The 288358-nt window shown below is 37.0% G+C and overlaps 18 protein-coding genes across 36 annotated transcripts in view; 7 read left to right on the top strand and 11 right to left on the bottom strand.

Moving 5' to 3' along the window:
* mettl18 (methyltransferase like 18) overlaps positions 1-872 on the bottom strand; it is a 1541-nt gene extending 669 nt beyond the window's left edge. Inside the window, exons 1-2 of the mRNA XM_043255343.1 lie at positions 672-872; positions 1-452 (exon numbers count right to left, since the gene is read on the bottom strand). The exon at positions 1-452 is cut by the window's left edge and continues 669 nt beyond it. Coding sequence (XP_043111278.1) covers positions 1-452; positions 672-773 — 554 coding nt within the window. The 5' untranslated portion in view covers positions 774-872. The remainder of the gene's footprint in view (positions 453-671) is intronic.
* zdhhc16a (zinc finger DHHC-type palmitoyltransferase 16a) lies at positions 270-7324 on the top strand. 4 transcript variants are annotated; one of them, XM_043255340.1, is made up of 11 exons: positions 270-400; positions 2822-3058; positions 3146-3340; positions 3442-3530; positions 3634-3662; positions 4702-4835; positions 5070-5174; positions 5930-6006; positions 6097-6220; positions 6310-6380; positions 6470-7324. In XM_043255340.1, the coding sequence occupies exons 2-11, from the start codon at positions 2831-2833 to the stop codon at positions 6570-6572; spliced, it is 1155 nt and encodes a 384-aa protein (XP_043111275.1). In that variant the 5' UTR covers positions 270-400; positions 2822-2830; the 3' UTR covers positions 6573-7324. The 4 variants fall into 4 exon arrangements, 3 of the variants coding, with proteins under 3 accessions (XP_043111275.1, XP_043111274.1, XP_043111276.1); XR_006252349.1 differs by lacking the exon at positions 270-400 and adding an exon at positions 1418-1596 and having other exon boundaries at positions 6102-6220; positions 6470-6547; XM_043255339.1 differs by lacking the exon at positions 270-400 and adding an exon at positions 1421-1596.
* A 142-nt stretch (positions 7325-7466) lies between these two features.
* ubtd1a (ubiquitin domain containing 1a) lies at positions 7467-12641 on the top strand. Of its 3 annotated transcripts, none has more exons than XM_043255346.1 (4): positions 7467-7936; positions 8036-8176; positions 10854-11081; positions 11644-12641. In XM_043255346.1, the coding sequence occupies exons 2-4, from the start codon at positions 8095-8097 to the stop codon at positions 12024-12026; spliced, it is 693 nt and encodes a 230-aa protein (XP_043111281.1). In that variant the 5' UTR covers positions 7467-7936; positions 8036-8094; the 3' UTR covers positions 12027-12641. The 3 variants fall into 3 exon arrangements, with proteins under 3 accessions (XP_043111281.1, XP_043111280.1, XP_043111282.1); XM_043255345.1 differs by having other exon boundaries at positions 7467-7944; XM_043255347.1 differs by lacking the exons at positions 7467-7936; positions 8036-8176 and adding an exon at positions 8807-9625.
* A 750-nt stretch (positions 12642-13391) lies between these two features.
* rrp12 (ribosomal RNA processing 12 homolog) lies at positions 13392-23489 on the top strand. The gene is made up of 34 exons (XM_043255617.1): positions 13392-13605; positions 13888-14111; positions 14664-14747; positions 14858-14934; positions 15149-15254; positions 15677-15793; positions 15998-16136; positions 16291-16418; positions 16495-16593; positions 16704-16795; positions 16877-16988; positions 17079-17179; positions 17262-17376; positions 17465-17607; positions 17711-17832; positions 17928-17992; positions 18532-18694; positions 18848-19002; positions 19150-19211; positions 19370-19463; positions 19550-19708; positions 19809-19889; positions 19966-20071; positions 20163-20270; positions 20859-21016; positions 21112-21200; positions 21303-21461; positions 21589-21752; positions 21859-21972; positions 22058-22101; positions 22190-22268; positions 22553-22620; positions 22956-23038; positions 23123-23489. The coding sequence occupies exons 1-34, from the start codon at positions 13467-13469 to the stop codon at positions 23220-23222; spliced, it is 3849 nt and encodes a 1282-aa protein (XP_043111552.1). The 5' UTR covers positions 13392-13466; the 3' UTR covers positions 23223-23489.
* Positions 23490-24787: 1298 nt separating this feature from the next.
* Positions 24788-45955, bottom strand: antxr1d (ANTXR cell adhesion molecule 1d). Its single transcript, XM_043255618.1, has 18 exons — positions 45589-45955; positions 43349-43420; positions 43193-43264; positions 43011-43092; positions 42761-42791; positions 42593-42666; positions 42405-42473; positions 42239-42319; positions 41241-41301; positions 37188-37286; positions 36931-37000; positions 33456-33534; positions 33015-33110; positions 32454-32492; positions 31633-31731; positions 30941-31108; positions 30701-30781; positions 24788-26089 (listed from the first exon to the last, which is right to left on the bottom strand). The coding sequence occupies exons 1-18, from the start codon at positions 45732-45734 to the stop codon at positions 25838-25840; spliced, it is 1671 nt and encodes a 556-aa protein (XP_043111553.1). The 5' UTR covers positions 45735-45955; the 3' UTR covers positions 24788-25837.
* Positions 45956-46492: 537 nt separating this feature from the next.
* prdm8 (PR domain containing 8) lies at positions 46493-50208 on the top strand. The gene is made up of 4 exons (XM_043254723.1): positions 46493-46640; positions 46869-47093; positions 47297-47528; positions 48043-50208. Exons 2-4 carry the CDS (start codon positions 46878-46880, stop codon positions 49095-49097), a joined length of 1503 nt encoding a protein of 500 aa, XP_043110658.1. The 5' UTR covers positions 46493-46640; positions 46869-46877; the 3' UTR covers positions 49098-50208.
* A 1522-nt stretch (positions 50209-51730) lies between these two features.
* On the bottom strand, positions 51731-55519 carry gdf10a (growth differentiation factor 10a). The gene is made up of 3 exons (XM_043254670.1): positions 55009-55519; positions 53198-54105; positions 51731-52805 (listed from the first exon to the last, which is right to left on the bottom strand). The coding sequence occupies exons 1-3, from the start codon at positions 55232-55234 to the stop codon at positions 52614-52616; spliced, it is 1326 nt and encodes a 441-aa protein (XP_043110605.1). The 5' UTR covers positions 55235-55519; the 3' UTR covers positions 51731-52613.
* Positions 55520-78015: 22496 nt separating this feature from the next.
* On the bottom strand, positions 78016-106313 carry ptpn20 (protein tyrosine phosphatase non-receptor type 20). Of its 6 annotated transcripts, XM_043254612.1 has the most exons (47): positions 106203-106313; positions 103374-103521; positions 103120-103280; positions 101325-101390; positions 101013-101192; positions 100844-100919; positions 100044-100133; positions 99372-99447; positions 99131-99284; positions 98972-99043; positions 98643-98817; positions 98378-98513; positions 97575-97713; positions 97339-97491; positions 97000-97185; positions 96701-96860; positions 96290-96533; positions 96100-96200; positions 95810-95887; positions 95611-95718; positions 95413-95529; positions 95038-95237; positions 94837-94938; positions 94661-94754; positions 93806-93891; positions 92781-92970; positions 92074-92279; positions 91733-91825; positions 91213-91655; positions 90393-90708; positions 90034-90204; positions 89756-89930; positions 89447-89657; positions 89319-89356; positions 88491-88574; positions 87870-87934; positions 86853-87014; positions 86598-86772; positions 85815-85900; positions 85443-85516; positions 84781-84929; positions 84502-84647; positions 84249-84339; positions 80646-80980; positions 79692-79907; positions 79497-79559; positions 78016-79314 (listed from the first exon to the last, which is right to left on the bottom strand). In XM_043254612.1, the coding sequence occupies exons 2-47, from the start codon at positions 103495-103497 to the stop codon at positions 79219-79221; spliced, it is 6663 nt and encodes a 2220-aa protein (XP_043110547.1). In that variant the 5' UTR covers positions 103498-103521; positions 106203-106313; the 3' UTR covers positions 78016-79218. The 6 variants fall into 6 exon arrangements, with proteins under 6 accessions (XP_043110547.1, XP_043110546.1, XP_043110550.1 ...); XM_043254611.1 differs by lacking the exon at positions 106203-106313 and having other exon boundaries at positions 103374-104343; XM_043254613.1 differs by lacking the exons at positions 78016-79314; positions 79497-79559; positions 79692-79907; ... (2 more) ...; positions 84502-84647; positions 106203-106313 and adding an exon at positions 85071-85183 and having other exon boundaries at positions 84803-84929; positions 103374-104343.
* A 1235-nt stretch (positions 106314-107548) lies between these two features.
* Positions 107549-118504, top strand: mapk8a (mitogen-activated protein kinase 8a). 3 transcript variants are annotated; one of them, XM_043255535.1, is made up of 13 exons: positions 107550-107748; positions 109321-109489; positions 109583-109712; positions 109812-109870; positions 110058-110196; positions 112128-112293; positions 112683-112754; positions 114173-114355; positions 114650-114774; positions 115317-115380; positions 116009-116086; positions 116230-116413; positions 117436-118504. In XM_043255535.1, the coding sequence occupies exons 2-12, from the start codon at positions 109368-109370 to the stop codon at positions 116373-116375; spliced, it is 1284 nt and encodes a 427-aa protein (XP_043111470.1). In that variant the 5' UTR covers positions 107550-107748; positions 109321-109367; the 3' UTR covers positions 116376-116413; positions 117436-118504. The 3 variants fall into 3 exon arrangements, with proteins under 3 accessions (XP_043111471.1, XP_043111470.1, XP_043111469.1); XM_043255536.1 differs by lacking the exon at positions 117436-118504 and having other exon boundaries at positions 107549-107748; positions 116225-116380; XM_043255534.1 differs by lacking the exon at positions 112683-112754 and adding an exon at positions 113873-113944 and having other exon boundaries at positions 116230-118504.
* A 707-nt stretch (positions 118505-119211) lies between these two features.
* On the bottom strand, positions 119212-143342 carry arhgap22 (Rho GTPase activating protein 22). Of its 4 annotated transcripts, none has more exons than XM_043255529.1 (10): positions 143209-143342; positions 138184-138383; positions 135854-135941; positions 125728-125856; positions 124132-124339; positions 123537-123669; positions 122791-122864; positions 122545-122666; positions 121263-122142; positions 119212-120607 (listed from the first exon to the last, which is right to left on the bottom strand). In XM_043255529.1, the coding sequence occupies exons 1-10, from the start codon at positions 143252-143254 to the stop codon at positions 120385-120387; spliced, it is 2103 nt and encodes a 700-aa protein (XP_043111464.1). In that variant the 5' UTR covers positions 143255-143342; the 3' UTR covers positions 119212-120384. The 4 variants fall into 4 exon arrangements, with proteins under 4 accessions (XP_043111464.1, XP_043111466.1, XP_043111465.1 ...); XM_043255531.1 differs by having other exon boundaries at positions 138184-138379; positions 143209-143306; XM_043255530.1 differs by lacking the exon at positions 143209-143342 and adding an exon at positions 141836-142028.
* Positions 143343-144533: 1191 nt separating this feature from the next.
* On the bottom strand, positions 144534-153583 carry si:ch211-223a10.1 (probable protein S-acyltransferase 23). 3 transcript variants are annotated; one of them, XM_043254841.1, is made up of 13 exons: positions 153459-153583; positions 153314-153385; positions 153148-153228; positions 149988-150147; positions 148991-149126; positions 148749-148859; positions 148511-148643; positions 148002-148180; positions 147733-147806; positions 147494-147656; positions 147309-147391; positions 147035-147225; positions 144534-146558 (listed from the first exon to the last, which is right to left on the bottom strand). In XM_043254841.1, exons 4-13 carry the CDS (start codon positions 150091-150093, stop codon positions 146100-146102), a joined length of 1635 nt encoding a protein of 544 aa, XP_043110776.1. In that variant the 5' UTR covers positions 150094-150147; positions 153148-153228; positions 153314-153385; positions 153459-153583; the 3' UTR covers positions 144534-146099. The 3 variants fall into 3 exon arrangements, with proteins under 3 accessions (XP_043110776.1, XP_043110777.1, XP_043110778.1); XM_043254842.1 differs by lacking the exons at positions 153314-153385; positions 153459-153583 and having other exon boundaries at positions 153148-153242; XM_043254843.1 differs by lacking the exons at positions 153148-153228; positions 153314-153385; positions 153459-153583 and adding an exon at positions 150275-150289.
* wdfy4 (WDFY family member 4) lies at positions 150416-191473 on the top strand. Its single transcript, XM_043254840.1, has 63 exons — positions 150416-150532; positions 151462-151648; positions 152438-152683; positions 153469-153580; positions 153898-154004; positions 154256-154408; positions 154595-154784; positions 155053-155242; positions 155909-156069; positions 156813-157274; positions 157348-157449; positions 157827-158017; positions 159353-159942; positions 160163-160253; positions 160735-160949; positions 161055-161137; positions 161275-161494; positions 161807-161883; positions 162111-162329; positions 162418-162596; positions 163269-163500; positions 163583-163734; positions 163818-163929; positions 164045-164235; positions 164310-164462; positions 165371-165441; positions 165527-165688; positions 165852-165943; positions 166053-166143; positions 166237-166439; positions 166537-166703; positions 166817-166939; positions 167433-167594; positions 167709-167888; positions 168412-168538; positions 168628-168779; positions 168882-169120; positions 169406-169527; positions 169629-169820; positions 170006-170118; positions 172934-173011; positions 173104-173295; positions 173850-173934; positions 174056-174228; positions 176101-176249; positions 177046-177166; positions 177267-177352; positions 177454-177510; positions 181337-181379; positions 181654-181773; positions 181863-181980; positions 182184-182293; positions 183210-183363; positions 183456-183547; positions 184520-184732; positions 185199-185331; positions 186431-186588; positions 186676-186834; positions 186953-187132; positions 188228-188410; positions 188863-188959; positions 189635-189755; positions 190104-191473. The coding sequence occupies exons 2-63, from the start codon at positions 151628-151630 to the stop codon at positions 190168-190170; spliced, it is 9534 nt and encodes a 3177-aa protein (XP_043110775.1). The 5' UTR covers positions 150416-150532; positions 151462-151627; the 3' UTR covers positions 190171-191473.
* Positions 177523-180755, bottom strand: lrrc18a (leucine rich repeat containing 18a). The gene is made up of 2 exons (XM_043254844.1): positions 180466-180755; positions 177523-179223 (listed from the first exon to the last, which is right to left on the bottom strand). The coding sequence occupies exon 2, from the start codon at positions 179217-179219 to the stop codon at positions 178380-178382; it is 840 nt and encodes a 279-aa protein (XP_043110779.1). The 5' UTR covers positions 179220-179223; positions 180466-180755; the 3' UTR covers positions 177523-178379.
* A 3825-nt stretch (positions 191474-195298) lies between the features above and the next one.
* vstm4a (V-set and transmembrane domain containing 4a) lies at positions 195299-203450 on the bottom strand. Of its 2 annotated transcripts, none has more exons than XM_043254642.1 (8): positions 203240-203450; positions 201382-201741; positions 197980-198033; positions 197399-197506; positions 197249-197282; positions 197023-197147; positions 196652-196710; positions 195299-195802 (listed from the first exon to the last, which is right to left on the bottom strand). In XM_043254642.1, the coding sequence occupies exons 1-8, from the start codon at positions 203289-203291 to the stop codon at positions 195641-195643; spliced, it is 954 nt and encodes a 317-aa protein (XP_043110577.1). In that variant the 5' UTR covers positions 203292-203450; the 3' UTR covers positions 195299-195640. The 2 variants fall into 2 exon arrangements, with proteins under 2 accessions (XP_043110577.1, XP_043110576.1); XM_043254641.1 differs by having other exon boundaries at positions 201382-201777; positions 203240-203448.
* A 4572-nt stretch (positions 203451-208022) lies between these two features.
* On the top strand, positions 208023-220560 carry LOC122356689. Its single transcript, XM_043255669.1, has 2 exons — positions 208023-208500; positions 210182-220560. The coding sequence occupies exon 2, from the start codon at positions 210304-210306 to the stop codon at positions 219865-219867; it is 9564 nt and encodes a 3187-aa protein (XP_043111604.1). The 5' UTR covers positions 208023-208500; positions 210182-210303; the 3' UTR covers positions 219868-220560.
* Positions 220561-223536: 2976 nt separating this feature from the next.
* On the bottom strand, positions 223537-228663 carry drgx (dorsal root ganglia homeobox). Its single transcript, XM_043255996.1, has 6 exons — positions 228329-228663; positions 227688-227788; positions 227028-227129; positions 225253-225422; positions 225053-225165; positions 223537-224726 (listed from the first exon to the last, which is right to left on the bottom strand). Exons 1-6 carry the CDS (start codon positions 228384-228386, stop codon positions 224395-224397), a joined length of 876 nt encoding a protein of 291 aa, XP_043111931.1. The 5' UTR covers positions 228387-228663; the 3' UTR covers positions 223537-224394.
* A 1669-nt stretch (positions 228664-230332) lies between these two features.
* Positions 230333-245677, bottom strand: ercc6 (excision repair cross-complementation group 6). Its single transcript, XM_043255885.1, has 20 exons — positions 245541-245677; positions 244674-245069; positions 244436-244556; positions 244121-244229; positions 242841-243546; positions 241277-241408; positions 240779-240937; positions 238979-239114; positions 238020-238190; positions 237488-237664; positions 235799-235915; positions 235490-235585; positions 234352-234570; positions 233824-233934; positions 233620-233739; positions 233403-233497; positions 232819-232964; positions 231732-232425; positions 231570-231648; positions 230333-231482 (listed from the first exon to the last, which is right to left on the bottom strand). Exons 2-20 carry the CDS (start codon positions 245057-245059, stop codon positions 231057-231059), a joined length of 4200 nt encoding a protein of 1399 aa, XP_043111820.1. The 5' UTR covers positions 245060-245069; positions 245541-245677; the 3' UTR covers positions 230333-231056.
* Positions 245678-270889: 25212 nt separating this feature from the next.
* cxcl12a (chemokine (C-X-C motif) ligand 12a (stromal cell-derived factor 1)) lies at positions 270890-277133 on the bottom strand. The gene is made up of 4 exons (XM_043255479.1): positions 276976-277133; positions 275532-275649; positions 273540-273623; positions 270890-272153 (listed from the first exon to the last, which is right to left on the bottom strand). Exons 1-4 carry the CDS (start codon positions 277040-277042, stop codon positions 272123-272125), a joined length of 300 nt encoding a protein of 99 aa, XP_043111414.1. The 5' UTR covers positions 277043-277133; the 3' UTR covers positions 270890-272122.
* Positions 277134-288358: the final 11225 nt, after the last annotated feature.

Here is a 288358-nt window from a genome sequence, read left to right as displayed (position 1 = left end):
TTGAGAAAAACGTTTGGCACTGTTAACTGCTCTATCACAGTGCTGTTATAATCCTGGAAGTCAACTTTGCTGGCTCCAATCTTCAATGCAAGTACACCAAGTAGACCTGCTCCACAGCCTAAGTCTAACACTCTTTTCCCAGCGAAGGTCTCTCCTTCATCATCAATGTACTCAAGTAGATCGTAAGTGCATTCCCATATCTTAAGTCCACCCTCATAGACTCCAGAGATAAGGTCTGAGTTTTGAGTCAGTGTTTTGGCCAGTATCTCCTCACTGTCATCACGTTCAGGAGCAGTCTTCTCAAAAACCGATTCATTAAGACAGAGCAGGGGAGGAAGGGAACCTATGGTTATGGTTTCAGGCACCCAGCTCTCAATCTGAGACAAAGGATCCAACAAAGGTTGGTGCTCCACAGCATCCTTTATCTTCTTTGCAACGGTTGCACTGACTTCCTATGAAAATAAATATATAGACAGATGTAAATCACAAACGGGGTCTAGCTTAAGTAATTGCACATTCATATTAATTGTTAAAATGTTAAAATCATCCTAGTCTTAGAATTTAAAGTGTGCTGTACATTTCAAGCATAATATTAGATCTTATAGCCAGCTGTCTTGCAGCATTAGCCAAGATATAGCCGGTTTTAGCAAGCTAATAATACATTTCCTTACCGTGCCCTTAAGATCCACTTCTTTTGCTTTGTCGTCTTTGTTTTCTTTATCGTTTGTCTCGTCTGTCTGTAAAGGAATATCGAAGTTGAAACTGAATGCCATCTCTCATACCATTCTGACCCACGCGGTGACTTAGCACGTGCAAACATCTGCTATCTTTAGTCCCGAACGAACTGTTCTTTTGAGTCGGATCTTTTCAATGCACTGGTTGAACAGAACAGCTTCAGAAATAGGAGTTATTTAAACAGCATTTTTAACCAATATGTGTAAATTATGTTAGCAATGTAAATGTTCGTGGTTTATTGTGAGTTAGATTTTATGGACTGGTTATTCATGACTGCAACAAACTGCGAAATAGTACAGCCATGTAGAAAAAGAACACGTAATAGGACTTTTTTAGGGCAGATTTTTAGCAAAGACGTAAAAGAATCTTCTTCTTGCAGAATTTGTGGCAGACTTCACGCAACACGTAAAAGAATAAATGAATTGTTTCTTTAAAAGAAAGTGTTCAGAAGAACCGATTCGCGAAAATGACATGGATATGAATCAAACTTCAATTCCCACAATTCCCTGCTGCTGTTTGTTTTAAATCTAATTAAACTCAAACCGAAATGCTATTAATGTATTAAATACCACATAATATAACGTAATTTTGATTATTAATAATATAAAAATATACATTATAAAAATATTATCAGATCATTTTTCCGCTTTACACGCCTTTAAACTTCAATTCCCAGAAATCCCAGCGTGACAGCTGAGCTCACATCCCTGAGCGTCAGACAGACAGACAGTAGATGAAATCAAAGGGATAGAAACTGCTACTTCCAATTATTTATCTCCGTTTGTCGCGAAATATTGCAGAAAACATTCAGTGGTATCATGAGTTGATTTTATCGCAGTTTTCGGAGAAGATCTTGAGCAGGTAAGACATCCGATGGTACAAATATCTGCCATGCTGTGCTCTTTGATGTTTAGCTCTTGCCTTGCTGCTTGTTTCAGTCATGTCGAGGTGCTAAAAATCACTGTTATCCTTTTTTTATCAATAATGTGCGGTATACAAAAGTCTATATATTTACGCGTATTTGTGTATTTATTTATGTATCTGTATATGAGTGTGTATTAGATGATAGATACACGAGAGACAGACAGATACATGTAACTACATATTGTAGATATTTAATTTTGACACTGTGATGTACTAACTTAATATCTATGAGCGTTTTCTCTTAATGATCATTTTAGATGCACAGACTCACAATCTGTCCCTGAGATTATAGTCTGTTTATGACATTGGGGGATGGTGTATGATGCTGACCATTTATACACACATTTTACAGCATCTCCTGGCCACTATAACTATTACATCTCTTTCTGCTTGCATCTTTTACAATTACAGTGTTATATCATATGGGTGGTTGTGTTCCCTCCACATTCACTGGTGTGACCGGAATGTAGACTGTCCAGATCCGTCACTCAAATGTCTGAATTTTACGAAGTCTGGGCATGCAGTGCTAACATTAAGATTTTTAGCATTCTAACTGCGGGCACACCTATATGATTAATAAACGCTTTGTCTTGAAACTGGCTTGCAACTGATTTTGTGTTTATGAATAAATAACAAAGTTTCACTTCATCCCAGATCTTTGTTTAAGCATATTTCAATCTAAATTCAGACGCAGGGACTCTTTGGGGGATGGACTGGAGTCCTTTTAGTAAGATTAATGGTTTGATTGCACCTACAAATCCACGGAAAGACGCATTAGTCACTAGCCTAACCATCCCTGAGTTTTATTTCTAAGGTAAACTTAAAAGGGGCGGGGTGTTTTAGGTGCATTTATATCAGGACAATCGTGTAAAGTATGCTGCTTTCTAAAGACTGAACAAACGAGGTCATCAACCTTTCGTATATTTGTGTCATGTTAGTTAATTCAGGGGTATCAGAAAACTAAACCATGCTTGCATTATTGGTTTATATCAATCCACACCATCTGCTTAGAAGGATACTTGGTTAGTCTAATTGTCTTACAGGTTCAGCATGAGGGCAATTGTCAGTGAGCAAACTGCAGGCCATAGGCAGAGGAACTTGCTTGTGCTGATATTCAGGAAGGTCGAACAGGTTATTAAAAGCTAAGTTCTTGTCTTTACAGGGACTGAACATGCGTCCCTGCTCTACTGTCATGCACCTGCTGCTGCGATGCATGCGCGGATGCGGCAGACACAGTCGCAGTCGCATGCCCAGAAGACTGAGGCAGCCTGCGAGCTACATCAAACTGATCTTCAAATCCCTTTATTTTAACTCGCTTACTAACTCTGAAGTGGTACTGGACTGCATCCTTGAACCAGTGTTCTGGGCAGTGGAGGTTGTCACGCGATGGTTTGGCATGGTAGGCCTTATAATTGGCATCACGTTATTTTGTTGCAATGTCTGTTTGTTTTTCTTACAGCCTGTGCCTTTTCTGTTTTCTGTTAAGGTTTTTGTGTTTTTAGTAGTAGCTCTTACAAGTTCTGTGGTTTTCATCGCATACTTCTGCCTTCTACCGTTGGTCCTCCATACCTACTCTCCAGGCTGGATGATGTGGCACATTTGTTACGGGCACTGGAACTTGGTCATGATAGTCTTCCATTACTTCAAAGCTACAAACACTCCGCCTGGATACCCTCCAAAGGTTTGCCACCTTTTAGACATGCCACAATCTGGCAGCTGATGTGTATTCATTGTCATTCGTGACCTGACAGTAGCACTTTCTTTCTTCACATTGTGTTTCAGATGAAAAATGAGGTCCCGTTTGTGTCATTCTGTAAAAAGTGCGTCATTCCTAAACCAGCGCGAAGTCATCACTGTGGCATCTGTAAAACGTAAGAGACACACAGTTTTCTTGGTCCCAACAGGCTTATGAAATCTGAATGTTGGCACAGTGTCAGCTGCATTGTATCAACATCCCTCTTTCTTTCTTTACAGATGTATTCTAAAAATGGATCATCATTGCCGTATCCTTTTTAAATCACCAAAGTGCTCCCATTTGGTCTTATTTTACTGTAAAATTTAAATATATATTGGCTATGTTTTAGTTAAACGTTCGATTTAAAGGAATAGTTGGTCCAAAAAATGTAAATTCTGTCATATCTTCACATTCACGTTGTTGCAAACTATACACAAGTTGTAATGCATTTATTCATTGTAATTGCAAAGAACAGTTTTCAGAATAGGGTTCAACAGTGTTTTTAACAGTTTCATAACTTAATAAAAAATGAAAGCTTTAAAGACAAACGTACTCTGTGAGCTACGAGGTTGTTCATTTTTGCAGAAGCCACCAGCTCACGTTATTTGAACTTTTTTTTAATAATCATGTTTCCGAAACAAAAAATCGGAAAAAATACATTACCTATTATTCTGAAAATACAACAAACTAACTATTATTTAGAGAACCTGAAAACACTTCCCGTTGACATATATATTCGTATATATATTCATTTGGCAATAAACATTTCTGTATACATATTCATCATCTTTAAATCAGTATTTTTATAATTATACATTGCTTTTTGTTATTATTGTCATTTAAAACTATTTATGTTACTCTAGATCTTTCCTTTATTAACAGTATAGTTTGCCACAAAATTTCTCTCTTCTGTTGAACATAAAAGAATAGGGAAAAACTACTCCAGAAGTCAATGGGGACAGAATCTGTTTAGTTAACCATATTTTTCTAAATATCTTCTTTTATGTTTAACAGAACTATTCCCTTAAGTACCTATTTCTAATATTATTGCCTTATAGCTAGTTGGCTTTGTTCATAGCTTACAACTTTTTGACAAAGACATTATGAAAAATCCCAATGGGACAAATACTTAAAAAGCAGCCAAAAGTCTTGTCATTGCTGCTCTTCAGATTTCCTGTTGCATTCCACAGGGGAATAAAAGTAACAAGGGTTTAGAATAATTTGGTGAATTATTCCTTTAACAGTCCAGATGCATTTCATTTTGTTCTCGCTTCCGTGTAGTTAAGTCCTTAATTATTTATATTCAGCTTGGCTTAACAACTGTGTTGGCCATTACAATCATCGTTACTTCTTCTCCTTTTGTCTCTTTTTGACTTTGGGCTGCATGTATTGCAGCATCAGCGGTCGCAATCTGTTTATTGATGCGTACAATGCCATAGATGTAAGGCTTTGTTTTTTGAGGCTTTGCTATCTTTGCACTTTTCCATGTAGTATAACATTTTAATGCTTGAAAGATGGGCATTGCTTTTTCCTTTACTTATTCTAATGAATAAGGTAGATAGCGTTTAACTCCTCTCTTCCTGAATGGTTGTGTCTCTCCTTTTCTCTTTCTGTTCTCAAAGTCTGGTGTAGCGGGCATGTCTTAACTGCCAGCTGTCTCTCTGCCATTCCATAGCAATTCAGACACTTGGAAGCGGAGAAACAGGGTGTCCCGGTGACCGGGATTGCGCTTCTCATCGGCATTGTCCCGTCAGAAGGCATGGCCGGGAAGGGAGTACAGGTGGCCCAAGTCGTGTTTTCTGCTTGCTGATTAGACTTTAGAGCTGTACTTTTTGTTTTCTGTAACATGGTTCATTGATTAACATTCTTAAACGAACAGCATGCTATGAAAACTCATTTCAGAACTTCTCTATCCCAATGCTAACCGTGCGTATTTAGATGAGTATTACTTACCGACTCTTCTTTTGTCACAATTGGATGAGGGGGATTTACTGGTGAACTTTAGACTTTTTAAGCTCTGCTTGGTAGAATCTGGTGCGTTTCCATTTGGAGCAATGAATGAGAAACATTGCACATGGGTAGTTTTTAGCTTGATGATTTGAACGGGAGATGTTTCTTAGGCACTGAATCCGCTTATTAGAATGATTTCTGAGGGATCGTGTGACGCTGGAGACTTGAGTAACGGCTGTTAAAAACTCAGCTGCACAGGAATAGATTTCAGTTTAAAATATATTGAAATAGATCAGTTGTTGTAAATGGCAATAAAAAAGTTTTTATTCTATGTTAATTAAAATAATTGCAGCATTGGTGAGCATAGTTCTTAAAAACATCAAATATTTGGGGTTAGTAAGATTTTTTTAAAGTATATATGTATAAATAACATAGTTGCACTCATATAAGTCATTATTCGTATCATATTTAAAATATGTTTTTATTTATAAAAATTATCTTTTAGTATGTTGCAATATTTTACGAATGTATTATATTTTTTATAATATTAAATATTTTTTGCTTTTCGAATGCTTCAATGGGCAGGAAATTTCACAACCTCCATACACCTACAAAGACAGGATGTTTCACAAGAGCGTTATCTACATGTGGGTCCTCACAAGGTAATCTATTCTTTTGCTGCGGCCTCAATACTGGTTTTACTATTTCCCTAGACTCACGTCTTTTGTTATGTTTGCTGTTTTTTTCACCAGCACAGTGTCAGTCGCCCTAGGAGCTCTCACACTGTGGCATGCTGTACTTATCACCCGTGGAGAAACCAGCATTGAACGCCATATAAACAACAAAGAGGCCAAACGTTTGGCAAAACGTGGAAAGGTAAGGTATAAAAGTCTTAAATGATTGGAATGTGGATTTAAGGATTTTCTATGCAATTATTTTTTTTAACCTGTTCTCTCTATTTAAAGGTCTATCGTAATCCTTTTAGTTATGGTATACTAAACAATTGGAAGGTGTTCTTCGGTGTAGAAAAAAGAAGGTAAAATTACACGATTTGCATGCTATAAGTGATATTTTGCAGTCTGCAAGCTGTAATTTTAATGTGAATTATTTGAATCGTCTTCGCAGTCATTGGCTGACACGCGTTCTCCTGCCCTCTGGACACACCCCATATGGTGACGGACTGACATGGGACATTTATCCTCTTAAAAAAGACATGATGCCAGTCTGAGACATTAAAGACTTGACTGTCTTAGTTGGCAGTGACCAACATGTGAGTCTCGCTCACTGTCCCAAGGCTGAATGCAGAACCAGAGCCCTGCGAACACAGGAGTCTGCAGAGCCCGGATTTAGACGGTGATCTCACCGGATGACTTTTGCTCTTTCTGACCAAATGAAAGGGCTGCCCTCCAAAACTTCCATGCATATTTTGGATGTTTCTATCGATATTTTGTAATGAAATCATGACAGTTGTCTGTGCGATCTATGAAAGATACTGTGCTTAAAGGGATAGCTCACCCATAAATGAGAAAACTGTCACCGTTTGCTCACTCTCCGCTTGTTATAAACCTTTGTGAGTTTCTTTATTCTGTTGAATGCAAAAAAAGATATTTGGAGCAACATAGATAACCAAACATTTAACAGTTGCCACTGACAAAAAAAAATATTATGAAAGTCAGTGGCTACTGTCAGCTGTTACTAAAAAGATATCTTCTGTTCAACAGAATAAAGAAACTCATACAGGTTTGGAACAAGTGGAGGGTGAGTAAAAGATTGCAGTATTTTCATTTTTGGGTGAACTATTCATTCAAAGCAGAGTTTGTAGCCATGTAGGGTTTAGTTTTGATTATGTAAATATGATTTTTACTTATTTATATCACTATTTAAATGCACTGAAATCCAAACTTCATTTCCAAAGTCGACCACATCTGAAGAAACTTGCCTAGAATTTTATTACGTTAAATAAATGTTTTTTTTTTTTAACAGCATTTCTTGTTTCATCTTTCATCTTTCATCAGTTTTGTTAACAATCTATAAATGCATTACTGCGTATTAAATATATCGCTGCATTTAGATGGCAGTGTACCATTATTTCACAATCTAATATTTTCTCCAAGTCAGTGGGGAATAACTACAGATTAATTGTTGTAACAGTAACTGGAGTAACGTTTGGGAAAATATATATGAATATACATTTTATTTAATAATAATTTTCTATATATATTTGTGATTTGTCGACCCTGCCGTATCTCTGCTGTCTTCTGTGCAGCACTTGTTGAGGATGATGTGCACGAGCGCCCTCTAGTCGCAGGCTCACCGATTTCATCCTTCAGAGCTCTACATTCATTTATTCTTCTTTAGGTATCCGAGTGGCCACTGCATCGGGAAGTGTGTGTGTTAAACTAAACTAAAGGATAATTAAATATCGAGTTTAGATTTGTATAAACTGTCGATTGACTGCATTAGTGTATTAACTTTGCCTTCCTAGAAGGTTACTGATCAGCTTAAGTCTTAGGCAAATGTCGACTCAGCGGAATACGACGTTGCCGTGTCTCCCCTCGGACAACAATGCTCCAGATAACCTACAAAATTACAGTAAACTAGTTACGTTCTTTCTTATGCAAAAACAAAATATGCTTTTGACGTCACTGACTAGAACGTTTGCATTTACATTATACATTTTGGATCCTGTAGAAATGCCTTTATTCGGGCGTCCAGGCTTCTGAGGTTTGGTACTGATGTGAGTTGGAGGGATGGGAAGTTGTTTTGGAGTGATACGTCAAAGGTCTCACCTGTCCTCGAGGAGTGCATCTAGATACAGCACTAAAGGAGGAGGTAAGGCTTCAGTCCAGGAATCCTGTTTGCAAATAATGCGTAGGTTGTATTTTTTTGTGATTTTTTTTTTCTTTTTTCTTATTGTATTTTAGATATTTTGATAAAAAAATATTTTTTATGATAAAAAATACAAATGCAATAACTGAGTAATTTTCCTATTATAATAGTTTTTTTTTTTTTTTTTTTTTTTACAAAATGCCATGGAATATAACCTGGTGCCCTCATACTAAAATTTCTAACAAATCTATAGAATGTTTTATTATCAATTAATAATAATGTGTCTTGATTATAATTTGTGATTTTTTTTCTTATTGTATTTTAGATATTTAGATATTTTATGATAGAGAATACAAATGCAATAACTGAGTAATTTTCCTATTATAATAGTTTTTTTTTTTTTACAAAATGCCATGGAATATAACCTGGTGCGCTCATACTAAAATTTCTAACGAATCTATAGAATGTTTTATTATCAATCAATAATAATGTGTCTTGATTATAATTTGTGATTTTTTTATTTTTTATTTACAATTATTTATTTTATATTTATTTTAAAGTTATATTTCTTTTAATATTTCTTTTATTTTAATTGATTTATTTTTACAATTTTACTTTTTACATTTATTTAATCTTTACCATGCACTCCCTTGTGGCCCCTTGTGGGTACCTGGACCTCATTTTGAAAATGCCTTTCTTACATCTCAAAAATCGTCAAAAAGCACTTTTTGAAAATGAGCAGTTATGGTAAATTTAATTTTATTTCTTTTGTAAGGGCAGATCTTACACTTTGGAACTCACAGGTCCCTGCAGGAACCCATGTTTTTGATTTCTTAAGCAAACCAACATAAAAGAAAATATCCTTGAATGACTTGATGGCACAACGCGAAAAAGATTAACATGTTGTATAATATATAAACTTCTTGTCTGTTCTTCCTTTACTGAGAAATCCATTAAGATTGGGACATTTTAGATTAGATGTATTTGTCTCAGTTCTTGGATGCACCTGCTCGAGACAATCCTGGGATTTACAGTTTATTTTTGACTATCCTTCCTGGTCTAAAATAGAGTTGACTGGATTAGGTTTGTTGTAAAAAGTCACTCATGCATCTAAGCCCAAGCCAGGGATTGTAAAAGCAAAGTCTATTTTTTGGTGCTGGAAGATATCTTGGCGATTTGCTTTGGTTTATATTTGTTCAGTTGTTATTTTTAGATTCAGAAATCGGGTGATGGGCGTGTACTATTTTGCAAGAAACTACTAGCGGAGCGTCATGGGTTTTGCTGTGACTCGTAGCGCCACGCATGTGGAGTTGATTGTCTCAACCCTTGCATGAAGTCCTAGGAGTGACTGTCCAGTAACTTTTCACTGGTTAGAGGAATAAGTGACTGCTCAGACCATGGGAGTTGCAAACTCAAGAGACTATCAACCAACGATAACAGTTGTGCTGAAAAGTAAGTAGCGTACATGCAGCCCACAATTACTAGCAGCGTATGTTTAGAGATAGCGCTACTGCTGAGGTTGTTGATATACTGTAGCCTACTTATTTGTTAGTATAAGTTTGGCAGGTTTTTTGGTCATGCTAGCAGATACAGTTTTGTTCATACATGTTGTCACACTAATGTTCTCTGTCATAGCAACCCAAAGTAAATGAGTATTTTAAACTCCTGTATTTATTCCCTGAAAAGGGTTTAAATGTCTGCAAGATGGCAGATGGACTGGCCATGTTTAGTTTGATGACTTACTGTTTTATGTGAGCATAGAATTACAGTATTACTTTAAATGTGTGTTAAACGTGCGTTTTTTTGGCTGTTTTACAGTACATCATGAACTTGGACTTTATAAGAACGCATGATGAAAATGAACATTTAGTGATTAAGACTAAATGGTTGGATATTATTTATTTATTTTTTGTTGAAAATGCAGAAAGATGGAGTGTGTTTGCTTTGTGGTGTTGTACTCTTGTAAACTCCCGTCTTACTAGGAGTGATGCATGATGGGAAAGAGGCCACTAAATCCTGTTTTGCATCACCCGATTAAGTCTTTAATCTTAGACACTATAAATATATATATATTTCCAGTGTGTCACAGTGACAGCTGCTTTGACTTGAAAACAGGTTTATTACAAAAGTGATAAACATTCAAAGCTCTCATGGTGCATGTTTTGAAATCTGTGTGGTGATTCTGTCACGTTTTGTTTGTATACAAATGATTCAGTCACTTATGGTCTGAGCCAATAGCCTTCAAAGGGATTTTCCTTTAACCTACTTGTACATGAGCTTCTTGTCTTTAGTTGACATTGAGTTAGACTGGCTTGACTGATTAAGGTTGTGGCTCAGATGCTGATTTTTACTGCATTTTTACATTTGATCCATATAGTTCATTTAAAGGAAAAGTACTTAAACTACCATTTATGTGCTTAGAAATCTTTGCTACATGTGAAGGAGAAGCTTTTAGCATGGGAAATCAGATTCTTGGTAAGATCCACTGAATCTCATTTGGGCAAAATCTGTGATGTCACATCTACTATATAAGACGTATTTGCTGTCCTAGATCTTTAACAAGAAATCAGAACCCTTTTTGCGAAATAGGATTTTTACAGATGTCACCCGGATACATCGCTCTGGTCGCTTAATGCATATTCAGGTGACATTTCTACATTTATGTCTTTTTCTGCTGTAGGACGCAATGAGCCCCTGAAGAAAGATAAGCCCAAGTGGAAAAGTGAATATCCTATGACAGAAGGCCAGCTGCGCAGTAAAAGAGACGAATTCTGGGACACAGCCCCAGCTTTTGATGGCCGTAAAGAGATCTGGGATGCACTGAAAGCCGCAGCTGTAGCGACTGAATGTAACGACCATGAACTGGCGCAGGCTATTGTAGATGGAGCCAGCATCACACTGCCTCATGGTAAACATTTAAACAGCATCTTAATACACAGATCTAGTGAAAATATTTAAGTTTTGGATTTTGTAAATGCAGTACAACTTTTTTAATAATTATCATGTAATTGGTTTAAATGCAATAATTATTTAGCAAAATTGCATTAAATTGTTCAAAAGTGACAGTAAAACATTTATAATGTTAGAATTTCCCCACGTACGTTCTGTTTATCAAATACATAAATATTAACATTTTGAACATTGATAATAAGAAAGGTTATTTGAGCAACAAACTAGCATAATAAAATTATAGAAGAATGCGACACTGAAGACTGTAGTAATGACTGATCAAAATTAAACTTTGTCATCACAGAAATAAATTACATTTTAATATATATTAAAATATAAAACAGTTCAAATAAATTGTAATACTATTTACAGTATTACTGTTGTTATAAAAAATGAGCCTTGCTCACCATAAGACACTTAAAGAATCTTGCTAACCCTGAACTTTTAGACAGTAGTATACATATAAATATACATACATATTCACATATTAAAATGCACAAGCTTTTGATTTGCTCTTTCAGGGTCTCTTATGGAGTGCTATGATGAACTGGGGAACCGCTATCAGCTCCCTGCATACTGCTTGGCTCCTCCAGTCAACCTGGTATCCGAGTGCAACGATCGTAATGTGTCTGAAAACTCTGAGCTACAGGAGAAGAAGGAGAAGGAGTTCCAGTTGAAGGTACGTCTCTCCACCGGAAAAGACCTCCGCCTCAGCGTCACAATGGCCGACTCCATACGTCAACTAAAAAAACAGCTTCAAATTCAGGAAGACATTGACACCACCCACCAGCGATGGTTTTTCTCTGGGAAGCTTCTCACGGATAAAACACGTTTACAAGACACCAAGATCCAGAAGGACTTTGTAATACAGGTCATTGTTAGTCAGCCCATTGTCCCCAACTAAACACACAAAACATTGAACTGGGACTCAGTGAACTCAAATCTACCGTTCCTACTGTATAAAATCACTCATCAGGTTTTAATTTTAACACATGTCCTTTAAATTTTTCTAACTGAATTGTCCATGTTCTTAATTCATGAGGAGCTGAAAAGAAACATTAATATAGCTATACATGAATTGGAGAGTATATTCAAAAGATTTATCAAAATCAGCTAAGTTTCTGTTTACTGTACTCTTAACACTCCATAATTAAATTAAACCTTGCCTTCTTGGTTTTAATATCCCTACATATGTTGTGTGGATATATTCAATTCCATATTCTATGTGGTATCATTTGCCTTCATCCTTGATTCGTCTGGTGTCCAATATTGAGCAGAACTCAGAGCGTTTGGATTATTAAAAGGTTGTCAGGACATTAATCATTGACTGTTATGAGACTTACATATCTGTGTTATCTGTAAATGCAACAACAGCCCGTGTTCATATTCTGAAGTTCAAGTATATTCATTTGTTTGTAGATACGCTTTTATAATTTATTGCAGGACTAAGAGGTCAATTATTTCTAATAAAAATGTATTTTAAATGTTGAAACTAGATCTAAACTGTATAATTGTAATATTTCATTTAAGTTTCTTATTGTAAACATTTTACAAGTTTTTAATAAATTTGACAGATTTTTATACTGTGTTTTATTTTCTCTTCTTTCTTTCTTATTTATTTATTTTTACTGAATTTTCGGTTGAAATGTAGACTGGCTTCATTTAAGAATTGGCTTAAGTATATATAGGAGAAATTCTGTTAATAACATTTGTGGCATAATGCCAATCATCACATTTAAAAAAACCCTGAGAATAGTTTACTTTAATACATATTTTAATAAACAACAAGCAAAGATATATGTCTGACTGACAAACATTGATTTATTTCTCGAATGTATGTTGTCTCACTGTATGTTGTCATGTTTGAGTAAAAGTGGAAACGTTTTTTGATATCTTAATAATAGGATACAAGATGAAGTAAATTGAATCTAGTATAGTATATTTTATGTGACAGTCAGCTCATGTTGGTATTAAGGGAAATTAAAAAGTAGACAAAATGGTCTTTAGTTGTCTGTTGAATATTTGAAGCCGAGACAACAGATTACATTCTCTTAAACATGAAAGAGAACAATTAAACTAATTATACATTTCAGATTACCTTTTAAGTTTATCTATTACATTGTGGTCGAGGAGCATGAATAATAATTGAACTGGTCCACTGGAATTCAATTGGAAAAGTGTGACAGGGACAAATCAACTCGTGATATTTTTTTTAATGATCTGTCGATGACGGTATGCGACTCCCACCAAAGAAGTCGCTCGCTGATGACGCAAACCTAAGCGCGACACGCTGACTGGAGAGGCAAACGTGTCTGCTCAGCTGTAAGGATTTTCACCTGCTAAAATGGTGAAGTCCGGAAAACTCCGATCCGGAACAGCCCAGAAAATCAGGCGATGGAAGAAAGGTCACAGTAGTGACTCCAATCCGGAGACAAGTCGCTATCGAAAGGCAGCGAGAAGCAGATATTTCAGCCGTCCCTCTGGTAAGACTTTGGCCTGTTTGACAACACGTGGGTAACTTTAGCTGGTCGAACTTCCTGAACAAGCTCATTCTTGTTGATTTGGAGGGCGACGATTGATTTAATTTGGGGTTTATTGAAAAGTAGTTCAAATCATAGCGTCTTTTTAATTTCTGACAGTTTTCTGACAAAACATGGACTGCCCATGTTTTTACTGTGTTAGTGGCTAGTATATCATAACAGTGTGTTGAAAGAGTGGTTGATGTGAAGGTGATATTAACCAAACCTCTGTTTATATTTAAACAGAAAAAAGTGATCTGACAGTAGATGCCTTGAAACTCCACAATGAGCTTCAGGAAGGATCTCTGCAGAGAAGCAGTGATGCCATGGAAGCATGTGATTCCGTGGAGGATCAAGCTCTGACAGAGAAAACCTCTGGGACTTTTCTCAGTGGACTGTCGGACTGCTCCAATCTCACTTTCAGAAAAGTACAGCGCTACTGGGAGTCAAACTCTGCGGCACATAAAGAGGTTTGTGTGTATAGTTTGATGGCCAGACAGCTACACCACAGGTTATCATTACTATATTATTATTATTATTAACGGAAAAAGTTCATCCAAAATGTAATCGCTAAATTTACTTTATTGGAACAGATTTGGAAAAATATTGCGTTACGTTACTTGGGTACTTGTTGTCAGAAAGAAAGATCAAACTATTGAAATAAATATTGCAATAATCCATTGGCGAGCAAGTGATTTAATGCAAAATTTCTTTAAATCTGTAAAAACTTGTCGACGTTTTGGAAGGGAGAGGAATTTTCTTATTGACTGTAAATTCTTATTTACATATTTATTATAAATTCTGTGGGTGTAGCTTCCGGTCTCATCCAAGTCTAGCTATTTTTTTGTGCAAACTGTTTTACCGTTTACTGCACATTGTTATTCTCCTCGCTATTTACCTATAGCATCTAATGAACGGAAAGCATCGTCCATGGGCTTTCTTTCACGTTAAGGGAGAAAGTGGATAATATTTCTTTAATTTGAAAGCACATTATGTATAATGGATGTCGTCTTTTTCTACAGATATGTGCTGTATTGGCGGCTGTAACCGAAGTGATTCGTTCTCAGGGAGGAAAGGAGACAGAGACGGAGTACTTTGCAGCCTTGGTAAATTAAAGTCACCATGTTTCATACCGACTTGGTTGTGTCATAAAACTGCTTTTTTTGTATATCAATCTATGAATGTCTTTTCATCTTGCATTTTTTTTAATTGGCAGATGACAACACTCGAAGCTGTTGATAGCAGTGAATCTCTGGCAGCTGTTGCCTACCTCCTAAACCTGGTTATGAAAAGGTGAGTAAAGCAAGCAACAGCACAGGCAGTGGGGATGGGCTATATATCGCATGCCATGATCACGGGGGTCTTGTCAGTAATCAAGGAACCGGCTTTACTGACTAGATGCGCATGACTACAGAATGCAATATATCATCCAGCCCTAATAGGAAGCAATTCGTATTGACCTTAGCTGTTGATCTAAATAAGTACATGTTCTTCTCATCTCTTCAAGGTTGCCTGTGGCAGTGCTTAAGAAGAAGTTTTCAGACACAGCCAAGGCTTTAATTGATATCATGTCAAACCAAGCCAATTCTGACTCGTTGTCCAGCATTCGATGGGTTTGTACACTTATATAAATACTTATAAATCTATTAATCTGATTATTAGTAGAAGCTTGTTTTTATTTATTTTTTTATTATATGAATGGACTGTATTTTTGTTATCATATTGTTTTTGTATTTTGAGAAGATTTCATATTGCTAGACAATTGTCACCTCAAGTTTATTTAAAGGATTAAATGTTCAATTAATACAATCTTCAGTTAATAATAAATCAAAGGTATTTAATATCTAATGCATAAAAATATATTTTTTTAAAACTACTTCATGGCTGAATTGTGCCTCAAAGTACTGCAGTGTATTTTTCCTATTCCTATTAATTTCCTGTATCAATCCCTCTTGTCTGTAAGAGAGTCTCCTCTTAATTTTTTACACACATTTTATTTGCGTCTATGCTAATCGGTTGTCATATTTCATTGCAGATCATATCCTGTCTATCGACTCTGCTGCGTAAACAGGATCTGTCAGTCTGGAGTTACCCTTCGACTCTACAGATGTACCATGGTCTTTTGAGCTACACAGTGCACTACAAACCCAAGGTCTGTCTGTTTGTTTCCCATCCACTTAGAGTGGGGAATGTTATTGCTGATATTCCTTTTGTGCCATTTAAAGATTTTAATCATACTGTTCATTGCTAGTTGTCATGGTAATGCACAATAGAAACACTACTTGTGTTTTTGCTTTGCAGAATGACTGACTGATTATTTGACGTTTACTGAATGATGATTGTCTGTGTGTTGCAGGTGAGAAAAGCAGCGCAGCTGGGTGTTTGCTCAGTCCTTCATTACAGCGACTTTATGTTCTCCGATAATGCCCCGGTCCATCACCCAGCAGCAGCCGCCACAGCCAAATTCTGCTGCAAAGAATTGGAGAAGTCAGGAGGTCAGCAAAGCAACCACTAAATAATTTAAAAAGTGTGAAATAAAATTTGGAAAATCTGCAACCATTGACTGTTTGTGTGTAATTGCTTCTATTTTACAGAATTATATATATTTCTGGTTACTGATTGAATGATTATCTTTCTATCCATCTCAAGGAAGCAAAGAAGACACTACCACTCTGCACGTGCTTGGTCTTCTAAGAGACCTGCTGTCTGTTTTTCCTCTGAGCTCTGTAAAATCTTGCTGTGAGACCCTTCTCCGTGTGATGACCCTGAGCCATGTGGTAAGAAAGCAGTTTAAGTGATACATTTTGGTTTAAAATTGATCAATTTGTTTGTATTGACTTTGTTTCTCTGAAGCTGGTAACAGCAAAAGCCATGCAGGCTTTCCACAAGCTCTTCAGCAACAAGCCTAGTCCTGCCAGCATGTCTGCAGAACTGAATGCACAGATCATCACAGTGAGTCTGATAATCAATAAACACTCGCACGTGGTTTTTAGAAGGACGTGGTTCTGCTTTTTAATTTCCCATTTTGTAGATTGATGCATCTTTCAACACCTTCCCTCTAGGCTCTATATGACTTTGTTCCAAGTGAGAATGATCTGCAGCCTTTACTAGCATGGCTGTCTGTAATGGAAAAAGCCCACGTTCATCTGTCCAGGTAGGCCTATTTCAGCACCAAGTCTTTTGTTTGCTGCCTTTGTGAGTTATCTTGGTCGCTTACATAATGTTGTTCCTGTAGTTTACAGAGCTCTCTGAGTATCGGTCATCTCCCTCGTCTCTTCTCTGTCACCATGTTGTGTCTTCTGTCCCCACATACACAAGTAGTCTCTGCTGCGGCTCAGACTCTGAAGGTTTGTCACACCTTGTGTCACAGAAGTATATTATTTGTTGTATTTATTAATCTTTTGGTTTTAAAGAGTTATTTTCCCTTCTCCATCCAGACTCTGTTAAATGAGTGCGTGGCTCCTCATATGGCTGAGATCGGCTCTGTTTTACCAAACTCATCAACTGGAAATGGGGCTTGCATCCTAAAGATGTTTCAGTGAGCTAACTCTTAATTTCATAGTTTGAAATATCACTCTTTTCTATAGCGTGGTCTTGCTAAAGTATCATTTCTTTTTTAGCATCGTGGAGGAAGGATTGTCCTATCGTTTTCATGCCTCTTGGCCGTTTGTGCTGCAGATCCTGGGATGTTTCTACAAGGCTGCAGGAAAACAGGCTCATCCTGTTATGACAAAGGTTTTTTTTTTTTTTTTTTTTTTTTTTTTTCCTTTAAGTTTCTATGTAATAGGTAGTTTACTCACAGGTGTGTGTGTGTCATCTTCAGAGTCTGCAGTCTCTCAGTGACCTGCGGACCACCCCTCAGTTCCCCTTCTCTGGAGAGCTGGATCTGGCTGTGGGCAGTGCGGTAGAGAGCATGGGTCCAGAGGTGGTCCTGAAAGCTGTGCCTCTCCTCATCACTGGAACGGAGTGAGTTATTTTGCTGGTGCATCTCAGTCTTTATGCATTAAAATGATTATTTTAGTTAAGTTTATTATTGCTGTGAAATTTCAAATAAATATGTATTTTGCAGTGATGACCTGGAGTTCCCACGTAGCTGGCTCATCCCAGTCATAAGAGATCATGTGAAAAACACTCAGTTAGCTTACTTCACCTCATACGTTTTCCCTCTGGCAATCAAACTTAAACAGACAGGTATGTATTGGACACACACATTGGTTTACATGTTGAAATGTTGTGAGGTGTCGGTATTACATGTTGATATATGCATATGATCTCTGATATTTCAGCTGATGACCTGGAGCAGTCAGGAGAGAAATTAATGGCTAAAGTCTATAATACTTTACAGATGCAGGTAAGCTAAATATTGACAAACAATGGCTAATTATTTTGATCGTTATCATGTATGCAATGGCTGCAGTTAAAGGGACAGTTCAAGATTATACCCACCATACTGCTGTTCCCGACCTGTATATTTTTTCATGCTCTCTGGAATACTGTATATACTGTTTTCTCCCACTGATCCTTGTCGTTTGATGTGAAAGATGCTGAAAGATGTGAAAACTCACATCTTTCAGCAATACCTAACCTCATCATAAAAAAAAAAAAAAATACTCTCACTGTCTCTGTCTCTCTTCTCATCCCCCTTGTTTATTCCTTCCCTTCTGGCATGTACTAATTTGAACACTCCCTGTGACTGGGTGTTATAAGCACTTACTCTGTCTGTTTGTCTCTCAAAAAAATGAATCGCTGTTGTACTCTCAATTGTAAGTCGCTTTGGATAAAAGCGTCTGCAAAATGACTAAATGTAAATGTTTGGTGGTATGGAACATTTATTTGACTAATTTTCCCAGTGGTTTAAAATTGTAATATTTGTTTTTTTTTTTTTTTCAGCTTTGGACCATGTTACCTGGGTTCTGCACTAAACCCGTTGATCTGTTGGTATCGTTTAAGGGCATTGCCCGGTCTCTGGGCATGGCCCTGAATGATCGCCCTGACCTCCATCTTTGCATCTGCCAGGCCTTGAGGACTCTTATCAACAAGAGCTGTGAAACGGGTCAGCTGCGTTGTTAAAACTCAATTTTTATTGTAGTTTTTTTTTTTTTTTTTAATTATTATTGCTGTGGCTATATTTTCTCTGATGACTGCTCAGTGAGATGTGTTATGATTGTGTATATATATAATTTTTTTATTCTGTGTCATCTTGCAGTTGAGGAAAAGGCAGAATTGCAACGATTTTCCAAGAACTTTCTTCCCATCCTGTTTAATATCTACAGTCAGCAGCCGAAACCTGGAGAGTCGTTGACTGCTAGAATGGCTGTCCTGGACACAATCAGGGTCTACCTAAGCATTACGGAACAGGCGGTAATTAATTTACCATATCAAAAACAAATTCATTAGAAATAATGATTATTATTGTAATCTTAGAAATGAGCTGCAGTTATCTTGCAGTCTGCATGTATTGTCACTTCCCTTGTTGCTGGTTCTGACTTTTTGTTTCAATGGTTCAAGATGGTGTGCACATTTCTGCAAAAAGCATCGGAGAGACTCAGTGGTGCAGACAACTTCACACGGTAATGCATCCCTGCCCCTTACTGTCTCTGTTTAGAGATCTTTTGAGATATAGACCTACATGAAAACCTGGAAAATGCATAATCTGAGACGATCAGCCTAAAAAGTGCTTTTGGTTTAGTGGAATGGCATCTCAATTTGCATCTTGCTTATTTTGTAGACTTGCAGTTATCGACTTGATTGGGGCAATGGCTCCGATTGTAGATGAAGCATCTATGACCCAGATATTGAATTTGATTGAACCTTTTGTGGAGGTGAGAATCTTTCTGTTACCATTTTAAAACATACTTTTACTCTGTGTTACGAGTGTACTTCATGTAATGTTTGTCTGTGTATATAGAGCAAGGATTCTAGCCTTCAGAAGAAAGCCTACCGTGTGCTGGAGGAAATTTGTGGAGGAGAGAGTGCGTCTTGTAAGTTTTTTGTTCAGCAGAATCTCGAAAAGCTGAAAACAATGCTGATGGACAGCCTGCCGACAGCAGCCTCAAGTTCCAAACGGGTGAGAGCTGTAAAAAAATAACAAGTAATCATTTTTATTCACAGAATGTGTAATTGATTAATACGTGATGCTTTTTCTTTTTTTTTTTGACACTTTTCAGCCTAGACTCAAGTGTCTGATTCATATAGTGAAGCGGCTGAGTGAAGAACATCGAGATTTTATTACAGCTCTGCTTCCTGAGGTATATCTCATATAGAGCAGTCTTAAATTAGTGTTATTCATAAAATTTTAACATTGGGACTTTTCAATGCGTTTAGGTCATCCTTTGCACTAAGGAAGTTTCTCTTAGTGCACGCAAAAATGCCTTCTCTCTTCTAGTTGAGATCGGAAATGCATTTGTGAGGTTTTGTGGGAACGTACAAGGTGAGAATAAAACCTTTTTAAAATAATTGATTTCCATTAAGATGTATTTTGCTGAAATACGTATTTATTTTAAATAATCATGTGTTTTCAGATGCCATAAATGAGTATTTAGGCCATGTGTACATTGGCCTAACTAGCTCTGTAACGATGATCACCTGTACAGTTCTGGCTTTAACAAGACTAGTGTTCCATTACAAAGGTAAGAGTGACTTCTGCTATCTACCTTCATTTGCAAGACAGAAGCTATTATCTTTGAATGTACTCGGTTAATTTGCTGCTATAGGTACTTAATTAGAAGAATAACTATTTGCACTACACACTAGAGTGACAATTTATCATCATTTTTAAAGTAATTAATCATAAACAGTTTATAATATTAAAGAAATAGTTCTAAAAATAAATTCTAGCATATTTTACGAATCCATCCTAGGTATGAATTTCTTTTCAGATGAGATTAGCTCTTTCTAACTTTGTAAAGCTTGCAGATAGTGGCCATTATTTAAAGCTTGGTTATGCTAACCTATACGCCTTCAGGGGGTTATCACATGTTCTCTGAAGCAGTTTCATAGGTTTTTTTTGTAACAAATATTTCTAGTTTTGAAATTATAATGTAAAAACTGACTCTTGAAGTTGTATAGGTTAGTTTTACATTGCAGTACTTGCTGATATCAGATGCCATCAACTATTTCTTTAAGCAGCATAATGGGCACTTGACCAGAACACTTGCATAAAGTCCATTCTTTCTTTAAAAATAATAAGATATAAACATTACAAATTTACATTACAGATTCCATTGACGTCTCCTCACTGGAGCTGCTGCTGCAAAATGTGTGTCTGCTGCTTTCGTGCAGGACACGAGACGTTGTCAAAGCCTCTCTGGGTTTCCTAAAAGTCTTGCTCTTTTGTATGGATGTCAAGGTTTTAGCCAGCCGTATTACTGTAATTGTAAGTGAAAAAGAGAGAGAGTTTTTAAGTTTCTACATTTAAAAGTGCCTGATAAAAGTGACAGTGTTACCTTTTTTCTCCTTATTGTCTTGCAGATGGAAGGCATCACCAATATGAATGATATGCGAAGACATTTTAGGGTGAAAATTAAGAACATTTACACCAAGTTGATTAGGAAATTTGGGTAAGTTTAAGCAACTAACCAAACCTGACCACTTAGTTTTTTTATTTCTTGGTGCATTTTTTTTTTTTCCTTTTGTATAATTATAATGTAAAATGTGTTCAGATTTGAGCTGGTCAAAAGCATGTTGCCGGCTGATCAGCACAAGGTTCTAGCGAACATCCGTAAAACAGAGGCCAAGAATAAGAGACACAAACTCATGATCAAGACAGAAGAGGACGGATCAGACACTGAGGATGAGAAACCTAAAGTGAAAGAAGAGAGGTACAGTGCTTCTTGAATAGTTTGCTTTTATAATTGAGTTTCCTTTTTATTTTAAAGCTTATTTGATGGTGCTGAGAAAGACGTACTTCAAAGAGTAGATGTTTTGCTTTGATTCGTCTCTCTGCAGTATTGAGGACATTCTGGCTGACTCGGACTCTGATTTGGATGAAGATGAGAAACCTAAAAAGGGTCAGAAGAAGCCAATGAAAAAGGACCAGGCCTGGTTAAAGGAAGGTGAATCTGATGAACCACTCAACTTCCTTGATCCGAAAGCAGCACAGAGAGTTTTGGGTAAGGGCTATTTCTTTATTTTTTAAATTATGATCAGCTCAAACTGATCAAGTTCATTCATATAACTGTGTGTATATTGCTTATTTTTCTTTCACAATGTGTCTAGCAACCAACCCAAATCTGAAGAAGACCATCAAAACAGAGCATGGGTTCAAGATGACATCCGATGGAAGGCTGATCATCAAAGAGGAGGAGGATGACGATGACTATAAAACAAAAGGTAGGATATAACCTTTTTTTCAAATGTATTGCCCACATTTATGATTGTAATAAACCACAGTGCAATCATACCCTTGTCTCTTCAGATGCTGAAATGGATGATGTGCTTGAAGAGGCTGGGGTCAAAACTGTATGTGAATATTCAACGGAATTGTAAAGTTTACAGAAAGGTTTTTGCTGTGTACAATGTTAATTTCTCTCTTTTCTTTGTTAAACAGAAGAAGAATCCAAAGAGGAAAATGCACGACGATCTAGATGATGATGATATGGATGTCAAACCTACAATGTCATACAAAGGTAGAACAATAACGTTTTTGAAGTTCAATTTCGTCTTGTGCATGCCAGCTTTCCTTTTACAAATAATATAGTCTGAATGTATATAGTATATTTTACAGATGTGTAAAAATAACACGAGACTACGCAGAAAGTTTCTTAGACTTAATAGTTTGACTCAACTCTGTCAACTGCATTAATACCAAGAATATAGTGTAATTATGGTGTTTACCTAAATAAATCTATTACTATTGTGCTGTGTCCAATAACCGATTGAAATATCATGGTACATTCTCTGAACTCCTCAGCTGGTGGCATCGGAATCCACAGACCTCTGGATAGAAGACCAGAGTTTGGGACGGACTATAAATCTAAGGTTAGAAGTGAAGAGCCATTTTCATCAGAACATGTTCATTTTCTTTTCCTTAACATCATTAAAATAAAATGTTAGGGGAAACACTGCATCTTTGTGGGAAATATGCATCGATTCATTTATAGTTATTTTCAAAGCTTGTAAAGTTGCTGTTAACTAACCTAATTAATTAATTAATAACTACATTTCTTTAAGTCTAAAGAAGACTTAAAGAAATATATCGGTATCGGCCAAAATGATTCGAAAAATTTCGGGATATTGACAAAAATCCAATGTTATGACTCCTTAAGTTTCAGTAATTAAATTGAATGTCCGCTAAACATGTCTGTTTATTGCAGAAGGGAAAAGGCGATGTTAAGAAAGCGGGCAAATGTGACCCATATGCGTATGTACCATTGAAGAAATCCCAGCTCAACCGCAGGTCAGGATCAGAGTCTGTATTTACATTTGTCCTGCTTAAATATGTGTGATGCAGCTGATCAAACATTGCTTGCACCTTTAACAGGAAAAAAGCCAAACTTCAAGGGCAGTTCAAAGGCATGGTCAGAGGGGCCAAGAAAGGAGCACACTCTGGATCGAGGATACTGAAGAAGAGGAAAGCATAATGTTTCTTCTTGTTACGGTCTTTCTAGATCTGCCCTTGCTTCCCATGGTGTGTGATCAAAATAAAGTTAGGGGCTTCTTGTTTTCCTGTAAAAATGCTTGGAGAACTTCTTGTGGAAGTGTCTCCTCGAAAGATGATTTCAAGAGGTCCTAGTTAGTGTGTTCTGTGATTTGGGTTTAGGAACATAGCAGTATGACAATAGCTTTGTGCCGAATGTATTTATGGACTTGCTATGTTTGAAAGAAAATAAACTCTTCACAAAACCCCATTTAAAAACTTCAACTCCCATATTTCCTTACACTTTTTCCTTTTGGTATTCATGCAGTGAAACCCCCAAAATAGTGAACTATAATGCTCTCTTAAAGCATTTGTAGAATGATTTCTAAATTACTTTTTTCAAGTTATAAAAAAATATAGTTCTTATGAGCCTGTAGAAAAGTCATTTAAATCTCATGAATGGTACACAGTGATATCATTTGATACAGTTTTGAGCAGAGGATGTTGGTGGTGTTAATGTAGATTCCAGCTGTGTGTGTGTGTGTGTGTGTGAGTGAATGAGGGCTCCTGGAGGTCAGACGTGTCCTCTTACTCAATAAGCTTGACTGGATTTCCCTGATGGGCCCAGTGAGAATACAGTGACAGACTTAAGTTTATGGTTTGTCAGCTTTTGCTGATTTCGAAAGCTTTCATTAACTGTGCGTGACAAGGCCTATTATTAAAAGGATAGTTTACCCAAACATGATTCTAACTATTTAGTTATGAGTTTCTTTGTTCTGCTGCCAATAAAAAAAAAATAAATAAAAAAAAAAGTTTAGAGTGTTTAAGTTTAAGTTTTTAACCATATTGTGTTTACTTTTTAGTCCTGAAAGTGTACTGCTTATTGCTTAATGTTCAGCTAAAGTCAGTCTCTGCGATGAAGCTTTGATGGCCCGTCGAAGGCGGTTATGGATGGTTGTCATATTTTCATCACAAACAAACAAACCTTTTTGTAATCGCTATTAAAACGTGAAAAGCCCCAGTAGATCATTAAATCGAACAGCGACTCCTGCAGTATTTTTGTCCAGCAGAGGGCACTGTTTCACTTCACAACACAGACATCAATGATGTGAAATGAACTCCAAGAGCGTACAAGAGAGTACGTACTGCAACAACATTCACATACTAACTGAAATTGTTTCCTCGTTTACGTCCTAAGTTTAAATCTTATATCGTAAATATAGACTGTATTTTACAGATGCAGTCACCGAACAACTCTCCTTTTGGATACATGAGCAATCAAGCTGTCGCTGCACAGCAGGCGGAGGGATATTATTCATAATGTGTGGCTGTCAGAGCCTGTAATGGGAACATCCTCAGTGCTGCCACAGGGCTCCAGGTTCTGTAGCCAGTAAACACTCTGATGTTTCTCATGAGTGTTTGGTGCACCCGGCCAAAGGAGCTGCAGTCATCAGACCATATGAATCATGTCATGTTACATGATGTGAATCAAGCCCCTGCTGAGTATTAAATCCTTACAGAGAAGAATGAGGTTAAGTGTGAGGTACGAGTGGAGGTAAAGTTAAAACATGAAGTTATTATTTTTATTACATTTTGATAAGCATTATTAGGGATTTATATATTTTTTTTTGTGTAGATTCATATTTGCATGTCAAGTGTTTGTTACTTTTACAGTAGGTAAATAAAATGTCTGATATCAAAAACTAAACAATAATAATACACAAAGACAATCATGCTGAAGGTTCAGAAGAAAATGATGCAATAAAGAAAAATCTTGGCTTCATCAATGAAAAATATTTGTGTTCATGATTTTTTATTTATGTATATATATATATATATATATATATATATATATATATATACACACACACACACACTGTTAAACTAAAGTTCGGTTTTAGAACAAAAAACTTTATTATTATATCTTGCTTTTGGACATTTATATAGAATGGTTATAATGTTGTTCTCTTTCTCATATCAACAGAGCAGAAATAAGGCAATGGGATTTCCATTAAGTCCAAACTATTAACATATTATAACATTAATAATTTCCTGCTTTATAGGACTACTAATAATTACCATGATCCATAAAGCAGAATACAATATATATTACATAAAATATCATGCTGAGTGTCCAGTACCAGTGGTAGACACCCTGTCATTTTATATTCAAGTGCCTGCCAGGAACCTAAGGCTTAATAAATTAGTGGTTTGTACTGCCCTGCAGTCACAACACGTCTGATTTTCCTTTTAAAGATGTGACCAAATAATATTATGATACAAATTATAACCGACATATAACGTATACCAAACTCACTTTAGCTCTAACCTACTGACACATTAACGTCATGCAAAATTTGATATACAAATACCCAAAGTCAACATTCAAAGCTTTTAAGTGCCTAAAAACCATTCATTTGCACGCGTAATAATGTCATTCATTACTGCAGTCCCTCTTACAATGCCAGTGTTTATAATAAGAACAAATCACATTTCATTCACTCTAAATAAACAAATTCATCTTTCTAAAACTGTGGGAAACCAGTGGCTTTGGCAAATTTAACAAATCTGAATTAAAGGCAGAGATTTTAGGGTAGCAGTGAAGGCCCTCCATTGTTCTCAGTGCCTGTTCCCAGGGCAGGGTGGAGGTCGTGAAGGAGGGGGTCCTCGGGGGCCCGGGGCTGCCCGGGCTGGTGGAGGTCCTGGGGGTGGGCGGTTGATGGAGGGTCCCCGGGATGGTGGTCTTTTGGGCGCAGGTCGCATGAGAGGCTGATGGTCTGGAGGGGGCGGTGGAGGTGGAAGTGGACAGTTGCTGCGTGGCGGTGACCTTGACTCCTCTGCTTTCACCCGGGTAAAGTTGATGCATCGCCCCTGTGGAAACAGGACAGATGGCGGGATCACTGTCAGTTCAACGCTGAAGCTACTTTGCTATCAGTAGCTATAACTTCTGGGGATAAAACATAACCCGTGATCCTTACATATTTTGTATGGACAGGTTGTATTTTTAACCCCAGAGGTGACAAGTTCACTGCGAAATGCGTGGGATTCAAAAACAAAAGCTCAGTACAGCTGATCCTAGGCTGCGTTCTCCTACTAGCTTTTCCTCAAAATGCCCAGGAGATGAACCCACAGCACTTCAGACATCCAGAAACTCAGCTGTCAACTGCAATTCTGTCCTTAAAATCATGGGGGTGGGGTTGAAGAGTTGCAGCGCTGCGCTTAAGGAAGAATAGCTATTTGTGAAAACGGTGTTGGAACAAGAGGCTGGTCTGAGAAAAACTTGCATTCTTCAAGATGAAGTGATTCATTGTTGTCAGCAAGGCTGATCGTTCAGAGGGAATCATCAGAAAGGGTTCAGACTTTGAGGCGTACTGACCGAAGCCATTCAAAACTCACTTTACGCTTCATTAGGTGCAAAAAATGAAAACTGTGGATAACTCAGAATCCACTACAACACCCACTTTTGTCAGGGCTTAATAAAAGTAATGTATTCATATGCAAGTGCTTGAATAGAGGCAAAGCCCTTAATCTTTTTCCGTCAAACACAGTATACTTGGCTACAAAAAAGTAAAACAGAAATGTAACTGATAAACAAACTGCTTGAACTTTTAAACAGTATTCCTCTGCATAATTTTATAAAAACAAACATCCTGTTTCAAAAGAAGTCTTGTGTAATATGCTAATATTGCTACCCTAGGTTCTGGGTCAAACATTTGAAAATCTTTCTTTATTTAATAATTCTCCTGATCTCCAAGACTGCGTTTGTTTGATCAAGACTACAATTTAAATTTCAAATAAACATCCTACTTTATATTTTCACATGTATTTTATTCTTTTGATGGCAAAGCTGAACGTTCAGCAGCCTTTACTTCAGTGTAACATGATCATTCAGATATCATTTTAATATGATGATATGATGAGTGAAATACAGCTCCAAAACCTTTGAAAGTTACTATCACCTTCAACAAAAAAGCACAGCGTGAGCTAATATGCGTCCTACTCTGATCTTGCTGAACTCCATTTAAGTGACTTTCGCTCAAGTGGAAAGGAGAGCGGTTAAGGGGGGAGTCGGTCTCTGTCATGCTGTTTGAGCACTTATCAGACAAACAGATGGACAGCTTAAAGGCCACTAGCTAAACTGTCACAGGAGAGATTCCCTCCCTTTCGTTCAAGGGTTTAAAGGTAGGAGAGGACATGACTTTTTTATTGCGTTTTAATAATAAGGGTGGAATCAATTCACTGAGTATCTCCCCGATCTGCATAAATTGGAAACAGATAAAGAAAGGTCTACATGTAATGTGTCTGTTTTCTAGCACTGTGGTCTGTAAACAGATTTAATGGTTTTTAAAACACCTGTATTTCTTGCAACCGTTCAATAGATCCTGAAAGAAAGCACCACCTTGCTAGTGCCCCCCAGGTAATTTGAGTTTGAGACCCCTGATATAAAGCCTGTAGAATCTTGTAGCCTGCTGGGGGCCATCCACAGTAGTTAAAACACCATATGGACAGATTTCTCTTCCCCACTCCCTCCACTCACATCTGCACGGTATTCATGAGTCTCCATTCTCATTCGGCCCATATGCTCACTCTTGTGCAGGCCTGTTGCTGTGCTGCTCTCCAAATTGTCCTTTTTGCCGCACACGACTGGCAAAATGATGGCTTTGCCCCACAGCCAGACAGACGTGAATCAATCACCACCACCCCCCACCAACCTGACAATAGCCCATCACAATAAAACTCAGCTCCCCCTTTGCCCAGTGGGCCCCATGTCACATTATGGGGCTCTCTGTTTAATAAGCTGTTAAATCAGACCACCAAGCCTTGGTTTTCGTGAGGGTTAGACTCTTGAGCGCAGGGAGGAAGATCCCTGAGAACAATCAGAGGAGCATTTCATTCACCTTGACTCGTAAATTATGTTAAAAAGCCACTTCCTTCTGTTAACCAGAGTCAAAACCTTTACATCTCTGTGGGTAATTAGGAAAAACAAAAACACTCTCTATTCCACAGAGTTTCTTTGTGTGAAATATAGGTGGCTCTCGGACGTGAGGGGGAAGATGCTGAGCATCGGAGGTGAAGCTTGTAAACTAGCCAGACAAAGGCTTTCAACAACAAGAGCTTCTTTCTTTACACAACACTTATAAGTCAGCAATAAAGCAAGGCTGTCACCTCTGCATCACAATGTGTGCACTGAGGCCTATGGGTAAAGAGTTTGACCCAGGACTCATCCACGTTACATATTAGCACAGGTCATACATGTTAATGTTTAACGTTCATTTAAAATATAAGATGCTAATGTGATACTGTTCAGTTTCTTTGACTTTATAATATAATAACATATAATAACGTAATAGAATATTTATAAACTAAAAATTTGTGTCTGGAAAGCTGCTGAAGCCAATAGAAAAAAAGGCTAAAATAATAACCAGATTTGCACTTCCTGGAGAAAAATAGCATTTAGTAGATGACATAAGAATGCTGTTGATGGTTTGTGTTAATATAGGTTTTAGTGTTTGGTTGCACATTCAGTTTAATTATGTGATTCTCTTTGCTGTTGCCATTACAATATGTTACCACAGTAAACAAAATATAATCATAATGAACTAATATTAATGTGTGACCCTCCTCCAAACACTGTGAGACCTTTTTACAATCTGTTTTTTCTATTTAGTAGTTCTATACTAGTGGCTAATTCCTATATATATAATACTTGTGCTTGGGATTTAATATTATATTAATAGTATATATGAAATAATGAACTACCAATCTGTTTGAGGAATATCAGTAAAGTGCTGCTTGGCAAACAATATAATGTTAGTCTGTTTATTTGCAACCTATCTTTGAACTCCACAAGACCAGAACCATATATATAAGAGTCCCTTTAGTAAGAACAGAAATAGAGGAAAAGACAAAGAGTATACAGAGTTGGAGGAGACAGTGAATCAGTCACAGCTAGGAAATGCCTAGAAAGACGTGTTACAAAGAGAAAAATGTGGACTAATATAGAGATTAAGCTGTCTATAGCTGAGCAGAGGTCTTGTTTGGGCACAGCGAGTTGTTTGTATGTGCTGTCGAGGCATTGTGCTGCAGGTGGGCATGAAACACACAACTACACCCCAAATCTCCCTGAATAGCACAGCTGTTTCCACCCAAATCCTGTCCTTTACAGAGTCTGCTGCCTTTACCAGCACCTTCTGAAGCTCATGCAAAGTACACTGAGCAGCTGGACACTGGCAGCGCCTCAGACAAGCGGCCCATTATGGAGCATAAAGAATAAAACCAAAGTAAATCAGATCGGTCCATCTACAGTGGGAAAGAAGCTATGGCTTGCCCGTGTCAATGGGATCATACTGTACAGTCTGCGACGCTGCGGCCAACATGAAAGATGCCTTTCATAGACACACAGATGTGTTGCCATGACACAGCTTGTGCTGATGGAATAATGCAGGGTGCAGAGAGCAGGGCTCAGACACTGAGGGACGTCTCTTACAAAAGGCACAAGAGAATGAGAGACTGTGCTCGGTCACACTACTGCTCCATGAGAGGAAGAATTAAAAGCAGCGTAATTAGACTGCTATTTCCTGTCCTGGCTACTGAGCATGCTTAGAAAGATGGGAATGTCACAACAGCTGTGTTCCAAAAACAAGTGAGCTGCCTTGCTTCCTTCTATGGCACCACCCAATAAGTGCAGATTTATACGGAACCCACAAATGTTGAATTAAATATTCATATTCATATTTTTAAATATTTTTGAACTTACCACTGATGTATTTTATAAAACATATACAGTAAAAACTGTGATCTTATTAAATATTATTATAATTTTCAAAATAATAGTGTTTTATTGTTGTGATGGCAAATCTGTTTTTTCAGCAGTCATCACTTCAGTATCACATGATCATTCGGAAGTCAATATTGATTTCTGAATGATGATATCATATCAATATTTCTGAATAATTATACAGTGATGGCTGCAGAAAATGTAGATTTTTTTTTATTGATTTTAAATTAGCAGCACAGTTTTTTTAGTACAAATAAGAAATGTATATGATATATGATGCTTTTGGGTTCAAGAAACATTTCTTATTATCACAAAAAACACACAAAAATATATTTAAATAAGTCTTTTAGGATTATTAAAAAAATATATAAATATCAGCTTCTTTGTAAATGGCTTAACTGCTACTTTTGATTATTTTAATGCATCCTTAATTGTAAAAGTATTAAAAGTAAAAGTATTATTTAATAAAAAAAGCTTTCATACAAAAATGTGAAGGTACAATCTATTCCACATAAATTATTTTCCTTTTACAGAATAACAAACAAGGGCTTATTCATCTTTTTCAAGTATTAAAAAAGAAAGGCACTACGAAAAATGGAAATGCTATTTATAATTTTTAAGCACAATTATGCATCATGTCTCTATTCTGAGGAGGAATATTCATCTCCATTGGAATATTTGTTTCGTGAATGTGCTGGTTGTACCTGATCCCCGGGCTGAGGTCTCATGAGTGACACTTGATCGTATCCTCGACGAAAAAGCGCCCACAAAGCATCCAGTTTCCCCTAAAGAACATATAAGTGTTCTATTAAAATCTTTTTGACTAAAATCTGAAGTTTTGAACTATTACAGTGTCTCTTTTTACATCTAACTGATATTTCAGAGCTAATCTACTGAATACAGATAAAATGAAGATAAAATTACATGAAAATAAACTCATATACCTGAATAGGACTGTACCACTTTCTGTGATGGGCTGGTCTGCGCCCATAAGGATTTCTGAGTTTGGGTTCATAAGGCTCATATTCGTCTTCAGGCATTTTCACTACAGCGTTCTTTGGCTTTTCCAGTTTAGCTCCTTCCTCTGTAGAGCCCTTGTTCCCCCAACGCACCTAAAAACCACAGGAACACAGACCATTTATAACACACACAGACTATAGAACAATAACTTTTTCCACATGTAAACAATATTAAGAAGCTGCGTTATCTCTCTTAGTGCTTGCATGTCTCAATGATCCCGAGAGCAATGGCATCTTGAGCAAAAGAAGCTTCATGCAGGCTTGTTTTAACACTAGTGTTTTCACGTAGTGTACTTAAGTAATAAGCGCTTTGACTGCAGCAAAGGTGTGTATTTTACAAAGTGCAAAAATGTACACGCCCAATAATGCTACCTTTGCAAATGACAGGAGTAAGCTCACAGACGTCAGCCTGTCTTAAGGTGTCACATGATCTAGTTTTGGCACCAGGCAGACAGGGAGCATTTAAGGTCACAGTGATGTGTTCTAGTGCCTTGAGGGTTCATAACATCACTCGTCATGTGTGGTCTTCTTCCCCCTGTGGCCTGGGTTAACCTATGATCAACGCACCCTATATAAAGCCGAAACACACGCACTGTGTACAAGCATACATGCATCACCTCCATTCTTTTGATTCCACCGACTCCTCTTCCTCCATAGTAGGATGCGTCCACTGTAGGCCATTTCTTTTTGGGCATGCCATCTTCATCATCAGACTCCTGTTGAGCACACAAAACATACATAAATCTAATATCACACTAAAAGTTAATTTGTTTAAATTTGCTATAGGATACTCTGCCCATTAGTTTACACAGATTGAATAAACACAAAGACACGGTCAAATAATGTTAGCTGCAAAAGTAGCAACCACATTGTGTCTCCAAATCAAAGGGAAGCTTTAGAGACAGAGCGCCTTGTTTGTGCTCAGTGTTAAGAAGCACAGATGCACACTCTAAAGCCATTTCCACAAAGCTCTTTTATTTCCCATCAGCCTCAGTGACTGGTTGCCTTTGACCTCTGGGAACAAAGCAAACACAAGAGGATCATTATGAGCCCTTTTGCTTGAATTTTGCTATTCAGTCATCCTACGGTTGAGGCTGTGGTCCCCACTGTGTGCACTTTCACTGCTCACTTGTCTTTATTTACATGGCCGTGGCATAGAAAATGCCCTTAAATGGTGACAGTTTTGCAAAGCAGTTGGACTTGTAGCTGATATTGGCAGTAATAGGGAATGTGGTTTACAGGGAATGATGCCATTTCTGGGCCATGCTGGATTCAGCTTCTGAGAGTTATTTGTTTTATCGCATGTACTCTTGTTTTCTTTTTGCCCTGATTCATATCAGCTCTAAATTTCCATCGTTCATTTGGGTGTATGGTTGTGCCTAAACACACGCATACACAAACATAGGCACAAAATGAGGTTAGAGGGAGTTCGACTCACAGGCTCAGGGAGAGGGGGTGGAGGCACTTCCTTGATGACCTGAAAGAAAAATAATTCTCAGTGAAAGAATGTAATCTAAGCTAAGAGCAGTACAGTATAAATAGTAGTACTACAAACAGTACAGTATAACGTATTAAAGCATTATATTGCATATAGAACTGGGGAAAATCATTGTTCGAGTGTGTGAATAACACAAATAAGAGCATGTTTTATAATATTAATATAATATAATATAATATAATTAAAAATAGAGACATAATTACAAAAAATACATAATATAAAATTATCTATAATTATTTACAATAACTACAAAAACAACAATAATACATTATTGTTATTAGTATGTCGATATTATTTAAATTTGTTGTTTGTTAATAATAATAATAATAATAATAATAATAATAATAATAATAATAATAATAATAATAATAATAATAATAATACTGACATTTAATTCTTGTTTATTTGTGTATGATGATGAGGATAATAAATAAAAAATTATATTGACACTTTTACTTGTGTAATTGTTAACTGTGCACAGCTTCTATGTTTAGAACATACCACTGTACAACATAGAGGCCAGAACCACCACATCAGCACCAGTCCCAACAACAGAAAAACAGCCAGTAAAGAGATGAGCAGGATGGTCCCATCATACTGCAATCAGAGACACACACACTTCATGAGTATTTGCTGGCATAACACAAATGAACAGGTAAGAAGACTGAAGGAAAGGGCAAATGGCTACTCTAAGCAGTGGAACTAATCTTTTTTTACTGCTAATTTAAACTTACGTGACAAAACTAGACTCCTCTGATGAAAGAAAGCAGAGGAGACCTCCCAAGAGAAAAAGAAAGAGTAAGAGAAAAGAAGAAAAAACAATATAGCAGTAGACAGCAAACAACAAGGAATTGACATTCAGAGAGAGTGAATGGCTATAATCTACCATTCATGTTTTCACAGGCAGGAGTGGTTCTGACAAAGGAACAAAGATGTACTTACACATTCAGCAGTGGTGATGTGCACTGAGCTTGTGATGTAGGACAAACCCTCATTCATGCTAACCTGCAGATATATCACCCTGTAACACACACACACACAGACAGACACACACACACTTTAGTCACACCTGCTGAAAAGGCCAATTCAATGCATTCCTCAGATGGACATGTGTGAGCTTGTAATGGGGTTATTATTAAAGCAATTAAGATCAGCATTTTCTTGTTCAAATTTGTAATCTGGAGCTTGAATGACTTCCATTGCATTCCTCATTGATGGATAACAACTCCAACCCTCAAAGACCAGCAGGCTGAAAGCATGTAGGCACAGGAACTTGACTGATAAGTGTTATCTAAGGTAGAACTATGCATTCTATGCATTCATAAAATGTTGTTTTATATCCCAGAATGCAAAGAATGAACCTTTCAAGCAAAGATTTCTGAGTAGGCTTGAACTGAGATCTGTTCTCATTGTCACATGTTTCTCAAAGTGACAATGAGACTCTAATAAAAACTTTTGCTTAATTCCTATGCTTTCTGTGTTTTATGTCCAATAAAATGTGTTGGATCTTGAGCTGTGAACTTGATGGCCTGAAAAAGTGTTAGAAGATATCTAAGCATCTCTTGTAAATGATCTAAATGTTAAATACATTTTTTAATACTGGAATCGAATTTGCTTGCATTTCACATTCTGTAGTTAATCTTCATGTCTCATTCAAAGCTGCAGTTATTTGATCAAAACAGTAAAAACAGTAACATTATTCTAATTTAATATAACTGTTGCCTATTTTAATAAATAGCTAATTAGTCCTGCGATGGCAAAGCTGAATATTTAGTAGCTATTACTCTATTGTCCTGCAAAAATCAAGCTAATATGCTGATCTGGTCTCATTTCTTATTCTATCAGTGTTGGATGTGATTGGACAGTGGATTCTGATGAACAGCATATATTTGAAATATAATTTATTTGTAATGTTATAAATGTATTTGCTCTCACTTTGGATCAATGTAATGCATCCTTGAAATACTACATCCTCTTTTAAAAGAGCTTACTGACCCTAAAATTTTAAAATGCAAAGTGCAAATATATATAAAAAAGATATTAATTACTACATAATGGATAGTGCTAAAATATGGATTTTAAAATGGATAAAGTTTAAGATGAGAAAGGCATAAAAAAGCACAGTTTGTCACAGACTGATAAAGACATGCTTATGGACATCAAAACTGACAATGTGTCTATTTTCCCCTCAAAAATGTATTTTCTTCAAACATCAGGGATCTACCATGAAGTTTGGCTCGACCATGGGCATTCAGAGCGCTGCTATGCTGGAAAAGGCTCAGCTTTCTTGATTAGGCGACCCCTCTTCTTCTGCTTTGGTGGGGGAGAGGACTGAGCTGAAAATAAGTTACTGAAGGGGTATTGCCCCATGTCCTCTCTGTCGGTCCTACAGACCCCTTCCAGTGCCACTCTGTTGGCAGGATGGGGGATGGGCTGAAAGGGGGCACAACAGGATAACAGGGGGTGGGGTGGAGGGGGGTCCAGTGACAGATCCATCTCATTTTCCATCAATCAGGAAGCGACTGGCTCTTTTTGAGCACATCTTCAGGAGGCCACTCAGTCACCACGCGTTTAGGTGACAGCACTGACAGCTTCGTCTCACAAGATGTGGATACAGAGGAGGAGGAGAGGGCAGACTTTGCCCCCAAAATTGCCTTTTCTCACCACTCAAAAATTAATGAACATCACTCACATGGTCTTCTACAATCAGATTATACAGACATCACTTAACGGTTGGTTTTATTACACCACAATATCAAAGTCGGCATAACAGGAGGGCATTTTTACATTTTACGTAACTCTCCATTAGCTCTAATTAGCTGGAATCATTCCAACCCTTGAAACTGGATTATGATGGAATGTTTCATTTTATTGAATGTTTCATCTTCTTTGAATGCATTCCATTCTGGCTGACTTTTAAAAGAGACCTAGGCCATAATCTATTTCAATAATCACCAAATCAGACTTTCCCTTTCTCACTTTCTGCTGTTATAATTAAACATTTTCATTTTATACTGAAAATATAAAATTTTTTATTTTAAATAAAGCTGTAATAAAACACAAGACACATTTTAGCTGAAAAATCAAGCAAATAATGAGTTGAATTTTACTAAAATATGGCCTACTAATAAATATAAAGTAAATATAAATATAAAAGAGAGCTAATAATTTGTACAAAATCTGAATGAAATGAAAAATAAAAGCTAATTCAAATCATTACAAAAATACTAGAATATTTCATTATATAAATAATACTAAAATAACACTGGTCACCAAGGACAGTGTATATTGAATAATCCAAATATTTAAATTGCATAATCCACATATTCCACAAATTTACATATTCACATACCTGGCATGTTTCACTGGAGATTATTACACAACTGTTCACTAAATCAATAAATAAATATATTATCAAGTAATGTTGATTTTTATTAAAAAAATTTGTGTTACCTGGATATCCTCATAAAGCTTCCACTAATAAATAAAACAGTTTATTATATTACGTAATAGAAATACTAAAGTCTTTTTAACTATAATCAATTAAAAAGACTTTCTGCAGCATAATAAGAGAGAAATAAAAATCCTACAAATAATATTAAGAAACATTTGACTGTTGGATGGCGTGATTGACCAGTCACAAATGAGTATGAGATCTAATAAAAATACTACATATTATATATTCTTGGGCAATATTATTATTATTAACTCACAACTGGGCATTTTGATTATATCTGCTAAGAGCATATGAATAAATCAAAACTTTTGAATGAATGGAAAGTGCTGAATATTGATATATCAACAGCAGCAGTTTTTTGTGTCACATTAGCAAACGCAACGCAATACAGTGCGTAGTGATGTAGGCAGACCAAGAGTTGAAAAACAGCCCTGTGTTGCTTAGGGTGCCATGAGAGGCTCCTTCATTGGCATCTCAAAGAATCTTCCTGACAAGAACAAGACAGATGAAATCCTCAAGGTGTCTATAGCCGTCGGTACACATAATTATTCAGAGGGCTTGCAGGGAAATGAGCCGCCAGCAGCAGCTCATTTGTTGTAGAAGGCCTGGTAAGTAACCTGTAGTGAGTCTCTGGGGCTGTGCTCTGGCTGATGTGGATACGAGTGGCTCTGTATTTCACTGTCTGTTCTTTTCTCTCTCAACTCAGAAAACCACCAGGGCCCTGGGCTAACATGCACACTCAATGGGAACTTTTCACGCAGGTCAAGCCCATGGTGACTAATCTCTCAGAGAGGCTAATTATACGCTCATCTTGGGCTTTTTACACCACATGCCTGTTGTCTCGACGTGTTAGGGTGCGTAGAGATTGACTGATAAGAATAATTCCAAATGACATTGACCCTAATTTTTCAAGGGTACCAATGCATTGAGCTATAAAGTGGAGGGATGAAGTGCACCTACTTTCCAGCCTCATTTATGATTGGTGCGGGGCAAAGAAGGAGCGTATCTTCAACACTGACAGGTCTTTCATCTGAAAATGAATTGAGAAAAGAATAAGATACATTTTCACCAAAAATCAACAATTAGACCGACTCTCAGGTTAAATACTTCATTATTTCTATAGAGGAAATGTCCATTTACACAATAACAGAGTGTTGCATACATTATTTAAAAGAATGCAATATTTAAAGTACTGTTTATAAAATAATGTTACTTACTCAGTGTAGCTGTGTCATTCACTCTGAAGCTGCACAGAACCTGATCGATGTTTCTGGCATGCAAAAACCCATTTCCTCTCACAACCACTTGGAAAGAATCTTAAAGAAACACAAACCAAAAATATAATAACTAGCATTAAGTAATCCTTTTACTGCATAGTAAAAAGCATGTTTTTTTCTTTCAGTAAAAGGTAACCAAAAATTAGATTGAATATTGTTTTTATGTACTATTTATACGGAAATATTTTTTAAATATAAGAAAAATGGCTACATAACGCAACTTTGCCTTTCTACATCTTTGTCTCATGTATACTTTTCCAAAAAAAAAGCCATGCTCTGAAATTATAAAGTGTGCTCAGCCAGAGGGCATGTTTTGTTATTTTTTTCCATCCTTAACCTTTCAGGAACACTCAGCTCAACTGGGCAAATGCATATGCTCCAGTGGTGCTAATAATAAAAGCGAAGAGGTTCGCAAATCTCTAGCTGGAGGTGCTGCGTTGGTGGTCGACAGCGCTGGCTGCCTGACCTTTGAGACCCTCCAGGCGATGCTGTAGACCCTCTGACGGCTGCTAAGCAGCATATGTTAGAGAGAAAAACACGCTCACTTAGAAGCTGTCTCAGCGGGCGTCAAAGGATGCAGAGTGGATGTGACCTTAATCATGGCACTGCGCACACCAGTGTGTGTTTGAGGGAGATTTGAGTGGATCTTTACTGTTTCTGCTGTTCATCTCTGAATAACACTGCACCTTCAAAAAATGTTCTGGTGGTAAACCTTTAACATTTAAGTGTGTAAAGTTCACAAGATGAAAAACATCCTGTGCAGTGTGCCATCAGGGAGAGACAGCTGTACAGAAAAGGTCAGGAGAATATCACTGCTCTGAGAAATAACAGTATACTGTAAGTCTCAGTTCTCTTCTTCTGTATCACACCAGTATTTGAAGCTTCAAATCCTGAATATATTAGATTTTCTTATTTATCTTTAATAAGCAAACACCAAAAAAAGCCCATTTAATTTACCATTTAGAGCTAATTTAACTTTTTTTTTTCGATATTCAACAAATATGCTACAAATATGGGACACTCGAATGGATTTTTTTCCATCAGGAATTGTTGGATTGTGAAAAGCGGGCATTCTGGGATGGGGCAAACTCTGAACGCAAGATTGCTAAAGTAATGGCTAAATAATGCTCGTTTTACTATTGGTTAACATTATCTAGCAACCCTCGTGGCCTAAGTGACATCAGCAGAATAGGAAACTCATTTTAGAGGAAGATTTATATCACGTTATCATTATGCAACAAATGCTGTATCCCATATTGTGTTATATGTTGACTTGGAAATGTTGACTTCAGTTTATTTTTATGGATTAGATGAAAGCAGATCTAAATGAGAGCTAGAGGTTGACTGTAAGAAATGAACAGACTTTAAGCAGACTGGAGAAGCCCAGCATATATCACCACAGAAAAATCTGCTGTTGCAATGGAAGATTGCATTATTTTTAATTTCAACATCGTATACAGCGTATACTTGGATGAATCACTCACAATAAGATCAATGACAGGCATTCAAAAAAATTTAATTTCATGCAAACTCAAAGGAATTACAAAAACAAATGTATTCTTTAGAGTATCATGCAATGTTGAATCAATCACAATAAGACCACAAGTGTGCCACTAACAATGCAAACAGGATCACTTTTGATGTTTGCTCTGAAGATCCTTTATTTAATATACCAGACCTGGCGAATAACAAAAAGGCTGATCATGGGAAAATTGCAGCCAAAAAAATATTCTCAGCATGTCTCTTGTCTCATCATGGATCTTCCAAAACAAATTCCCTTCCCATCCGATCCAATTAACCTGTCATTTCCTCTCTAATTATACTAATCCCGTCTGCCAAGCAGAAGCCCCTCTCCACCCCACCTCTGCGTCTAAATTTGCCCAGCTCTCTTGCTCATGCCTGCTTAATGTGACGTCCATACAGCTGAAATGGCTAATTCCATTTAATTTTGGAGGCCGGGCATCAACATCCATGTCCTTTTCTTCCCTCGTTACTGTCAGACATGGTGTGTTGGGTTCTGACAGGACAGCGCAGGGGTAAAAAGGTCAACACTGGCTTGGCAGCGGGCAGCGCTGGCAGCGAGATGGTGGGCAGGGGCTGGTACGCTGTCGGCTCGTGCCTGTTGTGCTGCACGGGAGAGCTGACGCTTCCCATCCACACCTGAGAGCTTGATGGCTCGGGCTGTTTAGAGCAGAGGTGCCACGTCCGAGCACGGACACTTCAATCACTGCCCGAACTGGGGGATGGGGTGCTGAGGAATCACAAGGGTTAATCAAAGCAACGATTGCTGTCATGTTTGATGGCCGGGCCTCCTCTCAAAACAGAGAGTGATGGCCTGTTTGCAGGCTGCACAGGCTGGTCACTTCTCATCAGTTTGATCGCTGAGACTGTCAGGCACTGAAACTGCCGTCACAGCACACAAAACCAAACCACTAACCACAATCAGATTAGCCCAAAAATTGTCCTATGCTTGAATCTTTGGCTAAACTGCAACAATTAGAGGAATATAATGCACGTATGGCTGTATGAGTAATTTCCAAAGTGTATTAATTTAAGGATTGATTTAAGCAGGCAACAGTATGTTTCATTAATTATGGCATTTATTGCCATTACATTTTTAATGGCCAAACCACTCAATCATATCATCAAACCTCAACCAAACCACTAACCATGATCAAATTAGACCATAAATTAAGTCCAGAGATTGAAACTATTCTTTGGCCAAACTTCATTTAGATTAATATAATGCAGTTATTGCTGTATAATTTACAGAGTGCGGCGGATGGTAATTTTCACAGCGCATTACTTCAAGGAGTGATTTAATTAAACAATAATATGTTTTATTAATTGTGACAGTCATTGTCATGCGATGTTTCTTTTAAGGATCATGTTCATTAATCATTTTAATCTAAGTGGTCTGGGGTCATTAACTGTTTTGTTTTGGATTAGCGGTTATAAAATAAAGAAATATAACAAGATGATTGTTAAAAGGATAGTTTACTGAATTGTATTGTTTTGCAGAGCACAAAAGAAAACTTTTTATCTTTTTGTCCTTACAATAGCAGTCAGTGCAGCCCATTGTTGTTTTTACGCACCATTGACTTTGTATTTTCTATGGACACAATGTATTGTATTGAAACATTTTCAAAATATCTTTTATTTTCCATGGAAAAAGAGACCCATCCGGGTATGGAACAACATGAGGATTTACACTATTTACAAATCTCATTTAATACAAATAATGATATGAATAATGTTTTTTATTTAAAAAGCTCTTAAACTGAAATATATCTTATAGTGCTAAGACACAATTGTATGTGTGGTGAAACTGCAGGGGTATTGTTGTTTTAACCACCATCGTTTGGCAGTGGTCACTGTATGACCTCTCTCTCTTTGCCTCTGTGTGCTTCAGGCTTTGATGTCACATAACTTGACAGAGAACTTATTGTTAGGAATGCTCAAGTGAAATTAGAGAGCTGTTTTTTGCCTGGCTGGTTCTTCCTGGCCTAGTTTGCCACATCGGATCTGTTGTCTAGCCGAGGTGCTGCAGAATAACTGAGCTGCAGTTCCGCTCTGCCTTTACCAGTGAAATGCCCATTTGTTTAATTGGCTGCTGCTCAGCAGACAGGCCTGCCACATTGAGCACTGGTGTGTAGGCCAGAGAGGATGGATGTGGCTTGACATGACCTTATTAGCATGCACTTACTGCGCGAGAGTGCACTTATAGTGGCGTCTCCTTGGTGACGCGAACCGGCGGATTAGCTCTGCTCAGACATGATCAATTTTCATTTTCTGGTGAGTGCAAGAGAGCGCAACTCACAAGCTTCCATTACACCGCTCAGGGCTTTCACACGATTAGCACAGACAGGCTTTTTGTTTACTATGGTGTACGCACTGTGCTTTCATACTCTTTTAAAAGCAGATAGATTTTATGTTAAAATGATGGTGTTAATTGCATTTATTTTTGAATTATTATAAAAACATGACTCTTACCACCAGCACATACACTTGACGGCTCAGCTGCTAAAATCTCAATGCATGATTTCTTTATGATCTGCAAAGAAAAAAGGAGTGCCAGAGTGCTTAGTACTAAGTATTTCCAGGAGAAATTGCATTCTGCAACTACTTTCACTCACATGGAACTATTAACTGGTAATACAGTAATGTCACTTTCTTTTAGATGTTAACAGCATATGCATTTAGATCTCTTCATAAAAGCGGCACAATTTCCTATATCTCCCAATTGTAACATCTCACAATGTGACTGTGTCTTGCAGTGTGACTTTATATTTCACATAAGACATCTTACAATGTCTGTTTACATATCACAATGTGACTTATATTACAATTACTTTTTTATGTTGTAGTGTGACTTTATTTCCCACTATAAGACTTTTCTATGTTGCAATATATCTTACAATGTGACATATCTCAGATAAGACAATAAGATTTAATATCTCTAAATGTTATGTCTCTCAATGTGTCTTTATATCACAAATGGGATTATATCTTGCTACGTGACTTCATGTCTCAAATATGACTTTATATCCCACCATGTCAATTCACATTTTCCAATGTGCCAAGTGTTCCTATATCTTGTAACGTCTTGCAATGGGACTTTTTGTTATCTCACAACGTGACTGTATATCTTAAAGTGTGACTTTAAAATGAGCAATGAAAATTGATTTCTTATTTTAAACTTATTATATTTTTTTTTTCACTTTCTATTCTTCTATTCCATCCCAGTCAATTAAATGTCTTTTGCCAAAAATAACAGACACCAAATGTGTTAAAAGATTTGCATGGCATCAGTGTTTGCTGTTTACAGCTGCAAGAATCAACAATCACAATTTTAAGATTGACTCTTGTCTTTTTTACACATGGAGGGATAATTTAGGTGATTCAGCCCCTCATTTAAATGCAGCTGTTGCTACCAAAACTTTAACTTTATACGTCGCCAAGGACAGAGAGAGATAAATAGAGAAACTTACAGAGTCTATCATTCCTTCAAGGGCCTGGAATCCACCAATTACAGGGAACACATGCTCTATGGTGTCTGCAATTGTGGCTAGCTATAGAAGTAATACAATACAGGTTTACAGAGATATCTCCCGTACAGAAATGATGGTTAAATCTTGTGCTGTATTGCTGAGTTACCTGTGTCTGATTAAAGTCTTTCACACCCACACAGTACACGATGGCTCCCAATGTCCGAGCTCTCTGTGCCTGCTCATAGATGGGCATCAAACAGTCAGCTCTATTACCCGAGCAAATGCCATTGTCAATTACACATCTGCCAGAGAACTTGTCACCTCCATTGCGACATCACTGGCTTGTGTACTTGCCTCTTGTTGTGCTGTGACAAACTGAAAGTCGCTTAGCTCCCCATCCGTCAGTGCTATGATCACACTGGCTGTCCCTGTGAAACAAACATCATCTCACTGAGGCTTGATTCTCTCAGAATAAAAGCGGAAGTGTGAATGAATTGCATGGTAATTCAGAGTGACGGTTACCATAATTTCCATGATATATTTGCTCATTTGCCTGTAGTTTAAAAACAAATGTTTACAGCATTAATGCAGGAATTTTAATCATAGCAGAATCAAAAGACTAGAGTTATTAGTAGCCAATATACATATAAATATATTTAACAGGAGTCAACCCAAATTAAAACAGCATTAATGCAGGAATTTAGCAATAGTAAAATTAGAAGACTAGAAGATGATTTAAATGAACTCATTTGATTCAATAAGAAAAAGATACCTGCTTTATTCCAAGATTCATATATGTATCACCTCCTGGTATTTCTCTCTTCAAAATATTTAAGCCTCTGGTAATTTCATTTCTAAAACAGATGATGGAGGAAAGATATTAAAATGGAAGCACACAATATGTATATTTCTGTGCAACATTAATATTGTTTTGGATCATAATGTGTGTGATACCTGTTCTCGGTGAGCTTCATAATCGTTGTTCCGTGAGTTGAGAAGACTATGAAGGACATCCGTAACATAGGGCTGTAAAAAACCATTCACATATTAATTCTGAAACATATTACAGTATGTATGTACAATATTACATTAGAACTAAAACAACTTTACCTTATGAATTTCTCTGCAAGATGCTCTACAAAGGAGTAAATTTCAACCCAGTGGTCTTTTACGCTTCCTGATCTATAATAAAATCAAACATGTTAAAAAACTGTATTCTTCAAAGTCAGAAGTCAGAAGCTACTGTCTCTTTTCTGCATTACAATGGCTGCCTTAAACACAATTACATAACAATTACCATATTTTCTTACACTACCTGAGAGTAGCAGGCCCTTGAGTACTCTATAAAATGCGCACATGCCACTAATTAATTACAGGCCCCAAAGCGTTCTCAACAAGGGCTAATTGCCTTTGTGCCAGATGAATCTGCCTCCTGCTAGCAGAGAGCAACACCCCTTCCTCCTAGAGCCAACCATTTGAATGGGAACAGATGGCAATGGGTGAGTGTAACAGGTTGGGATCCAAAATAGAGTTGGCATCTACATCAGCATCCAAAAAGGCTCACAGCTCCATCTCTGACAGGGGGTCAGGAAACATAAAACTGGATGTGTGGATCTAGCAACAGTAGCTTCAGCAATCAATGCTAATCTGTTGTCAGTTTCAAACACACCTGCACTTTTATACATTGATATAAAGTGGCTCCAAAATCAACATTTGGGCCATACTACATCATAATAAATACCCCAAACTGATGTAGCTGCGTTAGATTGTAGAACATGTAACCAATTGCACAAGAAAGTTTCAGTTTGTCAATCCATATATTGTTCAAAATATAGAAAAAAAAATTGGAAACTTTCTGGCTTTCAAATGCCATTTGTATATTTTAAGTGTGGTTCATTGTCCAAATACTTTTTCCATATTTCTTATCCTCCAAACTAACATCAATCTCCAGCAAACCGCTGACTCAGAATATTGTTATATTAAGAAACATTCAAAAGGGAGCCATAAATTACAAGGAGTTACATATAGAGGCATGAAACTAGTTCTCGTTTCACTGATAATCAAAGGTATTTTCTCTTAGAAAAGCAGTGAAGCTGCTTTTCTTTCCAAAACTCTCTGAACTGATGGCATGATATTTACAATTAGTGTAGGGTCACTGAGTGGCATTTAAGGCATCGAAAATTCAGCCAGAACCATTCAGCTGATTAAAAGTGTGGAAGTGTGGAAAAAGCCTGATGATGCATGCAATCCCTTAGGTCTCTAAAGGCATTCAGAAAACTTTCAGACAGAAGAGCAAACTGTGAAGTGTAACTAATATGTGTTTGTACTCCAAACACAGTAACAAAGGGTTATGGCTGAAATCCCAAACTTTGTCCTGTAATAGCTCTTTAACTGGATTGCTTCAGATTTAATATAGATTATAAACTAAATATAGATTGTCTAAACTAAATAGGCATTACTTCTGTATGTTGCTTTTAAGCTTTACTTTATATTTCAATAAAATCTGATGAGGCCACAAAAAAACCCAAAACCTTCTCTAGCATGCTTCAGCATGTTTAAGCTTGTTTGGGTATTCATAACTCCAAGGCGCTAAAGAATCGAGCAGGATGCCACTTATGCTCACTAAGATAATCCTTAAATATAAATAACTATTTGCATTCTACTAACATTGCATGTAAACAACCGCATTCCGATGTCATTTGCAATAAAAAATACAGTATATGCATTTATTTAAACAATATTTTTTGATGTTTTGTTGAGCTAACTAATAGGGCATGCTCTAAAGGGTGTCTTTATCATAAGAGGCAAAGAGTCCTCTCTTTGACTTTTATGCTCGAGACGCCCTTGAGATAATGATGCACAAATGTGCATGTGAACCGCACCAGGTGAGGGAAAAATCATGCTTGTTAAAGCATCGCCCGAGGCAGAGTGCTGTCCTCCTATCTGCCGAGTCTAAAGCACTAGACAGAAACTTCAGGGATCCACCATCAGAAAAACCATAAACAGCATCGTGTGTTCATTCCGTTGTGGCAGTTAATGGTTCGTTGTTTATGTGGTTAGGAATATTACTCGAATTTCATGTCAGTTCTTCCTGCCATATGCATCCTCGTCTGGTCTCCTTTGGGAATAGCTCTTTACCCACAATATTTCGCCAGACGTTTTCCAGCAGAATATAAAATGATATCCATTTAAAATATTAAAGCGTTTTGTTCAATTAAATTCTTTTACTCGATTAAAAGAACGGCTGTTGCCATGCTAGCGGTGCACGCGCGTCTGAGAGCGTCTGAGGCGTAGCGTAGCAGCGCGCGATGTAAAGAGAATAAGCTACCATGAATACGAAGGCCACTTACTTGTCGAGGACAAAATACAAGTCGAAAGCACCTTGACAAGACCTCTTCTCTTCCTCAAAATAAGGCTCAGCTTCTCCACTATGAAGACTGGACACCAAAATAACTAAAATACCCACAACAAGACTCAGAATCAGTGAGCGTGCCATTTCATCAGTTTATTCTCTCCAAAAGCACTGGGATAAAATTGCATTTCATATTACTCCTGCAGAGAAGGAAAGCAACTCTTTTCCATGAAATTTATTCCTCACAAAAGATATCTGAATGCCTTGTCACAGTGTTATATCCCGCAGTCATCTGAGTCCGCTTCCAAAACACTGAAAGCTCCTCCTCAAGGAGAAATGTTTGGAGGAGCGACCACAGACCGGACGGCAAACAGGCAGCCAACAGCTACTGAAACTTCCTCTTTCCGGGAGAGGAAGGATTTGGGCTTCAGCGAAATTCCTTGAATTTTATTTGATATTATGTTATTCAAAATACTCAAGTATTATACATTGCGTAAGTATACATTGCGTACATGCGTAAAGTAAAACGTTTCTGAATATTTGTTTGTTTCCTGAAATAAAATAATAAAATAATCACTAAAACACAGGTTGAATAGACTATATATATATTTATATATATATATATATAGTCAACCTAAGATTTTGTAGAATTAAAAATGCCAAAAATCCACCTAAGATTTTGTAGAATCGTTTCCTTTCTAACATGCCTCTGATTCATTAAATGTGCATACAGAATGAGCATGCAGTTTTGTGCTCCTCATCGCAATCTAACGGTCTCTGACTTCTGTCATTGATTACCCTCGCTTCTAATTAACACGCCTGCAAAGCTGGTGATGCACCAATCAAATTGCCACCTGGGGGGGGGGGTTAGGGGAGAAACGAGGCGCATCAGCTCCGCGTCCTCAGCGTGGATAAGTGCGTGACTGCGCAGCGCGAGAGACAGTCCAGAGACTGTCAGGATCAGGAGACGGTCGTGATCGCGCTCTCTGTGGATAATTAGACTGTGCACCTGCTCCGGAACATCCTCTACCCAAAACCTGCTATAAATACGTGAGTAGCAATTTTGCTGCATATAAGCTAATTTTGTGAGATCGTCCGTTTTATACAAAACGCTGTTTATACGGATTTAAACGCTATTTTGCCTACAGTGTAAAGAACTCCAAAACGTAAAAGCATTAGTCAATTAAAAATACAAATTGCTACGTTAATCCAATTTAAGCATGAAAACATGTACCGGTCTTCTTTTTAACTTTTCTTCATTTAAATTTATATTTCTAGGAATAAAACATGGAGCAAAGTATTATTCCTCGCTCCTTGTGGACTAACGACAGCAAATTTCTCCACCACCATGTCACGGACTTCTTCACCAGTGTACAAGTTACACAGGATATACCAGCTGGAACATCATTCGGACCTTGTGTTCTTCATAATACCTTTTATGACACCATAGCCTTCATTGGATTGAAGTCCTTTGACAAACGGAATAAATCATATGTGTTTCGGGTGAGTAAGATTTTTATTTCAGACTGCATTTTTATTTCAGACTTCAGAATTTAACTATATTGCAATCTTGTACTGTAACTGAAACAAGTATAATCCAGACATATAATCTGTAACACATTATAAACAGCAAAAGATCAATTGTTAGCTATTTTGCTGTAAAAAATGTATTTCCTCTAATGTCAAATATGTCTCACTATCAACAGGTAGACCCTGAGGCAATGAAAGGTTCTCCATTAGTAGTTCCTTGGCTACGGTTAGTACAGGCTGCAATGAGCACAGAAGACCAGAATACTGAGGCCTACTTAAAAGGAGGACAGCTGCACTTTCGGACTATTCGAGATGTGAAACAAGGGGAAGAACTGCTTGTTTGGTATGATGAGGAGTTGTCACATCTTTTGGGGTTTGAAGACATAAAAACAAAAGCTCTGACAGATGGTGAGTATAGACCTCTTTTAAGGATTTTTTTTTAAATAGAATTAATAGAAATTAATGCATGCTATTTGTTAATTCATTCATTCAATGAATGTACCTTAAAATTGGTTAATGCCATGGAATGTGCATTCATAGGTCATGTTCATATAAAAGTAAAATAGGTCTAAATGGCTCTTCTTTAAAATTTGTATTATACATTAATGAACAGTTAAGCAGTTTTCTGTACATTTTTGGTTTGTAAATTTTTATACAATAGCAAATATAAAAAAAGTCATATGACAAGATAACCACTGGACAAAGAGGACCATATCCTTATGAATATTTAGCTTTTAAAAAATATTCCAAAATCCACATAAGATCCATAAGGCAGCAAATTATTCATCATTATTAATATTTAAATGTCATATATAAATGTTTGTATAATTTGTAAATGAATTGTTTCTTAAATGCTAATGGTAAATGTCATATTATTGCTTTTACCATCGTGGTCTGACAGCGTTTGTATCTTCATGTGCAGGATACACATGTACCAGATGTGGCCAGGCCTTCAAGAATGAAAACCCTTTCCTTGCCCACTGCCGTTTTTTATGTGCACAGGAAAAAGTAGACATCATCCGACCGACCAACGAACAGAAACCAGAAATCAAGCGACAACGCAAAATCATAGATTTTCATAACATTGCGAGAGACCTGGAGCACAAAATGAGCGGTTCTCCAGAAGACCCGGGCGTTCCTAGAAAAAGAAAACAAGAGGGCTCCCTAAGTCCCCGGAGCAAAAAAACTGTTTTATTAGAGAAAACCAACATCACGAATCACGACAACACAACCAACGTCAACAAAGACTGTGCGCCTTTCCAGGATTTGTCAGAATCTGATAAATTATCAACAAACGAGTCGAAGATAAGTAAAAGCAGCGCATTTACCGAGGTTCAAAAACCAGCAGAGCAGTCAAACCCCAAGCGGTTATCCCGGGATGTAATGGCGCCTGAAGCAGGCCTGCAATCAGACTGCAGCGCCTTCTCATTCGTTGTACCGAAAAGCGCGCAATCGGAACAGAAGAGCGCGTTTTGTGAACCCAACAAACGCACCATCACCGAAGTTCAGAATCCCTCGCCGGCACGTTCGGATGAAATCTCAGACTCTTTCAAATCGAAACCTTCATTGGGATACAGAAACGTATTGGCTTCGCACCTGTTTCAAGCTGACTTGTCAAGCGCTCACGCAGGTGGAGCGATGTCCTCTCCGCTGGCTTCAGGAGGATCCTTTTATTACGCTCCCGAGCACTGGACCAGATCTATAGGTGGCCAGCTGCAGTCTACATCTTCTTTGACACTTCTGCCCCCCACTTACACACCGCTGAGTGTTTCGGTGCAGAACTGGTGCGCCAAATGCAACCTCTCGTTCCGAATGACCTCCGACCTGGTGTTTCACATGAGGTCCCATCATAAGAAAGAGTTCGCCGCAGAGGCTCAGGTGAGGAGGAGGAGGGAAGAGAAACTCACCTGTCCCATCTGTCACGAGTACTTTCGAGAGCGTCATCACCTCTCACGTCACATGACATCACATAATTAAGAAGAAAAACTCCATCGCACTTTAACCAGGTACATACAAGTAATTAAAATGCATTGACCATAAATTATGCATTTACAGTGTGATGGTCCCTTGGAGCTACCCAACTGACAAAAATACGTTCCAAGATCGTTTTGCTAATGTTCCCGAGATATGAAAACGTGTTTACGTAGTGTTCTCTGACTCAGTTTTTAATGTTTGAAAAACGCAGCTGTAAGAACCTTAAGGGAGCCATCCATTTTATAAGTTTGCAAACATTATGGGAATGTTATGTTTGACTGGACATGCTAAAACAGGTTAGACGAACAGTCAGCTAAAACATTTTGAAATTCCAGGTAATACATTCGAGTTTTGAGAACATTAAAGTAAACTTTCTATTAACGTTGTTCAGAGAACGATGCCAGAATGTTTTGAGAACGTTCTCTGTTCGCCCGGCGGCATTTAGGTTATAAGAAACACTGTCAGAATATTCCGAGAACATTTTCTGTTAACTGGGTAGGTTGCTATTGGACAGGGGAAGTATTTTCCTGTAGCAATACATTACAGACTGACTAAAAACTTTTCAACCATTTACCTTTGGTAAAGATTCGTTATCTCTTTCTCCAAAGGTCAGAGTCATTTATGTAATGTAATATTTTAAACGGTGGGCTTTGGTAGTGCAATTCAGGATAGGCCTATATCGCCACTAGGTGGCTGTAGACATGAATAACTTTCTCTTTAGAGGTAGCTGTACCTAGTACATTTAGTTGTGACTAATACTGTTGAACTGCCTGGTCATTTTAACTTAACAGTGCCTTACAAAGTCAGGATGAGTACATATAAATGCTATTGAAAAACTGTAGAATAAAATGCTCTAGCATTTTTAGGTTTGCTAACAGTTGAAACTATTATAAACTAATAGCATTGCTTTGTACAGAGATTTTATATTTGAAATATCCATCCCTTCAGAAAGCCAAATCTTTGTTACAAAGTTCTTTTCAGATGTCCACTTCTTTTTAACATTTTTTTTTAGCAGCACAGCGACAAGGAGGATGTATTTATTTAATTATGTTCTTGTTCTGTTCTTTTCTGAGATAAGTACAGTCATTGTATTTCATTAAAGAATCTGAGCATATTCCCCAAGTGTTTGCCTCTGATTTTAGCCACTTTTGCATTTAATAAAAAAAAAATACACATGCACTAGCACAAAGTGACCGGTAGAGTGCACGCTTGAACAATAAGTCCTCGAAGCCTCATAACTCTTAACAAAACTGTCGTGTGAGAATGGTGTGGCGTTCACATTGATTAAGTTTTTAAGTCTCATGCAAGTCTCCATTTAATTATAAGCATAAAGTTATAGGAAATGTACTCAACACTGAGAAAGTTCACCAAAACATCACAGTTTTTGACCCTACTGCGAAGTTCAAAAGGATGCCCATCTCTATTTTGCTATAAGCATGCTGCTCATTCAAGAAAGCAAATACGTCTGAAGACATTAAAGTAAATGAAAGGATATGTATACACTGGCCTAATATTGGTGCAATTAGAAGCTCAGCGGTCTGTTCCTGACGGTAATCACTTGAAGAGAGAGTCATTTCATACACACAGAAAATCCTCTGTTCACTGTAAAGAGCATCTTTCATCGCTGCTATTAATTGATCAGGCCTCATTTGGAAAACTAAATATTGACTTTGGTTTTCAGTAACTGTTGAGTATTTACATTTTGACGAAGTCTCTGGTGTCCTATACAACTGATTTAAATATTAAAGTGCTCACCAGGAAACTCAACATTGCCTGAAGGGGATTCACCTGAGAGTTCCCCTCAGTGTTTCTGGGCAGCTATAGTGGATGTTGGCGTTACATTCTCACATTCCTCTGTTATTTTACGGTCTCTTTGGGAGAAAAAGTGATCTACAGTTTAACAAACCTCATTCATGCTGACACTGTCAAAACTAGCCTGAGAGAGGAAAACAGCTTTCGATTACTGTGGAGACCATTGATCATCTCATCAGTTTGGTTGTCGCCAAATCTCTGTGCTAATAAATTAGTCAGTTGTTGAAAACTCTACTTACCTAGCCGCGGTTTGCTGGTTCTCAACAGGGGGGGTTTATGGATGACAAGTTAAAACCAACAAACTAGGCTGGTTTAATTTCAATATTTTTTTTCAGATTCACATTTGTAGTGATAAATAGTAAAAGCAGCAGGCACATTCACATCTCTTCAGTCTACATAACCAAACATGTTGACATCTTCAAGTGTCTCTTTTCACACGCTGCACAGAGAAGCCATTCAACACTCAAACTCGCACAAAGGAAAGACACAGCAGACAGTAATTGGGTTCTGTTCTGTGAGAACACGCTTCTCTCGTTTTCATTCATGGGCTAGTGGGATTAAAAGGGTTTACGTCAAATTAGTTTGAGCTGGGTTACATCATCTGTTGAAGTAAGAGTTGGAACTTCCTGAACTTTGAGACCCGATGCTCTTGAAGTGGTTTAAGGTGGGAACCGGGGGTTAGAGAGGTCTTTGATGTCCAGGTAAAAAAGTAATACACCAGGCTGGTTTCTGATGTCAGTGCCACAGACATTCTTATTCTTTTATTCGTTCTCTTCATTAAGTAAAGAATATCAACACATACGATGCAGAAACATACAAGCTGGTGGTTTAACATTTATTTTATTCTACTTATTATAAGGCTAGATTTCATAATTTAAAACACACATTTACAAAAATACATTCTCTAAAATATAATATATTGAACAATTGTTTATACACACTGACGCATTTGGCCCAAATGCTCCTCGCTTATGGCACCAAACTGAGATTATCGAATGAATATAAAAAAGAACCTTGTGTAACATCTCTTGAAATAAAACAAATGTACAGGTAAAATTAGTCAGCACTAGCCATCAGGGACCACAGCGAATGGGGGTCTTTTAAGTTCAGTCTCAAAACGAAGTTCACATTAGTTACTACAAGTAAGAGTTTGATGTAAATTAAAGGGTTCACAATTTTCACATATGACCAAATGACCTGGATATCAAGTTACACTTAGATTTCTAATGAACACCAAGACGTTATCTTAACCTGTAACTACAACATTCAGCTGAATAATAAAATAATTCTTTATTCTAATTCACTTTCCAAGGTAATTCAACAGTTCTGCCAAAAAAAAAAACGTCTGTTATATTCAGTATGCTATAAAACCTCATCATACATCCAGTAATCTACAAACATGACGAACAACCATTTATATCATAGAGATGACAGCAAAGCATACAATTTGTAAGAATTTTTTTTAAGAGTAAGTGCTTATGTTACCCAACTAGTACAATGAAAAATCTTTATGGCAGATCCTTTGTGGATAAACAGAGAAAATTAAAATATGATTTGTAAGCATTTATAAAAAAATGAAATGCAGTCCTTAAAATGTGTGCACTTTCTAACAAGTGCAAACTAAAGACAATATGCCTCTTCAAGGTAAATTTGTGTGTCAAAACCACAACAATGCCCGTTTGTCTTTCTTTCCTCTGACCGGTTAGTCTATCTGCAAGCGCACGTCTCCACAGACATATTGGGGTAGATCTTCAACACAATGTTTTTGCTCTCATCCAGAAATAGTACACTGAGGGATTTCATCTTCTCTGGGACACAGCAGGGCTCTGGGATACCTGGAATTATCCCAACGGCCTTGACTATGCTCTGGATGGTTGCATGGTTGGAGGGGCGGACTACCTGTAAAGGGCAGAAAAGAGAGGATTATGAGGTATGGTAGTGTTTAGATATGCAACTTTTGTTTTGCTTTCTTCAATGAAGCAAAGGAAATTATCCCTTACAACACCCTTCTATTATTCAGAACAGAGGAACTGTAAAACTGGCTCATTTCAAAAGAAAATGTGTCCAAAATGTGTTTAAAACCCCCATTAAGGGTACAATTATTTGACTGTAATTGCACATAAAGTCGGTGTGCTTTAGTCGTGCTGGAAACGAAACATTTTGTGAAGGGATTCTTTGTTTAAAACCCTTGGCTAGAAAAGCTGTATTAACCATAGTCATTTTTAAATATTTCAACATGTCTAAACGGTTCACATTCGCATACGCTGATCCTCGCCATGAGGTTCTCTGACCTTTGGAATGGGGAATTCACACGTTCCTGCACAGTAGAAGGCATCGAAAGACTTGGGAGACAAGATCCATTCGTTCCAGCCGATATCTGCAAAGTCCACCTTCAGGTACCTCCTGGAACAGCTGCGAGGTTCTTTCCACTGTCTCCTCCGAGCCTTCTTCATGGTTTTCTCATCAAACCGGAGAACCTGAGACTTGCCGAATCCATCAGCATTCTCCTGGCCTTTCCTCCGACGTTCTTTTTTAAAGGGCTTTGGCTTGAGCGCAAAGTAAGCGCTTTCCCACATATCGTGCTGTTTGAAGCTGTTGTACTCCACCCCCGGGAGCTCGTTGTTCTCAATGGGATCAGAGAAGTCCAAGTCCAGCTCCCGCTTCACACGTATGTCAGGTGAGGAGTCCGGAGAGTGAGTTGGCTGCGGGTCTGCAATGAAAGGGTCATATCTCTGTAGGCTCGCGGCCACGCTGTTGGGCTCGGAAATGGCCAGGTCATTAGCATACAACAGCAAGTATGGAAGGCTGGAGGATGGAAGCTGGTCCTGATACCTTTGATACTGCTCTCCGTAGTCAAACTCCACAGTGATCAAAAGGTGATTCTTATCTCGGGCCTCTTTTATAATGACAGACACATCCTTGCTCTGCCAGGTCCCACGTCTATGAGGAACTATGGTGATGTTTCCGAGTAGAGATCCTGGGGCTGAGCTGAAGGAGGGAGACCGGAAAAGAAGACGGACAGATGGTAGCAGATGTGCGTTTGGGGTGCGACAAGAGGGGTTCTTGAAGCGCTTGCAGAACCAGGACCTCTGGCGTGGCCGTTTGTCAAAAAAGAAGTGAAACGTAGATGTGAGGATCACCTCAGACCCTTGAAGAGAAGTAAGATTCAACCAGTACGAGACCCTCTCCTCCACATTCTCTGCAAAGATACGAGAGAAACTGCTGAGTTACATATTAATTATGAACATGGGCTCAAACAACAGGCTTTTTGTTCTGTCTAAAGGTTTGGAGAAAGCACAAGGAAGTGAGGAGACATGTTACTCCTAGAGCAGACATATGGAAATGTTTATTTAGGTTCCCTTGAGAGTTAAAACCTGCAACAATGTCAGTCTTTTAATCGGCTTTATTTAAATGCTTTAGCAGACTGCAAATAAAAAGAATTAATTGTTTCATGAGAGTGTAACAAATGTTATTTTTTTTATGTTGTGATTTAAACAGCTCTGAGAATATTAATGTGAAAGAGCCACAACAATTATAACAATTATAAGCCTGTTCTTGACACTGCGCAATTATCATGCATAGTGTACAGTTAAGTCTGTATATATTAATTTTAATGTATATATATGTAAATGTTTTCTAACATTTCATTAACAAAAATTCACAAATTGCCTGCGGTGATAGCCATAGCAACAATTCCGTTCAGTAGCCTACTTCACAGTATATATAGGCTACAAAACATAGACTAGTAGTGACATTATTTAGCCTATAATATTATATATATAGACAGTACAAGCACACCATATAAACCTAGAAGTAACACGTGTGCTTTACACAAGACAAACTTCAACAGAGCTGAAAATTACTGACAGAATTTTGTACAAAAAAAAACCCTCGCAAAAATCATTAAATTGCCTGCTTCTGACAAAATATTTGCAATTTTCAGGTAAACCTAAGTCACTGAGTAGACACACTTAAGCTAAAACAAATAGCCTATTACTGTAATCAATATATAATTTGACCAAACATTTAAAACGTAATATAATACAGTAGCTATGTGTCTGTACATTGTTATGCATCACGTATTTATTTTTATGCTACTCACCAGGTTTTGCTTTAAAACTTCTTACAGTATTTCCCTCTTTGAGTCGGTTAGGTTCAATGTTGTACTTCTCATACAGTTTAAACATATGCTGTGAGAGCGCATCAGTGGGCACGAGCGCGTCTGTCGTGCTGTCGCGCGCACTTCTCCAAACAGCTTCAGACGCGTCAGTATCGGAACCGACCCAAAGCAGTAACAGGTGCGTTAAAAAGACACATTTAACCGTCATGTTGCAAAGAAACAGAACCTTCCGAACGACTGAATTCCACGTAGCTTAAAAACGCGCTAGCACATACTAAAACGAGGTTTCAAGTATGACAACTTCGGAGTGGCGTTTTCAAGTGATGCGGTTTGTCAAGTCGCCGCTTTTCCCGCCTTTTAACGCAGCGCGGAGAGAAAGTTGTTACAATGTTTAAGAAGTTGTGTCGGTCTCGTGCGTAACCTGTGATACATCCCTTATTTCCTCTGACCGCCACTATCCACGAGAGCAGGAATAAGCGGAGTGAGGCGCTGACGTATCCGCCCATCAGCCAACGGGAGCTGCTGCTACATTACACCCGATCCAGCAGGAGGCCAACAAGAGGACAGACCCAGCAAACATGCACTTTCACAGTTTAAGGAGCGAGGTTATTGCACCGCATTTCCCTTTTCTAAACAAGCCCTCAAAAAGCTTCTTTTTCATTCGAACAAACTGCTAAACTGCTCGTGCTAACAGCTTTTACAAAAGTTTGATGAACTAAATTATGGTTTAATTTTTTTATTTTTTTTTTTGTAAATCGGCGAATTTAAAGTTACTGTTTGATTTCACACATCAAGAGGGTCATTACTACATGCGTTTATCGTAATGCTGAAACATCTATGTTGTAGCTTACGTTCTAAAGTAATTTAATATTTCTGCAAACTTAACGGTTTACATTGTATTCAGTATGCTATAATACCCTTTTGTATGCAACCAGTAATCTACAACCATAAATATGAGTCCAACTCGACATTTATGTCATGGCAATGGAAGCTAAGCTGACTTGTTTTAAGAAAGCAAGCCTTATCTAGAACAAAAAAAGTTCCCTCGTGGGAGTTAAGGAAAGCAAAATATAGCATAAAACTGAATTAATGGAAGACAAGAAGCTAAATGTGCATTTTTCTTTCTATATCAGTAAACTTTAAAGTAACACGAGAGTGCAAATGCATAAATCCGAAAGGCTATTTGAAAGAGTTTTGAATATTTGTGAGTGCCTTTGCTTGATTTCATTATAGTGATTTCATTCAGTACATGAAGCACACTGGGGGAACGGCCCTGTCACCTCTGTTTTTTGTGTGGAGTGTCTGCAGCGCTGTGCCAACAATGCTGGTTCTGTGAAAGCCCGGAGCTCCAGTGGAGAGACCATAACAAGCCCGGCCGTTTGGGTCATTGCATGCCATTAAACACCTCCTGTGGCCCCTGGGGACCCCACTGGAGACCCCCTTTTTGCTTCACACTTGAATGTGTCTTAAATCTGCATTAAAAATCTGACGTTCCTGCCCACTAGGACACTGTTACTGAGTGAATCAAGGGATAAATCGAGTAGGAGGGGAGATACCTCTGCTCTGCTTTGTTTCCACCCCTCTTTTTATTGCCCAACTGTGGGAAGGCGAAGCCATTAAGCTTCAGAATCCTACACCGCTTTTAAAAATGAATAAAAAACAGAACAAGGATGAAAGAATTCAAATTAACTCTGGTTCACAGAGACCTTTGATTCTTCAATACTACTGCATCACTTGCTCTCTATAGCACCTGGGAGCGACCAATTCTCTCTTAGATCCTGCTGGGTCTGGGTACTGAGAATGATACTTTAATTAACAAGCTAACTACGGAATGATGCTAATAAGCATAAGGTCTTGTTTAAGGCTTGTCTCTCCAGGACAAATTCCCTTAATATGTTTGTCCTTTACTTTGAAACCTCTAGTAGTCCTGGTCTTGTAAAACACACTATTATTTTCTCCTTCCTTGCTTTATATGGGGCTTGTTACAACATTTTTCATTGATTTAAAGAAGTTTTTTTTTTATTATTTAGAATATTTCCGTGAATGAAAGATGCTACACTTTGATGTATAAGGTTATACCACAAAAGCTCATGACTTTTTTTAATTAAAACCTAGTTAGATTTTATTTTAGTACTTTTAAAAAAAAATCCCTTAGCATGACACACACTTGCTTTAAAAGGACCGTTTGTCAGGGACTAGACTGCCAACTGAAAAGTGTTTAATCTTTCATTCATATAAGTAGCTAATATCTTCCATGATGACATGCTTGTAGTTGTTGAGATTTCTTTTTTATTTTGTATCGAATACCACAAATAACAATGATATATAAGATTTTTAATTACTTTTCATAAAAAAAAGAAAAGAAAACTGTGTGTAACCGCTCATAACTCAATGAAATTGTTATTTGATATGGCTGGCAAAAACAAACAGTATTGCTTAACTCAATTGCCTGTACTTAAGCAGTTTATGTGGTTTGCCTCACACATGGCAGATGGGTCTTTGATTTCTTGAGGCTATTTTTTAAGGGGAAGAATGAAAAAAATTAACTGTCATTTGCGGTCAAGCGAAACGAAATAACATTAATTATATTCTAGTGACAAATGCTAGATCATGATGAAATTAGCATTTGTAATAGCATGGAAATCTCTTTAAGTAAATAATTAGATTCATGTAGCTGAATCCTTCACTTCCCTACAGGGCATCCAGTACTGTCTATCCGTTTCTAGTATTATAAATGTGTTCAAAAAACAAAACAAAACAAAACAAAAGATAGTAGAAACAATTGCACTGTAATATAAAAGTAGCACAGATAGAAAATTCTTAACATTGGTTATTATTTGACATAAAAGCTCTTCACTTTGCCACTTAAAAAGAAACGATTCTCTTCATGTTATGTATATTTGTAGAACTTCAGTAAAAAGGAAGTGGCTGCTGATATTAGACGGTAGAGGGTCAGGTCCTTTGGCACCAGGACAAATACATTTTAAGCATCCATCTGTCAGCATCAAGATTTCTGAAAGGGAGAGTAGTTGCCTGCTCTCTGTGTTTTTTCTTTCCCGTTTGTATTGGCTATGTGTCTCATAGCCTAAGTGAAATACAATTATCCCTGCAGTGCCTTGAGTGATCAATCACTTCTCAAAATTCTGGTGCTCTTGGACCTGCACAATATCAATGTGCCAATTTTGCCAAACGAACCTAATGGCAAAGAGCATTCTCTTCTGGCTTCTGTTACTTCCAGTATTCTTGCAGAATAACTGAGTGAAAATGTTTCAAAAGCTCTGTTAGTTTCACTAATTCTCAGTCTTAAAGGGTAAAGCACTGTATATATATATATATATATATATATATATATATATATATATATATATATATAGAGAGATAGAGAGAGAGAGAGAGAGAGAGAGAGAGAGAGAGAATAGATAGACTATGTAATAATTTACTTCTAAAAATATTTAGTATAAAATGGAATTTCAGGCCAAACTAATTATTTATGTCACTATGAAAATCACAGACTCTAGTGAGGTTTTATGAGTAGGTTTGTGTATATTTATGGCTTAATAACACATAACAACAACATGTAACAAGATGTACTTTTTGGCATTAAAGATGCCCCCATCTATCTATTTGACTCTCTATTTGTTAAATCTTATACAGAGCATCTTTGTGCAGCACAGGAGGCATTATACAAACTGAGTCCAAAAAAGGAATATAATGAATAGAACAGAACAAACTGATCTGAATCTGTCCATGGTCCTGGTATGCGTCCCGTACACATGGCAGATTCCCTCCTGTCTGTCCAGTTCTGGATGGTGGCCCTGAACTAAGGCATGAGCTCACTTGGCTTTGGGAAGAGATGCAGTGCTTCCATTGTTCTGGTCCAGAAGCAATAAAACTCCCTCATGCTGTCCCGTTTGCAAAAGCCCACTGCTGTCGCTTTACGGCTAACATGATTTCACCCCTGACTGCTGTGATCAGTAGGTCTCCTGGACCCGTCTGGCTTTGATCTTTAACTCTCTGTCAATCAAAATTAGTTATCCTTCAATACTGACTCCTCCTCTCTCCATGCAGAGTCCTGTCTAAGAACAAGCAAGGCTTTGTCTATACTCTATGTCTTTATGAATACAGCCACATGCTGGGTTTGAGTTGCTTCACACGAGTGCCACATGTCACCTTTGAGCCCACTGTCCCTTCTCTACTGTGACGAGCTGCGTTTCTATTGTATGATTAAGTTGTTATCTGAAGACAAGCAGTTATCTGTTTATGAGGTCTAAAATGATTTTGGACTCATGAAAATAAAGGTCACACATGATTTTTTCAAGACCTCCATTACAGAATGGAAAATCAAAATTGTTTTGAGACAAGTCAGGTCTCTCAACAACCAGATTCATAACTCACATGTCAGATATTTCCGGCAATGTAAGTACATCTATGAAAGCAAAATCTGACAACATGGTATATAAACCATGTATAAGTGACGTTTTTTTCTGTCTAAAGCTAAACTTTAAACTGCATTTACTCTACTTTTTAGGTACTTTTACATCACATAGATGCTATATTAAGTATTGTGACACCTGTGTGAGGCAATTGGCTCTTATAACTTTTAAGCAAGACTGAAGTCACCATGCATATTCAGTGTTAAGGTTTATGCCATTCATATAAGAGTGGCTCATCTCTGCCTTCTGCAGGCTCACGATAACTGCCATGATGAAGCATATGAAAGCTCTGTCGTTCAGAGTATACACATGTTTGAAAGGAACATATTGTAGACTTTTATCTTCAGATCATTGCACTAAAGACACTACTTAAATTGTTTCTTGCTTACCTTATTCTGCATCCAAACAAAACATTGAATTGGAAATTTCTTGGAGTTTCCAAAACTGCTTTGCAAACTGCCAAACTTACGTCATTGCTCTGCAGTTTAATGTTCCTATTTTTCTCTGTCCACATCAATTTTTTGTCATTTTTATCATCTTTTCTTAATGGTTAGTGGATGAAGTCTGAGTATGTAAGATAGAAGAGAATGAGTTACAAACAGATCGCTAAAATCTTTCAGTCATAATGACATTTGATACAACCTTTTAAGAGAAAGCTCATCCATTCCACAGTATTTCTTGAGATGAATAGTGAGAAAGTGCAGCTAGAGGTTTATTTTACTAGCCAGTTAGAGCATGAAAAGTATGCCATAAATCATAGTTGACATATACATGTTTTAAAAGGAAAAATGTTTTAATACTGAAAAAAACCTTATTAGTACTTATTAGTAGATAGAATTAACCATTATTACGCTGCTTTTTGTATTATTAATTTATTGATTTATTTTGAAGGGTTGGGTAGGGGATATTTTTACTTTGCTTGTTGAAGAAAATATAATTTTTATTATGTCAAGATGATGTATTGGATGTTGTGAAGCCATTATTTATATTTAATGCCTTCTCTATGCATTTGTCTTGATTATCTAGAAGAATTCAATTCAATAAACAAAGTTTCACATCACATGGAGTAATGTCCATACAAAATAATTATGTTCATAACCACCACAGAATGTCCTTTTGGTACATACTGTATATGCCAACATACCAATCCCAAGCCGGCCTTTGCAATACTCAATTTCGAAACAATCCCAAACATTCAGACACAATATGCCACAACAAACATCTGCTTGTCCTTGCGGCACAGAGCATCCAAACTTTCTAAGAAGCCTGACCTCAAGTGTCTAGACACATTCAGCACGTTTCTTTACCTGTGCTCATTTCTGTGGGGCTTTTTGAAACACTTGCCAATAAAAATACATAGACTAGCAGGGTTACCAAGCCAGGGGAGAGAGGGTAATGCTACCTTGGGGTATTCAGATTCATTGAGTTTGTAAAATATAGTCTGTAGCGGGAAGAGTGAGCCAGAGCAACAGATAAATCTAATTAATACTATCTTGGGGATAAATGCAAGACTCTGGATCATTTTACCAGCCCTGCTGTTTATTATTTATGTCTGCATAAAAACCAATGCCAGTTCATTTTATTTTTATTGTATATATGATTCTGAGTCCCAGGATCAGTGAAACCACATTTTTAATGCTTTAAACACTATGCGGTTGATGGCTCTAACAGAGAGAGAACATGATGTGGCCGTTAAAAGCCTCCTCGAATGTAGGGGTCTTAATGTTACATGAATGATATCACTCAGATCCTTTAATGTTCTGGTGGCCTCTGCACAGAGAAAATAACTGGGAAAATGCAGTTTGTTTGCAATAAGAAAGTAAACGAAGGCTCTTGGAATGGGATGCTGGCAGCCATTATTCTGAGGAACTGAAGGCAGAGGTGAGCCAGAGGCCACAATTCACTCACACAGTTGCACACTGATCAAACACTCAACAGTAATCCCAGCAATTCCTACAGAACTCCGCTAAACATGAAATATGATTATTTGGTTAAACTGGAAAATGTAATAATGAAAATTGGATGCAAATTACACATGATATTCCTACATGGGAAAGAAATGTGATGATTTTTGGAACAAATAAAATTATAAAATAGTTTAAATTGAAGCAAATTCACCTGCCCAAAACTACTGTCGACAAAATAATTGATAGCTAATGTTTTTTTCAGATCAGAATATTAATTATTATTAGTTTGTTTACAGCTCAATCAGAAAATAACAATGCAACTGTTGAATATGAATGGAGTGTAAATGTTGGATGAAAACTTACATTAACGTTTTGCTTGGAACTACTGCAACAGTTTTCTGCTTGAACGCTGACAAAAGAGGCAAATATTATTCCAAAATATTGTATTATTGAAAAAATACTCATCAGCAATTCCCGGCATTAAGGATTTTCCTTGTCAGTGCAAGTTACAAAAATAAAAAATGAAGCTTTATGTGAACGGAAATTACAAATGTATTAATCTTTGAAAGAATCTTTAGGAATCTGTGAAACCAAATAATATTGTTGGTGGTAAAAATATTATTCCATGAAAACCATCCATGAAAGACAGCGTGAAGCCAAAGAACTGTATTTACAAACCATTAAAGTTGGGTTACAAATACAAAAGGTTTATTCTTCTCATTATTTTCTGTATATTTTATAAGCCTTGTCAAGCCATTGTTAAATCACAACAGTCAAGAATTTCTTTTGATTGTAATTTCTTCCTGGCAGCCACCCACAGGGGTTTAAGACTTTACCGTGAAGGTGAAGGTCATGGGCCTCTGGGACTTGTTCAGGAAATGACAGCACACCGTTTAGACTTTAATGAATATAACTCTGTCTTTGTAAATACAACACCAAGTCTGTAGATTTAGAAGGTTTTCCTTCCTGGAAACCAATTTTAGAGTGTAGATTTGAGGGAAAATGGCTCATGAAAAGATGAGGCTCCCTTCAAAATATGAAGAGAATTTGATGAGAAGTCCTTTCCGTTCTCACTGTTTGGAAATGTAAGCCTAACAGACACTGAGAGATGACTTAAATGCGAACTTGCCGTCATAATGATTCATGGCAAACATCAGCAGCTACATAAAGTGTCTATTGTGAGATGAAAAGGAAAGGCAAGTGAATAGACATAAATTCAGCAAGAATACTTCATCATTTGTTTTGCTGAGCAGCCTCTTGTGCCAAGTGGATTACTTTAGCACACTTCAGAATGACTCTTTCATTAAGAAGTGATTGTGTGAACCATCTCAAAGTGTTCTCCAAGGAATAATGCACAGACAGAGCAATTCATATTTCATAGGCCGCTTTGGACTTTGCTGACAGAGGTGAAGCATAATTAAAGTGAAGCATTGCAGTGTCGTAACCCAATTAAAAACCAAATAACAACAAAGAGACCTGCCGAATATTTTTCCAACACACAAGCCAGGCAATTTGGGCAAATCAGGTCGTAGTGAGAGCAATTGAACAGAATATTCACTCAGTCTTTCCCACTTCTTTAACACAAGAGGCCACTTTCCTCCGCACACAAAAAAAGAGAAAATCCCTTGACCACCTGCATGAACTATAGCACCGTTGCAGTACAAGATGAATTTGTAGAGGAAAAAGAGTGAAAAATCATGCAAAAAAAGTATTTATTGAGACTAATTCTGTGGTGGAAGAAAAATATTTGATTAGCTTTGCAGCAAGCAGTCAGTAGTGTTGGTCTAGTGCACGATGATACGGAGAGAAACAGCAGGCCTTTGTCTGCAGACAGAATGGCGCTCTCTATGGGGTCACTGCAGGATTCCAAACATCACAGACGGGGCAAAACTATACACTGGAATTCCTCTCCCTCTATGAATGTTTTATTAGCCATGTGAACAGGTCAGAAAGTCACCCCCCGCCATACAATCATCAGCCGTGGCGCAGGGGCACGTCCGATCCCAGCTTACTGGCTGCTGCCTGGATCAACTCGAATGCGGTTAGCATGATCAAGACAGTATCAGCTTTACAGCTAAAACAACACCGCGCTGGAGTTCTGGAAAAGTAATGGAACGCACATGTTAGTTAGAGCAAAAATATCCTAGCACTAAAGTAATGTTGCAAATTGGAAATTGGAAGAGACCTTTTTTTGTTTGGACTGTGGCTGTTTGAAGGGTTCTACTGAATCTTGAAGCCCTTTTAGTCCTTTATGGTGATATCCTAGATAAAGAGTATGCAGCATTTAATTATTTCATATTTCAACTTACTTTCTTATTCAGAAGGTCTTACCGTGGACCACCATGCAAGACTTCCCAGGCCCGGAATAAATGTTGGCTGCATGCTTTATTGAGGTGCTACATTGGGAGCCCTTCCAGAATAAATGTTTAACACCTCCCTCAGTAAACACATACACACGCATACACTGTATTCTAATACCACACCACCCATTCAAAAACTACCCACAACAGCAGACTTCACAGATCTTTCCTTAAATGGATCTGAGAATGTTACGCGTGCACTTGTGTAAAGTACTTTAAAATACTGAAAAGTCATTTAACTTACTGGAGATTAGTTACAATAGTGGCAACAAGTTTAATTAAGCCTTTGAATTAGTTATTTCAGAGAATCTTCAAAAACACAAAGTAATTAAATGAAAATTACATATTTTACTCACCCCAAATTTATCCTAGGTGTACATGACTTTCAGACGAACACAGTCAGTTATTTAAAAATGTACTTTTCTTTGTAATTACTGTGTATTTGGGCATACCTCTTTTGTCACATAGTTGTTTTTTGACTACTATATAGTAGGGAATCATGCGATTTCAGATGCAGCCACAGTTATTGGTAGTTGCTTAGAAATGTGAAACATTTAATTACTTTTTAAGAGCATAAAATAAAGAAAAAAGTTGCATACTGACTAATTACACAGCCGAAGACGTTATAAATGAATTCAGCGACTTAATAGATTTTTAATCTATACCTCACCAACTCTAAAAAGCCAAACAAATGTTAATTCAGGCTTTATTGTGGACTCTTTTTTGAGACACTTTTTTGTACCTATATGGATATTACAGGATGACACACAAATGAATGACATTTTCCAACAAAATACGTTCATACAACTCTAAAATACAAACAATTATAAACAATTATTAAAAGCTAAAGGCCTGTTTAGGAATATTACTATAAAGATAAATGTTAAAATGTAAAGACTATTTCCTATAATTTTAACTATAGTATAAAAAGCACTATCTGATTGCATGGGTTGGAATGAATATTCGGAACAGAAACATTCATGCAGACAAGACAAGACATACAACATACCCGTAAATACATGCTTGTAGTCCTGTGGGCTTTAGCTGTCAGGATAACACAGATTAAATAAATAGTCAGAGACAGCTACACTAGTCCTCTCTCCCTCCCAGGTGACTGAGTGAATATTATGATTGATAATGTCTTACATAATCTAAAGCAAGGTGAAAGGCCAATGTAATTTAGTACTGACACTTAAAGGCAAATGAGGCCACAGTGCTCCATGCACACATTTGCTTTGACCCGGAAAGCCATGCCTCCTAAAATCTGTTAAACTGTCTGCACTTACAGCATTACTGATGGTCTAAACAATCTCTGGCATTTCTTAAATCAAATGGAATATGAGCACTCACTAGAGTGAAATGTCACATTTTCAGTTTTGTCATATATCAAGGGTCAAGTATGTAAACATAGTGTGATTATATGCTGGCAAAATAAAAGCATTCACTAACAAATATTTTTTTCTGAAGAAATCTTTAAAAATGGATGACCGTACATAATTAAAATGAAATAAAAATAAAAGTGTCATTATTTTGCAAGTCTCCCAGTTTATCAGTTCTAAAAAACACTTTCACTGAAATTCAGTGAACAAACTTAAATTTATATTATTTTTATTTATACTTCTTTTTTTTTTTGAAAAGATTCAATCTAACTCCTCAGCTGAATCAAAATCTTGGAACTTGTGAAAAAAAATAAAATAAAATATATATATATAATAGTATTCAAATATCAAATAATTAATACTTTAGACATCATAGACATCATAAACCATACATATGTTTATTTTCATTTTGTATGGGTCTGAAATATAACGTTGCAAAGACAATACTTGCCATGTTCTTCTTGGTACCAAGATGTTTTTAATCTTAATTTAATTTAGAATGACTCCGGCACAAATGTTTACTGGAAACAAATTTTACCCTGAGCTGGGTTGGCTTTTTGTTCCTGTGGACGTGTACAGTTGGTTGGCTTCATTATTATACTCCCAGCTATTCTTTCTTCCAGCTCTTCTTAGTCATAATACCTTTTTAGTTCTCCTCATGATCCAAGGTTTTTTCCCACAAAACATTGCTCCGGGTCCGCGGGGTGTCGTGTGTGTTGTTGCTGCAGGTCAGTGGGCTGGAGCAGATAGAGTCATTATTTGGTTAGTGCTCACACCAGCTGGCATTCTCCGCCTGTGAATGAAGAGGCCTTTGTGGACAGTCAAGAACCCGCTGGGCATGCTGAAAACACATCCACGACATGAGGAGCTGAGAGAGGGAAGGCCTCTGCAATAACAGAGACGACCAAGGACTCTGCCAGTACAATCATGGCAGACCTCATGTTCTGTCAGAGACTTACCCGAGAGACGGCCCTCGGGACACCACGAGCGCTGGTGAACTCATACAGAATACCTTCACACTCATTGTGGGCTCCTCCACTTGAGAATGAGAGCCAAACGTCTGAAAAGGTATCCTTGCTGCCGGTTTTGAAAGACTGATGTAAGAAAGGGCTCCTCTTGTCCAAGCAAAGCAAATGGATGAAGTGAGAGTGTAAATGTAGAACTAAAAAGAGTTTCATATATTTTTAAAAGATAAAAGCGTGCTTGTCAAGGGAGCCAGCGAACCAGAGGCTTGTCTGTCAGCGCCGAGCTTCTTGGGATGTAAAAGCAACACTTAACGGCGCAGCAGTGTCTCAGAGACAAGTGACAGCACAAGATTGATGAGTTTTGTCATCCTTGGTGGGATTGGTGCGTCAAGTTAATAGCGTGGTGCCGTTAACTGAAGAATAATTGCCATCAGATGTGAAAATGACAGCAGCCTCTGTGTCAGGTGCGATGTTGCCTGCAGGTCTCATGCTCTCTACCTGCGAGATCAAAGCTGGTTAAACGCTTACCTCACAAGCAAGGTCTTCTGTAACCCATGACCTAATCCTGCTCTGTCTAGTGATACAGCATCATCGAGGGTGTCATGAAATGGCATATTGTCTTTGCGATGCTTAACTGACATTTGGCAGAGAGGCTTTAAATGTTTCCAAGAAATTCAATCTTCAAATACTATTTCCTGAAGAGAGAAAATGTCTAAATGAATAATAATGTTTAAAAAAAATTCAGTTTTCTTTTCATTTTGATCTCGTTACTAAGTTTGGCAGAGTCATTTACACACACAATGAAGCTAATAATGTTGGGGTCAGTAAGATTTTTATTCAGCAAAGATGCATTAAATGGATCGAAAGTAACAGTAAAGACATTCATAATGTTTATAAAAGTTTTTTTTTTTAATTCAAATGCATGCTGCACTTTTGAACTTTTTTATTAATCAAAGAAAACTCAAAAAAGGAATGGGATTTCTACATAAATATAAGCGGCATGGTTTTTAACATTGCTAATAAATGTTGCTTGAGCATTAAATCTTCATATTAAAATGATTTCTGAATTTACGTGACACTAAAGGCTGTAATGACTGATGAAAAAGCTATAAATATATTTCACAATACTGCTGTGATTGCAGTCTTGGTGAGCACAAGAAACTTTTGAACAGTGTATGTACTGTGTGCACAGTTTTAAACAATTGTGATAATTACACATTTTTTGAACTTTTGAATCTTGCTGTTCACGGCACTCATACACAAGAAATACTGAATATCACATGCTTTCACAGTTTAAATCCAGTTTGTTCCTGTTTAATTTCCCTGAGGTGCTCTTTGTTAGTCTATACCAGATAAACAACATTTCAAGGTATTTTTAAATTACTGGAAAAACCATTTAACGCCACAGGGAGTCTGGTACTGTAAAGACATTAAAAATAAATACATAAACCTGAAATTGGAGATAAAGTCATCAACACAGCAAAAAAGTGCCAAAGAAATCCACAAGCGGGATATAAGGTTTATTCAGTCGCTGCTCTGCTCTTCTGGTGCTATGTTTTAACCACTAAAAGCACAGCTCCTAAAAAAACAGGACTTACATGTAAATCCTGAACTGTGTGCTTTCTATTCACTGCAGCAACACACTGACACAATGGGTGAGGTAACACATGCTGAGAGGGCCAAAAAGCAAAGAAATAGAACGAAAGTTGTTACTGCTTTGCATCCTTTTCATTGTGACCATTTACATTTAGCCTTCTAGATTTTAGACTTTTACTGCTTAAGACACAGTATTTATTAAAAAGATGCATACGTTTGACCCTTTTCTAGCAGGGCTATTTCAGTTTTTTATTTTAAATGGTTCCGAAATGTGTATTTCATAGCCTTCTTATGAAAACAGATTTCCCTAATTCCCAATTGAGCGTGAGTAATTTACTACATGCACTTAAAAATGGTCACCCATACCTGAACAAACAGGGGTAGCCCATGACACACTTTATGCAAGTGAGGCGTATGGAAAAACCCAGTATTTCCCAGAGGCCGTAGTGTGCCCAGTACACTTCAAACAGGGGCGAAAGGTTTCCACCATGAATGGGGCTTTTCTCCAGGTAAGTGCAAGCCCTCTGGCTTTGGCCAGGGTAAATGTCAGGCCTCGAGAGAGTCAGTTTATCTTGGACCAGTCTGGTATTTTTACACCTTTCTTAAAAGCTCATGTCTGGCCACTCTGCCACCAGGCTTTCCTCACCGGACAAGTGCAGTTTTTTTTTTTCTCAGAGGCGGTGGTCAGTCTTTTGTTTGTCTGTATGCATATAAATTCCTAGTGGGTACACTTGTATACTGTGGCCGAGAAAATTCAATGCATTGCAACTTCAGAAAACATATGCAAATAAAAAAGCACCAGCAAATCCGGAAAACATCTTGATCAGTTTGACAGCAAGTGCTGCAAATGCTCACAAGACTTATTTCCTGCTCATTTCTTTGTGTTGTCAGCATTTGCAGTTTTGGCAAATCGATTATGTTGTTTTTTTAATTTGCATGTGCTTTTGTCTATTTGCAGTGTGTTTCTTCATTTGTTTGCCTTGTGAGCATTTGTAGCGTGTGTGTTGTTAAATAGATGAAGTTGTTTTAATAATTTGCAGGTGTTTTTTCTATTTGAATTTATAAATATGGGTTGCTTAATGGTTTCATATTATTTTAAGCAAAATGCTGTTTACACAGACATTATAATGTGCATTTTTAATAATATATTGTGAAAAACAGCTAGTCAGTAGCTACAGATTTTTCATGTTTTTAATTTAGTAAAAAGAACCTGTTCATTAGTCTGAGAAATGGGAAAAATTAGAGGGTTTTTTTGCATTTGTGGTCATGCTGTATAGTTTTATTTAGTTAAAAGAACAGACATTTGAAAATATGACTACTTTGGTCTTGCTTTATGTTTATAATTCACTGAAATCATTTTTCAACAAATTGGACTAAAAATCCTTTGTTTTTGATTCACTAAAAATGAATTCATTTGAACATCAAACTATATGCTGTGCGGCTCATAATTTAAATTGCTGTATGCTTCACGACAACAACAAAAAAAATCACATGATTTAATCTACATATTTTAAAACGTATCCCTTTCTCTTTTTTATGTTTTGCATAAGAATACCATATCAAATGAGTTGTTTACATGCTATCATTGCAGATAAGCCTTGTCTCCCCTAGCGATGTCATTTTTGAAAACTAAGCAGAACAAGTGCAGCCTTCCATAATGGCAGTTGTTGTTTGTTTTGCTAACCCACTAAGATGGTTAAGGTCTCCGAAATGGCAGACTCTGCTTTAGGGCTGAATAAGACATAGCAAGGCTGATGTGGTCGGTTACAATGCCTGTCGTTTCTCCCCGCTGTGCCACCCATGAGCTTAAATTGCTAATGGCCCTGCCATGTATAAATACCATTCTCTAGCTAATTAGTCACACTCACCCGCTGAGGGCTGCGGTTGCAGCTCAGACTGTAGGTGAGGCCAAAGGCCCACGTTTTAAATTCTCTCCTGCAAACAATACATGTCAGAAAGCTTTATCATGATCATTCTTCTCCGGCATTAGGGCAGTTGGCTGGAGCTTAAAATGGGACAGCAAAATGCCAGCGAATTCATAAAATAGGAAACTCAAGCTATTATTATTATTATGAGGCAAGAAAGTAGGCCTCATTTGAAGAATAAATATGAAAGATGGAAATTTTTGTCATTAAAAAAGTTTGAAGAATAAGTTAACAAAGCGTACTGATTTATATCAGTGCATTGATTTATATGATTTTGTTTGTGGGTCGAGGCAATTGAAAGTTCTGTAGTTTGCTGCAGTATCATGTAACGTTAATCATTTTCATATTGAGGATTTTACTGATCTCGGTGCATTACCTGTAAAGCATTCTCATGAGATGCAAAATCATCATTTTTAACTCTTCCTAAGAATATCTTTGCTCACTGAATGAACTTGACATCCCCAAGTGTTAGCAGCTCTCTGGAACAAGATGGATGGAGAACTAAACCAGATTCAGTTGCATCTGTAACAGTTGCAGCAAATGCAAGTGCATTAGTCTTTGGCATGGTGTACAAAATATGGCAAGGCGTATGGAAAGTGAGAAGATTGTCAGTGTTTTACAAAGAGAATAGCAGATGGCCTGGATCTTGCCTCTGGCATTCGTGCCCTCTCCCGCTTCTGCTATTAAAACATGATGGGTGGAGGAGGGAAACTTAATATTTCAACTCTGGCTAACAATTTGTGAGCTTCACACTTCACAACAAAGGCGACTGAAAGTTCTTTGTTGGATGGCATTAATCATGGCATTGAACCTCAGTGTTACCAGCAGTAAAAGGCAGCCATAAAAAACAGGGGTGCTCAAGGATACTAGACATTTTCTTTCGGCGATATTTCATGTCATCGCTGTTGTTTGCAGTGGCTCGGTTTTCATCTGTGATCGCGATAGATTTCTTGAGACAATTACTCATTTTTTAAGTCTTGAAATCTTTTGTACTGCATGAACAATTTTAAGTATATTTATTAATTTTTTTTCTTGCTTTGGATTCTGTAGACCATGCATCAAAAATCTTCCCTTTTAAAAATATAAATATTTGTAGATTTTTATGTAAAAAATGTTAAAAAGTCAATGTAATAATTAATAGTTAACTTTCTCTGTAATATGAATATTTGGTAAAAATTTAGTATTCAAATTTATGGATTATGGCACTTTTTGCCCAGGTACCCTTTCATTTCTGTCACTGTCCTCTTTCATTCATCTAAATTTTATTTTTTGCATTTGGGGCATAGAAACAAATATGTCCTGACAGTCCAGCTGATTTGAGAGAAAAAAGAGCTGAGCTTTGAATGTCCTCTCAGATGGAAGGGGAAACTCTCATGAAACGCCTGTTGTTTTTAGACACTTGGAAAAATGAACAGGCTGGCTTCAGACGCAGGGGGATTCCATATGTGAAAACACGTCACCTGGGCTTCCCTCGTCATCTTTTTCCTCTCTTTTGCTTAATTCTCTAATTTGTGCTGTTTTTGGACAAAGAAAAGGCGGTCGATTTAACCAGGTTGTTATGAATCAATTAAGTTGTTACTGAAGTAAATTGCTGGCAAAATATACAAACACACAACATACTAACCCGTTTGAAGTGCCTTTTCTCAGCTCTCCTTCCAAGTTCAGTTCACTCAGATCAGAGGGGCTGATATGCCTGATTATTGACCAATATTTGGAAGGAACCCGAGCTGTGGACTGGGGGCGACAGCTCTTCCTTTTGATTGGGTAAGTGATGAATTACAAGGAAGTGCGGTAACTGGAGCCGAATCCACCACACGATGAGAAGCGGCTGGAGTGTGTTTTATGTAGAGACAGACAAGCTCCCATTTCCCATTGTCTCTGTCTGAGACTTCCATCAAACAGAGGGTTAATGTTACAAAAGTCTGAAACACTTGAGCAGTGTGTGTCTGCTAGTGACCATCATTTATTATTAATGAAGTGACAACAGCGAAAGATGTGTGAGAAACATGCCACCTACCACATCCGTCATAGTCTATATATAAATAAACTCCAGACACCTTGTGCACTTCCTCTTCATCCACGTAATAATGCACACTTATGACCCTTTTTATAATAGTTTGTTTATATCTTACTTATGGTGTAAACAATAAAAATGAAGTGGTTTTAATATGGGAAAAACATGTAAAGTATGATTAAAAAAAGCAATCAATCTTTTTCCGAAAGCAAAACTAAGGCCGTGCAGCTTTCTGATTTAAGTAGATATTTTATGGAAAATGGTTTTAAGTCATTTCCTATCCACACTTCATTATAACTCCTAGAAACACTCAAGAGCTGTCCATGGAAAACAGCGCTGCAGTATTTTAAATATGTTATTCTTAAAGCTCCTGAGAGAACATTCTTAGGTCATTCTAATATATACGTATGAAACTACAAATCTCTTCCTGAAACTCAGAAATAAATGCACAGAAGAGAGGAAAAACAGACCTTATCAGACTGTTGCCCCAGAAATATCAGCGGTGCCACTGAGTCCTCTTGTGCCACCTATGGGTGTACTTTAGTTTATCTACCTTTCTTGGTGTTGGTGGGGTTTTTTTCTGGCTAAATATACATATTTGAGTTGTTTTCTTATTCTTGTTTCTAATACTTTACAAAGCAAAAAAAAGTGTCCATATCACAACATTTTAAGAACACATATGATAGCTTATTTGTGAACTGTGTTATTCATTCATCTTCATCTCTGCTAAAGCACAAACAAAGAAGTGACTTTATTTGCAATGGCACATTATCAGCCTGCTGATCAAATGACCCATGGCAGACCACATCTGATAAAGTTACTCACTTTCCATAGTGCCAGAATGAGTCAGTGTTCATTCACAGCTATCAAAGTCACATGTTCGTCACCATTTCTGACAGACACTCAGGGGATGAAGTGACTGCTCAGCATCATTTGACATTATCTTTATGACACTGACCTATTTGCGGTCTTTATCGCTCCATATATCACAATGATTTTAAAACGAAGAGTCTTTCTGACTACTATTGATACTATAAGGGAGATTTCTGCCTTTGTCTTCACAAATCCAATTAGCTGAAACAGTCTCTTTAATAACCAGGAAGATCCATCGCACACTTTGTGGCCATCACTTTTAATGTCTCAAATCAAATCAAATGGCAAATGAAGGCAGCAAGGAAAGGCAGCGTTCTCCTGTTCTTTAGGCGGAAAACAAATGACCCGAATTAGGGGTCTCATCAGTCCTGTCTCCCGGATCAGAGCTCCTCTGCCTGTCAAAGTCACGTTTTAATCGCCAAGGTAATTTGAATTCACATTAATGAAAACAAATGGCTCCCTGAGCTCCTGGCGCTCAGTGTAATAAATTATTATTGCTCCCAACAATCACATCTCCCTGCATTTTTCAATTACGCGCCCCCTGTTGAGTTGCTCAAGGATAGCCCGCTTTGATGAAGATAAACGATCTTCCTGGGACGTCGGAGTGTCTGCAACCTCATTGTAATAGTTTTCTAATTTAGGCACATCTTGCGTGATGTGAGACATGATTTATCTGTCTATATCTCTGGCTTGACATTGCAGTAATATAATTGAAAGCAGGTGCTAATTACACTTCTGATTGGGCAGGAACATTAACAAACAGAGGACGGCGTGTTGATCAGAAAACCTATTTTCCACATGGCGATTTAACAGTAATTAACATCATGTCAGCAAGTTTTCTTTATAAAAGTCAAAGTCTGGGTTTTACTTTCTGCGGACAGAGTCTTTGGAGTAATCAAGCCGCTGCTGTTTCAAAGTGTCGTTGGTACCCTCTCCATCTGGCATCGTGGTTAATTGGCATCCCTGATTGCCCTACAAGCCAAGTAATCTGTTGTCTAATGTCACCATCCCCCTGTCTGTCACCGCGAGTGGCTCAGGTTTCCCGATCCAAGCTGCTCTCTGCCACTGACGCAAACCGGATCCCTGGTTGTATGGTGCACTGTAAAACAACTTTCAGATTTATCACCTTTGAAATAATATTTCTCATTCTTTATCCACAATAAAAATGATCGACTGGGCCAATGTAAACAATAGCGATAGGAAAAAACATACAGAGTCCTGTGAATTGTTTAAACACGCCTACATCGCACACTCGGGGCAGTGATTTATAATCCGAATACACGCAACTCAGTGTACCTCTCAGGATCTCTGGTGAGCCGTATTAGTTCTGTCATCTCTTCAACAAAGAACGTGAAGTTCTGCAGGCTCGGATTGCAAGGGAACATCATTAAGATGTAATTGCTGAACGGTTAGCATAGCCGAGCACTGGATTTAACTGCACTTTGAATAAAGGTGTTCATTCTAATAGAGCAGCTTTTGGGAGCATGCTGCCAAACCACAGTGGTGTTAATGACAGGCACTCATTCAATGTCTTTCATTCCCTGGAAGAACTTACGATAATTGTTCTGGTGTTGTGGAAAAGCAAGTTTTTGAAGATGGGCCGAGACAGAGTGGGTCTAAAACAGATGGGTTTTTTTACTCACAAGAAGTTTTTGTCTCAACAAAAATATCTTTACACATTGTTATTTTATATCTAAAATTAGATAACAAATATATGCTAATCACTTAACATAAGAATAATAACATAAGATATTAAATTTAATATTACAAAGTTACCTTTTTTTTAAATTTAATGTATAATTATCATTATTAACATAATATAATTTAGTATACCAACAACAGTATAATAATATCTGCCAAAAAACAAATATAATGCTAAATCCTGTGATTTTATTTTATTTTTTTGCATTGTTTATGTTTCAGTTTTAGCAATATGAGTTTCAACTGCAAGTGAACAGTTGTACTGTGCATTGAAGAAATATTCATACCAAAAAGAAAGTGCCAGTCATTAATACTGTATCTGTCAAGCACTGAACAGACAGATCAGGTTAACAGGGGGTCAAGCTGCTCTATGTCCCGCTTACTCAAAATGAAACACCATAACCACAGCTGCAACGGCATTCACTTTTCACAAGCTTGGCCTTTTGTCTGCTGGCAAGTTTAATTCTGAAAAATAACACCAAATGATCTTCCATTCAACATACGGACAGACGGTTATGTCTTCAGAGCATTCTCACTGAGTGACATGAAAAGGTCTAATCACCAGAGAGGTCCTCCAGTGAGCACTTTTCAGAAACATTTTTGGTTATTCCATTGACTTTACATGTCCTTGGAGAACCACTGAACCCTTTAATATGATGTAGATAAGGGTTGGCTTGCAGATGTACAATTCGTTCTACCTCCCAAGTCATCACGCTGGTAATGACTGTTCTTCCATATTAGACTCTTGGCACAGCGCGATATAAAGGGATTGATTTACCCATCTGAGCTCTAAAAAGTCTTTATAAGGTTAAGTCTGCATACTTAGGAGTAGTACTTTTGTAAGGTCCATTTTTTGAAGGCCTGAAGCAACAAAAGAGTGTTGACGCGCAGCGCAATCTTAAATGTACACATCCAACATCTACCTGAAAGTCCTATCCTGTGGTAATTTTACAATTGTAGGCCACCTCATGAGAAGTATTCTACTGCCAAAAAGGAAAATTCTGTAGCAACATTTTATACATATATAGAATGCTTTTCAACCTCCACACAATTATAATTGGACCTAAAAGCCTGACTCATCGTAATTGACTTCTCTTGAAGCCCACCAGATTGTTTTTTAAGCCTGTAATGAATGGTTGGTCTGTCTGTTTCACTACGCAGTCACATTAAAGACGCCAGGAAGTGTATCTATACAAAGGACAACGCAAAAAACAAACAGACGAGCACCAGCATGGGCCCAGATGGGCAGATCCTCAGACTGCTTCTATTCAGCAACCTTCCTTTCTACTTACTGCAAACTGAATCCACAGACCTTTAGATTCCCTCACAGTTCACTTCACTTTCCAGGGAACGGGAGCTGAATTGCCTGCGCACATAAAGTTCAATCAGATTCACTTTCTATACATAACTCACAGGCCTTTTGTGCACTTAAATACTTTTAAATGTGCTGTACTGCATATAATTCCCATGCTTTTCATTGTAATAAACTATTTTTTAAGATAAAATCTATGCTTCATCTTGTAGCACTCAAGAAACCTGGTCATATTTTATAACTCACATTGGAAGAGATTTCTTCCTGCTGTTAATCAGATACATGGCTACATGGGGGATACAATGCAGGTGGAACACTATTACTTACCTCCTAGTCAACACCTGCCCTGTTCTTCTAACCACCCGTACTCTTCTGTTTTTCACATCATTTCTTCCTGTTCTCTTTTTCTGAATATAAGAGGTCCATAAGTGAAGCTCCAGCTGTATGCATACAAGACGTCCTCTGTCTGCATAATATAAGTCTCTGGTTGCTCTCAAAGATCCACTGGCTCCCCTTTATGAACTGATCCTTTGCTCTCTATAATTCACTGCAGAATCACAATATTCACTCATGGGTTTTGTAAATGAGGCATCTAATTGCAAACAGCGCTGACCATATTTGCAAACACGCTTAAATGACTTGGATGAATTGAATCGAACACATAACATAGACTAAGTCAGAAGAAACAAGCATGATAAGAAGTTCGTAGCGTAAGAAAACAAGTTTGACACAGGAAGCATTTGACACAGAAGCCTCAAACATCAAATTATTATTGCGCTAATTGTAGCTAATTAAAGATCCATTGTATGCACATGTCAGAGCTTATGATAAATGTGGTATGAAATTATTCTCTCAAGCCTTAAATGTTTTGGATTCTGAATTCTGCAAAACAAACTCTCTCAGAACTAGTGGTTTGATTTGTCATTTCTGTTTGCATTACCAATAGTTTCAATGTAATTCTGTGGAACCACTTTAGGAGAGGTTGACAAGTTAGTGCTGCTTTACATTGTGCGCTATTTTTACATTTGTTACCAAAAAAGTTATGTCTGCACTGCACTGTGAACCCAAGAGTTGGTGGATTTACAAGGTGGCTGTGAGATCATTTCCACACTTTCCACACTCTTATAAATCACCGGCTCTCTCCAAATACACAGATCCAAATGACTTTACCACGACAATACACCCACTCCAGAGCTTTACTCAGAATTGAAAGTCACTGTCTTGATCTCTTCAGTCTAGTGACAATAGCAGCAACTCTGGAAGTGTTATAAAACTGAAAGAAGAGCTCGGTTAGAGCTTACATTAATTCTTAAAGTATGTTCAAATTTCCGCACATGTGGTTTCAGTTGCATGATCAATGACTGGAGTATGTCAGATACCAACCACATCCTCCACCAGTTTCCTTTTGCAAGTGCACTAAATCAGACCTCGCTAAAGGAATTGCTTCATGTCAGCGGGTTGCTATTGTCAATAAATAGAATAGGCCTAGCTATGTTATAGTAAAAAAAATTGCTGCTGTATTTGCACAATCCAGAATAATAAATAAAGCTATATAATACAGTATTGCCAACAACGACAAAATAATGCAATTAATGTCAGGGATTTCATTCCACCAACACATTATGTTTACTATGAGGCAACAGTGGCATTGTTGGTCTTTACTAATTGGAAACATTTGGAGAACACGAAGAAAACAGAAGCAATAATGAAATCCAGATGGTTCCTTATTATTGCAAAACATGCCTAAAATCACATCAGCTAGGAGAAGAGTGTTTCATTTCCAACACATAAAGGTAGCTTCTTAGCAAAGAGTGATTGTTCAATTAATAATAATAATAGGGAACATCCCACCTGATGTGAAATTACCACCCATTTGTGGTTTAGCACTTTACCAAAAGTTGAAGACAGCTCTAGAGGCGGGTGCTATATAGTTCACAATACCAACAAGGCCTGGAACAGGAAAACTGTAATCAGACTGTTTTCGCACAAATGTTTGGCTTTGAAGGCTTTCCTCGTCTTTTGCGAGGTCAAAAGGCTTTCCATGCTGTCACTGAAACCCATGTGAGAGGCGGTATTTATTCTGCAGTAAAAGCAGAGTGGGAACACTCTGCCCCGTGTGCCATGGCTTTGGCTGTAAAGTCTCTGTTTTTGTTTCTCCTACTGAAATTTATCATCCACAGCGTGGCCGCAATGACATCTGGAAACCTCAGGATGTGTACAGATCAAGTGCAGGAAGAAAAGCTGAGATGTGCTGACATACTACGTAGGATTCAATATTCTAGTGTTGTAGTTCTTTGTTATTAAATTGGCTGACAGCAAATATAAAGGAATTTAACATTTTCCAATCCTGATTCAGGCTCATAGGAACGATTAGTTCTGTAATCAGATTGTTTGAACTGGTGGCTAATTCATATGAAGTGGTACCATTGCATCTCTGCAGTGCAAGGTTATTTTAGTATGGTATTTTGTCTGCGAAAAACATCATTCCAAGTTTCCAACTTAAATACACACGAAACACATGAAATACACATATAGTGTTTTTATTTGTAAAACGGCTATAGGAAGAGTAATACATTTCGATACATCTCATTGCTATAGCTTATAATTGAGCTTTCCATTAAAGTACAAGGTTAATAATGTAATACAGCAATATAGTAGTTTGATCACCTTTTACACAGCCTGTGGAAAATTAATGCAAATAAATACATGTCTACAGATCAAATGGGAAGATTTGCCCATTTTAAAAGCTCGAATGTGCTCTGATAGTCTATAATAAACATAATTTTTAAGACATTAGTGTGCTGAAAATTATTGTGCTGTTGTCACTTTGCATCAAGCTAAACAGTGAGAAGTACTACAGTATCACAGAATATTGGTCCATTAGCTTTTCCAACCCAGTCACACATTTGTTACTTAATATTGTGAGACCAATGTCTTCAGAAGGTTTACTGCAAGCGTTCTTTCTCCATTACATGTGTAAGCAGATACGTGCTCTGCCGTCCAAAGACAAATCCTGGTTTCCAAGCGATTACGGCTGCTGGCAGACACTCATAGGGTATACATACAGATCAGAAGGCTGTGGTTTGTAATCTCATAGCATCAATCCTATTTCTTTGGGTTAATTCCTCCTGCTCTGACCTAATGTCAACTAAGAGGTAAAACAGCTTGTTTCAATCGAGAAGAGTGCAGATAAAGAAAGATGAGCGGTAAACTGCCCACATAGAGAAATTAAAAGGCACTTTGCTAAAAAGTATCTGTCTAGCAGCTGGTTCTTCTGAGTGTAAAAAGCATTTTAAAAGAAGATGGCCTCTCTCACAGCTACTAAAATCAGACGCTGCAATACTGTCAAAATCAAACCAGTACAATACTACAATACTTCTGTTGAAAATGTGAAAATAAGTTAAATTAATTTTAATAATAATTTATGTGCATAACTTTTGTCTTTAAAAAAAAAATGTGTTCAAGGCAAAATGACTAAAAGTCCAGAAAGGCTATGTTTTTAAGCCAAAATGGTACAAAAATATATATCAGATCACAGAAGGACATTGCACAGTTAATGAAAATATCTACTATATTTCCAATGATATATTCAATATTCGAGTAATAGAAGAAGTGGTCGTACTATATCAGACACACAATCAACACATCACCATATTTGCCACTCAAAAACGCATATATTGTTGCCTTTCTGAGGAAAACACTTGTTTTAAGGACTGTAAGGATTTGTTCATGAAGAGGTTTCTGTTTGCCAGTGGTGATCATGAAGTAGTGAGATGCTTTGTAACACTTCCAGCCAGACTTTGTAACAAAAGAGGTATTGTTCCTGAAATCAGAGAGAAGAATGACTAAACCTGTTCAGATACAACTATACTATATATTGAGAAGAAGGATAATGCAAAATAATGAAAAAACAAACAAACAAAATGTGCACTAGTCAATTTCCCATCATTGACTTATATATTCACCTGAAGGAAGCATTTTTACTGAACATCCTGATATACTCACCTTGGTCTGAATCATGCCGTGCCGCTGGAGTCTCATCTCCTTTACTATGCCACTCACATTAATCTATGGCAGCAAACAGAAATACACTACATTCAGCTGCTCATAGTGTTTATTTAAATGAACACAAAAATTCACTTTTGGGTGACCTACTGCTTTAAGTTGGGTGTTAATGCTATACGTGTTTAAAATACTCACACTTAGGTCTTTCTCAATGAGGCTGAGGATGATGTCAGTGCAGATGAGGACTCCAGATCGGCCAATGCCTGCACTGCAGTGGACTATGATCGGCCCTTTAGCGTGAACAGCCCTCATGTAGCGCATGAAGCGCACCAGCTGCTCGGAGGAGTGTGGTGTGCCATGGTCTGGCCATGTGGTGAACTTTAAATGCTTCACAAAGTGAATGTCTCCACTCTGAAAAGGTACGAAATTCAATAATGAGTTTTGAACACATCAGTAAATCGATACTTTGGGAGACAAGCATTTCTATCTTGTTTGCAAGAGAATTATTGAAACATTTAAAAAATGTAATACACTTACATTTATAAACATGTTTAAATACATTAAAAATAATATATTTTTTAATTATTAACATTAAATACGCCATCAGAGTTCAGATAGCTGATAAATAAATTACAAAATCCACAAGTAATCCACACAACTCAATTCCGTCAATTCATGACTTGTGAAGCAAAAAGCTGCTATAGGAAACACATCATTAAGGTTTTTTTTTAATTAAACAGTCACATCTGGCAAAAATACTGGCCCATAACTAATAATAACATGTTGAAAATAAAAAAATCCAATTTGTTAAAAACACATAGTTTTTCACTTCATGTACTGGATTCGAATACTTGTAGATCACTGTGATGTTTTTGTCTGAGCTATCATTCTGACGGCACCCATTCACTGCAGAGGATCCACTGGTGAGCAAACGATGTCATGCTACATTTCCCCAAATCTGTTCCAAAAAAGGAACCCATCTACATCTTGGAGGGCCCGAGGGTGAGTAAATTGCCTGAAAATGTTATTTTTGGGTGAACTATTCCTTCAGGGATGTTGAAATCATAGCCTGACTGTGATGTTTAAAAGGTGGCTTTTACACTGAAAAGGTTACAATGAGAAAATTTCCATCAGGTAAATGCTCCTAACCTCTTTTTCCACCATCTTGATGACCTTAATGTGGAAATAGCCAAGCATCTGGTAGTTATCCAGGTAGAGATGGTAACGGCTGGTTTCTTTGGGAACGTCGAGCTTCTCGGGCCAGTACTTGTGGCATTTTACCCGGCCACGTTCCACCTCCTGAGTCATCATGGCGATAACATCAGACTTGTTCTCCCACACCATCTGCCAGAAGTTATCCTGAGTGCCAGGCAAAGGCCCCTGAGAGGAGATGTAGAAGAGCTCCTCTGTGCCCACCTTCATACGAATATAGCTGGCATTGATGTAGCCTTCATCCTCTCCGACAGGAACACGCGTCTTATCATCTGATCGTTCAAACAGTTGAAACAAACGGGGATTTCAGATTGTGATCAATTAATCTTCATACACAGTTTGAAAAACTGAGCAATTACCTCTGCTGTAATGATAAATGTATGTTCCTCAGCCAAGATTTTAGTACATTTGAGCTTAAACAAGCATGCATGTTATTAGGCCATAATATAAGATAAGAAAACAACAGTTAAACTTTCTATGACGGCTCGATTCCCACAGGCCAAGTAAAGCATCGAGCGCTCATTATGAAAACCAGAAGGTACATCTTTTCAGATTCATTTAAAATGCATAAGCAAACAAACAAAACACATGTGTATTTACTATCAAATGTATGTTTCCCAAACCACAAACAAATTTCTATTCGAAACGCAGGTAGGAGATTTATACGAGGCCTCAGCATTCCTGTAATGAGGTGATTGCTGTTGTTGGCTTCGCTAGCCAACAGTGTTATTAATCTGCAAACCAAGAATGCAGCGTTTTTGGTTTCCCCATAGAGGAGGAACAAATTGTGCCGAGGTACAACAAATAGCTCCAAATAAATGAAACAAGCTCTCAAGGTCATGCTGGCTGGAAAGCCTGAAGGAGAAAACACAGGGGAGCACGGTGAGAAGAATATTTTAGAGTATTCTCATGGTGGTTTGTTGGTTCATGTAGCACACTGAGACTTTACTTGGCATTCTTAAAATTAATATTTAAAATTACATTTAAATTTACAACATTTATACCCTGAAATTAAATCAACGCAATGATCACTCATATTTTGTAATTATAATTACTGTTTATTTCAGTTAAAACTAAAAATTACATTATTACTTATTAGGTACTTGTTAGGTGCTTCAAACCTAAAGAAAGCAGACAATACTGTTTGACCTTTTGAGATCAGATTTTTATTTTTTTGAAGAATTTAATACTTTGATTCCGAAAAGATGGATTAATCATAATTGACAGCTAAGAATTTACATTGTTACAAAACAATCTATTTAATATAAATGCTAATATTATAAACAATCACAGTTTCCACAAAAATATTAAGCAGCAAATTTGTTTTTAACATTAATCATTACAAATATTTCTTTATTTATTTCTATTATAGAGTGATTTATGAAGGATCATGTGACACTGAAGACTGGCGTAATAGCTGCAGAAAAGCCAGTTTTGCCATCACATTTTAGAAAATATAATAGACAAATATAAGAGATAATTATTTTGTTCATTGTAATTTTTATATATAGATTAAAAAAACTTACAACCCCAAACATTTGACTTTAAATATATGCAAATAATTTTTTTTTCTTGAACAAATTCTTACCATATTAGATCAGTCAGGTTTTTGTGAGTTTACATTTTTTTGTCCTGTTACTCAAGAATCAGTAAGCAACAGAAACACACACACACACACACACACACACATACACACATATATATATATATATATATATATATATATATATATATATATATATATATATATATATATATATATATGATTCAATGAAACTGAAACACTGGCCAATTTAGTGTTGGAAGTTTCATGGATAATGTTGGTGGCCAATTTTGTGCACATTCCACCAGTAAGAGCAGAGTGTAAAGGTTTAATTATCAGAGTAATAGCAGTTTTCCTTAAAATAATGCAAAGCCTATAACATTATTGGTGACATGCGAGTTTGAGATGGCCACTATTCTGCAAGTAGAATGTGGCTCAAGATCCCTCTGACCACTGTGCAGGACTTGTATCTGTCATTCCCGAGACAAATTGATGCTGTATTGGCCAAAAAAGGAGATCCTACACCATACCAATGAATTATTGTGGTCTAAAACCAGGTTTCAGTTTCATTGTACAACTCCTATATATATATATATATATATATATATATATATATATATATATATATATATATATATATATATATATATATACATGAAAGGGATTGCTGTTGTAACTCTTTTAGGGGTGGCTACTTGCAAAATATGTTCAGCAGCTCAGAAGGGGAAAAGGGCTGAAAAATTAAACTGACAGGGAAGGAGATAAACAAGGGGGGCATATGTGAGAGGAAGTGTATGTCACTGGGAGTAGGTAAATTCGTGCGGAGCGGCCTCCACAATGGGTGGCATCAGGCTTCCTGGAGAAGGTTGCGGCCCTTGAACTGCCTCCAGCAATAACAGTGGTTAAGTCCCAGGGGCCTCACACTTTTCAATCCCGGGCGCTTTATTCAGGGAACAGAAGCCTAGTGAGCTGCCGTGATAATAAACAAACACTCCAGGCCAGGCTAGGGCCAGTCTGCCTCCCGCCAGCACATGAAGCGCCGTATTGTGCCTATTCTGTACAGAGACCCCCTCTCTTCAATACAACTACAGCCCGTTCTCTGCATACTCGTTCTGACCCCGCACATGAATGGATGTTTCCCATTAACAGTGAAAGCAGATCTATGAATCACACATCTCCTGTTTGACTTAGCGTTTGCAGCGTCCTGTGTTTTGTTTTAAACCGAGGGCAAACAACGACTCACGTAGCCTCTGACCTGCTTACACTTCACACCAGCAAAAACTGAATCGGTACTAACAGGATAACAGTGGCTGCAGTGTGAAAATGGCACCACATGGGTGAGGAGGTCCGGAAAGCCACAAAGAGGTGGTGGATAGAGTGTGAAATACAGAGTCAAATAGACGTCTACACCGGCAATGTAATCTAATACCCGGCACTGGTAATAGACCTGGGAGTAAATAACCAGGGATTGGTTACATTTCATTTAATTGCCGTGTCATGTGTTCCACTGTTTACAGGTAAATGTATACAGGAGTTAGTCCTCTCCTCACATTCGCTGTTGTCTAAAACTAACCAAATGTCCTTTGCTCTGCACTAGTTAATACAGTATTTTTCAGTAGTAGCAAAACAAATAATTTACATGTAATAAATTGCATATTAAAACTGTGTAGGTTAATAGTAATATAAATAATATAAAAATAATAGGTTCAGATGGAGAATTATAGATTCATTTAAACAACTACTGTATGTATGTCCTGCAAACATTACAGGAAAATATGCATATTTTTTATTTACAGTGATTTTTGCTTGCATTTTGCTTTTTTTTCTAAGAAATTGACGTTTCCTGGCAATGTACAGTGTGTGGTCCATGTGGTGTGAAAATGTAGACCCAAAAATCTGTTTTATGAGAACTGAGGCTTACAAACTGTAAAACGGCAATAAAAATTCTAGCCGAAGCCGGGTTTGTGGTGGATTATGGGAGAAGCAGAGGAACTTACAGGGCAGGATATCTCTGTATCTGTTCTTCTCCCGGTTTTCAGGTGCTTTTCCAACCAGGCAGTTGTCAGAGGGCTTCAAATGCTCCAAAGCCTATTAAAAAAGAGCCACAAATGTTCACACTCTTTAATGTGTATTGAATACACTATATTAGTATTAAAGAGATAAACTACAGATTTATGAAAATATTTCAAGAAATTGATAAGTGATAAAATATATATATTTTTTGTATTGATGTGAACAATAAGAACTTACCATAAACTCTTTGATCAGATCTTGCTTTTCTAACTGTTCTAGGGCCTGTATGAGGGCTTTGACCCTGGAGCCAGAGTACTGCCCATTTTTAGACGGAGATATCACCGCAAGCCTAGCAAGCTCCTCTTCTGACACAATTGGTCGACCTTAACATAATAAAGTCCTTTTCAGGTGATTTCAGGATCTACACAGGATTTCTAGAATACATTGCTTGAGAATTACTGTAGAATTACATTGTTTAGATGGTGAAAAATATAAAAGTAACATCATTTAATTTACCTGTATTAGCAACAGTCTCGGGAAGCGATGGCTGAGAAGCATTGTCGTCATCATCACCATCCTCTTCTTCCTCACTGCTCCAGCCGTCTGACTGGCTGTGCTCTGTTTTCATGGCAGATTTTTCTAGATGCTGCTTCTGAGGATCTGTCCTGAAGGGGGTACGGGGCAGGAATGAGCAGAGACCTTGACCACATTGCTACGTTCCGGGGCCTGTTATCATGCAAGGCTGATTTTCCTGCGATTTTTCCACCTAAAATGTAAAAAAGCTGCTAATTGCAAGTGCTACGTACTATAACAAGTGTGGCTTGCAGGCCAGCCTAACTAGAAGCCGAAGCTGTGATTATTGGGCCTGTATTTCATTAATGACTCTTTAGTGCCTCCCTGTGGCGATTCCTTTTGAGAGCTATGTTAAAAAAACAAACAAAACAAGAACAAAACAAAACAAAAACTGCAATGAAATTCAGTCCTTATGACCTGGTTTATGAGCAGTCACAACACGTTGCAGATTTATGAATAAACTGACACTTTTTTGAAGCTTTAGTTAATTCAGTATAACCGTTTAGGTCCTATAGTGTACAATACACTTGCAGCACTCTTGATTCCAAATGTAATATAGTGGCAACATCGACAAAAATGTGAGAAAGAAATTCTGTGACACTCACCTTTCCTGTAGCATGTCTGTGACTCCCAGAGATGGACAACACCTCTGACAGGTGGGTGTACAGTTTCGACTTTCCTACAGGCAAGAGATAGACAGAAAAAGGAGAAAGAGAAAGAAAGAGGAGACAGGTGATGAGTTAACTCTGCTCGGGACACCCTCACTGTCATCTGAGTTTCAGCAGTTTCCTCTGAGAGAAACTGGAGGCGGTGCTAATTAATTTCATGGTGAACCTAGGTGCTGGAACTTGTCACTTATTAGATTAGCTCTTTGTCTACTAATCTGTTCTGGGAAGGGCTTTCGGTTCACTGGAGAAAGTCGTCATCTCAGTAGCGTAATTTACAAGTTCATTCGAAACGGGAAAAAATATATATACCTGCTCACATTCCCCTCTAAGACCAGAACATTCTGAGGTTTGGAAAGACACATGATCCGCCTGTGTTTCTGTTTGTGTTGTAATATCTGCAAAGGAAGCGTTACAGCAGAAGAAGATAGTTAAAACAATAAAACAAATAACTTGGTTTCTAACAAATGTTAGGACTAGTGTTTGAACAATATAGCGTTTTAAGGTTGTGTTAATGTAGATGTCTACCACTATAGAGTAATAAATTAATTGACCTAATCAAAACGTGATACCTTTTTTTTTTATCACATTTTAAAAATACTAAATCATAATTAATCACACTAAATGTCTTATTAATTATTAAATGTCTTACTAATTGTTCAATTTTGTTATGTTGTGAAATTCTAAAACAATTTAAAAATGTAGCATTTTTTCCTATGAGAGGAATGCTGACCTTTCAGCAAACATTCCAATCTTCAGTGTCATATGATCCTTCAGAAATCACAGTATTTTGTAAAAAATTATGATTATTTTCTTTCTGGATTATTTAATGCATAGAAAGCTTAAAAAGAACAGCATTTTTTGAAATAGAAATTTTTGAAATCAACTTAATAAATGGTAGTGTAGTTTACATAATTTGTCCTCAATATTTATTTACTTTTGTGCAAAAAGGAACTGACAAAAACTTACTCATCCACCAGTCTTTATTTTTTAGATGAATGATATATGTTGAGATATGATGATGATGCTGCCACTCTAACATAACAGATGAGAGGTAGCCACATTGTGGGGTGGGCATGTATCAGGCGTGCTGACCTGGAGAATTTGATGTGTTGAATTCCTGAGAGGCCTCAGCAGGGGAGCTGGAACCAGAGCAGGTTGACATGGGCAGGATGTCCCTACATACCGTCAGCTGAACCATGCCCTCTGCCTTCCGCAAGATATCCACAACTTTACCGTGGCTTAGTCCTGATACAATGATGCCATTCACCTGCACAAAATACACAGATTTGGTATACCTACTACATGGTTTATCAATGAAAAATCACTGCGGGAATGAATGGCTCTTACCTCCAAAAGAATATCACCCACTCGGAGACGACCGTCCTGCTCGGCCACACCCCCACAACAAATATCCTTCACTCTCAGTGTGCTTCCATTAACTCCGCCCACCAGAGCAAAGCCCAGCCCACCTTTCTCAGGCTTGGTGAACTCCACCTGGAGAATACAGCTCTACAGAGAAGAGAGGAACAGGAACATTTAGGCAAACTAAACACTAAGACCGTATAAACACTGTCACACACACAAAAAAATTGGCTATCATTAGGACTGACTGTTCACACTTATTTTTTAATTGAATAAATCAGATCAATTTGTTCAGGTCAGATGGGTCAATATTTATCATAACATGGTCCAGAGTTTGGGGATTTTTTTTTAAAAGAAGACTCTTGTTCTTACCAAATCTGCATTAATTGTGGAATATTATAGCAATTTATTTGTAAATTCAACATAATTTATTCCCGGCATTTCTATAGCCTTCAGTGTCACGCCATCTTTTAGAAATCATTATAATATGCTGGATTTCATGCTCATAAAACTTTTACCATTATTTATGTTTAAAACAGTTGCATTGCTGGAATTTTTTTAAAAGAAAAGAATGTTTATATTTGTCTGATCTATGGAAATCTTGTGTAACGCTGTAAATGTCTGTAATGTCTCTTTTGATCAATTTAATGTATCTTTTTAAGATATAGAATATAATGTGTTCAAAACTGATAAATTAGTTACTATATGGTGTAAATAAGTAAGTGTCACCAATGGCTAAATGTATTAAGACTGAATGTAACTATGAAGAATGAAGTAAGAGGGAAAATTAGTGCATTTGAAGAAGTGCTGTCTGAAGAAGCATCTACACCCATTTTGTAGAAATGGTTTTCAATGATTGCTGTTTGAATAGTGTAATATTAATGAATTAATAGTGCTGCTTATGCTTACAAAGGTACTTAGAGGTGAACGACATAGATTACAAAGCAAGAGTCATGTTACAGCCTATGTCATCAGCCTAAAACAAGGCCGAGGGACAATTACCTCCTGCTCTGATGTGACAGACAGCCTTTTCCTGAATTGCATGGCACTGTCAGTGACAGGTTTAACTGTAACACAAAGGAGAGAAAGATCAATACCAACATAAAAAAACTGTTCAAACAACAGATGCAGTTCTTTGACTGAGCAGGACCATTTACACTGAATGGTTTATCAAACTCATGACAAATGTCAAAATTACATTTAATGAACACAAAATCAATCCAAGCATCACATCACAACCTATTCTTCAAATGAGAACCAAGTTCACAGCAATTTAAAACTATTCCAAAACTCACGATTGTCTCCCTCCTCTGCTGCCATTTCAGGGGAGATGTGTTGATGACCTGTTCCACACTACTGTAGGTAAACTATGCTCGCCTTTTTAAGCTCTTTCGGACCTCCTGGCTAGCAATCTCCTAGCAACCCGGATGCCCACTAGATCAGCTGGCCTTTATTTGTCAGACACAACGAAAGAGCACTTTGATCGGCCAGAGGAGGCCATGTCCCTTGCTAATAATTAATCCTGCACCCGCTGCCCTCTGAGCAGGACATGCCATGTCTGTCAGCGCAGATCTAATGCCACAACTCCCAGACAACAGAGACACAGGAAACCAAAGGCTTTACCATCAGTAGGAGTCGCCTCCATGTCAGGGGACACAGGCTCTTCTAGGTGGGGGAAGACTTTTTTCTCCTTCCAATCAAACAAACCTGAAGAATACAAATGGTAAAGAATAAAAAGGAAGTAACAAAATGAGTCCACCACAACCACTTGGCATCATGGCATTTTGAACAGGCATTTTTAACTTTTTAAAAATATATATTTATGTATGAACTGCTTTTTCTGTTGACAATCAATGACTTTGCACATGTCAACTATCTTTCACTAAAGTATAAGTAGACTGTCTGATTATTACCTGCAAAGTTACTTATTGTCAACAGAATGTTCATAAGGGATCATCAATATAAAGTGAAACCCTTTTCTGTATTAATTCCAGTGTACGTATCAATATGGCTAAATAGAGAGAAAATTCAAAACTAGAGATTGAAATCAAAATAATCAAATATTATTTAGGACTGACACAGGGTAATGCTGTCTAATAAGAGTTGACACTCTGCTTAAAATGACATGATGTTCAGTGAAGTGTGCTATGAAAGCCTAGGCTGCTCTGGAAAACCACTGGAGCAGCTCTCTGCCTCATTTCTGTCACTTTAGACTAGACTGAAACACGACAATCTTGACTGCCCTCTGCAGCCCAGCGGGAGCCTTCACACGCCCAGAGCAAGAAAAAAACAGAGCAATTACCTGACCCATGGGAAGGTTAAAGTCTATATTTAACTCCATATAATCACACACACTCAAAGTAGAAAAAATAAACATCAACCTCTTATTCTGTATAGATCATGAATAAACCAGTTATTTCTGTAATTCAAGTAAATTCGACTCAAACATACCATTCCATTTATCTACTGGTATCACTGGTTGATCATCTCTGAAACAAACAGCAAACATTTCATGATTATTTACAGTGGCAAAAACTGATACTAATTAATGTTTGAATCTAATTAAACTCCGGTCTCACCTCATGGCTTTGAATCGAACTTTGCGCGGGGCACTTTCGCATACTTTCACAGCATCCTCCAGCGTCATTCCCAGGGTGCACTTCCCACATATATAAACAATCTTGTCATTGGGCTGAATGCTGCCCTCTTCACTAGCAGGAGAGCTTGGCACCACCTCCTGGACATAAATTCCCTGCCACTTGCTGCCAATACCTCCTGTAAGCTTGATACCTGCATAGACAGATGCAAATGCATCATGATTTTATATATATATCCATGCATCATGATTTTATAATTATACATCTATATGCCAAAAAGCATCTCCTCACCCAATTGTCCAGATAGAGTCTTGGGAATGACAATGTCCTGGAGGGTATCAGGAGGTGGCGGAGGGAGAAGATTTTGAACAGCTCTGCCCAGCACCATGTGCAATCTTTTAGAAGAGGACCTGAGGATGCTAATAGCCACATCATCTGTCACATTGGTCACATTGTGGCCGTTTACCTGAAAAGGAGATACTGCCAATTCAAATAACTGACAATTAAATCTTACGAAATCTTCAGAAAGGGATGATCATAACTATATTTAAGCATAAAAAATGTTGTACCATGACAAGCCTGTCTCCTGCCCTGAGTCTGCCATCTGCTTTGGCTGGATTATCCAAGACCTCCTGGACATAAAAGCAGCTGTCCAGTTTACTCCTGGTTATTGTAAATCCAAAACTGCCACACCATGATTTGGTCAGTGAGACAGTCAGTTCGAACTCCTTCAACATATCCTGAAGGAAGAAGAAAAGAGATGGTGAACAAACAAAGCGATGCTAGTCCACCAGCATTAAATAATAATAATTAAATAATAATAATAACTGCTTTACTTTAAAAAACAAGCTTCTCAATGGCGCTTACACAGAAAAAAATAAAAACATAAAAAAAAGAATTTCAATAAAAAAAAGCAATTAGACTTTACCCTTCTGGGATCTTCATCATCCTCCTCTTCTTCATCATCATCCCAGCCATTGTTGTTGCTGGCTGAGGGGATGGTAAACTGGGTAGGAGGTTTCACTGGTGATGATGCTTGAGTAGCTTGCTGGTAGGATGGAGGTGTGCTTAACAGTGATGGAGAAAGGGCCGGTGGAGGGGAAAGTTCATTGGAGACAGCAATGCTGCTGCTTGGAGGAGAGGGTGCTGTGGTGGTGATGGTCAAGTATTCCTCATCGGCTATGACGGTCAGTCCATTAGCTGTGAAACTTGTCATGCTTTCTTCCACACCCTCAGTTGTATGACTGTGAAAACAAGAAATTAATATTTTAGTCTTTTAAGACCATTTTCTTGTATAAAGCAGCGAAAGGAGTTTGATTAGATACATAGCAACACAACTGATCATATTAGAGCATATTCTAAGCATTATAGAATGATTCCTAAAGGGTTATTTGACACTTATGGGTGCTGAAATGCTGTGATGGCTGCTAAAATTTCAGATTTGCAATGACAAGAATAAATTAACATTTAGTTAATTAAAAATTCTAATTTAAGTTAATTTAAATTCTAGTGACATTTTGCAGTGTTGCTGTTTTATTGTATGTTTTTTTTTTTTTTTTTATATGCGTCTATGCTGAGCCAAAGAGATAACAATACAATAACAATACCATTGAAAACATCTTACAGACTCTAAACTTTTGAATGGTATTGTATCTCAAGCACTGATTCATTGGTAAATGGCACATTTACATTTAACGTTAGGAACATATTGTATAGATGATATCACATAGTAATGAAAAAGCCTTTACCTGGTACAAGCTAACACATGGTTGGTTGAGATGGTATCATTTTTTGACTCCTGTTGATGGGCTGTTTCAGGGCCTACAGGAGTTGGTGCTTGGTTGGCCGCTGTCACTTTAAGAGTGCTTGGTGTTGGGGGAGGAGTTGGGGGTGGGTCTTTGCTCTCATGTCCCTCCCCTATTATGGCATGAGGTTTTGGTTCTCCAGCTTCGCCTGAAGATGGACGTGGAGGTAGGGGTGGTGGGACTAATATAGTCGTATCTACCAGCTCAGTATCTGGTGTCTCCTGGGTCAGTGGGATGTCCTGGGCTTTCTCTGGGGAAACGTCTTTCTTTAGACCCACCTCTGTCACCCTCTTCTTGAGAAGTTCACTAAAGTCTGGGGCAACAGTCCTCGTCTGCAGATCTAGAGACCTGGATCTCAGTGCACGGTTTGGAAGTGTATCATGACCCTGTCAAAAAAATTGTGAGTTTAAGAAATAATGTCAATTTTAGAGTTGTTGCCAGCCATGAAGAGAAAGGATGTTACCAGAGAGGTCTCAATATCTGTATGTTCATCCTGTAAAGGTCTGCAGATTGACAGCCTAATCTCAGGAGATTTTTGGAGGAGATGTAGAATTTCCTGTGGTAATAGAAATATATATAATAGTGCTAAAAAGTTAGCATTTTCAATATTTTCTCTAATCTCTTTCTCTAATACTCATCAAGGATGTAACCAGTGAATTTATCAACAATTGTTAATGTACAGATAAAGATTTGTATACAGATATACAAATACTGAATCTCACTAATTTCTTATGTTAGTTGTCTCTCATTCTGCTTTGATGTATCTGATCTTGGAATGTGGAATATAAATAATATATCCTTTACCTCATAGGAAAGGCCTCTGACAGGTTCTCCATTGACAGCCAGGATTATGTCTCCCTCTTTCAGAAGCCCACAATCCCCTGCAGACTGACCAGAAGAAAGGCTCTTAATATGCACCATGCTGCCCTCATCCGGACCCAGTTCAGATATGATGAAATTGAACCCCAGGCTACTGAGACTCTTCTGTAGCGTCACCTCCAGGATGTTTTCTGCCACAAAGAAAGAGCAGAACTTTCCAAATTTGTAGTTTATAATCAGTTTAGACTCACACACATAAAAATCAGTTAAAGTACAGTTCATCCAAAAATGAAAAAGGTAAAATAAATAAATAAATCCTTCCGTGAAAACTACAGTATACCCTGGCCACTCTTTAATATAATAAAAGTGAATAAGTACTCCAAGATATTTTTCAAAATTTCACTTTCTGTGTCAACCAGATGAAAACAATAAATCATAAAGATTTAGAATGACACAAGGTTGAGTGTTATAGATAGATTCTAACTGTCAAATCTGAAGCAAAACATATGCCAGTGCAAAAATGTTATTATGATGTAATGTATACATCCAAAAAAAAAACAATGTTCCTCCAGACAAACTAAATTTGGCTGGGTCTTTGAGTTACAATCGTCTAGCAGCTTGCACAGTGTCGCTGTCAGATTCACTTGAAATGTTTTGTTGTATTTTTTCCCCCTCTCTGATCCCCGTCTCACCATCTGACACAAAGCTGAAGTCCTTGGCCCTGACAGACAAGGGCGTTTCCATGGTCACATCTCTCCTCAGGGGGGTGGGCGTGCTTTGCGCACTGAGGGGTGACGGAGATCTATGCCTCTCCAACGTGGAAGAGGCACTGTAAGTATCCAGCACCACTGGAGGCTCTCGTTCCAGAACCAGGCTCACCACCTGAAAATTAAACCATCATTATAGCAGTCTTAATGTCTTATTAATTTATCATAGAGGCTGCACACCTATAGTGAACATACTCACGTCATTAGTCTGCTTAATACATGGCCTGTTACTTAACTGGTGCGTATGGCTGGTCAGCTTAAGTGTAATAGTGTGTCAGTATGATGAGCGTCATAGCCCAGAAAATCTTATTAGCCCAGACTAAAATAACAAACAACACATATGCTTTCACAACCGTGTGTCACTTTAGATCTTACTTTTCTGCTTGCCTGAGAACCCATAAGACACAAGGGTTGATGATGTTGTTGTCCTAAAGCAACTGACATGCTGAAGAGAGGAGCACAGGCCCTTTAGATACGTGGCCTTTGACTTGCCCTTGTGCAGAAGTTCACGTCTTACAGCAGTTACTTCTCAAAATGTCAGATAAGATTAAATGAAAGTAACTGCTCTTTAACGGTTCGCAAAAACCTAAACTTAATGCAAGTGCTCTGTTACTGAACTGACTCACATGTCAAAATGCTTGCCAGTTTTTTTAAGCCTTCACTTAATTCTTATGTTTTAATAAGCCTAAACCTGTACAGAAATTTTAAATGCTGGAAAATGTTAAATAACTTGAAAGATTAAAAGTACAAACACTAACGTTAAACAAAAATATAAAAAAGTAAAAACGAATGAAAATAACAAAAAAATTAATTATTTAAAAAAGATATATATAGATATATAACTGTCCTTCAAAACCTCCGAAACATGAGCGTGATTGTTATACTGTGTGCTCAATCTTATCCAGTTACATAAACGGTTGTTCAGAATTAATGCAAACACATGTCATTACCTCCCCCGTCCTCTTCAAGCACTCTACCGCCTGCCTGTGTGTGACAGCACGCAGGTTACAGCCGTCCACCTCTAGCAGCCTGTCACCTGTCACACACACATACAGGAATTCAATGAGCTGTCAACACCAATCATGCGTCACAACCAGTCAAAGTGTTGCATATTCATGTCCATTAGCATGTTAGGAACACATCTGAGTCATGTTTATGTTGTTCGTCAAGGAGATGACAAATATGCATAGAGCACACACAAAAAAAACTGAACCACTACCATTCGACATTTTATGGACATTAAGGTTCTTTATTTTTCAAAGAAATGTATACTTTACTCAGCAAGATGCATTCAGCTGATCAAAAGTGACAATACTTTTACTATTAATGAATTTTATATTTATAAAGTGGTACTGTGCGTAAATATTTCTATTTTAATGAAATGTTACTCTCAAATTCTTTATGTTCTTTAAAGAATCTTTAAAAAAGTACTGCAGTTTTCACAAAAATATTTAGCAGCACAACTGCTTTTAGCATTAATAATGATAAAAACATATTAACATTTAACATATTAGAATGATTTTTGAAAGTAATTGCTGCTGAAAAATATGCTTTGCCATCACTGAAATTATAACATTTTAAACTATGTTTAAATAGAAAACAATTCATTTAAATTGTAATAATATTTTTCAATTTGTAGTGTTTTACTGTATTTTTGATTGCATAACTGAAGTCTTGGTGAGAATAATGGTGAGATTTGTTTCCTCTTGCAATAATTTGGTCTTTATAACATCATTCTAGGAAAAGTCTGACAAAAAGATATTTTTAAACCAAATATTTTATAATTGATAACGATGGATCTTAACCTATCTGTATCCTTCCATCTTGATCTGCCGCTCCTCCTTGGATTACGTTTTTGATGTAGATTCCTCCATGATGTACATTAGTGTTAATTCCACCCTAAAAAACATTAAAATGGTAACATACTCCATGTTTTAAGATTTTAGAAATTACATGAACGCCACACAGAGTAAAAACTCACAGCGACACTGATTCCCAAGCTGCTGTTGATCTTTCTCAGCTCCATGTAGATTACTTCACCTGGCTTTGAACCGAAGCTCGACGGATTATTAGACATCCTATCCTGTACAGGATAAGCAATAAAAAAAATATTTTGGTTCGTTTTTGTTCATGTCAGATGTTTTCTAATAAACTGGACAAGCTACTTCACTGTAAATCACACCTGAAAATCCAGAATCCGCACCACGGGTATGTGCAGCCTTTTGCCCATTTTAGGAGCCATGATGTTTGAGAGGGTCTCTTCCAGCTCCTCCATTACAGGCCTGTACTCTGCGCTCAGGGTGCTTTGAGAGCCAAAGCCTCTTTCCAGCATCATCCCTAAATTGCTTGTAGCCAGTGAGGTCTTACTGTCCCGGAGATCCTCTACTCAGGAAAAAAAAATAAAACATTTTAAATGTGTAATTCCTACCACTAAATGTACCATGATCGCCAGAAAACCCCAAAAACATTATGTCTTACCGATAGGATAGAAGTGTTTTAATATTAAAATTTGTACACTTAATTTCATAAAAGTGAATGGAATTATATTGAGACATACGTTTGGGTTGGGACACTATGAGCTCCACTTCATCTGGGCTGCTCTGAAGTATGGCAGCAGCTATATTAAACGTCACCCCCTCTAGACTGATCTTATTCAGAGAGATCAGTCGACCACCTAAACACAAATAAAAGAAAATATTTATTTTTTATTTCTTTTTTTTTGGCATAAAAGAGGAAACTTTTTTTAGGATTTTACCGGGTCTGATTCTGCCGTCCCTATCAGCTGGCCCATCGGGAACGATGGATGCTATGAAAATTCCCAAATCAAGCTTCCCTGTGTTGTCCTCCCCGACAATTACAAAACCTTTTCATCAAAGTGATACATCAGGATTTTGGCGCAAAAGCATTGCAAATACTTAACATTATATAAACAATGCATGTTCATTTTCGCTTACAGAAACCCAGTTTTGGATCCTTCTTTAAAGTAACACAGATGATTTCTCTCTCTGGGGTTGTCCTTGTGGGTGTGTCCACTAAAAATAAATAAAAGTAGACTGTTTAAAAATATATCAAATACTGCATATCCACCACCTGTTTTATGTTGCATTATTAAGTTGAAAGTTTGATTATAATCAATTCTTATAAGATCATAGACCTTCATCAGCATATCTTAATAACATCAGCTAATCCTTAAAAGTCAATGTCAAATTTTATCATTAAAACCAGAAAGAGCTTCACTGTTTACCTCTTATAGACGAAGTGGTGGAATGAACCTCTGAGTCTTGCTTTTGCAAAGAGACATTGGACATGATGCGATAGACTGGAGGACTGAAAGTTTCTGGAGGGCTGCAGCCAAGAAAGATCAACACAATATGAGAGATATGTCAATTGAAATTGTGATTTGAATGATGGGCAGAGCAGATCGATTGACACACCTGCTGCTTCCGCTCTGGTCTTTTAGTTCACTTGGGGTTCTTGGTTCAGGAATGTAATTTACTTCATTTTGTTGCTGAATCCGAACTCCGATCTTTGCTGACAGGTCATCGCAAGACTTGCTCATGGAGTCATTCGGTAATCCATTCAAACCAATATTGTTGAGCACAATCTCCGAGCAGGATAGCCTCTTTATCTGATTGTGTCGAGCGCGGCATATTGATGTGTATTTTGCCACGCTGTCATCTAGATTGAATAATAACAGAAATAACTAACTTTACATTTTCTTGAGTTCACTAAAGCATAAAATGCTTGTTGGTAAAGATAAATATATAATTTGTAATGAAAACAATTTTAAGGACACAGTATTATCACCTTTATATTGCTCTATATATAGAGATAATTCTACACACCTGAGGCTAAACAGTAGGTCAGCTGACGAGAGGTCATCTCACTGTGAAACTTGTGCTGGGCTGAGCAGAGGTTCAGGAGGTACTGTGCTATCTTTGAGCTCTCTGTCACAAATGAGTGCTTCTTCCCGCTCGGGCTGCACTCAATGGTAAATTTTCGTCTCTATGACAAAATGAATGGAGATTAATTAAAACCTTGTCCCAAAACATCATGAACTGGCATCCAGATGTTACTGGGTTCCACAGAGTATCAAAAAAAGGACCTACACAAGCAATACAAATCACACAAACAACAAACTCACACTTGTTGAGAGACTGTCTGTCTCTGTCCAGTGAAATTTGCGGCTTAAAACACGAGAATGGTTCTTAACTTCATAAACCATAATTCCTTTGGCACAAATTCCCAAAACCAGCTCTCCAATAATAGGTTTCCTTTCACGGGCAACTCTGTGGAACAGCACTCCATACTCTGGCAGCTGCTGAGCAATCTATAAAGGCAAGAAACATAAAGGGGGTGCTGACAAACTCTGATCAAACAGCAAGATGTCTGAGCAAAACTACTATTATATTGATTTGTTTAGTTTTGTAAGCAAGAGTAATTTTAAAATAAGTGACTCTAACTGAAGGTCAAAAGAAAGAACCTTTAAAAACTCCATCTCAGCCTCTTCTGGAAGCATGTGGGCATTATTGGCATGTAACCTTGGCAACTCCTCTCTTAAACAGGGCAAGGCCACTTTCTCTATGACTCTCTTAGAGATGTACTGCTCCATTTGAAAATAGTTCTTCCCATAAACCTGAAAAAGTTTGTTTGATATATCAACATACTGTCTAGTTAGATCTGTTCAAAAGTTCAAATGTTCATTAATATCTCACTCACTTCAGGCATATAATCTCCAAACTCAGCCTGCAGTGCTAATGCAGCAAGAAACAATGCAGTCTCCTCAGTACAGTACACTCTGTCCTCCAGAACGTCCCTCCTCAGCTGGAGATAGTATTGGTGTCGTGTAAATCTATGCCTTTAAAAATAATTCAACAAAAACAAACAGTGAGCATAATTAGGCATAACTCCCATTAAAGACCATGAAATCACTTGAGAAGATTTTTGGCTATTTTTCTGAAAGGTAAAGACTTCCAAAAGTTATGATTCAGTAAGATGTTTTTGAAATATCTCATGTCTCATATTTTTAGCATGGCTGTTTTTTATTTTAAACACACTTTCAATGTTAATACATTTTAAAACATGCTTTTCTCATTTTGAACAATTTAAAGCATCTTTGCTGAATAAAAGTATTGATTTACTGAACCCATTACTGAACCCAAACTTTTGAAAGGCAATATTAATGCACTAACTTCATTTTGAAGTGCACTAGTACATAGACCTCAAACCTGACAGACATACTAAAAGCCATTAAACTCTGATATCATGGGGTTAATCTAAATGTCATGCAAATGCAAACCATAAAATTCCATTTACACAGAAAATATGGCAGAGGAATGGAAAAAAATGACCTGGAGACACAGATCTTTACTTTTTTTTTTTACTTTAGAGTGTCTGTCACGTGTAACTGCAAATGATGTGAAATCATGGCACGCACAATGGCCCATCAAGTGCATGAAAACAATGGAACAGTGGAATATTTTCTGTGTGAATGACCTCAAAGACTGTAGAAAAACACATACAATATATAGGAGATGTCATCAGGGAAAAATTTGACACGGAGAAAAAGCATAAATGTTGCAGAAGCCACTTTCTTCCAGTAATCTGGGGCAACCTTTGAAATTTTTGTCTCAGGGTCCAAAAAGAAAAATTCACCATCTAAATGAGAAAAAAAAATTAATTAACTTATGTAAAGCAGATTAAAGTGTCCATTACAAACAATTGTTCCATTTACAGTCATTAAAATCACACAAGAACACACAACTGTATATATAAAGACTGAATTACCATCAATGAAGGCAAGGCCAAAGTAAAAGTGCTCCACAAGGTTAGCGTGTGCCACGACCATGTCAAAGACATCTCTCCCACGGGACTTGATGTCACATTTCACTGCCACACACTGTTCATTTGGCATGATCACGTTTACCTCCCTTTGAGACAAGCCTGACTTGCCTTTCTTTGACTGTATTGATCGAGAGAAAAGGGGAGAAGAAGCTAAATATACAATGACAACCTTTGTGCAATAAAGCTGCACAAAAGTGCTGAACACTTAAAACTGAAACGCATTATATATGCAACAAAAACAATAACAACAACAACAAAATAAAACAGTTTACCACTATAGATCCCGGCAGCTCTAAAACTATTTGAGGTTCATCAATCATCCTGGTAAATTCAGGTCCAAGACTCTACAAATTAAAACAATGAAACACACAATTAACAACATAGGAAGCAGCAAACATACTATTGTAGAGCGCAGATGCTAAGCACATTACCTTAGTTTTCCTTTGGGAGAGGCTGACTACAGACTCACTAACAGTGATACAGGGACTGGAAGGTCGGGCTTCACCCTTTTTGGGAACGTTGAGGCATGTGCTTTGTGACAGCCAACAACTTGTGCTTCGTCTGTGGTGAAGCCCCAGTGGAATTCTGGGATAGCATTAGAGATTGACATTAACAGCACTAATAGCTAATAGCCTGATAACACATTTAGAGGTGCATAACAATATTACTAACCTGTTTGAGCCCTGATAGGATGTAGTCTGACTAGGTCTACTTCTGAGAGACCAGGTTTTCTGTTGTTGCGAATGTCCTGGGGGAAAAAATCAGCTAGACTAAATACTGAAATGCTACTGTATGTCTAAACGCACTGCAATAAAGAGATAGCAAAAAAGAAGTCTGATGATTTAACAAATTTACATGCAATTATTTATACAACAGCAACAACAGATTCATTAAACATCTAAATCTCATATTTACAACTGTTTAAAAGTTTGTGGTCATTAAAATATTATATGAATAAATTAATCAAATGGCAGTAAAGATTCTTCTAATGTTACAAAAGATTTATTTTTTTAAATAAATGTTGTTCTGTTTATTCTACCTTTTTATTCATCAAAGAATTTAGAAAAAGATTAAATGTTTCTTGAGCACCAAATCAGCATATTAGATTGTCATCTAAAAAAATAATGTGACACTAAAAAAGAAGTAATGGCACCTGAAAAATAAGCATTGATGTTACAGAAATAAATTGTATTACAGAAAACAGTTTTAAATAGCAATAATATTTAAGACATTTACTGCACTTTTGATCAATGTAATGCGGTCTTTGTGAGCATAAGAGACTTTCTTTAAAATCACAAAAGGCTTCCAGCCACTAAACTTTTGAATGCTAGTGTATGAGCTTACCTTGCTTTGGCTCAGAGTCCAGAGACAGTCTGCGAGTCTCTCCTGAAGCTCTGTTCCCCTCTGTATAACCAGGATATGGTCCACGCTTACCTGCTCAACAGAGACTTGATCACTAACCACAAGCGTAATGCATACTGTGCATCCACTGTAGTTTATACACAGCGGTTTATACTGCACATGGTTGCACAAGCAACCTCTGGAAAGCAGCCAAACATAAGATCCCTACTCTTTACTTTACAGTTTGTGTTTAAGCATCAGTGCTTTGAGCCTGATTACAACCTTTTGTAATCCCATGTTCGGTTTAAGTTAAACCGTTAATCCTATTCTGGAGACTATTTTATTGGTGCGGTGGTGCTGTCTTACGCACACATTAGTCAAACCTGCAGGGTTTTACTAATTCAATTTTTAGGATAAACATTATAATCCAAGGAATATGTTGGGATTACCACTGAAACGGTTAGTTAAGGACAACGTTGAAGACAAATATGTGGCATCAACACCCACTAAGACTTGTTATACAAAGGATCTGACGTGTACAATGACAGGCTGAAACTCTTCTATAAATACCCATTACAACAACTAATTTGCATATGCATCATGTCGCATTTTACTTCCAATATAAAAAAAAATAACATTAAATAATAAAAATATAAAACTAACCATTTTAAATATTCAAAATAATAACATTCTGTCTATATTCAGGTTTTCATACTTAAACGTATTTGACAACACTTATTTACAGTTTCCCAATTATAAAAACTGTATAATTAAAAAATAAAATAATCATAAAAAATTCCTACCATGTAGTCTTTCTCTGATCATCTGACTTTTCCCACTCAACTGTACAACATTCTCAGTTAAAGCAGCTCGATCCACCTGGAAATTAAATCTCATGAACTTCTTTGATACTTTCTTTTCTAAATTGAGCAGCTGAGAAGTGTTTAAGGTATAAATGGGTTTTTAACTCACCGAGTCTTGAAAGACATCCTCCACCAGCTGTTTGATGACTTTGTTTGGAGGAGGCAGGAGAGATGCTTTGTGGTGTGATTCACACACCTCCAAGATGGAGTTCAGGTTGGCTCGTCGATGGGCCATGTCCTCACACATGCTCAGGAGAAGGCAATTCAGAGAGTCACTTAGCTGAATGGGCTAACCGAGCAGAAATAAAACAGTTATTTTCAGATTAATGGTGAGAGGTGAAATATTGGCTAGCTGCCTAGTTTTTCATCAATCGTGATTTCTTTTTTTTTTTTTTTTACTCTTTATTTATGTGAGACTGACCTGGTTTTGAGGGAGATGATAATCAACTGACCAATACAGAGTCATCCCAAGAGAATAAACGATTATCTGAAAGAAACGAATACATAAACTATATTTATATACTGTCTAAACGAATAAGTTCATTTTCACTGCATGTTAAATGACCACTTCAGGTCACCACTAGAACTCTACGTTACTCACAGGCATTGTAAGCTTAAGTTTATCGTAGCTCCAGTAAAACCAATGGTTCTACGATCTACTAGGCTTATGATGCTTTTTGGAAAACGTAGCCCAAAGCGTTTGACAGGTCATTTACTCCTTAGATTGTTTATGAGGGTGTGAGGAAAAAAAAAGAAATCAGAAATACAGCTAACTGGACCACAAACAGATTAGTTTTCCCTTTTCATCTTTATAGACACTGTTGCCAACTCTCACGAGGCAAATAAGCAACCGACAAATAAGCAAAAATAAGCCCAGTATTTTTCTGTTTGTTTTTTATCAATACTTATTATAGATTATTTATTACTAATAAATGAGCCTGCAACATACATTAAACTGAAAACACTGAAAGCCCAAAGTCGCGTATAATACACAGACTGTGGCAGCTGTGTTTATAGATATTTTCCTTTGCTTCTCCGTGGAGGGCGCCATAGCTGCTAGTGACTTCCTGTAGAATGCTTTGAATTTCCGTTTCTGCCACAGCTAAAGAATTCCGTTAAAGTCTTGCTTTGCGTACCAGAAAACATGTCATGCCCGGCACTGTATGCTCGATGTTAAATAATAAAACAATATATTAAAACGTGTGCTCTCATCATTCTGTGGTGAAAATCTCGTGAACCTCGCCGCGATCGAGATCTGTTTATGCAGATGTGTGCTCATCTGTTTTCAATGCAGCTTTCTTTGAGTTGCTCTATTTTCATAGTTTTCACGTTATATGTAAAATACGCATATCCAGTAGCCGCCGCTGCATCCCTTCTAGCCTTGACCACAAATCAGAAGAGCAGATTAACTTCGGTGAACTTAAACCTAATATGGTGTGTTCCGCGAATGAAATGAAGTACTTTCTGATGTTCATTTATTTTAATTTCGAGCTTTATATAAATATGAATGGATTATCAGTTCACGTGTTTGAACTGAGGCTATACAAAGATGAAAGCTTAAAAGCTGGGAGTCATGAGACCGGTCTAATCGGTCCTAATAACGCTGTAACGCATATGTACACACCGGAAGGTTGGAGCATCCTCCCTACGTGTGCGCGCAAAGCATAATGGGTAATTTCGCGTTCGATAAAAAAGGTCTGTAGTACACTATTTCTATTGCTGTGATTTTATTCGCAGCGTTCTCTGACGGAACGTTTTAGCATTTCCAGCCGTGTTTACAAGCAACGCGTATGTGTGAGCCTTACTACGTTTACATTATATTATTTATTGCTTTTCTTCCAGACAAAATGATTGAATTCGTTTGAAATAAGTACTTGTTTAATAATTTAAGAACAGTTAGTGAACAACAATGTCAGGCTTTGATCTCCGGAAGTAACCTTATTAATATTCATGAGCCTGTCAGACGCCAATACATTTTATGTGGGCTATTAGTAATATTGGGAATGTTGGCATCATTATATATTTGCATTTGTATTATTGTTATTTACAAAAACACTGAATTAGGCTACATCTCGTGCATCACTATGTATCTTAATAAAAATCTGTGATTTCGTGAAGAGAACCTGATTTGATTTGAAAGTGCAATGTAGCCTACGTAACATGTTCATGCTTAAGCGTCAATCTCTGACCCAAAAGCATCGCCGAATGAAACTGACCTTCTCCATAGCTAGCTTGGTGGAGATGGCACGGCCTTGCAGCATCTCTGGGGCTGTGAAGGCACACACCTCATCTGTCATAGCACAGTTCTTGAACGCCAGCGTCCCAGTCGCGGACAAGAGCAGTGATGCAGGTGTTATAATGTTGCAGATATTGTGACCTAGAAAAACAGACTCACATTCATTGAATTTTTCATGGAGCGCACTCTTCACCATCGGGAAAAATCAAACTAACTTCAAGGTCGGCATTTTACCTTTGTAGGACAGGTCTAAGAGGGATTCAGCTGAGCCCAGCAGGAGCGACCACACCTCGTCCTCTTCCAGCGGTCCTCCTCTGGCTTCCAGCACCTCGGCGAGGGTCACAAATGTGCTGCTCATCCTGCGGAATCGCGAGACGGATACCTGAGAAGGAGAGACACAAGCTAACTGGCTTATGAAGGAGGAGAGAAATCAGCTGAAAGAGGAGGATGGAGGCTAAACAAAGTGAGCAGCAGGGACTCTGAGCTCATCACCAATGTTTCATAACAATATTGTGTAATGTACATTATTTATATTGTGTGATGTGTAACTCTAGATCTGTCTACAATTATCTATTTTTGTCTTTTGCTGACTTCATTTCCAGCTATCAAAGGAATAAGTTTAGGCAAGAATGTGCCAGTTGTTTTGCATAATCACTGGTGATTGGATTGTACTTCAGAGGACACATACAAATACATTTCTTCCCAATTTCAGATTCTTTTCTGGAAAGAAGCAAACAGACGGCTTTTATTTGCTACATTTGCTACACAAATTATGCTGAGGTCTTAAAGATTTGAAAAGGTTTCAGCCACTTTTTCCCTAACATTAAATATGTTTGTTAAGATATCTATTTCTAAATCACATCTACTGTAAATTTGTATTTCCCCTGAACAATACAGATCCTGGAGTCTTTTACAGGGTGAACATGAATTAAATGGTTTGACTTGCAGTAGTGACAATTTCACTCACAGTTTAAAGAATGTTAAATGTTTTAAAAAATGTGCCAGAGCCTTTGAGAAAAACTCCCATGTATCCTGGTCTGTTTAACAGTAACTAAGCAAAAAGGACGCCAGAGGGAGACATTTCACACAAAGAACATGTCCATCACTAATCAATCTGCACTTACCTAAAGAATGTTCTGTTGGTACCACTTTTTTTGATGTAGACTTTAATTAATTTAAATGAGCTTACTATACCTTACTTACTATAAACACATCATTTTGTATTTAAAATATAGAAATATAATTGATAAAACTATATAACGGTGTCTTTTTTTTTTTTTTTAATTAATGTAGCTGGTATTTATGGGTTTGCTCTTACTGTGTGATGTATACATGAAGTGATGTGTGGTTAAAGTTAAAACAGTATTGACTTTTTAAAAGCATGTGTATCACATTATTTATAATTTCCCACACTGATCATTAATAATTAAAATTAAATATTATCCAACACCAAAAATTATCCAAAAATTTCTATTAACAGCATCTGAAATTTTGTTTCAAATTTCAAAGCAAGGTAACAACAAGCAAATGCACTGAATATAAAGAAAGTTCAGATTTATAGTAATTTGGCATGTGAAGTGTGGGACATAATCAAATGTTCATAAGGAAGCGTAAGGACCTGGATATTGCCAAATTAGACATATATAGTGACTGTTCAAGTAAATGTGCCAAGAGCTTTCGCCAACACTTTTTTTTCCAACCACACTTTAGTCTGCTAGTTTTAGCATGTCAAGGTAAAATAATTACACTGCAATTAATGGCACAGACAGCAAAATATTTCCAGGTTTCTCTTTGGTTCAAATCAAGAGGAATTTATTCAAATTAAAATATAATAATAAACATACACAATAAAGACTCTCGTAAAAATGCTGTAATAATTCTGTAATTACTGTTGCAGCGCTGCCTCTATAACGGTCTCACAGCTATTAAGAAGAATATTTAGAATAATCTGAAGAACCAATTAATAAGACATATAAATGACTTGTCAGAACTTTAAATGCTGTCAAATATACAGGTAAGACTAAAAATTTAATTTATATGAAAACATTCAAATTTAAACAAATATATAAATTATATTAAGGATATACTCCAAATGCATTTAAATAGGAATTACTGTAATGTTTTGTAAAACCTTACGTTCAGTCTGTTGTTGTTTGCTTATCTTGAGGCTTATATTAAACTAGATCAAGTCTGAGTGCCAAAACAGGCAGATTACACCGTCTAGTTAATTACACAACCTGGGTGTTAATAGGCTGACTCAACATCTTTGTAAAGAAAAAAAAAAAAAAAACCGACTACATACTAAAATATGGTAAATGCAATAATCTAAAAATATAGGTAATTATAGTGGGTTATTCTCTGCCTAATTATGTCAGATCAGTCAGAACAGCAAATGTTTGAGCTGGACACATACACACACAAAAATGTACCGAAGCAATAATGAGCTTGAACTCCAAAGAAGGTTAAGTAGGACCTGCAGATGTGTAAACATAGGTCTGAACATTATGAGAAGCCTTGAGTTTCCTTTTGTGGCCTGTCAGAAATAGAATGCCTAATTTTAAGCACACAAATACTAAAAACGCTTAAATCAACATCGCTGTATACATATATATGTCAAATCAAAATAAGCTTCAGTTCTCTCAAACCATTAGTATCTAGGAAGACATGCATTTTCTCATGCACTAAGAGAAAGAGATGACACTAAACTCACTGCATTCCTTTAATAATCAAATTCTAGAATATTCTGACAAACAGTGTAGCTTTTGTGTACAAATACTAACAGGGGCACATAAACACTGATTAAATCCAGACTAAAAATATCAGAAAAAACCAATCTGAGATATACATAAACTAATCACAACTCAGCACTGTAGCATTTTAATAGCATTAACCAATATAGCTGACCAAGTCATGGCAGCAGCATTAATTAATTACAAACGGACTACGTTGTTAATCTTAGAACGTACAACTTTCTGAATTTTACACGAAGACAGATTCACAAAATGGGACAAGTTATAACTGCTCAACGTGATCGATCATCTTAAGAATATGAATAGTTTTTACCTTCTAGCATTCGATGTCTTAAGGTCCTGATCTCCCTCTGATGCCTTCAGTCCCGGCACACACACTTTAATCCTGTGGATCACTTCATGTTTCGATTACCTTCTGTTACCAAGTGCCTCATGTGACCGAGCTATGTACAATCTCCAATTCAGCATACTGTAGTACTGTACAACCACACAAAAAAGCACTTGCTGATAAACTACTCACTTCTAATCACTAAGAAGCAACTGATGTCTGTGGGACCTCAAACATTTTTGTAAATTGAACAACTATTCTTAGACCGCAGCTAAGAGCTCAATTGGATTAAATGAGCAGCAACAAAAGAGGATGAGGAAGTCTTCAGGAACATTTATTTTATTCATCACTCTTAAAACAAATGAGAAAGCTGTCACTGGGATGGTACCCAAAGCCACAAAAGCTAAAAGGAAAAAGTACATATTTGCAACTTTTTACTCCTAAACTGGTGGTACCTGTGCATATCAGTAGGGTACCACCATGAAGCCATGGGCCTTTTATGCAGGTATTTATAGCATTTTATATGTCCTTGTTTAGGCGTCCATTACAAAGCATGCAAAGAAGCATTCTGTTTTTCATCATATTTCATGTATTGTGTTGAATAACATTCTGCAGTGAATTTTTTTTGTGTGCATAAAATGGCTGATGGTCTTTTGTCTTGCTAAAGCTAGCTAGCATATCTCAAAAATAGTCTAATAAACAATTGTACCCTTTTTTTTTTACATACTTTTACAGCTTGATTGACAATTACACAGAATAAAAACTGTATATTAAAACAATCTGTAATTACCTGTCTATTTCATCTCAAGCTCATCACTGCCACTGTTGTCTCCTTGGTAAACAAAAAACACTAATTTTTGAAAAAACTTTATTAGATACCACAACTGTGGACAGTACAGTTTTTTAAATTATTTATTTTGTTTTTATTTATTTATTTATTTATTTATTTATAAAAAAACAGATTGATATGACAATAGATATTAAAAGAATGTATGATTAATTTACTCTCTCTTTTTTTTTAGCTTAACAATTTTTTGAATTTTCATATTTTATTGAAGTGTATGTCCGAGTGGGCTAAATATATTATCCATAACAGGATGCATAAACATAAAATTGATCAACATTCGGCTATTTTCGCCAGATTTTAATAGAATCCTTTAGATTCACAGACAAACAAACAAACAGATAGATAGATAGATAGATAGATAGATAGATAGATAGATAGATAGATAGATAGATAGATAGATAGATAGATAGATAGAACGCTGTATCTATGAATAGACCGGCGTGATGATGGCACGGAAGCGCGTGGGGGTTTGGTGACGTAGAGCGCATGTCGTCCGCAGTGCACGCTAGGCCTGCTGCCAGTGGAAGAAAGCGCTTTCAATACGCTGAGGTCATGTTATCGAAACCAGCAGCCGAATAAGCGCTATTAATAATCGATAGAGCCTTCACCTCAGCGTTTCTGAAGAGTCCGGGTATTTAGGTGGCATTTAGAATACAGGGAGCGCTCGTATTTTAATCGTAGCAGGTAAGTGAGCGTTTTAAGGTGCTTTTAATGCGTGGTATTGTTTCGCCGTGGGGGAGGGTGTGTGTGTACATCAAAGCTCATTTTCTTCTATTTGAAAAAGTAGCACGACAATGTCGCTGTTTTGAACGATGAGGCTTTTTTTTTTTTTTTTTTTTTTACCGTAGCGTCTAATAAATGAGCCGGGCTCTGTGGGTTACGTGAGATCGCTTACAATGCTATTTGTCAAGCTGCTCGCTTTGCCAGCCACCCACTGTATCCATACCGTGTGTGTATTCCGGATAGAATTTAATAACCAGGAACGTAACATAAGAAAGTCTCAATTATTTGTGGCTTTAGCATGTATACTGATCACTGTCAAAGACCAGACAGAAATACACGTTAGTTCTTGAGTATGTATTGTTTCTTACCGGCCTGTGCTGTCATATAAATAAGGATACATATATTATCAAAAAATATAAGTGTCACTTTCAAATTGGCAACGATCTGATTGATTTCTGCTTTACAAAATTTGCCCATTAGATCTGTTTAAGGAGTAAACTAAGTTATTAATGAAACTAAAAGAAACTATGAGCCCCAATGTTTCAGTAGCATGAACAAATCATAAAAGTTTGTCGTAATCCGTATTTGTCCTTTTGTGTATAGTCTAGATATCAAGATAAATACAAATTAGCTATTTAACTAGAATGTTTTTTAGCTAGTAGAATAATGTTCGCCTTTTATTAGTGAAGCTGTCCTGAATACTGTATTTTATAAATAACTTTAATACTCAAATGCAGTTTATATTAATTTATCTTAAAATAATACATACTAAAATATGTGGTTTGTAATTATTCTCTTTGGAAATATTGTCCTAATAAGATGTGAGCCAGTGTTATTATCCTGGAACTCTAATATTTGGAACTGATTAAAATGAGAAATTCTTTTACTTGATTAACTGGTTTGTTTGGGTACGTGCATAGTATTGATATTGGCCCATATGTCGAGAAGTGGTTGATGATAATTCATTCTTTTCTTTTTTTTTCTTGCATGATTGTACACAGTTACAACCACAAATCAAATCTTTCTCTCTGTTGCTATGGATCCAAAAACGCAATTTCTTCATGCTTTCATATTTGGACATATTCAGTAATACTTCCTCTCATCGCAGTGAATTGTGTTACTTTTAATGCACTGCGTCAAGTCAGGAAAAAAATATCCCTGATGTTGTACCATTTGCGGAAACGGCTAAATATGGGGAAGCATTTTTCTGTGGAACTGGGTCATGCTGTTAGTCCTGCTGTTTTAACTCAGGTTAAGAGCTATTAGGAAACTGCCCTACTCTTTTGGCATGCGAGTCCCCTTTTTATGTGTGTGTGTTTATAACAGCTGTATGCTCTAGTTATTTTCTTTTTGATGGCACAGAGATAAAGCCCAGAGCCAAAAAGAGGTTTTGGGACCACTCAATGCTGTCCTTTTAGTTTATTCTGCTGTGCAGAGAAAAAAAAAGATACTGCAGGAAACTCATGTTACGTGACGAAGATATCACAACAGTTGCACTATTATAGTGGATTTTGTTTTGTTTTTATGGTCTAGGTTTGTAAAAGTCTGCCTTGTTCGGATGCTCACACTTCGGCTTCACCATGAACAAAAATAAGCGAGAAAAAGAATTCTACAGCGTAGATGTGGGCGATTCAACATTCACGGTGTTGAAGCGTTATCAGAATCTAAGACCCATTGGCTCGGGTGCTCAGGGAATAGTCTGGTATGTTCTAGAGCTCACATTCCACCTCAAATCAAGGACGTTACACAGTCGCCGCATCTTTTCATCTGCTTCATGCATCCTTTTCTCTTTTAGCTCAGCGTATGACAACAACCTTGAACGAAACGTGGCTATAAAGAAACTAAGCCGCCCTTTTCAGAATCAGACTCATGCCAAACGCGCATACAGAGAGCTGGTGCTCATGAAGTGTGTCAACCATAAAAATGTAAGTCATGACCCTAAAATGGCTCGGAACATGTTGCATGCAATGATGAAATCCAGCATAGCGCGAGCCGGGCTAATAGATATGCTTTTTCGTTTCCAGATAATAGGCCTCTTAAATGTTTTCACGCCACAAAAAACATTAGAAGAATTCCAAGATGTGTGAGTATATGTTTCATATTTACACAGCAACAAAAATGCCGGACCCCAGCTGATACCCCCCTAATGCTCTCTCCCCTTTCTCTCGCATGCACACACACACCCCTCCCCTTCTTTTCTGCTCTCTCTTACCCCCCCATCACACCCTCTTTTTTTGTCCCTCCCCTTCCCGCCCCTTCCCCAACGACAGTTACCTAGTAATGGAGCTGATGGACGCCAACCTCTGCCAAGTCATTCAGATGGAGCTGGACCACGAGCGGCTGTCCTATCTGTTGTACCAGATGCTGTGCGGAATAAAACACCTCCACTCGGCGGGGATCATCCACAGGGTCTGTGCTCTTTAGCCTAAAGCCTGTCCGCCTAAACAAAAAGACTGCCGTACGCAGCCAAGGTTGCACTGACAGCGAAAAGCTTAATAATCAGTTAAGGTGAGGGAGGGGGAGGGGTTTCATCCCCTGGGCTGATTACAAAAAGCCAGACCTCTGCCTGCCTGACTGCCTGACTGCAGCTGCTGCTGTGGACTGCATTGCGCTGTTGAGGCAGGGACGTGTTGAGAGGCGACAGGAGGGAAGCGATCAAGTGATCCTCAGTAAACATCGCTGAGCTGTAGTCCCGTTTCACCTTGACTTTACCTCTGTCTTATACCGCGTGCCGCTTTCGCGCAGATATGCCCGTAGATCTTTACGGTAATACGATGAATCTCGTGTCACTGCACAAGGTCATGCATCGCGAATGGCGACCTTTGAACGGTAAATATGCAAATTTCATTTGCAGCCATGAATAATCAAGCGTTAAATGATTAATAATGGTTTCACTCTGACGGATCTGTCGATAGGTAATGAGAAAACAGAGGAACACTTACAGGTAAAAAAAGGCATCTTTTTCAGGGTTAATGGTGTGGAAAGACTTGTTTGTTGAGAATGGAAAACAGATCATTAGTTTTGATGCACTTTAGCCCTTTGACCATATTGTCGGTCAGTTTTCAGTTAGGCAGCACCGTAAGTGAAACCAAAAACAGTGAATAATGTTGTTCGTTCACATTTAAAATGTTTTTTAAAATGTGTTTTTATTTGTTTATTTGCAATTATTGATTTCAAAAGTGACACATTTAGATTAACCCTTAAATATTTCCCGAATGGCAATTAGCAGGGCTGAAATGTGAATCACGATTTTTCTCCATGGGAATCACAATTCTTTTACATGATTCTCATTTTTCAACAAAATGTATTGTACTCAAGTATTAAAAACAAACAAACAGTAGTGCTAGAGTAATACATTTAAAATAAAACAAATTTAGTTATTCCTTTGAAAGTGAAATGTAAAAGCTTTTAACATAAGTTGTTGAACATAAGAGAACGTTAATAAATAATAAAGTAATAAAGTAACAAAATAGAACCTGTGCTTAATTCTAGCACAGAATTTAGAGATTAGTGGTGTTAAGGCCAAAGTAGACTATACTTCAGCCGTCCGCATGCGACTGTGAGGACAGGTCGAGTACAACGGGTGAATGTTGAGACAACGTAAGTCAAGTATTGCGCATGTGTTGAACACGTTCGTCCGCACTTGAGTATACTTTAAAAGCTGTGTGATAGACTGAACGGAGCGCACAAAGTGATGTATACCTGGGCCTTCACGCAGCCAATGAGGGAGAGGAGAAAAGGGATTGAGATGTTTGACTGATTGGTGAACTAGTAGTGTTTTATTATTGGGTGAGTGTGACCAATGAGAATGCAGAGAAATAGACAGAAGTGAATCGCCGTCATTTAGAAATGAGATCACAATTATGTATGAATCGAGATCATAATTTATTTTTTTAAGAATAATCATGCAGCAATTGTTTTGTGGTTTTTGTACTTCCAATATATTATTAGGATAACAGTTGACATTAATTTATGTTCAAAAATCAAAAAAACATTTTATGTAAGAATGTGACAATGGCTGGTGAAAATTAAGCTTTGTTATCAAAATAAATTACAATTTAGTTTGTATTAAACAAGAATTAGTGTTATGTTTTTACTTAATGTATAAACGAGTATTACAAATTGCAACAACATTTCACAATATTACTTTCTTCTGTACTTGTATTTATTTAAAAAGTATTTTTGAAGACATCAAACTTTTAAATGGTGTGCTAAATTAGTTTCAGTATGTTTATTTAAATTCTTTTAAATACCTCCCGTAAGAGTTTTTACATTATATTTTTCTCATTTACTCCCATGAGAGAATGACAAATTGACTATTCCGTCTTGTGACCGTTTAGGATCTGAAACCCAGCAACATTGTGGTGAAGTCAGACTGTACCCTGAAGATCCTGGATTTCGGTCTGGCCAGGACAGCAGCTACGGGGCTGCTGATGACACCATATGTGGTGACACGTTACTACAGAGCCCCTGAAGTCATCCTGGGAATGGGATATCAAGCCAATGGTCAGTGCTGCTGACAAGCTGCAGAATGCCTAGTTGGCACATCCTATGCATGCTTAACGGCCAATATCATCCTCATGTTGCAGGTTTCATTTCACGCTTTTATAGGCCTCTCTAATGCTTTCCTTGCACTAATAGCTTTGCGCTCTCAGCATCAAAATGTGTTTCAAGGGATACGATTTGTTGGGAATTCTGTCTTTTTGTTTTCACTTTGATGAAATGTAAAGCCTGCTCAGTGTGTGATGAGTAGACAATGGCTTGGTGTGTCCATTCATTTCTTACCCAAACTTTAATGAATAAAACAAGCTCTTATGCAACAGTACAAAAATACTAACACCCCCTGACATCCTGCTTAACTGTTTTCTCTCTTTCCCTCTGCTGCACGTGCTTAGTGGACATTTGGTCTGTGGGCTGCATTTTGGCAGAAATGGTCCGTCACAAAATCCTTTTTCCTGGGAGGGACTGTATCCTTGAGCCGTACAAGTAAAAAAAAAAACAAAAAAACACATCATCGACACTAGAGAATCATTTCGACAAACTACATTTTACTCATGAAGCATGTAATGAGCTAGATATACTTTTTATATATATATATATATATATATATATATATATATATATATATATATATATATATATATATATATATATATATATATATATATATATATATATATATATATATATATATATATATATATATATATATACTTGTATAGTCCTCGATAGTTTGGCATTCATTTAAATGAAGATTATTTTATACTGTGTTGTTTGTTATGCATGCTGTGTGTTCATCAAACAGTAGTTGGTTGTGTTTTGGTTATAGTTCTTTTTTTTGCATTTCACTCACTGATTTATTTCTATAATGGGTGGTTTTGATTTTCCAGTGACTTTTTTGGTCTGGGTAATTTTGGCTTTTCTGTGGCGAACACTACTTTGAAGGGTTAGCTTTGGATTTTTACTTTTCATGTGCTTTTTATTGGTAGTTTTTCGTTGGTAATTGTTCTAATTTCATCAAAAATTCTAGAAAAGGTTCAGTTCTTTGCTCTTGTTACAAGAGAGAAGGGCATCCTTGGTGAGCCTAAAAGATGTTTAAAAACATTAAAAAAAAAATCTTTCCAGTTTGAATTGTAGTGTATATTAGAAATTTGGGATGCCATTAGGTCAAGGGTGGCTTGATAGTGTTTTGAGAACACATCATCCCAAAAAGCCTAAATCAGGATTTTAATGTAATCTGTAAAAGATCTAATTCTGTAATACTGTACAACATTTTTTTTTTTTCTTCCATCATAATCAGTTACTGAGTCACCATCGTGAGTCACAACATGAGTGTAAACGGTCAGGCCTGTAATGCACTATGAAACTCGTTTCCGGTTTATTTATAGTATTGAGATGATTATTCTGTTACGTCTGTGCTCCATCCTCACTGATTTTCCATGCTAGACATGGCAGATCCTGCATGACGCACATGAATCTTCTTGCCATCTGATTTCATCCTCATTTTGTCTTGTCATTTTGCCTCCCCCTCTTTTTTTTTAGCTCTGTGTTGCATGCTAATTTCACTTTCATTTGAATTTTTCAGTGGATGTATGGTCTGTTGGCTGTATCATGGCTGAAATGGTCAGAGGTAGTGTGTTGTTTCCAGGTTCAGATCGTATCCTTACCTGTCTATCACGTGCCATCCATTCCATGGTCATCACTTCTCTTTATTAAACACAATATTTTGTTTCCCATGGTGCACTATGGCTTTTAGGACTAAATAGACTTAACATAAGCAAACAGAATGAATTGGTTCAATGTACAAGATTTACGGAAAGCTTTCAAGATGATCGTTTTTGATATTGTAGGACTTTTACTTTTCTTAACCCTTTAATGCCTGAAGATATTGATCAGTGGAACAAAGTCATAGAGCAGCTGGGAACACCAACCCAGGAGTTCATGATGAAACTCAACCAGTCTGTGCGAACCTACGTGGAGAACAGGCCGCGGTACACTGGATACAGCTTTGAGAAGCTCTTTCCCGACGTCCTGTTCCCTGCTGATTCAGAACACAACAAACTGAAAGGTACATCTGCTTGAAGATTTAAGTGGGTGACATTGTTTCTGTAGCTTTTTACATAATGGCGCAGCTGTGCAATCGCTGCTTGCAAATGTGCGTGTCGAAATGTTAGCATTAAAGATTTCACCCATCATTTAATCGACACTCATGTTTGCAGAACAAAAACTTAATTCGCAATTCAAATCATTTCACACTGAGTGGCCTGAATAATCTGCTGTGTGGCTGAGGTGGCATGTCGAGCCACTTGAGAACAACTGAAGCACCGTTAACTCTTTGTGCTGGATGTGATTTGTTATGCAGCGAGCCAGGCGCGGGACCTGCTGTCTAAAATGCTGGTGATAGATGCATCCAAACGAATCTCTGTGGATGAAGCTCTGCAGCACCCCTACATTAACGTGTGGTATGACCCAGCCGAAGTGGAAGCGGTAAGGTTATGCGCAATTTCCACACGCGCAAGCTTATTGTAATTTTGATGAATAGTCTACAGGAATAATTTTGTTTTCCCAAATTGTCAAACCAAGGGCTACAATTTTGAAAACGTTTTATAAAAATTGTTATAATTGTTTTTTTTTATTTTTATAATTTCTAGCAATACATTTGCTTATATATATATATATATATATATATATATATATATATATATATATATATATATATTTTTATTTTTTTTTAAATGCAGTCTCATTAAAGCCATATTTATCTGATCAAATATTATTTATATATCTAAACTTAATTTGCTAAATATTCTTACAATTATAATTGTAATTGTCATGTTTAAATGTTTTCTGTTTCACTGTAGTTTTCAGTGTCACATGATCCTTCAGAAATCATCCAGTTTCTGTTAATTCTGATAGATTGTTTTTTGTTAAAAAAAAAAGATATGAAATAGAAAGTAATTCATATTCAACATATTGATTTTTTTTTTTCTCATGAGTATAATTATGTTTGCTTCTCTTTCTCTCTTCAGCCACCTCCTCTAATCACAGACAAACAGCTCGATGAGAGGGAACACACAGTGGAGGAATGGAAAGGTGGTTTGTTTTTCTAACTTTAAAGTTCACAGATTGAAATCCGATGCAAAAGGAAAGTGCCAGAGGCTGAGAACGAACATGATTTGCCCACTGCACACGCGGTCGAAATCTTGTCTGCAGGGGTCACCTGATTAAATAGTGTTAATAAGCTCCACAGCATGGTTAAACGTCTGACGGCAGATGCTTAAATTAGAAAGATTGATATTTCTTTCAACTCACGGAGCCTGTGCTGTCAACTTAAACCTTGCCAGTTTCCATGACTTCGTTTATCTGTTCAGTGTATGAACAATGCAACTGACTTTTTTCAGCTGCATGGCAGTAGCTCAGCTGTTTTTAAATCTCCAACAAGTAGCTGCTGTATGTGGTGTGACGATGCTGCAAGTTCCTAAAAGTGTCCAGTTGCTGGTCATTTTAGTGAATCGGTTAGTTTGGAGAAAACAAAACAATTGGTTTTCATTTCAATACTGTTTTCATTAAAGTAAATTAAATGCTGGTGTTCATTACTCTGTTTACAAGTTCCTATATCCACCCCAACCCCCGCCTCATTTACAAAACTTTATTTCCTTAAATGTCTTTTGTATGCATCTATTGCATTATGTTCTAATTGTTCTTTCTTTGTCTTCTTTAGAGCTGATCTATAAAGAAGTCCTGGATTGGGAGGAACGAATGAAAAACGGTGTCATTCGAGGTCAGCCTTCCCCTATAGGTTAGTAAGACGATTTTCTCTATTAATTCAGATTATGAACGTTTTTTTGTAGTTGTTGTTGTTTTTATTAGATTTTCCGTTTGGATGTACTCACACATGATGTTTGGGTGATCTAACAGACTGTTGTGTTTCACATAGCACAGGTGCAGCCGTGATCAACGGCTCACCCCAGCCCTCCTCCTCTTCCTCCATCAATGACGTCTCGTCCATGTCCACAGAGCCCACCGTGGCCTCAGACACAGACAGCAGCCTGGAGGCCTCCGCGGGACCCCTGAGCTGCTGCAGATGACTATCACCTTCCCCTGGAGTTTCTCTGTGTGTGGCATGGTATCAGATTTAGTCCAGTCTAATACTTTTTTTTTTTTTTTTTTTTTTTTTTTTGAGTTTCGCTGTAGATGCTGTAAATGACTACATAGTTTCATCTTTTTAGCGACAGCCCTAACAGGCTCGGCCACTGATAGTGAACTCCTTAACAAATCTCTTCTTTTATAAGCTACGTTTTAGAGTATTTTGTCACGTTGTCGTAGAGTGATTTTGGAAGGTAATCTGTAAAGATTGAATTGTGAATATATTTTCTCAAATTAATTTATTTTGAGTCTTTTTTCCTGGTCAATGTATAATTTTCTTGGTCACTTGGGATATGAAAGTGTTTAGAAACAAGTCCATATTACTACTTTACAATGGACATAACCATATTGCACAAATTAATATCAGCTATTTAAGTACGTTTTGACGTAACTTGCCTGAGGTGGCATTTTCTGGGTCATGTTTTTTGCGCAGCACATTTTATTTAAATTTTGTACAGTTTCATTTAGATATAACAACTCACAACATCAAAAAAAAAAGATATTTTTATATGTACATTGATTTATTTTACCAGGCTGTTCTTTTTTCATGAATAGTTTTGCTGCTGATTGACTGTGAAATGTGACGTGCTTGTGCATATGTCTCTGGTGTTCTAGTTCTTGTCCTAGTCCTAGTTACCTAGGATTTCAGCACCTTTTTTTTTTATTTTTTATAATTATGAAAACATTGTTTTACCCCTTCAAAATCTTCTTAAAACAAGCATTGCGCTTCATTAGCTGTGATTTGTATCATTGCATCTTGCATTTTTTGTCTAATATTTTTCCAAACTTTAATAATGTTTCTTTCTTGACATTTGAGCTGGTAGAGCACATATTTTAGGAAGTATTATTTGGAACACCAACAAAAAAAAAGTCTACACTGGTTCATTTCTTAGCATATTCCATTAGAGATGTTAAGCTATTTACTTATTTATTTTTGTAGAACGGTGAAATGAACAAGATCTCTAGATCGGTTTTACTTTGTGTTTTTGTTTCTCCTGTCAGGTTGGAAGGTCTTTAATGGCATGTAATGTGCTGTAAATGAACGGGACCTACTGTATTGGGGATTGACCTTCTGTACGTATGTGCTTTGTAACTTGTGACATTGAATACTGTGGAGCTCCTCACACTATTTGGTAAAATGTTTAAGATATATCAGGGAAGTGGGTTTGTTTTACATTTGCTTTATAATGAGAAGGTGAGAGAATGTTGAACAGGCCTGAAGTTGCGGAGTAGAAAGCGGGAATCTGAATGTTGTTGACATATGGGGTTTAGCCCATTGGATTTATTTACCTGTGCACAGGGTAAAAAAACTGAATATTTTGCTATTGCTTTATATTATTGTTGTTTTGTTTTAAGTGCTCTTAACAGTGGCAATGATATTAAGCCCTACATATTTGCCTGGGAAGCCTGAGCCTGCTGTAACTGCGAAGAGCAAAAGGGTTTAGGCATGAAACACAAGAGCCGTTTAAAGGTCGAGTCTGAACTACCTCACACTTGATGCCATACAGCTCACGTTTTAAAAGTATTACTGTAACTTTGATTTAATTTTTATTTATTTATTCAGCAAAATAGGAGTGTTCATGCGTCTGTATAGTTTGAATCTGTGAGGATGTACTGTATGTATGTATGTATGTATGTGTATACAATTCAACGAGTGCGTGTCTTTGTTCTAGACTATTTGTTTTCTTCAGCTTATGTGCAGTAACTCAAAGCTGAACAACAATGAACCTGTTATTTCAGACTCGACATCTATGCGAACATTTTTGAAATTGTTCTTTCCATGTTTTGCTGTTTTAAAGAAAAAGAGAATTAATAAAAATGGAGAGGAAAGGTTTCTCCCGGTCTCAACGGTGGGCGGTATCTTGCATGACCTGCTTAGCATTTGATTTTAAGTCCAAAACACTGTACAATAACTATAAGATCATGGTGCTGGGTTCATTAGACTTCACAAACTGATACAGTTGTTTTATATTAGGGTTAGCGGATTACCACCTTATTAGAACGCATTGAAATTCAACTGTGTTAACATCATAACAACTGGAAAAATGGAAATAAACAGTTGGAAAATGGGTTTGCTTGTGTGTGTGTGTGTGTACCCCCCACCCCCTATTTTTTTCCTCTTATTAAATGAACTTATTCTTTGTTTATAATTTTGCACCGTAAACAACTTTATTTGACTTTGGAAATTGTTGCTGCTTTACACATACATTACCAAAGAGTTTGAAGGGTTACTTCACCCAAAAATGAAAATTGTCATGATTTACTCAACCTCATGTCCTTCCAACCCGTTTAGACTTTCAGCCACCTTCAAAACACAGATTAAGGTAAAAACTGGTATCTGATCCTCTATTGAAAGTCCATTTCCTAAAGGATATTTATATGAATAAAGTGGTTAATCCAAGTCTTCTAAGTGGATACATTTGCTTCATATGTTGAGCAGATTACTTAGGCTTTTATTCACATATAAACATTGACCAGAGGACATATATAAAGAAAAGAAAATATAGTAAAAATAAGCTCAAATGTACACTTCTTGAAGAATTAACGTTTTGGTAGAATTAACTTTTTTTAATTAGTACATTTCATAAAAAAAAACAAAAAAAAAACATCATTTTTGTTTTGAACAAATGTTGAGACAGATGATTTTCATTTTTGGGGTGAATTTTGAGATTTTTAAAAAGCAAGTATCTTTAGCACAACAGTTATCGGTCAGTATATTATTCAATTTTCATATCACTCATCAGACTTCCTTTGATACATGATAAATTCACAAAATTGTTTTAATGACAACAGCAATTTATTATGAAGACTATTCAGTGTTCATTTGAAATGAAACACCCATTTTTTGAAGACCTCTACTTTGGCACTTTCCGCATTCAGGAATCAATTAACAGAAAAAAAATAACCACACGAACATACAGTATGTGCATACTTTAAAAAACAAAGCTACTTTAACACATTCAAGTATATGTCAGCCTTAGTTCCATCATCTATTTGATATAAAGACACTCATTCATTGAGTGTTTTGAAAAACACCACCTGAGAAATAGTTCTAGGTACATTAAGCATAAATAAATACTAGCCTTGGCAATCTGAAGTGATAGAGTTGAGATTTTAACAGTTGTACGATTGAATAGTTGTACAGTTTGGATGGTGTTACCTCATCTAATCTAAAATAAAGTATTTTCTTCTAGTGCATTTTACTTGCAATAAAGGGATTTGCTGAAAAGAGTTTGTGTCTATGAGGTCTGATGGTGTAAGAGTTGATCTCATTTAGTCTAAAAGTGCGAGGCACAGTGTGATGGGATGCAGCTTGTACGTATATGGTGACTGGTTAGGAATGATACAGACATTGGATGAAAAAGGACTGTGTGATCATTTCCCCAAAACCTCAAGAGACAGTTCAGCAGGACATCTTTCATACCATGCATTAACAGGAAATGCCATTAAAATGACTCTCTTTATGTGAGAGGCCAATACTGGAAATGTCATGCTTTGGTATTATCTGTGCAGGTTAGGTTATGCGAGTGATAAATGCTAATAATTGAACGGCACCTTAAAGGAATAGTTCACTTGAAAATTAAAATGTTGTTATTTACAGAGAAAGTGGCAAGTTTGACACTAAGAACAAGATTTACATATTTGTACGTTCCACACACAAAATGTGCACTACTTTTTTGAAATTCTCCTTTTGTTGTCTGCAGAAAAACAATAATCAATAATGGTTTGGAACAATAATCACTGAATTTGTATTTTTGTGTGAACTATCCCTTTAAAATGTAAGACTGGAGATCAGAGAGAAAAGTGTAACTGCTACACATGATCAAGTCGCTGTAACAAAACAGCACAAAATTACCTCTGAATACTCATGATGCATGAGCAGAGAGATTTCAATTCTATCTACAACAAACACAGTCTCTCAGTGTTAAATCAGGCCTGTTAGAGGTCCGGTCAAATTTTGCTTGTCCTTGCTCCCAATGTAAGATCTCCCAAAGTGGAGAAGAACTCCTCCATCTCGTTCTGAAGCAAGCGGTTGCGGGTCTCTGCGTCCTCACGGGCCCGCTCAGAGTTGCGGAGTTTAATTTCCAGCATGCGGTACTTTTTCTTCTCCTGGTCCAGCTCCTCCTCTAGTCTCTCCATTTGGTTACGCATAGTGACACTCGATTCCTCTAGCCTTAGAAAAATATATTACGTTAATTACATTTTAAAGTTCAAGTCAAATACTTATTTGGAAATGCAAAGAAAACAGTATATAAAAAAAGAAAATTAGTTTGATGTTGGGAACATTTTGGATCGTTCTGCGTGCAAAATAATAATACACTATAGAAATAGATTTATTTATTGCAAAAGTTAATTGTATAAACTCAAAGGACCAGAACTATATGTATTGCTTTTGTTTTTGGTAAAGACCAAACAAACCAAAATGGCTTCCTCATGTCTGCATATTAACATTAGGACAGAAAATATTTTATAGTCACCATAATATGCTTGTTTAGACATGATATAAGAAATTCTATTTCCGGGTCTGAGCCTCTATTTGCTTTAGATGCTTATAAACGCTATTTATTCATATCACACATTTTATCTCAGCTTTGAAAAACTCATGGCGTATGCAACAGTCTCTAGGCTTACGATTAATAACGGTTAATAAAAGATGAATCACTGTCTGGCCAACTGAGATTTCACTTTTGGCCTCAGATAAAATGTTTGGACCCCGAAGTACTAATACGTGATGTTCTATTTAATTACTAAGTTCATTTATTTATTTTTGCAAACCGTCACTGAATTTTACCTTATGAAGCCTAAAGACAAAATACTTTCACACATACCTTCGTATTCGAGATTCGTAGTTGGCCTTCTGTTTCTTTAACTCATCTTTCAGCTCTGCTACCAGGCCGTTAAGTGCTGTTGTGCTAATATCAGTATCTCCTGCATCTTCTCCATTACCATTCTCACTGCAGCCTGCACTGCTCACACACATTTCCAGTGCTTCGCTGCTCTCAGTGACCTCCGAATTCCTGTCTTCACTTTGTTTTTGGACAGACCCTCCAGCTGACCAATCCGCCTTGACAGAGTTCAGTCCAGAGGGGTCACTACCCACAGAGTCGGCCACTAGGATCTCACAGGAGGATGTGGACCAGGGCGTGCTTGCGACGCTGGGTACGCTGAGACTGGATGAGGTTACGTTGTCGTAAGTGGACAGACGGTGTGACAGAGCTGAATCCTTACCCATGCGCTCTCCTGATGAAGTACGCCGGTGGCTGCGCAGAGAGGAAAGCCCGTTCATCAACCAGTTGCCCGTGCTGGGCAAGGTAGACACGTCTACAGACGAGCCCCCGATTTTTGCAGGCTGAGCGCGTACCCCTGCGCTCTTGAAGGAGTATTTCCAGGAGGGGAGGGATTTGGCCTGTTTGCTGGGGCTGACCGTCACCCCAGCTTTTCCCTGAGGTGTCATTTTGGCAGTGGTAGGGGCACTTGTATTGATATCTAAAGACGTGGCACTGCCACACACACTCTCTGCCACTTTGGACGTCTGGCTCAGCGATGAGCAGTTCAGCATCTCCTCATCGGAGATCCACTCCGCCATGCCTCGCTGACCCTGCAGACAACTTCCTGTCTGCTCAGAAGACACATCTCCCTCAGTCCCCACATACAGACGCTCGTGTTCACTGATCAACAACGTCATCAGGTGCTGAACCTGCGAAGTTCCTAACAAAAAAAAACCTACTTTGTAAACAACTGAAGAATAATCAAACTGGCTGTACCATTCATTTTACTTCAATTATATAAAACTGATTTATATGGAGCATAAAACTACTCATAAGTGGCATGGGTATATGTGTAGCAATAGCCAATAATATGGGTCAAAATTATTGATTTTTTGTTCATGTCAAAAATCATTAGGATATTATGTAAATATCATGTTCTGTGAAGATACTTTGTACATTTTCTACCATAAAGACAATTTCCTGAATATTTATGAATTATGAATGATTTTCAAATATTTGTATCTCTGCCAAATGCATATATCAGCTGACCAAACAGTATTAATGGAACGTTTATTTATGTAGCTTTTAGATTATGTTAAATCTCAGTTTCAGACTTACTTACCTTCCATCATTAAAACAGGGTCTTCTACTTTAGGCCGAAGGATATTTGGTCCAAAAACTGTTGCAAGGTTCTGAACACTCATCTTGTTTTCAGTCGAGTGTGATTGGACCTCATCTAAGAATCTACATCGAATTCATACAGTGATTACAACAGACATTCATTTATCGTTCATTCAAATTAATAAGGGAATCATTTCAACAATATCGTCATGTACAAGAAAAAAAGAGATGTTATATATTCACTTACTTGCAAATGTACTTTAACAAATTATAATTAGCCTGAGGAAGTGTGTTCACCTGCATCACAAGCTCACCGAGACCCTGTAGAAGACACATGGAAACAAGATACATTTACAAACCCAGGAAACTAGGTTTTTGGTGGGGAAAGAAATGCTTTTCAAAACCACCCTTGTGCCGCAACTGTAGTAAATGTGCAGCTGTATACTGTAAATCTTAAAAGTATTTTTTTTTTCAGGTAATATTTTATTAATTAAATAAAAATCGAATCATCTGTACATAAAGTTGACATTCATGTTTTTTGACGCGTTGTAAAAATGCAAAATTAACTGTTCAGTATTCTGTCATGCTTTAGAGTAAAAAAATAATTTCACATGTAAAGTACTTGATTCTAATTTTAACTGCATTGTTCTTTGATATTACATTAAATGTTAATGAATTTTAGTTTGATTGTCAAAATAAAAAAGAAAGAAATTAAACAGATAGAAATTATTTCTTTGCATAAGTTCCACTTAAGTGTCAAAAAAACTTTAAAATTCAAGTAATTTCATTTAATATAAATACAATGCAATACTTTATTCTATGTTATAAATAGCATGTAAATATTAAATATCATGCATATTTAAGGAGTATATAAGAATATGATGTAAAAAACTTCATATATGCCCCTTAAATATGCTAAAATGCACTTTTTTGCGAGGACACTCATTATTTAATTCAACTTGATCTCACTAAAGACTGATTTAGCAAACTCACCATTTCTTCATCTTTTAGTAGAAGCTGTGCACATGTTAGGAAGTCCTCATATTTGTTAAAGGGAATTACAGGCTCTGGCAACTCCCTGAGGTAAAGCTTCAGGAGGGACGCCACTGTGTGAACGTCTGTGTTACTGCAAGAGGTCACACACAGGTCAGGGTGATACACAAATACATCAGCTTAGTTTTTATGTCTAGACAAGTACGGTAAACTGGCCCAGCACACTGACAAGCACCTAACCAGCATAAGCCAGCCAAGATATAGAGCAGAAACTCATGCTGGTATAAACAGGCAGAGCAAAACATGTTTAAAGCATCTTAATGCCCTTCATAACGCTCATATCCACTCTAAATGTGTCTAAATAGTTTTTACTTTATTGCTGTTTTGAAATTAAGCAGACTGTCAGCATTTGACTTCTGCTACAGCTTAAGTGCTACTCTAGTTAATAACTTGAAACTTGGCATTATTTAGCAGAATATTGTCGGGTTTTATGATACATTTATTGTGCTATTGTTCCTTTATAAATCACTTCGAATAAAAGGGCCTACTGAGTGATTAGATGTAAACGTAAAAGGAAGTTTTTAACTTGTCTCACCTGTCAAACAGAGGTTTATCCCCACAGTCAAAAGCATCTTGCAGTTCTTTGACCAGGTTGGCCTGTCCTGGCATCCTAAAGAGACCTTCCTCTTTAAGACCCTGCTCCCGTATGAAATCCACACACTGTTCCACCAGCAGAGGGGCCAGTCGGGGTCCAAACTTTCTCTCATACTGTATTGTATCCTCCAGGCGCTGGCCAAAGATACCTAGAACAATACAAGCACCAGAGAAACATGTAAAAACAGCAAAAATGTAAAAAACACACAAACACATTTTTAAACCTGCAGAGACATTAGCAAGCCGTTAGAAATCAAAATACGCTTCACAAAATTCAATTAAATCTCCAAAATGTAGGCTACTGTGTCAAAGACTACAGTATGTTATTCTATCATAATGTACCTCGCGATACATCGGTTCTGTCTCGTATACTACAATCTTCAGCATGCACACGATGAGCGAACAGACAAGACAGAGCTGTAACTTCAGGCATGAGGCACATGACAGATCCCTGCTGGCACGGGCAGCAGTCCACTTCAGGCACAAGTGAACAGTGATGCATGAGAATGTGAGTGAGTGAATGCACACCTGTTTTTGCCCTCTTTCATTGTAACGGTAATGCAGCCTCTCTGAGTGTGGAGAGAATGTGGGATGAGCACGAACGATTACATAGAAAGGTATCGAATTGCTTAACCCATCAATGCCCAGATTTTCCCAATGATGTCTTGTTTTAAATTATTTACACTATATTTAAACTTTTACAAATTCTGAATTATTCAAATAGACGATTAGTGATCGCAACGTTCCACAAGTTCTCATATACAGTCCAGCAAGACCGCTGCTTATAACGCAAACCAATGATAATTTAGTAGATGTTATAGTATTTATTATTATTTTGAATTAGTTTATATTTATTTTTAAAAGTTATATTTTTATATTATTATTTTCATTTTAATTTTAGCTTAGGTTTGAGCTATATTATTAGGCCTATAGGCCTTCAGTATGTGCTTTTGCTCTATGTGTTGAATATTAAAATTTTAGTTTTAAACTACTTATTTCAGTTTAAGTTTTAGTACTTTCTTTGTACTATCTCAGTACTTTTGTTATAGATTTAGTAGATTTCAGTAGATTTGTTGCAGTTAGTTGCAAAGGCAACATTTTATATGCTCTTTTAACGTCTTTAAATTGGTTTTTGATCAAATTAATTTTATTTCATATTTATTTTAATAAACAAAAAACATTTAATTTACATTTTAAAAGCTATGCTGAGAACTGCATTCTTTCCAGGGTACATAATAATGGCCTCTTGTTACAGATATTTAATATCATTAAAATTATATTAAAATGTTTGTCTTTATTCAGACTCCCCAAAATAATCTGTTATTAAATACCTGTAACACAATGCCTAAAGATTCAGGCGGTGCCAGTGCTGTTGTTATTTTAGTGTGCCTGTATATCAGCTGTGCAGCATGATATAAGCTGTGTGCCAGATATAGACCACATTCTAGAATAGAAATCATGCACTTGCTAGTTTAATTTTCTTGTTTTCTTGACTATGCTGCCTCATAAGGTTTTATTTGTGTGGGTGATAAGCTACCTCCTCCAAAGGGAGCCCAGATGACGCGTCTAATGGCTTTGACCCAATCCTCCATGTCATTCTGGGAGTTTGCCATGAGCAGGAAAGCCTCATGGCTGAGAGCCGATCTGTCTTTCTCTCCTGTACAGCCTATGGAGACAGAGAGGCGGAAAAAATCACAAATAAATAATTTGATCGGTATTGATAGCATCTTGAAAGGACAGATAAATGCCAGGACATGAATAATTGTGTTCATTTACGTCAATGTAAATCCCTCTGCTATTTTTATTAGAAGACTTGAAAACACATTTCGTAATTGATTTAAAGCACATAATGCTCGTGCTGTGGCTTTATGATTGCTGGGCTTTGTGACCAGCAATCATAATAGTAGGCCGCACAACTGTTTTCAACATTGAACAGCAAATCAAATCAGCATATTAGAATGACTTTTGGAGGATCATGTGACACTGAAGTCTGGAGAAATGGCTTCTGGAAATTCAGATTTGACACCAAAGGAATAAATTTCATATTAACTACATGACTATTTTAATGCATTTTCATCAAATAAACCATGCTTTGGTGAGAATAGCAAACAACAAAAATACTTTCAAAAAACAAAACATCTTACCAGCCCTAAAGATGCCAACAGACATATCGGTATTATAGTAGGATATATATATTTTTTGTATAATAATACTGTTTTGTCTCAATGTTTTTTCTATGATCTTGTCTTTACAATAGTGAATATACCACTAGGTGGCACCAAAGCCATGGGGAAGCAGCACATAGACAAAACAGTGATTTCTCTTCATGACATCATCCTTCATACCAGACATTAACCATAGCAGCACAGGAGAATAGTGGTGTTTCGTTCTTAAAGCAGGGCAGATTAACTGAAATGTGCCATGAAAATTAAAGAAACCATCTTCTGAAATGAATTTTGAACTGATTTTTAATCATTCTGTTATTCAAATGAAGTCAAAGAGTTCATATTCAGTTTTATTTGTTTTTGGATGGTTTTTAAAAGCTCAGCATGTCGTGCTAATAGCATTATGGAACTGAGACTCCTTTTCATTCGCTTCCACAAACTGCCTCTTTATCTCTTGAAAGTATCCGCAGCATAAATTCTGTTCAACCTAGTTTTTGTGGATGGATGGTTCCATTATCTGTCTGAGCCTGGGTGCAGAATAAACTGAGTATTGTCAGGTAGCTAGTGGCTGTGTCAGACGACACACATAGGACTCCCTGAGGAACGCCTGACTGTCTCTGTCTGCATGTCTGAAAGACAGTGGGAGTGTGTGATGCATTGCCTCTGTGCTTGTGCCCTTGGCAGATGCAGTTTCACTGTCTGTCTCTCACATGTAATGACAATAATCAAAGACTTGACTTTGTAGAGAAGTAAGTGTGACCTCTTTAGAAGACACAGGCTATTGATTCTATCAGCACTGACCTTTGTTTCTGTTCAAAAGTGGATCTTTTGACTTTGAAAGTTAATTTTTTTTCACATTGGCTAACTGTCCTCTCATGTTGTATTCAGTTCATTAAGATAATAGTTATCGTATTATCAGATTGGACTAAACCTAACCGCATAAGAACTTGCCATCTTGTTACACTTGTGGTGTAAAAAATTGCTCCTATTTTCCTATCCTGCTATATTATTAACAAATAATGGATTATTATTTTTATCAACTTTGAGTTGCCCAAAGTTGAGTTGCATAAGTTCAGAGATAACGTGAATATATGTGACTGTGCCCTTTTACTTTAATGTTTTATTAGCGAAAAAGTGGCGCGAATCGCGTGCGGAAGAAGCAAACGCCATCAACACACGGATTACTTCCGGAGAAGGATTAACGCCCCTGAGGTAAAATATTAAGTTTTGCTTTTTGTTTTTGTTATTTTATTCATTTTATGCTCCTTTTTTGATTTTTTTTTTTTTATGCAGCACAACCTGTTTTAGTAACGCCGTTATTGTATTTAAGGTGCTAGTTATACGTTTGTTGGACCCGTTAACTGTTTTGCATGTCCTCACACAGTGATTTGATTCTGATTTAATTGATATTTGTGGAGATAATGTTAATATATGTGACTGTGCCCTTACATTTTACATTTTTGCGTGTTATTAGTCTAATTTATCTATTGGTAACGTTAAGGGTTTTTTTTAGTAGTGCGCGAGTTCATTGCAATGATTACAAATGTGATATATTTTGATATATTGTATATATATATATATGTTCAATAGACAAGTTAATTAAGAGACCAACAACATATTGCCTGTTTTTGCTCTCTTTCGGGAACAAAAATCATGATTACAATTACAATTTATTATATTACAAGTACAAACCCAGCCATAGCACTGTTTTGCGTCCTGAATGAATCAACCGTTTAAATGACTCGGTTCAATCGCTTTGACTCACTATTAACAGTTACTTACTGCCACCTACTGGTGGATTAATTTCACATTTAAAGCACCTTTTATTTAAATAATTTCAAATGTCAGCATCCAACGTTTTGTTTAATATCAAAACATGTATGTATTGTAAAATTAGGCCTTTGTAAAGATAAATAAATATGCAGATTTAAATATGTAAAAGCACTGATGAAAATAATGCTTCAGAATAAATTTACACCAAAAATCTATGCTAATTCTAAACCTTGTTTGCGTGTTACTCTTTCAGTGTCATTTCTTTACTTGTAAACTAGTATTCATTTCTTTCAGATATTTCCTGGGAATAAATCCTGGTCAAAGCCTGAAATGAACGGAACAAAACGTCAAAATCCTCCAAGACCGCCAAAATTCCTTGTGAAGATCCATGAAAGGTATAAACTTTTTCCAAAAATTAGCTTTAACTGGATTGCTTCTCTTAAATGCAAAGCAACAAGTGTTAAAAGTAACACTTCCTGCATTTTGTTAATTTTTTTGACAGTGCAGCACTAATATTGTACACACAAATGCTGTTTAAAAACAAACGGAAAAAAAACCCCTTTAACAAGCATTTTCTGAACATTGTTCAATGAATTACTACCACTGAAGCCTTAATTTTGTATTCAAGGTTTGGCGCTTGTATGGCTGTATGCATGTAGGTATGTATGTTTTAATGTTGCTTGCTTGCTTGTATGTATGCATGCATGTTGGTGTTTTGAAAATTATTTTTCAGTATTACAGTTTCGTACTTGTATTTTCATATGTAATACAAAAGCTATTGAATACATTTACTGTAGTAAAAATGTTTGGTTTGTGTACACGTGTTTCATTTATTGGACCATGTTTATTATATATTGTTTGTTTTTAGTATATATAAAATTAGATATCTTAGCATAACTAGTGATTATATGTAAAACCTATATAGACCAATACAGATTTTCAGAGGCAAAACATTTTTAGTTAATGCTACAGAAGAAACAGTATGCCAAAGTTTCAGAAATTACTGTATAACCATAAACAGGAGTAGGTAAATGTTATGGAGAATGTACCTTAAATTTACAGGATTTTGTGTTTTTAAATGGAAGAAAATGTCTGTAATTTTACCACAAAATGACCTAGTAATTTTCTGCGAGCAAATTCTGTTTTTTTTTTTTTTTACAGTGTGAATCATACTCGTATGTGTGCAGCAGTGGTTTGAACATTTGTTCTGGTGTTGCAGGTACATCAGACCTCAGGTTTTGCTTTGTCTTTGACCCTAAAGCGCCAACGGGCACATTTTCATTCTGTCCTCCAGCAAGGCCAACTTCAAGGTCAGGAATAATCACTCCACATTCAAAACATATACTCTAATATCTGAATTCCCAGGATTTTAGATGTCCTTGTCGCCCTTTATCTGTTACCCAGAGCATGCCTAAACCGCTCACATCAACATTCTCCTAGCATGCATATCCCAAACAATGATTTTACTATGACATTCAGCATATTTCCACGAGAAGGTCATGGATGTGGACTATTTATAAAATGAAGGACTGAACAGTGATGTGCATGTTTAGCATTCCGCTGGTGGTAAGAATCAAACAATGTAACGCCTTGCAGCCCACCCTTTAAAGATGCATTGTTCAAGATAAAACACGTACTTGGGAATTTCGTCTCTTCAAGAGTTTTTGCACTGGAGACAAATATTCTTCACTAATGTCCCATTAGTCTGTCCTGTCAAACATTTGCTTTTTAAAGAATTTCCACTTTGCATGTTATCAGTAATACTTTCGTTTTTAAGCTGTCTTTAAGCACTACAGTGCACTGTTTGTTAAATCTTTGTACAGTAAAAAGATTTCATACCTTTAATGAAATCACACTGTAAGAGCTCAGTCAGCAGCTTTTAGGTGGCTGCTGCATGTCTTCCTCTCTCGTGTATCAGAGCAAAATGGGAGGCAGCGAGAAGCCCAAGGCACAGTGTGCGGTTTGGCCAGCAGTCGACTGGGAGGATATCCAGCATGACAGGCCTGAGGCTTTCACATGAAGGTCTTTATTTTAAATCTAGCACTTTGCAGACACAACTGCCTTTAGAGGTGAAAGTCTGCGCCTTAATGAGAAAACTGACAGCAGGATAAACTTCAGCAAAATTTTACAGTTAACATTTAATATGATTTCTTTTATCGTATATAATATCTGTATGTAATAACATGTGTTTGGCTAACTCTCTCTCTCTGTATATATATATATGATAAGAAAAAACTAGGAACCACTTAGTCGAGCACAGTCAAGCAGAACACCACAGCGACCACACAAAAACCATTCGAAAGCACCTAAAAAGGTTACATTCTCTTAATTCTGTATTTCGTTTAATGTCTCATATAGTTAAACTACACAAGATCTTGAAACTCACTTCCAGACAAGAATTTGTGAAGCCAGCATTTAGCCTAACAACCTTTTTTTCTCTAGTTGTATTGTGTTGCTATCTAGAGTGGTCACAGACACATCCACATCTTCTACAAATCCGCTTTGTTGGAGTAATCTAGCTAACCGCTAATTGCTAACCCAATATGTGTCAATTGTGCTTAAATTCTCGATTTGGTGATTGGTCATTTTGGTGATTATGCTAAAACTAAATCTTTTCCACAAAACCAACGTCCTCTAAACATCTGCCATTTGGAAACTCTTATCAGTCCTGTTGGTTAAGCTCTCTCTGTGGGGCTGCTGTCTCTGGTTCTGATTATTGCAGATGAGAGTCTCTGTTCTCCTGATGGGCCCTCACTGCCAAAATATCAGCTGACCCCCATAGGCTTCCTCATATTCTGACAGTCATTAGCTCTTCCTGTGTGGCACAGCCCAGAGAATCGGAACTGTAACACGGAAGAGAATTACGTCATCTAAAAGTGCTTTAATATATCAACCTAACTATTTGCCATAATACAAAAGGAAACGCATAAAGATGTGTATCGTTAGCTTTGTAAAACTCACTTTATCAAGTCATATTTAGGTCAGGAATTCAGAACCTTTGTCTTCTGGACTATATGTTTTATGGTGTAGTTTTAGCTTTCGGTTTCAGAATGTGATGGATCGCTTTAGCCAGGTAGAATCTGTTATTTTATACCTAAACATAGGCTAAGACATTAAATCTGAAAAAAAAACAGTAAAATATTGATATACAGTAATATTGTGGGGGGGAAAATGTGAGCGAAAAAGTACAGAGCAAATACATATAGCCTACTGGACTCATACTATAATAATATTTTGTAATAATATTTTATAATATTAATGTTTTTACTGTGCTTTGTGCTTTGTGAGCATAAGAGACTTCTTTCAAATGCATTAAAAATTCTTACTGACTCCAAGTCAATGTTTTAAATTATGCTCCAGACAGATTAAAGGCTTGTTTTATTGCATATTATTTGTAATTAGACTTCATTCTTTACAAAGAAATGAAATGTGCTATGTGTTAATTGCAAAACTTTTTAATAGCCCCTAAGTTTTTTTGTAAAGTTTGTTGAGGTTCTTTGTTAGTCATGTTTTGTTTAACAAAGCAAGCCCGCACCTCCTAGAAACTACTCAAGCACACCATAAGGAATAGTGGTTGTTCTGGTTGGGAACTGCTGCATGAGATCATGACATCTGTAAATGCACATCAGCGTAACAGATATCACAAAGAACCCTCATTGTTAACATCACAATCATTTAGGAACTTCATACAAAATGTGAACCAAAATGAGCAAAGAAAGGGTTAAAGTGTCAGTTTCAGATCAGAGAGCAGACGAACACCTTTCAGCATAGTTCAGGCAAAATTACAGGCCCTCACATTCATGCAAGACTACCTCACCAGCAGCAGCTCCACTCCTCACAGCCTGTTCCAAAAATACATGGCTCACAAAGCCACAGCTTCCTGGATCTTTTTCATGCATTTGACACTCCAGATGTTACAGTCCTCACAACCCACAGCTGCATCCAACATAGATGATTTACAGGTTAAAAAACAAAACTCCCATCGCCCATAAATTCCTATCCTGCTATAACTCCGCACTGTACTTTCAGCACAGCAAATCTCACCTATCGATCCATACAAGTTGTCGTCTTTATGAGGAAAGCGTATCCTTACCCTTAGCGTGAACAGATCGGTGCTCCTGCAGCTTGCGGCAACCGAGCCCCATGTTGGCACGCGGGCGCCAGAGAGGGCAGCGCTACAGCTGTGCCATGTTAGTTACATCTCTGGCCCTCCTGGAAGGTGAATATGCAATATAGGTGTGCACTAGGGGCGTGCGATTGAGGGAGAGAAAACAGAGAAAGGAGTGGAAAAAAAGTGTGCATGGGACGGAGAAAGATAGAGAGAATAGAAGAGAAAAAAGAGTGAAAGAGAGAGCGCAAAGAACCCCACAGTACCATCACCGCCAGAAACCCGAAAAACAAGTCCTTCGTCTGCTTCATTCATTCATTAAAAAAAAAGAGTTGTTGTGTTCTCTTTTTTTTTCAACCTTTTTCTTCCCCGCCCCCCTGGTCTGTCAGACTCGCCCTCGCTCACCCTCATGAGCGGAGCCACCACAGTGCTCATCTTTGCCAAACACTGCAAACATCTCCCCCCCCAAACACAAACAGACCCAGCTAATCAATCTGTGTGTGTGTGTGTGTGTGTGTGTGTGGTTGGGGGGTCGATGTGTCTTCTCATGGGGTGGGTGGTTGAACATTTCTGCAAGCCCGATGCACAAATCTCTGCATGTTGCCTGGATCTTTTCCCCTATTAAATCTAACAGCTTATTAATTAAAACTTCCCCTCTTTGAAGACATTTCGAAGACCACAAGGGGCTTTGTGTGTTACACAGATGCTTTTATTGCACATTGCCAGAAGGCTTTAGATCAGAGCTTTTAATGTACCAAACTGCAATCTTCACAGACAGAGCGTGATGCTTCTGTCAGCTGTAAGGACATGCTCGGATCAGACCTCCCTACTCCAGTCTGCAGTCGTGCTTTTGTGTCGAGAGCCAGCGTAAATAGAGCCATTGTTTGAGTGACTGATATAAAAAGACCAGGACTTATGGAAAGCGGGTTTAGTTTGGTGTACTTAACAAAACACCATTATATGCAGAAGCTCACGTTGTCCACCTTGCAAAAGGATTATAGGGGTGACAATAATAATGTATGTGGTACAGAAAGAAAGAAAACAGATAAATGAAGGCCAGCGCAGAATCGCAACAACTAATGCATGCTTCATTCTCTGCAGAAGTTGCTAAGACTTGCCTTTTGTTTGGCCTATTTTTTAAGAGCTATTCTTTCTCTAACTCCTAAGACTCTCAGGGATTTAGCCTTTATTCACTTTTAATCTTAATTTCAATAATCTGGGATGCAAGACCACCAAGACACACCAGAGGTTTTTGTGTCCACTCTTCATGCCAAACAATCAATGACTAATCAGTTTGAATTTTTTACACAAAAAGCAAAAGAAAAGTGTAGTTTGAAAAATACAGTAAAATCGGTAATTTAGGTCACACTTTAGCTTGGGGGCCAATTCTTAAATATGAACTAACTATTAATTATGACTTTTGCCTGAATAAACTCCTCATTTACAGCTTATTAATATTTATATGAACATATTAATATCATGCAGAATAAGGCATCATGTACTTTATTAATCCTAATAAACAGCCAGCATGCTAGTAAAAAGCGACTTGTTTTGTTCTTAAATCTAAAATGTTATCATAATATTTTTAAATATTATGACGAATGCATTCTAAATAACTATTTTGTTTTATATTTTAAAAAGTAATGTATTCCTGTGATGCAAAGGTGAATTGTCAGCAGTCATTTCTCCAGTCACACGTTCTGATCTGGAGCTCAGGAAACATTCTTTCTAATTATTATTGTTGTTAAAAACACTTAAGCTGTTTAATAGCTTTGTAAAATAATAATAATAATAATAATAATAATAATAGAATGTTCAAATGAACAGTGTTTATTTAATTAGAAAAAATCTGTAACATTACACATTTTTACTTTCAATTTTGATCAATTTTAAACACTCTTGCTAAATGCAAGTATTCATTTCTTAAAACAAACAAACAAATTCTAACATAAAACTTTTGTATGGTGGTAACATTAATGATTTATTCCTGATCATTTCATTCCATCATGTACTTGTTCATGCTTAGATTTTGCTTCAGCATGAAATTAAAGTATTAAAGTTAATTAAAGTATTAAAGTCTCAGGAAAGAATACAGACACCTCAGTCCTGAATGCCAAGTGAAGCCACGTGTTTGTGTAGGTTGAACTTTTATGCTCAGGTTTGACTGCTGTAGCAACAGCCTGTGATATTTACTTGTTGTAAATGAAAGAAGAAGACGCGAGAAAGTCTGGGCGTTGCTAAGCACCTAAATAAAATATCCCAGTAAAAAGACAACAGCATTTCACTATAACAATACCCAAAAGCTATAAAAACTTGACCGTAGCGGACGATTTTCATAATGCAAACAGATTTTTATGTAGCATTTCTGTATAGGACGGGAATAAAAAACCTGACTGGTAAAGCCACAGATATATGAAGATTAAAATTCCAGCTGTCATGCTTAAAAATACTAAGTGTATAAGATTTTCTAATACTTGACGGTTAATGCTTGCTTTCATTAGTTTGAACACAAGCAGCTGTGTCACTAAATGCATCCTGAAGGTCTCATTAAGCATATGTCACTGCAGTGGACCACACAAGCAATTGTGTATCAGTTTCACCCATTTAGACTTTATTTTAAATCAAGGACCACCTGCGACAGCTCATGTTAGTCTGACAGTTCATACTGAATTCAAGGTCAGCTAAGGTCACGTCCTTTGCTTTTCAGATGCTGGGTCAGGCTATGCAGAATGATTGGTGGTTCCCAGAGTACATGTAAACAATAAACGCTTCAGCAAAATCGGTCCCGCAGAAACATACCGCTGCATCTAGCATGAACCATGTGACACAGCAGATGTGGATTGTTTGGAATTCGGGCTAAACTTATATTATTTCCGACATGCGACACTTCAAAACTAATTAAATGAAAACTAAACAGATAAACCAGATAACCAACTCATTGTACTATACTCATATGTTACTAAAAATGTCATATTTTTTCTAATCATGCATCACTAATTATACATTAAATAAAATTATGCATTAAAATACATTATATTCCCATCATAAATTAATAACAAATTAATGGTAATTTCAGAATATTGCGTACATTCCCCTTTTTCCTAATGAAAGCAGCACTTATATCACTTATACATATCCTTTTGGGGTCAAATGTTTTCAAAATAAAATAAAAAACGTAAAAAATTATAAATTATAATGAAATGGTTTTATTACAGGTCTTAATGAAAAACAGATGAGATTTTCAATAAGGTCTCAGGCTTTTGAACCTTAATGTAGATGGTCAGCATTTTGCACATGAATGGATTTTAGACTTCACAAATGTCCTTCATGTATCCTCAGAGGACACCTAATGCCCTCTAGTGATTAACTCTGGTAATGAGGAAGCCGTATTTCATCAGTAACAATATGCAAGCTGCTGCTCAGAGCCTGCAAACACAGTGCCTTGTTTGTTTTCTTGTTTTGCCATTATATTCCTCCTTGAGTGACAAGTAGGATGAAGAGTATAAGTAAAGAATATAAAATATAACATGCACGGATTATGCCTTGATGCCACAAGCCTTTAAATGCTTTATTAAATCAGACCACAGAAGATTCAGGTAAATTTAATTATCTCCTACCTGGAACTATTTCAAAAAGATGCCGCCCAGGTTCATCGGGATTGGCTGTCAGCTCGTTGACTTGACTACCCTGCAACGGGATACATCCCTGGAGGGAACAAGAAAGAAAAGATAGCTTTACACTGTGAAAGCAGGTTCGAAGGGCACTTTTTAGAACAATTTGTGTTCATTCCGAACAGTTTCATTTTAAGATGTTGTTAAATAAACCATTTCTGGTCAGGGATAACTGGAGATTAGTGTTCCATTAGGCTATTGTAATTTGATAATTGATTTGTGGTGCTAATAAGCGCCTGCAGGGGCTCACCTTCAGGGCAGATAAGGCAGTGTGGGATTATAGTTCTCTGTTGTGTGTCTGGCCCAATTTTACGCTGTAATCAGCAATGCTGAGTCATGCATAATTAGACCTAACCACAGTCAAATTATAAATTATGCACCAGCCTCCTTTAGCTCATCCTCCATTCTTCGCTGCCCCAGCATTAACACAGCGATGCAAGTTCTCATCGCTCAACTAAAATTCCTCTTTGCCATTCAGCTGCAGTTAAATGAAATTTCAGAGGGTATGCATTGATAAGGGTAAATGCTTATAGGGTTACCCACTCAAATGCAAGCTGGGCACATTTCTGCAGCAGAGATTGAATTTAGCTGGGATGAGGATGGGGTGGGGGTGGAGAAAGAGCAGGAGCATTAGAGGGAGTTTACAGGATACAGAGGAGAATAATACCAGCTGAAGGATGGATGAGCCACAGTCAGCCGTATATGCTGAAGAAAGTCATGCTGCATTAGGGGTCATAGGTCGGCCACTCTGTATCTGCTAAATGCTTTGACTTACACTACAGGCAAGCAGGAGGGCATGCTGTTTCCAAATTAGTTTGTCAGGCTAACAGCATGCTGATGTCATCCTGGTGTAATGGAGACACTGAGGAGGATATAGCTGTGCTCCCAAAGCTTTGCTGACAGCGAACAATGAATCACCAGCATGTGTGTGTGTATATATATATATATATATCTGTGTGTAAAGAAACTACATATTTTTACACAGGGACAATTTCACACAATATATTTTAGTATATTATTTAGTTTACAAATAAACAAGCAAATTGATTAATCTTTTGTGCAAATTTGTGTATAGTCTCAAATGTTTATGTTTTTAATATTTAAATATTTAAACATTAAAGGTTTTAAATATTTCTATATTTAATATTATTAAATATTTAAACCGATATATTTAAAAAATAACTGTTTTCTATTGTTTCATAATCGTGAATGAAATTGATTCCTGTTAATTTATTAATTTATTCCTGTTAATCCATTTGATACATATTAGTGCTGTCAAACGATTATAACATATGTGCATGTACTGTGTATATTTATTGTGTGTGTATAAATACACATGCATGTTTAAGAAAAATATGTTTGTATTTTAAATATATTTATACATAATAGGAATCATATGAATATAAATACATATACATTTTCCAAGTACACTGTATATTGTATATGTGTGTATTTGTACATACATAATAAATATACAGTACGCACTGATTTTGAATATTTTTTTTATTTTGGATGCGATTAATCAGGATGAATCATTTGACAGAAATAATTAATATATTCCAGTAATACACATTTTGTTTTGTCTCACATTAATTCTATGAGAAATCATTCTAACATTTGGTGCCTACAAAACACTGATTATGTTTTTTTTGCCTAATAGTTTTTGGAAAGTGTAATACATTTTTTTTTAATAATTCTTTTGTTTTTCAGGATTCCTTGATGAATAGAAGCTCAAAAGAACATCATTTATTTAAAACCAAAATGTTTTGTGACATTATAAATTATTTTTTTGGTCAGTTTAATGCATCCTTGATGAATAGAAGTTTTTTTTTAAATTATTAAATGGTAATGGTCATTTAATAGTGTATATGGTTATAACATGAACAGTGGTCAATTTCATAACTGCCCATCTCTCCCAATGACTTAGGTTCAGCCCAATAACCTGTAGATGGTGTGTATTATGGGTTGAGGGGTTGAACTTGAAAACAGTGACGTCATTCATTTTCTCACAATCAATGCTTAAATCAATAAGATAAATAACATATAGATTTTTTTAGAGTTAGAGTTATTGATCAAATAAGAAATAAAAGGTCAAGGTCTATTATTTTTTAAACCAATTTTTCCAACATTAACTGTCACCTCGTTTAGACACAACAGGGCCAGATTTTATTTTGATTAATGTGGCTGAAAGACAACCTTATATTCCAGATAAATGATATCATAATAAATAACCTTTATTTTTGTTCTCAGGTTGCTCTGACCTGATCCCACTGTACCTGTGGTTTGGTTTCCTCCTCATCTTTGTAGAAGTAGAGCTGGTCGGTTCGAAGCACAAACCAACGCAGCTGCCAGTTCTTCATGATGCTGCGCTGTTTTTTAAGCCAGCCTGCTTTCAACGCCCTGTCTTGGAGGCTGGGGGACGCTGGCCTGCTGGAGCCGCGGGAGAGCTCCCCCATGACCATGCTCTTAGACCTGGCTGAAAAAGTAAACACAAACTCGTACACACATTCAAACATGTTACGTTAGATTTGATGTCACATTTACAGTACATTCTCATTCTGCTCATTTAGCCTCTGCTAGTCTGGACAAGTATATACCCAGAAACACACATAAAAATGCATAGATGCGTTTGGCAATGCAAGCAATTTGCCCACCACAGCTGAAAACAAGATGTATCATGCATGCCTTATGACAGGCTTCTCGCCAATGCTGCAATGATGCAAAAGACAATTTTTTGGGCTTATTCATGAATTTAAATTCCCCTCATTTTGACCAGAAACAACCACAAACCACAGCAAAGCAGATCAGATTGGGCAGCTGTTTTTGAGAGACATACCCAGTGTCACAAGCAGCTGCTTTATACTTGTGGGCCAGAAGAGAAAAAAATCAATCCTTGCTTTTCTGTGTGCTGAGAGAAGCAGGATAGCAGTAAACATGAGAGTGCACTCCCAAGCTTTCTTAATACAGCCAGTAGTAATTGTTTTAATGCTAATAATAGCAGTTATACTGTATTTATATACTAATATATACTATATTTGAAGATAAAATCTATGTTTATTGACTGTTGATTTATTCCATCTTCAACAGAATTGTTTTATTGGAAATATTAGAATATCATTAGATTACTCTAATATAAATAATAATACAATTTCCAATCTTAGTTTCTATTCTGTTAGATTTGTTAAAATCACTGTAAGTAACACAAGCCAGTTCCTCAGTGACATCATCCTCCAGGAGGTGATGTCAGTTTTGGTAGACAAGACAAAACTCAAATTGAATGATTTTTTGTGGCTTGTCTTACTTTTAAACATTCTGCCCTGGTTTATGAAACTACTTACATTTTTATTATTATTATTATTGTTATTATTATTATTGTTATTATTATTTAATTTATTTTATAATATTTCATTTTATATTATTATTATTTTTAAATTATTTATTTTTTTACAAATATTGTATTTAATTATTATACAAAGATATGTATTATAAATATATAAAATTACTGTATATGTATAGTTCCTCACTAAACATTTTTACCCTCCTGTTACATTCTAACCTGTTAAATTTTTTGCCATTTTATAAATAAAGTTGTAATTATAATACCTTAACTTACAACACAAGTACATTATTTCTTTCTGTGTTACAGAGTTGAAAAGGCACTGCATAACAGCAATGTCTGGTCCTCGGCTTCCCGTCTGAATGAAGGGCTGCAAATGCTGCCACTCTGATTCAATCACTGTAAGTAATGGAAGCCTCATCAGTGTTAATGTACACCTCACAACCTCATGAAAAAAAAGAGTGAGAGAGCACAAATGGTACAAGGAGGGTGGGAGAAAAGCCCCTAAAATCATCTTGCACTTTGAACAACAGTCTCTAGGGACACAAGGAATGGTGTGTCTCCTTATTACCCATAAACCTCTCAATAACACGCAGGGCAGGACGTTCAGCATCAGAATTTTACCCCATTTGTCTGATTTTCTTCTCCTGTGACATGTTCATTCTAAAAATACTGGAAGTCTGACCAGTCCCATGCATATTTTATTCAGACTCGTTTTTTTGGAGTGACAAAAGAGCCTGTTCCTTAAATATTCTTTCAGAGCTTTGGTACTGAATTCGAAGACTTATTAAAAATTATTAAGAATTAATATCAACAATTAATCTCCGCCTGAAATGATCCTCCTGCTTAAAATAGCCCTGTGATAAAGAGTTTCGTCCAAGACATGTTTTATGAGGACACCTTGAGTGCAGCATGAGGAACAGAATAATAATGAATGTTCTGGAGCTCCTATTGGCTTGGATTATTCCATATAGTTCAACTAATCCAGCTGTATTATAGCCATTTTGTAGTTTACAGTAGGCATAAAAAAACAAATATATAGATCCATGACTATTTTTTTCCAAATGTGCACCATCTAAAAACTAAACTTTACTAAACTGAACTAAACTGAAATTAATTGTAGTGTAACATTAAAGGAAAATCAGAATGAATCGTATTAAATTGATTAAAATAAATAAGAATTCTGCTATCGATCTACCTGTCATACAAACTGAAAGGCGATTGTCAGGCCACCTAATGTTCCTACACTCAGAGTGAAATATCACAGCAGTCTGCAAATGAAACCTGGCAGTGTCTTTTAGCCTGCTGTGCTGGAATATGTGCTGCAGCCGCCTAAAACACAGCAAACCCAATACCCTCATCAAAAGTGACACAATCCATATGCAAGATGACAAATGCAGAGCCCAGCAGACAGACAGTGTGCTTCAAACGCTCCTGTTTGCTTTATGTTGCACAGCAGGGCAGAAATCAATCCACAAATAGCCTTTTACTGCTGAAGCTGACAAGCCTATTCTCCAGGAAAAATAATCAGGAAAACCATGCAGTTATTATCAATTCAACTTTAAATTGATATTGCACCAGCCTTGTGCATGATAACCTTGTACAATGAAGTATTTATTTATTGCAACATCATTTAAAAATCTAGGTTAATATCAATTAATAAAAACTGTATTTTTCATTCAGTATAATTTGTAAAAATCCATTAATGTTATGTGTAAATTAAATTATACGCGCAAATTAACTAACATCATACCTAAAGTGTTAACTAATTAAAACTTATTGTATGGTGTAATCTGATCAATAAACATATTGAATGTACATTTAATTTACATTATAAGCCCTGATGTTATAGCAGGCTAGGCTTTTACTCATGTAGGTGAACCTGTTTGACATTCAGCTGTTATGATTTATTACACCTGCAAGTCCCTTGATTCTAAGTGTCGAAACTACAATTCATCATAGACCAAGAATAGAATATAAGTAGAGTTCATTTACAGAAAAATGGCATTGGATTATAATGTTCACACTTATTCTTGACTCTTCTAACATCATTACTGTACACTCTTGAAAATAAAGGGTTTTCTATTGCCATTGATTGTTCAATGAAGAACCTTTAGTGTCATGAGACATCTCCCTTCCACAAAAGGTACTTTACAGTCAAAAAATATTCTTATTACATTGTTGAGCACACTAAGAAAAAATAACTTTTCTTTGGGGAACCCAGAAATCATTGTTATGACATTGCTGCAAAAACACCTTTAAGTGTGTCTAAAAAAAATCCCACTATGAAACATCAGGCACGATCAGCATCAGGATCTGAATCTTGACTTCCCGGTTAAGGAGTGTGACACAAAGCCAAAGACCACTTACACTCATTAACCGCTAATCAAGCTGAAAGATGTTACCAAGCAACCGCCCAGTCTACTGGATCAGTGCCATGCAGCCTCAGAGATATACAGCCCATCACTGAGCTGTGAGATCAGCGGACTAGCGGAGCAGGAGCCGGTACTGAGCGCAGATAATGCAGCCAGAGGAGGGTGTTGCTACGGATGGGAACGCAGGACACTCATGCTGAGAATTAAAGGTCTTACCTCTCCTGGACTGTCTAATCTTGGGACTTAGCATGGTGTTCATAGCTGAGCAACACTGTCCTCCATCCACATGTTGGGATCCGCACTCTACTCTCCTCCTGAGCCTCGCCCTGTTGCACCTCTTCCGCCTGCTCTGGACAGCATCTGTCTTCCTCCCTCCCTTCCTCTCTCTCTCTCTCTCTCTCTCTCTCTCTCTCTCTCTCTCTCTCTCTCTCTCTCGCTCTATCTCTCTCCCCTTTCATGTCCCACTGGCCCACTGCACTGAGAAGCACGCTTCCCTGGCCCCTCCCTCCCTCATCATGCAGAGGCAGCTGGAGGAGAGAGACCTCTTGCACACCCTCAGATCCACACTTACCCATAATGCATTATTTATCCCACACCACCCAAATTAATTCCACTCTGGACCAGCCATTAAAGGCCCGGGTGATTACACTCAATAATTCAGTGAAGCAGAAACAGAAGGGCTTCTGTCATTTCTCCCCCCTTCAGTGTCCCTCCTAATTGGCTCTTTAGTATAGTGACTGTATCTGCATGTGCTTGTGTGTACTATTTTACGTATACTTCTCTATTCCCCCCCACCAATGTACATTAACTTTGTTTTATTTTTTTATTTCCAAAAACAAAACAAACAGATGTTAAAGGGTTACTTTGGCCAAGAAATAAAAGTGTCATAATTTAATTACTCTCAAAAACCAATGTGCTGCTTTTTGTGCATTCCAAAAATAAACGTTATGGACGTTTCCATATAACTACTTCCAAAAAGGACCAGAAACAGCCTAAAAATATTTTAAAAATTGTTTACCGATATGATTTATGTGCTTTTCTGAATAAAATAAAAAATGAAACTAAATAACTAAATAGGTTTCAGAAAAATTTGAATAGGTTATTTTCATGCTCATTTTATAATTTTTAGGGAGTTGTCATTATGTCATTTATAAAAAGAAAGAGCTGCATATAAATATTCTTGGAAAGATATAAATATAATGGAACAACATGGATGAATTTTTATTCAGCCCTCATTTAGCTTCAACTGTATTTATATATATACTTATGATATATATATATATATAATTCCTTAAATTCTGTTACACTTTCCACTGCATCCATGTTACACATTGTATTTCACAACAGTTGCGACGGTAATAATACTCTGATTGCAGAACTACATGGTGACTATGTCAGAAGATTTGAGAATTAATTTAAAACATTTATGGTTAAAGGCTAACAGTAAGAACTATATGAACAAAGCCCAAAGCCATATAAATGTTATGACCTTTTGGTCATCATAGTCCAGTTATAAGAGATGTTGCAATTAAACTACTATAAGAACACTTCCAGTCAAACAAGGTGAATAAAAAAAGTCACATAATTACCTAAAAATCTCCATGGTCTCTCCATTGTAGTAAACCCTCCGAGCATTACATTAGGGCTTATGATTTAGCACAGTCATGTATGGCATTTGAAACTAACCGCTTCAAATATCAGTGTAAGTAAAAGGAGAACTACGGTTATAAGTGTAAAGTTCAGCAATGTGACTGAGCCAGAGACTCCCATATCTTAAGGAAATAAGGGGAGGAGAATGATTTGCCAAAAATTATTCAGAATAAATCCACTAAAATGTGTCCCCTCTCTCTATATTAAAAATAATAGCAATAGTGTTTCTCAAGGGAAAGTTTGTTTCTCCAAAACAAACACTGTGAGTGTTTTTTATTCATTACTCTAGATTAACTAAAGTCTGGCTAAAAATATATACTTAACTTAATAATAAAGGGGAAATTTCCAAAAGCTGAGGTGTAAAATCACAAGGTCAGTAGACTGACAGAGACATCTAAGGAAATGACAACTGCTAATGCAGAAGTGAAAACAGCAGTGAAGTTTGCAAGTGCCACTTATTATGGCCTATTATGCCATTTAGTAGGATGTTTTCCCATACTTAATACTGAATAAACAAATGCAATAAATGAAGAGCAATGATATCAAACAGAGCGAAGTGGTACGTATAACAGTATTACTTTATGGAGTTGAGCCCAGGGCAGTGTAAAATGTGTGATTGCCCTGGAAAAGTCATGTAGTATTAAGTGTAAATAAACATACAAGAGGAAATTATTTTTGAACTGAATGTCTAAATGTAATTTAGACTCCAAGTATAAGCCTGAAACTATCATTAAAATACAAATCGTCTAGCGTGGGACCAAATAAACTAGAAGTAAAATTGAATTATCATTTAATCCAGTAATAGATATAGAGGGAATGAAGATGAGCACATAATGCACCGATTCACCGTGAAAGACTGAAGAGTTTTTGACTAATAAGGAAACAAATGCTTCATACAGACAAAGAATGTGTCTAAGAAAATACAATAAATGCCCTGAATCAAACCCTGGACCGTGAGTATGAGATTTAATTGGCTCTCTTGCATTGCCAGGACTCATAGATAGTATCAGAATGCTTTTACTCATTGCCATGTCACTTAGACCAATGATATAGGTCTGCAGATTCAACCCCCTCGGCAGAAAAATCAATGGAAAATTAGCAAACAGACTACACAGGCCTCGCAGATGATTAATGATGGACACCCATCTTAAAAGCAGGGCTGGGTATGCAACGTCTGTGTCTGCAAATGCTGTCAAGAGAGGCCAGAAGAGAAGAAAAAGCTGATCTGTGTATATATAGTTAAACCCATTCAAACTTATATGATCAAAACTAATCTTTAATTTGTTGAATAATTAAAATCAAATACTTTATCCTGACATAATATACCAGTAAATGACTGGGCATCCATTTTAGGTGCATTGTTTTTACAAATATCTCACTTTGCATATACATTTGACCTCATTCAAATACGTATGTATTTTCAAATTTTATTCAATATTTATTCAAATATATTTCAAAATATTCAATGAGAGATTGATATGTAGACATGAAATGCATGTAGACATGAAATGCATGAATAAAATACATTTAAAATGTTTCCTATAAAAACACATACATTTTTACACATACAAAATTACAATATAGATATAGTAAGACAGTTATAGTAAGACAAGGCAGCGATGACCTCTGTTCATGTAAAACGTTATTACAAAAAAATAATCTAGGTAATATTTTTTTTTCATTTGTTTTTACAAACTATGTGAGTCACAATTTAACAATCTTAAAGCTGCAGCACGTAAGTTTTTTTGGTAAAAATGATCCAAAATCAATATTTGAGTAAGTACAGTACATAACCAGCCAGTGTTCAAATCTAAGCCTTTAGCCTGATTCACAATCAGGTTGTAATAATGCTTTCTAATTTGAGTGGTATAGACAGGTTTTCACAGGAATTTCAAACATGGCACTGCATTATTCTGTAAACATAAAGAAGCTGTCCCGCAAGTACAGGCTATGGCCTCATTCGGCGCATCATTTAATTATGACCTACTCTCACAAAAACTGGAATAATTCAATGTCAAAAAATTATTTAGACCATTTTGAAACACGTGAATGAAATTAAATTATATTCCATTTATATATAAAAAAACAACCAGTTTGAAGGGAGCACAATTTGTTTTTTGGATTAAGAATTTCCTAATACGAAATTTGAATGATTTCACAATTAGATATTAGACTGTACAGAAATTTAAGTCTACATGCTAATACACATTATGCTTATATTCAAGCAATACTGATTAACAGTATGTTAACATAATCTTAGATGTAGTCTAGAATCTGTGATTACTAAATACTACAGGATTCCCACCAGGCAAAATTTACAGACTGCAACTTTAAATTGAGGAAATATTCTCTGTAAATTAAGGCTGGAATATACTATGCAACTTTTAGACTCTTAAGACTTTAAAAGAATTGCTTACATTGTAAATGGTTATAGAAAAAAAATGACACTGTTATTAAAAAAAAGCAAAAAACAAAGTCAGGCCAACCAGCTTCAGCAGATTGGTTTAAAATTTGAAATTGGCTCAATTATTTTTTATTTTACAGTGTAGGCATTATACACAAAATAAATAAAGTTTACTTCAACTGTCACATCACAACTATAATGGAAAAATGCAAGGAGATGAATGAGAAATGGACACATTTGGTCTAAAATTGTGAAATACATAATCTTGACTGTCCAAAATCGGCAACTGACTTTGACTTTCAGAAACTAGTGTCTGCTCATTTAGACTGTATTACAGAGCAACACTTAGACAAAAGTTACATACTCAAGCCTTTACAAACAAAAGTAAAAACTAATCTGTAGCATTAGTTTGTTATTTCAAAGTCTCTATATGTTAAAAGACTGACTGTGCTCCTGTCTTCTCTTCCCCTCAAACAGAAAAGAGAGGATTGTGCCCAGCCGTTGTCTTTTAGAAGGCCCTTTGTGGTTGTACCGCCTAAAGTAGGTAGTGGTTCCCATAGAAATGGCATGAAGCTGCTCAATTAGCAACCATCCCACCCAGGTCAAAGAGAGGAAGTTGAGCAGAGTCAGCAGGAGGACCCAGGCCTCTCTTCCTGCCGCTGAGCCCCAGTCAAACAGCTGCAAGCCTGAGAGTTTCAGGTAGAGGTAATACACCGCACAGAGGATGAAGACGAGGTGAGCCATTACCATAGACATAATGAAGAGGATGAAGATTCGGTGGTTGTCCCGTCCCACACATTGATTAAGGAAGAGGCAGTGGTGGTCATAGTCTTGGATGCACATGTCACACAAACGGCAGTGTTTACAGTTGTCCACTTGGATCAGCTGAAAGAAAATAGCTTGTGCCGTTTTAAAATTTGTAATAACAACAACAAAAATACAGTCTTTATAATATTAATCCAAAATGGCTGTTTCAACCATACAATTTTAAAGAAAACATTTAACTCTTTGAATAAACAACTTCATGTTAATATATGGCAACAAAAAATGATTAAGATCCAGTTCTGTTATTTATTATTTAATATATTTTATAATAAAATATTTCTATTATTATTATAAAGTATAATTTTTTATATGAATTAGTATATTGATTTAATTATTTTAACAACAACTAATAACAATAATAAATAAAATATATTTATTATTTTTGAATATATAAAATGTGATTTAACCATTCCATAACCAAAAATAGTACCAGCCCTCCAAAGAAAACTATTTTGATCACCGACCCAAGTCAATAAAAAAAAATTAAAAATAAAGAAAAGAGAATCAGACATGATACTGGTCAAGTAAGTGCTCACCTCACAGTAAATACAGAATCTGTCTGGGGTCTTTCCAGCTTCTATTAAGTCTCCTATGCTGGAAAACTGGGAATCTGTGTCAGCTTCTTTGAGTTGTCCTGGGTTCTGCTTTAAAACTTTCCAAAAAAGTCCAGCGAGCACACACAAATGGACAAGTGAAACATTCAAGAGAGTATAAGCTGGCCAAAAACGTAAACAGTCAAGGAATAATTGACAAAGCATCCAAAAAAACTTCTGAAAGAGGTTGATGACATGAGCTGTCTGGAAAGGATATTAGGTACAATTTTATAGAGAAAGCAAGCTATGGAATGAATTAGGCCCGCAGTCAGTGTTCCAAGGTAAACAGGGTTTGGTAACCTAAAGTCCAAATGAAAAAGGATTAAAACAGGTCATTATGCAACCATCGTCCTTTATATTAGCAGTAATATCAAATGCAGTTTCCAATCACAAGCCTCTAACCTTTGAAAGCTGCTCAGTCTATGATACTGAGAAAGAACAAATTTTGCCATACAGGGGAAAAGCACTGCAGAAAACATAGCCCCATATTCACCAAGAGCCGCAGCTATAATGAGAACAGCAGCCCCGCTGAGAGACGGTAACAGCAGCATCCAGACGTACATCCCTGCAGAACAGACCATTTCGTGAATTACAGCTGATCAATATCATTACACAACACACTCAAAAGGAAGCAGTGTTACCGTACGAGTCCTTAGGAACCAGATCTTTTGGTCGTTGACTGAAATGCGTCAACATCCTCGAGAGCTGCCGATGTCTACATAAATATTAGAGGGGAAAAAAAAGCAGATATAATCTTGTTCTGTTAACAAATTTAAACTTAAACTAACAATAATCAAAACAAACAGAGAATTGTCAGTTGTTTTTTATGTGCCCTACTAAACTAACACTAAACATTAACTGCAGTGAAGATTATATATTGATTACTAAAAACCGAGACTTCTCAACAGACCTAAATGTATTCCCTTGATTACAGAGGTCTAGAGGTGTGAGGCCAGTGTGGTTTTTCATGTGTAAAATGTGGAGTCCAGCACTCTTCAACAGTAGCCAGCACACCTCAATCATGCCTTTCTCTGCAGCCACGTGAAGTGCTGTCGCCCCCTGGTGGTCAACCGCCTCTGGCCTGCATCTCTGGTTAAAGATTTAAGCAAAAGTGGCTACAAATCAGAAATTCAGCAAAAAGACGTGCAAGCATTTAATAAACTAGGATTTCCGAAATAAAAACGATTAGAAATGAACTGTGATTTATACATTTTAAAAGAGTAGCTTTAAAATATATAGTAATTTAAGACAATGATGGTCTCTTTAAATGTTAGCAAAAAAAACCTGAAAATATTTTCCACACAGGAGCAATTTCTAGCAGTTTTCAGGCAGTCTGCATCCTCCTGTATGTGTTTTAGTGCCTATTTCCTCCCAGCGTACCCTGTAAGAGAACTACAATCAATGCTGTAAGGTGCTTACATTAGCTCTAAGGAGATAGCGGACTACGTCAGAATTGCCTGTGGAAGCTGCCAAATGCAGCGGGGTGACCTTATAGTAATCTGTATCCGTGAAGTGGAACATTCCAGTCTCCCACAGATACTGCGTGGCAATTCTGAGAAGGAAGAACAAAGAGAACATGCAACGGTATATTTGAGTGTGCAGTAAACACCAAAACTACAGTTTTGATCATTCTAGCCTAACAGGCCCATTTACTTACACGCTTCCACCGCCAACTGCATGATGAAGGGATGTTTTTCCTTGCTCATCCACTGCGTGTAAGTCTGCACCGTGCTGCATCATTTTTTGCATGACATAAATATTGCCATTTCTGTTAGAAAAACACAATACAGTAAGCCCTCTTCATGGGACCCTGGCGTAATGATCTTTCGGGAGAAGCAAAGTTTATGATGGATGCTTTAATTAAATTTACAAACATAAGACGGATGAGGTCTCTTGTACCTGCAAGCAAAGTGAAAAGGGGTTTGTCCTGCATCACAGGGAATGTTCGGATCAGCGCCGCTGTTCAGCAGAAGCTCAGCCATTGGCCGGTTCCCATGGAGAGCAGCAAAGTGAAGGGCCGTGAAACCTCCCCAACCTGTGAAAAAGTTTACATCAACCACTAACCTTGAAACACAAATGTCACGCTGCTGGGTTTTTGACTATCCTAAACAATTAACATGGACATAACTCATCAGCTATAAGAGTTTATAGTCAAGTCAGTTAGTTCGAATTATTTTTTTTTTCCTTGTCTTTTTTCTTTTCAATCTTTTATAAAACTGAAATACCCATTTAGTAAACACGACAGGCTTCTTAATCATTAGTCATCCAGGACGTGACATGTTTTGTGGTATTATTTGGTTTGCCTTGCTTTTATAACATTCTAGCCAGTCACATTATAGAAATCAATATTATGTAGCTATAAACATAATTGCAAACATTTCAAAGACGTCAAAAATGTCATACTCGTGTAATAACTCAAATTCTATTGCTGAACATTATTATGATTTTCATTCTGCTGTCCAATTTTGTAAATACATTATAATAAATTTAGATACAGTATATAGTTTGCAGAAAAACCTAAAGCATTTACAATTGCATTGTGGTAATAACTGTATGATATTTTAAAAAGAAAAGAAAAGTACTAAATGGTTATCGTTCGTCGTCGTAGAACATCATACTAAATGTAACAGGTCTCTGAAACGGACTGCTAGATGATGCATCGCTATTAAAGCGACAAATACATTAAACTTATCGAAAATCTAGCCATTTCTTTAATCTGGTGACCATAAATAAGTAATAAAGCACACGATGGGTGGGTGAAAGAATGGAAAAAACCCGCTTACTTGACCTGAATAGGATCAGGAAGGATAAAGTGAAATGTTAAGGTAGATCAGTACAATCTATGTCATCATCTGACACTGATCAATTACAGCCCCCTTCAAAACAAAGGAATTACCTTTTTGTTTCAAAACACCTCGATCCTGCTGTAATAAATGGGAAACCCGATCGATTTCCCCCCGTTGAATCGATTCAAACACACAACTTCCTGAAGCATGCAGCATTCTGCCACCGTGTATTTACGCCTTCTTCTCCACGCTGAAGAAACTCTCGACCAACTGCAGGAAATGCATTACAAAGGATATCTTAATTGCAGATAGGTCTACGTACACCATAACATCATCCTGTTATATTATAACGCAGTCGATAAGCGAGCGAATCTGATAATATGTAAATATGCCGTACTGATTGAAGGGAAACCCCGCCCTCTGTGGATGGGGTTTATATTCAACCAATGAACGGAGGGGAATAGCTAATGTTTCCGCTAGAGGGCGCTCGGCGGCCAAAAGTCTCAGTCACAATAAAATACAATCGTTTAAAATATGCAGAAGATTTAAATGCAAAGACGGGTATAATCATATACTACATATATAATCTTACTCCAGCAATCAGAGAGAGAGAGAGAGATTGGTTCAGCTCCACCAGCGCGGAGAAACGTCACAGGTACCGCAGTCCGCTACAAATGTCTTTATAAAATTGTAGACGTAAATAACACCACTAAAACTTACTTATTTTATGAATAAGGAGAAAATAAATACAAAGAATATGCCAATTAGAATCAAGTTCCGTGTGCTAAGCCCACTAATAGAGAATAGTCACATTTTCCCATTCTGCCTACTCATTTCTATGTGTTTTTAGCGTAGCAAATTAAAATGTGTTATAAACCTAAAGTTTACAATAGTTTAATTTTAGAAAGTCACTTGCGCTCAAAATAAGGGGCACAATATCTATTTTTGTCTGACTGTCTGTAAGTAAGTGTGTATGTGGGTTCATTTAGTTATTTTAACTAATCTAACTAAACTAGCCAAGGGCTTGATTTTTATATAAGGATAATCGCGCTCGACTTTTTGTGAATTGATGACTTTACGATCGGCATGTAAACTCAACATCAAAAACCATAGGAAAAGAGGCACACCTATTTGTTAAATGCTACACTTATCTAAACATGCGACATGTTTTAGATAATTGAATAGAATAAACACGTTTATTCCATTATCTTGTTTAGCCAGTTATTTGATTTTCATTGTCCTTATTTTAGAAATGTTCTTTCCATCTTTAACAGTTTCCACGTTGTCTACTCATGTTTTTTCTTAAATCGCCACATGGTGTCACTGTTGCTCAACATCATAATTTTCGAGAGCTCAATTTACTCGAAGAAAATTACTACCGCTTTAAACCCGGGAAGGCGTAGACACTATTTACGTTTCCTCAAACTCATTTTTGATTGGTGGATTTCTTTTTTGCAATAACAGAACTATAATCAGACATATTGCTTCAATGAAGGCTTCTTGACTTGATCCTGCCTTGTCTATTGAAGTGTTGAAAACACACGCGCGCGCGCAAGAAAGTTCCCGTTCTCCTTTTTTCACTAGGAAGTAAGGCACATGACCGGGCGCAGCTGATGTCAGAGACTCAGGCTGTGCAAAGTTCAGTCAACCAGATTAGGAGGCATGTCTCAGCCGGCCACTCACTGAGTGCTGTGACATGGGAAGCCAGAAAAAAACTTTCTGCGTGCACAAGCCTTAGCAAAGACTTGAGATGCCACCCACCAAACAGCAGGTATGTGTGGGGTTACAGACTGATAAACTGGAGTTTTGCCTGGGGTTCAAATTAGTTTGAGAGGCTAAGTCACATATAACATACTCGTTTTGACAGCTGTTGTTGTGAGCTTTGCGTGCTGTCACAGTTCATTTTTATTTCTCGTTTCCATTCCAAGCTTTTCTGTTGCTTGGAGACTCAGCCCCAGAAGGGCCACACTGTAAAGCTAAAAATAAACAAGGAAGCTTGACTGATTTTTAGCTAGATAGTTTGAAAGGCATGATTTGTTTGTCCTCAAACTAATTTGTTTGCATCAGGTTTAAACATTCAAGCAGTAGACAAGCCGGCTACTATGGGGCCTTAATATTTATCGCAGTCAAAGCTTTGATTCAAATAATGAGATGACATTCATGTGCTGTATTTAGCTACTGAGTGAATAACCTGGCGGGAATGCGCAGTGCAAACATGTCATTTCTTCAGGAATGTGAATTGTCCTCCCCGTAGCAAAACAGGCTCTTGTCTTGACATCACAAGATCCCATTAACATGTGAACAGCTGATTGTAAGTTACAGGAAAACCCTCCAACTTACTGCTGGAAGATAGTTACAGATTCGCCTTTTAACTGTTTAACTGTTCGCCTTTTTAAGTTTATTGGCAGGCACTTCAGCTTCAGTGTTTATATCGTACGTTTCTTTGTTGCAGCCAAATTCCAAATCAGCCAAATTCTTTTGCTCAGAGCGTTTAATCAGAACAAAGCCTCCAGGTGTTTCACCATTATAATTTTTTTTAAAAATGTGTTTATTTTTTAAGGAGCCAGCTGGAGAAATGGACAGAATCAATAAGGAGAATGGGGAACTTAGCGCGTCAGGGGAGAGTTCAGAGAGCATAGAAGTGAAAACTGCACAAATCCAAAGTGAGACAAATGGGGACCTGAAAGCACATGAGGATCCAGTGCTGCTTCTGAAAGATCAACTAACTCGGCTGGGTACTATAAGTCAACGGTCACCAGAACAAAGAGACCAAGAGCTCACCCAAGTTCTGCTTCTGTTCATCCAGGTACATAAAAGTACAGTTGATCAAACATTATCTATTGGCAGTCTTTCAAATATAATTAATTGTTTAATTTAAATGCAAATATATAGACATATTTTACAAACACTCACACATACACACTACATGGTCAAATGTTTGTGGCTGGTAATGTTTTTGAAAATAATCATGCTATTTATTATTTTGTGGAAACTGATAAAACACTTGATATATAATGCATTTTGGTCATATTGTGATTGGATGAAAAGTTTGTCCCTTTTACAAAGGCGTATAGCATCAGACCAACACAGATTAAACTAACTCTTGCATTTCCTGTTTAAATTCAAGCAGCACTCTGTCACTACAAGTTAAATGGTCTAGTTTGCCTCTGTATTGACAAACACACATGACCCACTGAAATGCAATCACGCTCACAGGCTTAGTGTGTGTGCATGTGTGGGGGTTTACACACGTGTGACTCGTTAACTTACAACTCCTGGATTCCTACTGGGATTTAACCAACCATAGAGTAAGGAGTAAGGCACCACATCCACTTGGAAAGTCCCACAGAGCTAGGAGTTGAAGTTGGGAAAGTTGAAATATTTACACAGCTTAGGGAAATGAAACTTGTGTTGCTATGAAAATATTAATTGTTACCTTCTGATTAGTTGTATTTGTTTCTTCTTTGTGGTAAGTGCTAATCATGCTGTGCGTTCACTGTTAACAAGCCTTCGTGAGAAATATGTCATTAAACATAACAAACCTAATTTATCGTGTTAGCAGAAATAATTATTCTACTTACTCTTGATAAGGTCTCGGAGAGCAGCAGTGTCCTTGAAGATCTGAACCTTCAGGGCTTGGCACTGCAGGTTGGAGAAGCTCTTGTCTCTCATATACAGCAGAGAGTGTCAGAAAAGCCTGCAGGTACCCAAAAATAACATTTGCAAAGGTATAATGGCAGTGGCACTGGTGAGGTCACTAAAAGCCAAACAACTGTCAAACTGAGAGATTCGGTTGGTGTTTGATGGGAAGTTGCTTACTTCTTTATTACACAAACATGTGGCAAAATCTGTTGCATGATAATGTTTACAGTTTTTGCTGTTGCTTTTGTGTTTATTCTTTATTTTGGTGTTTAGCTGAAATTATTATTATTACTACCATACTTATCTTTTGTGTTCGGATCTGAGATCGAATGGTTTTAATTGTGCCGTCTCTTGCTTTTATGGCTTTGTTTAAAATAGAGGAAGCCCGATATGAAGTGGAGCAGTTGTTTCAGAGGTCAGAGGTCAGAAGCAACCAAGGATGGCTTCTGCTCAAGTCAATATCTCTTTTGTCTACCAGAGACTCTGTAAGTTTTACTATATTATGTTATATTGTATTTATGCATTCAGCTCTATAATTACATTGCTAATTGTTTTAGTAATAACTGCACATTTTGTTCCTGATTATTTGCTCATGATTGTTGAAAAAAGTATTCTGTTCAGTTTGTAGATCCCTTCAGTAGATCTGTCATGGAACGCATTTCTTTGTTTGACAAGACAGAAACCCTGTTTAGTAATGTTTTTACATTTGACAGGACGTTCTTATGTTCTTTAACAGGCGGTTGGGGTTATGATCAAGACAGGTCTTCCGGCATCATTAGTCAAGTGTCTTTATCTGCTTGTAGCTTTGCCTCCCCGAAAAGAGAGCTTTGTCTCTCATGAGGATGTCAAAGAGGAAGTCAAATGCACTTTTCAGGAGACTTTTACTCAGGTTTTTGATAGGTTTTGTTTTCTAATTCTAATCAGTTACACCACAAATGCTCAATTTGTGTATCAAAATGATATAATGTTTCCCCATTAGTACATTATACAAAGTTTGCATGCATATATAAAATATTTAATGCACTGGTGTCAAACTAACAGAAATATTTCTCTTTAAACCTTCACCTCTGCTCAGGTGTTTTTGCAGCTGTGCAGGCATGTGCGTTTCGTGAAGGTGCTGTTGGAGGCTCAGGAGCTTTCAAGTGTGATCATCTCTCTCACCCTACTGTGGGATCAGTGTAGCCCCTCATGGAGACAGCAGGCATCTCGTGTGCTCAGAGCAGTGTCTGCTGCACAAACTCACAACACTGTACCTGCACTGCAAGGTCAAAAAGTGCACACACAAGTCTTCTGATCACATAATGTTTTATTAACTGGAGATCTTTATTAGATCTAAGCGGGGCTTCAGTTAAAAAAAATCAAATAAGAAAGTTTGGGGACATCTTGTGACAACAAGAACAAATCTGCAGACTAATTAAGGGGACTTAGTTCCAGAATTTTTTAGTGATGCTTATTTGAATTGTGTATACTTCAGATACTTAATACTACAAGTGTATTACTATTTACACTTATTTTGGTGTTTTTTTTCTTTAGCTAGTAACTGCATGAAGATCTGCATCCAGAACATGCATAAGATCAGTGAGAACGTCCCTGGTCATATTCTATCTGAGGTGGCCGTGAGCGTTTTCAGCTTCGTGAAGGACTCTTATGCCATCAGCCCTGCACTTTTTGAAGAATTTGAGAACAATGATGGCTATGGCATCTTTCAGGCCATCTTGTTACGGTAAATTTATGATTTTGGGTTAGGAGGGTCTTGAATATAATAAGGGACTGCCACTAAAAATAATGCAGATGTGAAAGGCTCACAACTAAAGACTAAATGTCCTTGATGCATTAACAAGCATGTTGACATACATCTTCGGAAAAATAATTTGCATACTTAATTTTTAGGTACTTTCCATTCGTTTCTATAACTCTCTTTTTTCCTCTCAGTCTCAACTCCTTCCTCCTGAAAGTTTCTTTTTGAATGCTGCAGAATTCAATAATTAAAGAGCTCGTAATGAGATCAGCAGTAAATTGAGCTCAATCACATTACTGATCATGCCAGCTCGCTCTAGCTCACTGTGTCTGTTTCCTCGCAGCAAGGGTGACTGCAGGACAAGACTGCCCTTACTAAACAATGGGTCTCATTCACTAAGCATGCGTACGCACGTATTTGTTTGTAAAACCTGTGTAAAAACATTATTTTGTTTGTGCTTATATCCACATGATCCTTCAGAAATCATCTTTTTACTATAACTTTTGATTAGTTTAATAGGTTCTAGTTAAGTAAAAGTATAAATAATTTTTTTCAGAACTATTTTACCAACCCCAAACATTTAAACAGTAGCGTTCATTCATGCTGTGTTTACTTGGGAAGGACGTATTGACATATGTTTGCCTTCTGCAGCTGTGAGGAGGAAGTGACAGAGGAGCACTTGCTAGCCATTCAAGACCTTCTAGGCCTCATTGCGTCATTTACACTTTTTGGCAAGGCTGAGCTGAAGGTTGCCATATGTGTGAACAACCCCCAACCACAAGGCTTCAAGTTCGACCCCACCCTGACTAACGGTAAGCCGCCATGACAGACAGTGAGTGCCACTCTGCATCTCTTCTCAACCACCTCATGGTAACGCCACAGAAAAGGCAATTATGTCCAGGATGATGAAGTGTAGCTCTCCTCACTAACCCGGTTAACACACCCTGCATCCATTCTCCTCATCCATACAACATTTCTCCATTCATCACACCTAGAGCACCTCACTCCTGAGAGAGAGAAAAATAGCCCCTTTTTTAACCTTTATTTCATTTGGCTTTGATGTGATTTTAATTATGGGTGAAATTCAATCGTATTACTCTCTGCAGCTATATTTATTTTATAAACATCGGATCATCTTTTTCCAAATAGCCAATCAGTCTTTTTCATGTGCTGACGCATTTATTTTTTCATATACTGTAGTTCTAAATGTGGTTTAACTTCTTTAATGCATGCTATTTCACACATTTTCACTATAAGTATAAGTGTGATACATAAATGTGGTACTTGATACTTTAGTTTCTCATTTGCATGAGCTCATTGGTTTATGTAATGGCATTGAGAATGCTATTGTCTCACTGTATATTGGAGCTGCTTTTTATTTTATTTTATTTTTTTGCTTTACAAAATTGTTTTTAGAACTTTTTCAAAAGTTTAATTGTATTCTAATTGTATTAATTTTTTTACTGTACATTTTTTTTTTCTATGAAAAGTCTGTAAATAGTTGCTTCTTTTTGTCCCTTACTTTCTGCTTGCCTGACTTTCTTTATATCTTCAGGTTCGCCCGTGAAGAACCTTACAGCGTTTAAAATCATCCAGTCTTCCTTCTTGCGCTCATGCAACACAGTGATCTGCGGTCAAATCCTGCGCACAATCCAGATGATCTGGTCTTGGGAAAAGGCTAACTTTTTCCTGCTGGAGTGGTCTCTGCAGTCGCTGGCTCAGCTGGCTGAGTGTGTTTGGCAGAAATCGCCACCTGTTCACCTCATTTTCTTCGAACTGCTTGAGACCGTCATCTTCCAGCTCTCCTACATCCCACACGAAACCATCAGAAAGGTCCAAGCTATGTTAAAGCAGGGTTGTTCAGAGGCCTTTAACGTTGCAGCTCTGGACTGCTTCTACAGGCTCATCATGCACAGCGGATTGCTGTCTGAAGTCCTAAGTGATGGAGGACTGATGGAACAACTGTTGTTTGAGCTTAAACGAAGGGCAAAAATAATCAGAAAGGCTGGTGTTGCAGGTAAGTCTTTTGGTTTTTAGACAATTTGGAATGAAGATGCCTGATTCTGAATTGAGGTCTTATTTATTGATAGAGAATGAATCTGAGGAGAAGGCTGATAGTTACGAGAGGATGTTGACCTCCAACATTTTAAATGTGGTTGCAGCCCTGGCCTTCCAGTCAGTCCGAAACACTGGTTAGTTGAAGTAATTTTCTTTATAACATTTTTTTATTATTGAGGTTGAAGTGAAGTGTATTGGTGTACTTTTTTCAATGATTGTTTTGTATATTTATTTTAATGTGCCATTTTTTTGAGAAATCTACTGTGACAGTTGTTTGCAGTGTGTGGAGGAGATAATTACAATAAACTGAAATAAAGTTTAAAAACGTTCTAATTAAAATAGATAAATAATGAATATAGCTAAATAAAGAATACATTTATTAAAGTTTGAATAAATAACTTAAGAAAAAATGGTACAAATATGTGTCAAATATGTACAATTTGAGGTAAGGAGTTTGAAACCACAGTGCTTCAGTATACTGTATCTGATCATTCTCTTTGTGATCTCTTAGTGTTTATCAGGGACTTGGGGATGATTCCTTATGTCAAGATCTTTCTGGATGTTGAGCAGTTCCGCAGTCCTGCTTTGTGCATCCTGGAGCAGCTGTCAGAGGTCAATCCTGAGGAATACATGAGCACCGCCATCGGAGCCCTCTGCTCCTCCACTGAGAGCGAGATCAGACTCAAACAGGATCTCTTGCAGGTATATATTCCATTGCTGCTTTTTATTTTTTGGCTAACCTGCATGCTTACTCGCACGTGCCTGCCGAAAGGGCAGTTTTCCATATGAATTTATTACTCCCTGGGTTTTCCTGATTTCTTACACCTGTAAACATGTTGAAATACAAGTCATGGTTTATTTCAAAGCACGATTGGGTTATAACTGAGAAGACTCCTACTAAAACTAAACTGAGCTCAGGTACCTTCACATGTACCTGTCTGTAAATTCAGCTTCCATTCTTAATTCTAACAAATTCTAACATGGTTAAAACATAATGAGCCGGTGAATTTATTATATCAGCTTTTGGGAGCCTGATTCCATTATAGCCAAATTCAGATTGATTTGCTAATATACTGTTAGCTGTTAACTCAAGCTTCATTTGATTAAGCTTGCAGCCTTGTGGTGCGACACACACAAAATTATGAGGAATATCAGATCAGAGAATGTGAGAGAAATCCAATTATGCATAACTATGTTATTCAGTTACTGTACATGTCCATTTTTTAGATTCAAGCGCAGGAATACTAACCTGCAGACCATTAAAGTGTAACTGGGTTAAGGCTGCTGACAATTGGATTCACCCCGACCACTCTGTGAAATGTGTCAAAGCCATTCTGATTACTTCTATTGGTCCTAATTAGGTTTAGTCTCCATTTTATGACACATTAGCTCTTTGATGTATTAGCATGGTAGATTGAATAAGGGTTAATCCATTTTGTTCTAGGCTCTTCGGTACAGGAGACCCCTCCCGTTTCCCTTTTCATAGTGATGCATTATATCCAAACAGATATTCTGAACACATCCTAGGTATAGGCATAATAACAGACAAAGTAACTAATTCCAGTGATATTGCTGATTGAAAAGAATTAACATCAGAAGTACATTACTGTTGAGAAGTATGATGTGACTAAAACATTGTTTTTCTTTTATTCTGCAATAATTACATTGATCAAAGTAACACTAAATACACTTATAATGCTGCAAACTATTCTTATAACATTTTTAATTTTATAAATATAAATTACAAATTTTATAAATGCTTTACATTAATCAAAGTATCCTAAAATAAGTCTTAAGCAGCACAACGGTTTTCAATATTAATAATTAAAAGTAATGTTATCAAAGCAGGAAATCAGCATATTAGCATATCAGCATGCTGACTGCCAAAAATGTTAATAATATTTCACATTTTTACCATATTTTTGATGTATTAAATACAATCTTAGTGATCATAAGTTAAAAAAGTTAAAAAAACACCTTAACAACCCCATAGTGTACTTGTAATAATCCCTTTCCTTGTATCTTACCTTTGGACAGTCTATCATGAAAGTTCTGGAAAACCCAAACAGCTGGAATGCCTTTCGCACTTCTGGAGGCTTTACTGGACTGCTTTCCATAGTTGTGGACATGGAAGGATCTCTGTTAGAGGCACCAGTGGGACCTTGGGCCTCATTGAGCCGCCAGAGCATCGTTGACCTGCTGCTCCTGACCCTACACACCCTTGCTCTCGCTGTGCACGTGCACCCCGTCAACGCCCACTTTTTCCACACAAACGGAGTCTGCGAGAAGCTGGGTGATGCCCTGCTGCAGCTGGGCTGTTTCAAGGGAGGGATCCCTATGGAAACGCACAAAGAAAACTCAGACTGCAGGACTTTCCAGCAGTTTGTGGAGGCGGTGGAGAGGCCAGAGCCTCAGTTGCCACCACCTTTAGGAGACTGTGTTAAACTCCTGGCTTTCCTGGAGCAATTTGCTACTGCTGTGAGCTTGGCTGGAGATCAATGCACAAGATTACAGGATAATAATGAGGCTGATGAAAGTCAGAGGATGGGGGAGCCATCCAGTAAGGATGAGACGTTAAATCGCTCTAGGGATGCAAGTGTTTCATTCGTGTCAGCAGATTCTGGGAGGTTGGTACTCTCAATCAATTGTATATACAGTATTTATAGATATTAGATTGCTGCCTGGTTTTGTTTTGTTTTGTTTTGTCTGGGCAATCACGTATAAATCAATCTAAGATAAACTGTGCAGCATGATAGTCTAGACCTGAAAAGTCAATGAATCAGTACTGTTTCTGCTTTGCTTTTTTTTGTCTGTCTATAATTATTAAACATGTCATTGCTTATTCAGGGCTTACTATGACTTTACCATTCTTCATCCTGGAGCTGTTAAGCTGATCATGATTCTCCTACCTAGTATTTACTGTCCTAGTGACCCTTGTGTAAGTAATACCTCAATATCTCTATATTTTCTACATAATTTGTATTTGGTTTAATAACTAAGAGACAATAATGGCTTTGTATTAAATGAACAAATACACAGCATAGACATGCAGTCCAGCAAAATGTGCATTAATGTACAAAAGTCTGACCTCAGGAAGATTTGTAAAGGTTTTATTATGGTTTAAAATAACTCTTCTATTTTCATTTTGAAATTTTATACATTATTCTGATCTTGATTCTTCAGAAATCATTCTTATATGCTATTTTGGAACTTAAGAACCATATCTTCTTATTATTTATTATCAGCATTAAATATTGTTAGGATTCTTTAATAATAAACTAAATTTATTAATAGAAATCCTGGTACCATTATTGTCTTTATTGTTTTTTTTAATCACTTTAATGAATTCTTGCTGATTAAAAAAAAATTACTTAATCAAAATATACTACAATAATTGCAGACATTTTTATTTCCTTTAGTTGTCTGAAGAGCTACAGCTGGCTGTGGCTCATCATGTTCAGACTTTATTGACATCTGACAGAAACAGGCAGATCATGTGTGAGTTTGGTCTGCTGTCCACATTGTTGACTCACTGCAAGCATATCCTCATCGACAATTCCCATTCACTACATCTGCCCATAGTACGGATCCTTGAGAAACTCGCATCTCAGTCCATGGATCACAAGTGCCTCAGGTCAGCATGAGCAGATGCCCATGCATTCCTCTTGACAAATGTTGAATATATGGTATAATAAATTGCATATTTTGTATGTCTTTACAATAGTGTGCTTTATCTTAGGCGTTTCCTGTGTCTTGGGGATCCTCTGATGTGCAGTGGAGAAAACAGGCTTTCTGTCTTTCGTGAAGAGGCCAACAACACAAGTACAGTTCCTCAGAGTCCTTGCAGACCTCCTTTTTGGATTATGTCCTGTTTCATGAAAAAATATTTGCATATTGTTACATCTTTTGATTGAAGAGACATTCATAAGATTTGCATAATTTTCTGTTATCTGTTGCAGACCAGCCAAAAGACTCTAAAGATGATAACAGTAAATACTTAAAAAAGGCAATGAAAAGAAGTTTCAGTCTACTGAAAACATCATCAGACAGTGGAATGGTAGTTCCTCTTCATAGAATCATAAGTCTTGTCTCAATTACATCGCCACGGAGCTTTCAGCCACACAAAATCTCCATTTCCCCTTCTTTTGTGGAGTTTGACATGACAGACAGTGGCTATGGGTATGTGTTTGCAAATATCCTGAGAAATTAATTTGTTTAGAGCAATACAGATTTGTGTAATTTAAAGTACTGGTTGTCATTCAGGCACATACATATATATGTATGTATGTATGTATGTATGTACTGAAGGCTCATTTTCCACTTTTGGTCTTGGTCTTATATAACATTTTTTTCTTGAACCTTCTGGAGTCACAAAATGATTGTGGGTAGTGTAAAATGAGACTGGAAGTCTCTGGAAATTATGGATGGATTAATTAAGTTTTAGTTATTATGGTAAATGGTAAATGACAAATAACAATTTTGTCTTCACAGATGCCTTTTTCTGCCATCCCTTGCCACAGTAAAAGGTGTCAATGCAGATTTTATCTCTACAGGAGGCTTGGGCACTGGTAAGAAAATCACATTGTTGTGTAAAATAACCTGAGAATCAAATAGAAACTCCGTCTAAAACATGAGGCATTTAATTACAATCAATTATTTTGGTATGAAAATCTAATATACTAATAAAGTAATAAAAGATTGGTTCCAGATTGATTTATCTGCAGGTCCCATTTACTCACTTATACATTTATAATACACATATCCTGTTCTTATGAATCCTTCTTTATCTCTGTAGACTGCAGAGGCTTCCCCCCTTCAGCCGGCCTGTCTTTCTCCTGCTGGTTTATGATCTGTAGGTTCAGCTCAGCCTGCGAATCCCACCCTGTGCGTCTGCTTACGGTAGTGCGCCACATGTCTCGAGTTGAGCAGCAATTCAGCTGCCTGTCTGTCAGTATCTCTGCCACCGATGGCTGCTTGGTGATCTCCACTGAGGAGGAACCTTATCAGTTCTTAGGTGAAACTTTTTACTTCAGGTTCTCTTTTATTACACTTTTGCGCTAGTTTAGGCATGTATTATTTACGGTATTTATTTTATTCTACAGACATGTTGGAGCCTGATGAACAGACTTCCAGTGCACTACCATCCTCAGTGCGGTTCAAATGTTCTAAACAGCTGATACCAGGCCAATGGCACCATATTTGTCTGGTTATGACCAAAGGAATCAAGAAGAGCTGTTTAGCCACTGTTTATCTAAATGCAACAGCCATTGGAACAGCAAAGGTTTATGCAGGATTTTATATATAATGATTGTTCTGAATGACATACTTTAAATGGTTCATATGAGATGGCTAATGGGACATAATTACTGATTATCACAACTTAGTACTGTCTTTGTACATGTTGAGTTGCATCACAAATCGTAAACATAACCCCACATCTGCATTTGCGATCAGAGAAATTACAAACAACAAACAACATTTGAATAGTAAGTAGCAGGTTCTTTAAATAAGAAACCATAATTTACCTTAAGGTTGTGAGTCAGAAGCGCCAAACTATTCTTGCAGAGCTGGTATTGTCTCACTTTATAACCTCTGTGCACAGCAGTCATAGGCTGCTCTGCAGGTTACTTAACAGTAACAGTAATTATTTTTTTTATTTGATCATTGTTCATTGTACATTTTAATTAATTTCAATCAAATTGCAGTTGGGTTATTTTGGTAAAAAAAAATTACTTGAAAGACACATCTGTTCTTGCAAATAAACTCTTCATTTATTTTATGTATTATTAATATATTTAAAATCTTAACGCCAAGGTCATAAGTTCAATTTCCAGGCAGTGAATAACCTACAATGTACCTGTACCTACAATGCAGTTTAAGTTGCTTTGGATGAAAGCTTCTGCCAAAATAAGCGTTAATTGACAAAATCTGTCTCTGTTGCTCTTTTTTGCAGATTAAATACATTCAACCGTTTCCTGGTCAGTCCATCTCAATGGATCCCTCTGCAGTGATTGACGTGTGTGGGATTATTGGCACTCCATCTCTGTGGAAGCAGCATGCTGCTCTGGTCTGGCGGGTCGGTCCTACATACTTGTTCGAAGAAGTTTTAAGTTCTGATCAGGTGGAGACTATTTATGGGCAAGGCACCAAATACATTGGTAACTATCTTGCTCTCAAGGCCCAAGGTGAGATAGTTTGCTTTTCTCTGTCTAGTATCAGTTCTGAATGTTAAGAATCAGTATTCACACAAGTGTATGTATTAATTAGGTGGGGAGACAGATGTTGCGGTGTCTCAAATCAGGATGGTCTCCCCAGAGAGGATTTCCTTTGCCATAAATGTGTCAGTGTCTACTATCACTACAGTAGTAGATATTAGAGATCAGTACAATGAGGTGGACTGTCGCCTTATAGCCAAAGAGGTGATTTTATTTTCCTTTTTTCTTTGTATTTAATTATTTTTTTTGTTAAATAATGAGTTACATTTCTGTTATTTGCATCTCAGATGGGGATTACATCACGTGATAATTGTACTCCTGTCTTATTGGCTCATAACATTAGTCAGCACCTTAGTGGAACTGCTCGGACAATTGGAGCAGCCCTGGTTGGTTGTTTCGTTAAAAAGTCTACTAGCTACTTCTCTAAAGTGGTTGCTGTAGTACAAGATTTCAGCATTTTTGTTATTGTACTGAACGTTTAATTTTAAGGCTAATTTTGCACCTTGATCTCTAGGTGTAAGGACGTTCAAGTCCTACAGTGCCGCAAGCAGCTTCCAGTTTATAGGTGGGCCTGCTGCCATTCTGAGTTTGGTGGCGATGGCCTCAGATGACAGCTCCTTGTATGCCGCTGTCAAAGTTCTGCTCTCTGTTTTAGAGACAAATCCTGTGATGGAGCAGGAGATGAAACGAACCAATGGCTATAAGGTAGTGCAGTCTAATAAAGTAAGTTGAAGTATAGCGAATCCAAACTGCAGATTTGATTTGTTTTGTGTTTTCAGCTCTTGTCCTTCCTGCTGAAGATGAAGTCTCAGCTGATCAGCAGCAGGATTTTCCAGCTTATTATGGCCATAGTGGGCACAATGGAGCTGGGCATTGTTGCTGTTCGCATTCCAAACATCACTGCTTTCCATGACATCCTCTGTGACTTTGAGGTAAGTTTTAGATTGATATGGTATGTTTTTCTATATTTTTCTGCCCTGGTGAGTGAATTAGCAATCTGAATGGCTTTAAATGAATATTAATAGAGCTGTTGAGTCATGACGTCAATTTGTGGATTAACCCGGGAGGCTAACTTGCTGGCTGCCACTACAAAGCAAATATGGTCTATATTTAGTGACAAACTGCTTCTAATACTTGGAGTATTGTTGTGAAGGTTGAAAGCCGCTGCAGATCTAATAAAATGGAACATTGAAATTCACTTTTAATAGCTGCAGGATAACTTCATGGACAAGTTTATTTTATGTTATGTTTCTAGTTTTCTTTGTTACTTAATATGTGGGCCTGCCTGTATAAAAATAGGGCTAACGGTACTTTCTGCATGCAAAACAAGGAAGCAAGTGTATATGCTTGATTAATGATGTGCAATTAAACCGTTTCTTTACATAGAAATAGATACACTATTATTTAGGATTTATAATTCTTTAATGAATAGAAAGTTCAAAAGAGCAGCCTTTATTTGAAATATAATTATTTTGTACATTATAAATATCTTTATAGTCACTTATGTTTTTGGTCAATTACATGTGTCTTTGCTAAATCATAATTATTTTAGAAGAAAAATCTTACTGACCATAACCTTTTAACTGATGTACATATTTTACATTTTTTGAGCACAGAGCAGTTGCTAAAGTCATGTCTGAGATGTGACTGCATAATCAACGTTATATAGCAACAAGGGGAAAGTTTTAACTACAGACCTTATTTTCTGCAGTTCTAAAAACTAACAGGAAAATTCAGAGGGAACTCTGATTCTAATTTTGTTTCTAGCAGTTGTTTCGCAAGATGTGAAATTTCAAAAGTATTGTAATTTCTTCAAGTTTCTTGTTTCTTTTTCCTGTAGGTGTGGCAGAGTGCTCCAGAAAATCTTGATATTTGTGTTTTAAATCATTTTGTTGATATCCTGAAGTCAAGGTGAAACTTCCTGTTTTTTAATCATGCAGCCATGTCTGTGCTGTTTGCTTTGTATAGATGTTTCTGACTGTGAGTTTGTTTCCAGTGGGAGTCAACAGAATGCTGAAGTCATGCACAGACTCAACATGATGAGCAAACTCCTGATCCTGCTGCATGACAACAGTGTGACCCGCAGGAAGGTGTCAGTCATCTGCACCATCATTAAATCCCTCCTCGAAGAACATTTCAACACCACAGACATAAAGAGGCATGTTTGTTAACTTTTATAGGTTTTTTTTTTTTTTTATTTAAATCAATTTATAATTGACTATCAGACAATTTTAGAAAAAATCACCAAAGATATAAGACACTGAACTAATAATGATACTTCAGTCATTGTGATTTCTTGACATTCCTGTTTGTTCAATCAGGCTTGGACTCTTCTTAGTGCATAGTCTTTTGCCTCCAACTTTGAATGAGAAAAGCACTTTCTCTGATTTGGATTTTGATGATCAATCACAAGGTAGCAATTTTTGAATAAACATTCACATTTAGAGTTGCGCTCTGTTCCAAAATCTTGAAAGTTTTGAGGGAAGCTCACTCCTTACTCTTTATACTCTTTGTGGCTCTAGGCTGGAGTCAGACTCCTGGGAGGTCAGTTTGGATTAGGAACCAGTTGCTCTCTATGCTGTCTTCTCTAATCATCTCAAACACTTCAAGCATGTGAGTCAAGTTTAGCAATGCAACAACACAAAATCTTTATGTTTTTATGAACCCACTGACAGATAATTTAATCCTGTGTTTCTTAAATGACAGTAATCAGGAAGAGGTATTCTTCGCATTGGGATCCGATTGGTTCCTCCTGTTCTTACAGGGCCACATCCACAACAGTACAGTGCTACTGGTGCTTACACTGCTTACTCACTTCCTATCATATCCAAATATCCTGGCCAAGTTCAGAGAGGGTGTGTCACCGGGAACATTAGTAGAGACCATGGATATGCCCATCAATATCACAGGTAATTCCAGATAAAATGTTAAAAAGAATGCTTGTGATGGACATATACAGTACTGAAACAATTTACATGAATGTAACAATTTTTACATTTATTTTAGATAATTTGAAGTCTCGCTCATGGTCGTTTGAATGTTTGAGCTGTATCTGCCCGGGATTTGAAGTTTTGCAGAAGCTTCTTGTCAACCACATCCACCTGCCTCAGGTTTATGGAGCAATCGCTGCACTTCTTATTGGAAAATCTAATTTCCAGGTGCCTGCTGGGCAGGTAAAGGTCACATAATTTTCTGATATGTCAGAATATATTGTATCGGCATGTATATTTCATCATTTGGTGATTTATGAGTAAGTTTATTCCATGCTTTTTCTTTTGGATGGCAGGTAGATGTTGATACGATGCTGCAGAGTTTGATTGACAACTGCAGTAATGGATCTGAGGGTGTTCAGCTATGTGCAGATGCTGCTTGTGTCCTTTTAGAGTTGGTTAAAGTTATCATTACCAAGGTAAGTGTATCTAAATTACTAAATTTATTGCCATAACATGATGTGTATCATATATTTTAATTAGAATTGTCAGTGATTATTTTTAAGTCTAAAAACCTAAGGTTTAAAAACCTTTTAATTCTGGTTAAAGCAGTCTTTGTCTTTTTATTTATTTATTTATTTTTTTTTATTTTATTTTGTTATTGGTGTTTTTTTTTGTAAATCACATTGGTCAACTCTGGCGCTAGTACATATTACTTTATAAATAACATTGCCATTGCCATATACTTTTACAGATAGCATTTAGATTATATAAAGCATAATAAGGGATTGCACCTCCTAGTGCTCAAAAAAGGCAATACAGACGGCTAAATGTAATCATGTACATATCCTTTAAAGGGCAATTGGCATGATTACAATCACTTATTGGAAACAGGTTGCATAATTTAGTTACATACAGGCATTTTCTATGTCATCATAATCTCAGGTTGTGTATTTGTATTACTCTAAAAAGCCTGTAACAGGAAGTGCAGATGGCTGGGAAGTTCATTACCCGGGTAGTGTCATGCAGTTTCTCTGCCTGGTGAACAGTTTGTTTCCTCAAGATCCTCTCTGGACCTCCTCTGATTTCATTATTTCACTGGCCAGTGCTGTTTTCCCCTTTGAAACCCCAGAGGTGAGTCTTTGGGGACTGTACCTTTTTATACGGCATTTAAAAATATACCTAAGAGACTTTTTTTTGCCTCATAGGAAAGCATTTTACAGAAGTGATATTCTGCTTCTCTTACAGAGCTCTACAGGTGTCCAGGGTATCAAAGAAAGCGGTGAAGTAGTGGTGGAGCCCCCCTTGCTCCGCCCCTCCCACCCAGGCAGGAAGCAGGTGTGTGACTTCATCCGCATCCTCTTGATGGACAGTCTCATTAACATTCCTGTCAAAGATGGGTTTCATCCTTTAATACAACTGTTAGAGGTAAGGGATGGAAAATGTTAACATTTAATAATTCAAACAACTTTTTTTTTTGTTGCAATATTGTGGATCTACGATTCATTAAGTACACAGTCTGTATACATGTTGTTAATATAAATAACCATACTAAATAATATGATAACAATAATAAAAAACAATAATAATTTACTTACTATTGTTTATCAATTATACTGTCTTTAGTTTTTGTTTTTATAATAATCCTTATGATTGTAATAAACATTATACTTACTGTTAATTTTTAAGTAGCCTACTGTTTAATAATAAAATCTTCTGCTATTTCTGTGCAGTCTCGTCTGAGCCGTTAAACCAGCATATTATGTTGTGTATAATATTTTTCCTCCATAAGGTGCCACTCTTTGCTCAGTTTTGATGATGAGATGCACATACACTGGGGGATGACATCTAGCAGTTTATACAGTCAAGCCAGTGCTTTTGTGGACTATACTGAAGACCTTTTTTTCTCAAGAAATTTTTCAGCATTATTTTAATAATATTTTGTGTTTAGTTTTCTCCGGATGGTGTCTTTCAAGAGCAAAGGCAGAGCTTTCAGACTGAACTCCTGGAGTTTGTGATGGACATCATCCACATGACAGGACAGGAAGAGGGCCATTCAACTCACGTGACTAGAGATGGTAAAATATATCAGACACCATATAAAACTTTAATGTGAGATTCTATAAAAACTTTATACCACTCACATGTACCTCTATGTTCTCCCTAGATTCATCTAGGACCAAGCAGGAAGGAAAAACTGCTGTTTTGGTTGAGAACGTGGAATTCTTCTGTAAAATGCTAGTGGAAAAACTCTACTCTGGAATGTTTGTGGTAGAACCAGAGAACCTCCTGGTCTTCATGGCTGAACAGATATCAGTGGTGAGTTTATTATAATACATTATCATTTATTATTTCATGTTGTATTATTGTGTTACACCTAAAGAAACCCATATTTACACTTCATGTTTGTATTGACATCAGGCACTAGAGAGAGTTCATGATCATCGGGACGTAACGGTCGGCGTTCTATACAAAAACTTAAACCGAGCCCTACTTTACTTCCTGTCTCGACCCAGACAGACTCAAGCAGAGCAGGAACTCATTATTCAAACAATTCGCCTGTTACAACTGCACTGGGATGTGATCATGGCAACATACAATGCCAATGTCCACTTCATCAGCTGTCTCATGCACTGCCTCGTCCTTATTCGCTCTGGCAGGTGGGTTTCCTAGTTAGTGATAGTGGCACTTTTTGTATTGTATGAAACATTATTTGCAACCCTAAAATTATTATAATATGAATCAAGGTTTGGTAGTAGTTAGACTGTATGTTTTTGAATGTGCAATGCTGCTATTGAATTAATTTCATTTAAAGATGTAAAATAACATCTTGTTTAATATAATTATTTAAAATTGAACATTTTTCTAAATCTTAAATGTCTGAACATATATAACATATGTGTATATGTGTGTGTGTGTATATATATATATATGCTTTCTTTTAGCTTTCTTGAAGGGTTTGGCTGTGAAGTCCATAAAAAACCTGCAAGAAACATCTGGAGGCATATTTTCCCACACAAGAGCAGCCAGATTATATCGCAGACCAAAGTCACAGATTCAGCGGAAGGTCCGTTTTACTTTTTTTATATACTGTATATATTTACTTATTTGATTTTATTTTCACACAAGTGAAATGAAATGTTTTGAATATGGTTGTGATCCTTGTAGTTGAGTCAGAGCTGATGCTGCTTGTGGAAAGCACCTGGAACAGAATCTTGCAGGAACGAAGACAGGCGCTAGAGGAGGCCTATAAAATTGACCTGTCTGCTAAACCGGGCAGCAAGGAGAGCCAGGTTTCTATGGGTGATGTGAGCCCTCTGTGGGAGGAGACGGCCATGAAAGCTTGGCAGCTTTTTATAGGTCAGTCACTGCTTGTGTGTCAACATTCGAAATTTCTCTCAGCCACTTTATTTCGATCCACTTGCTTTAGGTTTGATTGGATTTAACGTAAATGAGGAGACTTTAGGTGGATATTAGTAATGGAGGATAGTGGATATTAGTTGCAAAATTAGACGATGATTTTCATATTTAAATGTTTTTTTCAGACTCTCAAAAGAAAAAAGCAAACGGTGGTCACCAGAGGAGAGCAGGACGTCTCAGCAGTGCATTGCAATCTGTGCAGAAGAGGTTTGGGAAGGATACAGTCGGCACTCCTGAGGTAGGACGGTCTAGTTGTTACAACACATTTTCTGTTATATTTCAGTGCCCTGAAGCGACGCGTGTATAGAACCCCTTTGCTGAGTGTACTGTGCTCTATTACGGACAGACAGAAAGTGATTGGTTTAGTCGATAAGAATTCCTTCACAGCTGCCCTCACACCATCCCAATGTCACCGCAACCGGAAGCTGCCACCTACCCCGTGGCACTGTCTCAATCCTGTCTCTAAATCAATTTGGATTATTACAGCTGAATACACCTCAGTGGGCAATGTAATTGATATTTGTTAATTTTTTCCATGGGAACACTCACTAGAACATTGCGTTTGCTGTTGAAGGTTAAAGACGCTGTTATTGTTGTTTTTCCCCCCCGAAACGCGGCCCACATCATTAGTTCCCACTGCTGAAGACGTCGCCATCTGGAAAAGGCTGCACAGAGATATTACTCAGGCACAAGGGCATGAAATTGCTGTTTCTTTGCAACTGCTGCTATCTCCGTCTCCGCCTCAGAAACAGGGGGCGGTAATTATAGGCAGTCCCGATCCGATGAAAACATTCATTTTGTGTTACTCTGTATCATATCAGCTCGTGACAGCCTATCAGCTGTCTTGATGAATTGTTCTCCTCAGAAACGTGCTGCTTGAAATTTGCTGAGAGTTTTGTGGATTTTGAATTTCTCCTGGATAGTCGTCATAAACACATCATGAGGTGCACACAGTCATCAGATCGTACTTTCAGGTTTTCTGAGAAAGTGATCTTTATCTTATGAAAAGAAAATTCAGTTGAGAACGATTTAGCTAAGTGTTAGCTGCTCAAATAATAGAAATAATAGAATATTAATGAATAGAAATGCAGGGGTATAAATATTCAGAAATATTCGTACTGCTATATTGAAATATTATGAATATAAGCTTTTTTTCTGCTATGTTATGGAAACATGTGCAACAAGATAATACTTTAGAATTGGATTTTAGTCATTTTTTCCTCATATGTTTGAATTGTTATTTGAAATGCTATTTGTTCACAATTTGCATCTAATGAGGACCTTTTTTTTTTTAATCATATTTAAATAGCTCTTACAATGTACACTTTCCTCTAATTTAATTTGATAGTACTGTAAAAATAATTTGGACTATTAGTTTTACTCCTAATATTAGTATTTAATTTCTCCCTGCATAGAGGAAAACGTAAGTAAAAAGTGAATTTTTTTGCTGGTTAGTTGTCTTTTTAATTGATGATGTTGACCGTAATTATTTGTACTAGTTATTTGTTACTATTACATCATTTCTGTCTAATAGGAGCTAAGTCAATTTCAGCGTTTTAAAACGTTTATTTAACACACACAGTCTAATCCAGTTGCCTGTACACCAGAGAACTTACCCTTACAGAACGGCACAGGGCAAACTTTCCTCTGGATTCATTTCAGATATATGCTACGAACTAATTATATCTTCATAATGGAAAGATAATTAACATAGCTAATGATCAAGTTAAGTTTATTACACATTCACCAACAGCCTAAAATGAAGCTGACATTATGTTATGTTATCATCAAAGGTAGTCTTTTTCTGTGGAAAGTAATTAAAATGGAAATCAGTGTGATGTTAATTGCAGAGGGGATGCTGTTTAATGTGGCGCGCGTACAAGGCCAATAAGTTTGCTGTTTGGGTAAATGGAGTAATTAATGCTATATATTACTTATGATTCTCTAAATAAAAGAATACGATTAGGCGATGATTCAGTGTTTATCTGTCAACACAGGGCCGTAATTACTCCTTTGAACTCCTTTGTAACACTTCTTAATCCCAGCCATCCATTTAGCACACACAAAATGCACAATTTTCTTTTTTTCCTCCTAGTTTTATAACTTGTAACTGTTTTTCTTTCCAAGTACCCAAATTGCATTTTTACTGAATTTTTGTTGGATTGTCTAATTTTGCTCTGGCATACAAAGCAGCGATGGTTATGTAGGGGAAAGTAAATTGAGTTGCCACTGTAAAATAACTTTTATTGCAATATGTAATATTAATGTTTTTAAAATGTTTTAAATGTCCTTACCTGCAGAAATTAGAAATTTCAAGTTTTATTATTTTACAACAGATCATTTAATTTGCTGTATTTATGAAATAATAACATTTCTACAAATTGGTCAAAATGTATTGTTTATATATGTATTGTACTATTCATTGACCTCAAGTATGCATTTAGTAGATGCACCAAAAAGATAGCGAATTAAAACAAAACACAAAATGTTCAGATAAGACTTTTGGAAAACATTTTGATGCAGTTAGACCTTTAAATCATTTCAGATTTATCTTGTGGCTTCGCTATAAGCAGTGCCGGACTCAGTATTGTTACGGTTCACCTCTAGTCTCCGAACTGCAGTCAGTGTGGCTGTTGGGCCGGCTCCGATAGGACACCACTGTGATGATTGGTTTAATGAGCCTTTAAGTAAATCTGGATATGAGCAGGTCGGTGGTGAAGTACACAGGCTTCCTGAAGGGCTAATGCCTATCAGTACAATAAATCAGCAGGACACAGAGCATGGCGCAGGGCCAGCAGCCACCTCACACTGCGCTTATATTATACTTTAAGTTAATTAGAGCACACTGAGGACTATTGGAGACAGCTTTATTGTATGGTTAAATAGCCACTAGCTTGTTTTTCCCACATGAATGCAATTTGCGAAATGTTATTGTAACTGTGTGCAAACCTAATAGCTACAGAGGACCGTTTACATACATATAACTGTCTGTTTGTTCACCTTCTTTATGTACCATCATATGTGCGCATGTCGTGTGTGTTTGTTGCTATTAGGGGTTCGTCTTGGACATGGAAGCACACTGGCAAACTTGTGAGACAATATTTGACAGCATGTTGAGGAGTCACGCACAGGTTTCTTTTTTTTTTACCATTAATATTTATAATGGTGTGCTCAGGAATCCAACAACCAAAAATTAATTGATTTGCTTTTGTGTTTTCTGTAGATGATGCATAGTGAGAATGATCGTCTGGCCGTTCAGTGGCTAAGAATAGAGGAAGACTTGCTTAGAGAGAGGGGTCTCTTTGGCCCTGGTCCAGGAGTCTTCCTCAAACAAGGTTGGGTGCAGAACACTGCAGAGGGGCGCAACCGAACACGATCCCGAATTCGCAGAAAACAGCTACGTCGATCCAAAAGGGTGAGCTGTTGACACCGTACATAAACTGGGCAATAATTAATCGCATCCAAAAAAATATCTAGTTTTTGTTTACATAATGTTTGTGTATTGTGTATATTTATTATGTACATATAAAAACTTAAAAATATAAAATATTTATATAAAATATATATATAATCTAAAGTACATAAATATAAATATGTACATCTAAACATTTTCAAAATATACACTGTATGTATGTGTCTTTACACATAATAAATATCCACAGTACACACACACACACACACACACACACACACACACATATATATTTTATCAGCAAATGCTTTTATTGTGGAAGCGATTCATTGCGATTAATCATTGCACAGCAGTAATAAAAAGAATCATTTCTGGCTGAAAAATGTTAATAGCATAATATTCTGTGCTTTAAAAAAATATTATTTATTTTAAATTATATATATGATTATTTTTAATTTATAACAATAAATATACAAAATATACTGTATATATTAAAAAATGTAAAATGTAAATGTAAAATCTTTTCTGTAAAATGTATATATATTTATTTTAAATAGATGCCAACACTGGCTTCAGGCCTCATTCAGAAGAATCTTGTTGAAGAAAGCAAAAGAGCCACTGAAGTTATCGAGGCTGATTCAGGTATCACAGTTTGTTTGTTTTTTCCAGTTTTGTGATCAGTATTTAAACATGTTTTATATTGTGCCGCAACAGTGTTATCAGCGTATTTCTTTAAAAGTGCGTATTGTTGTGTGCATCCCAGACCCCAGGATACTGTGCGAAGCAAGCCGAGAGGTTGAGGAGGAGCACGGTTTAGACTGTCAGCATTTGACCTTTTTCCCCATCTTGAATGAAGTCTCACCTCTGCCCGAGGATTTCTCAGAGCAGTGCATGGATACTCAACTCATACTAAAGGAGTTGGAACCCTGTGAAGAGGTGAGAGTGACCCATATTCGCCTGGAGTCATATTCCTTTGGTACAGAAAACACATTCTTGTGCAGACAGCTGTGAGTGGGTATGTGCTGAGCCTGACAGCAATCTTCAGCATTAACAGGGCAGAGAGTGGCTGACAGAAGTATTAATAAGGAACAGTAGGGGGTGATGTCTGCTGTCTTGTATTCATTCAGTCTGTGGTGTGTCCTGCTGTGCTGCGTGTCAGCTGAATTGCCCTCTCCATACTTATTAATATAGAAATGCACACTCTTAACACAGCCTACGCCTCAATTCCAGAGGCAATGTGATGACTGTAATTTACAGGCACCATGTCTACGGAGGCTTAGCTTTTCATTATTTCTCAAAGTTATTTCAATAATTTCAGAGATGCAGTATTATGTGTTGTTAATTATTGCATTTATATGGAGCTGAGGTGTGGCGTTTGGTGCTCAATTGGGCAATGTGAGTTTGAACCCATCTTATATAATTTGCATAAAGGTGCCCAAAAAAGTAAAAAAACTAAAATAAAAAGTGACTATTTTCTATTATTATTATTATTATTATTATTATTATTATTATTATTATTATTATCATCATCGTCATCATCATCATTATTATTGTTATTATTATTCACTTTTGTAATAATAATAGTAATATAATAATAATAATGATGATGATAATAATAATAATAATAAAAATAATAGGATCAAAATTAATTAAAAGTCATTAAACAGTCAAACGACACACGAAGATATGCGTCATTTATATAATAATAATTGTTCTTGTTCTTGTTATGTATATGCCCCACAATATCTGTATGTGTGGTTTGTCAGTTAAAGCTTCAAAAAGTAAATTTATTTATAAATATATAATATGTATATAACATTTGCACTCTTATGTATACCTTTTATGTATAATATAATTTCAGTGAAGAAATAAGATATAATACTAGGCATTTAAATAATTATTAACTGACTACCTTTTGTTTCAATCATGGCTATAGTTGATGGCTGGTGCATATGTAATATTTTTCTTAAATGCAGTATCACAAGCACTCTTAAAAACATGCTCTAGCAAGGTGTAAAATGTTTTTGTTGTAAATCCCCAAGACCAGACAGAATTAGGACTGACTCAGGTCAAAGCTGATTCTGTTATATAGCTTAGTTTGAAACCATAACACCACCAGGTGGACCATATATTCAAACAGGGCCTTAATCAATTAGCATGTTGCTATTGTTGCTGTGTCATTGATTAATTCTGGTAATAAACAGTGGGGCCCTCTCTCTGCACCAGAGAGCGGGCGCTTGCATGGAGAGGAGGCTTTGATTTGATTTGTATTAATTGTGGAGCGGCTGGCAGTACGGCTGGACCCCATATGTTTTGGGGACGCGGATCCCCGGAGCCCAGAGTCGTGGTGACTCAGGGCTGAGGCCAGGTGCAGCTGCTTGGTGTGAAATGAAGGGAGACAATACAATTAACCGTGCATAATCGAGAGGTTTCGTGCGAAGTCTGCCTGCGGAAGATTGGCCCCGTTTCACAAACACCCCATTCATTCAGCATCTTGCCTTTTTCTCCCTTTGATTTTTGTCTCTCCGCCGTGTTGTTTAGATAATGAAGTGGTAACAGTGATCAATCAAGACCGGGGTGGCGCTTCTTTGACACGTTAGCCCCAGGGCACAATCCAGAAGGCAGGCTGCAGTGACACTTCGTACAACTGTTGAAAACTTGGCTTGACATTGTGTTTACTCATTCATTGAATTTGGCAGCATGTGAAACAAATTACAGCTTTATTTTAAACAGTTCAGTGCACAATACGGATTCCTGTATGTGCTACTTGGTACCCATGCTGTCTGTTGTAATGTGTTCATACCTCAGGTCAAAGCCAAACACTGTGTGGTGGTCGTCAGTGGTCATGTGCTGACCGAAGGAGTGCTGTTGTTTGGCAAAGCTGACCTCTACGTATGCGAGGGCTTCACCTTGACCTCCACAGGAGATGTGTGTTGTAGAATCCATCATCAGACCAAGTAAAGCTACTGTTTTTTTCCTCAGCATAACTCTCTACTCACACTACTGTTCAAAAGTTTGGGCTTGGTGAATTTTTTTTTATGTTTTTGAAAGAGGTCACTTATGCTCACTAAGGTTACATTTATTATTATTTTGAACGCATTTGATTGTAAAATTGTGAAACATTATTAGAATTAAAAAACTCATTATGCATAACTATTAATGCATTATAAAAGATTAGAAGTGGGAACCTGAATTTGTTCAGTGACAGCATGCTGGATCACTTTCTGAAGAATCATCTGATTTGGTGCTCAATAAATATTTATTAATTGTAAAGATTCTGCTTGATATTTATGTGGAAACATGGAATATGTTTTCCATATTTTTTTATATTAAACGCAAAGCTCGAAAGAATTTATTTGAAATTGAAATACTTTGTAACATTTCTGGTCACTTTTGAATAGTTTAACGCATCCTTGCTCAAAAGTATTAATTAATTTAACAAATAATCTTAATGAGAAATTTTTAAATGGTAGTGTGTATTTATTTATTGAGAAACTTAAACAGTAGTGTATATTGATTTTTAGAATACTTAGACACATTTAAAATATTTAATTTATTTTCAAGTTGGAAATAAGGTTTGTATTTTTCTAAATATTTTATTGCATATATAATTATGTCATAATTAGTTATTTTAGTATTAAAAGACAGCAGATAAGATAACTTGTAAGTTTAAAGAAATTGAATATATGGAATATTAAAATGCAATACTTTCAAATAGATTTAATAGCATCTTAAATGTTCTTATACTTATAGTGTCAGAGACTCATATATTTGCAACATGATGAGTAAAGAGAAGAACTCTGTGAGTCCAAGCTGCAAACGCTGGTCATATGATGACATCAAAGAGGCCAATTTCATGCGCTTTCTGCTTGAGGTGAGCTTCACAGAGATCACAATAATTCATTTTATTCATTGATATATCTTATAACTCTTGTTCATTTATTCTGTTCTATTGGTATTCTTGATGATGCTAGGACAATGCTCTGGAAATATTCTTAAAGAACGGAACTTCAGTTTACCTGGTATTCTTCAACAATGACCATGTCAATGCATATAAAAGGTAAAACAAGAAGGTGCTTGTGTTTCAGACAGGCAAAGAATTGTGACAGAATAAATTGATTTATCTTGATTTTTTTTCTCTCTCTTTGTTCTTCTTTCTAGGCTGTGCTCTGTGGTCTCCTCATTAAAGGGAAGGGGAGAGACTGTACTTAATGTGAGGTGAGTGTCAAAAGCATCTGCCCGATCTCGCAGACAGCTGCCTTTTCAGTTAGAGAGACTGTGATGCTTTTATATTGAAACAGACAGAGTTTTGTGGTTTCGAAGTTTCCAGAAAACACATTCTCTTATGTTTGCGGTTAACTATTGACAGGAAGACTCTCAATCCCCTAAACAATATCCCGGCACTACACTGAAACTTCAATTACTGCATCTTCAGCACTTCCTACCAATTAAAACGGCCTCAGTAACTTTTCAAAGTCATCAGCAGCCAATACAGCTCACAATTTTATAGTTGCTAATTGTCTGCAAGGGTGCCATAAGCTTACTACCTATTCGTTATTTCAGATGTTGTTTTGGTTCAAATTATCATTCCTTAACTCACCATTTCAATTTCTGCTCAATTTAGTTTTATCATGTTTAGTTCCCCTGACTTTTTGACAAGATGAAGAGGGAATGGACTTAATATTGATTGTTTCCCATCGGCTTTAAAACCAAAGTTGTTTTCCTACAGTAAGAAATACACAGTCATTTGACACATATATTTTTAATGATACTATAAAGATTACAGATCCAGGAACCACTTGGTTGATAGAGAATAATGTATATACACATTTAAATATTTGTTGTTAATGTACATATTCACATATTTGTACATTTGTAATTCTATAGGAAACTATATATTTGAGAGGCACAGTGAAACTATTTTTAATTTCATAACTTTAGCCTTAGTTGAAGTTAACTTTGTTGTAGTTTTTTTTGACACACATTTTTATTTATTCTCTACGTAAATGGTCTAACAGTATTTGCAAAACCTGCAGTTCAGTTCCTAATAGTACAGGAGGAGAAATAAAGGTTAATGTATAGTGTCATTATATATTAAGGCTATTCAAAAAAGACAATGTGTTGGTATCTCCGACAGGTCTGGCTTGTCCTTTTTGAAAGCTTGGAGGTGAGCTAGTAGTTTGCTGCCGCCAGTTTTCTTGATTACCTCGAGCTACTGAGTTTGGCGAGATCAGCCCTGAAAAATTACTCTTTCTTTGCGACCTCTCAAGCAGCTTTTTCCTTCTGCACCTCTCAAGACAAGGGTGGCACAAATCTCCTTCTCTCAACAAAAACAGATTTCCTGTTGTCTTCACAGAATCAGGATCTTTGCCGTCTCGCTGTGTGTAGGAAACAGGGTTGCGTTTGGTGTTCAGCTTCGTTAGGTTAGGCAGCACGTTTAAGCATTCTGGCATCTGTGTGAACAAGTTATCAAAAAGTCCCAGCTCCGTCAGGTTTGTCAGTGTGGCCAAAGTGGGAGGCAGGGCGTTTAGACGATTCATTCCCAAATTGAGAACCTGGAGGTTTCTCAAACTTCCTACGTCAGGCGATAAACCGTCCAGATTGTTGTTACAGAGGTTGAGGTAGAGCAGAGATCCCAGGAGTCCAATGCTTTCGGGCAGTTGTTCAATTTGGTTGCTGTGAAGGTCTAACCAACGCAGTCCAGTCAGCTGGCCAATGAATTCTGGGATTATTTTCAATTTGTTGCGGCTCAGGTCAAGTTCTTCTACGTTTCTTAACTTTAGAAGGCATTTGGGAAACGTAGCGATGCCTACGTTGCTCAGATCAAGTCGTAGTTTGCCATCTGGAGTTACTCTGAGAGCATTTTTAGCCATTTTCAATGTGATCTTCGTACCTTTGGCTCCACCTGCTCTCTTTCCTTTAGCCATGGAGCTGTATAAACACAGATTAATGGTTAAGCACTTCTGAAGCATCAATTTGATTAATTCTTAACTCAAGTCATGTAATTATTATCTCAGGACCTTGTAGCTTTAAACATGTATGACTTAATGATGGGACAGGTTAGTTGTTTGCATAGGGAAAGAGGTATCATGTATGCCCGCAGGCTGTATCGGGGGGCGCAGAAGTGTCGGGCCGTTTGGGGAATGAAAGGGGTGTAATGTTTACAACCGACTCACTCACCCAACTCACCCTAAAGGGATGTTTTAGGATAATGTCGTTCTCTAATTAAGGCTAATACTAGATAACAGTGGATACGGCGAGCACCCAACACATATTGTGGGAAAAGCTGTTTGTGTTCCGTCTGATTGATCCGGGGCGGCGCTAGCAGTCCTTGTGACTGTGTGGAGAGAGTCAAATCAGTACTTTGATAAATGACACTGGAAAGAGATTTAAACTCGCTCCCTTCATATCTTCCCATTAAAAAGGAGGAGTGGCTGCATTGTAAGGCCTTTGGCGACTCATTAATCACATTGGTAGATGGGCTAATACGGTTCGTCCTGTTTCTATTAGACCTTTTGTTTTTGAATCCGTTGCATCCGAGAGGTGCAATTACAGAGAGCTGACCATCGGCGTGATCCATCTTCATGTTGTTTGTGATTCGCTCATTCTGAACCCCTCCAAACGAAGAGAAAATTCGATGGTATTGCTATTTTCGTGACATATGAAATATAATAGATGCCGCGACTACATGATTTAAGACCAGAAATCGTTTGGTACAAAAATATACTTTCTAACCAGTGGATATGCTTTTTAAGATGCGAATATTCACATTTATACCAAAATTTAAATCAATAAAAAAAATTTAATGCAATAGCATTTACACATAACCAAAACATATTAGAGCTAATGCAGTGAGACACTGTCTCATAATTTGTAATTATTTCTGTATTTAAAATATGATAAATTATTATGTTTCCTATATACTTTTTTTTTTTTTATACTGTAATAAATTATTAGGCTTCAGTGTGTTCAGTGGCTAGTTGTACCTGTACTAAATCAGTAGCACTTTTTAAAGAATATTTTAAACATTTTATTGTTAGTGCGGTTTTTATTTTTTTGCCTCAACAACTTCAGAAAGTCTAAAGGATTAAAGGTAAATTAATTTGTTACCCAGGATTCATTTAATCTCCTTTGCGGTTTGAAGGAAGTCTTAAATAAGTTTTTCTTACTTACAGTTTTTAAATGAGGTCCACAAGTAATTGCTTGAGAATCAGAGGAGGATCTTCAGACTGTACTCCAAAAGAAGCTTTGTCCTGTTTAACTTTAGTTACCAAGCAACGCTTGCACAGGGTGCCAGGAGTTTTATTGTCCTGTGACCGGAGCTCACACTAAAGAAAGGGGAGAAAGAAGTGTTGCAGCGCTTGTGTTTGTACACTCCCTCAGATTACATTTCCAGAATGTTCTTTGAAGTCCGGCACGTTAAGAGTTTCGCCTATTAGCTAGGATTGAACTTTGCATTTTTTTTCTCTCTTGCTTTCTTTTCATTTATATATGGGAATAAGTGGTGATTAAATCTTTAGGAGCAAAAAGTTGTGAAAATCTGTTCATCAAATCAGCTGTGATTTTGCATGTTTAGATGGCTTGTTGTAGGAACCGTACTTGTAATCTGTGTGTTAGAGAGAAAAATAACTTCCATGGTAATATTGTTTGTGTTTATAGTTTTTTTCCAAAACCTATAGATGGCACTATTTACTCCTTTTAAAGGAGGGAAAGGCATGCCTGAATAAAGTGTTAACTCTGTTTTCCACAAGAATATTTCTTTTGGCCCTTGTGTCTGATGAAAGACGGACCCTCCTTAGTTTAAATCCATAAGCTCTTTCTATTCCTTAACCTGTTGCTATGCAACCATAGACGACTTGGTTTGGATTACCAGTTCAGAACTGACCGTATTTAAGACACTCAATTCTGTAACTGCTGAGAACTCTCATTGCAGTAGTCAAATAGTGTATTTGAAAAAAAAGGTAGAAAAATATCACAAAATGTATTATAGTAAAAGCTTTTTAATAATATTTGTCTTTAATTATTTTTTTTTGTGTTCATACAGAAAGACAGCAGCAGTTGAGAAGACTGCCCTAATTAAATGGCAGGTAATGTGTGAATTTTTAACTGCTGTACATTACATACGTGATTATTAATCATTATTATTTGTAATATACATCCTGCATTTACAGTAAATTAATTAAATGCCATTATTTTTATATATATATATATATATATATATATATATATATATATATATATATATATATATATATATATATATATATATATATATATAAAAGCTATTTTAGGTGATCCCGAATGCATATTTGTATTTAATTTTCTTCTGTTCTTGATAGTATGCATCTTCTTTTTCCATAGAGAGGAGAAATCAGTAACTTTGAATACCTTATGCATCTAAACACACTTGCTGGACGGACATACAATGACTTGATGCAATATCCTGTTTTTCCTTGGATCATTGCTGATTTCGCATCAGAGGTAAATCTAACATGCACCTGAAACTAAAAAAAGCTGAACTTTTGATACTGATTTTTAAAAAAAAAATGTTATAATTTCCCACGTGTTAGACTCTGGATCTGTCCTGCCCTGCTACATTCAGAGATCTGTCCAAACCAATGGGAGCTCAAAATGAGAAGAGAAAAGAGAAGTTCATTCAGAGATACAATGAGGTGGAAAATAGTGATGGTAAAGTACATGCACCTTTTTATGCAACTATTCTATTGTAATATTCAACTATTTATTCAACTAATCTATTGTTCATACAGCTGAAGTTCATGAATTTGTCCGTTTCTGGTAGCCAGTAGCAACCTTACAACATAATGGAAGAATGAGGGATGTTAATTTAATACATAATAAGTGAAATAAATGCTTGAATATGATGATTACAGGTGATCTGTCAGCTCAGTGTCATTACTGCACACACTATTCCTCAGCCATCATAGTGGCCTCGTACCTGGTGAGGATGGAGCCTTTCTCCCAGACCTTTCTCCAGCTGCAGGTAAACTGCTCACCTGTTTGACTGGGCTCAATTACATCACACTACTGTTGTTACAGAGCAAACAGTGGTAGAGAAACTTCAATAAATAATGCCTCTTTTTCATGAAATTAAGCACAAAACATGTCAGAGTGACAGAACTTCTATAATATTATTTTTTTCTAAATTGAACTTACTCAATGAAATGAGCTTCATTGTTTTTGGCCTTGTTTGGGCTTGTGTGCGCTTTTTTCTTTTTTCTTTACAAAACCAAATTAGGGTATGATTTTAATATGTATGCAAATAAATTCTTTTGCGTCACTTACGTGCAAAACCACATTTCGTTTTTAAAGAATATCTCATTTATACACATGGAACCAATTGATTAAAATAAAATGTCATGCATATTTGATAGCGGGTGTAACGTAATGCAAACATTAGGATAACACTTTGCAATGATATTTGCTTCACTTGAGCAGCTTTCCTCCGTACAGTAATATTCATAATCAGATTTGTGCCACTAACAGTATATTACTTTCATTCAATGAGGGCATTTGCTTTTACTGCAAATTACATAACTTCTCCAGAGATTTTCACCAGGACGTATAAACTCCCTTGAAAAATAAAAAGCCTGAATCAATTGTTTGAAAATGTCTCAAATCTAAGCAATTGTTTTTGGACTATGATTCATATATACACATGGGGCCGTTGTAGTGTTCTAGGCAGCCTTGCTTGTTCCGGAGCTCACAACCTTGTGCATTAAACAAACATGTATATGATGGCATGCATTTTTTCATCCTTTGAAAATTTTACTTTGCTCCAAATTGTGTTTTCCTTTCACCGTGCCACTTCCTTTAAATAACTTTAGGAAATGCACTCTTCCCAGAGGTTCAGATTTTGGTGGATTTAGTTGTTTTTTTTTTTTTTTTTTTGTATACAGGGCGGAACATTTGATGTTCCAGAGCGGATGTTTCACAGCATTCAGAACGAGTGGGAGTCTGCATCCAAGGACAACATGAGTGATGTCAGAGAGCTCATTCCAGAATTCTTCTACCTTCCAGACTTTCTTGTCAACTCCAACCAGTTTGACTTTGGTAATATATATCAGGGGTTTTTATATTTAAATACATTTTGTATGTAAATGTTGTGTTTTGTTAGTAATTAAATGTGTGTATTGATAATACAGGTTGCATGCAGGATGGAACACCATTAGATGATGTGGTTTTGCCACCATGGGCCAAGGGAGACCCACAGGAGTTCATCAGAGTACACAGAGAGGTCAGTTTCTCTGTTCCATCAAATTTAAAATAGGCCTTATTGTGGGCCACCAGCATCACAATATCTAATTCTGCTTTAAATGCTGCTTTATTTATTTTTTGCCTATATTGTGACAGACAACAAGAGTCAATACAATCAGAGCACATACCAAGTTTCATGAAAACAAGCATAGAGTTAAAACAGTATGAGTGTCGCTGCACCATTTATATCCAGCTAAACTTGGGGATAGTTAAATAATTTTTGCAGCTGCTTTATTTTTTGCCGTTCTTGAGATAATAAGCACTTGTTGAGTTCATCAAGGAAGCCCCATTACTCTGTTTAACGCCATTGTAATTAAAGGATAACAGGCCCAATTCAGCGCAAGTACAATATCTGCACTCTCCCATAACTCCATTACTGAAGCCTGCTGGTTATTGGAATGAATGCTTTCTTTCTCGCTACGTTACGCCTGCAGGCATATAAGGGCCAGGGTTTATCAGTTCCCAATCTACAGAGCAATATTTGTATCATTTCCAGATGGCATAAATGAGCTATTCTGTCTCCTCGCCTTCCTTCATATGCAAATGAAGGGTAATATAGGAATCTTCCACAATTGTGACTTAGAGCTGCTTTGATTATACTTGTTATTTTAAGTGTTTTTTGCTATTGTATGTATGTTTATGTTATGTTTGGACACTTTAGCCATTTCTAAAATACTTTAGATTAAAAAAATTGTTTTAAATGACTTGGTAACACAAAATAGGAATACTATTGGAATATATTTTTTAAATATCAGATTGTTTGAAGTGTAATCAGTCGCCAGGATGGAATAATATCTTTTTAAAATGCATTATTGTGCAATCTCTTTGACTTGATATTAGTAAGTGCAGCTTTTCCACCTGCTCTTCCACGGAAATAAAAGTTACGGCATCACTGATAGTGTATTAGCCCCCATCCAGTTCTGCTGACTGACTGAGTTTGCCCTCTCTGCAGGCTCTTGAGAGTGATTACGTGAGTGCACGCCTGCATCTTTGGATTGATCTGATCTTCGGATGCAAACAGCAGGGTCCGCCAGCAGTGGAGGCCCTCAACACCTTTCACCCATATTTCTACACTGACAAACATGACAGAGCGAGCATGAAGGATCCTGTCATGAAAAGCACTGTGCTTGGCTACATCAGTAACTTTGGCCAAATGCCGAAGCAGGTAGACCAGTTGAGCACACTGTTTAAAGAATATCAGCAGACCCCTTAAGCCTCTTTTTAATTTTTTTTTTTTAGAGAATGTTTTAGTTATACATATAAACTGAGAATAACTTTCATGCTGCGGTAACCAATAAATGTGTTGAATATTGCATTTTGTTTAATATTTTGTCAAAAAAACTAAATAAATCAAAAATTTATTATTACTATTTTTAAAGATGAACAAATTAAATACAGAAAATCTAAAATAACAGCCAATAATGAATGTGGTGCATATATATATATATATATATATATATATATATATATATATATATATATATATATATATATATATATATATATATATATATATATATATATATAAAATGCATGCATAATATATGCAACATTTCCAGTGTTTGTCAAAGTTATTTTCTTTACCGTATTCTACTGTAAATGCAATGCTAAAAGACGTTTTATTCTTCCAGCTCTTCACCAAACCACACCCTAGCCGTATACCTCAGAAGGGTACAGCGGTGAAAGAGACATCGGTATCCAGTCAGATAACCCCCTTTTTCTTTAAACTGGACAAGCTCAAGCCCTCCGCCCAGGCTATTAAAGGTACTGCTTAAAATGAACATCCACAGCTCTGTGGTAGAGACCCCCATTTAATCATTCATAGTCACCTTGTTATTTTATTCCATTCCTCAATTATTTTTTACAAGAAGGGGCCACATCTACAGGGAGCAATAAGAGCCGCGAGGCAGAAGATGCTGGCTAGACTTTTCACAGGCTCATTTTCTCAGTCACAGCTCAGCTCGGCTCCATTCAGCTCCTGCTATTTGTTAGGCCACACTTGAAGATACAGCCATTGAGGCTTATTTAATAATCTGAATATCCCAAAAGGATCTCTCTGGAAAATTAGATAATTCTCTTTCACTGTGTTTCTATCTCTCTCACTCTATTGTCTCTCACTCAATATCTTGTTCTCGCATCAGGAGTTACTTTATCATTCTGATCAGTAAATCCTACGAGGAAAGGTTTAAAGGGCATCTTGAGAGAAATTTGCAATCATCTCAGGCTTCATTATGATTTGTGTTACTGTTCTACTGCCAGTGAGAAGGGGGATTGACTGTGTCCTCACTTATGTAGGTCATTTGAAAGTAGAATACTCCCCTTAAACATTTTTTTTGTCCCAGTTTTTATACACAGTTGCTCAAACCTATTTTATTGTATTGTAAAAATGATCAGTTAAAATGACTTGAGTGCCTTGTTCCAAAATCTTTTGAGATTGATACAATAACAGTGTATATAAATAAGGTAATTTAAACATCAAGATTGTTGGATAAATATAGAATACATATACAGATACAGAATAAATATACAATATACAGTATATACATATATACAATGAGTTGCGAAAAGATCATTAACATTTTTTATTTTGTAATAATATTAACAGTACTAAAAAATTAAATATATTTTAATAGCAGGTTCTCCACAATTTAAGATTTTGAACTGTTTATCAATAGTTTTCAGTGACATTAGTTTGTAAAAATACATGTTCAAATAAACGCTAACATTTAAAAGTTTGAAATTTAAATTTTTGAAAGAAATATATACCTTCATTCAGCAAGTCTACATTCACTTGATCGAAATCATGTTGATATATGGCATGTCACACTACATAAACCTGCTTTTTGGTTGTTTCTCTACACAGAGCTCACGCTGGGGCCTGTTGGTCAAATAGTGTGTAGAGAGAAAGATGTATTGGTCGTGGAAAAAAACAAACTTCTCATCCCACCACAATGGAACACATATTTCAGCTGGGCATCTTATGACCAGACCTGCTCTTTTGGGAACTACACAACTGAAAAGGTTTGCTTTATAATTTGATGTATTATTATTTAAAGGTTACTTCCAATTGGGCATTAAGGTCTGATAGCCGTATTACCTGTGTTTTAGAGCTTTACAGTATGTGAGAGCGTGTCAGACTGGGGAGATGCTGTCTGCGCTGCCTGTCCCAACAACAGCACCATCATCACAGCCGGGACCAGCACTGTAGTCTGTGTGTGGGAGGTCTCCATCAGCAAGGACAAACTTAAACACATGAGACTCAAGCAGGTCAGACTATAATTCCTAAACAGTCATGTTCATGCTTATGTGTCAAAAAGCAGTTTCGAAATGATTTATTAAAAGATTTTGTTTCCTTTTTTTAATTAATGTTTATTTTCTATCTTAGGCCTTGTATGGACACACAGACACAGTGACGTGTCTGGTAGCATCAGAAGCACATAGCGTGATTATTAGCGGCTCTCTGGACCAGACCTGCATCCTGTGGGACCTGGAGGACCTCAGCTACATCACACAGTTACCAGAACATTCTTCTGCTGTGTCTGCCCTGGCTATTAATGACTTGACCGTGAGTACCCTCCAGAAAAAACATACACACACTGAGGTCAGCCTGCATTTTTCAGCTCCCAAATCTCTCTCCATCCATCTCACTCCCGCACATTTAATTTGGTTAGGGCCGTTCGGCTCGTGTTGCCGTCTGGATGACACATTTATACCGGCTCATTTGCACCCGCAGAGTGGTTTCTGAAACTCCCCTCAGCCAGCTGTGTGAAGGAAGGGTGGGCACATCCTTCCCTTCAGACCTGCTTTAATGCTTAAACCCCCTTTTTAAAATGTAAAAAATACCGAAAATCAAAAAGACAAGAGAAAGGTTTGGATAGATAATCTCAAACCTCCTTCGAATAATTTGTATTACAGCAAATTGAAAGTAAATATAGTCATTTAACCATTTATTCTTCATAAATTGGTTCATAAAGTGGTTTGCGGTTAAATGTGGTTAAATGTCCAAATGTTTTTGGGCCATTTTAAATATCAATCTTGTAAGCGTGAAATTAATTGAGAATGCTTTTTAAATTAACTTACAATTTCTTGGGCACAAAGGATTCTAAATTGCAATTTATATGTAAATAAAAATAATTCAGATTCACTGAAATTTAAATGTTTATTAAGTTTAATACTTTGAATTCATATTTATACAACTCATTTTTTTAAGTAGAAAAACAATTTGTTCAGACAGACTTTGAATTTTGGCTTGTTAGAAACCATGTGGACACTGAGAAAGAAACATTACTATTTAAATTGTGGTTGGTAAGTTTTTGAATGCAGTTTGATCACTTGAGTTTCTAGTGTCACATGATTCATCAGGAATTATTCTTATGTGATGATTTGATGCTCATTAAACATCTCCTATTAGCACAGTTGAGAAGAACAGTTGTGTAGCTTAATATTTTCATGGAAATCATTATGTATTTTTAAATGCTCTTTGATGAACCAAAACTTGCAAAAGAAATGCATTTATTTGAAAAGATTTTTTTTTTATAATAATGTGACCTCATTGTCCTCATGTCACTTCTGATAAATTTAATGAATCATTAAATAAATAAAACAAATAGTGTCTTTTGCCTGGCATGGGCATTGTTAACGGCCATTTTGTCTCTCTCAGGGTGAGATCGTGTCATGTGCAGAGACCCATTTGTACCTGTGGACCATGAAGGGGCAGCTGCTGGCCTCTTTAAACACTTCCCGCCGGCCTGATGGAAACATTCTGTGCTGCTGTTTTACACAGAAGTATGAGTGGGACTCCCTCAACGTGATCATCACCGGCAGCGCCGACGGCATCGTCCGGGTACGGCCAGATCTTCAGAATGGGCCTCTGACTGAAAGATGATGAGGCGTAGCATTCACATAGCCAACTTTATAATGAGAGAGTTTAAATGAGAAGTCTTCTCCAAAGACTACACCTTTGTGTTTAAGCAATAAATCTTTCCTGTAGTGTTTCCTGCTTAATAGTCAGGTAATATAGCTGCAAAATATTAAAATATGGTAACTGGGATATTGAAATGGGGCTCACAGGCTTGGCTGAGAAGTCCCACAGAAGCATTAATAGTTACATGTGCTCACTTTAGATGAGGTAAGAGCAGTTATTAAATCAAAGTGCTTCTTAAATTAGGCATCAATTGGAGCCTGGACCTGCGACATCAATGGCCGGCAGATTTGATTTATGAATATAGCTTCAATTGCATTCGATTTTTTTTTTTTTCTCCTCTTTTTTTCATTAACTGTGTGGTTCTGTTGCAGATATGGAAGACTGAATATACTAGAGTACAATTACCTGGACATGAGGAGTGCTCTGTGTCTCAAGGGCATGTTTTGTCATCAGCTCCTGAGGAAGCAGGTAACACTAATACACTTCACCTTAAGTGCAGAATTGAACAAGAGCGTGAATATGTGCTTTTGTTCTCGCCTCCGGTCATAGGACCGTTATAACCCACAAGCTTCCTTAATGGCCAGCATGAAATAACAGAAACTCGCTCCTGGAATATTGGAAAACAATGTGCTTTGTGACGTCACGAGAATCGTTATTTTCTAATATACAAGTAATGTTTGAAATTAAATAGCCAGACCAAATGCTAGACATCCTTCAAAAAAGCTGTATAAATCGGATTACATCTGTTCTTAAGTGTGATGGTACAGCCGCTCAGCCGGAGGTTCGTTTTTGAGCGATCCGAAGAAAAGTTCATAATGATCTACTGTTTTGTGCGACGCATTAGGGCTAGCTGCGAGGAATTATGGGGCAAAGTTATTAAACATACAGCCTGTAAACACTGATGAGCAATTTTGCTGATGTAGGCATGCAATTTAGAAAGCAATAATAACCAAATCCAATTTGGTACACATTGGTTACAGCACAGCGTCAGCGCGTGTAAGTATCAACACGTTTAAATTAAATTGGGGGAACTCGTTGTAACAGTGAAGGCTTTATATTAGATGTATTTCTCTCAATTTAGCAACGTGCTGACCATAAATAATCTCTGTCTCATATCTCACTCTTGCTTTTTGCTTTTCTTAGACAGCAGCTCGTGGAAGTGGGAAAGACACCTGGTGCTCTGTCGAGAGTTAAATCGCAATCAGACCGTCTCTCGTCGACGTTGCAAAAACAACCCTGCAATCACGGCTCTGGGCATTTCAAGGTATTGAAGAAAGGCCAGTCTCTCAAACCAAATAAACAATGAACTGCAATTTTATTTATTTCTTGTAAATTTGACCTTTGCCATTGGTCTTCTTTGCATGACTGCAAAGCAGTTCGTTCAGACTTTTGCATCTTTTTCTAAAAATGTTTGATGCTGGTTGTGATCCACTGCCATTATACAGACAAGTGTGAGGAGCACAATTTCTTATGTCTAATTTTGTTATCTAAAAAACGGCATGAATAACACCGATAGTGAATATTCATTTTTGGTGTACTTTCTCTTTAAGCTCAATATGATTAGCAGTGTCTTTATTTATTTTCTGAAGATGATTTTAATGTGTGATTTCAGAACGCATGGTACACTGCTGGTCGGTGATGCCTGGGGCAGGGTGTACAGCTGGTCCTGCGAGAGCTAGGATCAATCAATCATCCGTCAGTCAGTGTTAAAGTCGGCTGTAAAACTGCAGCTGAATGCAGCCACATGCCAGTGGAGAGTCCAGCTTAAGTGCTGCCTACGTTTGCACTTTGCTCTTACCACTTCCAGAAGGACTGCTGACTTCAGGAGACCCACTCTTGGTCTGGTGAATTACAGGGATGACGCATTCTTTCTTGGACTGGGTGAGGCTCGCTGGCCAGGGCCGGAAAACACAACACTGCTTATTTAAGAAATGAAAGATGATGCCATTTTACAAAAAAATAAAGTAGACCCATTTGGTGGATCGGTTTTATTGTATAGTACCACTCTTTCTCTCATTGGACTCCCAGAAAGCCAAAGTAATGTTTATTTTATAAATGCCGGTATGCTGAAGTTTCAAAGCCATTCGCTGGAGTGCCATTTCATATTTTTGTTTTTAAACTACACCAGTGGACATACTGAATGTTGTATCTTTAAAAAGCAGCAGGGTTCTGCTTACTAGTTGTGTTTTATGCTGGAAGATTGTTATACACTTTACACTGTATATCAAGATTTTATTAGTTAAATTTAACTATCTGTAATTAAATCAAAATAAAATTGCTTACTCGTTGTGCGGCCCTGATATCTCAGTGTGGGACATCAGGGAAAACGCTACTGTTAAAGGGCTGAATCAACCTCCTCAGCCAATTAGAGTCAGAGTTTCCATTGGCAATGTGCCCCAGATTCCCATCATAGAGGGTGTGGAACTGTAAAACTGCATTTACATGCATTCCATGATCTGAACTTATGAAATAAATGCTACTACTGTAAATTATGGCACACAGGAATCAACAGTTTAAACAGCTGGTTTGACTTATTACTAAGAATTATTATTGTTTTTACTCAAATGTGCCTATGCATCTGCAGTTGTGTATGTAAAAGAAGTCTCATGCTTAAACTATAATTACTATTTTCTATTTTAATGTTTAAGCTGATTTGGTGCTCAAAAAAAAATCTTATTAGTGTTGAAAACAGTTGTGCTGCTTAATATTTTAAGTTCAAAAGAACAGAATTTATTTCATGTATTTTTTTGTAACAATGTAAAAGTCTTTACTGCCACGTTTGATCAGTTTCATGACTTTGCTGAACAGAAGTATTGATTTCTTGCTCCCATTTTATATTAACTATGAACTTGCATTAAGGGATGGGTCAATAGTGTAATTATAAACGTAATTACAGATGTACATACATGCAGGTATTTTTTCAAATATAAATACAATGTAAATGTATGCACACAATAAATGCATTGTACCAAATTATTATTTGAAATTTTAAGTACGTAGTAGTTAAGGCCACTTAAAGTGGGACCAATTCCTTCAACAAAAACAACAAAAAAGACGCCAACATTTGAACATTAAGATTTCAAAACCTCTTTATTTTGGTTTGTCAAATCCAAATAGCTTTATATACAATTTTAATGAGTTTAATTGTGGATCATTTTGTCTTTGCAGTGTGGTAAAGGAAAGAATGGAAAGAACAATTCTTTGTTGCTTGGTTGAGAAGACATGCTTATACTGTACATGCCTGTTTTTACTCGCCCTCAATGACAGGCTTCAATCCACATGATACCAAACCTCATTCCAGCATTACCAAACTATGCTTTGTTGTGGCAAATGCAACTATTGTTCACTTTATAATCAGCTTTACAATGCAGAATGTATCCGTTTAGCCTACCAATGCAAGTTTAATCTGATTAATTTCACAGATGTTGCCATCACATAAAGTTTAAATGTGTAACATCATCTGTTAAAGATGCCATGCAGGCATATTAATGATTCTTATGATTTGAATAGCATCATTTAGTCATGACCTTGAATGACGTTTCTGTTTGCATGCGATTAATAATAGCCAGTATTTTCTGACACCCTTAATGAATCATGAGCGAGTGTGTTTATTCTACAGAAATGCTAGCAAATACAAGCTTTCTGTGAATTGTCCGTTTGTACATGTGGTCCCCTGGCAGCATCCAGCAGTTGATGTAATGTTTTTGTTAGTTGTCAGGGCTACTGCGGTAGTTAAATTCATAGAATCAACACAGATGTCCATTAAGTTTAAGAATATGGGTCACTGCATGCAGAGCATCACATGCGTTTGAAACAAAATTGCAATTTGTACATTGGACACTTTCAAGCATATGCTACTTAAATTACATTTTTATCAAAATTAATTTGAGATTTTATTGCATTTTTTTATGTACGGTTTTGTATTAAGTTTCTTCAGCTACATATTCAGGCTTCCTGGTCTGACTTGTTGAACAGACTCACCAGCAAAAAAAGGCTTGAGGTCTTCCTCTGTTCATTTGCCAAGATGTGTTGTGTAACTTGGCTGTGTATTAAGGGGCACTTTGGCACATGAGTGGGACTGAGTCTGGTTCTCTCAAGCAGGCAGACAGCAGGGAAAGAGCTGTGATTACTGGGAGCTCCCACCAGGCCACGCTCCACTTGCCTCTCTGGGGAAGAGGGCTAATTGTTGCTCCCCTCCAACCTTTGGAGACTGTCTTCTCCTAATAGCCGTCATTAAGCAGCATGAATAATCCAGCGATGGGGGTCGGGCCATAAAGAAAACGGGGATGGGAATCTGAGATCAGCCGTTCCATAAGGTTATATCTCCGGTGTGTGTATAGGGAGAGCACTGTAATGTGTTTGCTTACAGAATGCGGAAAATAAAGAATTATTAACGTCCACTGTAATCACTACAGTGAGATTATTTATGTGTTTATATTTAAAGAAATCACTCGTCCAAATAAAAACCATAGTTCCAAATGCAGGCTGTGTAGTTTTTAAATGGTGAATTTAAATTACGGCGAACGATAACTGAACCGCAAAATGGCGCCAGCTGTTTTTGTGTAATACGTAACTCCGCACGCATTGTCCCAGAGACGTAGGCCTAAGTTATTTGATTTATGATTTTTTATTTTATTTTATTTTATTTTAAAGAACACCGCTCTAAAACGCATACCCAGAAAACGAGAGACCTCAAAAAAGTGCCGCTTTTTGATAAAGCGACAGTGAATAACAAAGCTAGATGGGGCGAATCGAGTTTCAGCGTCACTATGAGCTCTGAATGCGAGGAAAAGAGGGATAAACAAACACTTTTCACCGTTGGTGTTTAAAATAAAAGCACGAGGGACGGCGTGAGTAAACAATCATACACGTTTTTTTTGTCAACCGTTTCATAAAATATTCAACCGCGTAAACTGGCTGTTGTGTAAAAACAATATTGTCTTCTTTAGGTAGACATTAACATCCTGCGAAGAAGAGCGGTGTAAAAATTCTTCAGATTTTCTCATATGGAGTTTCTCTGCGAAAATAACAGCATATGGGTTTGGAACAACACGAGCGTGAGTAAATAATCACAGACTTTATTTTTTGCTGAAGTTGCAGCTCAGTGCGGAAATGAGTTTTTTTTTTTTACTTCGCTGCTGCCTTTTTATATTTGGTCAAGGGTGTTGTTCAAAACAACAGAATTGAGAGCAGATGAACGTGCTCTGCTTTTGATGGCCTAATACTTACGCGTCTCTGTGTAGTTTGTGGTAAACGTTGTGTTTGTTCATTTTCTGTCCCCTGAGTGCAGCTGACATTCTCGCTTTGTTCTGGGTTTTGTACTTGCAAACATCTGCACATACTAGAGCTTCGTACAAAAGAGCGCAGAGCCCTCTCTCTGAGAAGATCCGGGGCAGAAAGCGCTCCACTGCTGCACCATGTAAACACTCCCGCAGAGCAAAAACAAAGTGGGACAGCAGAAGGTCATGGTAAGTTTAGATGAGACGAGACGGGCAGGCTTTGATGAAGAGTATAGCTGTGTTTACCCTCAACGCTAATGTTTCAGAGCGATCCAGGGCTGAGGGCGCAGCAGAAACTGTATCTTCCCCTCTCACTCTCTCCGAGCTCCTTCCTGGGCCCCTCTGCCCATCCTCACACTGCATCTGCTCATTAATATGCGCTGTGACCACAATGAAGGGGGAGAGTCGCTCTCTTTAACCTTTGTGCATGCGGCTAATTGTGCTAAGTAGAGGCGCTTAATAGACTGGAAAATAATCACCATATATCTCACGAAGAGAAGCAAATGACCTTCTCAAAAGACAATAGCCATCTCAATTTTAATACGTCGGTGGTTTTATGATATTAAATGTCAAACCATTTGGGCTCCTCTGAATAATTAAATCAAATAAATTATAGCACCTAGGCAGAACCATCTTGTAGCCTAACCCAATTATAATGCACTGTAAAGCTAATTATTAAGCATGATTACAATTAGTATGATTTTAATAAATGTAACCATTAAAGGGTTCATCACAGTCACTGGCTCTTAGCTGCGTGTGGGAGAAACAGAGAGAGAGAGAGAGAGAGAGAGAGAGAGAGAGAGAAAGGGGGAATAAACTCAAGAACGGACGATAAGAGAGGACAAGACGAACTGAGATGTCATAATGTATCAACAGCTTTATGCTTATAATAGCTGCTCTCTTGTCTAAACCTAATTGTGTAGATAACAGGTTTTAGCTGTTAAAGATATGTTTTATTATATATGCCTATTAGTAACTCACCAATGGCATGGTTAAAATAATTAATAATCAGCCACAATTGATCAATTCTAAAGCAAAAATTATTATTGTCACGAATTAGAAAATATTACAGATTTTATTAGTGTAGAGTATTATATTTAGTGTTTGATGAACCTGACTTGTCTATACCATGTTTTCATTTTAAATAAATTATTATAGACAATTCTAAAATACATGGCAATACGCAAATTGAATTATATTTCTAAATGTAAATGTATTATGTATTTTGCTTTGCTTTGAATATTATGGACATAAAAATTTAATATAAAAAATTAATGTTATATTTTTTATAGGCAAATGTACACACAAGTTAAAACATCTAACATGCCTCATATACCAACCATAATACACTGTAGCTAATTTTCGTATTTTTAGTTATGGAAAGCAAACTAAACAACTAAAGTATCTTCATATTAGGTCTTATTGTAGTTATATCATAGGGGTACATGTTCTTTGATGTGCTTCAATAAACAACAACAACGACGACCTGTTTAAGTGGATGTAACAATAAATCAGTGCGTCCTTTTGCTCATGTGTCATCCTCTGCTTTTAGAGGAGTAATCTTTATTTTATACAATATAACAACAAATGAAATTGATACATATTTTACAAAATAGCATAATTAAATTATGCATGTTTGGAATTAAATCCATAATGCAATCCTTACTTTTGGGTAAAGAAAAGAAGGTCTCAAAATTCATAGGTACATAAATGTGCCCACATTTATATAAAGAAAAGAAAATGCTGCTGTTGTATGACAGATTTTATACTAGTAATACTAGTACACGTGACATAACAGAACATCAGTATGTAAGTCAAAATATTTTAATCTCATAAATAATTTTGGTATGAAACTCTATACTGTACATATTTACACTTGCTTCTCCACAAACAGTATTTGGGCATATACAGTCCCCGTGCATTGTGTATTAGGCTCAAGTTGTGCACATCCAGTCAAGTCTGTTTTCAGCTCAGGCTTCGGTTTCACCAGCTCCAGCTCTGCGTATGTCAGACTGTCGTCTACCACCCTTGGCTTGAGGAAGAGAAGAGAACAGGGCGTTTCAGATATGTGAAGACTACAGTATGTGGTCAGAGGTCTGAAAGAGGAGTTTTTCTGGGGAATGTAGGGTCAGGACAACATGAAATTATAGGTATAATTTTAGGATTGTTCATAGACCGTTCTAACCAGTTGTCTCAAGTATGTCGCAACAACCCCTCGTCTGATAAACATGATGGTCAAAAGGAAGTACTTCTAAAATGGGATGCAAACAAAGCAAGTGGACAGAGCAGTAGGATAGACAATATTGTCCGATCCCATGGCCATCACACTTAAAAAAGTCTGCATTCTGCTAGTAGGGACTATATAAAGCTTAACGTTGACCAACCGGATTACAACCGGATTTCCCAATACAATGCTGGAATGTAAAACATTTTCAGTTTTTTGCTGCTTTTCTGCATTTTGGTCATGATTTCCCTGGAAACTAATCTAATATGAATCAAGCATGTTAAATAAATAATCACGCTTTGGAAAGCAATAATAGTAAATAAAATTATAACACCCATAAATGGAGGTTGGTATAGCAATAACTGTGGTGAACATAAAGCTCAATGAGAAAGCCACATTATTTCCCTCTTGCATGTTTCTAGTCTGTGAAAATTCAATTGAGAGGCTAAAGAAAGTGTGTCGTTAGATGCAAATATTATAAAATCGTGAATAAAAAGATTACACGTACAAAACTGATTATAAAACAAGTAATTTATCAAAATATATTTAGGACAATTATAAAACCTAATCAGCACCATTTAATCTTTTTAATGCTTTAGTATGAAACAAAATAATGCTCTTATGTAAAATGAGTTCAATAAGAGTTAGCATTCCTACTATTTTTGTAGGTTGTGCCTTTAAGAGTTTGGTCCTACGTGGCTTTCTTGGTACAGGTGCTAGAAAAAAGAAAAGAAAGAAACACGCACACATACACACACACTTACAAATATGTCATACTTCAACATTAAATCATTAAAAGCATTCATTTTGGTTATTGTTAATTTTGTACTAATTTCACTGTAAATTACAATTAATGTATTTTAAATGTACAAAAATTAATAATAAATAGTACATTCATAAATTAAAATAATCCTATATGATGAAATGCAATACGTGCTAACTAATCTTTCAAAAATATATAATGTATTAAATAACTGAACTGAATTGCAGCTTCTTGTACAGTGTAATGATTTCAGGCTGTTCCATACCTTTAGCAGGTATTTGTGGTGGTGGTAGTGGCTCAGTGATGTCTCTGAGCTGCGGTTTGTGCCGTCTCTCTTTTCTGTGCATTGCAGGAGAGGAGCTAGACACACTGGTAACTGTCTCTCCTGAGCTGGATATATAAAACAGAAAGACGTTATTGTAAGAATCAACCTAACAGTCAATCAATCAATCACTTATAACAGTTAATTAAGTCACATTGCTTAGTTTTACCTGTTTTCAGGACACTTCACAAGGTAGTAACTGGCTAGATAGAGATACAATTGAACAAACAACATAAATAATATGCCTATTTTGCTCGAAAGACACGCTATTTTAAAAAGTATTGTGTAAATGATTTGAATAAGTTAAAAAGCTCATCACCTCGTAGTCTTCGTTTATGCTGCAGGTGCTGAAATGTGATAGTCATGGCAAAGACAAGCATACAGACCAGACCGATAGAGCAGATGAGCACAGCACACAGATACAAATCTAAGAAAGATCACAGCAAAACAATGTGTTGGAAATATAAATTCTATGCCTTGACCTTGCAAGCAGCAAATGAAATTGTCTTCAACAATGATATATTACTGTTACCTTTTTTGTTTTAACAAATGGAATTAAAACTGTAATTTACACACAGTAATGTATTTTTTATTTTGTGTTTAACTTGTAGTGGATTTTGTAATAATGTAGTGGAAATGTTGTAAAGTCTCATAAACCATAGAAGAATCCTTATTCCAATATAAGCTTGGTCAGAGCTGACCACAAAAATAAACCAAACACTGTGAGCACACTTGGTTTACACTCGGTAGAATTTGGTTTGGTCTTTCTCCACCAGAAGGGAGGAGATGTAACACACTAACCATGTGATCCTATCCACTTTATCAGTGTTAGAGACCATACTCCAGACTGCAGTAAACAACGTGTTCTTATTTTATTAAAATAATGAGGCAACAGCATACCTTCAAACATGCGCCATATAACATCAGCTTTTCCTGTGCTTGGTATATGATGTACTGAAAACAGTAAGACAGACAAAAGTGAAGAGTGTAAAAAATCAAATAAAAAAAACATATATTTTATTAAAGGAAGAAATGAGCAATTTATGAGAACTAAAATTAGACTGTGCTTTTTGTTGTGCTTCACATTTGTATTGCAATTTAACAATACGTTTAGTGCAAAACACAATCATGAAATGTATTACAATAGTTTTTTTGCTCAAGGCTGAGCCATTCTTTTCAACATCTTGTGTTCCTTACTGATTTTTTTTTTTTTTTTTGCAGAGTTGTGCTTGGTTAGGCTTAGAGTCCTCTAAAAATATTTAACCTTTAACCCTGAGAAATGTGGCTTTAAATAAATCTATGACAGAAACGGATATTAATACGTACAGCATGCATTACATCAATGTTTAAATATCTTAGTCTACTATTAATCACTGTTAATAATTGTTTACATAGGAAACAAAATTTTGATTTTTGAGAATGTATTGAAAGTCATATTTTTTCTCAGTCTTAAATTTTTCTTTAAATTCGTACTGCATGGCATTTTTTTTAACAGGTCAGGGAAAATGTCTTACAGATGTTGAGGGCACTGCTGTATAAAACTACTTTCAAAGCCAATTAGTTAAATATTTAGTTAAAATCTAATGATTTTATGATCAAACACAGTAAAGGTTCTCACTCTCAAACTTGTGATATTTGTGCACCACTAGCAACTCAAAAAACAAACAAGTTTCCTGAACACGTCCTCCATTGGATAGCCAAACAAAAACATAGTTCTGCCCCCAAACCAACACCATTCCTCACATCAGCATTGCTGGCAACGTTAAGATGTTAAACAAAACTTAAAAGCAAATCAATCTACAATTATCTCTATCTATTTATCTCATTTATATTTAGTTATCTCTATCTATTTATATGACCTTTTTATCACCATTCTCTCTGTGTTCTGTGTTGGCTAGCTGTTGTGTTTGTCTCCACTCACATGCACTACATTAGCTCCGACTCTGCTTGAAATGACGACCAGAACGGCTGTGACTCCATCCGCAGCAGGTATACAGTTACACATCTGATCTGCATTTTCTTTCAAGTCAAAGCCTTTCTATTAAACCCCTGCTAAACTGAAGGGTTCAGCACATTTTGAGATCAGCAGACACATTGTGCACACTACATTTGAAGTCAGATGGGTGGGGAACATTGTATGTTTGAGTGCTGCTTTTGTTTTGGGAAAGCATTAAGTCATTTTCTGGCCGATTCTGAGGCTGTTGAGTTGGTTGAAGTGGTTAACCCCACTATGTGGTCCTGCTTTGGTCTGTGTTTATGAGGTATTTGAGCTGTTTTGTTGTATCTTTCACAAGACAAATTCCCCGGTTTAAATCGACCTACGACCTTCTTTTCCTTCCTTATTGCCTCTTGTTTGTTTACTCTTTCACTTGGTTTTATCTTGTATTTTTGTCTCTTGGATTTGGTTAAGTGGGGTATCTGTGGTTGTCTAAGCCCTACAATAATATTCTGTTGCATTCATTCCTTCAAAGCCACATCTTTATATCTGAGATATATGTTTTTCTTCAAGTAAATCATCAGCTACATATGCATTTTATGGGATGGTTTTAAAAAAGTATTTCTACTGCATTTATCTCTCTAAACAAATCTGCTTAAATATACAGTGATTTCAAACAAAAAATCTTTAAGACGCAGTGACTTGTCATGGCCAATGATGTAGCATAACTGTAAATACATTTGCTTTTTGAACTATGTAAATTATAAAGAGCTTCTTTTTAAAAAAAAAATAGCTCATCCAAAAGTGAAAATTGTCATTCACTCACCCTCATGTAGTTCCAAACCCATATGACTTCTTTCTTCAGTGGAACATAAAAGATGAAATATGACTTGTGCACTGTATTCCAAGCCTTCTGAAGCCTATAATAGCTTTGTATGAAGAGCAGATTGAAATGTAATTTATTATTCACTGAAGATTTTTACATCTGCCTTGTTGTCACTGGCACGTTTTAGGGAGAACAAAGCGTATCTTTTCAAATGATCCAGTTCACAAAATCTGCCTTACAGACTGATCCGGTTCTGATCAAGCTCAATTCTTGAAGGAGAATATTTGTGAATAAGTAACATCTATTAATCACACAAAATGATTTAAGCGATTGAAAGCTCTAGTAAATTCTTCAGATTCTCCTTTGTCTTTTACAGATGCAAGAAAGTCATAGCATAGATTAAGTCAATGATGACAGAATGTTTAATTTTGAGTGAACTGTCACTGCAAATGCATGCAACAAATGCGTATTTGTTCTTTTTATTGTTGGTAGCGTCAGGCAGTTGCCAGTTATAAGGCATATGATTAATCCAATGGACGCTGGGGCTTTGGGGACCTCTTGCTGTCCGTACACCATAGGAAAACTCGTAATGCAGCCAGAGTAAATGTTTTCAGTTGCATCCTTGCCAAGTCTCCTCTCTCTGTCCCCTCAGCATGTCCAGGTTGCTCTCGTTAACAGCCTCATGGTCTGTTTGTGTTGGCCCAGAACACATTTATAGTGGAAATGATGTATATATGTTGAAGGTGGAACCCTGAGACTTATAAACACACTGAAGCTAGCATGTAAGAAAGGGCTACAAAGTGAGAAATGGTGATATTTACGCCTCATTTTCACATTCATTACTTGAAATTTTATGGACCATTCAGAAACTTATTTGGATTTGGGCTTTGAACTGCTGACATGGAGTAATGTCACTATTTGAATCTGATAGTCGCTCTTTTGTGATGCTCTGAAAAGACAGAACATCCCCTCTCTAAAAGAGGTTTACAAATAACTAACAATGTACTTTGTCACCAATTGTGGAATTGGAATTGACCCTCTGTTGGATGAACTGAAGGATTAGTGAGCTGGAGGAAACAGCTGTTGTGTGGTTAGCCCTGACCGTGGCAAGACATCACTCTTCCACCACATCCAACTCAACCACAGTGTTCGCTGCCACTAGTGACTAGTTCCTGAATTGAACGTTTGTTTCAACTCCAAATTGCTAACCTACTTAAAAAGCTTTTACGTTGTGCATTTGACCGCTTGCATTTTGCATATATCTGGACTATTCTTTGCCATTTTGTATTATAAGTAGTGCAAGTACTGTGTTCACACAGAAAAACACAGCAAAGTTTAAAATATAATTTGGGCTTTGGTTCGCTAACATGCTAAATCTAACAGCAACACCAAAATGAGAGGATCAGCTGAAAAGTGCGAATGTTTGTAGTGTAATAAAAACCTTTCAGATAGTAGTAGCCTTAAGAAGTCATATACTAGAATACCGAGTGCAGTGTATTGTACATCAAGTAAGATACTGCTTTAAATGTCCTCAAGTTACCTCTTAATTCCATGCTCCCTGTTCCGTTTGACGAGGCCCTCCACTTGTTTCTGTGCTTCCGTATTTCCTGCACTTTACAGGTATAGTTGCCTCCGTCCTCCAGGGACACATTCAGGATCAGCAAACGGTAAATCTGACCGTCCATTTCTTCCCACAAGTGGAACTTGCTCTGGGAAAAATGTTTGCTGTAGTTGCCATAATATTTGCTCTTCTTCATGCCCATCCTGACCACGAGGTGCTCGTCTTCAGGGGTGGGGAAGTAGAGCCAGCGTAGCACCAGGACACTGCTGCTTCTCTTTCTCTGAGACACTAAGCAGGATAAAGTGATGTTGTCTCCCTCCATGCACATGCTGACTGGCCCTGGGGTGACAGTCACATTTAGAGCTACACTCAGCTCTGGGAAATACATGGAGTAAAAAGAATAAAAACATGTTTAGAGTTTCTCTGTATTGTTGCTGCTGATGTAGTATCTGTTGTAATTTATTAAACACAGTATATCTGATTTTGTGATATGGACTTCCAAAAAAGTGTTTATCTATCCAAAGAGGTTTTACCTATGTCATGATTTGTTGGCAAAAGAGAAAAAATCATAAAAGAAAACTGTCCATTTTGATCATAAAAAAAAATTGTCCAAAATGTTAGATATATATAAAATATATATATTTTCCTATATATATATATATATATATATATATATATATATATATAGAACCTTTTATACCTCAAAAAGATAAATGCATACAATAAAAACTGTATAAATTAATTTGTTGAAGTTCAGAATGTATAAACAATTATAGAGATTTATTATGATTTTAAGATTTATTACCATAGGCTTTATTACCATGTATGTATGATGTGTGTGTGTGTATGCGTGTGTGTGTGTATGTATATATAAATATATATGGAGAGAGTTTATTTGCAAAAATAGATAACTCTGTTTTAAAAAAAAAAAAATGTTTTCTTTTGTTAATTTGTTTTTATTGTGTTAGCTGTATTTCTGTCTTTTTTTTAAAACTAATAACAAAACCTGCAGTGCCTGGAATGCACAATGACAAATCTTTATTTCAGGTTATCTGTTTTTGCAAATTAACTCTTCATATGTATGCATGTATAAATAATATTAAATATGCTAAGTTATAATATATATATATATATATATATATATATATATATATATATATATATATATATATATATATATATATATATTTAGTCATTTTTAAGCCTTATTAGTGATATCTCCTATTCTGGCCCAAATCCATGACCCCTAAAGGGTGTAAAATATCTGGGCTTATTATGCCGTGCCAAACAGAAACTACAGGTGGAAAACATTTGTCTGCCTTCTTGAACTAGAGGATAGAGCAGGGAACACGACAACAAGATTGTAACCAGCTGTTAAAAGCCTTTGTCGTGTTTATGTTGTGTCCCAATTACTTGAGTCCCTGAGGGGTCAACTGGGGCTGTTTTCAATGCAAAAACCACATCACAAGAGAGATACGAAAATAAACAAAAAGTCTCACAATAATAATGCTGAATAAAAACCCTGACCTGAAAATGCCTAGTTGCTGAGACTGCTCAGAACAATGCAACATTTTGCAATACGTTTTTGCACAGAACAAAATACATATATTTAATGTAAAATGAGGTCAGTAAACAAAAGTAGATGAGTTTTGTTTACTTAAAAATTTTTTAAGCATGCAAAATAGTTTTATGCAGATAAATGCTAGAGTTGCATGTGTAACGAATATGAAGCTGTTTTCTGAAAAATCATCTGAATGATCATGTACCCCCTGAAAGCTATTTTGCAAGTTGTTTCGTCATTGTATATTAAAAGGCCAACATAAACAGACAGTCTTACCTCCAATAAAAGCTCTAGTCAGGAGAACTATCGCAACAGCGGAGAGCTTCATTTTGCAGACCCGTAGGCTCCATAAACCCAACTAAACGTCAAGAAAAGAAAGGAGTCCCTGAGATTTTTTCTTCTTTTCTTTCTCTTTCTCCCTCTCAGTGTGTGTGTGTGTGTGTGTGTGTGTAATCTGAAACAGTGCGTGCTCTGTTCCCAGTTAGAAACACCCCTCTTTCTCAGTCTTTCTTTTTTCACCCGCTCTCTTTTTCTTTTTCTCTATCCTGTAATCACTCCCCCTGCCAGTTAAAAGTACGTAGGAAATGTCATTTCCTGAGAGAACCTTTGGAAGCAGCACAAATTTTCAGCTGGACCTACAGCATATGAAAGTATAGGAGAAGTGACCAGGTTTTAGTAGCATGTACATCCATAAGTTAGATCATGTGTGAAGTGGTCTCTCACAAAGCTTATAGGAATTGTTTACCCAAAAATGAAAATTGATGTCGATAAACTCACATCACCTTCTTCCATCTGGCACACTTTCATTGTTTTCTAGTGTAGTTTATTTCTTCCATGTAATTACAGTGATTGTGACTGAGGCTTTTAAGCTTTTAAAAAAGACATGCACTGTAGTCTAAAAACTCATGCATTGTACGTAGTTTCTACAAAATATATAAAAGCTTTGTGCAACAAACAGACCAAATGCATAAAGAAATGCCTATTTTGCAGTCTATAAAAGAAAAAAAAAGTGAGTAAACAATGACAATCTTTAATTTTTCGGGACTCCAAAAATATGGCCTCTGTCTGGAGTTGTAATGTAGTTTTCTGTCTTCAGCGCAGAGTTCTTGTCCACCCATCTCGTGGTTTGAAGCATAATGGTTTATTGGGTAGGGTAATGTGCTGAGCTAGTGGTTTCTCCTACTGACAACTGCTGCCAAGAGGAGTTGAATTACACAATGTGCTTATATATAGCAACAGAGTATAGGACTACGGTTTAACATGTGTCCTGCTAGTGCAATACTTTTGTCTTTAACTCTCTATTGTTTAAAAAAATCTTTCCATTATTTTGACTGGATCATCGAAGAATTTAAAGCATATATACGGCATGCTGCAATGGAGCCAAAGCCTGTTGTGAATTTCACAGCCTACAGAATACATGAAACATGTCAAACTAAATGTGTACATAAGCCTGAAAATGGCAGTTATCAGTAAACTGTGATAATAAATCAGTTACTTTCATAAATCAGATGTTTCCCATTTTTCAAAGCACAAGTACAAGCCACATGATCAGAGTCTCAGCAGTCAAACGAGTAGGTATTCTGTATAAACAATTTTCTAAAAATGCTACTACTTATCTTTTAGGATTGCCTCCAACCACTGATTACAACAAGGAAAAAAGGGCTGTATTTTGCATCTTTGGCTGCATTTACAATGGCATACTAGTATGCATTTACTCAATTCACTTTATTGTTTTTTTAATAAACATGTGAAATGGAATTAGCATCCATTTATCATCCTGAAAAGAAGTATAGTTAGTTACATAAATAATGAGTCAAAAAAACATATAAAATAACAGCTGGTTCCTTTGCCATGTTGAAAATGTAAATCGAATTGAAGCATTCTGCATTGCGCAATATACTGTATTGAAAATGCATACATAGGCTTACTGTACATACCATATGCTGTAGAAATAGCAGTGTAATTTGAGACTCTTCCAAAAAACATTAGACAATATAGAAAACACTAGTGACATGACTCCTGGAATTAAAATTTGTATTCTTTTCAAGCTCATTTATCAGGTTTTTCATTGCACAACACCTGTTTTTTCTTTTCTAATTAACCAGTTAATCATGCCAGCAAAATGCAAGAGAAACTCAATTTATTTTAAAATAATAACATACCACATTCATTCCTGCTATCAGGACTCTACACTGACTCCATGTGGCTACAACACGGAAGATGCCAGTTCCTCCTACATAGAGCCAACTCACAGCTCGCATATGCAAATATGAGGTCCACTTTATGCTTATATACTGTATATGGCTTTTACACTTCAATATGTAAAATAGTTCCCTTTGTTTGGAAGCTACTAGAAAGCTAGGAAGCTTGTGTTCTGGATGACAGCAAACATGTATAAACTGGTGCCTGTGTGCACTAGTAGTAAATGGTTATCACTTATTTCATGTTGCCCTTAGATAGCGTAAGAGACAGTGATTCTTTCACTTATTCAATTACAGTTTTAAGACATTGCCCACCCGCAGACCTGACTCCTGCAGCGAAATCATGCATTTCATATCAGAGTAGATTAAAAGGGCTCATGGAGAGAAGCTCTCAGTCAATCAGTAAGTGGCTTGTTAATGTAATACACGAGTCAGCGGGAGAGACGGCACAATAACACACACATCAAATCAGCATCTTAGCTAATACAGGAGCCTCGTGGTCCGGTCTTTAACTACGGACATCTCTGGTTTGGTCAGTGCTGGGTACAGTATGGTGCTTGACCGACCTCCACAGATGCCTCTTAAAGTTTTAAATGGGAGTCGAGGACCAGGGGAAATCAAAAGGAGATGCTCTCTCATATCTCTGGTATATGTAGCATCTCGAGGGAGCTCTTGTTAAACTCATTTGGGCCACTCGCAAGGCAACAAAGCAACACAAAGACACCCTTCCATTAAATCACTTGCTCAGTTTGTTTGTTTATTGGCTCTGCCATTAGGGCAAATTATTCTCAGTTAATTGGTTTTATAATTATACCACTGGATATGCAGAGGACCAGCATTGTGGCACTCTAAAAAAGACCCAGCGTGGAAATGGGACTGTTTAATGACCTGGATTATTTACATATTATAGCCTGTTGCTGTTCCCCAGTATCGGTAAACCGTGACGTAAATTTCTGGGAATAAAAAAACTTGTATCATGATCTTTGGACGTCAGCGATCCTAGTTTTGAAACAAGGCTAATTAGCTGTGTACTTCTGAAATACTGTAGTAGGCCCAGTGGATTAGCGTATTAAAATTCCACATAAGATTTGAGTTAAAATAAAAAGTGCCACATCTTAAAGGCATCTGTCATTCAGAAGTCATCACAATTAATTTTTTCTTTGCAAAAGTATGCAAGGGAAGATCTATTGACATTTTCATTCAAATGACTGTGGGGTTTTAATAAAAAGAGACAGAGCAGGCCCCTCAGGAGGGAGTCATTTAGCTCAAGCTTTATTCAGATGGGGGCGGTGGCTGATTAAGTCACAGACCAGCTAATATCCTTGATACAATCAATATCCGAGAACATTTCAGGCGCCATAAGAAGAGCTATGCATTATTTTCTCTCAGCGGCATTTTGTAAATGAGCCTGGGAGCAGTGACGTTATTTTAATGCTTGATGGCCTAAGTACTTTCAGTGACTGTGCTTAGTGACTGTGTTAATTATTTGCCTTTGATACACGCAGACTTTAGAACTCTATGAAAACAACTGTCATTTCAATTGAGATACAACAACTCCATCACAATTAATTTTGTTTGTGTTTATGTAGACTTCATATGACAAAATGTTTACCCCATTCTCCCCATCTGGTTTCCCATTGGTTAGATAAATAGATAGCCTCACCCCTAATCTCACGTCATTGGTGGAACCATGTTCCTGTATGCAATAGCAGTGTGTCCTGCAAATGAATCTAAAAAATATGTTGTAGGATTATGTTTTAAATTTATTATTGGTTGATTTTTTTTTTGTGCAAGCAGGAATCTTAATATATTGACAACAACATATAGTTGTGCAACAATAAACTAAGAGTGCATTAAAGGAGCAGTGTTGTCTGATGTTATATGATAAAGCATTTAGAAAAAAAGCAGAAAGGCTGTAACTGCAGTTTGATGCCATAAATGTCATCAGTGGTGATTCACAGAGGGAATGACCAGTGCTTGGAAGAGACCACTGTACCCTGTTGTGGGGTTCAAGAGCAGACATGCATATGTAATATGACACTCTTATTACAAGAGTGCAGTACCCCACTGAGCCCCCTTAAATCTTGTCCACACACGATAGTGATATTTAAATATCACTAATATGTAAAGTTTTTACACTGAAAGGAATATCTGTATAAAAAAAGAAAATTGGGATTTCTGCAAACTAATGTTGTTGCCATCTCTCATGTTCTCAGCTGCTGGGCAAATTTTTTTTTGGTCTCAGTGTCAGGCAGTGCTGTAAACTAAAGCTGTGAGGAAGTAGTGAGTAAGGGTGCAGCAGCTCCGATGAGAGCTTAGCAACAGAGCTCTAAAGAGGAGCGAGGGCAGCACTGCCGCTCCATATGTGAGTGTCCATCACCTTTACGCACCAGGCCCTTTGCTGCAGCCAAGACTCCTGTGAAAGAGCTCACTGCACCCATGTCCTATTATAGCAGTGCCTAGCTTCAGAGTTAAGACCGTCGTGAGATAGCTTGATATCAGGGGGACATTTGAAAATTGATTGACTGAGAGGAGGCGGAGCAGGCTCAAAAAATACCCCTCCTATTGTGACTCTTCTATTACCCCCTTTTATTAAGTTAACTGCCAACAGAGACTGCACAGTTTTCTTCGATTGTAATGACAGTTACTGGGTTGACTGGTACCTTACTTGTTTTATGTTAAGTACAATTAAAAATTGTGGTTGCAGTCTACTGAATGGACATGTTTAACTCTTAAAATCCCAAAGAAGTATCAGATAGCATCTGTTGACAAGTCTAAGGCACGGTTCAGCTAAAAGTGAAGCAAGAAGCTATTTTTACACCACGGTCACATGTTCACCTGCTTAGATACATGCTATCCACCACAACAACTCCGCGGATGGATGCATGTTATGCCACAAACGACGGTTTTTTTTTCTACTGGCATTGTAAACTTCAGCGGTGCTTCAATGTAATTTTGATTATTAAGGCTTGGCACAGCACAACAGAACTGCAGGCTTGAGTTTTTTTCATCTGCTTGACACTTGACACCACATGGTTATTCCAATACGTGTGCTGTCTCAAGCCATCATCCCATGTTTCCAGCTCGTTCGTCTCTGCCTGATGCCACTGCTATTTCAGCGTGTTTCTGCTTCTGAACCCTCTTAGCTTTAGCCCTGCTGGGGCCCTTGTACAAAGTGGCCTTTATGTCTGCACTTTATCAACTTTAAGCAGAGCCCAGCAAAAGCGGTGTTGAAGAGATTTTGTTTTTGCTGCACCTATGCAACGGATAAGGAATAGCTTCTTTCTAAAGCATGAAAAAAATCCTCCACTAAAAAATGAGATATAAGAGCAAAAGGTAAGAAAAAAGCACAGTTATCTTCAGATTGTTATGTAAATATATTTTATGCAAAATGTTAAATTCTAACTCAAATATTTTTATCATATTGTTTATGAATTAGAATGAATATGTTATTAGATGTGGATATGAGTACAATAACACAAATATATTGGTAACACTTTCGAATATGTAACACTTGCTTACTATTAACTATGACTTTTCCCTTAATAAATTCTTTATTTTTTTGCTTAGTAATAGCTAGTAAAGTAGTTGCTACGTTTAGATATTGGTAGGAATAGGTATGTAGAATAAGGTGCTTAATTAACACTAATAAATGATTATTATTCTAGTAACATGCATGTTAACAAGCAACTAATAGGTTTAACCATAAAATAAAGTGTTACCAATTTATTTTTAAGGCAACAAAAGGAATTGTCATAATAAACAAATTAGATTCAGTTGATTTATGATGCAAAGTATATATATATATATATATATATATATATATATATATATATATATATATATATATATATATATATATATATATATATATATATATATATATATATATATATATATATGTTTATCTACCTTTAATAAAAACATAATGTACATCCATTGTAACCCTATTTATTATTATGTTTTCATATTACTAATGTAAATGTAACCAAATGTAAAAAAAAAAAAGTAAATGTTTAAGAATCTATCATTGAAAAAAATATATTTGAGTATTATTCTGAGGATATTAAGAGGATGTGTCTGTGGTGATTACAAGCCCTGTATGAAAGTAGCATCAAAATTTTCAACTGCTCTGTTAAGCAGCCCAGGCAGGGACAAGAATAAAAGATTATGTGAACTAGATGAATCAGCCTTAAACAAACACTGTATTTCAGTTCAGTAAATACAATAAATAAATAACACACACAAATACACATACATGCTAGATCAAGGTACTAGATCAACGAAAAAGACATTGGAGAGGTATTCTCACTGAAATGTCTTGCATGTTTCAAAGGATCAGGGGAATTTATTTTTACTCGCATGTGTTTAAATTTATAACCACACTGCTGTGGGGGACTTATTTATAACTATTCGCCAGCAATTACCAAAGAATCTAGAAATAATTGCCATTACTTTTGTTGTATTGTTGTACTTCAGTAGCTCTGCATAAAAGGCAAAATATTAAAAGAATCCACATTAATGTAATCACGTTAAAAACATGCCCTTTTGTAAAATGTAATATCAAAATGCATAAGATGAACAGTTCTACTTGCTTCTAAATATTTTCATTATATAATATTTGATGTAATGCTTGAACCAAATATTTATATAATTCTACCAGAACTACTGTTGAAGTCCATGTGCAGAATGTTCCAGTGGGACTCATTTTAGCATGCAAGCCAGTGTCACAGAAGGTTAATATGTGATCCTATGTAAGAATGGGAAACAGTTTCCTTCTCTAAATATACTTCACGTGATATATGCAGTATGCAAGGCAGAGGTGTGGCTCAATTCATAAATGATCAGATTTAAAGGTCAAAGACTCAGATCTGAGAACAGTTTAGATGCCATACTTCATGATAAAATCTGAATTACTAGATGTCTGAATCACTCAGCAATAGCAGTGTGATTTTCAAGATCTCTGTTTAAAACTACAGTGAACTACAGGTTTATGACATCTCTGGTACTTTTGCAGGAAAGGAAGGCATTTTGATCACCTCTTAGAAGGTGAACTACTTAAATGCAAGACACCCTGCGTCAGCCATCTCAAGACTGACAGGGACAACTGTGCCTTGTCCATGAGAGTGAGTGCTTGAAATGAGCTCCCTGGAAAAGCGCCACACAGGTCAGCGGGGAAGCATGCAGGGCCACCGCAAATACTCCGATGGCCTCAGTGACACATCCAGCAGCGGCAGCTTTATGGACGACACAGACAGGGAGGTGAGCAACCTGACCGATCGTGCCTTCAGGAGCCTATGCATTGGAGAGGAGGCCATTTACAATGACTCGGAATTCTCCTTGTCTCCAACTGAACGGCATAAAGCTTTTGCAGAAGAACCCCAGCAAAAGACAGTCTCCCATGAGGCATTTTCATACAGCGTTCAACAATATGGGGAGGGAGAAGTACAACCTGAGTTGGCCTCAACATTCCAACATTCCTATGTGGATGTAACCCATCAGGAACAGGCTTTTGGAGAGGGAAGCTTTTCTTATATGAACAATGGCTCCAAGGAGGAGACGTGGCAGCAGAGCAGGAGCACATCTAGAGTGTCATCTCTAATCAAAGCCTTTAGTTCAGGGGAGTGTTACCAAGACAGTGGGACATGTGATGTTATTTTGGCAAGGGATCGGTATAGAGACTTTGGCAGTGAATCATGGGACAAATCAGCTATGCTAAGCATCCAGAGGGAACTCTCTGAATTCTCTTCAGGATACCAGCAGAATTTTAAGTCAGGCCCCTTTCAGTCTTACAGAAACCATTTTTACACATCTGACGTGGCTGCCGCAGTGGCACAGCTGGACACGACAGTTCTGATGAAATCTTCAAAAAGTAAGTTCAAGACATTGAACTCTACAAACTGTTTCTTCCATAGTGAATTCAGTCCCTTCCAGCTTTGGGAAGAGTACAACAGGTTCTCATTCCAAAGCACAAATGTGTCAGGGTTTATGTCAGCTAATGAATTCCCACGATGGTATGATTCTCCCATGTACAAAGAGCTGAAAGACAACCACAGAATTCCAAGCTCTCCATGTGAAAGTAGACGCTTCAATCAGAGACAAATTCAGGACGTTGTGGCTAGCCAGCGCTCCAGGTCCACTGTTGTCCAGAAAGCCTCCGCGATTGAGAAGAGGTGCGAATCTGAGATGGCTTCCAACTATCCACCTTGGAAGAAAAACAATAACTTTGTAAAGAACAAACTTCCAGGCAACCGTCCCTCCACAGTCTCTCCTACTAATGAGAGAACATGCAGGCCAGATTCAAATTTGTTTAGCAATAACAAAGTTACACATGAGATAGTGGTCGAGAGCAACTTACCTAGCAGTGTGACGCCGTTCAACATTACTCAGCTCCTCACTCCAGTTATTCACACAAGACAAGAAACAGAGACTTCTGAGATCCTGCAGTTTGCACACACTCCTTCTGTTTCTGATTATTCTTCCCAGGGTGAAACTGACCCTAAGCTTCAGACTGATGTCAAACATCTGCGCGACAGCTACAAATCTAAAGCATCAAGTCTGCTGTTCAACCTCAAAGACAATCGAAAAAGAGTCAAGAGTACATACAGTCCCACAAGATTTAAAGGGTTAGAAATAACCGATCGAAATAAGCAGACCTCAAAGCTGGAGGGCCGAGAATCCAGATTTTCAGATATTTTTGTATCCCAAGAAACTGCTCATGAGAATTTGATTGAAACGGATGCACAAGCCTCATGTAACCTAACTCGAGAGCCCAGTGTAGCACCTATCACACCTAAAGATTATACTGATGGCTTTGGATCATATGATAATTTGACATTAACTTCACCTCAAATTCAGGACAGAGTGGCTAATTACACAGCGTTCCATGGAGGTTCAGAGGGTCACTCTCCCAACACAGATCCACTGGCTAACACAGATCTCTCAGCACACAATATTTCAGCACAGGATAAAAGCTCTCTGACTTCAGAAGGTCAATTAATAGGCCTCAGCAGTACTTTTATTCCTGCTAGGCCAGAAATAGCAAATGTGCTTCCAAAGGCTTACCTACCGACACATTCTCTGCCTGCTCAAACATCTGAGCAATACGGCCAGAGTGATAACGCAAATCAAAATGATCTAAAACAAAGAATAGACTTTGGAAGAAAAACATTTACTGAATACAGTCAAAATGAGGCTGTTAAAGAAAAATGTTCTTGGGACCAGATTGGTTCAGTCAAGGAAACAGACGGTAGATATGAATCACGGCCATTTAGAGGAGAAATAGCAGCACTGATTGAGATGGACAAACAGAGAAAGGCTACTGCTAAGCAATATTTTGCTAATGACAGCTATTCTGTCCGAAAGGAAACATACATGCAAAAAGTGAATGAAGACATTAAACTTGGTCGACTTGCAAAGGAGGAAGAGAAAGAGGTCAGGGAAGATACAGTATCACCCAGGAAAACATCTTACAGTGAAAAATCTATTCATGACAACCAATTAAACACATTTTCAAAGTCTACTGAATTGTACGGAATACCAAAAAACAGTCTCCAAAACAAAACATCTCCTTTAACAGATTTCTATGGTGGTTTACAAAGCTTCAGTGTCAAAAATGATTTTGCTAAAGGAGTAACAGAGCAAAATTCTTCTTTTATCTCCATGGCGACACAAAATACATTTGATCAAAGAGCCCATGCACCTTTACAAGACTATAAAGGTCAAAAGAATGAAGGATTGTACTCTTATCAACCATATAGGTATGAACCTAACAAACAGTGGCACATGTCATCAACAAATGAAGATAGTCGCAATGAAAGTGTACAGACACAGAAACCATCGGAGATGATTGAACAATCTGATGCCAAGAGTTATGCAATCTACAATACACCGTCAAGTACACTACACACACTTCAAAATGAGTTTTCTGCCAACAACGGTGCACCAAATTCCGCTTTGCAGAATAAAGATTCAGTCACCCCAAACATGGACACCTCACATGAAAATAATACAAATTTACCAACTAAACAAGAAGACAGGTTCAGCATTAATGATATACTTGCTGTTAGAGATAATGAGCAAGCAAGGAGGTTAAGAGATATTACATTTGTTTTGGCTAAATCAGAAAACCCACAAACTCCAATTAAATATGATACAGCTGAAAAACTATCCATAGCAGAGCCTGTAAAAGACCAAGAACAACAAGGCTACAAAGTGCAGGACATGACAAGTCCATCATCTGGTTATATGAGAAGGGATTTTCAAAATACAAATGAAACAGATACTAGCACTGACAGAAATGACAGAACATTGAATAAAGATACTGACAAGGTGACAACAAGGGTGCTTTCTTACAAGGAAAGAGGCCAAAGTAAACAAGAAATACTGACGTCGAAATTGAAAGCACATGCTCAAAAGGAAATATCAGCAATTAAAGAAAAGGGACTTGCCAAACAAGGCATTCTTGCAAGAAATTCAACAAAAACAAGAGGGACTATCAATAATGATGGTCAAGAAGGTCATTCTGTTAAGAAGGAAATCACAGCAGACAAACTGAATCATTTGTTTCAAGATATCACTTATTCCAGTGTAACCCAATACAAAGAACAAATTAAATTGCATAATGATCATCCAAAGAATAGATCTCCACCACCTCTTAATTTTGAAGATAGTCAGAATGCAGTCTCTGAAAAGAAGGACGAGAATGTAAAATACAAACCTTTGGCTATAGAAAGGCAGACAGAAAAACATCCACCAGAAACTCTCAACATAAGAACAACAGTGGAAAATAATGACCATAAAAACTACCAGCCATCCAGAATCTCAGAAGATAAACAAATTAGTATGACAAGCTCAGAGGATATAAACACTGATAAGGAATCGGCAAAGCAAAGTCAAGAAATGTCACCAGGTGAATCAATGTCAGGACATTTGACAGCTGCAGTCAAGACCTACAGAGAGAGCTCCGCTTCCCATAATACACTTGCACTGCATAATGAAAAACAAACAATTCAGAATGATCAGAAAGAAAGTCTGTATGAAGGTAGACAAAGTAAATATACTTCGTCTGAAAAAGCTGCGACTAAACCTACTGATATAATCAAAGAAGACTTGAATGTTGCAAGCAGTGAAACTACAAAAGCAAACAGTGATTTGAATAAAAATTCTCTGTTGGGATTGGATAAAAACACACCCAGAGTTGAGGAAGCTAATGTACATATCAAAAGTAAGATTACTGCTGCTGTGGAGCAGTCTAAAAATGAACCAATCAAAAATAGCTCTGGGATTACATCTAGTCAACTGACATCCTCATCAAGTGACATGAAGTTTAAAAATGGAATTCCACCTGCTAAACGACTAATGGAACCTGCCAAATCAGAGCTCACCTCAAACCTTCAAATCAATACACTAAATGTAGATCCTGAGCAGCTTATAAATAGAACCTACAAATACAATTCTGGGGTCAGTTCAAATGCAGAGACATCATCAACTGACAATACAATCAGAATCAACTCAGGACCAGCAAAGAACCAGGCCCCACAAAGAAGCAAGGAGCAAAAAATACTAAAAGCTTTTAATAATGATGATGGACATGTATTAATAAATAAAAACAATGTAACAAAGGAAAAGGACTTGGCTAAGCAACAAAACAAGACTCCACAAGTAAAGGCTGTAGAAGCTACCTCTCTAAACAAAAAAGTGGAGAGTCACTCAAAACCAGAAACACAGGAACAATCACTAACACAAATAGCTTCAGCTGAAGCAAAAGAAAGCTGTCAGCAAAAAGAACTCCATCAAGATGATAAAAATACAAAGACCCTGTTCTCATTTGACAAGAATGAACTCCCTAAAAGCCATCAGAGTATGTCAAGAATAAATGAAGATTCAGAAGTAGTAAATAAAAGACAACAGAAAGAGAAAATTACAGAAAGTGCGAGCTCAAAACAAGAATTTCTCAGAACATTAGAAATATCACATGAGAAAAACAATCCACAAAAGTTCGCAGAAGAGTCTCAAGTGAATCTGACCAATTCTAAACCCCAAAAATCTGCTGAATATGCACTAAAACCAAATGTTTCCCCCCAACATGGAGTAACAGTAAAGGAGGATGCAACTCAAAAGAATAATACACAGCCTGTTTTAACACAGATTGTAGAATCCACAGCAGACACATCAAACATCTCTATTCTTACACCAAGCAATGAGGAACCTAGAGAGGAACCCATGATTTACAGTATTTGTGTCTCAAGCAAAACAGAAGCCGTTTCAGATGATGAACCTATGATCTATTCTATTTGTGTGTCAAGTAAGTGTCATATTGATGAGCAACAAAATCTGGTAAAACAAGAAGAGGATAGTTCTGTTGAAACTGAGAAATTTGTGAAGGATGAAAGCATTGTTGCCAGACAGACTGAAGTTTCTTCTAACACTAAAGAAAAAGAAGACAAGATTGAAAAATGTGAACTTCTGGCAACTACAGATAAGTCAAGCTACACAGGAAGACTCACTACATCATATGAGGACCTCTTAGTTAAATATGGGTTACCGGTCAGAGATCATGGTCATTTGAAATTTGTGAAGGATGAAAGCATTGTTGCCAGACAGACTGAAGTTTCTTCTAACACTAAACAAAAAGAAGACAAGATTGAAAAATGTGAACTTCCGGCAACTACAGATAAGTCAAGCAACACAGGAAGACTCACTACATCATATGAGGACCTCTTAGCTAAATATGGGTTACCGGTCAGAGATCATGGTCATTTCACATCAAAACGTATGGAGGATGAGAAAGAACAAAAAGAAAAAGAGGAGACTGAAACTCAGCTGTCACACAAATCAATAAATCATGGAATGAAAAGATCTCAGATACCCAAAGAGAAAGGCTCAGATACAACAAAAACATCTCCAGATGAATCCAGAGAGGTTTCTAATCAGCAAGCATCCATTAAAAGTCGACATTTAAAGGGAACTAAGAGCGAAATCAAGCAATCAATAGCTCTTTCCAACAACATGGCTGAAAACCAACAAAGTACAGGAATCCGTACACCAAAGCTTGGTCATTCATCAAGAGATGCTACCCTAATATTCAAAGATGTAGAAAATGTTGAACAAGATCAAGATACTTACATTGAACAATCAAGGCAAAGTAGAGGAAATGATACTGTGTTAAAGGAAAAGAAAGTTGAAGAACATGTGAAAATGAAAGGAAAAGTTCTTGATGCTTTACCTAATTCTAGAGTGTCTCCAGAGAAAACTGAGAATGTATCCCAGACAGATAAACAACCTGTAAGAATGGATAAACCAACAAGAGCAAAAAAGAAAGAGATTTTAAAAGCACCCATGTCAACCAAGTCAAAGGATGTAGTCAACAGTAAACTTACTGAAAGTACAATTCCCGAAACGATGATACCCCAAACTAAAAATAAGTCTCAAAAGGTGGAAGGTGAAGACCAAATATTTAATGATACTGATACATGTACGTCTCGAAAGAATAAAATACGTGGAAGAGAAACATTTAACTCAAATGTTGAGAAAACTGTGCATGAGGCAAAGCAAAAGGATCCTGTAATTTCCATGAAACTAGACTCTGTCTCAGACAAAGATGCTCAAACTCTGCAAAAGAATGTAAAAGGGGATGAGAAAGGAGGGGAGAAAAGGTCACTAGAGAAGTTACAAGTTGAATTTAACACAAATAATGAAATTGTAAACAGGATGAAGATGGTTTTAAAAGATGGCACTGCAACGCATGTTAATAATTATAGGGATAAAGTTAACAGTATTGGTGAGGATGTGTGTACAGTTGTAAAACAAGACCAGGCCTCTTTTGAAGTCTCAGATATTCACTTAGAGGACATTAAAGTGTCTACAGAGGAAGTGTCATCAAACAAGGAATTCATGGCAGGCCACAAAAACCAACATGAAGTGATAAAGAAGGAAAATCTGAAAGGAATGAAAAAAGCTGTCATGACTGAACTTAGGGGTGAAAAAGGCTTTACAGAGCAAAAAACCTTGGCAGTGAAGCCCCTTACAGTCCCAGATGAACCCAAAACTGTGAATAATAGGAAGGTGCATACTGAAATTGCAGGTACAAATACAAATGATGTTGAAAAAGAAATTATACCACATAAGAAAGACAGTCCAAGTAAATTAGAAAAGACAGAAATTAGTCCAAGACAAGAAGCAGTTGGGATGCAATATATAAAAGTCTATGAAAATAAACAATCCGCACAGAGCAGTGATAAAAGGAAGAAAGAAGACCCTGTATTAAGTCTGAATGGTCAGAATGACGGTAATTTGAAAGTTAATGAAAAAGGAAGCATCCTTAGAGAAAAGAAAGAAAGAAAAGTTGAAGCTACGGAGACAAAACAGGCTGATCACATCACTAATACAAACCAGTATCAGCCAGAAAAACAAGGAAATGCAATATATGAACAAGATCATGTTCAGTTAAATCAACAGGACACAAGGAAAGAAGGTACCTTATCTAAACCAGAAGCCAGCCAGAGGAGCAAGAAGGTGACTAGACCAGAAATATCAGCTATTGCAGACTATGCTAGATTAAAAGTTATCTCTGCTGAAGACGATACAAAAGAGCTTGATATATTCCCCAAAATGGACTTTTACAACAATTATGATCAGCCAGCTTTAGGAGTTCATAAAGACTTACATGGAAATGTGTCAGATATAGGGGGAGAATCTAAAATACACAATGTTTCAATGGAGAAAGGTCAAAATCTCAAGCAAATATCTTCTCAATTTAAAAAACATACAGAGAAAAAGATGTTACCTGAAAAACAAAACCATTTGGTTCCCAATACAGTTCAACTAAAATGTGTATCACCGGTAGTTACAGGTTCACAAGATGAAGCTGCATCAATGAACACCCAACCAAGGGCTCTAAATCATAAGGAACCAAACACTAAAACATCTTTCATGGAGAATCCAAACAGAGGAGAAAGAAACAAAATTTACCAGTCCAAGAATCCCCAAAGTGTACAATTGCAGGCTGAAGGTACAATAAGCAGATCAAGACAAATGACTCATGACAAAACAATTGAAAAGGACAATCTTTCTCTTTATGGAAGACAAGAACTTGCAAATTTGACATTGTCTGCCACTGTAAAAGCAGTAGACAATCAAGTAAATGTGGCATCACCACCTGTAGAAGAAAGGGAAGAACTACAATATTACACAGTGAATAGTCTTGACTCTGACATAAAGCCAAAAGAAGCACCTGAACCACCTCCTCCAGGTTTTAAAATGTCTCAAAACACAGACTTGGCTGAAAAAGCAGAGGAAGAGAAAAAGGAAGAAAGCTCATTTGCGCAAAGTCTAACTGACTATGGTAAAGTTCATGCAACAGGACCGCGATCCAACTCTTCTTCTCCAGCCATGGGGAAACCCATCATGTTCAGAGTAAAGGATAATACCATTAGAACATCTTCTGTGACCAAAACCGTCAAGCCATGCTTTCACAGGTCATTTTCTGAAGACTTCAGGATTGGCTCGCCAAAGGAACACTTGACTGGTTCAGAAAAAGAAGATGAAATTCATCCCAAAGAGTCTGCTAACCCACCAGTCTTACATGAACCAGCTAATGCTGCCTACCGGCTCCATAAATTAAAAGAGACACTCCACAACGACTTGCCCTCAGCAGAATATGCAACAAGACAATCAAAAAGCCATCAGAGTAGAAGCCAACATTTTGAGGAAGAAGAAACCCGTTCTGCCATCAGCACAATGTCAGAGGAAGTGGAGAATTGTGCAGCGGGTATCACAGATTTGGCCAACATAAGTTTGGCCTTCATGCCCAAGCATGAAAGTTACAGAGACACCTACCAAAGGCCTGCTTCTGCCTGCTACGAACGACCAGAGTCAGCTTGCTATGAAAGACCAGAATCAGCCTGTAGTGATATAAGGCCATTCGGCAGACCTCCAGTGGTGCCCCCAAAATCTGAAAAAGCTCTTCGGCGAGCACAAAGACTTACAACGAGGCGTATGAAAAAGACAGAGACCCCCAAGATGGCACCTGAAAACCAAGAACAGCTAGAGACCAAATCAATCAGAAACGTCTCCAGTGTGCCCTCTTCACCTTCAGACATACTGACAACACATCAAGCAGTACAAGCCTCACCTCCTCTTTCACAGTATGACACCCAGCCAAATAACACCCCCCCTGCACACAGTATAGTTGCCCAACCTTTCCCCGTGACACAGAGAAAGCTCTTGCAAGACCCAAACTCAGGGCAGTATTTCATGGTGGATGTACCATTACCAGTTAAGACAAAAACATTTTATGACCCAGAAACTGGTAAATATGTACAGCTGAATGTCCGTCAGAGGTCTCAGGGTGCTCTAACACAACCAGCATCGTTGGAAATGTTGAACACTCCCTACATGCTGTATCGTGGGTTTCTGCCAATGACCGCGTCTTCATTACCAGCCTTGAGGTCATCATCTGAAATGTCAACATCGGCAGACAACCAGGATATGCTTGAGAGAGGCGATGAACCGTGCAGACAGAATGTTTATCTGCAGAATAGCATCAGAGATTCCCAGCAATACCCTGATATGCTGTACGGGTCACATGAGCAAATTCACAATCCGTCTTTGTATGCAGAAAATAGTATTGACAACATTGAAAGACACACAGATATTATAACAATGAGTGAATTAGAGGACTTCGCAATGGAGAGCACATGACGAGTAAAGTCGTTTTTTTAGATAGGTAAATACTGTTTGTACACAAATCTGAAGCTAAATGACTGTATATCTAAGCTATTTAAATGTGACTTTTAAATAAGTTATGAGTTCTTAAAACCGTTTTTGATTTGTATTTAAGGATTGCTGTTAAATTGCATTGTGTTTTGTAGCTGAGGTGACCGTAATTGTGGTACACAGGGGCTCTTTATTGTCAAAAAAAGTCAAGAGAAGAACTGTGAAGCATTCCAATTAATTATGTTATGTTGAAAATAATTTTGCAGTGTACTTGTTTATAAAACAATGAAGACCATACCCACAGAGCGCACTGTAGATTCAGGGGAAGTATATTTCTAAAGTGACTTCTTAGTGGTATTGCTAAGGCCTTATCCTTAGACCCAGTCAGAATAAAATTCAAGCTTTTCCAAGTTTTCCAGATGGCCCACAGTATGCATGAAAATTGTAGTTTGTCAGGTTTAAAATTCAGTTTAAGGGCACTTGCCTTATTAAAACAACTTTTCTCTTGATGTGCTTTGGCAGGTTACATATTAAAAAGGGGTGGTCTGTCTTTACCTTGCCATGGTTGCTGATGTATGACTATGAAATGATTGCCTTATAAACAACTACTTGCAATGTACTACTTTTACAGTCTTTCAGAAACTCATTACATCATCATTAAAGGAAGATGTGAAATCAGTTTGTTGGCTGGCTGTTGTTTTCTCACACAGATCCCATTAAACAGCTAATGCATTAAAACACATGAAAAATGTTTTAAAAATGCAGGTGATATGAGACGTAGATTTGAGAATGAGCTTCACTGCTTTCCTTACCCCAGTGCTGTGATGTATTTGTGGGTTTGAGTGAATTCAGCATTTGCACAATAGACCACTCTAGTGGAAAAAGGCTGCATTGCACTTTATATTTACAAACTATTCTCGAATAAATCAATAGATTATGTTACAGATATTTCAGTATCTTTAATATCGCTTTGTTTCGTATTTAAAAAATCTGACTGATAATTATTTTAAAAGTACTATTTTCTTTGTCTCGTGAAACTAGTTATTCAAATAGGCATGATAAATATTCAGCACTGTATATACGAAAACATTTAAGCATAATCAGATCTATTAACAAGAGGTCTGTCTTATCTTTCCCAGTCAAAATGAATGTAGTGAGTTATTGATCTTTGTTTATATAAGTGCAGGCAGCTGTGATAACTGCACAAATGTTGACCATATCTTGACCTATGCAGGAGGCCCGTATCTCAAACAACTGGAGCACCAGAGTTTGGATATGACTTCACTGACAATGTATCATTAATGCAACAAAAGAACTCATTAACTTCACTCAAACAGAATTTGAAACAAAAGATTTGTGTCGTTATTTAGTTTAGTTTAGGGATTTTTTTAGGATTGCTTGGCCTCTCTCCAGTTAATTTGATGTAACAATGCTTCTCATAATAGAATGAATTACTGCACTGAATAATCAATAATCCACGTGCAATGAATGTTACGAACAATCTTCTAAAAATACTACTACAATAACTCTAAATTACTTAAAACCATCACAAGCCATTTGTTTCTCTGTTTGCTTGCTGTGAGGGAATTCATTTTGGAAAAGAAAAAAAAGATTAACAACAGCAACAGTGTCTAAATTGATTTTTCCCCTGAGTTGGGTTTTCTCAAAGTGGAGACATCTTTATCAGCCGATGCAATGTGCACTTACAATAGTGTTTCTGTTTTCTGAGAGGAACATACTGAGGAGGCGTCACATATGGAGCAAACATGTTTTAGGTTTAGATATAAGAAAACTGTGATCCTGTGACCAATGTCTTGCCTGGTCTTGACATTGCAAGATAAACATATTTCGCTTGCTGTTCGTGATGGAGATTAAACTCGATGTCTAACTTTCCGATGGACTAATCAACTAATATAAATGATGTAAAATTGGATCATTTAAATAGATCTGATACAGCATAATTTGCACTTCGAATGACAGGATTACATTAACATATACCTGTCAAACTGTTCAGTGAAAATAAAAATAAAGTAAAAATAATAAGTGACTCATCCTGAACTCGCTCGTTCTGTCCAATCGAAAACTCTCCAGGATGACCATGTCCTGCCCCCTAACACCACCTACTTCTGACTAGCACCATGCATATCACATGTATATATATCTATGACTAGCGCCGGTGAGTATAGCTATGCTAATGATGTAAACAAAAGGCTATTGGCGATTACAAAAAGGCACAAGCCCTCTTATAATTCAATATAAAATATAATAGCACAGAAAAATTTTATACATTTTGGGGATCTGTAAAAAAAGGGTGAACATTTGAAATAATATTTTGAAGCATTTATACTGTTTGCTAGTACATACTAATAAATCAACATGTTAATATCCATTTTCATGTAAAATACTAAGGCTACATGTGTAAATTAATAGGCTGCTTATCCAGTATGCATATTGGTGAAAACTTTGTCATCCACCTGTCCTCATGGTTATTTGATGGAAGTAATTAATCTGTCAATCTAGAGAAAATCAGAAGAGTTTTAACTGTTTGATAGCTATTTTTGATGACAGTCAACTGATAAAAGTACACTAATTTTTAAAAAGCAAAACGTAGGACTTTATTGGGTGTGACTTGATCTTTATTACTCCTGATTTGTTCATCACTGTGGATAAATAAATATTTAGAGAGGACTTCTGATTCAATATTTACATTTCTGATGTCTAATTTAATAATATTTAATGTGTAATTCCTATCTATAAACTATTTTAGATGTAGCTGGTTCATCAATAAAAACAGCATAAATAATTTTACCTTCAGTTGTTTGAGTATGAAGAACATATATTTTCAGTATATTGTTGCAGATTCTGTACATTTTCTGTTGCAAGTTTATGCACTTAATGTCATGTTATGAGTAGACCTAATAGTAGCCTAATTTTACTTATGCCATACCGGCTAATTAATAATATTGCGGCCAGATGTTTATTTTTCTTCAACCTTATTTGTATTATAATCCAATTTTCTATTATTGTCGTCATTCCTATTTGTATCAAAAATTTTGTTGTTTTTTTTTGTCTAAAAATGCATACCATATCTAAATAACTCCAAATGATCACACATATTTTGAACAAAGCATATATTATTGTCACCAAACAAGCAAATGCCAAGCTGCTTTCATCAGGCAAGACTTTTGACATTATCTGTCTCTGCTTTGTCACCAGGGTGTCACATCATGAATAATTAAATCACTACTTTGTGATAATACATAATTCAGCATCAATTATTAATGCTAATGTGTGTGCAGTTTACTCAATTGTGTTATTGACTATCAAAAGTAATTTCCTGAAAATCCTCAAGGACGAGAATTTAATCAGTCCAGCTTCTTTTCAAAGGTAGCACAGTTAAGTGTTCTCAAACTGAGTTGCTTTTCCAATATTGCAGTGTGTTTCTTTGGAAACAGGTGCTCACGTTTGGCATATGTGACATTTCATTTGCTCCTAAATGACTGTTCCTCATCCTGTAACAGAACTTATGATCTGAAACAGTTTTGTTTTTTTATTTTCGATATAAAGAAAATATGATAGCTGAGCTTTGTTGTATGCCCAATGCATAATGTCATAATTAGCACCTATCACAATCATGTAATCATGGGACGCATGTAAAATAGCTATGTGGTATGAGAAAGCCGAGATGTACTTTAAGGTAAATAAATAATAAGACCAGTCATTGCTTCCATTTTTGCAGCCCTACCGCTTGTGAACTAATTAATAATTGATCATAGCCAGATGGTGTGAGCAATAGGCAACAGGAGATGTACATGATTGCCTACATGTTTAATTGTTTTATAGAACATGTCAAAACAGGACCAGTGTCTGAACTCTTGCAGTCTATCGCGGACGTACAGATGCGATGACAAGAGAGATGTCAGTTGCCATCACATCAGCATGAATAAGAGTTACCCAGATCATATCATAAAACATGACAAACCACTTAATATACAGTTCTGTCCTTGATATTATCTTACATATATTATTTCACATTAGTACATTTATATTTCAGCATGGCATATATCTTGACACAATGCAAAATGTCTATCATCACCTGACTTCACAGTACACAAGTCAAACATCAAAGTGGATTGTGAAAAATTAAATAAGTTCACATTGGCAACCAGGGAGTTTTCTTTTACCGCACAGCATGTTCAAAAGTCATTCTGCCGCAAAAAACAAAACAAAAAACGAATTAAGCGTCAGGCGCCCACATACACCCAGAGAGGGAAAACCAATGGCAAGAATCACGAGTAAAAGTGAACGAGGAGGGGAAAAATTACAGCTGAATTAATAGTTTGACACATACACGCAAAATACACAACTAGGGATTGCACTTAACACCGTCCTGTGCCGGTCAGTGCTCTCAAAAAAGAGGCAGCGGGCATTCAATGATTGATTATAAATCCTTCGTCCAAAGCGTGTCCTCAGAATGGGAAAAAAATAAATCAACAAAAATTCGAGACTCCTTCATTTCTTATCCGGTCCCTCCTTTTGGCAGTGCAGATGTTTGTCTGGAGTTCTCCGTAGTGATGTGATCTTAGAGGTACCGGAGTTAGGACTGGAATCGCTTCCTCCTGCAGAAACAGTGCTTTGGCCCAGCACGACCCCTGGACCTGCTCCGGGCCCGGCTGCAGACCCTGCCCCCAGCAGGTTGGCTGACTGCAGCACCGCCTCCGAATGTTCCCTGGCCTTCATCCGCAGGGCTGCGACACTGGCTGTCCGGTTACTCTGGCACCCATATGGTGGCAGGAAGGAGAGACCCATTGGGTCAGGCACACAGCAGGAGCACAGTGGGCTTCCTAATGAGAGCAGAGCAGTGTGTCAACAGGGCAGCTTGTGTCCTTTATCATTATATATGTTTGTTTTGATTTTTTTGACAACACAGGATTACAGCCTGTACATTTCATCTATTTATCTATCTATTAATAACAGTATAAAATAAGGTCTTATTTGTTAGAACGAGGTATCATAAGGCAACGCAATCTATCAACATTTTTAAATATATATATTCAGAGACAACAAAATATAATAACAATATGCTGTATTTTCATGCACATCGGCTGTTGTAAAAAAAAAAAGACCTGTCTCACGTTTTCATGCCAAAGGTAAGAATGCTGGAGCTTACCTTTTAAAGTTGCCACTTGTGAAAGGGCTTGTGCGTAAGTGGCTGTGTTCAGCAGAGTCCCAGGCAGACAGGATGGGAAAAAAGGTCCGCCTGAACCCACCACTCTGTTAATACTGTGCACAAAGGAAAGAGTTTGGCATTGAATCTCTTGACAAAAACAATGTATCCTGTATGGACTTGTAATTCGATGATGTACACACTTTTGCTGTAGTTCCATCGGTTCTTTCTTATTTCTGCCGTGGTCAACGGGAGACTGGTTGAGGTTTCGCGCAGCAGGGGTGCCGTCATTCATTTGTTCTTTGCTTCCCTCCTGGTCTGAAGTTCCTCTCTCTGTTTTCCTCCACTTTGCTCTTCGGTTTTGGAACCACACCTAAAGACAAAGCAGATTTTGAAATGGTTGGATGAACTGATTTATCAGTTCATAACTGATTTATTCTGTGGAGAAGGAGAAAATGTATAATTCTGGCGAACATCTCCTTCTGTAGAAAAAAAGTCATATGAGGGAGAATACCTGACAGAATTATACATTTTTAACTGTTGAAACTCAGTTTAAAATGTCACTTGTTAAGTTGCAGCTGCGTAAATATTACAATTATTATTTGCACCCACTGCTCATTTCTAAAATGTGCTGCTAAATCTAACAAGCTGGTGACTTATTTGAAACTTCACGAACACAATTGCTGAGCATATGCAGCGAAGTTCTTGTATGTTAATTGAATGAAGGTCATTGCCTATAACAACATTTAATTGAGCAATTTTTCATTATCATTTTTTAATGACTTCCTACTGACAGTCTCCCTGCTTCTGAGAGAGACCCATGATGAAGTCGTTTATTTCTCTATTTAGTGATTGTTTGACAACATCAGATTCGATTAAGTCTGTGCTCTCTAACGCATTAATCATATTTGAATGGGAAAGGTTGCATAATGCAGCCATATCTCCAGCGCCTGGCCAGCATTGTGCAAAGGTACAATGATGCGAACAAACAAAACGCCACACACATATAGCTGCTCTCTCCACATAATATGACACAACAGTTTACTGGCAGGACAACAATATTCACAATGTAATTGTGGCAACATTATCTCACCCCTGCACCTTCCAGCTAGAAGTCATGATCCCCCAGCACTGAATGCTCCATAATTGCACCATTAATCTCAATTTGCAGTTTGTTCTTAATGCAGCACAAGCCAATTGACACTTTAAAAACGGTGGGCGCCCACTACACTACAACAAAAAGAAAATTTATTTCCTAATAATAATGTAAGTTTAATATCCCTGCATGCTGCGACCGATTCATGTTCAGATTTAATAATAGGAATCGGGTAATCCGATTAGAGAGAAATAATTTGTTTACAATCCCTAATTTACAGCAGCGAATTCCATTATCGCGTCGCAGTCATTGGTTTTAAGCGATAGTAAGATGACCCTGGGGAACAAAAGGGAAACTATTATATTTCCCACAATTAGATCTGAGCTCAGAAGGAAACCCAAAAGCAAATCTGGAATGCAGGAAATTACATACAGACACATTGAATGCAATTACATGTGGCCAACTTGATATTACCGCGGATGCTTTGCAAGGCCGCAGAATATGAAATCGGAGGTTTCAGGTGCACGAGCGCTTTATAAGCAAGTAAAATCGTTCTCGGGACGTCTGTCTTGTTCGAAAAGCACCGCATCCTCTCTCCATTTGCTGAAACGCGGAAATGGCAGTGCATCTAAGCAATTTTTATACCTTAGAGACGAGGGCAAATTAGTGTAGAACATTACCACTAGTTAATTATGAATGACCGATTAATCAACCTAATCTAATATTCCACATTATGTTGATGTTATTAAAGCGCATCACGGAAATGACAGAGTGGCTTCATTTACTTTCTTTGGCCAAACGTGCTCGGAGCGCTTTTTTTTTTGTTTGAGTGATGCATCCGTGTGATTTTTGAAACAGGACAGTTGAGGGAAAGCGTCTCACCTGGACGCGAGCCTCCGTTAGGTTGATTTTCATGGCCAGCTCTTCTCTTGTGAACACGTCTGGATAGTGGGTCTGTGCAAAAACCGCCTCCAAAGCCTCCAACTGTAAAACGTAGTTTACAAATTCGGTTCATCAATTTATGCTTTGCAATTAGGAGAAAAATGTATTAGGTTCTTTGCGTTTGCTGCGAAAGAATGCTCATGCGCAGTGCGCTGCAAAACGCGCTAAAATTGTTTAACAGCTGCCTGAAGTGCTAGGAAAGTCATAACACTTTTTCACACACTTTTCAATTACTGTTTAAAAGTGCATTTAGAAATAACACGAATTATTGAGGCGGTTTAAATTGATAAAACATTCGTCCAAAGAAAACAGGCCTGCATGCTCTCATGCTTACATTTTTCCCCATGTAACTTTATTAATGGTCAACCTAAAATAAGCAAATGCGTACAAATTTGTCTTACAAATAAAAAAGTAAGTCATGCAATATATTCGCTATATAGCTGAATGTCGAAGCGTACGTTTACGCGCATCTAAACGCGGTATGATAAAAAAAAAACACTCGCGCGGGACGTTCATAAAACATAACTAGCATAAATAAATTTGAGAGCAGCGGTTATATTTTGTATCCACCGGAAATCTCGCTCTTCGCCGACTTGATACCTGTTGTAAAGTGAAGGTCGTCCTGTTCCTGCGTTGTTTTCTGCGCAGAAAGCCGTCATCAAAGTCTCCAGAGGCGTGATTCCCAAACCCGTTTGTGTTCACTGTTTAAAACAGTAACGCGACACTTTTAAAACACAACATTTCTATGGAACAAAAATGTACATTTTCTTATATGCCTAAATTAGCATGAAAATATGATTCCCGTCGGTTGCCTCTAACTTAATCGCGATGGACTGATTCTCAGGGAACAGTTGATTCATTGTATTCATCCGCTAGACCTGAATTATCACTATACACAATGAGGAAGCGTGACCAACAAAATGCCAGTTGAAAGGCATGACATCTAACATCTGTTCTCAGACAGACTGCAACAAAAAGTCTCAGCTGGGCGGCTGTCAAGCCTCTCAATCACGTTGCCATGTGGCAAAACATTAAACACCATAAAACAAACCCAAACATAAGCTAATTATGAACTAACTTTGATTGCGAAATACAACGCACAACGCGAAGATAAATTACAGCACCACAAAACAGCCAGAGAACGCGTCGTGTTTATTTTTGTTTTCGAAATACGTATAAAATGACAAAGTTAACATTTCAGTTAAAACTCCATTCTTGCGAAAGAAATGAACCGTACTTACATGTGTTGGTCCTGCAGCACTCTCCTTCTAACTGTGGAGGACAGTGAAAGTAAAACATGTTTCCCGGTGCTTTGCGAGTGGAGAGAATATTTACAAGAAGAAGAAAAAAACAGTCGAGAGTCAGCGAGGTTTTTTGCCGACTATTACCGCGATCGCGCGCGTCTTAAAAAGACAAAAACGAACACGTTTCTGCGGCCGGTTTGAGGTACGCAAAGTAAAAAAAGCGTCGGTCTTTACGCGCGCGCGACTCTCGTGTCTCCGGCTCAACCTCGGCAGAGCAATCTCACTCCCGCCGTCAATCACTGAGCGCTTCGGTCTATCCGCTCGCTCGCTCGCGCGCGCGTGAGGAGGGAGTGACCAGATGTCTCTGTGACTGTTTAGAGCATGACAACGCTAGCCTTTATAATCTCCCACGTAATTGCGATTAATCAGATTTTCGTTTTCGAGTCATTTGGATAGGTTCTCCGCGGCCAACCGGATTGCGCACGTGGTGGAAACGTCAAAAACCTCCAAGGCATTCGTACTCCGAAAGTGTAACTTTAGCTCGATGCATGCATATTCCCAAATCACAAACACACGCGCACAAGCACGATGCACTTTTTTACACAGTTGCTTTTTATATTAAAAATCTAGATGACTGTTTTTGAATTTAAAATTGGCTGTCAGACCAGTAATTGCTCATTATATGGGTTAGGGGTCCACTTTATACGAGAATCCACTGGCTGCGCGCTCGCAGGTCCAAATTTTGATTTTGTTCACAGCAAGGGGTCCAAGGATTTATTTCCCACTCTCGCGTAAATGATATGCAGCGGGACCCTTTCAATTACTTTTAAAACGCACGCGGGACGCTGCGCGCAGACACCGCCGCTCCTCTGCTGCTGGAAATGAGGCTCCGAGTAGCAGCTGAAATTTTGAAGTGCAGGACGGTATTGGATGAAATCACATAAACTGCAAAAAAGCAAGTGTAATGGTGCATAATTGGTTCTCTAATAGCATTACACAAGGATAATAGCCTGTTATGGCCCCCTGCACTATTAAGTGCTTCCCTGGCGTAGAACGTTTATGATATTAAGAGGGGAATATAATGATATTTTAGTTATTAAATGCGTGTAATTAATTTATGCACCGCTGAAAATAAAGTTGGTGTTATGATCTCGTCAAAATGCATCGGAAACTGGGGGACGAGCTCTGTATAACTTCTTGACATTTGTATTATTATACGGAACGGAGATAGATTGATCAAACCTATAGATCAACTGATTTCTACGATCGTGAGAGTCTGACCGGGAGTGTATTACAGCAGTATATGTGCCAGATGAAATTGGTGTCATAAAGCGCTCTATTTAAAACATGTCTTTAGAGTGTACGTGCGACTGAATAATTGCCGTTTTTAATTTTTAACTAACAGAATAATTGTGAGTGCATGAGAAAAAAGGAGAGAAAAACTTTCAGTACCATGGTCAGCGACAGGACAGCTCACGTACAAACGTCCAATATTTAAAATGTTGTATGATTAATAGACTGCAAACGAATAATTATCGTTATTATCCTAAACCTATTATCAACTACATAAACGTATAAAAAGTTTTAATGAGGCCGGAAACTCGAACGGAGCAAGACATAAATTCATAAACTCTTATTTTAAATTGTTTCAAAAATCATTTCGCAGTTCTTTTTAAAGATGTATTCGCTCTAGTTCGAAAAGTATCTTCACAAAAACACTAATTAAAAAAATGTTTTACAATAGCAGAAGTATTTTTTTTATATTAATTTTAATTGCTCGTGTGCTAACGCGCATTGAAAAACAATATACGACCAACGCAAATTTTTGACACATTAAAAATAAAAGCCTGTCCCTGAGAGGACATGGCATTGTGATTAATGTGCAACAACAGAAAATCATAGTCCTTTTCAATAAGCCCCCGTGAGGTGGTGTGTCTTTCGGCTCATCATCTTGTGACGCATTATATTTTCTGGATCATATTAATAAAGTGTACTAAGGAGTTGATGTAAAGGGTGATCTTTATTGGGTAACTTTTAATGAAGAAATTTAATTGTTAAAATGTGTACAGTATTCCCTCAACACCATCACTAGCTTTTACACATTGCAATTACATTAAATCTCATTTGTTATCACCGAACAAACAGTAAAACAAAGTCAGAGGTAGATGCTCTCAAGACATGGAATAACATTGATTTTAGAAATTTCAAAATCACCTTCACCTCTTAAAATGTCATGTAAACAAATTGGCACCAAGCATGTTTATAGGATAGAAATCCTATATAAAAAGTACATTTTCCATTATTGCCACATTTTTGGAAGAACTAAGTACCAATAATTGAGTGAACAGAAAAACATTACAATTGTATAACATTAATATTGTAATATTATTATAACAGTATAGCAAATAAAAAAAAGTACTGGTCTTAACACTAATTGCATGAATAACACATTTTCAAGAGTTTCCCAAGTTCAAGTAATTTCCAGGAATATTACAAAAACAAACAAAAGAATGACATCATATTTCACACAAAAGGAAGCGTTTCACAATAGCGCCCATACAATTCTTTTGTATAGCCAACCTGGAAAGTTGTAGGAAGTGAAATGAATTGGATTTAAACATTTTGTAATCTTAAAATATCGGATGCATCGAATCGCCCGTGTTCCCAAGAGTGAGGTATACAAAGAAGCTTCTCATTTAATAGCTTTTCATACGCGCCGCTCCGTTTACCTGTAGCCAGCTTTAAGCCTCCACATCCCTTCCTGTCCAGGAAGTCTGTGGAACTCGCAGATATTCCTCAGCAGTTCTCTGAACACTGGTGTTTGTGTAGAAGTGAGTCTCGGGGTGAAGTACTCCAGGATCTCCTTGGTGCTCGCCTGGCCATCCATCTGAGCTTGGAAGGCCACAAAGTTCCTCAGGTCGACCAAAAGCTCATCGTGTTCCGTGGGGGCAGCATGCACAGCAGTAGGTTCTCTCTCTTCCTCTTCCTCATCCTCTCGTCTCTGAGCTTGATTGACATGATTCCTGGCCTTCATTCTAGCAAGGAGAGAGGATGAGGAGAGAGAACCAGACTCCTCTTGCGCTCCTTCACCGCTGAAGTGAGCAGCAGATCCTGGCTTCTTTACAACCGCCTTCTTTATAACATCTGCATCCTATATTAAAAAAACAGAACATGAATGCTCAACAACTGTTATTATTCTTTTGGGGGTTCACAGGATATTGTTTTCATATAGACATACCTTGCATTTCTCTGCTGCTTTTGCCGTTGTACCAGATGACTGTGCCAGAAGTGAGTTTTTCTTCTGTCCAAACCTTTTCCTAAGAGCAAAATGAATGTGAAAAACAGCTTCATATTATTAGTAAAATGTTATACTAATATATATATGTATAAATAGACGTACTTGACCGGAGGTGGGGTTGGTGTTGTAGACCCTCTCGAAAAAGAAAGCCTGCAGTTTTGCCTGGAGATCTTGAGAGCTCTCAGCGCATCCTTCGCAACCCTATTTGCTTCAGCTTCAACAAGCACATAGTCCGGGTTCGATGCCTCCATAATGGTGTCATGCTTCATGACACTGTGTATCCCTGATTTTTTAAAGAGCTTGGCGAGAACATAATCGTCACTCTTTTTTTCATTTTTTTCCTCCTCCTCCTTCTCGTTTTCCTCTTTCTTGTACCTCCGTTTCTTCACCAGGTGAGAAATGCGACTGCCCTCAAACCTGGCGTCATCAGAGTGTTTGCGCTTTTTATGCTTGCGCTTGTGTCTGTCTAAAGATAACGTGTCTTTTTCTGGAGTTTCACAGTGCTTTTTCTTTTCTCTGTGTTTTTGAGGGCTGTTCGTCAGAGAATGATCTTTACTAGTGCTGTCTGTCAAAAGATCAGCAGTGGAACGAGGTTCAAGGTTATTGTTCTGTGACCCAGAAGCATAGATGTTTGACAAACCGTTGACTGAGGTAGAGTTTCTGTTTTCTGACAGAGATGTGGTATCTTGGTCTTCAACGCAAAATGCAGATGAGTGAGACAGTGATGGTCTTGAGCTCCCCTGAGAAGGACGGGAGGTTCTGTGTCTTTTTGGAACTTGCACATCTGACCCTGTGCCTATAATATAAGAAAAAGACAGCAAAATTTATTCTCTTTACATATCTACACTTTCAGAAAAAAAAGTACCTTCAAGGTTAAAACTGCTTGTGACAGGTAAAGCTTTATATTTTATTTATCCCTAATTCGTTAACTGTAGTAACACATGGGCCAATATTACTACCCTAAGATAATAATATGCATGTTTTCGGAGTATTTGAGGTACAACGTTGTCTCTTTAAAGTAACTGCCACAGGGACAAGCAATGTTCTGACACTGTACCAATAAAATGTTTTTAAATTATATTTACACTGCCTGATTTCAATGCGCGTTCTCTTCGTGACATCAGCCAAATGAACAGAGGTGTTCTTGCAAAGATAATACGTTCAAATTGTTAATATATCCATGAATTACCTGCAAATATTGCACTAGTTTCTGTTCCCTGGGAGCCGTCAGGATTGCTCAGCGTGAAAAGTTCATAAATGTCATTAGACTTGAAAAACCGCCTCTGCTTAGGATCCTTTAGCACTCGGTTGGTGAGAAACTGTTTGAAGATTTGTCTATGGAAAGAGGCAAGAAATACAGTACTTTTTTTTTGTTTTAAATCATCATTATGATACACCCCAGTCCCACATTTCCGGATTTATTCCTTTATAGCCTAAACACTGACATTCCATAATCTCACCCTGCTGGATGGTTTATCTGCTCAACAAATGCATAGAGTGTCGGGTTAGCTCAAAATTGCAAAATTAATATGTGAACAATCCCGCTCTTCACAGTCCTTTCGATATTCCCATCGCCTCCCTACAAATAACCCAGTAGTCTACGACAGCCTTTAGCGACCAATTAGCAAATTGTGGTGATATCTAATTAAAAAAATAATGCATTTCAATTACTGTCTATTGAGCTCCTGCAGACAGAAGTAGGACATTATGGATTATAATAGTCCTCCTCACCATTACCAGCTCCATCTCAATGCCCAATCCTAGGAAACTAACCTGTGGTAAATCTTCTCCTCAATTGTTCCAGCTGTCAGCAGCCTGTAAACCGTCACCTGCTGCTTTTGCCCAATCCTCCAGGCACGCTCACGAGCCTACAGGAAGAGGTCAATAGTTCACATCAATACCGATCAGCGCTGCATGCTTTAAGCCGAATAGTTTGCATCAGATATGCATCAGACACGCGACCAGGATGCGAGATACTGCTTTGGCCAACCTGAGTGTCTGTGCTGGGGTTCCAGTCTGGATCGTAGATTACAACCCTATTGGCTCCAGTCAGATTGACTCCCAAACCCCCAACCCTTGTTGTCAGAAGGAAGATGAAAATATCTTTGTCCTGGAAAAAGAAACGCATAGGAAAAAAAGTCGGTTTAAAAGCTCATCACAGAGAGCGTAAAAAAGGCACGGTGATCATGTTCACCTGGTTGTATTGAGCGATTAGAGGCTGTCTGGACGCAATAGTAGTAGTGCCGTCCATTTTGAGATACGAGAAGCCATTCTCCCTCACGAACACCTCCAAGATCTCCAGCATCTGTGTGTGTGGGTGAAATGGTTTCAGACAGAGCATTGAGAACAGGATTAGTGCTAATAGGATTAAGTGAGATTAATATTACATGTACAGAAGTACCAACTGTGTGGGTTTTAGGTTCTCTCTGAAGCCAAATCTCATTTCTATTGAACAAGGACAGCTGGGTCCTGACAGACACCCTACAATGCAATAAGATATCCTAATGAATTCTATTAGAGGGCAAAATGACATAATAACTTTATTGGTCCTTTAGTGGTGCTGCTGGAGATAGTACGAGTGCATCTTATCCATCAATACTGTTGGTTTATTCACACATCTTTACTGATGGATCTGTTTGGAAGGATTTGGCTGAAATCAACCATATCAATGGCGTCATGCTCAATTTTTTCTAGCCTTATTTTGCACTCCTTTCTTACTGACCTGCCTGGATTGGGTGAAAAGCAATACTCTGTGCCCCTGTTTGAACCACAGGCGCAGCAGTGACTCCACCACAATCAACTTCCCAGAACGCTTCCAGTAACCGAAGTGCTCCTCCTCAGTCAGCTGATCCTCAGGGATGCCTCGGAGCAACCGCGGCCCGCCTGTGAAAAGATCCGGGTGGTTGCAGATCTTCCTCAGAGCTATGAGGCCTGAGAAAACCTAGAACCACAGGGTGGGGAATTGAGATTAATACACCGGATGGATATGTTAATACATTTAATGGAGAGAGAAAACAATTCACTTTCCTTGTAAGAAATAGGAAACACAAATCTTAATATTAATAAACCTGGTTAATTTAATGAAGGTAATTGACCAGAGTAAAGTAAAGTCTCTTCCTTGAAGTAAATGCAGCAGTCTTTGCATTATATATGTGGCTTAATGGAGTTTGTGACCACATAAGAGGGGTTTGTAAACTGCTCTGCAACCCACAGCTTTTGCCTCCACAAAACACATTTGGAGAATTGTGATGAATAGTTTGTATAAAGGAGTGTTTCCTTGCTGTGACAGTCCACACACAAAAAGAGTCAATAGATAACGGGCTGTTTTTTAATGCAGCATCTTCACAGAAAGCAGACACAACATTGATCAATGAAACAGATTCTGCATGCTTGTGACAAGGTAATTATCAGTAAAGAAAATATATCTGTACATATAGCATGAATATAAAGTGAAGGTCAAACTTTACTAACTTAACAGTTCATTACTCATAATTCATCAACATAACAATTGCATGAAAAGATAGTAAAGTGAGTTTGCGTACAGTTGTAAAGTGGCTTTAATCACAGCAGCGTATTTTTTAGATTTTAAAATATAATTGTACAAGAAAAAAAATGCTGACCAGATTTTGAGGTTCAAATTAGATTTTTATGTTTGATTTCCTGCAATCGGAGTGTTCAAACATCCCACTACGCAAATTTCGGAAGCTCTTTAAATGTTTCTCTATACATGATTTTAAACCGGTATGTGAACATATAACATTACAGCATGTCACTGCTCTCAAAAGACTGGTTTAATTAATAAGTGAGAAATAGAAAATCATCAATTTTAAGCAATACGATTTTTACACATAGATTATTACCTGCATGTCTCCATTCAGAATCTGATAAACCTCTTTGGAATCTAGAAAATTCTGGTAAACCTGCCGTTGATCTTCCGTTAATCTGCAAAACAGGACCTGTTCAGACAATAAAACATTATAGGCTTTAAATGTCTGAATGCATGGCAACATATATTTTATTATTCAACAGTTTTTTTAATTGCTAGGGGACATAAAGCTTGATGCTCCGGCTTCATTTAGAACTGTTTAAAATGCAATTTACTAAATGCAAGATACGCAGATAAATAGTGGAGTATAGCTTTATCTCTGTTACATGTATTGTATGGGCACCTGTTCATTTTTGTCAGGTAAAGAGAGGTTCGCTTTCACATCAGCCTTCATTCTTCTCAGCAGGTAAGGGTTAATTGTGTCACGAAGAACACAAGCACATTTATAGGCTGTCTGGACCTTAGGAATAGAAATAAAAAAAAAAAAATACATTAACAACAAATCAACAACATTCCCCCTGCAACATCAAAAAGTTGACAGTACAAACACTTGTAAAATGTTTTTTGTTTGTTTGTTTATTTTATTAATCAAAGCATCCTGATGAATATTAAGCAGCACATGTGTTATCACCAAAAATAAAGAAATGTTCAGGTTTGTCATAAATTACATTTTAAAATATAAAATACCATATATTAAAACGTTTTTTATAATAACATTTACAAATCTTTTTTTTTACTGAATTTTTAGAAAAACCTTTGGTGAGGATCTTTCAAAACAGATTGACAGCAGCATATATGTTTTAACTTTAAGCAAACACAGACTAAAATCTATTCATGTTTTTGGCTAATTAACAAGCATCCACTTCAAAACACTTTATGAAAGGCAAACAAATTTGTGTGTCCTGAGGCATGTCAACAGCCGCTTGTTCTCTTTCTCTCCTCCTATCAGCAGATTGACACATTAAAGATTCATAAGAGTGCTGCTGGACTCCAGAGGGGGGCTGCACTCTTTTATCAATAATGTTCTCCTGATCCAGCGTTAGGCCAAATGCCATTTAGCTGTAATTTAAAGGGGTTTGCAGATCAAAAGAAAGCCTGCAGTTGAACCACAACACTGCAGGGCATACAACAAGCCTGGATTAGGGCCCATTTGACAGGACAAAAGAGTGAGAGATAGATCGAGAGAGAGAGAGAGAGAGAGAGAGAGAGAGAGAGACAGAGACGTGTGAATAAGTAGCCATATATGCTTCAGTAAAGGAGCTGGCTGTAAAAGTGCTTAAAACTTTCCTTTCTTCTGGGGGCATCATTTTTTTAATTAAAATTAAAAGTACAAATATTGCATGTAGTTCCTGTCTATATTAAGTTATTAAAAGCCGCATGCATAATTATAAAAGAATTAGCAAAATAGTAGCTGTTTAATGGTTTATTTGTTTAAAAGTATCTTAAACATTTCTATAATGTCAACGTTTTATTTCTTAAAATCCAAAAGGTTTCATTGATAATCTCCAGATTAAAATTTTAAAGATTAAAAAAAAGTGTTAATTCTAATTGCAAGATTTTAAAATGATTTCTCAAATGAATATCCACTAAAACTAAATTTATGAACATATGAGGCCGGTCAGCAGGACTGTGCAGACAGCTGAGAAAGGAGAGAGGACCATGAGTCAGGGGTTAGCTATCTACAACCATTTAATAACATTAATAATTAGTAAAGGTTTTTATTATTGGCAGAGGAAACATCAATAGCCTTTTAAAGCAGTTCGGAAATGAAATCCATAAAGTAAGTGCGCTATTAAAAAGGTTTCCTAATAATGGCACATCTAGATTCCATTCACCATACAGTTATCACCATGCTGTTAGAAGGTTTTTATATGCCTTTGAATTAATACAGGCACTTCCATCTCTGTATAATATACAATGTGTTCTGCATTCATTACGCTGTTATATTTGATGTAAATTATAGGTTTATATATGAATAATAAGCGAATTTGAACTGCATTGATCAATAAGCTCTGGGTGATGAGTGGTTCACCTGCACTGGAGATGCATTAGCGTATCCTCCCATGGTAATAGGCACAGAGAACTGCTCCATGAAGACAGGCAGGGTCCCCAGCTTCCCCGGAAACACAAAGTCAAAAAGCGACCACAGCTCTTTGAGGTTGTTTTGCATGGGTGAGCCAGAGAGGATAAAACGGTGGGGTGTCCGGAACTGGAAAAAAACCAAAAAAACATAAATCACTGACAATCCTTTATAATTTACGAGCTGATCAAGTAATGAAAATAGTTTCAGACATCACCTGCGCAAGCAGTTAGATAAAGTAAAGCTCCTTTTATGATGAATTTGGTTTTAAAGCTCCATTACCTTCAGACCATTCAATACCAAATCAAAGTGTTGCGAAATTTCCAATTGATTTTTTAATACCGCGATCAATAGCACTGGGGCTGGAACTAAAAACGAAGGTCTATTACCTTTACTTGTGTGCTTTTCAAGAACCATGAGCCATTAATTGGCAGCTTGGTTGTAAAATGAAGGAAAAATCTCTTAAAAAGAATGCGACAGTCACCTGCTTGCAAGCCATAGTAACCCCGGCATTGGGGTTCCTAATTTTGTGGCCCTCATCCAGGATGACATAATGCCAGTCGTACTTCTGGATGTAATCTTGCATAATGCGGATGTATGAATAGGAAGTGATGAGGATGCCATGACTGGCCACTATTTCCGGGATCAGCTTCTCCTGAAAATGAAGAATAAAGGAGTAAAACCCAACAAAAAGTAAACTCGCTAGCACAACAATGGCTTTTTTGGCTGTTAATTAAATAGAGGAAATTGCGATAGGTTGTCGGTATCAGGCCCCTGGCGATAGCGTCTTCATCAGAACGACTAGTCTATACGTCTGCTTTGATGTCTCACATGAACGGTCTCAAGTGTGTTCCAATTACAGACGTGCAAAGCGACTAACCTCTGTTCCCAGCCCCCCCTCCACACTTTTTTTTTTTTTTTTACTTTGTAGCCAATTAATCAGGTACATCTGCTCTACAGGAGTGTTAGTGTTAGCGTGAAGGCGGTATCATTAGGTGCCAACGCTGCATAAACGTTCCTCTGTCTCTCTCCCACAAGCTCTTGAGACCATCTCTCCACCTAGAGGGCAAAGCACGGACTGCCAGACAACAACCCCCATTAATCACTGTGTCAGGCAGGATGGGGAGGGGGGCAGTGAAGACCACTCACAGTAAACACTTCACAGCCGCCCCACAGCAGCTCCTGCTACCTTAGCTTTAATTAATTTAACATTTCCTTGGAGCCAATTCGACTCCACACACTAGGATATTTGCTGACAAGGGGGAAAATCTCACGCTGGCATAAACGTTACAGGCCGAAGCGACACAGTTCATCTTAATCTTGTTGTCATGTTGCTTTTTTGGATGCGAAAGTTTGGGTGTCGAGATTACATACAGAGCGGAACAAAACTGTTAACATTAAGTCCAAAGAATGGATGTTCTCAATGCCAGCAGTGTGAATCACCTTTTTGCTGGTGAAGGAGCCTGTGTCGTGGAGGACAGCAACACGGAATGGAGGCCACCAAGTGTGGAACTCTTTCACCCACTGATGCATGACTGTAGCCGGACACACAATGACCGTGGGCCCCAATCCAGCATACCTACATGAGAGGGGAATGTGGTCACAACACTGGAGAAACTATGAGATACAGATCATTAGTTTTAGTATATACTAGGTTTTTTAATATGCGACCAGTTATCTGAATTTCTTAAAAGGGTAAACAAAGGCCTTTAGTTAAACATCAAATTAATGAATTAATTAATTAATTAATCATTTAATGTTATTAAAAGTTGACCCATTGACCCATTTTTTCAACAGTATCATTCATTCACTTGTAATTAAGCAAGGATGCATTCAACTGACCAAAAAGTGACATTTAAAGACATTTATAATGTCACAAAAGATTTTTTTATTAAAATAAATGCAGTTTTAAAGGCTGTTTAATATAAGTGAAATATATAAATTGAAATAAATAAGCTATGTTGTAATTGACAATTTGCTGTCTGGAATGTGGAATGCGTTTCTACAAAAAAAGACATTGTAATGCAAAATAAAATGTTAAGAAATTGCTTAAGAAATGAGTTGTCTTTGCTCGTTTAAAAAAAACTAATAAAAAATTATATAATAAAATAAAAATTACTAAATGAACTGAATCCATCAGACCAGTAAATGAATCACCATCTGACTCACTCCCTGAACAGGAAGTTAGATTTATTTTCAGTGATGTCATCCATATCACAATGGGGCAAATTTTGTGTCAATACCATTACCGGCTTATTATCCATACTCCTTTTTGATGAAATCCACCTACAAATGTTTTACTTGCAAGTACACACATTAACTTAAAGGTGATGAACCCCATAAGCTCACGCCACAGCTGTTCTGCTCTTCCTCTCTATGTGAGTGTTCACTAAAAGAGATGAACTGACGAAATGCACTAAATGGCTTTGGGAGCATTATGGCTTGATATGATATTCCGGATTGTGAAAGCCATTGATAGCGAGCCATAATTGAGTTTGCAAACAATCAATTTGCGGATGGGCGACGCCAGACAGCTTATTGACCATCCAGGAGGGCCTCCACGCCAAGTGTGCATGGAAAGAACAGCAAAAAAAAAAAAACTAATAAGGCATTACTTTAAACATCTTTAATTACATGTTTCATGTTTAATTTTCCATCCTCTCTGCCCAACGAGCAGTCTCTCTTTCATGTCACGTCCTTGTTTCTCCTTTGATGTCGCCACTAAGAGAATTAGAGGAATATCATAATTGAAACGTCTTTAATAATTCACGCCAAACCTCTCTCCACCAGCAATCCAGCTGCTGAAATATTCATCGCAATCGAGACTGTGAGTCTGGGAGGGGTGGGGGAGACGGCTGACGTCTGTGTTTATGTGTGTTAGTGTTTATGAGTGTTTGTACACACGTATGTGTGCATGTGTGACTGGGTGGCTGATGATGGTGGTGATGATCTGATGTTTTTAAAAAGGAATAGACTCAAAGAAAAGGCAGAACGAAGAAAGATAGCAGGTACAGTTAGCAGGTCCAATTATTATGGGAGCCTGTTTACACCTTAGATTAAAATGAGATGTTAAGATATTAAATAAACATTTATTTTGAGATAAAGATTAAAATGTTTATATATATGCATTTATATATATATGCATTTATATATATTTTATTCCTTTTTTTAAAATCTAATGCTGAAACAGATTTCCACAAATATAGTAGGAAAAACAAAAAAATGTATGACCATGTCCCTTGCCTGTAATTGGAGCCACGCGTTTTTAGCTTGCTGTAGCTCAAGCCTGCCAGGAAGGCAATTATCTGGATAGTCTTGCCCAGGCCCATCTCATCTCCCAGAATGCCTCCTGCTTGCTGGCAGTGCAGTTCCCACATCCACCTGACACCTGTCTGCTGATACCTGGATAACAAAAGCAAACGTTTTGTCGCACAAAACGCAGCCCCAGCACAAACACAAACACAGTGGCTGATGAATTAATCATAGGACTATTATCACTATTGATTCTGGATAAATGGGCCATAAGTGTTGCCCAATTGATGTGCTGTAAAACACAACTAGAACACAACAGCCGAGTCTAAAGCACTTCAACCCTCCCCTCCTTTACAGCTCAGCTTTCGGGACTCATAAAATTTCTGTACGCAGTCAATATTTCACATTGTATGCGCATGTGTAAGAAAACAAGATTTTTGATTTTTTTTCTTTCATCGTGAGAGTATGCGTGATTTGTGCGAGACATACTTGAAGAGTTTCTTCCAGAGGAAACCAGGCATTTTAAATCCTTCATCAAACTCTGCATCACTCTCCTCGGACTCATCCTCTCCTGCTTCCCTCTTTGCCTCTTTTTCTCGAAGTCTTTGCCTTTTCCACTTCCTGCAACACAAAACCACGACAAAAACATTATCAGCCTCATTTTTAACAAGTTGATTTCAAACTAAGCTGAGCTATATCCAGTTTGCCGCTATGTTACATACACCGTGTACTGTATGTAAACATTTGTGTGACCTGAATATGAATATGTGCACACAGACTTAAGAGATTACCGAGAGAACTTCCTTTTTAGTCAACTATTTATTCATGAAAAAGATTAAGATTAGAGAATCAGAAACTGCTATTAAAAGTACAAATGTGCTTTAAAAAAAAAGTGCATGTGTGAAATATGAATTTCACTGCAGCTTGTGCTATTATCTTCATATTAAATTTGATATACAATATCATAATTATCTCTGTGAAATCAGATCAGAAAATGAATATTGGTTGACCACTAGGTGTAAGGCTACAGTTCAGTAACAAACTGGCTCGAGTAGCTGTGCTGTTAAAAAATAGAAACGGACCACCGACTGGTGTGGACACAGTATCACGTTGAACGACAGACCCCACAGACATTTCCCATACTGAAGACTTCACATAACGTGTTTGATTAACAATCTTGTCAAACTAAAACAAGTCTACTGCTGACATTTAAAATCTGACTCCGTTAAAGACGCCTCCTATGGGAAAGTTTGTAAGGTACCAAAAGTCCCCTTCCTCGGTTTTTAATTTCCTAGCCAAAGAACTACAGACAGACAAAGACAGAAACCGAAGAGAGAGAGAGAGAGAGAGAGAGACTTTTCGTGTCCTCTGCCCCTCATTCCAGCAGGCCAGATTTAATTGACCCACTTCTGGCTTCAGGGAAAGCTACAGCAGTTAGTGGCAGTGTCGTCAGAAGAGCAAATTAAGATTGATACAGACAATTAGGAGTTTGAGCTCCCCGAGAAAGGTACACAGAGAGGAGTGTAGGGAAAAAAAAATCCATCTTCATTTGGGGTTGGTCCTGTCACTCCGCAATGAAACTGTTCCCTTTATCTGGGGCTTCCGAGACTGCACTTGTAATTAAGTCAAGACTAAGCATTGGTTCAGTTAATTACGTTTTTTCCCCCCTTTCTTCCACCGCTCGGCATTGCTTACGCTCCGACATAGCAGAAATGAGTGGCCGCATTCACATTTAAACCAACCAGAGCGGAGAAATATGGAGAGAGAGCGTATGCCAACTCAATTTGCTGACTATAAATACGAATGCATAAATCTTGTTAGGTTTGCTTCCATCTATTTGCACGTTAACACTGGAATAAATACATGCATACCATAATGAGAAAATATGAATAGGCATAGAATTTGCTTAGTCAAGGAACAGCTGCCAATCTCATCAGTGGATTAGGTTATCTGTTCTAGCATACATGCTAGGCAAAGTAACTAAACATATGAATGGCCTTTGACTGTAATTATTGGGACAGTTTATGAAATGACAGATTGGGACTAAACTTACCTAATCCTTTGCCTGTAATACTCAATATCTCCATCATCTTTACATTTCTTGACTTTTCCTCCTTTTTGAGAGTCTTCATCCTCCGAGCTGCTAGGGATGTACTCGTCGCTCTCATCCTCCTTCTTGGGCTTCTTGGTTTTGGCCTGGTTCTTCTTCTTGTATGGTTTAAGTTGGTATTCTTCATCTTCATCCACCCATAACTCATCATCATCATCTCTCTCTGGTTCCTCGGAATCCATGAGCTCATCGCTCGGGGCGTACCGTGAACCCTCGCTGTCGGACTCCCCATCTCCTTTCCTCCTCTTGGCTTGGGGCAGCTCCTTCTCCACCTTGGGCCTGGCTTTGGGGTGAGCCTTCAGGGCAGTCCTCTGGAGCTTACGCATTCGCTTTTGGAGCTTCTTATCATCTTTGCTGGAGAGCGATCTGCTCTTTTGCTCTTTGCCACCTGGTTCCTGTCCTGAGTGCTTTTTAGTGATCTTTTTCTTTAAGATGGGTCTCTTTCTGCTATCCGCTAACATGGCTTGGTCGGCTAGGTACTTGTCGAATCCCGAGTCCTCACTGAGCATAACCTTTCGAGGCTCTTTCTTCTCTTGCTTCTGAGGGATCCGTGAACCGAAGGGTGTCATGTGACCTGTGCGGATGAGCTCTTCCCATTCAGACTCCTGAGCTGGCATAAGCATGCTGCCCAAGGTGGACGGGCCTGGTTCTAACAGATGCAAACGGTGTAGAAAAGTGTCACTATTAGGTATGCAAAACCAGATTATAGCAAACATGGAAGGAAAGACAATATGGGAAAATAATATCTATAATGCAAACATTTTTTAATATTCTGTTTAAATGTGTAGAGGTGTTTTTCATGAAATACATCAGCTCTGGAAGAACTTAGCACAAAACACTTTTGAATGTTTAAATTGTATTAGGGCATTCATTGTTATCAGAAATTGTACATTATTTACATCTGTTTTAGATTTTGTTATTCATTTTATTTAACATTTAACAACAGTAATTGTGTATATCATAATTTTTTTCAGTACATTAAGTATGATTGACATTAAGCTATGTGGTTTTTATATATCTAGAAAACAATGCTACTCCAGGCAGAACCACTACACCTACACCAAATAATAGAACTAATGTTAAAAGAAATACAGTAAGAAAACTTTACAAATAAGTAAGAAGTAATGGCTATAGTATACACTAAATGATGACTCCAATTCATTTAAATGATAAAGCTTATAATGCACCTAAAGCTCCTGAAAGGAACTGTGCTTCAAACTTACCATCGTCATCCTCAATCAATAATTCTGCCTCAAGCTTCTGTATATCTTCTCCATCAAGAACAGCCTGCAATCTCTTCTGCTTGGCTCTGATCTTTTTTAACTGCTTCTCCTGTAAAAGACACCAGGCTTCTGAAATATTGTATAGTAACGATTTTCGAAAGGCAACACATTATTGAAATATTAAAAGCTTTTAAATGATTAGGAAAGTAAAGTGCAAATATATTTAACATATCAATATAAAATAATAATAATTTAAACTGTATTAAGTCTTCTCGGTACAGGCTAAATAAACAAAACAGTCCAGATTATGCTTACCTTGTTCTCTTTTTGTCGTTTGACAGACTCAATTTTTCTACTGATGTCTTTGCTAGAGGCAGCATGAGGAGCTAACTGCTCTAAAATTTTGTTGATGTGTTTCAAAGCAGTTGTACACGACCTGAAAAGCATTACAAACCAACCAAATTATACTGAGCTTAATGTTTAACACTGAAACATCCTTTGACAAACATACATAATACATACATAAAGGTCAATAAACCAAACATAAATTCACCTGACGTCATCCAGTACAGACTCGTATTCTTTCTCAGCCTCAGCTTTGGCTGCTGCCTGGTTGGCCTCCTGAATGGCCCTGTCCACCTGCTGCAACACACCTTGCTCAAGAACATCCTGGTCATACACATCCACTCCCAATCCCTGCAGCTCAGCAGCCTGAGAGCTGCGGTCCACTGCCTGGATCTCCTGACGGTTGATCTGGAGAAGGGCCTGGGATTTTCTAGGATTCTGTGACCCAACATTCTCTGGACATGTCGCCGCGGGCTCTTCCTTACTGCTTCCTGGGATGGAAAGACCATTGTCTTCTTGGACTCCAGGAGTTAGGGCGCTGACAGGGCTGGACAGGGGAGCCAGGGCCTGGTCCTTGTTACCTTCTACTGGCATTGCCAAGTAACTGCAAATTAAGATAATCTAAAACTGTAACCCTTGGATATGTTTGATCACACCAAAAGTTATGACACACCATAGTAAAAGTATTTTAATAACAGAAAAACCGTTGAATAATAATAGCATTGGGAAAAATAATTTTAAGAGTACTTTCTGTCATAAATATCTCTTGAAAATGGTGAAAACATCTGTACTGAACAATTACACTGTCAACGACCACAACAAAAGAAACAATAACAGAAGACTACAACAGCTACGAATATCTAAGTAACACACAATAACAACGCGATCAACAGATTCACTTGAAGGGAAATATAGTTATATTGATATTCGATTATTTCATTTCAAGTTTAAAATTATATAGAGGGTGATTTAACTAATAGTATAGGTTTGTGTGCTAAATGCTAACTGCTAGCATATTATTGGTAGCATTCAATTCAACTCAGACTTTTAAAAAGCACAACAATAAACAACAAACCTTCACAACGACCCGACTCGTTTTAAATGATTTATTCGTTTATCGTGAAATCCATTAAGATCTCGTTTTAGCTTTATTGTGTACTACTGTCTAGCATGTGAACCAGTTATACAATCACTGCATAATGAAGTGTGAAGGGAGAACTTTGTAAATATCACCGGTGGAGGAAACATATCAAAATAAAAGTCAGCGGACGTACAGTGGAAAAACTATACATTTTTAAAATTAAAAATATATTTTCGCAAAAATAAAAATGGCACATATTAACAATGCACTCAAAGTTAAATCGTTTGTTTGTATTTGCTGTAAATAAATATAAAAATATATTAAATCGCATTTTATAGACAATCGGACTAGTTAAAATAATATGAAGTGTTTTTTCCACCAAGAATAAATACAGAAATTAATACATGCATGTATAAATAAATAATAATTACAATAATAAAAAAATAAAATAAAACACCGATCACGAAGCACATCCAAATATTTAAATAGTATTAGATCATTAATTGAATTGCATATATTATTTACACAATTTTTAATGCGATTAAATTTTGTTTAATATTTAACAAACATGATTATTATTTTATTGTCCTTTTATGTTTAGAAAACGTAGCTCCATGCCAACGTTGCCATTTAATGCACAGTTTTCAAGATCATCCAGCGCCCTCTTGAGATCACAATGTTTACAAACCCTTTCATGAATACATGGCAACCCTTTCTTCATAAATGTTTATTTTACAATCAAAATGTCATCATTATTAAGGGATGCATATATATATATATATATATATATATATATATATATATATATATATATATATATATATATTTTTTTTTTTTTTTATATATATATATCGATTCGGCTGAGGCTTGCTTTTGTTTTATCATAACTGTAGTACTGGTGGGTGAACTGTAGATGGCGGAAGCGAACTGTTTAATATTATTAGCTTCCAAACTTCTAGAGCGGTAAAACCTCAAGAGACATCTGCAGTGTGCTGTCGTGTTTAAAGACGAGGGGAGAATATGGACGTGTGAAGCCAACCAATAAAATCTGCACGTATTATAGTTTATACTACGTTTTCCAATCCCGATTTTTCTCTTTTCTCAATGGTCCTATTATAGAATGAATGACAGTGTTTGTGACACATCAAAGCAAGATCAGGAAACAGCCATTCCATAATATCCTGTGCTTGGTGTGCTCAATGCTTTATTACTTATTTTCCAGATGATATCATGCCAGCCAAATTCAATTGTTCTTGGTCCTTGAGTTTGCTGCCAGAGGTTTTCTTTCATATGGGAGTTTTTCCCCACTCCTGTATGTTTCCTTCCAAAAACCTAAAGGAAATCATATTATAATTATGGAATTTTGTCAACCTGGGATTACTGAGGTACTAACTGATATATCCAGTGTTTCATCAATCTCCTTTTCTGAGTGTTTTATCATGTAATTGAATTTCTTTCTGTCTTTTTGTCTTATAGGTTCATTGATTATTTTAAGTTGGTTATTATTAATATTATTATTTTTTAGTTGCGTGTCTTACTTGTAAAGATCATTGGGTTTATGAAGTGTTTCAAATTATAACCCTGTGTTTGTGCTATCTGATATATAATATTTTAGATCTCAGATGCTGAAAGTGGACGTACTTGGTTTATTTTATTAAATTGGTCTGTGCTTAGTTATACTTTATTCAGAATCAATGGAATATGATACGGTAAATTCCTCTCTGGCATGTGTAAGCAACAAGTCCAGGCTTCAGTGATGAATTGCACAATTTACTTTATTCATATGATAAAATAATATGTATTATGCAGCACCTGGAAGGTTTCGGTGGATCACCCTGAGCGTTTGAGTGTGTGTGAATCTTGGGTTAGCTTGCTTAAATTCTGTGCTTCTGATGATGCTATAAATTAAAATGTCATTTATTTCCCTTTCTTTGTAGTTTCTGACCCCTGAAGTTAGATCTTTGTGCAATGTGAGGGATTCTGTTACTTCTTGGTCGAGCTTCAGATGGTTATTGATAGATTGGTGGGCAAGTGCGTTGTGTAAATCTCAAATGAACTTTTTCTTTTTCCTCCAGAAACTTGACTTTAAAGCGTACACCGCTACATCAGCTATGTGTATTTGACAGAATTCGTTTCTAATTGCATGATTTTAAGGATTATTTTTTTGGCCTAGTTTTCTATAGGCCTACTATATAGCAGAAACGGATGCAAAGCCCATGGTCTATGAGCAAAATGTGTTTATTTGTATCGCATTTCCAAATAAACAGAGGACTTAATTAAAATCTTATCCACGTTTCACTCAGCCGTTCACAAATGCAGAGGCATCTTAACCAAACATTGAGATTGTTAAAATATACACAGCGCATTATAGCGGATTTTTTTGTTTGTACGTTGTGAATGGACTTTATAAATGTCACGTAGGCCCACTGAGCAGAAACAAAAGAACTGCTGTTGCACATCTATAGAGAGTTAGTGTTAATATTAAATAACAAATAGTTGGATGTACACTTCTGAATCTCACTGGAAATAGTAGGAGTGTGTGTGTGTGTGTGTGTGTGTGTGTGTGTGTGTGTGTGTCATTTACTATAGAAATTTTGAAGTATGCAATTTTGGACTTTTAGCCATGCAGACTCTTTTGCAGTAAACTACCTCAATTGGTTTATTGAATCAGGTATATTGGAACAACAGCTTCTTCAGCTATTCACCAGACAAAAATATTGTGTGTAGATGAGATATAGCAAACATGTTGTATGACTTCACATTTTGCATCCTTATTATTCCATGAACATTGCTTACAAAAACTTACTCAAAATGTTTATGGCACAGGAACTACAAACACCGGTTTAAATCTCCTGCCATCGCGAACAAATGTGTAGTTATGACGAAATCACTTAATCGCTGCTTTACGTCTTTCTGCCTCTCGGTGTGGACTCTTTTGAAGGTAGATAGGCAATCAAAATATTTACTCAGCATGTACAGTGCATGAAATAGGGGAAGACTCAGAGGAGGGAAATCGAAGTTGATGTTTGAATTGCTCCCAGCACAAGTCTGTACATGTTGCTCCGGGGGAGAGCCTAGAACATAGGCAGGTGGAGAAAGCTTACTCAAATAAACTATGCAGCCACAGCCGCATTACCTCAGCCAGCGATATGCTCTTAATGTTGTTTGGAATCAAAGGCTGACCTGTTAAGAGGAATGTAAACTGGCTTCATATTTTGGGGTTTTTTTCCTGATCTGAACCGTTACTGAGTCTTTTAAGGTGGTAGTCAATGTATTGGGTAACCACCTGCGGTTGAAGCTGTAAACGCTTTATGAAAGTCCTCAGAAACACGTTCTATCACATTTTATGTTGCATTTTCTAAAAAATAAAAAAATTAGATATAGAGTGGTAGATAGATGCAAAGGCCTCTAAATGCCACCTTGGTCAAAAATGAGCTAAAATTTACTTCAAATGCACTAAATGCCAGCCTAGAAACTTATACAAGGTCGCCAGAATATATTTATTTATTTATTCATTTATAGATAGATGAATGGATGGATGGAGTTCATTTTTCATTTTTTTCTGTTTTTATTTTGAAAAAAAAAAACTCATGAAAATCTTAATTATTAAATGGCACAATATTTATATTATATAAACACTGAGCATTAAAGTAAAAAAAAGGAAAATAGTAAAAATAAGCACTAAGTGAACATATTATAATAATTTCTGAAGGTTCATGTGTGTACATTTTAGTTGTGCATTCACCATTGCATGACATGACTAATGTTAGAGCTGGAGTTGGAATCTCCGTCTCCTTCAAGCTCCCTGCCCTTTCAATTCACCACTACTAGGTCCTGCCAAAATTCCCACAACAGTAGGGGAGATGGAAGACTAATATGTGATTTCTTTGAAGCAAATGAAGTGAACCGTAAGTCTTTTTTTACCTTTTTCTTGCCATTATCACCATGGGAACATAATGTGTGTGGAGACCCAAAAGTTCCTAAAGATCTTTGCCACCGCATTACAGATGCATTGAGCAGTTACCCACAACTGTGCGGACAAAGCAGGCACGTAACTCCGAGTGGGCTAGCATGGATCTGCATTCATACCCACCCAGCCACAATGCACAATTTTTGAGACGAATCCAAAGAGCAGATCCTGCATACACCCCTGATTCAGGGCAATACCAACTGGGCCTTTTATTCAGATATTTAAATGCAAGATCTTAGCGGCTTTAGGTTTCATTTGTTTTGGGAGCCAGTACACAACCAGATGGCACCAGAGTTAATAGATGTGAAATAAATGCCTCAAAACAACCTTTTGCCACTAGGTACTGCTTTTGAATCGTTAAAAGCTCACAAACACTATTTTAAATTAAAATGACCGATCCTTGGAGTGGTTTGGAAAAGGAAATAGTTGAACAAATCATTTGAGAGTCATTCAACAAATAAGGTAAAATTAAATGCATATCATAATTTTTTTTTCTTTTGTATGTATGTCAACCTGATGCTTGGGACTCCACAAACCAAAATATGAACCTTTCATAAACCATAATAAGGACACATTAAAAAGAATATTCCTGGTTCACTACACATTAAGGTAAACTTTCCCCCCTTATTACCACAAAAATGTGTGCTTTTATATTAGTATAAAGTAGACTTTTTAGATTTTAAAAGCATAAATATAAATTATAATACAAATGCACTTACGTTATTCTGTTAAAATTTGTGTATAATTTGAACTGTGAAGCTGTTTACATCATGTTTACAGGCATTTTAGGGTTTTAGGCTTTACTATGCATGGTATTAGATCTAAAATTGAATGTAATTGTAAAGAGAAATAGTAGTAATAGTAGGGTTTTGACACATTCTTGTACTGTTTTTAACAAACTAACATTTTTGCTTTTTTTTGAAAGAATAGGGGGTGGCACCTTTACACTAAACCCATAATATTCCTTCAAGATTGAGTCACTCTAGGCACTTTTTTAGATTCTGATGAGAAACCAGCTGTGGTAATGCATCTGCCATATATACAATAATTTATTAAATTAGAGCTATGGATCTGTCCAGTGAGATTTGTTGTTTGTAAGATGTCATTATATGGATCCATAGCACTTTAATGGTCTGAAGATTAATTTTAGGGAAGGAAATGAGACTCATACATCTGTAGGCATGCAGGAAAACATTTCCATTGTAATCACATTCTTCATGAGCTCCAGTTCAGACAGGTGGAGTGTAAGAAGATCACTACGATATTTCACCCTCCCACATCCCTAAACAACACCGGTGAATCTTATTCTCTTGGTTTACACTTGAGTTATAAATGCACTAAAATGCACAAATTGTTTATGTGACCAAACGAATGGACTTCCTGTGAAATCATTTTACTTTCTATTCTATATTAATGATTATTAGGAGCTTGATTCACAGGAATTAATTGTTTATACACGAGGGATAATCAGTTCCTGATTGCACAATTACATTTACTGAGTGGACACTTATCAACAGCCGTCTCTGCTATTCACTATACTTGTATTAACATAATTTACTCAGAGATTGCATCATAACATGTCTTCTCCAAAGCACGTGTCCCTTCGTCTTGTATGGTAGCAATTAAAGTCTTCATTCTTTGTAGGGAACGGCTGCAGAGAACGGTTTGCCATGATTCTGATGATGATAAATGACTTGGGCCCTTGCTTCATATTTAGTTTGGATGAGTTGGTAGCATCACATCCATTAGCTAAGCAGTATTGAGTTAAAATACATCTGTAAGTGATTTAGCAATTGAAAGAAGCATTATATGCTCTTCTGAACTGATGTGTTGACGGGGCATGAAGGTGTGGAGACCGCTGGTGTTGAAGTGTCAGCGTCAAGCAGTATTTCTCTTTTTCTGGAGTTAATCTCACAGGGGTCCGGTCATCCACTCAAACGGATTTCTAGAGCCACAATCAAGCCTCGGTTGTATAATGCAAAGGTGCGTTCGCTAGAAAAGCATTTGTGAAACATGAGAAAAAGCAGCTGTAGCCAAAATAATGATTAACCAGATGAGTCAACATCTGGCCAGACTGGTGAAAGTGTGCCTGGAATTCCGTTCGTGTGTGTGTTAGAGGGGGTGATGTATTCTGGGTCTTTTCAGCAATGGCATCAGGGACCCCATTCACCGGCAGAGCTCCGGGGGGTTACAGTCAGAGTCAAAGACCTGAGATTAATAACCACAGAAATGAGCACACAACCTGAAACACAACATGTCCATCCAATGTTGTGTCTGAGGCTGCTCTGACACTCAACAGGCGGCGGGCGCATAATTTAGTGTGAAGGCAACGGTTTAGTGCATGTTAGAAGAACAACAAAGGATCTGCTGCATCCTAAAGCAAACGTTCACTCACCTATGTGCATTTGATTTTTTTGTTATTTTTTGGAACACAGAATATATTTGTGGGATTTCAGAGTGAGTGAGAAGATGGTTCGGTAACCACAGACTGATTACACTAAGAGATTATATATATATATATAATATATATAAAATCGCTTACTGTAATCAGTCTGTGGTTACTAAAAAAACTATTATGGTATTTGCAATTCAGCAAGCAAGTCAGAATATTCAGTAACCACTGGATTCAGTAAGACTGATTTCAGACTGGTAACTCATCTTTTCAAATGTCTGAACTGGTTAATTTGTTCATGAATCAGACTACAGTGGTCGTGTTGTATGTTTATTTACACATTTATCTCCCTTTTATTGCATCTCTTTCAACACAGACTGCAAAGTGTGCAACTCGTATAAATTATAATTTCTTTCGTTGTGATGTGAATATTTTTGAGTTGGTGAGCTATTAAGCCATTTAGAACACACTGTTCCAAGTCTTCTGAAGCTAAACTACTTTTGTGTTCCACAGAAGAAGTTATGTAATATGGGTTAGAATAATGAGTAAATGATGACAAAATGTTCAGTTTTGGGTTGAATTGTATTCAAATCAAATCATTGTGTCTTTAACAATAATTTTGATTTAACATCTAACACATTGTTCTGTTATGTGATCATCTTAGAAAACAATGAAGATGCAACACTTCACAGATCAGTTTGTTAAATATGGTTCTGACATTTTTATAGCCTTGCAGACAGGCCTTATGGGCTTATAGGCTCTTCCTGTGGTAGGAAACATGCTTTAACTAAGTTTCCCCTCCTCTCCCGTGTGCCACCTCCCCTTTGTGTCCGTGTTTCCCTTTATGAGAAAGAATTCACTGTGTCAACACTATTAATGAGCCATCACACCCCCCTGAGCCGGCAGACGCAGACTGTATTACATTTTGAGTGCTAAGGAATCAAATGAATCATGTTTGCTCTTGCCATACTTTGAGTGCTTAGCTACATTTTAAGTGCAAATGTCATTTTTAGACACATTTAATTCCAGTATATCTGTGCATTTAATAAATTACAGTAAACTTATTTTTAAAATACGTTTGCAGTGTTTCAATTAAAATTGAATCAAGTTCATTCAGCTTTTGAAGTAAAGATAATCAGAAGGCATTATTAAATATTCCATAGGCTCACTGTCTATTAGGCATATATTTCAGACTGTTAATAATATGTTTATAAATGTTGATAGTCTCAGCCCATGACTGATTATTAATACTTATATTAGTTTTCTCCTTCATAAACATAAGCATGCATTACTATTGGGGAAAATGAGTCTCGTCAACAGTATGTAGGCTACTTAATGCATTACAGCAAGCCAGAGTAATTACAGGCTTTGCTATTACATTTATGAGGATAATTAACATTTTACAGTAAGCAAGAGAACTGGGCCTTCATCATTCAGAAGTGCTGATGCTCAAGTAGCAGTGGAAGACTTGAGGAGTTCAGTGCCCTGATATTACCTTGCCCCTCTATTATCTCTAATGAGACAAACAGATGTGTGTGGCATTGTCTTTTACAGCAGTGTGGTGACTTATTCAGCAAAAATAAAGCATCCCAATGGAGATCCCATGCACAGAGGACAGGAAATGTAACTGTGGTAGGTTGCAACACAGAAGTAGCCCGGGTCCGATGCTCACATCCTCTTTTTTTAAAGAGTTATGTTGTTGAGAAAAACAAACTGATGCGGTGTCTTTGCAGTTTGAGGAGGTCATTGTTTCTTTTCTTGTTTTTTCTTCTGAAGAGCTGACCTTGTACAATTAGTCTATGTCGTTGAATGGGGACAGACCTGAGCTTCCAGTCAAGACTTGGGCTTTTTGTTTTCCCAGAAGTCATGAGAGACTAAGATCTTGGGTCAAAGGAACTGTCCACCCGTATCGTTCTGTCTTTTGCCCATGTCAGCTGGTGGAGCCACTGATATTTTCTAAAGTCTGGAGTAGACTGAAGACTCGCAGATTGACGGTCTGGCCCAGGGCAGATTGCCCACGTGGGTCTTGAGGTTGATGCAATTTAACTAAGGGGGCTAAATCAGAAAATGAGCAGTCACAGATCATTTACAACAGAGTCTGAATTTAAGTCATGCACCAATCCAAAGTTCTGTCCTCACTCCAGACATTAGTGAGTCTGCAGTGTGCCCTGCTCGAACTCTAGGAAACAGATGCTGCCTTTGTCAAGCACAATAAAAACCCTGGCAGACTGACATTATGTGACATTAATCTTATTAATCAACAATGATGAAATAAAAAAAAAATGTGGATGTATAAAAAAAGTGCATTCTGTCTGTTTTTAGAAGTGGCATACATAAGCACTAAAAGTCTTTTATGCTCACCAAGGCTGCATTTATGTAAAAACATTAACAACATTTACAATTTAAAATAACCTTTCTATTTTAATAAAAATTTCGATTTAGTCTAAATAATGCAGCATGATTTCATTGCTGCAGATATGGACTGTGATTCAGTGAAGGGACTAGAAACCGGGCCGAAAGGGTTCAGACTTAATTTGTTTCAACACAGTAAAGTCATGTTCTACAAGGTTTGTAATGTCATACAGAATCAGGGTTGAAGCTATGCAACCTTTCTGTAGCGACCCAGGGGGAAGACCTGTTTAACACTTAAATGAGTTTAACCAGCTGCAAATCCCACCTGACAGAGTCACAGCCCATCAAACATGTCCAGTTGCCTTTGTTTTTGTCATTTTGTTTCTCATGTATGCAACCTTCTGCCTTTAGAAATCAACTGCAGGTCATGTAAGACATTGCACTCCATCTTACATCTTGCACAAATTTGTATCGGTTGCATAATCATGGGAGAAACATAATTCCCTTGTTCATTTATCTTGAGAGGACATTGTGCAATGTGAAAATCAGAATTTGGAAAGATACAAAAGTGAAGAATCAGCTGGCCACATCTAATAATAGCTTAAAAACGTGAACAGAATGTGCTGCATTTTTTGGAAGGTATGTATGGGTCTTTTGCCTTTGACATTTTAGAGGTTCATTGCACCAAAGAGTATAGAGAAATACATTGGCGTAACCAAAAATAAACAGTAAATTTCCATTGGAGGGAATGATTAATGCTTCTTTGAAGGGTCAAGCATGCATCCTGGTTTTGCAATGTTCATTTTCTTTTACAGGATGTACAAAAATGACCACAAATGGACAGATGTGAGACAAACAATGTATAAGAAAGTCCCAAAGCTGTACCTGTTCATTGTTATCTGTCTGTCAACACCGAGGTAGCTTTGTTTCAATAAGAGTAACTGAGAGGAACAAAACTAAATGTACTTTCAGTTTTCTGGCAGTCAGGAAGGAAATCATGTTGACATGGGTTGGATTGGCATTACAAACAGAGCATGTTCTTGACTGCGTTCTTTGTTTTTCTTTCTCGGCACTCAGTGTAGCTGCTGTCAGCACCTGGTCAAGATGCCAGTTGGGGGAAAATAGATCATTGCAAGTTCCAACTGTACCTTCATTCATTCACAAAAAAATCATTGCAGGCAAAACCACTTGAGTGGTTTCCTCTTCCCAGGACCCTTGTTATCATATTCTAGGCCTGGTGACATTGCTTTTGTATAATGTCCGCTTACGCTGCACTTCCTAATTTACTTTTAGCAGCAAGAGTTTATTTCTTACAATCTGTCCTTTTTGGCAGAGAATCACTTAGGCCTTTAGGGACTTTCTTTTTACTTAGCCTTGCTGGGTTTTAGTTAAATCTAATTTAGTGAAGGTTATGTGAACTCTGGGCCCTGCGACTTGGTGAATCTTACAGAGATAATTGATGTTGTGACGAATCAGATCATATGTCAAATTCAGTGCTCTAATAATTTGAGCGAACTTTCAAGAAGTGTGGAGGGAATAGCAGATCCTTTCTGGATAACTAAATGATCCAGAGTCAAACTGCAGACACAGGCCAGTCCTTAATATATTATTTATGTACAGGGAAAAGGTTATTACAAAGAGACTCGCTGTTGTAGGATCAGTTCATAAATATGCCAACTTGCTGCTATTCATTGTGATAAAAAGAGAGAAAAAATTGTCCCACATTATCCTTCAAAAATGAAAAAAAAAAAAAGACTTTCGCCGAGATTAGATGTCAAGCAGACCGTTTGCCCTTAACATACTTTTTAAGGAACTTCAGGTTTTATGCTAGTGTAGTTTTAGAATTTGGCAGAGTTTGATTTAATCTGATATAAATTGTAAAAAGATTTTTTGTTATTATTTTTCAAAAGTGATTATATTTCTGGAATATGTTCATTTGATGATTCGAGTGACAACGGGTCGGGATCTGGCATGTTATTTTGGGAGGAAATGGAAACCACCAAGCAGTGCTGTATATTGTCCATTGATCTAAGACCTTCAAGGCATGAAGTCTTCATACTACACACTATATACTGTATGTATCATATAATCTGTTCTGAACATAGTTGCACCCTTCATTCTCCCCATTGACAGCACACAGGCCTCCAGGGCACTGGACAGTAAAGACATTCTCAGAAAAAAAATCTGTTCATTTGAATCTGATAGAAGAGATCCTGTTCATGTCAATGAGAGGTGGGAAGTTGGGGACAAATTTCCTATTGGTTTCCAAATACTACAGATTACGACTTATGACCAGATGTTTTGCCACAGGGTTGTAATACTTTTCTCATCTAGAGCCATACAGGAATACGCATTTCTTTGGGATTGTGCCAAAAGGGCTAATATTCTATTGTAAGCATGGCTACTCATATTCACAAAACACATCTTGAAAAATGAGAGGAGGTGAGTTTTCTTGGAATTAGGTTAAATATGGCAATTGGCTGTGTCTTTGCTTTATTTGTGCAATCAATATTGCTGTACTATTTTCTTCAAAGAGTCTGGATTTTCGGTTTGCTGTTACAGCTACTTAATCAACGTAAAACTATTCAAATGTGTTCTCTGAAGCAGCGCATAGTTTTAGCAACTGTAAGAAATGCAAACCTAGTCATTTTTATTGTGAGCTTTCAGACAATTCTACATTGTTCATATGCAGTAATGTGAGTAACAGTTCATCTGTTTTATTATCTGACCTTTCACAAAGGGGAAAAAAATGCTGAACATGGAATTTGCAAGTAAATCTGGACCAAGAAACGAAATCCATCAGTCTCTATCAGATAAGACCAAACATTGACTGCAATCTTTACTGATCCCATGGGGCCAGAGAATAATATATGTGGCACACTGTTCCCCATCCAACATTAGATTTACTTTTGCTTTCTTAAGGTAGTGTATACAATGTGTGGGGCCCTTTATGCTGAGAATATATTATTCTGTCAGCTGCTCTTTTTTTCCCATGATCTACTCATGTTTAGAGTGTCAGGAGATCAATAGAGTGATAACACACTGATCATTTAATGTATATGTATTTGTGTGTGTGTGTGTATATATGTAATGTGTGTGTGTGTGTGTGTGTGTGTGTGTGTGTGTGTGTGTGTATATATATATATATATATATATACATACATATATATATATATATATATATATATATATATATATATATATATATATATATATATATATATATATATATATACACACATACACACTCCAGTTTTCAGTGTCGCTCAGTAATCTTATGCTGAATTATGATCAGTGTTGGGAACGGTTATGCAGCTTAATATTATACTCTTTACTGTTACTTAACATATCCTTGAATATAAGCACTTATTTAAAATGATTTTTAAATATAAATAAAAATGCAAATTATTCTGTTACCATAAAACCAAATTTGACTTTCTGTAATCTGTGAAAGACTTTGATTTAATAAATAAGTCATCAGTGTGCCCTGCTGGTCATCTCTGCAATACTTCCTGCCTGACCTCTATCTGAACACACAGTAATACAAGTCCAATTTGTTATGCAGCTAAAAAGGTTGCCACTATACTAAGCAAGCTGTAAGCCCTGCTTTATTATCCTTCACACCTTCAGACCAGCACAAAGCTCTTTAAAGACAATCTCTCTCTCAGGAAAACAAGCTTCTACTCTGAGGCTCTCTTATGAGCGTGTGAAATCCCTCAGCGTTGGTGTTTTTAGAAACCCTGGCGTACAGAGGCAAAGGTCAGGAGAGCTTGGAGGTCTGATACACGAGGTTGCCCCTCAGATATTTTTTTTGTGAGCCGTGAAAGGCGTCTAAACTTCCTCCTTATTTCACGTGGAATAAAGAGAAGTGTTTGGCTGGGTGGCTTAAACATTTTTGATGGAAAACCTCAACTTTTTTTCTACTTTGGTCTAAATTTGGATTTCATCAAATGCTGCAATGCTACAAACTTTCTAACCTAAATTTGTTTAAATCTAATCTGTCATTAAATGCCTTAAGTGTTTAATTTTTTTCAAGATTAAACACTATAAATTTCCAAAACCGAAGGTACTAATATGTTTTCACTCACTTCTGTTGAAATAACAAGAGCTGTAGAGTGGTTTCATTCCTCTTCCGGTGGCCGCTTTCTGAATTAATCACTCTCAACAGGTAACTTTCAGTGGGCGATCATGATGAATAGCACCAACTCCATTAAAGTAAAACAGCAGTGATTAATAACATCCCCAGACTTCACATACAGCGCAAGACAAATACACATCTCTCCTGACCTCTTGCCGTTCAGGGTGAAATCATAACCTTCCTCTCCTTTACACACATACAGCAATCAAAACAAACCAAGCCTTAGGCTGAGGAACATTGCTAGTGCTAAACGAACGCTGCAAGAGTGAAATTCATCACCCTTTGAATGTTTAAAGTAATTGGATCACATTCTTTGTCGTGTGGAATGCTTGAATACAGTTAAAGTGAATGACTTAATACAGTCAAAGTCAGTGGTTACTAGGGGCTGTGATGGACAACAAAGCGTCAAAATGCAAGTGTTATGATATATGCACTCAATTTTTTTTTCTGAAGCTACGCAATCACTTTATTTGAGGAACCAAATGAAATTTAAGTAGTTTCTTTAAAAATCATGAAAAAAATCTTTCTGGCAACCGTTGTCTCTTTTTCATTCTTTTTCATGTTGGTCCTGAAATGGAGCTCTTTGCCTCAGATCAGTTGCAGACTTACAGTATTGAAGTGTTCAAGAGCCTATATTGTATTATTAATTTGTAGTTTTCTAGATATAAGTGGTGTTTTGTGAAAAATTGTAATATTTATATTTACTTTGTACAGTTGTTTGTACTTTTGTCTGTGTTTGTCACTCATTTAAAGCAGTTTTTGTGATTTTAACATATATAGACATATAGACATGCCTCAAAATATTCAATAAAAAATTATCTTTGATCACTTAGGATAATTTCAGATCCTTCTGAGAAGAAAAGAGAGAAGCATTTTTCTTTCATTTCTTAATCCCTCGCTGTTTCAGCTTGTATTATTCTGTTAAGATGTTCAGATGCCTTGTTAAGATGAATCCTGTAGCATGTGGTTGGATTTTAATCAGCACAGCTGCTTTCTCTTTTTAATTCTGCTAAACTCACTAGTACAAGCTTTCCTTTTGAGAAATTAGTAGTCTGCTGTGTTTGCCACGTCTCATTCTGGTTGCTAGCAGCGCAGAAGTGTCCTTTCCACAATCATTGTAAACATCTTATGTGTTTTGCTTACAGAACTCGTCCAATGCATCCCATATGGCTTTCTTGATGCGGTTCTGTTATCGGTAGCCACATGATAGCCTTTGATCTGATTAGGCAGGTCACGCAGGAAGCAGTGTGTTTTTCTGAACACATCTATCATAAAGTATCTGATCTCTGTGGTCTCATCCGGTTTTAGTGTCAGGAACACAAATGAGCTCAAGGCCCAGAACAACAAGCAACATAAACAGCTTTCGGTGTTCTCAGCGGGGTGGCTGCTCATTTATCTCTCTCAGTGAAGCAATCGCTCAGTGAAATATTTTTACAACTGTTTGTTCAGTGTGGGGCATTAATGGGTCATTTGGTCATTATCTGTTCTTCGCAGTTATAGCTGAGATTTGTCGTTGACGTAAGTTTCATGCGTTCAGTGAAAAATAGTTACTAGTTGTGGATGACTTGATGTCAGCCTCAGACTGATTACTGATCTCTGCTTTAACTCAGTGCTAAAAGAGCTGCTTAAATGAAAGTGACATTCAGGAATTCACTGGAAACCTCACGCTCTTTTTATAAACAGTTTAATAAAAAAGAAAGTTAACTTTTCCTCCCTGCACACTCAGCTGTATACTGCACTTCCAGCAATATTATGTTATTGAATTATTATGCACTATTAAATTACATTTTTGATCTTGTTTGACGTTTAAAATCTCTTTTGACATTGATCAGCCCTGAATACCATATTTTATATAAATTTGTACTGTAAAATTAGAAATACTACATAACCCAACACCCAATACACCCAACCAAATAATAATAAAAATAATAACAATATGACAGTTTAATAATTGAGAGCTCTTTCAAATAATACAAACTCGAGCATATGTACATAATATACATATATTTAAGACTACAGGCTTGTGATAAGCTTTGTACCAAGCATAACGTTTCCTTTTAATAGAATGATATATCCAAAGAGTTCAACTGCAGGGCTGTTAACCATTTAAGACTAAAATAATAACCAACTTTGTGTTAGAAGTTGATTCAGAACGTTTACTCTGAAGCAGGTTCTCACATTAAACTAATTATCTTGCGTCTAACTAAAACAGGTGTGAATGTGACTATCACACACACTGTTCTGTCAGTTTCATTGAACCACAATAAAACCCGTGTAACTAATATCCTCCTGCTCTCTCAGGATCAAATTAAAGTACATACTTCTCACCTTTGGAATAATAAAGCAGCAACGGTGTGAACTGCTCTCTCACCTCAGGAAATTATACCCTTTGCACGGGCTCTTTTTTTTTCACAGGGTCTTTGTATGTAAACCAACAGCAAATGAGAGTTCAGTTCTGTAGTCCATAAAAAGTATATCCACCTGTCTGAGATTTTTCAGTTTTTTCATTAAAAGTTATAAAAAATGTTATTGCTGTGTAAATCTTAAAACAAGATAAAAAAAAAAATAACATGATGCATAAGTATATATGGTGGTCTATCACTACAGAAAAACTACATTGGTTGATTTGTAAAGAATTTTAATGAATTACATAAAGATACTCAGATTTACACTGCATTTAAAGCAGTGAAGCCGTGACATTGCATCAGAGACAGCTTCTGAAATCTGGGGCTAAGGAACTGCAGGTGTTTCAACGTGAGAGCATTTTAGGAGGAAATATAAGCTGGCCATTAATAATTTTTAAATAGCTGTCTAGTGTGAAAGGGTATAAATTATTTGACCGTTGCGAGTGCACTTTGAGTTAATGTCTGAAAATAGGAAAAACTTTAAAAAGGGAGAGTGTGTAGATTTACTGCTGGAGAACATCAGAGAATAAAAGTTCTTGGCATACATTTCTCTTGTTGGGGTGAAACTGACCTGCAAATGTAGGTGATAACTGGTCATTTGTATCTATCCCATTAAAAGTGTCTTTATAACACCCTTGAACCTTTTTTGACTTCTTCCAGTCTTTCTAGTTTCACTATTCTTTCCTCTAATTCCCAGGAGTCTTTGCCAAGTTAGGTCTTTGCTTTCCATCCTGATTCAGGATTATTGTTTTGTATGAATCTTATCTGGTTCTTTTTTTTTTTTGTCCTGTCCTTTCAACTGCCGCTCTCTTTTTCTCCTCATCTAATAATTCAAATTCATTTTATTCATTTCTCAGTGCAGACATTTTTTGTTTACTCTGAAAAGTACGTTCTCTTTCAGTCCAAGTTTGGTAATAGGGTTTATGCTTTCCTGTGGGACATTATCTAGAACTAATTTGAATGTTGAATGTGAATCCAACAGAATTCAAACGTCCACAATAAAAGGTTGACGTAACTTTCCAGTTCCACTTTGCACAAAGCCTCATACCAGGGAGTATCCAAGTCCACATTCACCAGAACCCCTGAGGGTTTGAGGCAGAAGATTTTGGTGAATATTATGACTCCTTCCATCATATTAAGTGTTCTCAGCTGCGATTTCTGTCAAAGTGGTTGAAACATTCCTTGTATTTAATTGCACAAATAATTGAGGAGATTCAGAATGCGTTCTTCATGCTATAAGATTCAAGTAATATTCCTACACTTCTTTTCAATAATAAAATGACCCTGCAGTTTATTGTTGTTTGTTGAAGTAATGCCACCCAAGACAAAACGGCACGCCTTTTAAAAATCAAAGTATTTTTTGTTGTTTCTTCAAAAGGTGAAACATGCCAGTGTCTGGAATGTGTGCGCCGTGGTTAGATAGATCTTAACCGGTCCAACTCAATTACCTTTTAATTAGGGCCTGGAAACCTGGTGGCGTCTCAATGGGGCAGGAAGAGATGAAGGACTAACATCTGCAGGCTGTTTCTTCAGACGTTCATGTTTTTGCATGAGTGTGTTTTGCATGTGCATGCTTTCAATTGTGCAAGTAGAAAAAAAGTGCTAAAGCATGTTAGATTTGTACATCCACAATCCCTAACGATTTTACCAATATTTGTGCATGACAAGCATAATACACAATGTTTGTGATGGTGCCATGTTGAAACAGCACTATGGCCTGCCTTATATTTGTAGGACTAATGAAAATGTATTTGATTTACTGTTTTGATTGGCCTTCTTTGGGATGTTCCACTTCAAAACGCAGTTCATCTGGACAATTGTTTCTGTCTGTTACTCATTCAAACAAACTGTTTAGTTGTGTGGTTTGGCTTTACCATTGATTTGTGATAACAAATAGGATTTCCTTGGAATATTTGACAGTTTGTAAGGCAAAGTTTGGTTCTCATTGACTTGCTATAAGCCTCATGGGGTTTCTTAACAATGAGAATGTGCTGAGAAAGAACAATTTCTGCAGCCTTAGAAGACACTTTCACTGTTGTTGAAACACTAGAAAAGGAGTGCATTTCTTTAAAGCAGTATTGCCAGTGTATTCTGTTTGAACTCATGCCATTTGTCCAGATTGTCAGATTCAATGTAAAAATGTCAGGGGGTTTTTTCAGTGAGAGACTGACATGCATAGGGGTTTCATTATGTGGACAGCCATCTGGGGGATTTTCATGTGACCACTGACCCCACATTTTTGCTATGTAGATTCAATAATGGAGAGAGTTATTTGGTCACAAAACCAGAAAAAATAATCACTGACAAAGTAATTAGTACAGCAAACCAAAGGTTTGACTTTTATAGTCGTATAAGATTTGCAATGAGAAATCAAACTTTGAAAAAGGTACTAAATCAAACTTACAACCTTACGTAAGATGAACTATCGTGGCAGATCATTTCAGTATTGTGACATAAAACAGAAACCATACCACCTGACAACTTGCGAACGTGCAAAATGCTCAAAATAAAGCCAAAAAAAGGTGTCCTTATCTGTTCTATCTTAAAAATACATATCGTTATGTATAACTCAAAAACTTGTTTTATTACGCAGTTCCACGCCTTGTTGAGGAATCAATTTTGTTGTCTTTGGCTTCGACATAAAAAGACACCATGCATCTTGAAGAAAGCGGCCCATCATATTAAAATGCTCGATTGTGTAATCCATTTGGCTTGCGTCTGGGTGTAATGAACACATTGTGAATCTGGAAGGTAATCAGTGTGTCTGTTAAAATGCTGAATGCACAGTAGAGCATGAATGATAGCCAAAAGTGAATGACGTAAAAGGTGTACCAGCAGCTTGTTTCTAGCTATTAGTTATACAATGGGCTCAGGTCATATTAAACTGTGGGATCAGGGTAGTGCTTTGTTGAAAACACTCCATACGTAACTGTTTTATGTCCTCAACAGTACAGCTCTGGTATGCTATGAAGAGACATGTTAACTGTAAAAGATTAGAGGCGAGTGTCTGCCGATACAGATCAATCTGATCCGTTTTTTTAATAAATGTAGAATTTATTTACTTCTCTGTTTTGACCTGATCATCACTCTTTTGTGTGTTAAACACAAAAATCTACTACATATAGACATTTTAATAAAAAATAACAAATAATAAAAAAAAACATATAATCATAATCTAATTTAGTGGTTAATTCAGCAGCAAAGCATAAATCATGGGTGCGCAATAATTTTATCAAATCTAGTGAAACATTTTTTTTTACAAATAAAAGTGAATAAGTGGAGGACTAAATCTGGTCAAATGTTACACATTGCTCTTTGTATTGTTGTGAAATACATTCATGATTACATTTATAAATAAGTATTATTATAAAATTAAAAGACATCTCTTTTAAATGTATGGCACAGTAATGAAGGCGGCAACATAAAGTATTTCATCCAATACTTTTTACATTTACTTTCCTCCCTCTCTTATATAATCCTTTACATGTGTAAAGCGAGACTATGTACAGCAGCCCATTACCATTTCTTCCCAGAATAGTTCACTTCAATAAAACTACAAATTATCACTGGCCCTGCACTTTCCCTTTTCCAAGAGTCTGCCATTCAGACATTTCCCAGCTGTGTCAGTGCTTTTATTCCTGTAACGTTTCTTTTGTGGACTTAACTGTTTTGTTGATCCAGAGGAATTTCATTAGGATCAGAGTTACTCTTGCACAACTGATACCTGCAGAAGATCTGATCAGCAGCCATACGCATGATTACATAAGTATGTTTGTGCCAGTACAGCTCTGACCTGACTTTGCTTCTCATGTTTTTGATTAGTATAGCTCCAAAATAAAGAAACTCAAAATTATTTGACTATTCCAGTAAGAAAAACCAAACACTCATACATCTCCTCCTCAGCAGCAGCAGCCCTGTTATAAAGACAGATAAGTGTAATAATGAAGCTAATGAAATATATATTAGTTCTATTATGAAACTCATTTTCCAGTGTATCATGTTTCTATGTTGCTCATCTGTCATCTTTAATTTAATTCCATCTGCAGTAATCCCCAGTCATTTTGAATGGGCTGAACATAGCGTTTTGTGTTTTGATGTCACCCCACTGTCACCGCTTCAAGGCCTTTCTTTCAAAACCTAAGGGAATCCGAAAATTTGAGTTCGGCTGGTTGTGCATAAGTTTGTGTTTAACTTGGATAAGACAGTTAATATCCTCTGGCCTTTGTGTTTATTGTGCTGTCCCGTTGTCTGCAGCTTAGATTTAGAAAAGCTTGCTTGTGATTAAGTGTCAATACTATTTCCATTTCAGTGCTTTTGTGAACTAATGCAAACATTTATATAGACAATAAGCCTTCAGACTATTGCAATTTTGGGCCACATTCCGGGTGTTTGGCTCTTCGTAAGTATTTTTAATAGTATTTAAGGTTTAATTTATTAACATTAATGTTGTATTGTGAATGACTATTTAAAATACATTTATACATTTTATATTAATGTTAATGTCTGCATCTAATACATTTTTAGCATTTCAAATTAATAAGTGCTCTTATTATGGGTAGTATTATATGGGTTTATATTTTGAAACCGGTTGACATGCATGCAAAGTCAAAAAACACTTTGTTTTATAATATGCATTCATTTTTACCTTATTTGCTTAATGACTCCCAAATGATTAGATAATTTATTATGAACAAACATTAACACTGACATTAACAATTAACACTGAATTATAACATATGAATTAATTAACAATAATACATGCTGTCCTTTAAACATTTAGGGCAGTGAAATTTTATTTTATGTTTTAATGGAAATTAATACTATTATTCAGCAAAGATGTACTTGATTGCTAAGAAGCAAGAGTCAATTAATTACATTTAATTGACACACTGTTACAAAAAAGTAAAATTTTAGTATAAATTCTGTTGTGTTGAACATCATATTCAGAAACCTAATTCTTAAAATGTATCCTTTTCAGACAGCGCAGCTGTTTTTAACATTGATAATAATAAAAACATATGAGACCCAAATCAGCATATTAAAGTGAATTCTGAAGGGTCATGTGACACTAAAGACGAGTAATATGGCTGCTGCTAAATCAGATAATTCAGAAAAAAACACTCTTAAATAAAAGGAATATATTAATATATTTAATACGTTAATAAATGTCATGATTATTGTTCATTGCAAGTTTCTGTCATCTATAATGCATTAACCAATGTTAACAAATGTGTCCTTCTTATAAAGTGTTATAATTGAGACCAAGCACAATATTCATTTACACAGGCAAATATGACTTTGGAATGGAATCTTTGCCTGATTCAAATTAGTTAAAAACTCTCTCGAAGAATGTTTCAAAAATCACAGAATACTTAGAGACTTAGTCTAGACAGCAGTTAAGTGTCATTCTGAAGTCATATATTCAGATTATATTCTGATGAGTTACAGCTGGTTATGAAGTATTGGGAATAAATGAGTAATAAAGAACCATTGCTTACTTCAGTATGACTTCCTCCACGTTATTTTCTTAGCTTAAGGTGTGGAGGGAAAGCAAAACGGGCCCCCGTCACCCCTCGTTAGCCCCAGAGAAATGATTTTCTATTGGTCACTTCACCACATGAAATAGAGTCTATTGTCTTGTGAATATCTGCGATCAAAAAGAACACCAGCCATCTGAAAGAGGGATTTCACATGGTTGGAGGATGGGGAGCCTCCATCAGAGCCTGAGTCACTCCAAAAGAATCTGGCTGTGCATTGCTTTGTCTGCTGCTCAGACCTCTTGCCAACCTCTGTGTTCACCCTTGTTGGAGCCTAGAAGTGTATAATCCCTCGGACTCTTAGCTGGACTATGAAAATGTGTGGCATTAAATCTAATAACCTCTATTAACACATGAAAGACATAGTTAAATCAACCACAGGGGGCTGTTTTCGTCATTTTTTGAAGGAACTCTGCAGATGTTATTATGTACAAGAACACTGTTCAATTGTTGCTCTTCCCTCGAGAAACACAGCAGAATTATTTCCTTCTAGAATTGATTTATGTCTCTGTAGGTTCTGTCTATTGTGAGCACAATTAAAGGCATTAACTGGGCTTTCAGCTATGTACAATCAGGAAAAGTTTCAAGCGGAGCCATTGCGGAATCATTATTGCCCTTTTGAGGGAAAGCGTTTGCATGCTGTATATCGTAAAGGGTCATCAGATACAGAAACAACGATCGCTTGCCAATGCGCCGCGATCCCCTGGTGGATTGTGACTTAGTGCTTGTCACACAGCCTTGTGTAAGTTTTTGAGCACATGCTTGCAATAAGGCAAGGAGATGGAGTAAGTTAAATGGCCATAGGCCACATCATACAACTTCAGAGAGATTGTGATGAGAAAGTGCAGTAGCCCTTGCTGTTCGTCCCCTAGGGAGCGAATTAGAGGGGTTTTCAAGCAATTTGAAAGATTAGACAAAATGTAATGCTGGGGTTGATGGAGACCCTATGAGAATATCACTGATTTGAATGAGGGAAGCGTATGAATCATTTTTAGCATGATAACGTCTGCTTTTTTTGATTATTCCAAAGAATACTCTCAAAAACCTTTCTTTTAGTGGTAATATTGACAAAACATTATATTATCGATTATATTACTTTAGAGTACTCTCTGCTTGTTTTGTGAGGTCATAAGTTACAGGAACTGGAAATTACCAGCTTTTTTGTTTCTTTGAACTTTTGTAATTTATTTCCGTCCTCTAAATAGAGTACAAATGTTTAGAGTAAAAGCTTTTTAATGAATATTTCAGACATGATGCATGTTAGTATTTGTTGATTAACTGGCAGTGAGTTCATTGGTTTTTGTGCAGTGGTATATTTTTCTAGAAATGTATTGCTAAATAGATTGTAAAAACAGGTTTGTTGACTTGAATTTTGACAACTTTTGCTTACTTATGTAAATTATTATGCACATTATGCACATTTATTACTTTTTCAGTTTAAAAATAATTTTGACAATTTTTTTTGGTTTATTTGACAAAACTTTGTTCTGTGCATTAAATTTTTCATTTATGTTCAGAGTGACTGATAATTCTGTGTTCTCTTGAGACTGAATCAGTGTATTTGCCATCCTAAATTGGCCTGCTGTGTTAAATGCGGTTTTAAATGGGTAAACTGAGGTTTTAACTTTTTATCTTCAGTCTTTTAAGTAGTAAAAATTAAAGTAAAAATTTGTGAACAGACCAATACTTTCGAATTTGCATTATTATTCCTTGGGAAAAATAAATAAATATACGTGAATACATTTATTTAATGGCAAGTATGTACTACAAATACAGTTACATATGCATGTACTTATGAAAACCCTGCAATTTAGTATGTTGAACTTGTATACCTAAAGTCAGCTAAATTGGAACAACTAATTTTGTTCTTAGTGCATGTTAATTGTGCGGAAGTAGTGTTGAATTACATATATTTAAGTATATTTGATTATTCTAAAGCAGAACTATTGCAAGTATACTTTAGGTACACTTGAAACATCTTGCATTTAAAGTCATAATATTTAAAGATAATGAGTAATAGCGAGAATTGTTCCCCAGACTAAAGTGTTGCGTGTGTGTGCGTGTGTTTATAAAGCATTTTGAAGTGCATTCTTTATCCCCGGCGGTGCAGATAAACTGACACTCATAATTCACGTCATCGCATCTGTCTTCACAGCAACACAAACCACTGATCTGTCTGATGATATCTTTGTAGCTTCCTCTTTGAATACTGTATCTCATTCCATAGTTGATGACAGGTTATAAAATGTGGCATCCTCAAACTGGTTTACACGATGTCAATTGAGACGGTGGATCTGAAAAAAGGTTGTTGTACATAAGTGTGTCAAAGTTTACCAATGAGCACTTGATGAATAATCTTACACGCTTAATAAAGTTAATAAAGTTACACACTTTCACTACTGGGATTTCACGGTTGTGGAAAGTGCTCAGAATGACATTCCTTTTGGTTTAATAATTCTTTTGGCTTCTGTGAAGTATTTCTGTTTATTTTTGCAACCGATTTCATCATGAAGTCTGAGAAAGCAATTTTCTCAATTTTAACTGAACGCGTCCTAATTTCCAAGCTTGTCCAAAGGCAGCTTGGTGTATTATTCTTACATGTGGTTACTCGGGCAACCTAGAGTTTCTGTATTTTCTATTTAAAACTTTTAGTTTAATTCATTCTCTGCTGAATCGATCAGCTCACCTCTAGAGACTTCATACAACTGGTTTAATCTTTTAGAAACATTAAAATTAGCCTCTAAGTAGCTGCTTGTGGTTTTTTGAAATTGGTGTCAGAAGTTATGTTTAACTGAAACTTCACTTAACCCTAAAACTTTTTTTAAATTATAATAGTAACAAAGAATCTGTGACATTTCTTGTTTTATCTTATCTTTTATCTTCTTCTTCTTATTATTATTATTATATTTTTTAACGTACGTCATATTCTAAAGTTTTCACAAGCTTATCACAAATCTCTTTGTCTTTTTAAAGGGGTTATATATTAATTTTATTATCAATGTTAAAAATTATGTTTTGTAACTATCAGAAGCATTAAACAAATGTAATCTTATACATTCTGTGGTATACATTTTATGCGTATGCATGTATGAACCTTTATACTTAAACTCAATCTCTTTGCACCATATCAGAGCATACGTGTTTCATAATAGATCTGTACCAGATTTTACGACTAGCAGTATTAATTTATTTTGCCCTCATTGTGAATATTGATTTTGACAGCTATACGAAGTTGTAATATGACTGAATTTCCCCTGCTGTGCAAGAGATTATTTCTTTTGAGAGTAAGGCTACAGTTTGTTTTTTATTGGGTTTCTTTTTCCATTTTAAGGGAAATTGAATATGACAGCCTATAAAATGTACAAGGCAAATATTTAATTTTACAATAAACCTCAGCGGATGTTTGGACAGGTGAAAAGCCATTCAGTGTCTCATGTAAATTTGAAAAGTGCTGGCAGGATTATTTAAAAGGGCTGTGTGAAATCAAGGTGTGAATTTTAAGTCTTTCTGCAATTTGTGACCCCCATTTCAATCTTTATTTCCCTTTTCCTCATTTAACATCCAGATTCTAATTGTTGGTGACAGGTGACCCTTTTTCCGTTGGCGTGAACAGAATCACAGGTGACGTGACTGATGTTCACAAGCGTCTATTAGTAAAACTTCATACAGAATTCTTCATAATGATTTATTTCAGAATGAACACGTAAAGGACTAAATCAAATCAAAATACAGACTTACAAAAGAAAGAACAACAAATGTGCTTTAAGCTGCCATATACACAGAAGTAATTTTCACATTAAGTGGGATGAAAAAGGCATGGAAGGACAGTATATGCAGTTACTTACAGTGTTGAGAATATTGGCAATTTGTTGTAATATAGATATATATATATAATAGCTACCCTTACTTTTCCATTTGAAAAATATTAATTAGTAATATGGCTTTAACCGCATTCTGAAATGGCCCTTTCAAAGAGTGCATGATATTTATGTACTGTACTGGTGGGGGGTTCTAAACCTCATCCTGTACACAGACTCCTGTAGAGGCACAGAGTATGTAGAGGCATTATGTTTCCATATAGATTTTGTGCCTGAGGGTTGTGTTTGTGTGGTCTGGTTCTTTTAACGGCTCAACGTTATGAAATTGGCAGTGATATAGCACAAATTCCATACACTAGTATTCTTTGGAGAGGTACAAGTCATTGGCATACTTTGCTATATGTTTGGTGTTCACATTTTTAGACAAAACAGTTGTCCAAGAGAAACACGAGACATGCTTAGATGCTGAAAATTGTTGATTTATGTTTTACTGGGGAGATTATGAGACATTTTTTATGTGGTTAAATATTTTTGTGCCTCTATATTTCAGAAGTCAGATATTTCTTAATTGTTTTAGTACAGTTTTTAATGTATTTATTGACATGTATTTTTTATGTACATGTCAGTTATTTAGCTGCTGTTGATGTTTAAATGAATAATCTTGACTGCTCTTAAAACAGGTGTCAAATATTCCACCAAAATATAAAATAAACCCACTCAAAATTATAAAATATGATGCTGAAGATACAAATGTTTAATAAATTTGGCAATACAGTCATAACTACATCTAAACAGAGAAAACATTAGGCACTAGAACTATTCACTACGTAATGGGCATCATTCAGAATCTGTTTTGTTTTCCTCAAAAGTCACAAGGGGTTATAAAGTGCATTGTTATATATAGGTAGTCATTACGTCAATTAGTTCTGCCTCAAGGTCTACCTCAGATGTTCCACTAACACAGCTGTTTTAAAAAGATTATCATGCCTACCGTGATTTAGTTATCATCACTGAATGAGTGAATTAGCTCATTAGTACTTGCAGTAAATTCTCTAACCTCTACTTTTGTTTTGTTGACAGACGCACAACAGACTCTGTTCGTGACATAATTCTGCTGAGCGTGAAGAAACATTTAGTATGTTGTGACGCCAAGCTCTTTACGCACACTCTGATCGGTCAATTAACGTTTGCAAGCACAGATGTTTTGGTATCTACAGAGTGTTGCAAAAGACACTCTGTCGGCGCACAGATGCCTTCCAGTAAAACCAATTACATTCCCCAAAGTCAGAAATTGTTTGGGCTATACAAGGTCTAAACTGTTCGTGTTTGTTTGGCTAAGTAACCCTGCCTTTCCAAGAACAAAAACAAGTGACTCTTTTTTTTTCATATATGCCATATAACGTTTACATGCAGTTTATGCTGTTACAGATATCTAAGCTATGAACTAGTAAAATACATAACGAAATGGTTCAAAATCAATGCCCTTCTTTTCGTGTCAAAGCACTTGCATGCATATGAGTTGTCAGGACTTCAGTCCTGCCATTGTGAAGTCAGATATTCTGTTACATCTAAGATTAAAATATATTTCAGAGTTTTGAATGTTTGCTCCAAAACGCCTCATTATCTCAATGCCGTTCTGCCTAACCCAACATAACACAACAAACAAGGAGCAAACACGACTCCAAAAATATCTCTTTACTGTTTTTAAGACGATATATATAAAAAACATTGTATATACATATCATAACGTAAAAAAAACACAGTCATACATATATAATTGCACTTGGCGCTAACAGAGAAGACTACATGGGTGGCGACGATGGTCTGGTGGTCTTTTGCCGAGTCATTTACTGGGGATGCATATTTGGCAGGTTAAGTGCTGGGTCAGCAAGCATGCCAGAGGACTATATGGTACATATCTGTGACGGTGGGCTGTCAGATTCTCTTGTCATCTGGCAGACTTCTTAGCTCTGCTGTTGTTGGGCTTTTTTCATTCTGCAATGAAGAAAAGCAAAACATTAGAATGAGAAAACAGTCAGACTGTAATCGTGAAGAATTTAATGACTGTTTATTTGAACTAAATGCATTCATGACTTGTTAAGGGATTTTTTAAATAGCCTGAATCTCCACAGTGATTACAACAATAAACCTAAATTCTGCTTCTGGCGAGAATATAAGAGACATTTTAGTAACTTTTATGGGCAATTTGTATTTGTAACTGTATGCTGTTAGTTTCAATTGTGCTGAAGCTGTTATCCATTTAAAAAATCACCCAGAAACCATACAAAATCCTATATTTTCCATCAGGAGTGTGTAATGTTTCTTTCTTTATTTTCATTGTGGCATATAAAGGTTTATCTCAGTATACCCAAGCATTATTAGGTTTGATGGGTGTGTAAAAGTATTTTTAATTACACACCTCAGCTTTTTTAAGTTTATACGAGTCACATGACCAGAATGTTCAAGCTAATGGATCTGTTTTGTAGCTCATTGACCAGAGGTGTTACAGATGGCAGAAACCTCCCTCACTACCTGCAGATGTACAACTTCCTTTTGCCCTTATTGAGCTGTACTAATGATCGCACAGTATGTGCTCATTAGCGTCTGGCGGCCATTCTTGGGTGTTCAGCCCAGAGGAGCCATCGTTCATCTCTGGCTATGAGGGTTTTGTTGTGCAGACTGGACAGTTCACACTTTTCTGTCCCTTAGACAATGATTATTGTTTAACAGGTACAAACGCACCAATGAAGGAAGAGTCTAAGTGTTTTTAGATTTACTCAACCCCCAAATTCATTGAGCGTGCATGACAGTCTTACAGCTGGCAGTGAAATGAAAGACGAAAGCAACCAGACCCCTGATCTAATACATCAAGCTCATGATCAGATGTGGGAAAATGTCTTTCTTCTCATGATTTCAGTACAATAAAAGCTTGTTTTGCTTTGTTTAGACGTTTAAGATAACGATCGGCATAGGAGCTATTAAGGGAAGGCCGCAAAGCCCGAACATGTTTTTCATTTGCAAGGCAGTAGCTGCTAATCTTACACATCAACTTAAGATAAATATTTCAGAGCGCTAGAAGCGGACAGAAACAATCAAAAGAAATCCGAGAAACAAACTGGCAATGGCTTTCGTGAACATATTGGAGAAACGGGAAAGACCAGCGTTTTAATGCGCGAGTGACTTTTACATAAACTATTACAATGGTCCTTTGATATTTGATGCAGTGCGTAAGTAAATATAATTTGGTTAAGTGAAATAAAAGTGACTCTGTAAGGCCTTTATGGTGAGAACAAGGCTGTAAGACAAATTACGCATTTTGTGTGGCCCTATATCTCATTTCTCCTATTTCTCTGCTCCCATTTGTCAAAAGGTTTTCCTTACTTGTTCATGGCGTTCCTTAGGTACTGTTGCAGCCATTTGGTCTCTGGGTTAATGCACACCTCCTTGTTGTTCTTCAGTTTGGCACTGCAGGGGAAAAGGGCAAGTTTTCATTATATGATATTTGAATATATAGATATCTTGGTGCAGAAATTTGAACTTTAGACATTCAAATTGCAGTATAAGCAATCAATCATTACTAAGTGTAAAGCTACAAGGGCCCATTGTGAGTAGATTTTGAAAGCAGTACAATGGAAACCCCATAGTCAGCATCAGCTATACAATAGCAGAACAGTCGTGCATTCAAGCTCAGCCAAGCAGTTAGTTCTCAGTCACTCCTCTCTCTAGTAAGTGATATTACACTGCAATCTCTCATCACCCTACATTTTCTTTTCCTGCATCTGTGTTCCCGTCTTCCCTACAGGTCTTAACAGATTGCCAGATTGTTATCTCACTCTTCCTTGTAGCTCTCAGCAAAGAGATTAGATTATAGGTGTCTTGTCAGCACAGGTGAACCATTTGTTTTCAATTGACTACAACTGACACAAACAAATCATTAAACTCTTTCCTATGTAAAGTAAAACCCAACCAGGTTAAAATGTAATTTTTGGATTTTGATGAAAACATTTTAGCAAGGCAAGGACAAATTAAGTAAAAGTAAATATGAAAAAAAAAGATAAAAAACATTTAAAAAAAATAAAAAAAAATAAAGAGTAACATTTTAATAATCTGATATTGTATTTGCATTTAAAATCCTGATTTTTATTTTTTTAGGTTAAAAATTTAAAGAAAATGATAATGATAATAACAGTATTTTAATATAATTTTGGGCTTTGAAGAAACGTTCTTTAATCTTTTTAAACTCTGGGTTTCTGGCAAACATTATAGTTCGTCACACACTCAAACGGTCCACTGAACTTGCAGCTGTTAGTTGTTGTCTTTTTCATAATCCTGTGAGTAACGCATTCCTAAACGTCCCGCAAATGAATGGCACTACATAATATAAATCCTTGATAATGAGGAGGATGCATTCTTCAGAGACAGGATTAGCTTTAAAGTATGCATCCACCATCATCATATCTGTATCATTTAAAGTAATCATTTCTTATCTTCATTTCACAGATCTCCTCTAATTTGGTTAGCCGACTCTTTTGAAGTAGCAGCGGTTTATCAGGACCTGGCATTTGTTGCTCTATCTCGATCTAGTCAGCGGGAGTTTGAGAGGGTCTGGGCTGTGAACAGCAGGTAGTAATTACTTCACAGCAAGCCAAGGCCAACAGCAAACACTGGTAGATAGTGTTACCAGCATCACTCATCAATGCAGATTTGAAGTATCAAGGGCTCTTGAGTTTTGGGAATCAGGTTCTGATCTGCTCTCCAGGGCTTTACCCTTGGCTTTTGTGTCAATTGTTGGTCGGTTTGTGAATTTTGAGCATGACCAGCTGTTTTTATCTCACTGACCCTTTGACACAGTTTAAGTCTTTGTTTATACCTTGGCGAGCATTTATGGTATGGAAAATAAGTGAGGTTGGTAATGAAGTTTGACATGGCCCTGCCATTAATCTTTGTTAAAAATCCAAATAAAGCAGCTGTTTTGAACACTTCACTCAACAGACGTGAAAACATACAGGGAGGATAGTTCTCATCAGCGTGCGAGGCTATGGTGTGTGACTAAGCACATCATTCAAGGCCTTTACATGTGTGAGAAAGAGCTTGAAGAGGAACTCTTTCGGACCCCTATGATGCTGTTTTCCTGTACAAAATACAAATGCATCCATGCTTAAAGGTCCTACCCCCTCCTATAGCATTTCCCTCTGGATGTGTGCAATTGTGAGAGCCTGTCCAACAGTATAATGCCAGACAGGGGAGGCCAATTCCTGCCCCATTCAGTGTCCCTTCAGTATTTGGAGATTGATGGGGTGAAGTGATGTGTTTCTAGGTCAGGCAGGCACCTCATCAGAAGTCGGAAAGAGACAGTTTAGTGCTGATACTCACATGACTTGGAAGGGGCAGTTCGGTGTGTGGAGGAACTTGAGCTCGCGAATGCTTCTCTGTGGGACTGTGTTGACTGTGGAACGGCACCAGCATCTTTCTACCAAGCTGATGGGCTTGGCTGGAGAAGAATTGAGAGAAAAAAGAAAGGAAAAACTCAATTCAGCTGTTGCCGTGATGCTTTTAATTCAGTGCATGTGAGGGTTGAGAGATGGATAATGAAGTTTAACGAGAAAGTGCACAAATATGAGCTCACACCACAGATCTGCTTCCTAAAAAAAATAGCATCCTTGACTAAAAATGAAACTTAAAAGATTTGGTTAATTTTCAAAATTATTATGTAATCATTCTAGTGTGTCGAACTTGGTATTGCAACACTCTCTAATAACAACCAGCACAATTATCAGGCACACTGAGGGTGCATTTTCCTCTAATGGCTTTTTTTTATTATTGTTGAGCAATGTGTATTACGTGCTCTTCAAATTTAAGGCATAAACTGGGGTAATTGTAGGCTACATATGTAAACACCCAGCGTGCATTTATAAAGCAATCAAAATCAGAACATTTGACGAAAAATGCTTAGTGCGCTGATACTTAAATGAACTAAATGCCGATTAAATGGCTGTCGGCGCACGTATACTTTATTTTAAAAGGTTTTCATCTTTTTGCCCATTAAAGCGAGTTGTACAGCGGCGCTGGGATTATTGTTCCATTTGGCTCAGACTCGTTACACGCTCAAGGAAGCGGAGACTTCACAGCTCGAGCAGCTTTTATTGTACGTGAAGACCGCGCAGCGCACGTACGCAATTAACGGACATTGCCCACTCACAAGACGGCAAAGGTGTGAAGTACCTGCGACTTAACGGACCTCTATCCACGTTAGTCCACTTGTAAAATGCTAATGACATCTCTAGTAATCTATTCTTATTGTCATGCAAACGCGCGAGCCATAGTTAGAGCCGCGCGCACTGGCTCGATTGAAGTAAAGACTGGCGCTATCTCTGCGGTTCTGTTTTATCCTCTAATTTGTGGGTAATTAAGAAAAAACAAAGAGGGCGACAAATACACACATTAATCAACGCCGTGCCAAGTGGCTTTTCTGCTCCTCTGGCTGCGTCTGAGTTAGTTATCTCGAATATGTGGAAAATCACGTACGTTTCATGAAATTACAAAATGAAAACAAATGGGTGTTAATGGCATAAAAAAATCCGAAGGGTAATACACTACTAGTAAAAAAAATTAGTTCGACGAACACTGTAAATGTAAATGCAATAAAATGCGAGTCCTTACACAGGTGCACGTTACCGTACAAAAATAAAGCTTTAATATTTTAGAAGTTTGCATCGAATGTTTATTAATGAACGGATTTCAAAATTTCTTGCATGCAATTAAACTTAACGCAAAATAATGAAAACGCTTGCAAAGCATCTGTTAAACAGTAACTCACCATTTGAAACGGGTGCGTGAATGACGACCGCCATCAGAGCGAATATTACGATCACTTTCAGATCCATGTTTGCAGTGTGAAGAAGAGATCCGCGCAATGTAGAATCCAGGAGCAACTGTGACAGCAGCAACCGCGTCTCTGAGTTAAATCCGCGCACGGGCTCCGCTCCAGACGCCCCCACAGATCCCCCACCTTCAAAAGGAGAAAGTGGGTGTTCCCACGATTATTTGTCAGCTATTGGCACATCAGATAACCTCTCTTACTTACACTAAATTAGAGTACTTACTTGTTCAGTGGAACTTTTTTTTTATTCGTGACTTTTGTCGTATTTCTAGTTTGGCGGTGAATATTACGCGTATTGTGACCCAAGGCACGAGCGTGCATTTCTAAAACGTTTTAAATATAGTTCAAAACGGTATTTCATGTTTTTAGAAGTGTAACATTTATAACATTTCAAGAAAATGCTGATGCTTTCGGTGTTTACACAAGTTTTTATTTCATAATAATTAATTAATTAAATAGTATTGCTTAGGTGCTTATGTTTCTGTGGCGATAAAACATTAGTTATGCCATTTAAAAAAAAAAATAAAAATTAGTCCTTTTAATAAACTTTTTTGCAGCCTCTGCGTGTTACACCGTCTAGACATTTTATGTTAACCCTACAAAGAAATTCAGAAATTGAAAACATATCCTTAAAGGACAGTCATTCATATGCGTTGCATTTCATAATGTGTTTTACTTGCTAGATCGGTCACGTCCTTGACCTTTACATTTCTTTATCTATTTGCATCATGCTTTCGGAGTTTCATTATTGTATATTTCTTTATTTTCTCCATTTCAGCCACAGAACCCACCAAATTATTCACAGGGTTTGCCATGACTAAAGGCAAACAGATGCGGACCTCTGGCTTCTGAAAGTTCTATAGACTAAAATAGTCAGGTTTACGTGAATACTGATTCAGAGCTTATGTTCATAATGACTGTTTTGGAAATGAATAAATTGCATTCTTTGAATTAGCAAAATAAACAAATAGCCATGCAAAACCTAATTTAAATAAATAAATAAATAAATCCTTGTTATTGTTTCATCTCGCTCGTAAAAGGAAACGGAGAGAAAGTGAAAAAGGGAGAGCAAACAATTAGTTTTATATTGGGCCAGAACTTTCCACCAAGCCTTCCAGTTAAATCAGAGTGGGGTGATGTTGATGGGGAGGGGGTGTATTAGTTTGTATAACAGGACACAGATGTGTTCTCAGTTTCCAAGGATATAGCTATGCCGCGCTAGACTTTTGTCCTGTAACGAAGCTCCAGAGGAGAGGGGTGAGTTCTCGTGTAACAGGACTCTAAACAGACCCGGCTCACGGGGTCAAACCTGCTGCTCAGTGGCCCATGTGTGCCAGTGCAGTGAGGGGTACAAGTGTTGGCACGCATTTAATCACACTCACACTCAATTACACTAAAACATTAGTAAGCGATTGATGTCAGACTGGTTTTTGTTTTGGCCTTTTTGGTTCAAATTTAAGACCTTTTAACGTGTCATTTTTTAAAATCCGGAAAGATAGGAATAAACATGTTTATTAAGCTTTTAAATGTTTGTCTTTATTTTCTTGCTGTCATTCTAAGTTTCTGTTACTGTGTGTTTAAACTAACTTTTTAATGCCTTTAAAGTCTTTGAGTGCTCAGCTTTCTTCTCTTCAAAAGCCCGGAGGTGAATGCAGATGTCATTTTACAAGGTGCCACTGGTGGGAGAGTTCACACCCACCCTGAGATTCTGCAGGCACATTCCCAGTTGGCCAATGGATAACGAGAGATGGAAGCAGAAAGTTTTCACTTTAATTCTAAAGCCGCGTCAGTAATTGATATCTCTTTCTAAATGATCAGACAGCATCCGATATCACCTGCTTTGTTTTCCTTGTCCAACCTGTAGGTTATTTGTATGCTTTTTATGCATTTAAATCAATCCTAATTGCATCTTGTAAACATTTTGGGCCATAACATACACTATAATCTTTTAATTATTATTATCAGTTTGATAAGGACATATATATATATGTGTGTGTGTGTGTGTGTGTGTGTGTGTGTATGTGTAGTGTAGTTTTCTTAAAATTAACTACACTGCAAAAAAAAATTAACTCAGAAAATGCCAGTAAATTTTTACAAAAACAATAACAAAATCAATTGCATGTACACTGAATAAAATGTTTTTATGTAGAAAAAACTGAAATTGTATTTTTCTTGTAAAATGTACTCCATTAAGCTTTTATTTACAAGTCAAAAAATATTTTACCGCATAGTCCACTCGTAAATAATACATTTTTTACATGTCTAAACATATTTATGAGTTCATGCATATTTTAATAAAAGCCATCAGATTTGTTTAAAGCATTGGTGTGTTTAGTTTTACAGTTTATAGTCGTTTGCTTTTTGAATAACAGCAGATGGATTTGCTTTGCGATGGTAATATTCTGGTTTAGTTTGCATAGAAACAGTCTAACATTTTTACGGTGCAGAGCTTGTGAGGAATGAAATGATTGTACTGTACTGAACTTTTTCTGAATGTGCTATTAACAAGCATTGTGTCTTCGAGATTTCATTTGTTAGAAAAAAAGTTAAAATCATCTTCAACTATTAGAACCTCATTACTCACAACAGAGCATTTCAAAGCCATGGAATAGGAATATTCATTAAGTAATTTTGGATTAAAGCTCATTAACCCTTTTGATTATCCTCTGACTGTAATGAGGGAAGTTCTATTTGCAAGAGGTGTCAGGTCATCCTCAGATCTTGCCCCGTCCTAGTCGCCCCCCACATGGAGCATTGGGGCTCTTGCTGTGGAGCACCCCTGAGTTAAGTAAACATGCAGCCAACAGGGGAAACCAGAAGTGTTATCATTGACACGAGAAGAGCCTTCTAGGGTCTAAATCCAGCCCTGCAGACTCCATGCCCCCCATATGCCTGCAGAGTGATGGAGTCCCTCCCAGACATACCAGCCACCATATCTATGTCAATGTTGTGTTTAACAAAATTTGTTTGTGTTGAAACAATTGTCCCAATATAAGTTGCGAACAGCTGGAGTTTTGTAGTTGTAATTCATAGTATTGTTTTGGCTAAAAGTCCTTTTGTTTAATGCATTTCCTTATGGCTTATAAATAATTTTAAATAAATAATTTGTATCAAAATCATAATGTCAAAACTCCTAAAATAGTACAATGATTTTAAACCCATGATAGATTTATTTTAGATTAAATAAAATACTTCCATTATAGAATTTGTAATAGAAGATACAGTGGCTATTTTGTAAATTATTTAATAGTGTCCTTTAGTGCTAAATATGTTTTAATTGTAACAAAAAATGTATGATTTTCAACTCAACATTTATGAAAAGTGTCACTGTTAACCTTTTGGTTTTGGTTAAAATGTCATTGTATGATTGATTTCTACCTGAATTGTTTTGTTTTCACTTTTTTTTTTTTTTAGCTAAAATGTTTATTTTATTCAGCTGGAATATCAAATAACATTTGAATTGTTTAGGTGAAAAACTAGTAAAACCAAGACAAGATGGCTATTAGAAAAAGAATTTGGACACTCTATTCAAAACTTTGTAGTTACTAAGATACAGCATCTCCATGTGACAACTAACCGTGGTCTTCCCTCTATGGGAGACAGATTGTAAATGTGCCCCATGATTTTCTTTCTTTATGTTGGTAATGAGTCACAGGGCAGTCTCGTGAATGGATTCTCGGCAGGATGCCTCTGCGCTGTTTGTCCTGTACACCTCGGACAGATCTCTGACAGTCAGACTGAGATGGAAATGAGGGGGTTGGCTGCAGATATGGAGCTCTGAGTGGGACTAGACGACTCGAAACGCTGATGGCTGATTGTTAAACAGCCTGCCACAGGAGGAATCACATAAGAGCAGTTTCATGAATGAGATTCTTGTTTAGTCGGTCTCGCTTTTCTTGTCCTTTTATACGATTAGATCGATCCTGTTATATTTTTCACCATTTTCCGGCTTTGAATGGCTGTTTAAGCTTTGTATGGGACTGTGTGCGCGACATCTGCTATTGCTCTTTGTGCTGAGAAAGGGGAAATCACATTATGTGTCTTTGTCATTGGCTCTATGGCAACTATAGTTGATGAAGATGAGTTGGGAGGAATAAAATCAGCTGATCGAGGGGAACGAGAGCAAACGGAGGGAGAGCAGATGTTTCACACGTATTTACTTATCTCACAGCCAGTGTTTGTGCAGACAATCTTCCAGCAGGGATCACTTAAAGAAATGTTCTGGGCTTGCTACAAGTTAAACTCAATTGACAGCATTTGTGCCATAATGCTGATTACCACAAAATGTGATTTCCTCTTGACCCGCATTTTCTTTTTAAAAAAGGGCCAATCTATAAACTGTACTGCCAGAGTTATTCACAAAATCACCTTTTTCTTGTAAAGTTTTCTATTTTACAGATTTGTGGTTATGACAAACAGATTGCCATGAACCTTAAAATGACTTGTGTGATTATTTAAACGGCTTTACAGCTCAAATAACACACAAGGATCAACAAATGTTCTAAGTGTGTATAAATGTATAAATCCCTATATGTTGGCTGTGTTCTGTTCTTTTGACTCTTGTGTTGTCTTTATTTTTTTAAGAAATGAGGAATGAAATAACATGGTAACCCAAATTGTCACATGATGTCACAATGCTAGAGTCTCAGGATTCAATCAAAGATGATTAAAACAACAGTTTATCCCACTCTTTAGTCATACTTAAACGTGTCCACCTGAATGCGGTTTAATTGCACAGATTGTAATTAAATCCCATGCAGATTCTGTTCAATAGATGTAATCAGAATGTAATCTAGGCAACATCTGCATCTAGCAAGGGGGTCGAGCGGGAAACGCTGTCCCACAGGACACAATACCGTCTAGAATCTGCATGTAGCGTTTCATGTTTAACCGCTGCCGCAAAAATGACTATGGAGCTTTGAAAGGACAACTATGTCATACATAGTCACAAAATAATGGCAGAAGAGTAGATATTTTAAAGCTTGGGGTGTGCGGAGGGCTTTTTTTCCAGTGTTTTCTCATCATTGATGGTTAATGTAGAGAGATATTGTTTCTTGGCTGCGGTCTGTGATTCACTGACAAAATTTCTTTGGTATCATTCCTTGCGAAAAGGTCCCTGTTGCTTACCACGCTTTTAAGAAATCTTATGTCTCGCTGAAAAATGTGCTTCTTTTTTTTCTTTGTTACAAAGTTTTCAGTAAACTGCAGTGTCACATTTTACAATCCATTTTCTTCCCCTTTTACATTCCTGCGATTGAACTGGGCCTTGTCTGATTAGGTTTATGCTTAAAGGGATAGTTCACAAAAGAAATTAAAAAGTCATAATTTACTCACTCTCATGTATTCCAGATTTTTTAACAGAAAAAGGGTTTTGAATAATGTTCCTTTCTGAATGGCTTCAGATGGCTTAAATGTAGCAAATTTATTCCTGTGGTGCAAAGTTGGGTTCTTCAAAAATCATTCTAATATGCTGATTTGGTGCTCAAGAACTGTTTCTTATTTATTATTCATTGTACTTTTTCCAGTATTCTTTGAAGAATAAAAAAAATAATTAGAACAGCATTTATTTATGAGCACTTTTGATCAGTTAAGTGCATCTTGCTTAATAAAAGTTTTTCTTAAAGGGGTCATCGGATACAAAATTCACTTTGCAAGTTGTTTGAACATAAATGTGTGTTGGAAGTGTGCGTGCACATCCATCTTATAATGATGAAACTCTACCCATATCTCAAATCAGTTCTGAGATTCCTGTCAGAATGACGTAGTTCTCCACAGGCTCCTCTCATGATAGATGATTGACAAGGTCATCTTACCTTAGACCTGCTCTGGGTTAGCTGTCATCAATCCGTCGATTGTGTCGACTGTTGGGGAAGATGTAGGGGAAGACGAGATGCCTCTGCTCTGGTTAAGTAATTGGAGTATTTAATTGTTGGATGTAATAATGAATATAGCAATTACATCCAGCAATTTTGCAAATCATCTATTGCAAATCACCATTCCTGATAATGTGCTAGTTAGCCAGTTTTGCTGCTGATGTTTGCATTCAGCTTATTACTCCATGCAAAGAGAGGGGCGGGGTCAGCGGAGCTCATTAGCATTTAGAGCAACATGGACTAGAATGGCTTGATTAAAAGTTTTTTTTTTACACTACCATTGAGAAATTTTAACCAAAGTATGATATAGACATTTCATTAAGACCCAAAAGAATATTATCACCTTGTGTAAAATGGGCATCCATTGATCCCTTTAAAAAATGTAGCAACTTAAAATGTTTTTAACAGTAGAGTGTTTCATATCAACTAGTTCTACAAAGTTTTAAGGGGCTTTTTTATTTTGGAGGTTGAAAGCTCAGTATTCATTTACTTTCGTTATACATAATTTGTGGGAGCATTCTTAAAAAAAAAACTGACCTTTCATGTTCCATGGATGAAAAAAATATATAATTTTGGAACAACAAGAGGGTGAGTAAATGATAATAGAATACTTATATTTGGGTGAACTGTTCCTGTAAAGAGGCTCCTGTGTATTTGTGTCAGATGAATGATAAATGCCACTATAGGAGTTTATAGCGTAGAAACAAACTTAATCTTTTAAATCTAAGGCTAATGTATAAAGCTGACAGGATACGGTGCTGCATCATTTTTATATAATAAAACATGTTTGAAACAAGAATTTATCTCCCTGGATTCATTTAATCTCTAAATATCAATGAAATAATTTAAGCTTACGTAAAGCATTTTGGCTCAATGATGTGATCTCCATTGTTAACATTCTGTCTTTGCTCTAACAAGCTTGTGGTTTAAGCAAGAAAGCTAATCAAAACATGCAGGGCTCTCACGCTAATGCCAGTAAACATTGTTCTCAAGCGTTTCTCAATCTGAAAGTAATGTCCCTGCCATTTTTATCAAACTATCATATCCTGTTAGTACAGAATTGTCATGGATAAATGGCCTTGTATGATCTCTAAGTGGAGATTCATCCAGAAAGTTCTGATGCATTGCCAACTTTATTATGTAAACTTATTGCACAATTCAAGAGAGTAAGTAAGGTTTAGAGAAGCTATTAGTTATCTAAGAACACTTTTTTTTTCAAAGGGCGTGACATAAACCCCCAACACCAATCACAAGTATATTTAGCCAATGTCACAAGTATATTTATTAAGCAACTCTGAATCTGCAGGCTAGATTCGGTGTCTTGGTGACTGTTTCATCTGTTGAGCTGACCGTGTTGGTCTGTGTTAGCTGATCTCAGTTTACCCTCTCTGTGCAATGCATTTGCTACACTTTGCTGAAAAACATGACAAACCTGCTCTGTTCCCCTGAAGCGTGAGTGCCGCACGGAGATTTACTGTTCACCATAATCGTTCACAACTGTTCAACCGCACTCAGATGCTTGGCTAAATCATAAATCTTCAATACGATACAATCGGACACAGTCAGACACCACTGCACATCAAACAGACCAAAGTGCCATAACATTCTCACATTTCTTTGGTAGATCGGATTAAGTATCTTTGCAGAATCCTTCTTGGTTTAATTTTGGTTGACCAATATTTCCATAAATGGTAATATCTACAACTTCGTCTTTGGTGCCGTTGCTGTTGTTGTTTTTAGTTAGATATGCTATAAATTAATCATTTTTAAGTTATGCTCAAGTATATATACCTATTGCCAAATATGCTAAATGAATTTAAAGAGAATAAGAGAAGGTCATAAACTTTAAAAAATTACCTTTAAGTTTATTGAAATGTACACCGCATCATTCTGTTCAAAAGTATATACCCCCTCAAAGAGCTGTAGATGTGTACACATTTACAGTATTTATTCAACATCTTAAGAAGCATGCGAGACAACATACCAATGTGTCCTTTGAAAAAAACAGATTGGCTGAACACATTATGAGTGCATGGCTTCAAAGTCTCAGATTAGGGCTCACATGCACGACTCATCCTGGGGTGAGGGAGCCATTGAGGTATCGAGCCCAGCGGGGGGCACTTCTGCTGGTTCATTGTGGGTCTAACGTGCCAAGGGACCAACCGGCTGTGCCTTTGTGCCTGCTCTTTTACTTCCTCTGTTGTGTCACAAACTTTTTCCTGCTTTGACCACCGGTTGGGCCAATCAACAGATGGAGCAGAACAACACGAAAAATAGTGACAGCCTTTCACTGCTGACACACAGAAAGCATCAATTCTTCACTTGATAGTAAAGACAATGCAGTACTCCAATAGTTCTCGACATCAGTAACCCATGGGAATATCTGAAGAGACTGAGTTCTGATTGGTGAAGTGTCAATAGAAAAAAGAGCTTTCAGAACTGTAAATGTACCTTTTAGGACTTTACAATTATTTCATTCTTATGTTAAAGGTTGACACTTCCAAAGCAGTAATTGGTGTGTATTAAATTTAAAAAAAGGTTTTGGGTAACCACTGACTCCCATAGTATTTATTTTCTACTATGAAAGTCAGTGGTGACTCAAAACAACCTGGTTACACACTTTCTTTAAAATGTATTTTGTTGTGTTTGGCAGAACAAAGAAATTCATACAGGGTTGGAACTACTTGAGGGTGAGTAAATTATGACAGAATTTAAATTTTTGGATGAACTATTCTTTTAATTACACAGTAGTGTGTGTATGTGTGACTATATATATCATATATATATATATATATATATATATATATATATATATATATATATATATATATATATATATGTGTGTGTGTGTGAGTGTGTATATAATTGTATATAATATTTCTTTGTATATTCTTCATGAATTTTGTGAGACTTCAGAATGCTGCTTTCACCCTGCCTTCATTCCTATGTTTGTGAGGCTTCATTTGTTGTTCATTTAGTCTCTTTTTTTGTCTTTTTATAAGTGGTTGCCCAACACTGAGGGCTGGTATAGAATTAGAATTCCCGTAAAAGCCTGAACTTTGGCAGGACTCTTCAACTCTGTCTAAGAACCTGCCACCTGGCCTACAAAGAAGCTAAAGCAGGCACTGAAGTAATCTTTCATATGATTGCCATAACTACTAACAATCATTTTTTAAGACACTGCAGACTTCTACATAAACAGCCTTTTTAAAGTGTTTATGAACAAACAGGACAGCAACAGAATCAAATAAAGAAGAGAAGATTTTGCAAAAGATTAAAAGATTGCATCATTAGAATTTATTTGTTTATGCAGTATTCCAGTTTTACATCGTGTTAAAGCTGGATTTTGTCAGAGCGATGACAGAGATAGTCAGCAGGTTGTGGACACTCAGTGGGGTGTGAGATCATTTTGTGGGAGTAGATCAGAGCAGAGGGATCTTTTGCACACATCAATCAACAACACCGAGCCCAGAGGACTTGCCTGCAGAGAGAACACTGATTGCCCCATTGCCCTGAAAGCTCGTCCGCTGCCATCATGAAGCGATGCATCCTGTTATATGAGACCAGATTCCTAATTTCCTCTAAATCAAACAGTGGAATGCACAGTGTTGCTTACAGGGGTTAAGAACAGGACAGAGCCATGGCCTGACGGCAGTCAAAATGAAAGGACATCTTGGGTTAGAACACGAAAGCTTGTGTGCTTGCCAGAAAAGCAGTGAAAATGTTGAAACGTATCTCGATCGCTCCAAAAATGTTATTGATAAGTTATTTGCAATGAGTCAGAACTCATACTGAAAGTTTAAACATCATTTTTTACAAATAACGTTGCTCGGCTGACATCGAGAAACAACACTCACAGCAAAGAACACAAACTACAGTCTTGCTCATTCATAAATATTAAGCGTGCTCAGACAGTGCAGACAAGTTTATTTTGTCACTGAAACTTAAAACCACAAAGCCCAACATGTGCCTCAGGCAGCGGAGTGAACAAGAACAGTTCTTGCTTAAAATCCCCTGACTTCTAAGAGCAGGAAAAAAGGTTACGACTAGACGGCTCTTTTATTTGTTTGAAAGAAGGTCACAGCAGTTACTTGTAAGGATGTTTCAGGATCACGGATCAGTCTGTGACTTCTTTAAAGAGCTGCTGACTGTTGGATGGAAGCAGTGGCACTAGAGATGCAGCGGAGCGAGTCTAGGTGAAGTGTGACCCAGACATACAGACAGTGTGCCGCTGTATTGCGGCTAGCCCTTAAGTGTCTCTCTTCATGGATCCGTGAGCCACAAAGAGTTGGAAAATGACAAAAATGTCTTTATGGAGTGGCTGCTCTCTAAGAGGATCTATGGTATGTGTTTGGAGAATTCCTCATTTGCAAGTCTCTTCGGATTGAACAAAAGCGTCCGCTAAATGAATAAATGTAAATGTAAATGTTTGCTTTGCGATCCCTTACAGCTTCCTGCTCAGCTCTCTGGCTTGCTTTTAGAGATGACTTTCTATGAGAGATTTTGATATCTATCAATCAGTAAGTGAACTTCCACATCTGGCACAATTTATGAATCAAAATATGTATTTTATGGGCAGTATTTCATTTATTTATATGTAATCTTTTCTTTTTATGGTTTCTCCAACTATAGGCAAGGCAGTGTACTCTGATTTAAAACAGCTCTTTAAAATCATAATTTTAATGTTTATATGTTTTTTTTTTCATGCCTTGTAGTTACATTTAGCAGATTAGATCGCTTTGAAATGAAGTACATGTTGTTTAAGAATCAGATGTATTAATCTAAAAAAAGGATTATATTATTTATATATAACAGTTAGGACTATTAATTAAACATTTATTTAGTCAATTATATGATTAAATTATTTCATTGTAAATTATATTAATTATTTAAATGTTTACATTTTATTTAAAAAAGGTTTGAATGCTTCTTGGACACCCATATATAACTTTTGTCATGCAGACAATGTGAATATTTTTTTTATTATTATTACGTATTTGTTTTAATGTATAATAATAATAATATATTAATAATCATTATTATTATTTGTCCATACAGTAAAATTAGTGGTAACCATTGTAGTTTTGGATGCACTATATCAACAAAAATGTTCACACTGTAGACTGGGCACCAATTCTCAAAATTAATTAAGATTTTTGGTGCTTATTAATATGTAATATAGCTGCTGTTAAGCAAAGAATCGGTTCTCAAACTATAGAGTTACCACAAAAAAAGTTGAAACATTCTTCGAAATGTTGAAGACATTTACACTTCTTTTGTATTCTGCAAAATGAATAAATGAATAATTGACTTTTCATTCTCTTTAGTCTACATTGAACACACTGACGAACTCAGTTGCAAAATGGCTTGCTGTGAATTGTACAAAAATAAAAGAAATGATTACTAAGGACACTTTTTGTTATGCATATTCAAATATTTACTCATCT

Source organism: Puntigrus tetrazona, chromosome 13 (assembly GCF_018831695.1).
Source record: "Puntigrus tetrazona isolate hp1 chromosome 13, ASM1883169v1, whole genome shotgun sequence".
In the NCBI taxonomy this organism is placed as follows: domain Eukaryota; kingdom Metazoa; phylum Chordata; class Actinopteri; order Cypriniformes; family Cyprinidae; genus Puntigrus; species Puntigrus tetrazona.
The sequence above is the reverse complement of the archived record's forward strand: the minus strand, read 5'-3'. Positions and strand labels throughout refer to the sequence as shown.

What these genes read in the sequence shown, in the direction of transcription:
- zdhhc16a (XM_043255340.1), top strand. Translation starts at nt 2,831, where the DNA reads ATGCGTCCCTGCTCTACTGTCATGCACCTGCTGCTGCGATGCATGCGC. An exon ending in TCACGCGATGGTTTGGCATG is followed by an intron (nt 3,059 to 3,145) that starts GTAGGCCTTATA and finishes TTTTCTGTTAAG; the next exon opens with GTTTTTGTGTTTTTAGTAGT. An exon ending in GTTTGGCAAAACGTGGAAAG is followed by an intron (nt 6,221 to 6,309) that starts GTAAGGTATAAA and finishes CTCTATTTAAAG; the next exon opens with GTCTATCGTAATCCTTTTAG.
- ubtd1a (XM_043255346.1), top strand. Translation starts at nt 8,095, where the DNA reads ATGGGAAGTTGTTTTGGAGTGATACGTCAAAGGTCTCACCTGTCCTCG. An exon ending in ATACAGCACTAAAGGAGGAG is followed by an intron (nt 8,177 to 10,853) that starts GTAAGGCTTCAG and finishes TTTCTGCTGTAG; the next exon opens with GACGCAATGAGCCCCTGAAG. An exon ending in CAGCATCACACTGCCTCATG is followed by an intron (nt 11,082 to 11,643) that starts GTAAACATTTAA and finishes TTGCTCTTTCAG; the next exon opens with GGTCTCTTATGGAGTGCTAT.
- rrp12 (XM_043255617.1), top strand. Translation starts at nt 13,467, where the DNA reads ATGGTGAAGTCCGGAAAACTCCGATCCGGAACAGCCCAGAAAATCAGG. An exon ending in AGAATTGGAGAAGTCAGGAG is followed by an intron (nt 16,137 to 16,290) that starts GTCAGCAAAGCA and finishes ATCCATCTCAAG; the next exon opens with GAAGCAAAGAAGACACTACC. An exon ending in GTTTTGTGGGAACGTACAAG is followed by an intron (nt 20,072 to 20,162) that starts GTGAGAATAAAA and finishes ATGTGTTTTCAG; the next exon opens with ATGCCATAAATGAGTATTTA.
- antxr1d (XM_043255618.1), bottom strand. Translation starts at nt 45,734, where the DNA reads ATGGCACGCTCACTGATTCTGAGTCTTGTTGTGGGTATTTTAGTTATT. An exon ending in CACCCCCTCTCCCTGAGCCT is followed by an intron (nt 31,732 to 32,453) that starts GTGAGTCGAACT and finishes TGTGCTCAACAG; the next exon opens with GAGTCTGATGATGAAGATGG. An exon ending in GTGGAATCAAAAGAATGGAG is followed by an intron (nt 31,109 to 31,632) that starts GTGATGCATGTA and finishes TGTGGTTTTTAG; the next exon opens with GTGCGTTGGGGGAACAAGGG.
- prdm8 (XM_043254723.1), top strand. Translation starts at nt 46,878, where the DNA reads ATGGAGCAAAGTATTATTCCTCGCTCCTTGTGGACTAACGACAGCAAA. An exon ending in ATAAATCATATGTGTTTCGG is followed by an intron (nt 47,094 to 47,296) that starts GTGAGTAAGATT and finishes CACTATCAACAG; the next exon opens with GTAGACCCTGAGGCAATGAA. An exon ending in AACAAAAGCTCTGACAGATG is followed by an intron (nt 47,529 to 48,042) that starts GTGAGTATAGAC and finishes CTTCATGTGCAG; the next exon opens with GATACACATGTACCAGATGT.
- gdf10a (XM_043254670.1), bottom strand. Translation starts at nt 55,234, where the DNA reads ATGACGGTTAAATGTGTCTTTTTAACGCACCTGTTACTGCTTTGGGTC. An exon ending in AAGTTTTAAAGCAAAACCTG is followed by an intron (nt 54,106 to 55,008) that starts GTGAGTAGCATA and finishes GTATCTTTGCAG; the next exon opens with AGAATGTGGAGGAGAGGGTC. An exon ending in GTGAATTCCCCATTCCAAAG is followed by an intron (nt 52,806 to 53,197) that starts GTCAGAGAACCT and finishes TGCCCTTTACAG; the next exon opens with GTAGTCCGCCCCTCCAACCA.
- ptpn20 (XM_043254612.1), bottom strand. Translation starts at nt 103,497, where the DNA reads ATGAGCAGCACATTTGTGACCCTCGCCGAGGTGCTGGAAGCCAGAGGA. An exon ending in AGCTGCCGGGATCTATAGTG is followed by an intron (nt 98,818 to 98,971) that starts GTAAACTGTTTT and finishes CGATCAATACAG; the next exon opens with TCAAAGAAAGGCAAGTCAGG. An exon ending in CAGGAGACAGGCTTGTCATG is followed by an intron (nt 89,931 to 90,033) that starts GTACAACATTTT and finishes TCTCCTTTTCAG; the next exon opens with GTAAACGGCCACAATGTGAC.
- mapk8a (XM_043255534.1), top strand. Translation starts at nt 109,368, where the DNA reads ATGAACAAAAATAAGCGAGAAAAAGAATTCTACAGCGTAGATGTGGGC. An exon ending in CGGCGGGGATCATCCACAGG is followed by an intron (nt 110,197 to 112,127) that starts GTCTGTGCTCTT and finishes GTGACCGTTTAG; the next exon opens with GATCTGAAACCCAGCAACAT. An exon ending in ACCCAGCCGAAGTGGAAGCG is followed by an intron (nt 114,775 to 115,316) that starts GTAAGGTTATGC and finishes TTCTCTCTTCAG; the next exon opens with CCACCTCCTCTAATCACAGA.
- arhgap22 (XM_043255529.1), bottom strand. Translation starts at nt 143,254, where the DNA reads ATGCTCGGAGGGTTTACTACAATGGAGAGACCATGGAGATTTTTAG. An exon ending in GATAAACCTCTGTTTGACAG is followed by an intron (nt 123,670 to 124,131) that starts GTGAGACAAGTT and finishes GACCTCTTGCAG; the next exon opens with TAACACAGACGTTCACACAG. An exon ending in CCCTGTTTTAATGATGGAAG is followed by an intron (nt 122,143 to 122,544) that starts GTAAGTAAGTCT and finishes TTTTTTTGTTAG; the next exon opens with GAACTTCGCAGGTTCAGCAC.
- si:ch211-223a10.1 (XM_043254841.1), bottom strand. Translation starts at nt 150,093, where the DNA reads ATGCTGCATGCTTCAGGAAGTTGTGTGTTTGAATCGATTCAACGGGGG. An exon ending in GCAGTTGGCGGTGGAAGCGT is followed by an intron (nt 148,644 to 148,748) that starts GTAAGTAAATGG and finishes CTTCCTTCTCAG; the next exon opens with AATTGCCACGCAGTATCTGT. An exon ending in TCTCTATAAAATTGTACCTA is followed by an intron (nt 147,226 to 147,308) that starts ATATCCTTTCCA and finishes TTGACTGTTTAC; the next exon opens with GTTTTTGGCCAGCTTATACT.
- wdfy4 (XM_043254840.1), top strand. Translation starts at nt 151,628, where the DNA reads ATGCCACCCACCAAACAGCAG. An exon ending in TGCCACCCACCAAACAGCAG is followed by an intron (nt 151,649 to 152,437) that starts GTATGTGTGGGG and finishes TTATTTTTTAAG; the next exon opens with GAGCCAGCTGGAGAAATGGA. An exon ending in ACTGTCCTAGTGACCCTTGT is followed by an intron (nt 160,254 to 160,734) that starts GTAAGTAATACC and finishes TATTTCCTTTAG; the next exon opens with TTGTCTGAAGAGCTACAGCT.
- lrrc18a (XM_043254844.1), bottom strand. Translation starts at nt 179,219, where the DNA reads ATGGCTAAAGGAAAGAGAGCAGGTGGAGCCAAAGGTACGAAGATCACA.
- vstm4a (XM_043254641.1), bottom strand. Translation starts at nt 203,291, where the DNA reads ATGAAGCTCTCCGCTGTTGCGATAGTTCTCCTGACTAGAGCTTTTATT. An exon ending in TATATGGCGCATGTTTGAAG is followed by an intron (nt 197,507 to 197,979) that starts GTATGCTGTTGC and finishes GATCTTTCTTAG; the next exon opens with ATTTGTATCTGTGTGCTGTG. An exon ending in ACCACAAATACCTGCTAAAG is followed by an intron (nt 196,711 to 197,022) that starts GTATGGAACAGC and finishes TCTTTTTTCTAG; the next exon opens with CACCTGTACCAAGAAAGCCA.
- LOC122356689 (XM_043255669.1), top strand. Translation starts at nt 210,304, where the DNA reads ATGAGCTCCCTGGAAAAGCGCCACACAGGTCAGCGGGGAAGCATGCAG.
- drgx (XM_043255996.1), bottom strand. Translation starts at nt 228,386, where the DNA reads ATGTTTTACTTTCACTGTCCTCCACAGTTAGAAGGAGAGTGCTGCAGG. An exon ending in CGACCTTCACTTTACAACAG is followed by an intron (nt 227,130 to 227,687) that starts GTATCAAGTCGG and finishes TACGTTTTACAG; the next exon opens with TTGGAGGCTTTGGAGGCGGT. An exon ending in TAACGGAGGCTCGCGTCCAG is followed by an intron (nt 225,423 to 227,027) that starts GTGAGACGCTTT and finishes CTTTGTCTTTAG; the next exon opens with GTGTGGTTCCAAAACCGAAG.
- ercc6 (XM_043255885.1), bottom strand. Translation starts at nt 245,059, where the DNA reads ATGCCAGTAGAAGGTAACAAGGACCAGGCCCTGGCTCCCCTGTCCAGC. An exon ending in TCTGTACTGGATGACGTCAG is followed by an intron (nt 244,557 to 244,673) that starts GTGAATTTATGT and finishes AATGCTTTTCAG; the next exon opens with GTCGTGTACAACTGCTTTGA. An exon ending in ACCCCAGCACAGACACTCAG is followed by an intron (nt 233,498 to 233,619) that starts GTTGGCCAAAGC and finishes CTCTTCCTGTAG; the next exon opens with GCTCGTGAGCGTGCCTGGAG.
- cxcl12a (XM_043255479.1), bottom strand. Translation starts at nt 277,042, where the DNA reads ATGGATCTGAAAGTGATCGTAATATTCGCTCTGATGGCGGTCGTCATT. An exon ending in AACTGCCCCTTCCAAGTCAT is followed by an intron (nt 273,624 to 275,531) that starts GTGAGTATCAGC and finishes TTTCCCCTGCAG; the next exon opens with TGCCAAACTGAAGAACAACA. An exon ending in CTAAGGAACGCCATGAACAA is followed by an intron (nt 272,154 to 273,539) that starts GTAAGGAAAACC and finishes TCTTCATTGCAG; the next exon opens with AATGAAAAAAGCCCAACAAC.